The sequence below is a fragment of the Mustela lutreola genome, chromosome 7 (genome assembly GCF_030435805.1).
Source record: "Mustela lutreola isolate mMusLut2 chromosome 7, mMusLut2.pri, whole genome shotgun sequence".
NCBI lineage: Eukaryota > Metazoa > Chordata > Mammalia > Carnivora > Mustelidae > Mustela > Mustela lutreola.
In genome coordinates, this window is record NC_081296.1 from 122,580,984 (window position 1) to 122,806,770 (window position 225,787).

A 225,787-nucleotide genomic window follows, 5' to 3' on the forward strand; every position below is an offset into this window, starting at 1 on the left:
AACTCCTACAGTGAGGGGAAATGGGACCACTATTCTCTTTCAAATCGAGTTGTAGCTGACAAAAAGCTTTTTGGCTTTTGAAGAAAATTTATGTACAAATAAAAGATACAGAGGAGGGGTGCCTGGATGGCTCAGTGGGTTAAGCCTCTGACCTGATGTCGGGGCAGGTCGTGATATTAGGGTCCTGGGATGAACCCTGCCTCACGGGGGGCGGGGAGGTGGGGGTTGGGGGAATGGGGGGGCTGCTTGTTTCTCTCACCATGCACCACGCGCCCCACCCCATCCCCGCCTGCGCTTTTGCTCCCTCGCTCTCTCAAATAAGTAAATACATTTTTTAAAAAAAGATAGTATTTATTTGACAAGGAGAGACAGCTAAAGAGCGAACACAAGTAGGGCCAGTGGGAGAAGGAGAAGCAGGCAGGGAGCCAGATGTGGGGCTCCATCCCGTGACCTGAGCGGAAGGCAGAGGCTTAAGGACTGAGCCCGCACCCTGCCACCCCATCCCCCCACCCCCACACCACAGTAAATACTTTTTTTTTTTTAATTTAAAAAACAGGCAAAGGAAGGATTTATAATTACAAATTTGCTCAAGAGAATTCGCTAAGAAAAACTAGAGGGGTAAAGTTTTCTTCCTTTGGAAAATCCAAGGTTTTTATTTATTTATTTCTTACAGTAAGACTAGTGGATGCACTAGCTGTGACTTCATCAGCCTTCCTGACTTTGGAAGTAGAATTCCAAAAACAGAGCTCTAAGGAATGATTTCGGATCAAAAACTCAAAGCCTTAAAGTGCAGGAAGAGGACTTAAATGTGGGAAACAACCTGGAATTACACCAGAGTGATTGGTGGGGCACCTTGGAGGGTTGAAAAGTGCAGTTCTGATTAAAGCATTCAAATTCAGATTAAAAGCAGGAAAAAATATACAGTGGAAAAAAGTCTCTATAATAAATGGTGCTGGGAAAATTGGACAGCTATGTGTAGAAGAATGAAATTCGACCATTCTCTTACACCATACACAAAGATAAACTTGAAATGGATAAAAGATCTCAATGTGAGGCAAGAATCCATCAGAATCCTGGGGCGCCTGGGTGGCTCAGTGGGTTAAGCCGCTGCCTTCGGCTCAGGTCATGATCTCAGTGTCCTGGGATGGAGTCCCACACATTGGCTCTCTGCTCAGCAGGGAGCCTGCTTCCCTTCCTCTCTCTGCCTGCCTCTCTGCCTACTTGTGATCTCTCTCTCTCTGTCAAATAAATAAATAAAATCTTTAAAAAAAAAAAAAAAAAGAATCCATCAGAATCCTGGAGCATGACGTAGGCAGTAACCTCTTTGACATCAGCCACAGCAACTTCTTTCGAAATATGTCTCCAAAGGCAAAGGAAACAAAAGCGAAAATGAACTTTTGGGACTTCATCAAGATCAAAAGCTTCTCCACAGCGAAGGAAACAGTCAAAAGAAAGAGGCAACCCATGGAATGGAAGAAGATACTTGCAAATGACAGTACAGATGAAGGGCTGATATCCAAGATCTGTAAAGAAACCCTCAAACTCAACACACACAAAACAGATAATCATGTCAAAAAAATGGGCAGAAGACATGAACAGACACTTCTCCAAAGAAGACATACAAATAGCTAACAAACACATGAAAAAATGTTCATCATCTTTAGCCATCAGGGAGATTCAAATCAAAGCCATACTGAGATACCACCTTACACCAGTTAGAATGGCCAAAGTTAACAAGACAGTAAACAACATGTGTTGGAGAGGATATGGAGAAAGGGGAACCTTCTTACACTGTTGGTGGGAATACAAGTTGGTGCAGCCACTTTGGAAAACAGTGTGTAGATGTAATGAAAAGAAGGGCCATCTGTACCCCCAATGTTCATAGCAGCAATGGCCACAGTCACCAAACTGTGGAAAGAACCAAGATGTGTTTCAATGGACAAATGGATAAAGAAGATATGGTCCATATATACAATGGAGTATTATGCCTCCATCAGAAAGGATGAATACCCAACTTTTGCATCAACATTGACAGGAATGGAAGAGATTATGCTGAGTGAAATAAATCAAGCAGAGAGAGGCAATTATCATATGGTTTCACTTACTTGTGGAGCATAAGGAATAACATGGAGAACATGGGAAGATAGAGAAAAGAAGGGAGTTGGGGGAAATTGGAGGGGAAGACAGACTTCTTCCCCAGTCTCCCCCAGAGACTGTGGACTCTGAGAAACTAATTGAGGATTTTGGAGGGGAGGGAGGTGGGAGGCTGGGTGAGCCTGGTGGTGGGTATTATGGAGGGCATGTATTTCATGGAGCACTGGGTATGGTGCATAAACAATGGATTCTGGAGCACAGAAAATAAATTTTAAAAAAATTAATAAAAATTAAAAAACAATTTCGGATTAAATAATCAAACCAGAACCTACCATGTTTAAAGAGAGAGAGCAAGAGAGAAAGAAAGACAGATTCAGCAGGAAGACCTCTTACTTGCTAATCCTGCAAGAATTTAATAAGGAATAATGACAAGAACACTGGAGATGATGTCAGAAGACCTGGTCTCAAGTTTTGGTCCCATCTTCTTAGTTGTCTGGCTTCGAGCAGATAACCTAACATTTCCTAACTGTGATTTCCCATCCGAAAAAGGGCATGATAATAGATCTTTAAAATGTTGAAAGGATTAAATGAGATGACAGTTTAAAAATTACTTCTCACTTCAGGGTCTCATGGGTTGCTCAGTCAGTTGGGCATCTGACTCTTGGTTTTGGCTCAGTCATGATCTCATGGGTCCTGGGATTGAGCCCTGGGCCAGGCTCTGTGCTCATCAGGGAGTCTGTTTGAGATTCTGCTTGAAATTCTTTCTCCCTCTGACCTGCCTCATGTGCTCTGGCATACATGCTCTCTCACTCTCTCTCAAAAAAAAAAAAAAAAAAATTCTCATCTTCAAACTCAGATTCATACAACCCTCACTTCCAAGCCTCCTCAACATGTTGATTGAATGAGTGGATAACATGATCATAATAAAAAGCAGAATATGGTAAGTGAAAAAATAAAGTATAAGTGAGATTGGAATATCAAGAGAGAAGAGAGGAAATAGAGGTGGGAAAAGCAAATCATCAATGAGGGAATATGTAACAAATCAATGAAAAAAAAACCAAGAGAATTGCATGGAGCACTGGGTGTTATATGTAAACAAGAAATCTTGGAGCTCTACATCAAAAACTGATGAGGTATTATATGGTAACTAACATAACACAATAAAACTTTTTTAAAAAGACTCAAAGGGGAAAAAACTGTTGATTAACAGAGTGGGAGGGAGTGGGGGTGGGCAAAATAGATGAAGGGAATAAAGAGGTACAAAATTCCAGTTATAAAATAAGTGATGGGGATGTAATGTACAGCATAGGGAATATAGCCAATAATATTGTAGTAACAAACCCTCGTGAGGTGCACGTGAGCACCAAGTCAAGGGAGAGGGAGAATGGAGTGAGGCCAAGGGAAGGTAGGAAGAGGGCTCCAAAGACCCCCTACGGATCACCCTCACAGTGATACCTCCACTTTTCCAGTGACAGTGAAGACGCTGCTAGTGAAGACTATTTTTGACCCTCACCCCAACCCTGGCCAGGGTTTTGAATGCCAACCCCAAATGGTTATACCCTCCCTTGCTCCATCCTCATTTGCTCAGGCTTCCACTCTTCCACACTCTTCTCTGTGGTAGGTAGCATGTTAGGGTACTGTGTGAGCCCCCGAGATGTTGGGGCCAGCCAAGGCAGGATGGAGGTGGGGCAAAGAGAGAAGAAGGGCTGTTCAAGGATCCTTCTCCTCATGGAAACCCAAACTGTACAACCAGCTCCTCTTTTGCATCCACAGGGATCTGAGAAAGTGCACTATAGGCATAAGCAGCTCTCCTGGAGACCTGCTGCGAGTCTGGGGAGGGGATGGGCTAGCTGGCCAGCACTTGGCGGGGCTGGCTGGTGAGAGACGGAAGCCATGGCAGCTTCTTTCAGTGGGTCAGGCTGCTGCTCAGCACAGCCAAGCAAGTGTCTACTGCCTTGCCCGGTCCATGTACTCGTGATGCTCCCTGTCCACAGCAGACACGTCAGTGATGTTGTTGGCTGTCTTAGCAAGGCTGGAGGAGAGCAGGGCCTGCTCATCTACCTGCACAAGTGGGAGGCAGGCTGTGGGAGTTGGCTTCTGCCCCTTTGAGGGCTTTGGCGGGGGCAGGGGGGTGTTGGCTGCTAGAGTCCAGCAGCAGCTTCCGCTCCTCCTGGTTCTGGTCCGAGTACTTGTTCTTGCTGCTGTAGCAGCACCCGTAGTTGGGGTCTGGCTGGGTGCTCAGGCCAGGGGAGGAGAGCTGGCATCCCTTGGGATCCCTTCTATCACATGACCTGTGTGGCTGCATCTAGCAGACAGCCACCTGCCTCCCCACCTATCCCTACTCAGAGGTGCACAGCTGCCCTTGTTCCTCTATGTTTTAAAGTCTATTTTGTGGTAAGCAAAGTATGTCAATCTGAGAAAGACAATTATCATATGATCTCATTGATATGTGGAATTGAAGAAACAAAACGGAGGAGCATAAGGGAAGAGAGGAAAAAATAAAACAAAACGAAATCAGAGAGGAAGACAAACCATAAGAGTCTCTTAATCACATAGGAAACAAACTGAGGGGTGCTGGAGGGGAGGGGGATGGAGGGATGGAGTGATGGACATTAAGGAAGGCATGTGATGTCATGAGCCCTGCAACTGATGAATCACTGACCTCTACCTCTGCAACTAATAGTACATTGTATGTTAATTAATTGAACTTAAATTAAAAAACAAAATTTTAAAAATAAAGCCTATTTTGTCTGATTAAGTATTACTACCTAACCTTTTCACTTTCATTTGCATGGAATACCTTTGCCATGAGTTTCAGTCTATGTGTGCCTTTAGGTGTGAAGTCTCTTGTAGGCAACATATAGATGGGTCTTTGCTTTTTTTAGTGCATTCAGTCACCTTGTGTCTGTCTTTTGATTGGAACGTTAGACAACTTACATTTAAAGTAATTAATTGACAGGTGTGTACTTATTGCCATTTTGTTATTTTCTGTAGTCTTCTTTTTTCTTACTATCTTCCCTTGTGATAGATGATTTTAATGTTATGCTTGGATTTCTTTTTCTTTATTTTTTTTTGTATACCTGTCATAGGTTCTCAGTTTGTTACCATGAGGTTCATATATAAAATTCTAAGCATATAACAGTCTATATTAAGCTGATGGTCGCTGAAGTTGGAACACATTCTAAAAGCACTACATCTACATTCCCCTGCTCCATGTTTTATATATATAATATCATACTTTACATCTCTTTATGAATCCCTTTACTCATTTTTATATAATTGATTTTACTTTTGTCTTCCAACCTTCATACTAATTTCATAAGTGATTGATATTCTACCTTTATTATATGTTTGCTTTTATTAGTGAAAGGTTTTTATTTCATAATTTTCTTACTGCTCTTGTCTTTTCCACTTAAAGTGGTCTCTTTAGCATTTAGTGGTGATGGATTCCTTTAACTTTTTTTGGTCCAAAAAATTCTCTATCTCTTCTTCAATTAATGACTAATTTTTAATTTCAGTTGTATTCTTCAGATCTGACTGGTTCATTTTTATATTTTCTATCTCTTTATTGAAGTTGTCACTGAATTCATTCAGTCTCCTCTCATATGGGGAGCATCTTTATGAACATTACCTTGAATTCTTTGTGAAGTAGATTGTTCATCTCTATTACATTTAGTTCTTTTTCTGAAGAAAAAGTTCTGAAGAAAAAGAACTAAATGTAATAGTTCTTTGTCTTGTTCTTTCATTTTGAGCATATTCCTCTTATCTTTTCATTTTATCTGACTTTCTCTGGGTTTTTTTTTTTCCCCCGCTGTGGGTTAAGAGAAACATACCTCTGCCAGTCCTGAGTATTGTGGGTTTGTGTGGGAATATCCACCGTGTAGACTACATGTGCCTTTTGACTTTGACTGCTTGGTTGGAACTGTGGTGGACTTGGGCTGGGTGGTTCCAGGGCTTAGGTCCACACTAAGGCCACCCTGGAGGGGCAGCTGGAGCTAAAGTGGGCATGAACCAACAGATCCCAGGGTGCTTTGCACAAGGGCTGCCCTGGCAGGACAGGTGGGCCTGGAAGAATATGGCTCTCCATCCAGGAGGCACTTTGGGGAATGGCTGAAGCTGAAGCAGGCATGGGCTTGGGGTGTCATGGGATGCTGTGTGCTTGGGTTGTCTTAGTGAGTCAGCTGGAGCTGGAGCAGGTGGAGGCCAGGAGTGGCCTGGTGTGTACCATGCCAGGGCAGCCTTGGTGGGAAGGCTGGAGCCAGGGTAGGCATAATTGGGGAGCCACGTTTGTGGAACAACTGAAGCTGGTGTGGGCTAACGGCCCAGGGCCCACTGAGGGGGCGGACTAGCTAGAGTCCTGCTCCCATCTGCATTATCATAGTGGAGGGATAATATAGGCATCGGTGCTTGCCAGCAGCTCCAACCTCAGAGAGAGTTCCAATAGTTCCCCAACTCTTTGGTGGACACTCAAAGATTCTTAAATGGGTTTCCTTCACTTATAGTCTAGTTGACCTTTAAACCACTGTGTTTTTGTTTTGTTTTGTCTTGTGTGTGTGTGTGTGTGTGTGTGTGTGTGTGTCTGTATGTTGTTTGTTGTGGGTTTTGGGGGCTTTTTGGGGGGGTTTTGTGGGTTTTATTGTTTGTTTTTTTGTTGTTGTTGTTGTTTTTTGTTTTGTTTTGCTGTGTCCCAGGTTAGGTGAATCTGTGCCTGTCCCTCCAACCTGCCACCCCTGCCCCACAGTTCATAGCACCAGGTGTGGGGTTTTGGTCATTATTGTGTCTCTGTCTCTTCTCTGTGTGGCTCCCCCATCCTTTGCTGTGCAGAGCTGTTTCATCAGCCCTACCTCAGTTCTTTCTCAGGAGGAATGACTATGTAGGTGTAGATTCTGTATGTCTGTGGGAAGAGGTGAGGTCAGAGTCTTCCTACACCATCATCTTCAACCCTTCCTATATTACATCTCAGATGTACAAATTTTGTCTTCCTAGTCATATCCCCTGTATGGTGACAGTGAGTGTAATAATCAAACATAGCGATTATTCTCTAAATACTTGTTGAATGGATAAATAAGTTAATTGTCCTGAAATTGGACCAGAGAACATGTGAGTGACAGGATCAGTTTCTCACAGACCACTATGAACTGTTATCCTTGACTAGATTCCTTCTTCGAATACCTTATTCCTTCTAAACCAGGTCTCCCCTCATGCCTACTCCCTGATGATAGTGCAAATTTTATCATCTTTTGGTTTCTGAAACTTAATTCTAGTGTCAGTCTTGAAGTGCACTTTATCATTTAACTAATGGTGGGAACAAGATGGGTTCGTATATTATTTGATGTAACCTTCATAGTTACCTTCCAGAGTAAGTATGGGTAAATCTATTTTGTAGATGAGGTAGCTAAAGATCAAGGAAAATTTTAACTTGCTTAAGAGTGCATGGCAAGAAAGAAGCATTATCAGAATTTGAATGTACGGCTTAGGCGTTGATGGTCTTTCTAATACACCTCCCTTTCCCAAAGAACCAGAGACTGATGCAATTAGGATTCCTGGTAGCTTGGTGTAATTATTCAGACTTCATAAGATAAGCATGCAGGTAGGTCCCTGATTGACTGACTATGTTAAAAACCATTTTCTGAATTTCACATTCATTTTTCACAGGAAGGGTGAAATTAGCAAATTATTAGTAACAATAGTAAGAGCAAAATAGCAGTAATAGTAGTGGTTCCTGTGACGAATTGTGCTGTCAGCTTAATTAAGCTAGAAACTGAGTTTCTCAAACTAAGTTTTACTACATTTAGGCTTTGGTTAAAGCCTAAGACTTAGGCTTTAACCAAAGAAAAAACGTTTTTAATTTGGAGGGCAGAAGTGAACTAGTAGTTTTTGAAATTATTTTTGCAGTTGTGTATGACAACGGACAGTGTCAAGGTGCCTGGAGGGTTCTAGCTCATTCTTGTTTTCCTCTGTCCCATCCATAATTCTTCTTCCTAAAACTTGTCCAAGATGATCAAGAGAAGACCCAGGCCTACCCCTAGAACCCTGAGCATGGACACGCAGAGGAGGTAGAAACACAGAGGCAAAAATTTCCTTTTATATTCCTACTTCAGAAAGCGGGATGTGGGCGGCTTTTCACATTGACTGCTTGGTGTTTCCTTCTCTGATTCAGTTGGACGCTCTTCTGTACCTTTACTTTCCACTTCCTCCACAGTTGTGTAAAGTCTAAGTTTTAATGTGGATCACTTATCCTAAAACACTGATAGTGATTCTGCACCCCTGACTGCATCCTGAATGATAGTTATTGGTATAGAATAGAGGAATAGAATGCAAGTTGGGAATGTGGAATTGGTTCTCCGTAGCATTCCTTCAGAATGGTTATTTAAATTATCGTCAGTGGTTCCTGGAATCAAGTATCTGATGCCCTAGATCATTTTAGTCAAAGTGTTGAAGGAATGTGGGACTGGTTAGTTGTTTTGGGTGTACTAGAGATCTTGGAGAAAGAAAATGAGATCAGACTTTTAAATGTTTAACTCAAGTTCCTGGTACAAATATATAATGTCTATGTATCTATGTATCTATTCCTCTACCTACCTCTCTCTATTTCTAGATATTTTTTGACAAAAAAGTAGAATTCTACTACACATCATAGTTTATGACTACTTTTGTTAGTTTGTTTGGTTGGTTTTGTCCTAATAATACATCACAAAGACATTTATTCATACAAAAAAGTTTTTCTACAAATATCTAAAGATGAAAAAATAGATTAAAATCATATAAAAAGATATCAGACTCATATTAAAATAAGGAAATAATCACCTTTCTACCATGAGTTTGTCAAAAGTTCAAAAAATCTTCTAGTTATTCTTCATTCAGTAGAACAACAAAAATCTGTATCTAAAAGCCACCAAGCTAATTAATAAAGCCTCTGGCATTGATTAGAGTAGATAGCTAAAAGACTGGTAGTAATCATTTCTGGAGAGTAGGCTTTTGATTCAGTCCCAGGCAGTCATCACTGAAGTTGGGACTTCTGCATAAGCCACCAAGCATATATTCGATTGTGCTATTGTGAAATAAGTTACAGATAGCATCACAAAGTTTACAGTAGGAATAAAACAGTTTGTAGCAGCTATGAAACAGCATTCAGAAGGAATAAAATGAAAAGTAAAAGTTCTTTCCTCCAGGTTTATCAGTTCCACTCTTTAAAGGGAACCATTGTTAAATAATTTCTGTGTAAGTGTCTAGAAATATAGATTTTATATATTCATTTGAGAGACGGAGAGAGAGCATGAGCAGGGAAGGGGTAGAGGGAGAGGGAAAGGGAGAAGCAGACTCCCTGCTGAGCAGGGAGCTGGTTATGGGGTTAGATCCCAGGACTTCAGGATCATGATCTGAGCCAAAGGCAGGTGCTTAACCCACTGAGCCATCACAGGTGCCCCCTGCCTGTGCTGAATGAATGAATGAATGAATGAATGAATGAAATGAAACAACTAAACCCAGATGATGGCATATCTGTTTACAACATGGTTTCCTGAATATTTTAAGCTTATGTTGAGACCAAGTGCTCAAAAAAAGGTTCCTGTCAAAATATTACTGCTCATTGGTAATTACGTACCCAAGTGCTCCAATGCAGATGTACAATGAGATTATTGTTGATTTCATGCCTCCTAACACAACATCCATTCTACAGCCTGTAGATCAAGAATTAATTCCAACTTTCAAGTCTTATTACTTAAGAAATACATTTCAGGGGCACCTGGGTGGCTCAGTGAGTTAAAGCCTCTGCCTTCGGCTCAGGTCATGGTCTCAGAGTCCTGGGATCAAGCCCCGCATCAGGTTTTCTGCTCAGCTGGGGGCCTGCTTCCTCCTCTCTGCCTGCCTCTATGACTGCTTGTGATCTCTGTCTATCAAATAAATAAAATCTTTTTTAAAAAGTTCATTTCAAAATAGAAAAGAAATATGTTTCAGAAGTCTATAGTTGCCATAGATAGCAATTCCCCTGATGGATGTGTGCAAGATAAATTGAAAAACTTTCGGAAAGAATTCCCCATTCTAGATGGCACTAAGAACATTTGCAATTCATGGGAAGAGGTCAAAAAATCAATATTAACAGGATGTTGGAAGTTGATTCCAGTGCTCATGGATGACTTTGAGTAGTTTGAGAACCCAGTAGAGTAAGATGTGATGGAAAGAGCAAGAGCAGTAGAATCCGAAGTGGAGCCTGAAGATGAGACTGGATCGCAGCAATCTCGTGTTAAGGCAAATGGATGCGGAGTTGCTTCTTATGGATGAGCAAAGAAAGCAGTTTCTGGAGATGGGATATACTCCTGGGGAAGACTGCTTAAATGACAACAAAGGATTTAGACTATTACATAAATTTAGTTGATAAAGCAAGCTACAGGATTTGAGAGGAGAACTCCAATTTTGAAAGAAGTTCTGTGGTATCTGCTGTGATTCTACTGTGCTATCAAATGGCATCACATGTTACAGAGAAATTGTTTGTGAAAGGAAGAGCAAATGTCCTTGTTGTCTTCCCCATTTGAGGAACGCCTTGTAGGACCACACTTGGAAAATAAGGACTTTCATTTTTTAAATTTTTTTTTAATTTTTTCAGTGTTCCAAGATTCATCATTTATGTACCACACCCAGTGCTCCATGGAGTGCGTGCCCTCCTTAACACCCACCACCAGGATCACTAATCCCTCTACTCCCTCCCCTTTAAAACCCTTAGTTTATTTCTCAGAGTCCACAGTCTCTCATGGTTTGTCTCCCCCTCCGATTTCCCCCAACTCAATTTTCCTTTCCTTCTGATGTCCTCCATGTTATTCCTTATGCTCCATGAGTGAAACCATACGATGATTGATTTTCTCTGCTTGACTTATTTCACTCAGCATAATCTCGTCTCAACTATGTTGATGCAAAAGTTGGGTATTCATCCTTTCTGATGGCTGAGTAAAATTCCATTGTATATGTGGACCATCTCTTCTTTATCCATTTATCTGTTGAAGGGCATCTCGGCTCTTTCCACAGTTTGGCTATTGTGGACATTGCTGTTATGGACATTGGAGTACATACGGCCCTTCTTTTCACTGCATCTGCATCTTTGGGGTAAATACAAAGTAGTGCAATTGCCAGGTCATAGGGTAGCTCTATTTTTAATTTTCTGAGGATTCTCCATATTGTTTCCCAGAGTGGCTGCACCAAGTTGCATTCCCACCAACAGTGTAAGAGGGTTCCCCTTTCTCCACATCCCCTCCAACATTTGTTGTTCCCTGCCTTGTTAATTTTGGCCATTCTAACTGGTATAAGGTGGTATCTCAATGTGGTTTTGCAATGTGTTTTTAACTCTGAACTTTGGTCACATTTTACAGTAGACATGATGATCACTATTTTGTGATCAATAAGTTATAGAGTAAATATTAATTACTTAGCACTTAGTAGGTACCAATTAAATGCTGTTTTCTACCCATTTTTCCCCTCAGCTTTCCTTTTCTCTTCAAAAACCTAATAAGAGTTTATATGAGAAAAAGAACCATTCAAGATTTGGATTTCAGTGAGTTACATTTCAATCCAAGAAAAGAACCTAATAAATTTAAAAATATGTAGAGGAGGGAAATTTTACTATCAACGTTTCCTATTTCCCCACTGGTTTATTATATGTGCAGTATCCTTGGAACCCCTACTTGCCCTCATTAGGCTTTGGAGTAAGTTAAATTGACAAGAGCATGATATTCATGCTCCTTGCTGTGCCATGAGAAATAAAGTCCTTTGTCTCTGAACCAGGCATCTCATCTTCTGCTACCATCCATGAAACTTAGGCCACTTTTAGGCAACAAGCTTGAACAATGGAAACCCGATTACGGTAACAGGCCACAGCAGCCACCAAGCTGAATGCAAACAGGCTCATTAAGTGACCCACCTTGAAATGGCCACAGGCCATAACTGACCAATTACAAGCAGGCACAATTCCTGAGATTACCAAAAGAGTGAAAAATCCACCCCCAGCCCCTTTCCCACAGCTCCCTCACTCTACTCTATACCTGTGGTCCCCCACCATCACCTCGTCCATCTTTCCTTTGCTCTCCTGCCTGCCACTCCTTTACCGTGTATTCAGTAAAGTTCGGTCTCTTGTTCTGGCTTCAGTAAATTCTTTCACCATCCGCCTTGCTGGACCCCCCCCAACTGGGACACGCCACATGTGGTGCCCCCCCATCCAATCACAGTGCCCCACAAAACCGTGGCAGGCTAACTTGTTAGCTTGCACATAGGGTAAAATCTTAGACCTAACACATTTCTTGACAGATTTTGGTGACAAAGATGGGATGCTAACAGAAATATGCTTTTCTGGAACAAAGAGAACAAAGGCTTCCACAGGCCAGACTGATCCGCTGCTGAGTCCTCGTGATCAAACAGTGGTCAAGAAGAGAGTGAGGGTTCCTCTCTGTCCTACGTTCAATAAATGCTTAGAGAATGAGCAATGAGTTAGGGCTCAAACAGGTCTCAAAGGCTCCTTTGACTGTTGTTCATTCTCCTCCAGAGAGGGATGAGGCAGGGATGTCATTACGACAGTAGAGGCAGAGATCCATATAGCCCTAGCCCAAATGCAGTACGGCTGTAGCTGCTGACTCAAGGCATCCTTAACGCAGAAATAAATGGTGTCCACAATGAAGATTTAGAAATTGAGTGGGCTCCAAACATTAGAAGCTACTTTGGTTGAGCCTTAAGCAGCGCAGGTCAGGGTTTAGTGCAGGTGTCTCTAATCTCCATTGTACGGTCGAAAGAGAACTTCAACTGCCTCCATTTTTACCTCAACCTTTCTAACTGATCAAGTTCTTCTTTCCCACTTGTATCTTAACTCAGGCAAAAGACCCTGTAGGCAAAACATCCCCTGAAAGGAACCAAAACTACCCTCTCAAGCAGTTAGGGCTGCCGTGAGCCAGCAAGCCCCCACCCGTGACGATGATGTCCTGACCGTCTACTGCCCATCTGCATGTACCCACCGACTTTTGCCTCATGTTTTCCTCCTGTAAACCTGGAAGTATTTGCAGCGGTTTGGAGACGGTCTTTGAGATGCTAGTCTGCTATGTTCCAGGTATTGGCCTCACTGATATAAACTCCTTTCTCATTTCACCATCACTCGTCTCTCTGCCTTTGGATTTTGTCAGCCGTGAGTCTGGTCTGTTTGGGCCCACCCAGAGCTGGGTGCTCTTATGCCACTGTGCCCCAGCTACATTTGTATGGATTCTTCCCTATTGCCAATGGCCTGGCTGTTTGATCTGCTACTTAGAATACAACAGACTGGCACACTTTGGGGCCATGAACCCTGGAAACAAGTTGTAGGGACTGAACCATCTGGATCACTCATGTAGATGTCCCTGGTAAAGAGCAATTTCTCTGATGAGACCAACGGGAATCAAACTAGTGATCAAACTTTGTACCACCCATCATGCCATACATGGCAGAACATCTACCAACATATACTGGGCACACACTTATGGTTCAGGAATTACAAGCACATAACACATTCATTTCTACTATACAAGGCAGAAGATAAAAGACTATTTCTTTTTAATTTTATCTTATTTTTTAATTTTTAAAAAAATTTTGTTCAGTTAGCCACTGTATAGTACATAATTAGTCCTTGATACGATGTTCAACAATTTGTTAGTTAATTATAACACCCAGTGCTCATCACGGCAGGTGCCCTCAATACCCATCACCCTGTTACTCCCTCCCCCTGACCCTTCTCCCCTCTGAAACCCACAGATTGTTTCTCGAGGCCTATAGTTTCTCATGGTTCATCTCGCTATCTGATTTCTCCCCCTTTGGATTTCCCTCCCTTCCCCTATGATCCTTTGTGCTATTGCTGATGCTCCACATAGGAGTGAAACCGTATGATAATTGTCTTTCTCTGTTTGACTTACTTCATTTAACATAATTCCCTCCAGTTCCACCCCTGTCCATGCAAATGGTGGGTATTCGTCATTTCCAATGGCTGAACAATATTCCATTGTATATATGGACCACATCTTCTTTATACATTTGTCTGTTGAAGGGCATCTCAGCTCCTTCCACACTTTGGCTATTGTGGATATTGTTGCTATGAACATTGGGGTGCATGTGCCCTTTCTTTTCACTATGTCTGTATCTTTACCCCAAAGATACCCCAAAGATAAAAGACTGTTTCTGGGGATGCCTGGGTGGCTCAGTTGGTTGGACGACTGCCTTCGGCTCAGGTCATGATCCCGGAGTCCCGGGATCGAGTCCCGTATCGGGCTCCCAGCTCCATGGGGAGTCTGCTTCTCCCTCTGACCTTCTCCTCGCTCATGCTCTCTCTCACTGTCTCTCTCTCTCAAATAAATAAATAAAATCTTAAAAAAAAAAAAAAGACTGTTTCTGATGCAGAGGCCACCACTGCCTTCTAGACTTGTGATTCCTGCTGAAAGCTTCTGCCTGTTTTGAAGTTAGAGAGCCCACATTGCAGAGCCCAGCTCCTGGCAGACTGACGACCCAAGAACTTTGAGCCTTTCTTGGGGCTGCCAGCAGTACCCAGCCATGGTGGACACTTTCTGAAGTTCCAGTATCACTGTTTGAATCTCAGCCAAACTTGGCCACATGGTTGGAACCTTTGAAATTAATCTGGGTCTGAACCATTTGCATCCTGACGGTGGTACGGTGGTAGGGTGTTGTAGTATAAAGGCCTGACATTAAGGTTTTGATTGCTGAGGTGCCCATTCCATAGCTATCACAAATAAATACATTGTTGGCTATACAAATAGATAAAGAGCCAGGACACTCCACCCATCAAGCTTGCCTTTTAGGAGGCCCTGGGTCTTCCTTTAGCCCAGGTAACTAAACCCTGGGATCCTTTTTCCCTTCCTGCACTCGAATTCCCACTCTTTCATTTTATCAACAATAAGAAGTAAACTGGTGACATTCTCAGCCCCCATAATGATAGAACCCCAGATCTGTGCACTCTCCCCCAATCCTAACCTCGCTATGTGGTCCCAAGGTACCCATGTAGGACTTGTGAGTAATAAACCTTGCTTTTTCAAAGTTCCCTAATGCTTGTTGCTGAGGTGTGTCTTGATCATATTGAGAACCACAAGGGCCAGTCCAGCCACCACACTGGCTCTGGTGGGGGAAATGTCTGTGGAGAGTCACCAGCAGGAGCACAGGTGCAGGAGAGTGGCCCCAGGCATTGCTTGCCAACAGCATCACTATGGATAGACCGAGACCTACACAGAGTACACATTTTATCCCTAAAATCACTCAACAATGAACGGGCAGTAAAGGTATTCAAAGAACCTTCAACATCCAGAAATGTGGTATTATACAAGTGTTGGAAGAACCTCCAAGAATGCAGCTCAAAAAGATTTTAGCTTCTACTTCCCTCACCTACTATTGACTCTCACCCAGTATAAGATGATTTAATAACTCAATGATGCGCTCTCCAGAAAGGAATCATTGCCTCTTTGTTAGAGTGGGCAGTTCCTGGGCTTTCACAGGATGCTGGAGGCCAGCAAAGGGGTAGTCCTGGTCCGCTGTCAGGAAGGTGGAGGCTGTGCCCGCAGCCCTCCCAAAACAAAGCCACATGAAGCTGGACCAAACCAGGCAGGCCCAAGAAAAGGCCAGAAACCCTGACCAAGTAAGGAAGAAAAAGCACAAAACCCTGCTTCCCAAAAAATCGCCTCCCCAAGTAATAAATATTCCACCCTCTAGTTGACAGCTGTCAAGGAATGATAGAAACCCAGACCCGGGGGTGCGCAACTCACCCTTAAGTGCACCTGTTTCGCTTCCCTGAGTGTGCTCCCACTTTAATAAACTCTTCATGTATACCCTCCAATGTTTTGCCTAGTCTATCTTCACATTCTTTCTTGCCACAAGACCAAGAGCCTCCAGAGACATCCTGGGGACCAGTGGGTGGTGGCCTCAGAGCCTGGGGTTTCCCCAGACTCCCCAGCAACATCTTGCCAACTTCCTTCCTGGATCAAGATAAGGACACAAGGGGTGTCAGGCTATATAGCTCTATTTTAAAAATTCTGGATTCTGCTGTGACCATTCCTAGGCATGGTGATGCCTCCTTCATTCCCCTGGTATATCACTCTGGCAGTACATCCTCAGGGAGTGGGGTGGGGGGAGGGCAGCCTGACCAGAAGGAGGCTTTGAGAATTTAAACTGAATTCTCATGGAATTTTATACAAGTGCCCTGGAGTCACCTGTACCAGGCCCTTCTAGAGGGAAGGTCTAGGTATGAGTAAGAGATTTTAGAAAGATTCTAGGGGTACCTGGATGGCTCAGATGGTAGAACATGTGAGTCTTGCTATCAGGGTCATGAATTTGAGCCCCATGTGGGGCATGGAGCCTACTTCATTAAAGAAAGAAACATTTTGGGGCACCTGGGTGGCTCAATAGATTAAAGCTTCTGCCTTCAGCTCAGGTCATGATCTCAGGGTCCTTGGATTGAGCCCTGCTTTGGGCTCTCTGCTCGGCGGGAAGCCTGCTTCCCCCCTCTCTCTGCCTGCCTCTCTGCCTACTTGTGATCTCTCTCTGTCAAATAAATAAATAAAGTCTTTAAAAAAAATTAAAAAGGGAGGACAAATATCAATTTTGTGGCAGTGGAAAGAGAATAACAACCCTGGAACTTGAGGAGAGAATATCTCAGACCTGGGGGTGGGGGAGAAGAGACATTAAAGATTTTTATCTTTCAGAACTTCCACTGTGACCTTCCTCATGAAGGATATTGTCCTGATGCAGCTCTGCCAGACCCCTGCAGGCATCTAAAATTCAAGGAGCTCCTGACTCTGCCATCCCCTACCAGACAGCTCTAGCCATGATTTGACTATCTCACCTTACCTTCTTGAGAAATCAGTTGGAAAAAACAGGAGTGGCCCCAATTCCTGCACCATGCAAAACACCTGACAATGCCTTCAGATGCCTCCTTCACCTCCACTCTATAGCTACCACTGATCTGGGATGTGGGCGAATACCATCTGACTAGTAGGGTACACAAACAGGACAAATCAGAGAAGTGCCTTTAGTCTCTGCAAACACAAGGACTATATTAAATTATTTTAACTAAATGGAGAAACATAGGACTTATTAGCTATTGGGAAATCATACTGGAGCTACGCTCCAATTGACTTAAGTGCCACATGGAAAGGACCTCAAAATGGTAACCAACATTTTGGGGGCATTTTGTGTATACCAGGAGTAACTGGCCTCTCAGCTGAACACATTCCTCTTAGGGATGGTCATAAAGGGTCTCCCTAGTGTTTAAGGAAACATGACTAGTAGACCATATAGGCCATAAATGATGGCAGAGCTTTCTCCAAAATGAGCATACTCTCCTTCATTTGGGGAGAGATTGCCTGAGATATAATTGACTCATTCCTGCACATCTTCAAGCCAACTTCCACACAATGCTGAGAAATGTGTTCCAACTTTTAGCTCAAGTTAGCAACGATACCACCAAAGCACGGAAAGACAAGAAAATCCACCAGCCCGATATGTTTCCTGGGACAGCCCAGAGGGCATCTCTTCACTGAATCAATAAGGAAGAACACTGGCACTCCTGAGCAGCTCAGTAGTAGCTATGTTCTAGAAGACCTGGGCTGATGCTGCCACAGACCTGGACTCCAGCTCTCACTGGACATGACAGGATTCCAGAATGGCAGGGGTCACAAGGCATCATTGAGCCATCAAAGCCAAGGCATTTGTAATAAATGTAACGTGGATCACACTGGAATGTCCACCTAGGAAACTTTTATTCACAGGGGTCTATGATGATGTCTACTAGAACATGATATCACTATGAGAGAGACAGATGGGAACCCATGAGGACAAGCATGATCTATGCAAACTGAAAGCTCTCCAGAATGATGTTAGCATGGGGGCCCTGGGTGGCTCAGTGGGTTAAGGCTTCTGCCTTCGGCTTGGGTCATGGTCCCAAGGTCCTGGGATCGACCCCCACATTGGGTTCTCTGCTCAGTGGGGAGCCTGCTTCCCTCCCTCTCTCTCTGACTGCCTCTCTGCTTACTTATGATCTCTGTCTGCCAAATAAATAAATAAAATCTTAAAAAGAAAAAAAAAAAGAATGACGTTAGCAGCCACAATGGAAAACCCTGACCCCCTCACCCAGTTGCCAGACCTGGGCCAGTGATCAGATACGGAACCATTGATGGAAGTGGAAGGAGGATCACCTCAAGCAGGGACTCAGAAGGCAACCATGCATGTATTCATAGAACCCATCCCTTCACTCCTCTGTCAAGTGATACTCGGATCCTGGAGCATGGGAAGTACTCAGATCTTATCAGCAGTTCTCAGGTATAGGGTCTGAGCTGCCATTGATCTCGAGGCAGACAAATATGATGGTGATGGTCCATTAGTGTGGGGGCAGATGGAGGCAAGGCAACAAACCGATTGCTGGCACAGGTCTTTCTCATGACCCATGCCACGTATGTTGTCCTCTTGCCAGCTCTTTGCTGAGAAAGCCGCAGATTCTACTTAGCAGCTGGCAGAGTGCTCTCACTGATTCCCTGACAGAGGGAGGTGGGTTCATCACCACAGCAAAGGCCAAGTGAAAGCCCCTCCAACTGCCTCCTCCACCAACACAGGAGCAATATGCCAACTAAGGCAGTAGCAAGATCATGTTTACCTGAAGGACATAAGAATGGTGGTCCATGTTTCTTCTCATTGGAGGTCCTTGTGTGGCCCATGAAAAAAACCTTCCTGGTCATGGGAGCTGCTTGTTCTGTGACCTCCTCAGGTCACCCTTCAGGGAAGTAGTCCACAACAGGGAGCTTGGCTGATCAGCAGTCTCCAGTTGTCTTCCCTCAGTGGCTGCGGGAAATTCGCCCCAGGCCATGGTTCTCTTGGGAAATTCCAGCCATCCTTTAAGCAGGGTGGCATGGAACAGGGCCACTGCTGCCCAAAATAGGAGGCTGGTCACTCTGCCTCAAAGGCTCCTCCTGGCCTGGATGAGCAGGATTCACACCTACTCTGACATCTGAAGCCCTTCCAATACAATCTTATCTTTCCTCTCTCCTTCAATAGGAGAGGTATTGCAGCCCAAAGGCTCTCTTGGTCTCCTATTTCTCCCTCTTTATCTTCAGAGATGTTTCCTTCCAGGAGCCTCCTGAAGGTCTAATCCTGTCTTGACATCTGCTTCTCCAAAGACAGTGGTGCTGATAGCGATCTGACAAAAGACCAAGATGGGCTTGGGGCCATGCTCAGTCAACACTCAGCTGGCAAGGAGGACTCTCTCCCTGGAGGAATGTGAAGAAAAGATAATCCCTAGCACAAGGTGGTTGGTAGCCCAAAGGTGAGGAATTGACCAGGGAAGCCACCAAGTCTCCAAGGATTGTAGAGTCGGCTGGTTGTGACTAAGCCATCTTGATGCCCTTTCACCCTGTCAAAGGTAATCAGAATGAGGGGCAACTGCCCTAGTTTCCTAAATGTTAGAGGCCATCTGTGAATGCCAGAAGGCTTTCTTGGTTGCTTACCGAAGAACCCTTATCTCCTGGTGTGGAAGAGGAATCGTAGCTGGGAGCCATCTCAGGATCAGACAGGGCCCAAGAGCAGCAGGAACTCATACATGGTCATCTGGAACAAGAGTGTTACCTGTTGTGCTGGGGAAACCAGGTGATTTAAACACAAGATGGAGGGTGCCTGGGTGGCTCAGTTGGTTAAGCCACTGCCTTTGGCTCAGGTCATGATCCTGGAGTTCTGGGATTGAGTCCCACATCGGACTCCCTGCTCATCAGGGAGTCTGCTTCTCTGTCTGACACTCCCCTGTCTCATGTGCTCTCTCTCTCTCTCAAATAGATAAATAAAATCTTAAAAAATAATAATATAAATGAACATGAGATGGTGACATCTGGGTGGATACACCCTGAAAATTCTGGTTCTGCAGAACCATACAGAGGCTCAGAGCTTGTCCCGCACAAGGAACTGTCCCTGCTTCTCTTCCCGGCTGCCCTCCCATGGGGGCTGCTGCGTCATTAGGAGCATAAGCTGGCTGGATGAGCCACACTCTGAGAGGAATAGGCTCACACCCAGTAGCTACAAGAGTCTCCCTGGGAAGGACATCGTCCAGGGAATGGGGCCCATGTACTTGTAATGGGACTCTTAGAAACAGGGGGAGGCGAAAGCCCATCCTGGGCAAAGTAGAAATGCTTACTTTTCCATCCCAGTTGGCAGAACAAGGCTGAGAAAAGTAAGCATGGTATACTGCACATGTTACAGGTGGCCAGAGGACCCCTCAGAATGCACAGGTAAAGACCCAGAGAACAGATTGGTGGGTGCCAGAGGCAGGGGCAGAGGGGCGAGCAAAATGGAAGGAGGGAGTCAAAAGTCACAAATGTCCAGTCATGTAATCAATGACCCCTGGGGAAGTAGTGTATAGTATGGTGACTATAGTTACTCAAACTGTATCCTCTATTTGGAAGTTGCTAAGAGAGTACATCTTAAAGGTTCTCATGATAAGAAACAACTCTTTGTAACTATGTTTGGTAACAGATGCTAACTAGACTTACTGCTGTGACCATTTTGCAATCTGTACCAATATCAAATGGTTACACCGTACACCTGAAACTGACAGAATGCTATGTATCCACTGTACCTCAATGAGAGGGAAACAAACAAGCTGTGCTGGGGCAAGGAGAAGCATTACCTCTCAGGAGCTCACCTGTGTCTCTCCTCTACAGGCCAGTCTGGTGAGAGGACAGACTGGCACAGAGCGGTGTTTGTTAGCAGCTAGGGTAACAATGAGGTCTCCGGAAGGAACACAGGCCAGCTGGCTGCACTTGACAGCCCGGAGCCAGGGAACCACAATGACCAGAACAATGGTCAGAGTAGGAGAGGCAGCTAGGGGGATTCCCCATAGGGACTTTTGAGGGAGTACAAGCACAGTCTCTCTAGAGGCAAACAGATGAGTTGTAGCCAAACAGAGTGCTTCTTAACACCTACAATGGGGAGAAGCCAAAACTGGCAGGGCAGGAGGCTGGGAACGGTTGCACCAATAAAAACTCACAATCTCTGTGCGGTTCCTGGAACAAAGACGATTTGCAGAGGCAGAAGCCGTTGACTGAACAGATTGCTGGGTTCCTAGGAGGAAGGACCTATCGACATCATGACACATGGATGAAATGTATAATGGATTCCATAGATAATGGAATGACTCTTCTAGTCCTTCCCCAATGAACCCTAGAGCCATTTTCCCGAGAGTCTGTACGCTAGGGATCAAGAAATACCTCAGACTATTGGACACAGTTTCTGCATTGACATTGATAGTCGGAGCTCCGATGCATCCTCATGGACCTTGTTAGAGTGGAGGCTATGGACATCAGGCAAGAAGTGGAGTCCTAGCTGATATACAGCCTACAGTGGGGTAAGGGGCCTGCTGCCCAGGCCAGTGGTCACTTCCCCAAGTCTCTAGGCATATAACTGGGCTTGGAACATCCCTGCAGGGGATTTGGCACGTGGACCAACATCTGTATCATCCTCCCACCATGAGTCAAAGACTCCTCCTTGATGTTGTTACTTTTAAAAGGAGATTTCCCAAGATATAACTGGTATAGAATAGTTTGCCAAATGTATGTGACCATGAAGCCACATACTCCAGTCAAAACACAACATTTCCTTCACCCCAAAATCTCCCCTGTGCCCCTTTGCAGTCAGTGCCCTCCCTTCAGACCCTGGCAACCATCAATCGGTTCTCTGTCCTGATTGTTTTACCTTTTCCCAAATGTCACATTAAATAGAGTCAGACAGTCTTGCAGTCTATTGGGTCATCTTTCACTCAGCATAATTTTGAGACCCACCCAGGTTGTTGCATGAGTAACTGGTTCCTCTTCATTGCTGAGTAGCCATCCAGTGTGTGGCTAGACCGCTTGACTCATTTACCATTGATGGACATTTGGGTTGTTTCCAGTTTGGAGCTATTATGAATGAAGCTGCTGTGAGCATCTGCGTGCAAGTCTTTGTATGGACCTATGTTCTCCATGCATTTGTAGAAACATTTAGAGGTCGGATCGCTGAGTATATAGCCCAGTGTATGTTTACATTGATAAGAAACAGCCAAACTACTATAGAACACTTATGAAAGAAATTGAGAAAGACACAAAAAGGTGGAAAAACATTCCATGCTCATGGATTGGAAGAATAAACATTGTAAAAAGTCTATGCTGCCCAGAGCAATCTACACTTTCAATGCCATCCCTATCAATATACCATTGGCATTTTTCAAAAAGTTGGAACAAACAACCCTAGATGGCTCTAGGGTTCATGGGGGTAGGACTGGGAAAATCATTCCCTTATCTATGTATCATGATGTCAATAGGTCCTTTCTCCTAGGAACCCAGCAATCTGTTTAGCATGGAACCAGAAAAGACCCCAAATTGCCAATGGAATGTTGAAAGACAAGAACAAAGCTGAGACTATCATACTGCCTGATTTTAAGCTATGTTACAAAGTTGTGATCATCAGAACAGCATGGTACTGGCACAAAAACAGACACATAGGTCAATGGAACAGAATAGAGACTCCAGAAATGAATCCTCAACTCTATGGCCAACTAATCTTTGACAAATCAGGAAAAGAATACCCAGCGGAAAAAAGACAGTCTCTTCAATAAAGGGTGCTGGGAAAATTGGACAGCCACATGCAGAAGAAGGAACCTGGACCATTCTCTTTATACCATAATACACAAAGGTAAAGTCCAAACGGATGAAAGACCTCAATGTGAGACAGAAATCCATCAAAATCCCAGAGGGGAATATGGACAGTAACCTCTTCAACATCCACCATAGCAAATTCTTTCAAGACATGTCTCCAAAGGCAAGGGAAGCAAAAGCAAAAATGTACTTTTGGGACTTCATCAAGATTAAACGCTCCTGCACAGCAAAGGAAACAGCCCATAAAACTAAGAGGCAAGCCATGGAATAGGAGAAGATATTTGTAAATGACATTACAGATAAAGGGCCGGTATCAAAGATCTATAAAGAACTTCTCTGGCACCTGGGTGGCTCAGTGGGTTAAGCCTCTGTCTTTGGATCAGGTCATGATCTCAGAGTTCTTGGGATCAAGCCCCGCATTGGGCTCTCTGCTCAGCAGGGAGACTGCTTCCCCCTCTCTCTCTGCCCACCTCTCTGCCTACTTGTGATCTCTCTCTCTCCATCAAATAAATAATTAAAATTTAAAAAAATAACTTCTCAAACTCAACACTCAAAAAATAAATAATCCAGTGAGAAAAATGGGCTGAAGACATGAACACGCACTTCTCCAAAGAAAGCATATAAATGGCTAACAGACACATGAAAAATGTTCAACATCGCTAGCTGTCAGGGAAATTCACATCAAAACCACAGTGAGATATCACCTTACAGCAGTTAGAATGGCGAAAACTAACAAGGCAGGAAACAACAACTGTTGGCGAGGATGTGGAGAAAGGGGAATCCTCTCGCACTGTTGGTGGGAATGTAAGTTAGTGCAGCCACTCTGGAAAACACAGAGGACATGGGGAGATGGAGAGCAGTGGTGAGTTGGGGGAAATTAGAGGGGGAGATGAACCATGAGAGACTGTGGACTCTGAGAAACAAACTGAGGGTTTTGGAGGGGCAGGAGGTGGGGGGTTGGGTGAGCCTGGTGGTGGGTATTATGGAGGGCACGTATTGCATGGATCACTGGGTGTGGTACATAAACCATGAATTTTGGAACACTGAAAAAATTTTTAAAAAATTAAAATAAAAAAAAACATCATGGAGTTTCCTCAAGATGTTAAAAGTAGAGCTACTGCATGACCTAGCAATTGCACTACTGGGTATTTACCCCCAAATACATGGGCACATGCACCCCAATGTTTATAGCATCAGTCCACAATAGCCAAACTGTGGAAGGAGCGGAGATGTCCTTCAACAGATGCATGGATAAAGAAGTTGGGGTTGACATATACAATGGAATATTACTCAGCCATCAGAATGGATGAATACCCACCCTTTGCATCAACAGGTATGGAACTGGAGGGGTTATGCTAAGAACATAAGGAATAGCATAGAAGACCAGAGGGGAAGGGAGGGAAAACCGAAGGGGAGGAAATCAGAGAGGGAGACAAACCCTAAGGGATTCTTGACTCTGGGAAACAAAGTGAGGATTTCATAAGGGAGGGGTGACTGGATGGGGTCGCTGGGTGATGGGTATTAAGGAGGGCAAGTATTGTGATGAGTACTGGGTGTTCTATGCAACTATTGAATCATTGAACACTACATCAAAAACTAATGGTGGCTTCTGAACAAGAGGAAAAAAAGAAGGGGAAAAAAAAAAGAGAGAGAGAGAGAGAAAGAAACAGCCAGACTGGGGGCACCTGGGTGGCTTAGTCAGTTAACTGTCTGCCTTCAGCTCAGGTCATGATCCCAAAGTCCCAGGATTGAGCCCTGCATAGGGCTCCCTGCTCAGCGGGGCATGGAGGGGTCCTACTTCTCCCTCAGTCTCCTCACCTGACTGGTGCTCTCTCTTTCAAATAAATAAATAAAAATCTTTTAAACAAGTTTAAAAAAGAAAAGAAACAACCAAAATGTTTTCCAGAGAACCCTATAGTTTTGCACCCCCATGGGCAATAGATGAGAGCTATGGTTGCTTCATACCCTCACCAGCCCTTGGTTTTGTCAGTCTTAACTTTTTCCCCCCATCCCAGTGGTTGTGTAATGGTATCTTAATGTGGTTTAAAATGTTTTCTTTAGGGGCACCTGGGTGGCTCAGTCGGTTAAGCGTCTGCCTTTGGCTCAGGTCATGATCTCAGGTTCCTGGGATGGAGTCCTGCGACAGGCTCCCTGCTCAGCGGGGAGTCTGCTTCTCCCTCTCCCTCTGTCCTGCAGACAGACAGAGGCTGGCGTTGGGCAGCGACTGGGGCCACACACCGGCTGTGCTGAGAGCACTTACCTGCCAGGTGCCTGTTGTGGTGGTGAGAGACCAGGGGCCGGGCCCACTGGGCCCGGGGAGGCGAGCTCTCCAGCGGAAGAGTTGAGGTAGGGTGAGTTTGAGCCTCAGGCTCAGGCTTCTTTTGGCGGAAGAGGGCGCTGAAGGTGAGGGTGGCCTGAGGTGGGCTTGCAGGGTTCTTCCCCTCTAAGTGTTTCCTGCAGCTCCCAACTGCACCGCTTCCTCCTGGGTGGCAGGCGGAGTCCTGCTGTATGGCTCAGGTGCCCCCAATCTGGAGGGCTTGAGGGCCAGGCCTCCGGGGGCGGAAGCCTGAGAAACCAACCCAGGGTTAGGGTTTGAACCTAGGGACATGGCCAGCCGCACCTGCATGTGCTGAGGCGGGCTGGGGCAGGGGGTGGGGGTTCAGTGGGCTGAGTAGAGGGCGGGTTTGGCCGGCATTCAGGCATTCAGAGGTGACTAGTCCCACGTGTGCACGCGCCCCTTAGAGCTCTTTCCCGTAGGCTTCGGGCAACACGGCGGCGGCGGCGGGACCACATACTGGGCCGGGCCCAGTAGCCTCCCGCAAAGACCCCCGCAGCCAGAAGCCAGTTCGCTGGGGCTTTCCAGCCAATTCTCACGAGCTTTCTGCCCAAATCGACATCAATTCAGGCAGAAAGCTCGTGAGAATTGACCAGTGTTGGGCGATGATTCGGGCCACGCGCTGCCGCGCTTAGAGCCCTTTCTGGCTCCGTCCATAATGCGGCCATGCAGGGGGCGAGCAAGGACCACGCGGCTCCAGGAGGCCCCGCGGAGCGGAGCACCCAAGGGGCAGAGTTGAGTTAGGGTGTGAGCATAAGCCTCTGGTTCTGGCTTTTTATGGTATAAGGTAGTGCCGAAGTTGAGGGTGGCCTGAGGTGTGCACGCAGGTTTCTCCTGCGCTGAGGGTTTCGCGCAGCTCCAAACGGCACTATTTCCTTCTGTGCGCCAAGCTGAGCCCTGGGCTGTGGCTCTTGTGACCTCAATCTGGAGGGCTTAGGGGACAGGCCCCTGGGGAGGGAAACCTGAAAACCCAACCTAGGGTTCGGGTTAGGGTCTAAGGGTATGTCAAGCCCGAAATGCCAGTGCTGAGACTGGCACCCTGGGGCTGAGTAGAGGGAGGTTTGGCCATGTGTGTGCCTCCCTTTTAGGGCACTTTACCTCGTGAGAATTGGCCAGCGTTGTGCGCGGTGATTTGAACTGTGCTGGCGCCTGCTGTTTAGAGCGCTTTCTCGCTTAGTGTGTGTTGCCACCATCTGGAAACTCGGACCCACTCGACTCCCTTGAGGGCCACAGCTGAGGGGAGCTTTCCTGGGCCAGAGATGAGGGATGGGCTCAGGCCAAGCCTCAGGTTCCATGTCCGTGGCCCGATTTAGCACTGAAGGTGGGGATGGCCTCTAGGGCATGCTGTTTTCTCCCACTCTGAGGGTCTTGTGCAGTTCCAAATGGCGCGGTATCCTCCTGGGTGGCAGGTGGAGTCATAGCTTGTGGCTCAGGGGTCCCCAGTCTGGAGGGCTTGGGGGCCAGGCCTCTTGGGACAGACGCCTGAAAAAACAATTTAGAATTAGGATTAGGGACTAAGGGCATGGCAAACCCAATCTGCCAGCGCTGAGACCCAACCACCAGAGGGCGGAGTTGAGGACAGGGATCACCCATATCACGCTCTGGGATGGTAACCAGGGGAGCCACTGAAAGTTGGGGTGGCCTCAGGGAGGCATGCAGGTTTCCCCCAGTCTGAGAGTTCTCCACACCCCAAATGGCAGTTTCCATCTCGGTGGCAGACAGACTTCTGGGGTGTAGGTCTGGGGTTCCCAATCTGGAGAGTTTGAGGTATAGACCCCTGGGGACGGAAGCCTGAATATCCAACCTAGAGTTGTGGTTAGGGCCTAGGGGCATGTCAGGCCCGATCCGCCAGCGCTAAAATGGGCACTCCAGGGGGCTGAGTAGACAGTGTTTGGCCAAGTGTGCACATGGCTTTTAGAGCGTCTCCTTACAGGGTTCGTGCAGCGACCACTCGGGACCACGAGGCAGGTACAGGAGGCTCCCCTAAAGTCCCAGACAGCTGGAAGCGAGTTCACCCCGGGGTTTCTGACTGATTCTCACAAGCTTTCTGCCCAAATACAGGTCAATTTGTGCAGAAAACTCTTTAGAATCAGCCACATTGGGCGGCGATGTGGGCCATGGACCTGCCCCATATTGGGAGGGCTTTCTCTCTAGGTGCGTGTTGGGGTAGTACAGGACCGTGGGTCAGGCCCACACGGCTCCCCTGTTGCCCCCACGGTGGCGATCTCCCTGGGGGCAGAGTTCAGGGAGGGGGTGAGGCTGAGCGTCAGGCTAGGTGTTTGAGCTGCTGATGGTGGTGGTGGCCTCAGGGGCATGCATGTTTCTCCCCCTCTGAGGGTTCTGCGCAGCTCCAAAGGGCACGGATTCCTTCTGGGTAGCAGGCGGACTCCTAGGTTGTGGCTCAGGTGTCCCCAATCTGAGGGCGTAAAGACCAGGCCTCTGGGAGGGGAGCCTGAGTATCCACCCCAGGATTATGGTTAGAGCCTAGGGGCATGGCAGGCCCCTCCTGAGGGAGCTGAGGCTGCCTCCCCAGGGGACTGATAGAGGATTTGGCCAGCATTTCAAGCCCATCCAGGCCACACATGTGCCTGGCATTTAGAGAACTCTCTCGCATGCTTTGGACCGCTACCACATGGGACCCCGGGCAGATACCAGGAGACTCCCCCGAAGGACCTGCTGCCAGAAACGAGGTCACCAGCCATGTCTGGCCAATTCTCACGAGCTTTCTGCCCAAATCAACATTGATTTGGGCAGAAAGCTCGTGAGAATTGGCCAGCCTTGGGCGGTGATTCGGGCTGCGCACTGGCCCAGTGCTGGGAGAGCTTTCTCACTAGGTCCTTGTTGGGGCCTTGTGGGACTGCGAGCCAGTCCCATGCTGCTCCCGGAGGGCCCCAGGGGAGGCGAGCTCCCTGGGGGCAGAGTTGAGGGAGGGTGTAAGGCTGAGTGTCAGAGTGCAAGTTTCTGGCCCAGGGGGCCCACGAAGGTGGGGGTGGCCTCGGGGTGCATGGAGGTTTCTCCAGTTTTTAGGGCTTTGGGCAGCTCCCAATGGTATCGTTTCCTACTGGGTGACAGACAGAGTTCTGGGGTGTGGCTCCGGGTACACAATCTGAAGGCTTGGGGTGGTCAGGCCTCTGGGGACAGAAGACTGAGAACACAACTCAGGGTTAAGGTTAGGACCTAGGGGCAAGGCAGTCCCCATAAAAAGGCCCTGAAGTGGGCTCCCTGGGAGACAGATGAATAGAGGGCGTGTTTGGCCAGTGTTCAGAGGCAATGCAGGCCACCCGTGCGCCAGGCCTTTAGAGGGCTTTATCATAGGTTTTGGGCCGCAACCACCCGGGACCTCTGACTAGGCCCAGGCGGTCCCCGCGAAGGCCTTCGCCACAAGAAGGGAGTTCGCCAAGGGTTCCCAGTGAATTTTCACCAGCTTTCTGCCCAAATCAACATTGTTTTGGTCAGAAAGCTTGTGAGAATTGGCCGGGATAGTGCAGTAATTCAGGCCACCTCTGGGTCTTGGCAGCCATTTATTGCTAGATGCAGGTACGGGCCATGCCGTACTGTGGGATGTTCCCAGTAGTTCCCCTGAGGCAACCATGGAGGCGTGTTCCCCCGGGGGAAGGGTTGACAGAGTTGGTGAGGCTGAATGTCAGGCTTCGAGTTCCTGGCCAGGGGGGTGGGAGCGCCAAAAATGGGAGAGGCTTGAGGGGGGCATGCAGGTTTCTCCAGCTCTGGGGGTTTTACACAGCTCCCAACAGCACGGTTTCCTCCTGGCTAGCAGGCAGAGTCCTGGCGTTCGATCAGGGTTCCCCAGTCTGGAGAGTTAGGAGAGCCAGGCCTCTGGAGATGGAAGCCTGACAACCCAATCTAGAGTTAGGGTTCATGGCTAGGGGCATAGCACGCCTGATCTGTCCAGTGCTGAGGCAGGATTGCCAGGTGCTGAGTGGATGGTATATTCAGATGGGGCATCAGGCTTCGGGTTTGTGGCCATGGGGAACTTCAAAGGTGGGGGTGGCCTCAGGGGTGCATACAGGTTTCTCCTTCTCTGAGGGTTCTGTGTATCTCCATGGGCCACAGTTTTCTCCTGGGGGGCAGGCAGACTCCTGGGGTCTGGGGTCCCCAATCTGGAGGGCTTGGGGGCCAGGCCTCTTGGGCGAAAGCCTGCAAACCCAACCCAGGGTTAGGGTTAAGGCCTAGGGTCATGGCAGGCCCCATCTGCCATCTATAAGGCAGGTTCCCCCAGAGGGCAGAGTAGAGGACAGGCTTGGCCCGTGTTCAGAAGCCATCCGCACCATGATTGCACTTGGCATTTAGAGGGCTTTCTTGCAAGCTTCAGCCCGCAACTACATGGGACCCCGTGATGGGCTGATGTGGCCCCTCCCAAATACCCCCACCATAGTAAGCTCGTTTGCTGGGGTACCCGACCAATTCTCACGAGCTTTCTGCCCAAATCGACATTAATTTGGGCAGAAAACTCGTGAGAATTGGCCGTTATTGTGAGGCAATACCGGACAGATACCCACCTGGTGCTGGGAGCATTTTCTCGCTAGGTGCATCTTGGGGACCTGTAGGACCATGGTCTGAGTCCAGGCAGCTTCCCTGTCAGCCACCAGAGAAACGAGCTCCCCGGGGGCAAAGTTAAGGGAGGGGAAGAGGCTGAGCCTTGGGCTCTGGGTTTGTAGCCCAGGGTGGCACAGAAGGGAGGGGGTGGCCTGAGAGGGGCAGGCAGGTTTGCAAAGGGGTTTGCAAAGGTCCCAATAGCACAGTCTCCTCCTGGTGGCAGGCGGAATCCTGGAGAGTGGCTCAGGTGTCCCCAATCTGGACGGATTGGAGGGCCAGGTGTCTGGGGACGGAAGATTGATGACCCAAACTAGAGTTAGGGTTTGGGACTCCGTGCATGGCAGGCCCTATCTGCCAGCACTGAGGCAGGATAGCTGGGGAGCTGGTTGAAGATCATGGTTCAAAGGGGGTGTCAAATCCGGGTTTGTGGCCCAGGGGGACCGCCGAGTATGGGGGCGGCCTCTGGGATACATGTAGGTTTCTCCCACTCCGAGGGTTCTCTGAAGCTCCAAAGGGCACAGTTTTCTCCTGGGTGGCAGGTGAACTCCTGGGGTATGGCACAGGGGTCCCCTATCAGGCTGGCTTGGGGGCCAGGCCTCTTGGGACAGAGGCCCAAGAACCAAACCCAGGCTTAGGGTTAGGGCCTAGGGGCATGGTGGGCCCATCTGCCCGGCTGAGGTGGGTTGCATGGAGGACTGTGTAGAAGAGAGGCTTGGTCGGCATTTGGACGTGATCCTGGAGGATTCCCTGTTCGCCTAGCACACCGCCAGTCCTCCTGAGTGTCTCCTGCCATGGCACTTGTCACACAAGGCTGTCATATGCTGTCTCATGGTCTTTCTTTCTGCTTGGAGGAGATCTCTCTCACAGATGCCTGGATCGATGGCAGGCAGATGGTTTCAGGACCTTTGCTCCTGGACCAGCAGATGTCCCTCAAAACCATGATGGGTAGGGGGAGTCTCTGTCCCTCTGTGTGCCCCCAGCCTCGGTGGAACCTAGTGTCCAGGACAAGGGACTTGGAAGTACTCCCAGATGAAGTTTGTTCTATGAACGTGGCCTCCTTCTGAGATCACTGTGCAACCACCGTGCATGGCTGTTTCTGTGGGACAGAAAGCACGCTGCTCTATTGTATTCTCCTTGCACACTGTGGCTACACTCTCACATGTTCACACTTACACCTCCGTTTCTGGGCATCACTACCATGGAAATGACAGTGAAGTCCCATCGGGCTGCAGACAAGTAGACGTGCCATTCCAGGTGTCCGTAGAGGAGGATGGGGATGGAGTTCTGGCTAAAGGATGGACGTCCTTGTCTCTGGGGGTGAAGAAATCAGATTTGACCCAGAAGGCACTACGTTCTACTCAAAGAAGGGCCATGATCCTCAGATCTTTGAGACCAGGGCTTGGCACAGAATTTTCTGGAAAACCTTCTGTAAAGATTTTCTGTCAAGTGTTATAGTCCATGTGGTGTCTCTGGCAATGACTCCATTCTTGCACTGTGGCTTGAAAACAGCCACAGACCGTCCATAACTCATGTTCCAGACACATTTGATTGCGAGAATATGGTGGGAGGTGTATTTGGCCCATGGGTGGTAGTTTCTGCAGATCTGCAGCACGATGGGTGATGGCGGAGAGGACTCTTCTTTTCCAGTGGCAGAGTGGTAAGACACTGGGATCTATCCTGCCTGACCCTGGCCCTTGCAAGTGAAAGGAAAAGAAGATGATAGTGAGATTGGCCAACAGTGAAGGCCTCAGGAATTCACCCCCCCACCCCCATTTCTCTGTCGGCTTTGAGCTTTCCACAACATGTTTGTCTGTGGTTGAATCCCACAGGTAGGTATTATTTGGTTGAGTCAGTCCCCATTGCCTGGTGGGTATGTCTTGTGGGTTATATACCACACAGATGCATATCTTGTTCAGGCCAAGACCATGAGCACATTTGGGGTTCTCCTGAGTTAGTGGAGGATCTGGCATGTGTGGGCTTCAGGATGAGTCTGATTCAGCCCTTAGCAATGTTATTGAGCACTGGCTTCCTGGGCCCTCTGTGGCACTGGTACAGACCTGGCCTAGGCCATTTGTGCCATCGTGATGGAGAAGCCTAGCTTTTTCCATCTTCCTCTACCCTCTGTCATCACATGGGTTTCCCACCGACCATGTCTTTGCAGACAAACTCTGAGATGGCCCATGGCTTGGGACTCCATTGACATCCCAGAGTCTCATTATAACCAGTGTCAGAGGTTTCTGGGGCCCTGAAATGACCTTTGTTCCCAGAATATGCCCCAGGAAGAGTCCCAGAAGAGTCTGGGAGTCCAGAAAAGATTAATGGGTGGTTGTGGCTCTAGATAAAGCCACTCTGGGAGATCCTGATGGAGGCCATCTCCCATCTCAGTCTGTCTCTTTCGCTGTTGGCCGGTATGACCTAGGAGATTCCCTTCATTGGAGCTTGAGGCTCATGCATTCTAAAATGAGGAAATGTTTCTAGATGAATTGATTCATGCAAGATGATGGAATAAACTCCTAGGAAGTTCTGGGTAGTCTCCGAGATGGATTCTATCTCAGGAATTGTGACTCCCATCCATCCCCACCCCTATGGTATTCCCCCATTGGACACAAAGACTGTTCCATGGAGATTCCCCAGGGCAACACTGGACTAGCATGTGTGTCCAGGGTGTGCCCCCAGACCATCTGATGTGGCTGAGGGGCCATGAGCAATCCCAAACCCAAACAGCGTTTTGGCTGTGCTGCCTTCCTTGCACAAAAGTAGCAGTGCCTGGGTCAGGCCTTCACTGCAACCGCTGAGCCGGCTTAGTGAGGATCTTGCCCAGGACACTAGCCCCATGACACTGTGAGGGCACAGCGAAGCCAGGGAATGCGACAAGGGATCTTCCATCAGGGTAGATGATGCAAGGTCTCATTTCACAGCAAACATGACCAAAAACATGTAAATGACAGAATAGTAAGTAGTTCAACATACTCTGTCTGATGGCTGATGGCAATGATGGGAAGAGTGAATGATGGGGTCAGAAATGGGAATGGGAGTTCCAAGAAGCAGACCGGAGTCGCCAGGGGGTAGGGGGAGTCTCGTGGAGGAAGGGACCAGGAGTCTCGTCACGGGTTCCAGTAGGGCATCCTCAGGGTGTGCGCTCTGTCTGACCCACACCCCCCCCTCCCGCGGGGGCACTGGGGGCATTCTAGCTCCAGAGGCTTTCCAGTAATGCCAATTGGCCTGTGCAGAGCCTTTGTGGTAGGTCATCTTTGTTCCTGGCTATGGCTCTTTCTCTGCTTCTGGAGGCTGTTGATTCTCCTTTGGTTTCCTCTGAGCTGCACCATTTTGCACTGTTTTATTGGGTGGATTCAGTGCTGTTAGTTGACACAAATTCTTCCTGAAAAGAAGTGAAATAGAAGCCATCCTTGCCAGATGCCAGCCTTGGCAGGTTCAGGTGTCCCTGAATGAGGGGCAGTGTCTGCGAGAAGAATAGGAGAGCCACACAGCGAATTCTGGTCAGTAGTCGGGCATCTCCATTTTATTCTGATTTTAGAGCTTCTTATATAGGCAGTTTAATTGGGGTAGGGGTTTACAAGCACTCTTCAGACAATTTCTCTTTGTTCAGCACATGTTATTCTAGTTAAGCTATAATGGGTACAGACCCGTGCCAGGGATGGGGGACAGGGTCTTGCTTCTTGAGTCATCATGTCCCTCAGAAAGCCATAGGAGGTAGCATAAGTATGTGCTTTTTGGGAACTTATTCTGGGGTCTGCAGGAAAACAAGATATAGGTTAATGGAAAATGAGAAGCTATAGGGATGAACTAGATAATAAGGAACTGCAGGAAAACAAGGAATAGGTTAATGGAAAATGAGAAGCTATCTGGAGGAACTAAGTACATAAGAGAGAAGTAGGAACAAGAAGGCATTACCTTGGCAGGAGGTAGGTGTAAGGTGTAATTCAATGGCTCGGCTTGTGATAGCATTGGACAAACATCATCCTAGGGAGGAAATCGTCTACTGTGATACACATCTAATCTTTTTTTTTTTTTTTTAAAGATTTTATTTATTTATTTGACAGACAGAGAACACAAGTAGACAGAGGCAGTCAGATAGAGAGGAAGGGAAGCAGGCCCCCTGCTGAGCAGAGAGCCCGATGTGGGACTCGATCCCAGGAACCTGAGATCATGACCTGAGCCGAAGGCAGCGGCTTAACCCACTGAGCCACCCAGGCGCCCTGTGATACACATCTAAAGTTCTCCATAGTCCTAGGTACAGAATAATTTACCTCCTTGAAGTTGCTCTGGCCCACAAGCCTGAGAGATGTTTGCGGCAGATTAGAAAGGAGCTCTTAATTTGAGAGAGATATGGGGATCAGAGAAAAAGGCAAGAGACTATCAGACCATGCTTATCTGCCAGATAATCCGGCCCCCAGCAGGATTAGGCCTACATTCGTTCAAACCTTAACCTAGTGGGGCAAACTTAACCTAATGGGGCAATGCCCTTGACCAGGCCTCACGGCTCCCAACATCTCCCCCTTCTTTATTTTTTAAATGTAGGGCATGGACGTCCTAGGAGATTTGATGTATGGCCGAATTAAGGACTCTATAAAAATTTGGAAACAGACATAGGAAGATCAGAGCAACACCAAGGAGAAGGCCAATGTTTGCGAAGAGCGATATAAGCCCTTTATAATAAAACATGTTGCTGATATCATCCATGAAGGTAGTCACTACATCTGTAGGCAAAGAAAGCGGATTAGCTAAATTTATATCTTTTTTTTTTTTTTAAAGATTTTATTTATTTATTTGACAGAGAGAGATCACAAGTAGGCAGAGAGGCAGGCAGAGAGAGAGAGAGGAGGAAGCAGGCTCCCTGCTGAGCAGAGAGCCCGATGTGGGACTCGATCCCAGGACCCTGAGATCATGACCTGAGCCGAAAGCAGCGGCTTAACCCACTGAGCCACCCAGGCACCCTAGCTAAATTTATATCTTGAATCTGCTGGTGAAGTGCTTGTAAATTTAATCCGAAATTAGAATGGTTCCATACCCCAAGAAGATGATTTTGAACATTATTCCACGTTAATAGTGGAAGTACTATGTTTCAGAAGGGTAACACAAACCCATCTATATTCCTTATGACATTGTAAAGACAACTGAACTTTAAGGGAGTGTAGCTCATTCCCAAGGTAGAGTATTGCCTCCTCCAAAGCATTTTCTTTGTTATTACTTTGCCTATCAATAATTTCTTGAGTAGCAAGACGATAAGAGACATTTTTTGTCAGTTGATTCACATGATGAGTGGTATGTACCTGCTGGACAAGAGCTACAGTAGAAGCAGTAAAAGATTCAACAATAGCTATTAGTGCTGTTATACCAAGGATTAAACTAGCCACAAAGCATTTAGATCGAGATAGAACCAAATTAATCTCCTGGAGGGCCTGCAGCAGACCAATGTCATCACACCATGGCAGCTTTCCTTTTATAGGGAGCATGACATAAGGAGGTTGTTTTACTAGAAGTACGGTGTTAACAGACCCCCTAGGAGAAACACAATTTGTAAGAATATATTCATAGCATTGTACAGAATATAAGTCTGCAGAATGTGGATTCATAGATAAATGCCCCTGAGTAGGAGTAACTGTCAGCAGTGCATAAGGGGAAGGTACACACGCTTTTGGATGAATAGTTGGTTGCTCCAACAGGCCTAGCATATCTAATAGTCCTAAGGGAAGCCACCATTTCCATACGTTGGGTTGAAAATATGTTACATGATCAGTTTTAGTGGTGAGGGTAGGAGGAACCCATCCTCCCCAGTGCCAATGGTTTACCAGACATGGAGGTAGGAGTTAATATGCATCAGACCACCTATATTTAAACTTGGCTTTGTTTAAGAGGTCTCTATACTCCATGTGAGGACTAGGGTCGGACCAATCAGAAATGATTCAGAAGATAGGAGCAAAGGAAAATCCAGATGGTGGAGATAGAAACATGATTTCCAGAATGGGAATCCTTCAGCAGCACCCGTAGGCTTTTTTTGCCAGGGTGGCATACAGGTCTTCGCATAGGGCAAAGCCTTTTGGAATAGGAGATGTTTGAGCTCCTCTGGGGTCAGGGCCTCCTGCTGTCAAAAATGTTAGAGACCACCACATACTGCGATTTCCGACAGGTCTGGCACTTACAGAAAGCCCCTCGAGATGAGTGTCAGTTTTATGACACTCATATCATCACTGCCTTTATGGCAGTGGGAAGGCAAAAGGACTGCGAGTAAGAAGGTAAAGAGAAGCCTTTGGGAGGCAAATGGGATTTTCCAAAATACGAAAAGTTGTGGTTAGTTTGAGGCTTTATATAAGAGTTGGAATCATCTCCCAGTAAATCAATCTGATCTGTGTAAATAGAGATGGGTTCAGCATTCCAAGAAACAGGTTGCAACATCGGGGGAGTAGGGATGTAGGCTCCAAAATTATCCTCCAATGATGATGTTCTAAGAGTCTGACAAGCTGTAATAACTAGACATATCAGAAACAGAGAGGCGGGGGTACACATAAGTCTCCTTCCTCTTACGATTTGACTGGCCTCTCGGGTTAATGCCACTATTTGGTCCCAAGAGTGGGGTGAGTCTCTGTCAGGAGGCATACTCATCCGCGGGGGATCTTTGGTTCTCCGGCGGCGGCATGGGCGCAGGCGTTCAATCCCCAGGGACAGGTTGTTCAGGAGAGACTCCACTGAGGGGGATGTTGGTCGGTGCTGTCAATAATGGTGTGGTGGCGGTGATCTCTGTCTCCTGCCTGGGTCCTCATGATTCATCTCCGTCTCCAGTGGGTCCATTCTCCAGGGATGATCTGCTGGGAGATGGGGAGGCAGAGGGTGATGGTGGCTGGACATAGGGTCATACTCGTCGGTCAGGGATCCGCAGAGGACAGTTAGCGTCCTGTCGGAAAACACAAGCATACCCTCTCCGTCAGGTTAAAACAACATCTGGCCGCTTCCACTGTCCAGTGAGAAGGTACTTCCATTTGACTAAGGCTTTGGGCTTAGTTAAGTCAGGATCCCAATGCCTGAGTGCACTGAAAATTTCTTTTGCATCTACATTAAGGTGATTAATGACAAGGCATGGGACAGTATGTGATGGGGAGAGCTATATGTCAGCTCTCCTTCCTGTAATTCGGTAATTTGAGTCTTTAAAGTTTGGTGAGCTCTTTCCACTATAGCTTGTCCCTGGGGATTATAGGGAATTCCTGTGGTGTGGCCAATATGAAACATGTCAGAAAATCTTTTAAAGGCTGCAGAAGTATAAGCCGGAGCACTGTCAGTTTTGATGGACTTGGGAATTCCAATACGAGCAAAACAGAAAAACGTATCTCTAACTGCCTCTCCAGTTCGAGCCAGGGCAATTATTATGCGAGAAAAGGTATCAATGCAGATATGAACATAGCAGAGCTTGCCAAAAGTGGGAATATGGGTGGGCGCCTGGGTGGCTCTGTGGGTTAAGGCTCTGCCTTCAGCTCAGGTCATGATCTCAGGGTCCTGGGATCGAGCCCCACATCGGGCTCTCTGCTCAGCAGGGAGCCCGCTTCCCCCACCCCCCTGCCTGCCTCTCTGCCTACTTGAAAAAAGAAAAAAAAAAAAGAAGAAGAAAAAGGAATATAGGTAACATCCATCTGCCATAAGTCATTTGGCCTGAGCCCTCTTGAATTAACTCCACTTGGGGGGCAAGGTAAGAAAGTGGGACAGTGTCCGCAGGCTTGGACAATACCTCTGGCCACTTCACGAGAAATTTTAAACTGTAATCTTAAAGCTGAGGCAATTTGATGGTGAAGGGAATGTGAGACATGGGCCTCCTCTAGCGCCGGAAAAACTTGGGTCTTGGTAAGGAAGTCTGCCTGATGATTTTCTTTGTGCCAAGGGCCTGGGAGCAACTGTGTGCTCAAACATGTCCCACAAAGAAGGGAAGTTCCCTCTGATGAGGAAGTTTCTGTAGGTGGTTTAGAAGGGGAAAAATAGTGGTCTTATGCTGAAGCAAAGAAGCAGTTTCAATATTAGGAAAGAGTCTGACTATATATTGCGAATCTTTATACAAATTGAAGGGGCTACCCTGCGTATGTTGGAAGGCAAAAATGATGGCAACGAGTTCAGCTCTTTGATCTGAACTTTCTGCAGTTTGTTGGATATGAGGTTGCCCGTCAATAATTGTAACAGCCTTTCCATTAGACCATCCATCAGTAAACATGAGACATCTGAGACATCTTTACCAAATAATTCCTTGCTGTGTCAGTGACCCTTCATTACAAGCAAGGCCACCAAAGCAGGTAAAGATATCACTATCCCTTTTGGCATGGCTGGTAAGTGTAGCCACTCTAAGGGACCCTCCTGCCAAAGGCAACCTGTGGGCAAATACATTGTGGCTAGGATTATGAGGGCCCAAGGTTGAGTGTAATCTACTCTGTTGAGCTTCAGACTATTAATAGCTGACTCCAAAACTTGTAAAGCTTGATGAGCCTCAGGTGTTAATTGACGGGGGTGGGGGGAGGTTTAGGGTTGGAATCTCCCTGCAAGATGTTGAATAGGGGTTTAAGCTCAGCAGTGGTAATATGTAAAAGAGGCCAAATCCAATTAAAAGTTTCTCAAAGTTTCTGAAAAAGTTTCTCCTAAAAGTTTCTGAAAGTCATTTAAGGTTTGTAGTTGATGTCTCCTTAACTGAAAATTTTTTTGAGAGACTTCCTGAGTAGATAGTATCCTGCCTACATATGAAAAAGGGGGTTCCAATTGTATTTTCTCTGGGGCAGTTTTTAAACCCAATCTCTGGAGAGATTCCACTGTCAATGCCAATGTATCTTGTAATGTTGCTCCATCAGGATGAGCAATAACAATGTCATCTATGGGGCACCTGGGTGGCTCAGTGGGTTAAAGCCTCTTCTTTCGGCTCAGGTCATGATCCCAGGGTCCTGGGTTCAAGACCCACATCAGGTTCTCTGCTCAGCAGGGAGCCTGCCCCCTGCCTCTGCCTGCCTCTCTGTCTACTTGTGATCTCTGTCTGTCAAATAAATAAATAAAATCTTAGAAAAAAAAGTGATGTAAGCCTGCTGGTGGAAATCTCTTACCCCCTTTAGGGCCTAATTGACAAGCGTCGTGCTATTTTTCATACCTTGGAGAAGGACTTTCCACGGATACTTCTGGTAGGTTGTTTAAAATTCTCAGAGGGTAAGCTGAAAGCAAACCTCTGACAATCCTCTTTGTGTAAGGGAATTGTGAAAAAGCAATCCTGCAAGTCAATGACTATAACATGATAACCTTTTGGCACTGCCACTGGGGAAGGGAGTCCTGGTTGTAGTGACGCCATAGTTTCCATAGTGGCATTGATAGCTGTCAACTCTTATAATAAATACCATCTTCCAGACTTCTTTTGAATGAGAAAAATAGGTGTTTTCCACGGACTAGTAGAGGGCTCTTAATTTGAGAGAGATACAGGGATCAGAGAAAAAGGCAAGAGACTATGAGACCATGCTTATCTGCGGAGCTATCCGCCTGTGGGGCGATTCGGCACTTGGCAGGATTAGGCCTGCATCTGTTCAGACCTTAACCTAGTGGGGCCATGGCCTCGACCAAGCCTCATGGCTTCCAACACATCCTTGTTTCCTAAGTAGACCTGAATAGATTCCATAGTAATAGCCCTTTCCCAGGCCCCTGGGACTTCACGTGCTCTCCAAGTCCAAGATTTTAGAAAACATCTTCTATTCTTAACAGATTCAAAGGATCAGTTTGGTTTTTAAAAAATTCAACAACATCACACTTTTCATCATCTATATAACGACCGGTAAACATTGAATGAACAAGGCTGGATAGATGAAGAAGAATGGGATTTGCAGTGAGCTTTGGGGCATTGTTGACTCACTGTTGCCCTCGTGTGGCCACTCTCCAGATAGCACGTGGCCGAATGGGTTCCCACTTACAGGATTCAAAGGAGAATAAGAATGAAGAAGGTTGGTCCGTGAATTCCTTAGCTCCGGAAAACCATCCTCTAATTGACGAGCATATTCTAAATCTAGTCTGTCTTAACTATATACTAAAGTTAGGGCCAGGGTCAAGTTCCATACATTAACGATGGACAGCTTTGTGTATGTCAGTCTTACCTGCCTAAGGTGATTTTAAAATATACAATGGGAGAAGATATAGTCACTGAAGCACTGAGCACATGCCCTGTCCCTGGAAATAGGTCACTACACATAATGATTGTTTCATCTCAGCTGAGGACCAGGAGCTGGTCCTCTAGGTACTAGGCAGGTAGCATCTGTGGCCATCTCCCCCTCACCCCCGACAGCCACACCCAACTCCGCCCATCCTCTGCTCTGCTCAAGGGGGGCAAACAGACGGACCAGGTGCAGGTGGGACTCCCTCCTGTCAGGCATGGCTCGCTTCCCACAGGTAGAGAAATGGGCCAGCTCACATGCACATGACGTATTCTTTTGGTTCCTTGCTCTCTGCCTCCCCTTTCTGTCACCCTGGTCCTGAAGCTTTCACTCCCGTGAGAACTTGGGTTTACAGATTTCTGTGGACAATTCAATGTGTAGATGTGTGTTGCCTTTGTTCCCCATCCTGGGGTTGGAGAGAAAGGTGGGAAAAGACATCCTACTCTGAAAGCAACAAAAAGAAAGATCAAGTGTGCTCTGCCCCTGGCACCTCAGGTTTGAAAGTCATGGCCAGCTACATACTTCGTGTTCTACACAATCGCTTGAGGGACTCATGGATGCATGCGACATGAAATCATACCGAAAGAAATCTTGTTACCAAACTTTTGCCTTGCAGAAGACAGCTTAGGGACACCGCCCCTTGCCCGTGCTGTCATTTCTGGTCTGGCCAATGCTCAGTCACACTGACACGTGTAGCCACCCAAAGGCACAGCTGTGACATCCTCCTGGAGCACCCATGCTCCCCCTGGCCCCTGGTCTGGCCAACCCTGCATACTGCCAGTCCTCCTGAGTGTCCCCTGCCATGGCACTTGTCACACAAGGCTGTCATCTGCTGTCTCTCGGTCTGTCCTTTCTGCTTGGAGTTGATCTCTCTCACAGATGCCTGGCTGGATATCAGGCAGATGAATGGTTTCAGGATCTTCGGTCCTGGACCAGATGTCCCTCAAAACCATGATGGGTAGGGGGAGTCTCTGTCCCCCTCTGTGCCCCCAGGCTCGGTGGAACCTAGTGTTCAGGACAAGGGACTGGGAGTCCTCCCAGATGAAGTTTGTTCTATGATCATGGCCTCCTTCTGAGATCACTGTGCAACCACAGTGTGTGGCCGTTCCTGTGGGACAGAAAGCTCTATTGTATTCTCCTTGCACACTGTGGCTACCAAAGAGGAAACACACGCTCACCCTCACACATTCACACTTACAGCTCTGTTTCTGAGCATTCACTACCATGGAAATGACTGTGAAGTCCTGTTGGGCTGCAGACCGGTAGATGTGCCATTCGGGTGTCCATAGAGGAGGAGGATGGGGATGGAGTTCTGGCTAAAAGGATGGACGTCCTTGCCTCTGGGGGTGAAGAAATCAGATATGACCCAGAAGGCACTACATTCTACTCAAAGAAGGGCCTAGGATCTTTGAGACCAGGGCTTGGCACAGACTTTTCCGGAAAGTCTTCTGTAAGATTTTCTGTCAAGAGTTATAGTCCATGTGGTGTCTCTGGCAATGACTCCACTCTTGCACTGTGGCTTGAAAACAGCCACAGACCGTCCATAACTCATGTTCCAGACACATTTGATTGTGAGAATATGGGGGGAGGTCAATTTGGCCCACCATGGGTGGTAGTTTCTGCAGATCTGCAACACGATGGGTGATGGCGGAGAGGACTCTTCTTTTCCAGTGGCAGAGTGGGAAGACACTGGGATCTATCCTGCCTGACCCTGGCCCTTGCAAGTGAAAGGAAAAGAAGATGATAGTGAGATTGGCCAACAATGAAGGCCTCAGGAATTCACTCCCCACCCCCATTTCTCTGTTGGCTTCGAGCTTCCCACAACATGTTTGTCTGTGGTTGAATCCCATGTAGGTATTATTTGGCTGAGTCAGTCCCCATTGCCTGGTGGGTATATCTTGTGGGTTATATACCACGCAGATGCTCATCTTGTTCAGGCCAAGACCATGAGCACATATGTGGTCTCCTGAGTTAGCAGGGGATCTAGCACATGTGGGCTTCAGGATGAGTCTGATTCAGTTCTCAGCAATGTTATGGAGCTCCTGGCTTCCATTGTGATGGAGAAGCCTAGCTTTTTCCAACTTTCTCTACCCTCTGTCAGCATTTTGGGTTTCCACCGACCATGTCTTTGCAGACTCTGAGATGGCCCATGGCTTGGGACTCCATTGACATCCCAGAGTCTCCTTATAACCAGTGTCAATGGTTTCTGGGGCACTGACATGACCTTTGTTCCCAGAATATGCCCCAGGAAGAGTCCCAGGAGAGTCTGGGAGTCCAGGAAAGATCTGCGGATGCTGAAGCAGGATCGCCAGGGTGCTGTGTGGAGGGCGGCGGTTAGACGGTGCTTCAGGTTTCGGGTTTGTGGCAGGGGGGCTGCTGAAGTTGGCGGTGGCCTCAGGATGCAGTTTTTCCCATTCTGTGACTTCTGTGCAGCTCCAAATGGCACGGTTTCCTCCTGGGGGGCAGGCAGTCTTCTAGGGTGTGGCTCAGTGCTCCCCAATCTGCGGGGCTTCAGGGCCAAGACTCTGTGGGTAGAAGTATGAAAACCCAACCCAGGGTTGGTGTTCGGGCCTAGGGGCCTGGCAGGGCCCATCTGTCGCTGCTGAAGCGGGCTCCCTGGGGGCTGAGAAGAGGGCGGGTGTTGGTCGGAGGCAACCGGGGCTGCACGTGCACCTGCCCTTTAGAGCGCTTTCCTGTAGGTTTCAGGCGACACCATGTAGGACTCCGTATTGTGCCCAGGCGGCTCCTTCAAAGGCCCCTTCCTCCTCCGGAAGGGATTTCACTGGGGTTTTCCAGCCAATTCTCACAAGCTTTCTCCCCAGATCGACATCGATTTGGGCAGAGCTTGTGAGAACTGGCCGGCGTTGGGCGGTGATTGGGGCGGTGAGCTGGCCCAGTGCTGAGAGCGCTTTCTTGCTGGGTGCATCTTTCGGCCCTGTGAGACCATGAGCTGGGCCCCCTTGGTCCCTGGAGGATCCTGGCAGAGGCGAGCTCCCCAGGGGGCAGAGTTGAGTTAGAGTGTGAGCCTGAGCCTTAGGCTCCAGCTTCTTTTGGCAGAAGAGGCAGCCGGAGGTGATGGCGGCTTGAGGTGGGCGTACAGGTTTCTCCTGCTCTGAGTGTTTCCCGCAGCTCTCAGTGACACAGTTTCCTCCTGGGTGGCAGGCAGAGTCCTGCTGTATGGCTCAGGGGTCCCCAATCTGGAGGGCTTGAGGGCCAGCCCTCTGTGGACAGAAGCCTGAGAACCCCACCCAGGGTTAAGGGTTCTGGCCTAGGGGCATGGCCGGCCCCACCTCCTCCTGCTGAGGTGGGTTCCCTGGGGGGCTGAGTAGAGGGTGGGTTTGGTTGGAATTCAAAGGCAACTAGGGCCACGGGTGCACCTGCCCTTTAGAGAGATTTCCCGTAGGATTTGGGCGACACCACATGGGACCCCGCGCTGGCCCCAGGCTTCTGCCCTGAAGGTTTCTGACGCAGGAAGCGGGATCACCAGGGCTTTCCAGAGGAAGCTCCTGTGAATTGGCCGGCCTTGGGTGGTGATTTGGGTGGCGTGGTGGCCCCGTGGTGAGAGCGCTTTATCACTAGGTGCAGTTGTGGCCATGAGAGACGGGCGCACGTGGCTCCCAGAGGCCCCTGGTGGAGGAGAGCTCCCTGGGGCAGAGCTGAGGTAGGGTGTGAGCCTGAGCCTCAGGCTCCAGCCTCTTTTAGCAGAAGGGGGTGCAGAAGGTGAGGGTGGCCTGAGGTGCCCATGCAGGTTTCTCCCACTCTAAGGGTTTTGCGCAGCTCCAAATGGCACGGTTTCCTCCTGGGTGGCAAGCTGTGTCCAGGAGTGTGGCTCAGGTGTCCTCGATCTGGAGGGCTTGGGGGACAGGCCCCTGGGGACGTCAGCCTGAAAACCCAAGCTAGGGTGGTGGTTAGGGTCTAGGGGCATGTCAGACCTGATCTGCCAGTGCTGAGACCGGCACCCCAGGGGGCTGAGTACAGGGAGGGTTTGGCCATGTGTGTGCCTGGCATTTAGAGCGCATTCTCGCAGGGTTCGGGACCTCGGGCCAAGCCGAATCAGCTCCTCTGAACGACCACACAGCTGAAAACGATTATGCTGGGGGTTTCTGGCCAATTCTCATGATCTTTCTGCCCAAATCAATAATGATAATTGTGCAACAATTCAGTCCACACTCGCGCCTGCTGCTGAGAGAGCTCTCAGGCTAGGTGTGTCGCAAACAACCAGGAACTCGGGTATTTGGGAATTTTGGATAGAGGCATGCTGGTGGTTTCAAGGGGCTTTGCGTCAGGAACCCTGGGGTGAATTTCGTGCCTGACACTGGGTGAGTCAGGTTATCCCACAGGTTTTCCACTTCCTCCGTAGGAAATTGCCGGCAGGGAATGTCCTGCTTAAAGCAGAACCCAGCTGCACTGTCGGTGGGCACGCGGGCTGTTGCAGCCCCTCTGGAAAAGAGTATGGTGCTTCCTCCAAAAGCTAAAAACTAAACAACCCTAGGATCCAGCAAAAGCACTTCTGGGTATTTACCCAAAGGACACAAAAATGCACATTCAGTGGGGTACAAGCACCGTGATGTTTATAGCAGCATGATCAACAATAGCGAAACTATGGAGGGGGTCCCAATGTCCATTCACTGAAGAATGGAGAAAGAAAATATGGGATGGCTACATCTACATCCATATCCATATCCATATCTATATCTACACACAACAGAATAGGACCCAGCTCCAAAAAGAATGCAATCTCACCATCTGCCAGGATGTGGATGGATCTCGAGTGGATTCAGCTCAGCAAAATCAGTAGGATAAGACCTATACCCTATGACTTGACTCCTTTGGAATTTCAGAAAGAAAACAGATGAACATAGTGAGGGAGAGAGAAAGGCCAATGAGGAAACAGACTCCACCTTAGAGCACACACCAAGGGTTGCTAGAGGGCAGGGGTGTGGGGGAAGGGTTGAATGGGTGATGGCTATTAGGGAGGGCATTTGTGATGAGCTCTCGCTGTTCTATGCAGGTGAGGAATCATAAAATCCTATCCCTGAAGCAAGGGAATTAGCACCGCATGGAAACAAATTGGAATTGAAGTCAAGGAAGGAAAGAAGAAGACCGTGTTCTGCTTCATGAAGACTGGGGTAAAAATGGAGTGATTTTCGCTCTCCTGTTCTGTAGATGATCATTTTCCAACACACTGTGGTAGGAAACGCTAGTTTCTGATTGCATAAGGAGCCCTAGAAAGCTGCCATGAAAGACTCAGATCTCAGAGCACATGCATGCTCCATTCCTGTGTTCCTTACAGTTTGCCCAGGTACAAAGGTTAAGTGGAGGGAGATAGGACAGAGGAAGAGGTGCAAAGGAAGAGGAAAGGAGGTGCAAAGTATTCAGGAGGAGCATTTTCCCTTTCTCATGAAAGACTTGGGCCAGTCTAATTTTGGAAGAAGGAGGGGGATCCCAGAGCTTTGCAGCAGATGGGAGTTCCCGGTATGCCTAGAACTGACAGGGGTCCCTGAGGTGAGCTGAGCTAAGGGCATGGCAGGCCTGAAATGCCAGTGCTGAGGTGGGTTCCCTGGGGTACTGAGTTGGCGGGGTCAGGTTGCGTGTCAGGCTTCGGGTTTGTAGCCAGGGGGTTGCAGAAGGCGGAGGTGTCCTCAGGGGGGCATGTGGGTTTCTCTGGCTCTGAAGAGTTCTGCACAGCTCCAAACAGCACAGTTTCCATCTGGGGGCAAGTGGACTCCTGGGGTGTGGCTCCGGAGCCCCGAATCTGGAGGACTTGGGGTACAGGCCCCTGGGGACAGAAGCCTGAAAACCCAACCTAGGGTTTGGGATAGGGCCTAGGGTCATGGCAGGCCAGATCCGCCAGTGCTGAAAATGAAACCGCAGGGGGCTGAGTCTAGAGGGAGGGTTTGGCCACCTGTGCCCTGGCTTTTAGAGTGCTTTCTTGCAGTGTTTGGGCCAGACTTCCTGGGACCTCTGGCCAGGCCAGGCAGCTTCCCTAAAGGCCCGTGCAGCTGGAAGAGCGTTCGCTGGGGGTTTCCGGCCAAATCTCATGAGCATTCTCCCATAATCGATATCAATTTGGGTAGAAATCTCGTGAGAATTGGGCAGCATTGTGCGGTAATTTGAGCTGTGCTCCTGCTTGCTGTTTAGAGTGCTTTCTTGCTAAGTGCGTGTTGGGACCATCTGGGAACTCAGCCGGACCCACTCGAGTCCCCCTGAGGGCCACAGCTGAGGGGAGCTTTCCAGGGCCAGAGATGAGGGAGGGGCTCAAGGCAAGCCAGAGTCTCCATTTTGGTGGCCCAGTGGGGACCCGAAGATGGGGGTTGCTTTCGGGGGACATGCTGGTTTCTCCCACTCTGAGGATTTTGTGGAGCTCCAAACAGCGCAGTATCCTCCTGGGTAGCAGGTGCAGTCTGAGGTTGTGGCTCACAGGTCCCCAGTCTGGAGGGCTTGGGGGCCAGGCCTCTGGGGATGAAGCCTGAGAACCCAACCCAGGCTTAGGGTTCAGGCCTAGGGGCATGGCAGGTCCCACCTGCTAGTGCTGAGGTGGGCTGGGGGGGTGGTGGGCTGAGAAGAGGGTGGGTTTGGGTGGCGTTTGGAGGTGACTAGGGCCGTGGGTGCACATACCCTTTAGAGCACTTTCCTACAGGCTTTGGTCAGCACCACGTGGAACCCCGGGGCCGGACTAGGCAGCTCCCTTGAAGGCCTTGGCCACTGGAAGCGAGTTCACCGGGGCTTTCCATCCAGTTCTCAGGAGCTTTCTGCCCAAATTGATGTTGATTTGGGCAGAAAGCTCCCAAGAGTTGGCCGGCGATCGGCAGCGAACGGGGCCGCATTCCGGCCAGTGCTGAGAGTCCTTTCCCGTTAGGTGCATGTTGTGGCCATCGGAGACCTCGAGCCAGGCCCACGTGGCTCCCGGAGGCCACCTGAAGAGGCAAGATTCCCAGGGGACAGAGTTGTGTTAGGGTGTGACCCTGAGCCTCAGGCCCAGACTTCTTTTGTCAGAAGGGGGCGCCCAAGGTGAGGGTGGCCTGAGGTCTGCATGCAGGTGTCTCCAGCTCTGAGTGTTTCCTGCAGTTCCCAAGGGTCGGGTTTCCTCCTGGGTGGCAGGGGGAGTCCTGCGGTTTGGCCTCAGGGGTCCCCAGTCTGGAGGGCTCTGGGGACAGAACCCTGAGAAGCCAACCCTGAGAAGTGGCTGGATCCCACTGAGCCACCCAGTCATCCTGTATCTTTTTTTTTTTTTTTTAATTTTTTAATTATTTTTAATAAACATATATTTTTATCCCCAGGGGTACAGGTCTGTGAATCGCTAGGTTTACACACTTCACAGCACTCACTATAGCACATACCCTCCATTGTAGTCCATAACCCCACCCCCCTTCTTCCAACCCCCCTCCCCCCAGCAACCCTCAGTTTGTTTTGTGAGATTAAGAGTCACTTATGGTTTATCTCCCTCCCAATCCCATCTTGTTTCATTTATTCTTCTCCTACCCCCTTAACCCCCCTATGTTGCATCTCCACTTCCTCATATCAGGGAGATCATATGATAGTTGTCTTTCTCCGATTGACTTATTTCGCTAAGTATAATACCCTCTAGTTCCATCCACGTCGTCGCAAATGGCAAGATTTCATTTCTTTTGATGGCTGCATAGTATTCCATTGTATATATATATATATATACCACATCTTCTTTATCCATTCATCTGTTGGTGAACATATAGGTTCTTTCCTTAGTTTGGCTATTGTAGACATTGCTGCTATAAACATTTGGGTGCACGTCAGGCACCCTATATCTTGAGACCTTCACAGTGATGGTGGTTTCATGAATCTATACAAGTAATAAAGTTACTCTTCCCCTGAATGATATAAGTGAAAGTAAGGGTTCCCAGGACTTTATTCAAATAAAGTCTCCCTAAGAGAATGAGCTTCGAAGGTATTCCTATGGTCTGCATAACTTTTCATTGCGTCAGAGCCAGTCCCCCCATCTATGAAAGCATGAAAATGTCTGGTGTCTTCTTGGACACAGTGAGCCATTTACTGCTTCCTGTTTTGATTTTTTTAGTTCCTCCGTCAGCAGTTTCTCATCTAACCAAGTGCTTTACTGTAGAGAAAGAAAGAAAAAGAGGAACTCTAGGCTGTTAACTAGGTTTGTTTTTTGAATTCCTGTTAATTATTGTCTGTGTTCTGCTGAACATCACAAGCTAGTCTTACTATTAATGCAATTCTGCCCCGGTTTGGGGAAGTCATGGGTTCCACGATATCCGCCAAAGATAAGAGTGGCTTTTGCCAGTGTCTTTTCATGCTCATTGAGGTCTGAAGATAGAAGATGTGAAAACAGATAATACTGATAGCACTTCTTTGATTTAATGAACACTTAAGTTGAAAAAGAGGGCTTATTTGGGAGAGGAAGTATAAGAAAAGGAAACAAGGCGATACAAGGAATTTGATACAGCAAATGATTTTGAGGGCATGACCTGATATCAGCCCATTTAGTCCAAAGTCTTAGACTCTCACCTGTAGCAACATGTAGAGAGGCATCGGGCTGAAAAACAGAAGAGTCATGTTGTTTCATGGCCAACTTGCTGCATCCTCTTAGGTATCATGTTTCCTCAGTATCTCAGTTTCTTTAATTACAAAACCAGGGTCCTTGGCCATTGTCACCTCTGAAGTTATTCCAGTTGTAAAGTTTTATATCCAAGGTCTTATAGGGTTCTTCACCTGTTCTGGAGAGAAGATCACCAGAAGTTTGAACCAGAGGGCTCTTCTGGTCAGCTCCCATTCATTTAAATTTATTTTGTATTCAGCCAACGTTTGCTAAGTGGTTAAGAAAGTTTTGAAGGACTGGATAAAAACACATAACAGATTGCTGTCCATGATCTAAGTAGTGATTTCTGAGCAGGAGGTGCTGGAAGGGACCAGAACTCTCAAGATCCTTTTGGGCTCTTGTGTCTTCCACAGCTAGGAGCTTGGGCAAAAGGTTCTTCGCAAAAATAATTCTCTAAGAAGAGGACTTTCTTGAAGCCATTAGCTTGAGCTCTAGAGGAAATTTGGTCTTAAGAGCGTAGAAATTTTAAAGTACTTGGGTGATTCAGTGGGTTAAGCCTCTGCCTTTGGCTCAGGTCATAATCTCAGGGTCATGGGATCGAGCCCCGCATCAGGCTCCTTGCTCAGCTTCTCCCTTTGCCCCTCCCCGTGCTCGCTCTCTCTCACTCTCTCTCTCTCTCTCTTTCTCACTCTAATAAATAAATAAATATCTTTAATTTTAATTAGGTTGCTGGGAGGAAGAAAACATCTTTTGAAAGGCTTAACTAGATTTGCTGTTTCACCTCTGGGACAGGCTATTATTATTCCTTGGTTTGGGGAAGATCATGTGAGTAATGATACGAGTAAATTATTCTCTGTAGTGCCTCCCATATGCCAGGTGTTATAATAAATCCCATTCTATTTATTCATTTAATCCTCATAAAGAATGCTAAGGTCAGGGCACCTGGGTGGTTCAGTGGGTTAAGCCTCTGCCTTCGGCTCAGGTCATGATCCCAGGGTCTTGGGGTTGAGCCCCACATCGGGCTCTCTGCTCAGCGGGGAGCCTGCATCCCCCCCCCATCCTCTCTCTCGGCCTGCTTGTGCTCTCTGTCAAATAAATAAATAAAATCTTTTTAAAAAAATAAAGAATGCAAAAGTGGGTATTTTTATTTACTCCATTTTATAGATGGGGCAGCTGAGGAACACACAGCTTTTAAGAACTTACTCAAGATGGTGTACAGTAAGTAGCAGAGCTGGATGTGAACCCATACACTTGGCAAATTGTGCTCTTAAGTCTACCCACCAATGCTTCCCTAAGTGAGTCTGTTAATAACATAAAAGTGAAGTTAAGATTACTTTATGACCCAGTGTGTTGGTTTCCTATGGCTGCTGTAATGAATTACGATTACCTTGACAGCATAAAATAGCAAAAACTGGGGTGCCTGGGTGGCTCAGTCATTAAGTGTCTGCCTTTGGCTCCGGTCGTGATCCTGAGGTCCGGGGATCGAACCCCACATTGGGCTCCTTGCTCGGCGGGAAGCCAGCTTCTCCCTCTCCTTCTGCTTATGTTCTCTCTCTCACTGTGTCTCTTTCTGTCAAATAAATAAATAAATAAATAAATAAAGTCTTTAAAAAAAAAATAACAGAAACTTATCCTCCAATAGTTCTGAAGGTCAGCAGTCCAATTGGTTTAAAATCCTTTTGGCAGGATTGCATTCCTTCTGGATACAACGCCTTGCCTTTTCTGGAGGCTGCCTGCTTTCCCTGACTCAAGGCCTCCTTCCCTCTTCAACCGCTGGCAAAAAAAATCCAGACACGTCTTTCACATGCTGCATCACCTGGCACTTTCTTTTCTCTCCCCCTTTCCTTTATAATGACTCTCATGATTACTTTGGGCCCACTTTGATAATCCGAAATAATTTCTTCATCTTAAGATCCTTAACCATGTCTGCAAAGTTTCTTGCCATGTAAGGACATACCCAGATCTGGAGGGTGGGAATGGGGAGTGACTGCAAATGGGTACAAGGGATCTTCTCGGGGTGATAGAAATGTTCTAAAATTAGATCATGGGGATGCTTGTACCACTCTCTACATTTACTATAAACTATCGACTTGTGCACTTGAATGAATTGAGGGTGCCTGGCTGGGTCGGTTAAGTGCCCTGCCCTTGATCTCAGTTCAGATCTGGATCTCAGGCCCAGTGTTGGGTTCCACGCCCATCATGGAGGCTACTTTAAAAAAAAAAAAAATGAATAGGGATGCCTGAGTGGCTCAGTTGGTTAAGTGTCTGCCTTCAGCTCAGGTCATGATCCCAGGGTCCTGGGATCAAGTCCCACATCGAGCTCCTTGCTCAGTAGGGAGCCTGCTTCTCCCTCTGCCTGCCCCTCCCCTGCTTGTGCCTCTCTCTGTCAAATAAATAAATAAAATATTTTTTAAAAAATGAATGAATTATTTGATATGTAGATTATATCTCAATAAAGCTTTTTTTTTTTTTAAATGAGGAGGATAGAACCAGTACACAGTACTTATGCTAAAGTCAAGTTGCCAACTCTTTTCTTAAACAAGGACTGTCTTTCATCCTGAGATTATTTCTTTCCTACTTTTTTTAAAGTTAATATAGCTTTCCTTTCTGAAAATGATATGATAGCAGACGGCAGTAATAAGAGTTGTTTTTTCATTGCCCTTCCTTTTGAAGTAAAAAGTAAAGACCCTGTGTCAATTCTTTTTCTTTTAAGATTTATTTATTTTAGGGGTGCTTGGGTGGCTCAGTGGGTTAAAGCCTCTGCCCTCGGCTCAGGACATGATCTCAGAGTCCTGGGATCAAGCCCCGCATCGGGCTCTCTGCTCAGTGGGGAGCCTGATTCCTCCCCTCTCTCTGCCTACCTCTCTGCCTACTTGTGATCTCTGTCTGTCAAATAAATAAAATCTTTTTTAAAAAAGATTTATTTTATTTTATTTTATTTTATTTATTTTATTTTATTTTTTAAAGATTTTATTTTATTATTTATTTGACAGAGAGAGATCACAAGTAGACAGAGAGGCAGACAGAGAGAGAGAGAGAGGGAAGCAGGCTCCCCGCTGAGCAGAGAGACCGATGCGGGCCTCGATCCCAGGACCCTGAGATCATGACCTGAGCCGAAGGCAGCGGCTTAACCCACTGAGCCACCCAGGCGCCCAATTTTATTTTATTTTTTTAAGATTTTATTTATTTATTTGACAGAGAGAAATCACAAGTAGATGGGAGAGGCAGGCAGAGAGAGAGAGAGAGAGAGGGAAGCAGGCTCCCTGCTGAGCAGAGAGCCCGATGTGGGACTCGATCCCAGGACCCCGAGATCATGACCTGAGCCGAAGGCAGTGGCCTAACCCACTGAGCCACCCAGGCGCCCCAAGATTTATTTATTTTAGAGAGAGAAGGAAAGTGTGTGAGCAAGGGGAGGGGCAGAGAGAGAGCAGCCCCAAACTGACTCCCCACTGAGCTTGGAGACCCATGTGGGGCTTGATTCCAGGACCCTGAGATGATGACCTGAGCAGAAATCAAGAGTCTGTCATGTAACCGACTGAGCCAACCAGGCACCCCTAACACCCTGTGTCAATTCTTGAATGTTTGCAAAAACTGTACTGATCAGTGAAATCCCAGAGTTTGGAAAGCCCTAGACCAGCTGATCTGTTAAAGTGGGAAGAGATCTGAGAGATCATTGAATTCAAGTCTCTGATTTTCAGGGTGAGAAAGGGTTGATGGGCGGTAAGTATGAAGTGCCTTGGGCAAGCTTGCCTAGCCAGTTTCTGGGTCGTTCATTTGTTTCCACTCTTACTGCATCCCCCGCAAGGTGCCTTTTGATTCTGGAAGTCTAAGAACTCTGTCAATCTACCTCTCAGCACACACTAAGGTATGACATTCTGGGCATGTCAGCATGCTGAGAGACTTCCCCAGGGTCACAGTTTAAAGGAAATGCTTGGATCCACTGAGTGGATTAATTGGGGTAAGTCACCTGATCCGGCCCTGTCCACAGCATCACATGACAGTCAAAGGGCATCTGCGAAATGACTAAGAAGTGCTTACTGGCCCAAAGGAGAAGATGTTGACCGTTTGTGTTGGTAACTAAGGGCACTTCCCCAAGATGCGCAGCAGAGTTCAGCACGTGACGTGTAACCCCTGGGGATGGACCTTGACCGTCACATTCTCTCTTGCTTCTGAAATATACTGCAAAGGCACCTATGAAAATCTTTGGACCCCTAAGGGTTAAGACACCTGAGGAACATAAAGATGAATCAGGTATTTCAGTCTTTATCTTTTTATTTACACCCAGTCTTGTTCCATAAAGGACTGAATGCAGTTTTGAAGGATGCATAAAATACAGGGAGCATTAATGAGAGGGTGAGTGACACTGAAATTATGTATATATGAAAGTCCTATTATGACCTGAAACCCAAGGTTTGTTTTTTTTTTTTTTTAATAAACAGAAACCCAAGTTTTTATTAAAAATGTCTATAAAGGGGCATTTGGGTGTCTCAGTCGGTTAAGTGTCTGCCTTCAGCTCAGGTCATGATCTTAGGGTCCTGGGATCAAGCCCTGCCTTGGGCTCCTTGCTCAGTGAGGAGTCTGCTTCTCTCTCTCCTTCTGCCCTTCCCCCACCCTGCTCATGCTCGTGTTCTCTCTCTCTCTCAAATAAATAAATAAAATCTTTCAAAAAATAAAATAAACTCCCTGGGGCTAATAATATACTATATGTTAATAAAAAAATAAATTTTTTTAAAAAGGAAAAAAATAAAGTAATCTGTATACCTCTTAGTTCTATAGCGCAAACTTTGAAAAGTAACAATTTTATGGTAATATAATTTATGTACCACAAAAATCACTCTTTTAAAGTGTAAAGTGGCTTTTAGTATATTCATGGTTTTGTCTCCACCACCAATATTTTAGGACATCTCCCAAAAGAAAACTGTGTTAGCCGTCACTCCCCATTCTCTCAGCCCCTGACAACCACTATTTTCTGACTCTATAGATTAGCCTAGTGGACATTTCATATAAATGGAATGAGGCAATATGGACTTTTGTAATTGGCTCCTTTCAATTATCATAGTGTTTTCAAGGTTCATCTGTGTTGAGTAAAACATTTTTAAAAACTGTAAATAAATCAAGAGAATGAAAAGACAAGTCATAGACTGGGAGAAAATATTTGCAAAAGACATATTTGATAAAAGACTTCTCCAAAATACACGAATAAATCTTCACATTATTTTCTCAACAATAAGAAAAAAAAAAAAAGAATGGTCAAGGGGCACTGGCTGGCTCAGTGGTGGGGCGTGCAACTCTCAGTCTTGGGGTTGTGGGTTTGAGCCCCATGTTGGGTGTGGAGATTACTTAAAAATAAAATCTTAAAAAAGAAATGGTTAAAAAGCCTGGACAGATACCTCATCACAGGAGATACAGGGATGACATATAAACATACAAAAAGATGTTCAATGTCAAGGGTTAATATCATGTGTACATTTCACCATGAATTAAAACTACAATGAGACATCGCTACACACCTGTTAGAATGGGCTAACGTGCAAACCCTGAATGACACCAGGTGTTTGTGAGGATGTAGGACGAGAGCTGACATTCATTGCTGGGGACGACGCAGGATGGAACAGGTGCAAACATTTTGGAAGACACTGTGGCACTTCCTTACAAAATGAAACACTCTTGCTATAGGATGCAGCAGTTGCACTCCTTGGTATTGAGCCAAGTGAGCTGAAAACCTACAGCTGCGCGAAATCTGCAGGTGGACGTTTTACAGCAACTTTACTCTTAACTGCCAAACCTGGGAACAACCAAGATGTCCTTGAGTAGATGAATGGAAAAATAAACTGGGGTCCATCCAGGCCATGGGATATTATCCAGCACTAAAAAGAAATGAGCTGGGGCGCCTGGGTGGCTCAGTAGATTAAAGCCTCTGCCTTCGGCTCAGGTCATGATCCCAGGGTTCTGGGATCGAGCCCCACATCGGGCTCTCTGCTCAGCAGGGAGCCTGCTTTCTCCTCTCTTTCTCTGCCTGCCTCTCTGCCTACTTGTGATCTCTGTCAAATAAATAAAAATCTTAAAAGAAAAACAGAAATGATCTATTAAAGTGTGAAAAGACATGGAAGAAACTTAAATGCATAGTACTAAGTGAAAGGCTGGCTCAGTTGGAGCTGTGGGACTGTTGATCTGGGAGTCATGAGTTCAAGCCCCACACTGGGTGCAGAGATTACTTTAGGGGAAAAAAAAAGAAGTCAGGGGTGTAGAGGGCAATATACCAGAGGATTCCAACTCCATAACATTCTGGAAAAGGCAAAATTATAGTAAAAAAGTAGTAAAAACTACAGTACAAAAGATAAGTGGTTGCCAGGGGTTAGAGGAGGGAAGGAATGAAGAGGCAGAGTACAGAGGATTTTTAGGGCAGTGAAACTATTCTGTTTGATACGTATATGGTGGATACATGCTCTTATACATTTGTCAAAATCCATAGCATGTACAACATCAAAAATGAAGTCTAATGTAAACTGTGCACTTTGTGTGGTGGTGATGTATCATGTAAGGTCATTGATGGTAATAAAAGGACCAAGATGTGGATCACTGGGGAGGCTGTGTGCTTGTGCGGGATGGGGACCTAGATAGAAACTCTCCGTGCTTTCTGATCAATTTTGCAGTGAACCTAAAACTGCTCTAAAAACAATAAAGTCTATTAAAATCAAGTAAATAAATAGAACAGCTCAACCAGAAAACGATCACATATACCCGACTTTAGTATCACACGTAAGTTGTGATGGTCCCAGTGTAGCGGGAACTCTTGGTGCCCTGCTCCGTGCCCACTCTGCCATTGGCTAAGGGAAGCTGTCCCCTGCCAGGAGAGGCCTTGGAAGTCACAGTCCTCATGGCCAATAACCGATTGATGTGAGAAGAAACAGCTCAGCCCTCTTGCCTCTGGGTAGAGAAACCCCCACGGTACAGTTGTGCTCCGAGTTCTTCATGGGATCAGCCTTTACCTGCTTCTTCCTGAACCCACATCTTTCCAGAGCCTCTTCCTTCACCCTGTCCCCTTCCGACACCCTCCTCCAGGTTTGTCCCCGGAGCGTGCCCCCTACAGCTTGTTAGCACAAGAATCATCTCTCAGGCTTTGCTTCTAGGAAACCGATCTATGACAATTCCTGAAGACTGTCCCGTCTTCCTAGGATATTCTGAAGGAAGATCATCTTAAAAGGCTCATGTAATTCATTGTCCACGGCGTTGCTCGCCACAAATAAGAGGCCTTTACATATTTTTTCCGCATTCATGGTAAGTGTCCGAGATACACAGCATTGCACTGGAAATTGACTTTACAAAAGCATGTCTTCTCTTCCCAGGTACAGGTTGTTATGTTAAAAGAAGGACTTTGGGGGTAAAAGTAAAAGAAGAGAGACAAGAGGTGGTGACATAAAATGTGGTCAGAAATGAATCTGGAAAATTGTGTGTTTCCTTGGAGTGGGCCACAGATTTTACAATAAGCCTTGTAATTATACACACTCACTCACTCACACACACCTGCTGATTTATACAATTCAGTGTCTTCTACTTAGGAACCAACTGTATTAAGGCCAGTCAGAATTTCTGCCTTGGTCCTTCTGAAAAGCATATGCCACCAGGTAATGAAATACAACCTTGACAATAACCTTGGGGGAGAAAGGACCCAGCTGAGCTTGATTCATAACCCCTGCTCTCTGGGCTTACTTCCCTTACAAACTTTGGACCTCATATTTAATATCTCTGAGCCTTTATTTTTTTAATCTGTAAAATGGGAATAGTAATAGTGCCTACTTCACTTCATAGATGTTATTAATTAATTAATTAGTCCTTTATTGAGAACTAAGAGATAGAATAATACCCTGCTAACACGTCTTGAGTGGGTATTAAGAAAACATGAAAGCTTTAATGCTAAAGGGAAAAAGACCTTTAAAAATTGGGCTTCTGAGGTCCTTGACTTTATTTTTTTTTTTTTAAGATTTTACTTAATTTGAGAGAGAGAGAGAATGAGAGAGAGAGAACACACGGAGGGGATGGGGGGGCAGAGGGAGAAGGAGAAGCAGGCTCCCTGCTGGGACTTCGGGATCACAGGATCATGGAGTCACGCTTTACCGACTAAGCCACCCAGGCACCCTAGTCCTTGACTTTAGACCTGTTTCTGATTACCCTAGAACCTCTTCCTCTTCTATCATCACCTGGTGTTTACTGAGTCCTCACCAGGCCTCTGTAGAAAGCTCATGTGTTTCTTGCTAGATCTGCTTTATGGTGAAAGTGCATGTTGACAGCACAACCTCCTTTTTCTCCTCTTCCAAGGGTGAGACTGTGCAGGCCTGCCTGGATGTTCTCGAACAGAGCTTAGAATACAAACCCTACCTAGTTCTGTTTTCTCTCTTAGTAGGGTTAAATAATCACACAGTTATCCTCGGATGAGTAGGAAATATTGTGTTCCTCTATTTCCTTCCATACTGTGTTGTTCAACTTCCTTTCCAGATGGTGTTGATGGATCTTATAGGATAAAGGGCAGGGAAAGGTAGACAGCTTAAGGTTGCCAATTAGAAGCATCTCAGAGACAACCGCCCCTCCACCCCCCGTCCCGAGAACCACATAATAAACTAACAGTGCACACCCGCACTATTGCCTGGCTCTGCCAATTGTTAGCTATGTCACCTTGAACGTGTTAGTTAATCTCTCCAGGCTCAGTTTCTTCATCTATATTATGGGCTAATAATAGTATTCATTATATAGGGCCACTCCTCATGGCGTTGTTAAAAGGTTTAAAAGGATATGTGTGATGCCCTTAGACCACGGCTGGTTATTTGTTAAGAAAATACAAATCACCCAACCAAATAAACATAAAATACAACATCACAAGAGAAATAAATATCGAATACAGCGTCGAAAGCTAAGAGAAAGAGAACGAACAAGGTAAGAGGATAGAGAGTGATGGATGGAACTCTGGAGGGGGAGTTGAGGGTGGAGGGAGGGCTGTCTATTCTATTTAATATTCAGGGAAGCCTTTCTGAGAGAATGACACATGGGTAGAGATTGAATTAAATGAGGAAATACTTCAATCAATTCACACAAATCAGTTTCAAGTGGATTAAAGACCTATCAGACTGGTAAAAAAAAGTCTGACAGCACTAAGTGTCGACAGGGTTGTGTGGCAAATGAGATTTGGCATCTCTGGCTGGTGGGAATGTAAAACGGGAAACCCACCTAGAAACTGGTTTGGGGGGGCACCGGGGTGGCTCAGTCGGTTGAGTTCCCGTGTTGGGTTCAGGTCATGATCCTCGGGTTCTGGCATGGAGTCCCATATGGGGTTCCTTGCTCAGCGGGAAGTCTGCATCTCCCTCTCTCTCTGCTCTGCCCCACTGCTCCTGCTCTCTCTCTCTTAAATAAGTAAATAAAATCTTAAAAGAAAAAACCCCAAAACAGTAGAAGGATGAATTGTGATGATACCATACAGCACAAATGATGCCATGGAAATGAATGAACTACTTCTATTAACATTCACATGGAAGATTGTCATATGCGTAGTGTTTACTAAAAGAAGCAAAGCATGTAAGTAAAGTAAGTGAGACAAAGAAATACAAGTACCATATGATTTCACTTATGTGTGGAATCTTAAAAAAAAAAAAAAAGAAAGAAAGAATAAGGAAACACAAATAACAGCGAAACCATCTGATGGTTCCCAGAGGGGAGGAGAGTGGGAGGAAGGGCAAGGTAGATAGATAAAGGGAATTAAGAGGTATGAACTTTGGGGTGCCTGGGTGGCTCAGTCGTTAAGCATCTGCCTTCAACTCAGGTCATGATCCCAGGGTCCTGGGATCAGGCCCTGCATTCGGGCTCCTTGCTTGGCGGGAAGCCAGCTTCTTCCTCTCCCACTCCCCCTGCTTGTGTTCCCTCTCTCGCTGTGTCTCTCTCTGTCAGATAAATAAAATAAAAATCTTTAAAAAAATGTACAAACTTCTATTATAAAAAAATAAGCCACAGAGATGAAAAGTACAGGATGGGAAACATAATTAATACTATTGGAATAATGTGACTGTATTTACTGAGGGAACAATGAGTATGCACAAAATTATTGAATCAAGACTCTGTACACCTGAAACTAATATGAAATTATATGTTAATTATACTTCAATAAAAAAAGTTAGAGCATTATGCAATGCACAGAATTGTTAACTCAGTGTGCTATATACTTGAAACTAATATAATATTGTATTTCAACTGTACTCCAATAATAAACGTTTTTAAGTAAAGAAACAAGGCATAAATGAACAGGATGATCCCGACCATGTCAATTCCAAACTAGGTGCAATCAAACTATATTCTTTAAAGATACAGACTTAGATGCTAACGGTATAAAGAAATGCAAAGATATAGTGGTCTAAAAAAAAAGAAAAGAAAGAAATAGTGGTCATAAGGACAGGATGGGTCTCTGTGGGGGTGGGAAAGGAATTGTGGCCATTGGGGGGCATTTGGGTGGAGGTGGGCGTGGAGGGGGGTAGAATGATTGAAGTGCTGATGACGTTTAATTTTTTGACCTGGGTAGTGCAGGGGTGATTTTGTTTTATAATCATTCATTCAGCTATACATATGTGTTTTTATGTACTTTTCTGTGTCTGTATTATATTTCACAATGCAAATAAGAAAATAAATAAGTCTTGGGAATTCAGTGAGAAGAACCTTTCCGGCAGAGGGAAAAGCCAATGGAAGAGTCTGTGGTAGGCATGAGACTGGTGTGTTTGGTGTCGCCATGAAGCCAACGTGGCTGGCAGGAGGGGGTAAGGGGTGCAGGTGGTGAAAGATAGGGTTGCAGAGTAAGGTGTGGTTATGACAGAGAGGTGATCTAAAAGTGTAAGACTTCAAAGTGTCACTGGTCTGACTGATGTGTAGAGGACAGATTGCAGCATGGTTGGAAGACTAAACTAGAAATACAATGGGGATGAATAAAGATGAAAACGAGCAATTACTGAGCAGCTACTATGATATACCTTGATTTTATCAGTAATGGATCTCAACCACCAGCCAGAGAAACTGGGCTCCTATGATTAGAGTAGGCTCAACTGCCCAAATGACCTCTCTTTTGCCATACAATGTTACAGGATTTCCTTCTTCAGTGCCCAGAGTTCTTGGTCATGCCACTTCGAAGAATGAAGAAATAGACAAGACTGGGGCGCCTGGGTGGCTCAGTGGTTTAAGCCTCTGCCTTCAGCTCAGGTCATGATCTCAGGGTCCTGGGATCGAGCCCCACATCGGGCTCTCTGCTCAGCGGGGAGCCTGCTTCCCCCTCTCTCTCTGCCTACTTGTGATCTCTCTCTATCAAATAAATAAATAAAAATCTTAAAAAAAAATAGACAAGACTAAGAGTGGTGGGCAGCAAAGTTTTCTGAGTCCTAGTAAAGTGATAGTACCAAGCTCCCAAAGAGGGAGGAGATTCCAGAGGGTTGCCCCTGGATTTCCTGAATCTAGAAGTTTTTTAACTGGCTTGGTGGGGTGGCAGCGCTGTTTTTATCTGAGAAACCCTCTGTGAGCCTGTCATCCAATCAGGTTTTTGTCATCCATCACGCGGGAAGGGTGGAGGGCTCCTTTCAAGGTGGTGTAAAATCCTTATAAGGGTGGCTGTTCTCTTAGGGCGGGACCCTTGTCTCTGCCTGCCTCTCTTCCAACTAACCTTCAACAATAACATAATCGTAGGAGTGATATGTGATCTGTTAAAAGAGCAAAAACTCAACTGAGTAAATTTTAAGATTGAATTGGCTTTATTCAATGATTCATGAATTAGGCAGCAACCTGCTAGCAAGTAGAAAGGGGATCAGAAGAGCTGTATAAAATGAAAGACTGGCGGGTGCCTGGGTGGCTCAGTGGGTTGGGCCGCTGCCTTGGGCTCGGATCATGATCTCAGGGTCCTGGGATCAAGTCCCGTATCAGGCTCTCTGCTCGGCGGGGAGCCTGCTTCCTCCTCTCTCTCTCTCTGCCTGTCTCTCTGCCTACTTGTGATCTCTCTCTGTCAAATAAATAAATAACATCTTTAAAAAAAAAATAATGGAAGACTGGGGCACCTGGGTGGCTCAGTCACTTAAGCATCTGCCCTCAGCTCAGGGTCCTGGGATAAGTCCCACGTTGGGCTCCCTGCTCAGCATAGAGTCTGCTGCTCCCTCTTCTTCTGTCCTCTTGCTCTTGTGGGTGTGCACGCACACACACACTCTTACTCTCTCTCTCTCTCAAATAAATAAATAAATAAATAAAATCTTTAAAAAGATGGAAGACTTATAGGCAGAAATGGGTGGGACAAGGAAGTTGTTAGCAAAACAGAAGAAAGGACGGTTTCAGGCAAGATCACTTTTCTTGGAGGGTGGGAGTGGTTGCTGGGAAGAAGCTAGGGGTCTATCATGCAGATGACCTTGTTAGTGTTAATCAGGAAATTCCAGACTGGTTAAGAATTCTACTCCTGGGAGAGGCTGAAGCTGCAGTCCTGTTGCTAGGAAGTCTAGGTTTGCTATGTGGGGCTTAGCATAAGTGACTCCATTTTGGGCCTGCTGTTTCTGTTTTAATACATCCTATTCAGAGGTTTCGCCCAACCTGCAGAAGGAGTTTCATACAGGAGTGAGGGTTCTTGGGGGGCCAGTCTGAGAATACTGCCTACCACAGGGTGAAATAAATGCTTATTGATTGCTTGGAACTCCTTCCAAAACAACCAGGAAGAGATGGTGCCCCTCCCCTCCCCCCACCCTGTGTTTAGGATCACAGCAATCTGTACGTACGTTTATTGTGCCATTTAATTCGACTGAGTCCCAGTACGGATCTGGGACTTCAGAAGAAAGGAATGTACTTCACAGGGTGAGAAGAAGAGGAGCCGATGTTTGGTAAGTAGATGTTGGCCCTACCATACAGTTGGGCCACAGATGAAACCAATCTCTGTTAATAACTCTTATTCGGGGAAAGACCCTTAATTTAGATTCTTCCCCGTGGTTAAGAGAGGGACAAAACTTTCTCTTGAACTCATGGTGCTTTCGGCTCAAGATAATCCACACGCCAAACTCGCACATTCTGGAGGGGCCTGTCCTGGACCCCTTCATTTTCAAAGCTGGTCTTCATGTGTGTTTGATTCTAAATTGACTTCCGGCTGAATGTTTCCCTCTTTACCTTCCCTCCCCACAAATACAACCTACCCCAAACCCTCAAGGCGCTCACCTATAGCTTGCAATAGTCTGTCTGTCTCAAACTGAAATTCCTCTGCTCTTTCCAAATAAATGTCTCCTTTTTTGAGCTTGCCTCCACTTACCCCGCCCCCCTTTTTTTTAAGATCGACAATATTACATAGTTCGGTTGAAATATCCACATATAAAAGTTGAGTCTGTTCATGGTGGGGACAGTTGACTGTAGGGATCCTCAGGACTCAGGCTAGCGTCTAGCACTTATGCACTCGAGAAATAGTGGACACCTGACTAGACTCTGTTCTGAGTTTGTTCATCATGTGTATCAGTTCATTTGAAATTTACAACAACCTATGAAACACAGATAAGTGAAGAGATTGTCCAGGATCCCACAGCCAGGAAGTGGCAGAGATGGAATAAAAATCCGGGATGTCTGGATCCAGAGTCCATGCCTTTGACCATCATTATCAAACAGAATGAATGAATGAATGAATGTTGAGCCCTCTCTCTCCCTGAACCAGTGATTCTCATCATGGGGTTGGGGGGGGGGTGCGGTATCTGTGCAGATTTTGCCCCTCCTTCCCCCAAGAGGCTTTTGGCTATGCCTGGGAACATTTTTGGTTGTCACAACTTGAGGGAAGGGTGCTCCTGGCATCAGGTGGGTAGCCGCCAGGATGCTGATCTGCTAGACATCCCACAAGGCACGGGATAGCCCCCCAACCTTACACACTACAAAGAGCAACCCGGTCCCCAAATGTCAGTCATGGTGAGGTGCAGAAACCTGCTCTACACTTAACCCATTTCTTTCCTACTCTCTCCAATGTTGACAGCTTTCTAATCTTAACCTCTCACTTAGTCTCCCAGTATTAGACACAAAAAGATGGACTCTGAAATGGCTTCTCAATGCGCTTATCTCTGGTGGCTGGGTTATCTGCCACCATCTTGTGGTATCACAGATTTTTATCTGGCTTGATATCTGGGGACAATTGAGGGGGCTGTCCTCATGCCTATATGTTTACAGGAGCCTGTCACCCTCCTGCCGCCCTCGGTTCTTCCGGTGCCTACCCTTTGGCTCCTGGCACCTCCCACTGGCGCTACCCTTTGCACACCATGCTGCCATTCCATTCCATGCATAGGTCTCAGAGCACAGGCCATGCCTAAGGTCAGAGATTACTATCCCCCTTTTCTCATCATGCTCTTGACCCAGCAGGTAACCACTATTCATGGGGCACTTCCTTGGTACTAAATACTGTGTTTCATTCAATTTACGGCGAGAAGTCGGTGGTGTTCTTTCATTTTACAGCTGAAGAAATCCAGGCACTGAGAAGCTAAGTAACTTGCTCAGATCCCACAGCTTGTGCCCGCTGGAGTTGGAATTGGAATCCAGGTGGGTTGATGGCAGAGCCCACATGTGCACCCACTTCTCCCTCCAGGACCCTCTTATCTCAGCCTCCTCCTTGTGCCTGGCCTAGGCTAAACACCTAGCAGTCTCTTCTGAGGCTCTCCTGACCATTACCATGGGAACCCCCTGCCAACCTCCAGCCACCCAATGGTCCTCAATTTTCAGCTCCCCTCTCTTGTCCCATACTCTCAGCTGCCATGGTGCCACTGAGGGAGACTGAGGAGGCTGTCCCTGGACCTTGTTTGCCTAAACATGTCTGGCATTGGGCCACTACTCCTGTTCCATTTCATCTGCGAAAATTTAACCGGCCAAAGGCCACCATTTATTCTGGGTGAATTGAGTGGTTAAGGACAGGCTGTTCCTCCTTTAAAGGGAGAGAAGAGAATCCCATTTCTCTTGGGGCACCTGCCTGGCTCTGTCTGTTAAGTGTCTGACTCTTGATTTCAACTCAGGTCAAGATTTCAGGGTTGTGAGATGGAACCCCACTTAGGGCTCTGCACTGAGCGTGGATCCTGTTTAAGATTCTCTCTCTCCCTCTGCCCCTCCAACACTGACCCCTCTGCAGGCATGTTCTCTCTCTTTTAAAAAAAAAAAAAAATCTAATTTCTCTCAATAATGAGCTGCACTTTGCCCATAAGGGACATCCACTAAATGTGTTCTTGAATAAACGGTTGAATGAACTCCTAACACTCCCCACTGAGGAAGACTGAATGCGTGAAGTCATGAGGATTAGCTTTGGACTTGTATAGACGTGGGTCTGAAGAAAGACGATAGTCACTTTCCAGCAAAGACTGTGGAAAAGTACTTAACTCAGGGTTGGCAACCTTTTTCTGTAAATGGTCAGAGAGTAAATATTTTCGATTTTATGGACCATACAGTCTCTTGTATAATGACTCAACTCTGCCTTGTTGGTAAAAATAGCCAGAGATAATACGGAAACCCGTGGGCCTGGCTTTGTTCTCAGACTTTATTTACAAAAATAAGGAGCAGGCTCAGGGCAGTATGCTTTAGCATGACTTCCTTTTAAAAAGAAGATTATAAAAGAAGATCAAATGAGAAAACCCGCGAATGCAGCCCTAGATCTTACACTTGGTGTGCTTGCATAGTCTTTTGCACTTAATTCTCTTAACATCAATTCCACTCAACTCAGTTTAATGTGCTCAATCAACCACACAGCACAGGTACGTATGGAGTTTCCTTGTGAGATAATAATACCAAACATTTGATAAATGGCATTGCACAGGGATGAAGATGACAGGATTCTGGAACTAGACAGACTGCCTGGGTGTGGGTTCTGTCCCCGCCACTTGGGAGCTAATGCGGTCTTCAGAAGATTAATTTGTCCTCCTAAGTGTAAAACCGGTTCCACAATAATAGTGCCGGCCCCTCATAGGGTTGTCTCGAGGATTAGATGGACCTGCACATTCGATTCACGGGGGGATCTTTAAAGATTCCAAAACCCAGAGCACGTGCAGACCAAGGAACTCACGATGATGCCTGGGGCAGCACAGGGGCATCGGTATTTTTGAAGTTTCCCTACAGATGATTCCAAAGTGCGACAAGTTTGGGAACCAGTGGGTTAAAGTGCCCCCGCACACCGGTTTTGATCTTTCGGTGGACACTCTGGAATTACCTGCGTCTCCAGGCAAGCCCCCCTCAGCCCCATCGCATTGCTCAAGCTGGAGAGCCCTGGGAGAACCCCAGCTGCAAGGTTCGCGGGATGCAGAAGCTCCTGCATCTGCATGCTGGGACTTGTAGGCCCTCTGCCTCGCCGGCCCCGCCTTGCCGCGCCTCCCATTGGCTTTCGCAGGTGCCCGTTCCGAAGTTCCACCAATCAATGGAGCGCCCTAGGCCATTAAAGCCGGGAGCCAGGTGCCACTTGCAATCACTGCAGGGCCGGTTTCACGAGGTGGCTCTTCTGAGGCTGCGCGTGTGGGGCTGCGCGTCGCGAGGAGTTCCCACGATCCTGCCCCCCACCGCCGCCGACGCGGGCTTCCGCCACAGGTAACCGCGAGCCCCAGCCGGGGTTCCGGGCGGGACCCCGCGTCCCGGGCCGGGGCTGCCTCTCTGCCGCGGCTCTGGGCCGCACGGGCGGGATTTCCAGCTCCCGCGGCCCTGAGTAATCCGCTTCTCACTCTGCGAAAGAGAATTTCGGGAAATGATGAATCCCAAAGGGAAATGCTGCGACCTCTCAGCCCATCCTCCCGAGAGGTGGTCGTGGGCTGCTGGGGGCTCTCTTCTGTTGCGCGAGCTCCGGCGGGAAGCCCAGGCGCTGAGCGAAGGGGGAAAGGGGGCGCACGGAGAGGGTCTTGGCTAAGGTCCCATCGCCAGGGTGTGCTGGGCAGGGTCTGGCGCTTAGGTCCGACCTTCACAATCCAGGAGCAGGGCTCTAGGTTCTTGTAATGTAGAGAACTGCAACCATTTCCACCCAGTTCTCTGTAGCCAAGGGTAAAAGCAGGTAACTACAACGACAGAAATACCCAAACGTGTAAAAACATTCCTTTTGAGAAGTTGGGGATGCCCCAGTTCTCAGAGGTTTGAGCTGGTGGGACTCAGGGTGATTTCACTTCAAGCATGAAAGTGAAAGTTTGGTTAGGTCCCCTATCCCTGAACTATTAGAGGTGAGGTTATATATTCGTGGGTAATTCCATGCCAAGAATGGTAGAATCGGGGGCCTGGAAGAAGGAACTTTGCATCATGGGCTTCGTTTTAGACATGAAAACAAATGCCCATTGTTTGAGACTTGCCCTGTGGTCCTTGAGAATGGAGGAGCTCAGCTTTTTTTGCCTTAGGGTTCCATTCCTTAGCAAATGTTCACTGAGCCTTACTCACTGAGCAGGGGTTATTTCTAAAGGGGAGAGGCAGTGTATAGAGAATCGTTTCAGTATTTCAGGTTTGCACAGGGGCAGCATCTAACCCTGTTGGAAGCATCTCATCCTGATTTGTGGGAAGAGGTAGAATTTGGCAGAAAAGCACGGGAATGGAGTTTGAAGGGATGGGAGGAGCTAGAGTGATGGAGAAGAATGTTTCATCTGGAAAACAGCATGGTGAAGGCATGGAAAGAGCCATACTTTTGGACCAGAGCCATGGAGCCTGGTTGGAATTAGGGATTTCGTGTGGGTGGTGCATTTCATGAGCTCTGTTTCATAAGAATAGAGTCGTACATCTTGCAAGCCCTTCTGTGCTGCTCTAAGAGACTTAGATTTTGTCCTGAAAGCTTGGGAAGCTGAATTTGTTTTCTTAAACAGATTTTTGTTTCTTTGACAGAGCATGTGCGAGCAAACATGAGCAGGGATGGGAGGTGCAGAGGGAAAAGCAGGGTCCCCGCTGAACAGTGGGCCTGACTCAGGGCTCGACCCTGAGATCATGCCCTGCGCTGGAGGTGGATGCTTACCCGACTGAGCCCCTGGGAAACTGAATTTAGTAGATGTGTATCTTAGGTAGTTCTGTAGTGTGGAAAAGCATTGAAGAGAGGTCCCAGTGGGGAGTGCCTGTGGTAATATTCAGGAGAATTGCTGAGGCTTCTAAAGGATTTTAAAGATGTTGCAGTGGGAAAGGAGAAGAGAAAAAATGTTAACTGTTAGGGAGGTGAAATATACCATGCCCAGCATTGTTCAGTAAAAGTATATTGAAGTGAATACTGTCGCTTGAGTAAGGTCCCCTATCCCTTAACTCAGACTCCCTGCTCCACGGGGAGCCTGCTTCTCCCTCTCCCTTTGCCTGCCGCTCCCCCTGCTTGTGCTCTCTCCCCCTCTCTGCCAAATAAAATCTTTTAAAAGAGTGTGCGTATCTTAAGTGTCAGCTGTGAAAATAAAAATGTGGAAAAACTGTTTACCATTGGGCAAATTTTACTTTGCTAGATTCAAAAATTCTTCTAACTTAAGAAACTTTTAAAGTGTTTATCAATGTGTCTATTTCGAACTATGATTTAGTTGCTTGTACTTTTTGTAATATTAAAAGATACAGCTTTTTTAAAAGATTTATTTATTTATATGGGAGAGAGAGAGTGGGGGGAGGGGCAGAGGGAGAGAATCTTCAAGAAGATTCCCTGCTGAGTGTGGAACCCGGCCCCAGCTCAATCTCATGACCCATAAGATCATAACCTGAGTTGAAACCAAGAGTCAATGCTTAACTGACCGAGATACCCAGGTGTCCCAAAAGATCATTTTTAAGAGAGGTAAAGTCATCACTTGATGCAGGTATAAAAGTGAACAAGTACTAAAGATTATATTTAACTTATTACGAGGAAATGTAGTGTGATAGTTGCCACCAGATCAAAGGAGACTCCAGGGTCAGAAATAATGAAACGATGGGCAAAAATGACAGGCAAAACTGGCTTCTTTCTACAACCGGAAATCAACCCAGCCTCCACTTGATAGAATTCATTTGTGTGTCTTTAGATAAGAATTGTTTGTCTTGCTGTTACCCAGTTTGCAGAGATATAAAGGAAAAAATTGCATATAGTCAGAATTAGGTAACTTTAAAGGACATGTACCCGAATCAAAAATTTTCCGTGTAGGAAAAATATTGATGAACCTTAATAAAAATAGTTTTCATTTGAGACAAGAGCTAGTTGGAAGTTGGATTTTTTGTTTTGTTTTTCCTTTTAAAATTTTTTAAAAAGATTTTTAAAATTTGCTTTTGTGAGAAAGAGAGAACATGCATGGTGGGAGATTGTGGAGATGGAGAATTAGACTCCCTGCTGAGCAGAGACCCTGATTCGGGACTTGATCCCTGAGTTGAAGGCAGAGGCTTAACAGACTGAGCCATCCAGGTGCCCTGGATTTTGTTTCAATCTCACTCTTAAAACAGGAAGTTAAAAAGGTTTGAGAACTGAATATGAATCTTAATTTTTAGTTCTACCATCTCATTGCACAGATAATTAAGGTCCAGAGAGGAAAGACATGTTTTATTCCAGTAATTATGTTAGGGACAGATACTTCAGTGTAGATCTGAGCTCAGATCCAACTACAGCAAGGATAGTTGGGATTTATGGGCAGGCTGAAAGGGTCAGTGCTTGGAAAATTGCAAGGAACTTGATTAGATAACAAAAGTGGGCCATTCTCACAGGATTCTGGGTAAACTGAGCTTAGCAGGCCAAGACCTTCTTGAGATGGGTGCTCAGAGGAATGTGACTCAGTTTGGTGAAGGAGGGGTCCTTATCATCTTTCCTTATCTCTCTTGCATGTGGTCAGTCAGGGTCTACTTACGTTGATCTTCTTGTAAGCCCCCGGAGTGAAGAGCGGAATCAAAAGACCTTCAGGTTTGGAAAGCTCTTTTCAGATGTCATTGCCTAGCTACTGCTTTGCTTGTCTTTGCTTTCTTGTTTCTAACCCAGAGCTAGTAGGAAATCAGGACTGGCAGTGAGAGGTCACATCTGATGGTTAAGATGTGGGCTTTGGTGTCAGACTTTGGTTTGAACTTGACTTTGATAGTCCTGTGATTGGGGCCTCATTACTTGTGTTGCTGGTGACAGTTTATCTAGGATGGGCATTCTGTCCCGAACCTCTCAAATGAATTGAACCTCCCTTGCAAGCTTACTTCTTTAAGTCAAGCAGAGTCCTTTAATGGAATTACTGACTTTGTGTCTCCTTGTGAGAGGGATGCCAGACCAAGTGGGAACAGCAGAGGACTTGTCATTGAAGGCTGGTAAAATTCATTTGTAGAGGCTTGGCCATTGATCTTGACTTTGTGTGGTTCAGGTTTTCCTTTGAAGGGCTCTTCTAAGAGGAGAGTTCTTCTTTATACATATTGCCCACAAGTACCTTAAAATAGTAGGGTGGTAAAGAGCACAGTTGGGGGTGGGTGGTGACCTGCTGAGGAGGGGCTCGGGCCCTGAGTGGGATGTGTTGTGCATCCACTTGTGGTGACCCAGTCTTGCAGACCTTCGCATAAACAGCTCTTCTTGTGACAAGTGAGGGGGTGGAGTAGAAAAAGCAGTCTCAGGAGCAGATCTGTGTGTCAGCCCCTGTGGTGCTACTTACCAGCACATTTCTCTCTCTGCCCAGCCTCTCTGCTCAGCTCCACTAACAGAGCGATGAGGCTGGCCCATAGGCTTTTGCGAGGATTGTGTGAAGTGTACATTTTGCATGGCTTATTGCAGAAACCCACAAGTATCCCACTCTGCCGTCCCGTGTAGCATGTCCGCACGTGTGCTCTGGGGGACACCTTTTCTCCCCTGGTTAGGGTCACACCTGTCTTTGTCAGTTTCTCCCCCTAGATGATAGCAGGCTCCGCATACATCCTTTACAGACCCCTGGGAGATCTTCCCACTCTCGGCGCATTGAGACCCATCTTGCTCTTCTTAAAGGCTCCCCAGTGTCCCATCATAAGGCTGTACCGTAACTGACTTAGCTAGACAGCCCTCTGTCGATGACCATGTATGTGGCTTCCAGCATTTAGCTGTTGGGAAACGGGGGACTTCCTCACCTCCTTCAAGTCTTGAAAAACAGTGCCTCCTACTCCTACTGGACTCCTCTTCCTGCCTTGTATTTTTCCCTAACACTCATCCCCTCTGACAATGTGTGGATTTAAATCATATGAAGGGTTCTGTCATTGGGTCCCTGTTCGGCACCTGTCGCCTAGTGGTTGCTCAAGCTGTGTTTATTTGTCGGCTATTGAAATGAATGGGTGGGGAGACTACAAAATAGCCATCCCGGAGAGCTAGCTCTGCAGGGATCCCTTACTTTGTCTTCGTGAACTTTTCTCTTTGATAGGACAAGAATCACAGTCGTGTTATGTGGCGGAATTATTTGTGATTTTGTTTTGAGGCTTTGACTTTACCAAGAATATTGCTGATCAGGAAATGGCTGGGCGAGGCTGCTTGCTTTGAGACGTGTTCTTGCTGAGGGTAACGGAAAGATTATATTACTTTCATGTCTCCTCTTCACCCCAGGCCCCAATATATTTCCCAGAATGGTATTAACATACGTGTTTTTAAAATTTCATTTATTTATTTATTTAAAAGATTTTTTTTTTTTTTTTGGCAGAGAGAGAGAGAAAACACAAGTAGGCGAAGTGGCAGGCAGAGGGAGAGAGAGAAGCAGGCTTTCAGCTGAGCAAGGAGCCCGATGCGGCACTTGATCCCAGGACTCTGGGAACATGACCTGAGCCGAAGGCAGCCACTTAACTGACTGAGCCACCCAGGTGTCCCTAAAATTTCATTTATTTTGAGTAGGCTCTCCATCCAGTGTGGAGCCCAGCACGGGGCTGAAACTCATGACCCTGAGATCAAGAGTTGGAAACCTAACTGACTGAGCCACCCAGATGCCCCTCAGCATATGTGTTTTTTAAGTGACATTTTCCAATCAGTGTCATACTGTGAGGCTTTTTGCTTGCCATTCTGCTCAAGGAAACATACTCTGTTTTTATAAGAAACAAAAAAGTGATAGACGGGAACCATTGCCAAACGTTAACTGTGAAAGTATCATTTGTGTATTAATAAGGCACTTTTTGTCACTGAGAGGTAGAGTGCTAGCATATTAGGAGAAGAATGACAGATGAATTTGAATTTGTAAAAATAACCCTGCGTTGCTTTTTCAGCGCATGCTGGGGTGTTTGCCAGTGTAGGCATTTAGGCTGGTGGTGCCGTTCTGTGGTTCATAGGCAGGCCATCCTTTTCATTCTGGTATTTTATGTATTTTTGTCCCTAAGTATGAAGAGAAGAAGTCACATGGCAGGGCCTCTCAGGAATGAGCCTCTTTGTGATTAAGTCACATGAACCAAACTCAGAAACTGGTATGCAAACCAGGAAGCCCGTTTAATGATTGCTGGTGGAAGAAAAGAACCAGCCAGGCGGGACTGGTCATGTGGGTTGAAGGCATATTCTCGCTCTCTAGGGCAGGCCAAAGAGACCACCTGTCCTAGTTTTATTGGAACATCTCCACACCCACTGGTTTAGTTGTGGACTCTGGCTGCTTTCACAGTACAGGGCAGAAGAGCTCAACAGAGATGGTGTGATCTGCAGGGTAAAATATTTACTGTCAGCCCTTTAGAGAAAAAGTGTACTAGCCGCTACCCCAGGGGAAGGCTCAGGTGTGGTCAGGAGGCTCCTGGGCGAGCTTGGAAACAAAGAGCTTCTGGTGGGGTTGCTTCTGTAGTCACTGTCTCCTCTGCTGTAAATTACCTCCCAGCCCTGCAGTGAGCCATGGTCAGGTCAAGAGGACTTGGGAGAGCGCCCTCAGGTGCATGTTAGCACATTAATTAAGGCCTGCTGGTTGGCACCGGGGTGGCCTGAGCTGTCCACTGGCCTCACCTGTTCCCTGACCTCATCCGTCATATGCCGTATTGAGAAACAAAACACAACAAAACAAAGCATGACCATTTTAGAATAAGCTTAAGAACAAATCTGGGGTACATTATTGTAGTTACCCGTTCATCCATGGGCAGGTGTACCGTGATGCTAATGAAGTCTGCATCTAGCACCAACTCTGTTTACACAGTGAAAATGGAGTTCCTGGGGGTGCCTGGGTGGCTCAGTCGGTTAGGCATCTCCCTTGGCTTAGGTTATGATCCCAGGGTCCTGGGGTTCAGTCCCGCATTGGGCTCCTTGCTCCTTGCGTCTCCCTCTGCCTGCTGCTCTCCCTGCTTGTGCATTCTCTCCCTCCCTCTCTCTCTCTCTAACAAAGAAAGGAAGAATTGGGGTCCTGGACGGGGCACCTGGCTGTCTCAGTCAGTGGAGCATGTGACTCTTGATCTCAGGGTTATAAGTTCAAGCCCCACATTGAGTGTGAAGCCTACTTAAAAAAAAAAAAAAAGCTACCAGAGGCGGGTGGCGGGTAAGGAGTAGTGTCAGTTTGTGGGGCTTTGGACCAGAGGTGAACTAGAGCCCCCCAAGGTTAGTGGAGAGCCCCGATACATCAAACTAGAGTCCTGGGCATCACCTAGAGCTTTTTGGAAACGCAGAGTCTGGGGCCCACCCTTGCCCTACTGAATCAGAATTGTATCCCCAGAGGATGGGGGTCACAATCAAGTTGGAGAAGCAGTGACCTAAGACGCTCTTGGGTTTTTAAATTTTGATCAGAATTAGAGCTTCCTGTTCCCTTACCTTGTGGGGGAACCCATTGCTCAGTCCATTTTGAGTTTGAGCACAGTGTAGGCACAGGGCGCTAAGGCTGATTTCTAAAGCTTGCAGGAGGCTCAACCCTTAGCTGGCTCTGTGCCCGGAGGGACAGAGGCTTCGTCCTGTCCCTTCTGCCTTCAGAGCAGCTAGTTTGTTCTCCATCAGGGGAGGTGTCTGGGAGCCTCTGGCCAGCTGCCTGAATGGACAGGCCGGTGCATGAACGAGCGCTGTTGGACGAATAGCGAAGGCAGAGATCAGCCTCGCAGACTTGGTGCTGCTGAGTCCCTGCATCTCAGAGACCGTTGCTCCTCTTAGTGTGACAGGCCTAGCTCTATCACAGGAAGGGCGCCTTTTCTAGAATAACGTATTCAGGATGCAGGGCAGCAGAGTCTGGTGTGAGGGAGGCAAGATATCCAGGTCATGGGCTGCGTGCTGCCTTTTACTTTAAAACGTGGAAGCTTTGGTGGTAGAGTATAAGGTGGGGCGTGTATTTCATTAAGAAGGAAGTCTCTGCGTAGGGCCATGGCAAAAAGACTGAGCCGGGAATTCAGAAGACACGGGTTCTGGTCTCTGGCTAGAGCTGGCTCTTCGTGAATATCGGACAGGTTAGCTTCTCTTGCTTTAACCTCCCCTTCCGCTAAAACAAGGGATAAGACTTGTTCAATCGGCTGTAGTGACTACATGTAAATGGGTTATAAATGTACAAAGACGTTAACTTGGACTGCTACTGTTTGCATGTTGCTTACCCAGATAACTTGCTCACAAACTTAGGAATCGTCCCTCTGTGTTTATATTGGACATACACTGAATTTTTATAAACTTTACTGCAAAAGTAATATCTGTTACAGTAAAAAGATAAAAAGAGATCCTAAATTCCACCACCACCCATCAATAACTACTGTTAAATGGTGTCTGCCTTCCCCATTTTGTGTGCACCTGTTATATGTGTATTTTCTTGCAAACATTTCATGCAATGTGATAGACATTTATCTAATACAGTGAATTTTGTTGGTGAGATTTATGTGCTGTATTCCAAGTTATGACAAAAACTTGTTAAAACCTTTTAAGGTTGCCCAAAGAGTGTTCTCAGCTTTGATTTATACCCATAACTTCCACCTGGAGTGAGAGAGAGATGGGTAGATCCTTTTCCCCCTAGGGAAAGGGGCTGCAGAGCCAAAGATAAAATTCTGCTCTGTCATTGTTTTTATCCTTAGGCTGTTCCATCAGATGACCAAATGCTCTTATCTTTTTGACCCATGGGCTGTGGTATTTTCTTAGGGGCCAACAGTATTCCTCTGTTTCTGTCATTCCTCTTTTGCTTGACTGCTTTTTTTCTTCCATTGAAGATTTCTGCCATTGAACTCTGAGGCATAGAATGATTTGGGAAGTAGCCGTATTGCTCAGCGTGCTGCTGGGCGCCGGTGCTGTTACCGTGGATGACCCTGAGGATGGAGGCAAGCACTGGGTGGTGATTGTCGCGGGCTCCAATGGCTGGTATAATTACAGGCACCAGGTAAGACAATGGCTGAGGTTTTTCTTTATGACTGTGGTAATCTGTAAACAATCTTGGGCACTGTCCGTAGAACAGACTTTTTCAAAACCTATCTGAGCTCCTGAAAGCTGGCAGAAGTCTGGGTGCGAGCAGGGATGTGGGGGAATGGGGGATCATAAAATGGTAGAGCCATTGTGGAAGACAGTTTGGCAGTTCCCCGGAATGGCCCTACGGAGGCCACCTCAGTCTAACACAGGGTTTCCCAGCCTTGGCGCTGTTGACATTTGGGGCCAGGTCGATCTTTGTTATGGGGACTGCCCCGTGCACAGCAGGGTGTTTGGCAGCGTCCCTGACCTCCACGCACTAGATACCTGGAGCATCCCTGATCCATCATAACAACCAAAAATGTCTCCAGCCTTTGCCAGATGCCCCCAGTTGAGACCCACTAACACCTTCATTTTACGAATAAGGAAACGGAGCCCTGAAGAGTGGAGAAGACTCGCCCAAGGCCACACAGCAAGCTGGGTGCACACGGGACTGAGGTCCAGGGCTCTGGTACAAGCACCACAGGCCTCTATGTTTCTTTTTTTAAAGATTTATTTACTATAAATGAGAGAGATGGAGCACGTGCGTGTGCAGTGGGGAGGGTCAGAAGGAAAGGGGGAGAGAGAATCCCAGGCAGGCTCCCTACTAAGAATGGAGCCCAGTGCTGAGCTTGATCCCATTGATGAGGGAGCAGGAGGCTGGCTGAGGACAAAGCAAAAGCTGGCGCCTTGCACCCCCTCTTCACCCGCTCCCCTCCATATGTGTAGCATTCCTCAGGCACCCCTGACTGCCATAAAACGATAAATAGTTAACTTGCAGGGATCGCAATCTTGCAGAACAGGAATCTCCCTTGCCCTACAAGATGTCCTAGAGACCTAAACAGGGAGGTTACCTTATCAATAGCACAAATTTCCAGAGGCAAATAACTCTTGGTTCCTGAAGCCCTAATGTCCCCCTCCCACCATAAACTGGAGGAGACTGGAGTAGAAAGGAATGTAAATGATAGCCGGATCATAATGCCCCACCAAGAATCTCCCAATTATCTTGATGTTAATGCCTGACCTAAAGACGACATTGATCAGGCCATAAGGGCAAAGACTCCCCCCGGCACCTTGTAGACCCTCCCTAGCATGTGAGAACTCTGTTGAAATCTCCCATCCCTTCACCACCTCCCCCCAACCGTGGGGTATATAACATGCCCACCTTCACAACCCGCAGCAGCAGCTCTTCCTGCCCACGGGTCCTGTCCCCGTGCTTTAATAAACCACCATTTTGCACCAACGACATCTTAAGAATTCTTTCTTTAGTCGTCGGCTCCGAACCTCCTCACCCCACCGAACCTGACTTAGGTTCTGGGACTTCATCACCATGACCCTGAGATCATGACCTGAGCTGAAATCAGGAGTCTTACCCTTAACAGACTGAGCTGTCCAGGCACCCCTAGCCATGGTTTTGTTTTTGTTTTTAAGTAAAAAGTAACAGGTGAAATTAACTTGGCTATGTCTTGTTTATCCCAATACATGCAAGCTGTTACCATTTCACTGTAATCAATACAGAAAGTTAATCATGAGATACTTTACACTTTTACTTTCACTAAATCATCAAAATCAGGTATGCGTTTGCATTCACGATGCATCCAGTTTGGACTGGCCATGCTTGAAGTGTGTGTAGGTGCCACGTGTGGCCGGAGGCTGCCGATTGGGACAGCGCAGGCCTAGAGGCCGTGTGCCTGGCGACTTGGCACTGTCGTCTTGCGAGTTTTGCTCCTGGCTGTCAGTTTTCCTATGTGTTAAGTAGGCGGTGGGCTTAGAAGAACCCGCCACCAGCTCTAAAATGTGATGATTATTGAATGACCTATTCTGTGAGTGGTCTTGTATGTTAGCCGAACAAGAAACGTGGCTTAATTGAAAAGTTGTTGTTAGGACAACATGATCTCTTTTCCGTTTAATACTTAACCACGGCCCTGACTGACCCATTTACAGGAGAGAAACCTGAGTACAAGACCTGTCCTCTCTGTTTTCTCCTCCCTCGATAACCACAAGTTCAAAAGATAAGGGATAAGATACTAAATACAGGTCATTGATGGTGAATGGGCTGTCTTATGCTGGTTTGTATACAAGCAGCTCTAAAAGAATATTATTGGTTAAATATCAAGCACAAGACTCCAGTTACCCTTGCTGCCTGAAAACTTTCTTCTTTTAAGTGTTGTAGTTTCCCTGGGTGAAATAATACTGAAATTGACTGCAGGGAAGCAGGGCAAAAGAAGCAGCCCCCAGTGAAGTACTCATCCCAGACTAAGAGTGAAGTACTCATCCCAGCCTCCCTGCGAGGAACTGCGTGTGCTGAGTCATCGCTGACCTTGGCGGTGGCACTGCTTGCTGACTCTTTCTGTTCTCAGCGGCTGCCAACATTTGCTTTCTTGACTAGGGAGGTTAATCGTTAAAACAGCATTGGAAAGAACTTTCCTCATAGAACCTATATAGACTTCTAAACTTGGGTTTTTGATGGAGGTTTACCTTTTCCTTGGATTAACACAGCACTTGTTATCACAGATCGCTTTTGTTGAGGGAGGACAAGTACACTGGGCACAATTTATTTTTATTTATTTATTTTAATGTTTGGGCTTTTCAGTTTGTTGTTGTTCGTTGTTTTTCAAGATTGTATCTGTTTTTGTGTGTATGTGAGAGAGACACTGCCCAAACAGGGGGTGGCAGGCAGAGGGGAACACAGGCTTCCTGCCAAGCAAGGAACTTGATGTGGGACTTGATCCCAGGACCCTGGGATCATGACCTGAGCTGAAGGCAGACGCTTAACCAAGTGAGCCACCTCGGTGTCCCCCCCCAGGCACATTTTAAATCATTGTGGATTGCTTTGCTCTATGCTCGATGATGGTTATTTATATGTTAAAAGATTTTATTTATTTCTTAGAGAGAGGGAGTGCGCACACAAATGGGGGAGTGGCAGAGGGAGAGGCAGAAGCAGATTCCCTACTGAACAGGGAGCCCAGTGTGGGGCTTGATCCCAGGACTCTGGGATCATGACCTGAGCCAAAGGCAGACGCTTAACTGACTGAGCTACCCAGGTGCCCTTTTTATTTTTTTTTTAGAAGATTTATTTATTTGAGACAGAGCAAGCGTGTCCGTGTGCCTGCCCATGTGCATGAGTGGGGAGAGGGGCAGAGAGAGAGGAGAGAGCATCTCAGGCTGACTCCCAGTTGAGTGTGGAACCTGCCACGGGGCTTGATCCCAGGACCCTGCGATCATGACCTGAGTGGAAATCAAGTCAGCTGCTCAACTGACTGAACCACCCAGGTGCCCCGATGATGGCTATTTAAATCATGTTTTGTCTTGACCAAGTTGAGTTTCTCTGTTTTCCATCTTTGGCTGGGATTATTAATCGATGAGTATGAAGGGGTTGGTCTGAGGCGTGGCTGGTGTCCAGTGTTGGGAGTCTGTGGGGGGCAAGGCCTTGCAGGGGCAGCTTCCTGCAGTGGCCAGGGCCGAGGAGAGAGGGAGAGGTCCTGAAGTACAAGCAGTGTCTGGGAACAGACTTGTCAAGGGAAACGAAATGGGCCATCAGAGGAGGAACTGGGGTTGGAGGAGGGTTACATTCAGGACAGAGGTCTGAGCGTGAGCCCAAGGAGGATCTAAGGTGGAGTCCTAGGGGCGGCTGCTGAGGTAGATGGCAGGTGAAGTTCACTGTCACACGGGGACTTTGGGGGTGACAGGAGCGGGGAGGACAGGCATATGGAAGCCGGGTGTCACCGGGAGGCAGGGGACTGGGGGGTCAGAGGCAGTGGCTGGCTGTAGGGCTCCCGAGGAGAAGGTCGTTTGCTGTGTATGCAGGGTTGGGGGTTGTGGGTTGCTGACGCCGCTCCCCCCAGCCTGCCACCACTGGTCTGCAGTTGGGTTGCGGTGGAGAGAAAGAGGGCCGCCCCCTCCTTCTGGAAGCTTTCAGAACATCTGTCCTAGGGGCCAGGAGGCAGAAAGGCGGGTTTCTGTTGAGGTGAAAAGGGAAAAGCCTAGAACCCACACCTGTTAGAATTGGGAGAAAGAAACGTGGAGAGCCAAGCGGCAGAGTCATCACGTTTCTGAAAAACCACCTTTCAGTTTATAGATTTTTAAAAAATGTGTGTAGTTACCACTTTTTTTTTTTAAAGGTTTTATTTATTTATTAATTTGACAGAGAAACATAGCGAGAGAGTCAACACAAGCAGGAGGAGCAGGAGAGGGAGAAGCAGGCTTCCCGCTGAGCAGGGAGCCCGACGTGGGGCTTAATCCCAGAACCCCGGGATCATGACCTGAGCCAAAGACAGACGCTTAATGACTGAGCCACCAAGGCACCCCCATGGTTACCACTTTTTAAAAACAGCTTTATTCAGGTGAATACATTCACCTGTGATAATTGCATAGTTCTGTGAGTTTGAGTACATTTATGCTGTTCTGCATGCATGGCCACAGCCCAGTTTTAGGGCACTTCCATCATTCTAGAAAGTTCCCTAGTGCCTCTTTGCTAGTCAGTCCCTGCTCCCCTCCCAGCCCCATACAACCACTGCTTTCTGTCTGATCTCCCCTTCCCCAGTCTAACTTTAAACCTTTGATTCTCCCCTGCCACATTTGAGTTGGTGGTGGGCTCAGTGGGGCAACTCTTCAGAGAACCCCTGCCTAACCTCGCAGTGCTCAGCATGTGCCAAGAAGTGATAATATGTGTCTCTCTGTCCATGAGCTGACCAGGAGGCCCCCTTCTCAGATCCTTTCCTGGCTTAAAAGTGGGCCCCTTTACCCTGACCGTGACCGGAGCGTGGTAATTGAATGTCAGCTTGGTTCCCAGGCGGTTGTCCTCATTTAGCTGACGGTGGGCCTGAAGTGAAGGCAGCAAGAGCGGACAGTGTCGGACAGTGGATGACATCAGGGCATCACGGGATGCTTCCGCATGCCTGTCCGAACGCCCAGTGCCAGCTGTGAAATGAGCTGACTCACAGCAGCCTGGGCCAGAGGGCTTCGCCTTCTCTGTAGTCTTGCTCAATGCTCTCTCCCCATGCCGCCTCGTAGGCTTTTCTCTTTTTAAGAAGGAAATACATTTGGCCAGATATTTCCAGGGAAGTAATTCAAGTGGCTTTTAACACCATTTCTGACGTATTTGACTCAGTTTAACCCGATTCTTACTTGTTTTGAGTGCCAGTAAATAGACCTGAGCCTAACGAAGAATCCCTTTGAGGTAACAAAGTTGGAGACAACTGGTCCTCCACAGACCCAGGAGAGAACCATGACCTGACAGCGAGAGAGCTGCTTGTGGGAGAAGGGCACAAGGCATGGTCGGGGTCAGGAGACTCATGCTGGACTCTCTGAGCCCTTCCCAGAGTTTGTCCCCATTTTCAACACGGGGATAAAAGCATGTGCCGCCTGTCAAGGTGGACGAGTCCAGATAGTGGAGGAGAGCGCCAACACAGGACACACCGAGCCTGCCTTTTCTAAAATATATAGCCCTGTGGATATGTAATTCACCCTCTTCGAGTATACAACTCAGTGATTTCGTAGTAAATTTACCAAGTTGTGCAAACAGCACCTTAAATCAGTTTTAGAACATTTCTGTCTACCCGGTTAGACCCCTCCGGCCCATTTGCAGCCTCCATCCCCAGCCCGCCACCACCACTAAAAATATACCTTCTGTCTCTATAACTTTGCCATTTCTGATCATTTCATACAAATGGAGCCATTGGGCATGTACTCTCTTGTCTCTGTTGGCATAATGTTTTCGAAGTTTATCTTGTGTTGTAGCATGTCCGTACTTTGTTCCTTTTTGTTGGCAAAGAATAGTGAACAGTATGTATGGATCACAGTTTTTCTGTCCATTTCCCAATTGATGGACATTCGGGTTGTTTACATGTTTTGCCTATTGCGAACGATCATGCTAAGAACATTTTTCTATAAATCTTCATTCGGATAATTGTCTTTTCTCTTGGGCAGAAAGAATAGAATTGCTGGATCATATGGTACCTTTGTGTTGAGCCTTTTCAGAAACCGTTAACTGCTTTCCAAAATGGCGGCAGCATTTGGCGTTCCCACAAGCAGTGCATGGAGGAGGTTGCTGGTTCTCAAGTTCTCGCCAACACTTGTTATTTTCTATCTAGCTGTGAACTGGTATCTTACGGTTTTATTGACATTTCCGAAATTACTAATGATATTGAGCATCTTATGTGCTTTTTAGCCATTTGTGTATCTTAGGTGAACTGTTGGTTCAAAATCTTCTATTTTTGAGCGGGTTAATTGTCGTATTGGGATTTCTTTACACATTCCAGGTCCAAGTTCTCTCAGTATGTGGTTTGCAAATGCTTTCTCTTGCTCTGTTACTTGTCTTTTCATTTTCTTAATGACGTCTTTTGAAGCATTCAGGTTTTGAATTTGGCTGATGTCCAGTGTATATTTTTGTTCTTTTTATAAACCATGTTTTTGGTGTTTTATCTTCAACGTCTTTGGCTAAGGTCCTGAATTTTCTAAGTTATCTTCCAAAGTTTTATTATATTAGCCCTTACATTTAAGTCTATGATGCATTTTGGTTTGATCTTTGTAATTGGTGTGAAATGAAGGCCCAAGTTCATCTTTTTATGTGGATTTCCAAATAGTCCCCACCGCATTTGTTGACAAGACTGTTCTTTCTCTGATGTGCAGGTGACCCTTGGAACAACATGGGTTTGAATTGCACAGGTCCATTTATATGCAGATCTTTTTCTGTAAATACAGTACAGCATCATAAATATATTTTCCTTATAATTTTTGTAATAACATTTTCTTTTCTCTAGCTACTTTATTTTAGGAATACAGTGCATAATACATTGAATATACGAAAGGAACTGAAAGTCCTTAAACTTTTTTAAACTGTTTTGGCTATTCTGGGTTTTTTGCAATTTCCTATACGTTTTAGGATCATCATGTCCACTTCTGCAAAAAAACCTGCTGATCTCTTTTTTTAATTTTAATACTATTAAGTCTTCTGATCCACAAATATGAGGTATCTCTTTGCTTATTTGGATCTTTAATTTCCCTCTGCAACATTTTTGAATTTTCACTGTACAAGTCTTATACTTTTGTTAGGTTTATTCCTAAGTGTCTTCATGTTTTTAAATGAATCTGGCTTCTGCCAAAAGAAATCAATAGTAGGATGACTTGTCACCAAGGAGTGGGTGGGTGTGCCTGCTCACTTCTACTTTTATCATAAGGGTAGGTGAAATCTGACATACTGGTTTGAATTTTTTTTTTTTTTAATGAAAAACAAAGCAAACAACTGTCTTTAGAGTGTGTGTGCAATTTCATAATAAAATGAATACCTGTATCAGACTTAAATAAAAAAAGATCATGACTAAGACCCTATCCCCTATCTGATCCAGTCCCCTCCCTTCCTCCAGAAGGTGAGTGTGTGCGTTTTCTCTCCGTCATTCCTTCACTTTGCTTTATGGTTTCACCACATGAGTATTTAATTATAAACAACATAATGTTTGCTTGCCCTGTTTTGGTCTCTGTGTAACTGCAATGATAGTGAATGTATTTTTCTGTGACTTGCTCTTTTTCTCATTATGTTCCTAAGATTCATCTGTTTTGAAACATGGGCTGTATTTCATCCATTCCTCCGTCCACTTCCGTGAGCTTTATGGGATCACATTATATGAGCACAGGAGTTTATTTTTCCAGCTATTGATGGTCCTTGGGTTATTTCTTTTTTTTTCTTTTCTTTTCTTTTTTTTTTGCTGTGAGTAATCTTCTACTGCACATGGGTAGAGTTTCTGCAGGGTTTTGCTAGGAGCAGAAACACTGCATTGGCAGGGATGAGCCTCAGCTCAGTTGGATAATGGGAAGGTGTTTTCCCAAGTGGAGAGCTGATCCCAGTGAACCTCCACCATCAGTGGATTAGTTTCCTATTGTTGCTGTCACAGATCACTACAAGCTTAGTGGCTTAACACAGTTATTATGTTACGGCTCTGAAATGGGTCTTACCATATTAAATCAGGGTGTCAGGAAGGCTGTGTTCCTTTCTGGGGACTCTGGAGGAGGTCTCATGTTCCTATCTTTTCCAGCTTTTATTTTATAGTCAAAGTTTCTTTTTTTTTAAAGATTTTATTTTTTTATTTGAGTGAGAATGAGAGAGAGCATGAGAGGGGGGAGGGGCAGAGGGAGAAGCAGAGTCCCCACTGAGCAGGGAGCCTGTTATGGGATTTGATCCTGGGTCTCCAGGATCATGACCTGAGCTGATGGCAGTCACTTAACCAACTGAGCCACCCAGGCGCCCTCTTTTCCAGCTATTAGAGGCTGTCTCCATTCTTTGGCCCCTGGCCCCTTCCTCCATGTTCAAAGCCAGCAGTGATAGTTGAGTCTTTTCTTACATCAAATCCTTGACACCAACTCCTCCTTCCACATTCAAGGACCCCTATGATCACGTTGGGCCCACCGGAATAATCCAGGATAACCTCCCTATTTTAGGGTCAGCCTATTTAAGATGAGCCATCTTAAATCCATCCATGTCTTAATTCCCCTTTGTCATGTGGCGTGACCTAGTCACAGGCTCTGGGGATTAGGATGTGGACATATTTGGGGGCTGTTTCCTTTCTTACCACAGCTGCTGTTGAGGATTCTCATTATTCCACAGAAACAAGGATTTAAATGTTTTAACAGTTTGTGTATATACGAAATACTTAGTCATTATTTTCAAATGACTTCTTTAGATTTTCAGCTGCTCATGCTCCCCAGGCTTCTCTAACTTTCATGATTAGTCATGTCAAGTTCTGGAGTCAGAGTGCCAGAGGTATCTCACTCAGAGCTGGGTGACTCAGGCGGGTCCCCTCCCCTCCCTAAGCTCCCGTTTCATTATCTATAATGTGGGGATCATTACCTTGACCGTGTAGGGTTGCTACGAGAATCAGATGACATAATGCGTAGGAGTCCCAGCCCGGTGCCTGACAAGTACTAGAAAGTCGACACATGTATGAGTGTTCGTGTTTATGCAGCCGTCCGCTCCTCCAGCAGCTCCCAAGGGCCAGACCCTGGACTCGTCCAACTGGTGTTCAATGACTATGTATTTAACACTATTGTGGCCGTGAAGTCCTGTGAGGCATCCGTAGGGAAAGTGCTGGCTGTAAGGCTTGACTGCCGTGCTCGGTGATGCGGAGAGTGTAACGTGTGCAGGAGCTCCAGTTCCTAAAGCTCTTCCTTAGAGAGGCGGATAGCTGGGCTCTTTATTCTCTTCATGTTTATGTCTTTGTTCTTTCTTTTTAAGATTTACTTATTTTAGAGAGCACACAAGCAGGGGGAGAGGCAGAGGGAGAGGGAGAGAGAATCTCAAGCAGACACCACACCAAGTGTGGAGCCCGACGCGGGGTTCTGTTTCATGACCCTGAGATTGTGACCTGAACCAAAATCCAGAGTCAAACACTTAATGGGACTAAGCCACCCCAGGTCCCCTATGTCTTTGTTCTTGAAGGACACCATGAAACAGAAGCAGAAAGTTGGGGGGCATTTTTCTTCTGGTCCTCAAGTGACTCCCATGTCCTGGAGTATACCACGTGGCATCGGGAAAGGAAGCAAAGAATGTCTTCACCCTTTTAAGGACAAGGAGTCCCATTAACAAAGCTTGTCTCTCATCCCTAATGTTGTCACCCTTGCTGTCATTGTTTTTTTTTTTTTTTTTTTTTTTTTAATATTTTATGTATTTATTTGACAGGCAGAGATCACAAGTAGGCAGAGAGAGAGGAAGGGAAGCAGGATCCCTGCTGAGCAGAGAGCCCGATGTGGGGCTCATTCCCAGGACCCCGAGATCATGACCTGAGCCAAAGGCAGAGGCTTTAACCCACTGAGCCACCCAGGCGCCCCTCATTGTTATTTTTTTAAGCTAAAGAGTATATTAGTGCGTGCCTCCTGTCAATTCCAGAGCTAAACTTCTGAGTTTTTGCTCAATTTTGCTGCTTGGGCAGCAAAAGTTACTTGAATCAGAAGAATCCTGTTTGATACAGAAGTAAGCCTTGATCTGCAGTTCATCATTCCGTTCCTTGGACGCAGCTCAGTGCTTTCAGGGGACTTTTACTTGGTGTGGAAAAGGGAAATAAAATATCCAGCACCTCCTAAGGTCCTGGTCACCCATAGCAGTGGTGCTGTGTGTGCGTGCCTGTCTGTGTGTAGTCCACATCTATGCCAACTGCCAGACAGATGAGACTTTGGATAATGGGCAAGGTGGGGAAGGTTTAAAAATTGGGTTGCAAGAGGGGCGCCTGGGTGGCTCAGTGGGTTAAAGCCTCTGCTTTCGGCTCAGGTCATGATCCCAGGGTCCTGGGATCGAGCCCCACATCGGGCTCTCTGCTCGGCGGGGAGCCTGCTTCCTCCTCTCTCTCTGCCTCTCTGCCTACTTGTGATCTGTGTCTGTCAAGTAAATAAATAAAATCTTTAAAAAAAAATTGGGTTGCAAGAAATATTAATGTATGTGTTCTAAAATCATTTAAATACCTAACCAATAGGGAATGATTCAGAGCATGTCTTCTGTTGAGAAAGAATGTGTTGCTCCTTAGAACTCCAAAATCTGCTTCCTTCTGGGAAAAATCTAACACTTGACAAAATCATTTCTCCCAGGCCGATGCATGCCATGCCTACCAGATCGTTCACCGAAATGGGATTCCTGATGAGCAGATCATTGTGATGATGTATGATGACATAGCCAACTCAGAAGAGTAAGTAGGCAGTGTCTTGAACTTGATGGTGAATTCGGGGGGAAAAAAAGTGTGTGTGTGTGTGTGTGTGTGTGTGTGTGTGTGTGTGTGTATACACACATATATGTGTATATATATATATATATGTGTAATTTTTTCTTAGCATTTTTTTAAGAGATTATTTATTTTAGAGAGAGAACACACATGCATTAGTGGGGACAGTGGAAGGGTAGAGGGAGAGAATCTCAAGCAGACTCTACGTGGAACCTGGAGCCTGACCTGGGGCCTTGATCTCAGGACCCTGAGAGCATGACCTGAGCTGAAACCAAGAGTCAGACGTTGAACTCACTGAGCCACCCAGGCATGCCCCTACCCCCTGCCAGGATATAGTTTTCTTAAGCTCATATGAACTTACAGGAATCTTTAGAATTAGCGTTAGAATGCAGACCTTAGGATGTGAACAGACCCACAGATGGAATCCCACAGGGCTGCTTCCTGTAGAACTTGGAGCCACTTGCTAGTAGCAGCGGCATAGAAAGTGGGCGCTGAAGGGTGTTCGGGGCTGGTGCTTTGGAAGAGTTTAAAGTATAGGTTCCTTCTGGGCTTAGAGAACTCACCATTGGATTCTGTGATGCTTGATCCTGACCACCCAGACAGGCTCGAGGGGCGGGGTGGTCAGCACACAGGGGTCACCTCCACAGCCCCCATGCCTAGAAGGTTCTGGTTTGTAGCTTAGATCTGACGCCCCTTTCCTCCTGTGCTTGTTTGCTTTCATTATTTGTTGAATTCAGCTTTACAACCTCACGCCTGCTTCTCTGATTTCCTGGAGATCAGGGGCAGCAGGTGGGTACCACACGTGACCGGTGCTTCTCTCTCCACCCCTTGTTTCCCCTGCTGGAGCCAAGGGCCAAGGTGGGGTGACCCCAGGATGGCTCGTAATCCATTCTGAGTGCTCACGTCTTCAGCTCGTGTCTTAAAGTCTTGTCTTTTGTCCTGGCTTTCTCTCTAGTTTTGCTCTGAGAGGCCTTTTGCACAGGTCTTGGCCTCAGGATGCTATATGGTTGCCACAGGAGGCCAGGCACACCTGTCCTCAGTTTCCAGGACAGCCCTTCACCACTCCTGCCAAGAACTCAAGGCCTGTGGGCTGCCTGAGACCAGCCCCCCCACCCCCCACCCCTGCTCTATAGCCCCTGGCATGTGGGCGACCATGTGGGCGATGAGACATGGCTTTGGCAAACACAGTCACTTTCTGCTTATATACATACGGGCGTGTATTTTTGAAGAGAGATTTCCAAGACATGTCCTATTGCCTGCTTCAGAGGTATCCTTTGGTTTTCAGCAACCCCACGCCAGGAATCGTGATCAACAGACCCAATGGCTCCGACGTGTATGCGGGGGTCCTGAAGGACTACACCGGCGAGGTAAGGGGCGCGGGCTGGAGGCAGCACGGGCTGTTTCCGTTCCGGGGATGGTTCTCCCCCTCGTTCTTGCATTTCCAGGGTCAGAACCTCACTAGACTGATCTCTGGTCATTGCTTCATGTTTCTAGTAAGATTCGTGCTTGAGGAATGATTTCTGAGAGTTTTGTAAGAAAGCCGAGGGAAAACATGGGGAAAAGAGTTAGTCTACTGATCTTTAGTTTCCAGTCTTGCACTTTCAGCCTGAAAATAGATTTCCCTCAGTAATACCTGATTTTCTTGATGTCTTGGTGCTAATCCAATTATAGATTGGTGCTGTTTTCTGAAAATCAGTGTTCTCAGCACCAGCCCTGGTGCAGCGTATCCCTGGATTTCGCTGAAGATAGGTTTTCATTAATTATCGTATGTCACTTCCAAATTAAATTCCTCCTAATCAATTTCAAGTTGTATTAATTGACACATTTTTTTTAAAAAGCCCCAAAATGATGCCGCCTTATGGTTTGCCACAGTCTCTCTTCCCTGATTTCAGAGGGATCGTTTAGGAACTAATATTCCTGGTGGTAAAGAAGCATTTATCCAAAATTCAGCAGTTCTTTCAGTTTCTTTTAAATTCAAGTACACTTAAATTGAACACATCATACGTGTAATATTGATGATCCCATTTTTATAAAATTATTTTTATATAGTGAGATAAGGAAATGTCTGGAATCTTAGGTGGTAAGATTTTAGGTGGTAAGATTTCCCCCTCACACACTTTTATACTTTTCTGGATTGCTTTTCTTAAATGATCAGACATCAATGTTACCTTTTTTTTTTAAGATTTTATTTATTTGACACAGAGAGAGAAAGCATAAGTGGGCAGAGCGGCAGGCAGAGGGAGAGGGAGAAGCAGGCTCCCTGCTCAGCTAAGGAGCCTGACAGGGGGCTGGATCCCAGGACTCTGGGATCATGACCTGAGCCAGGTGCCCCCAGTGTTATCTTTAATCTTTAAGGAAATCAAGCATCCTTGGGATTTGACCTTCTAGGCTGCATATTGGACGCAAAGGGAGGCCCAGGGCTGAAGTTTCCGTCCCTTTTGGCTGTACCTTTGGGGGGGCTTCGCTCTTCCTCTGCTGTTTGTCCCTACCTCCCCGCATCTTTGGGTTTCCCCACCTGAACTTTGCAATGGTCAGGAGGAATGGCAAGCTTGCTGAGTTGCCATCAGCCAAAGGCAAGGGTATTTGACAAGGGGTCATGCACAGGCCCCAGAAACACTGGCCTTGCTTTGGGCCTTACCTGGCTCCAAAGTCTTCGCAGTGAAACCTGGAGCCTTGAAGACGGCTGGAGCGCGGGCCCGGGTCTGCCACAGACTCTGCAGACGTATGGAGTGCGGGCCCGGGTCTGCCACAGACTCCACAGACGGCTGGAGCGCGGGCCCGGGTCTGCCACAGACTCTGCAGACGCTCGGATTGAGAATGACAGCTGCAGCTGGTTTTCACTTCAACTCTTTGTAGGACGTCACCCCGCAGAATTTCCTCGCCGTCTTGAGAGGTGATGAGGAAGCAGTGAAGGGCAAAGGATCTGGAAAGGTCTTGAAGAGGTAATGTCTGTTTTGTGGCTCCCACACTTTTCTGAATGACTTGGGACCCAGAAGAGGTGGCGTCCTTTACTCTTGGCCTGGCTCCTGCCGAGAAGTGACAGAGCCGGGAGCTCTGTCCTGACTTAAGACAGGCTGTGCAGAGCTGGAGGCTTTTTTGGGGAGCCTGTTTGTGTCCCGAACTCACTCAAGGAGCCAGGATTCCTCATTTTTTTTTTTTAAGATTTTATTTATTTATCTGACAGACAGAGATCACAAGTAGGCAGAGAGGCAGGCAGAGAGAGAGGAGGAAGCAGGCTCCCTGCTGAGCAGAGAGCCCGATGTGGGGCTTGATCCTAGGACCCTGGGATCATGACCTGAGCCGAAGGCAGAGGCTTTAACCCACTGAGCCACCCAGGTGCCCCATCCCTCATTATTGTTAATGAAATGTTCCCTGTCACTTGAACCCACTGCTTTTTTGCTGTCCACGGATCCTAGAGCTGGTATGTTCCGCCACCAGCGGGATACACCGAGACAGGCACAGAGCCTCGCAGCCGGTTGGGTCAGAGGGTCTGGCCTGCCAGTTCCGTGCCGTATTCGAGGTGAGCCTGGTGGGGAGAGGAGCACATTCACGTGCACAGCGCCAGCCCTCGTGCTGGGGAAAACCAGCCCGACTGCCTGCCACAGGCTATGGGTCAGAGATGTGTAGCATCTCTTCATGCAGCACTTCTCAGTGATGGCAGGGACTCAGGTGCCATGCCTCAGACTGTCTCAGTGGTACTGTACCTCTCAGGAGGGAAGGGGCAGGCATGGGGAAGTGTGTGGGCAGGCAGATGGGGGGGGCAGTCGGTGTGCAGTCTGAGGGGCCCAGAAAGGAAGGAGTCAGAGCTGAAGGACTGTGTTCCTCTCTGTGTCCTGGCTTCCTTCCTCATTTGGGGGCAATCTGGTTGGAGAGTGTGGCTGCTGGCATGGGGCCCAATTACCAAAGGACTCCCCTCCCCCAGTTTGAATCACACCTGGTCCTATGACTGACTGCTCAGCGAATGTCCCTTCCTCCCCAGCCATCATTCATAGCTTTGAAGCTCTCCATGTGCCTTGTGGTTCAAGGTGACCCTCTGTGGGAGCGGAGGGCGAGGGCTGACCGCAGCCCCTCCGTTCCTCTTCATTGGGAGACTGTAGGCCTCGAGCTTCTTTCTTACAGCAACTTTTCAGAGAAATGGAAATGGGGTTAGGAATTGGTTTGACTTTCCTTGTCTGTCACCCTCTCTTGGCAGTGGCCCCCGGGATCATGTGTTCATTTACTTCACCGATCATGGAGCTACTGGCATACTGGTGTTTCCGAATGACGATGTGAGTTTCCCTTAACATTGTTTTTTGTTTAACATTTTTTATGTATTTGTCAGAGAGAGAGAGAGAGAACAAGCAGGGGGAGTGGCAGGCAGAGGGAGAGGGAGAAGCAGGCTCCCTTGGAGCAGGGAGCCAGATGTGGGCTCAATCCCAGGACCCCGGGATCATGATCTGAGCCGAAGGCAGATGCTTAACTGAGCCTTCCAGGTATCCAGTCTTTCTTAACATTGTGAGGACAGAGTAGGAGACTGGCCAACAAAAGCTTGGGGTCAACATTCAGACTGTGATGTGTATTTCTAGTGTTCGACCAGGGTTGATTTCTGTGTGTGGTAGGTGAGTATAGGGGCCAGGCTTAGCGGCCCAAAATCTATCTAGAGCCTCTCAGGTTTTGCATACATTTCTCTTCATATCCCAGCCTCAGTAAACTGTCTCCAGACTTGGGTACGTGGCACTAGAGGCAATAACAGAACCCAGCCTCTGAATGCTCCAGACAAAATAATGAAGGAGAAAGCACATTCTCTTCCCCCTTTTAAATATTTGAATAGAACATGCGAGGTACCACTTTGGGGTAATGTAGTCGGTCACCACGATTCTTTCTAAGGGCCAGTAAATAAGAATTTACAGAGCAGCATTAGGGCTTTATTAGTGGGTTATCCAGCAAATGATTTCTCTTCATATGTCGGTCCACGTGTCAATATTCTTACCTTTCAGCTTCACGTGAAGGACCTGAATGAGACCATCCGTTACATGTACGAACACAAAATGTACCAAAAGGTAACATCAGCACTTGGGGTGGCCTGGTGGGGAAGGAGTGTGAGGAAGGCAGGAGACGCAGAGCCGACCCTCTCCTTGATGCCCCAACTCCAAATGACTGTTTTCTGGAGAGTGTCCTTGTGATCAGTCTTGACCACTGGTTTTCCAGGATTCACCCTTAGTGATCCTAGGGCTTTAGCTGTTAGCTCAGAATCACTAGAGCTCTAGTTCAAACACAGTGTGGACCCCACCTACAGAGTTTGACTCAGAGGCCTGGGGTGAGGCTTGAGAACGGGCCTTTCTGAGTTGATGCTGACTCTAATGGTCTGGGGACCACGCTTTGAAGACCACTGTTCTTAGCACTGACTCCAGTTTGGGAGCCCCTGGGGAGGAAAACACCACCATCTTATTTGGCCCCGGCCTGTCCCTGTAGCAGCCTTTATGCAGACTGAATGGTCTGAACACATACAGGATAGAAATGTGGAAATTGGCCTGCCGCATGGTCTCCCTGCATTGGATGGAGGAACGATTCTCTTAAGCATTATCTGTGGCACCATTTGCCCTGCGCCATTTCAACTAATAGATCATTCTAGACTGTTAGTTATGGATAGATTGCAGTCCTTCTGGTTTGTCTGACAACAGCTTCTGTAGCCTCCGGCAGCAGCCTCTCCCAACAGAGATCTCTCCCAGAAGCAAGAGTAAAAGACCCTTAAGAATGGGTGAGAAGAATGGGGGAGCCTGGGTGGCTCAGTGGGTTAAAGAATGGGTGAGAAGAGTGGGCAGGGCCAGAGTAACATCTGTGTGAGGTCTGTGCCTGGCCAGGGTGTGAGGTCACCTGTCTTGTTCGCCTCACAGATGGTCTTCTACATTGAAGCCTGTGAGTCTGGGTCCATGATGAAGCACCTGCCCACCGACATCAACGGTAGGTAGGGGGAGCACTGGCATCCGAGCCAGGGTGGCTGAGCAGGTTGCTCGGCGGCACAGTTGGTCATTCCCCGATTCTGCTGACGTGAAGAACCAAGTGGTCTATAGAAGTAGGGGCCTAGGGCAGCCCCTAGGAGTCGGGGAGAAGTCTTCCCTGGGAGCAGCTCTGGACTTCCCTTCAATATTAGTGGTCCAGGAGTAAAGAATCTGATGGAAGCCTCATGGTCCTCTTCCAGGTCTTGGTGAAGCTACTTAAGTCCAAGATCACATAGTCTTTGGACCAACTTTGCGATGCATTGCTTGCTGACTGCTGATCGTGGGCAGTTGACTTACCCTCTTTGACCCTCTGTTATCCCATACGTAAAATGGGGATAAAGACAGTGCCTGTCTAGGGGGAGAAGTGCATTTTAAGTGCTGACATTTGCCCGGCACCATTCTGAGCCCATAATAGCTAGAGAGTAAATGGTGGCTATTACATACGTTCAGTCAAAGTGTTCGTTCAGTAGATGGCAATTTTCTCCGGAAATGAAATTAGATACATGTTCTTTGACTTTCCAGAGCTATTAAAATCTTTCAGGGCGCCTGGGTGGCTCAGTGGGTTAAGCCGCTGCCTTCGGCTCAGGTCATGATCTCAGGATCCTGGGATCGAGTCCCGCATCGGGCTCTCTGCTCAGCAGGGAGCCTGCTTCCTTCTCTCTCTCTCTGCCTGCCTCTCAGTGTACTTGTTATTTCTCTCTGTCAAATAAATAAATAAAATCTTAAAAATAAATAAATAAATAAATAAATAAAATAAAATCTTTCAGCATTTTTCTAAAATAGCTTGGCATCCTGCTGAGCATCGTGTGCTTGCTTATCCCTGCAGAAAGTGTTTATGGACCAGCTTCTCTTTTCTTCCAAATTTAATTTTAGACAGTTTCTGTAACCGAACTCACAGGGCTGGGTACAGTCATGTCCTTGTGCCCTCCCTGTGCTGGTAGCTTTGATTGCCCCAGGGAAGAGGGAAAGGCTCACACAGCAGGTGGGACCCACAGCGGAGAACGGAGTGTGACAGCTGGATGTCTTAAATCCCTGCTAGTTTATGCGACCACCGCTGCGAACCCCACAGAGTCGTCCTACGCCTGTTACTACGATGAGAAGAGGTCCACGTACCTGGGGGACTGGTACAGCGTCAACTGGATGGAGGACTCAGATGTGGTGAGCCCCCAGGGGTCTGGCTGCACCGCCGAGGCCCAGCCGTCGGCTCTGATGGTCAGAGGACTTCCATGGTTTCCTCTTTGCAGGAGGATTTGACCAGAGAGACCCTCCACAAGCAGTACCAGCTGGTGAAGTCCCACACCAACACCAGCCACGTCATGCAGTACGGGAACAAGGTGAGGGGGGCCGCCCCCTGCTCCTCCTCCTGATGGTGGTGGAGCCTCGGGCCAACTCCCCGGGAATGTGTGGCTCTGAGTCCTGGGCATCATGCCGGGCTCTGGGTTCAGACCTTGCCAGGTTTCCCCTTGCAAAGTTGTGAGATTCGGGGCAAGCTGCTTCTCCGAATCTCCATTTCCTCCTGGGTCAGAGCTTTAGCGTACAGTTAAAGAAGGTCGTGCATCAGAAACCCTCAGCAGGCCTGGCACGTGGTAAGAGGCCACTGAATTGAAAGCCTGTGCGAGTGTGGGGTGTTGTTGCTTCATAGGACCCCACACCCTACACGCTGCAGCTCTTTACCTTTTACTTTGTGCTAGAATTTAGGGACTTCCAGCCCACCCCACCCCAGCTATGTTCAGAAGGGACCTAGTGGTTAAATGGGTGAGTTTATCAGGGCTCTCTGGACAGAGGTCACAGCAGGTAGCTGCTGAAGGCTTGGGCAACCCTTGCGATGTGCAGAGGAGGTGTTTGTGCACTTGTCCTTGTGACCAAACACCATTCCTCAGGTGGCCTGCTACCATCTGAGCTCTCACCGGCTGAGATCTGTTTTGGGGATGCAAACACTATCCTTGTGGAAGGCCTTATGAGCCAGTCAACCCAGTTGCCTCCAGCTCCTCATGGGCAGAGTGTGGACCGGAGCCTGGGACTCCGCAGGGTGGGCACAGGCCATGAGATGTGCCCTCAGGATGCCCTGGGCCAGGCCAGGCTTCTTAGTGGTAGTGGTCGAGCAGGGAGCAGAGAGAAGGCAAGGGAAAGGTGACTCCGAGGAGGCAGGATCAGAGGTGGCACAGCCCTGGCTGCGTGGGACAGGGGAGGGGGGCATCTGGTCACAGCTCTTTGCCCTGGGCTGCCTGTGTGCCTTGTGATTTCTTCCGCAATGGACGTTCCTGGTCTTGGTTGAAGAGCTGTGATGGATCTTTTCCAAACCTTATGTGTTCATATATATTTATGTGAATTTCATTTTTGTTTTAGAGCTTTTTAGATTATTTTGGGTCCTTTTTAAAATTTTTGGTTTTATTTATTTATTTGAGAGAGGGAGCACAAGATGGGGTAGGGTCTGAGGGAGAAGCAGACTCCCTGCTGAGCAGAGAGCCTAATGCTAGAATTGATCCTGGGACCCTGGGATCGTGACTTGAGCTGAAAGCAGACGCTTAACTGACTGAGCCACCCAGGATCCCCAGTTGTTGCCTGGTTTAAGAACAGAATTGCTTGCAACATTTCTTTCTCCAATTGGGGTCCAGTCTGGAGTGACCTGTGCAGGCAGTAGAGCCTGGCTGATGTGCCCTTTTCGCCCTGACCGTCAGCCAACCTGGCCCTCTGTGGCTTAGCTCTGCCCCGCTCAGTGGACCCATACCTCAGCTCTAACCTGTTCTTTATGCCCTCCTGCTCCCTGGTGCTGGGGCCCGGTGGGTGAGAATGGGTAGGGCAGCACGACCCGGGTTGCCGCTGGCTGAAACGACCCTGGTGCAAGCTCTGTGTGACAAGGGAGCAGTGATTACTTTTCATACATAACGGAATTAGCAATTCTCCTGCAAAGGAAGCCAAGTATTTTTTTTTAATATTTTATTTATTTATTTGACAGACAGAGATCACAAGTAGGCAGAGAGGCAGGCAGAGAGAGAGGAGGAAGCAGGCTCCCCGCTGAGCAGAGAGCCCGATGCGGGGCTTGATCCCAGGACCCTGGGATCATGACCCGAGCCGAAGGCAGAGACTTAACCCACTGAGCCACCCAGGCGCCCCAAGCCAAGTATTTTTGAAGTTCATCATTGGTGGATTTCAGGGGCTCGGATATGTTTTCTTGCCACCTGCTGAGGACCAAGTGTGCATTTCCAGGCTGCACCGGTGGCCCTTCAGTAGTCCTGAAATCACATGGCGTGAACTATGAGCCTTCCACGGAGAGGCAGGACCCAGGACACGTTTGGGACATGTGCCGCTCAGATTGGCTCTCTCCCTTTCTCCTCAGTCTATTTCCACCATGAAAGTGATGCAGTTTCAGGGAATGAAACACAAAGCCAGCTCTCCTATCTCCCTGCCTCCGGTCACACACCTGGACCTCACCCCGAGCCCCGAGGTGCCCCTCACCATCCTGAAAAGGAAGCTCATGAGCACCAATGACCTGCAGGAGTCCAGGAATCTCGTGGAGCAGATCCACAGGCATTTGGATGTAAGTAGTGGTTCAAGGAACTATTTCCTGCTACTGCCCCCAGCCTCACTGGGCTGCCTGCATGAACTTGGTCTCTGCCTCCTGATGGTTACCCAGTGCCACTTGGAGCTAGGAGACAGCACTCTGGGGCCACCCCTCCTGCCACATGGGAGTATTTGGAGAAGGAGACTAGCCTCTGTGCTCCATGTAACAGAGAAGCAAGTGAGCAGAGCAGGCTGTCTTCATTCTCCATTAGTCAACTGAACTTGACCTCTTTGGTAGCAGGCAGCAGAGGACGGGGCTGTCTCTCTCCTATATCTGCCAGTAGGTCATGGCACGAGGGCCTTGCCCTCTTTTGTACCTGATTGCTTAGAAAACATTTTCATATTGCCACTTGGTGAGTTATTAGCTAATCGTGGTTTTTTTTAAAAAAAAAAAAAATGCAATGTATAAAGTTTCTGCAGCCTTAGGAAATTGTCGTTATAGCTTCAAATTCTTCCTTAAAATGTTTGAGCAATCTTACAATAACTGAGTTTGTTTTCAGTAGCTCATCTGATTGTTTGGAAGTGGCAGAATCGCGTTTCTGGTTCTAGCTGCACATCTGAAAGCCCCCAGGGAACAGGCTGTCGCTGGGCTGCTGGGCGGAGGTGGTCTCCTTCAGCGGAGCTGGCTCTGTGGTGACCCGCCAGCCTCACGAGCACGGCGCTCGGGCATTCGAGAGCACAGCTTATGTTTTCTAGGAAAGATAACATCTCTGATCTGGTTTAAATTCCTGTCTCTAGTAATCCTACACCCACCCCTTTTCTCAGAGTGGGCCAGGCCTGCTGTTCAGGGAGATAGATTTATAGGTTTCTGTCGTGTCAGAAGTCCTGAAAAGGCAGGCTATTTCCCAAGGTTTCTGGCAATTACCAGAAGTTTCCCATGGACATCTCTTGCCTCCTGCAGAATGCCTCTTTGGCATCTATTTTATTTTATATTTTTAAAGATTTTATTTATTTGAGAGAAAAAGTGAATGAGCACGAGCAGGGGGAGGGGCATAGGGAGAAGCAGACTCCCCACTGAGCAGGGAGCCTGATGCAGGATCAATATCAAGACCCTGGGACCATGACCTGAGCTGAAGGGAGACACCTACCCACCTAAGCCCCCCCGGGTGCCCCTATTGGCATCTATTTTAACATGCTAGGTGAGAAGCCACATGAAGAGATGTCTAACAGATCCAGGGTTCCGAGAGAGACTGCGTGACTTAAGGCACATTTTGAAAACGTGTCTCCTCAGGCAAGGCACATCATCCAGAAGTCCGTGCAGAAGATCGTCTCCTTGCTCACCAGCTCAGATGCTGAGGCCGAGGGGCTGCTGTCGCGGAGAGCCGAGCTCAAGGCACACGAGTGCTACCAGGCCGCCGTGTCCCACTTCCGCGCACACTGCTTCAACTGGCACTTGTCCACGGTAGGCTGGGGCCCGGGGCCACACCACACCACCTACCCTGAGTCCGCAGAGCCCTTCCCTGCATCTTAAACCCCCAAAGCTAAATTAATATTGGCCACTGGAAATCTCACAAGCTGCATGGTCTTCTAGAAGATTCCATCCAGGCTCAGGATACAGTGCCCTCATTCAGAGGCCTTTGATGGGGACAAGAGGGGGAGGGTCAGCCCGATCACTGACCACGAATGCTGGCCCCAGACAATACTCAGTTGTCCAGTGGGTAGGAGTTTACCAGTCGCGGCCCAACTCCCTCCCTGTGTTTGACTGACGGGATGTTCCTTCTCTCCCACATTTGCAGTCTCCCTGCCACACCACCTCCCTCACCCAGATCTGTTTTGACCCCTCCCTGAGATTGAGTATTGAAGTCAGGCCCTGGTAGAACGTTGGGTTGGTGGTCAACGCCATGTGATGCCGGGAGCCTTCTAGGGAAGGAGTCAGCAAACTGGCCCCCAGCCCGATCCTGCCCATAGCCTGTTTTTAGAAATAGTTTTACTGGAACACTGCTGTGCTCTAACTGTGGCGTAGTTTCTCTGGCCACTTTCACACTCGCAGACTCCAGTAGTTCACACAGCCCGCAAAGCCAAAAATGTTTCCCGTCCGGCCCTTCCCAGAAGTTTGTCAACTTCTGCTTTAGAGCCACGTTCTTCCCGGCTGTAGTTACTGGCCTTGAACGGCTGCGTGAAGTCACATAATAGATCCGTTAAATTAATTCAAATGAAATGCAATGGGAAACTCGGTTTCTTAGCCACTCCAGCCACATTTTGGGTGTTAGTAGCCACATGTGGCTGGCAGCTACTGAATTAGAGAAGTTGATAGAACATTCCTGTCACTGTAGAAAGCCCTGTCGGGCCATGGTGTGTGCACCTGGTCATGCCTAAAGGCTTCAGAGATGGGGCCCTGGGCACTTTGAGGTGGCTCTCCATTATTTGGAAGCTCTCAAGTTTATTTTGTCTTGTATTTAACTTTGTAAGGAAAGGGCTTTTCTTACTTGATAATAAAGAACCCCCATTATTTAATCAATGCTTTGTCTTCTGGGGCCAGCTCTTTTGCCCTCTAGAATCACACAAAGCACATCTCCCCCTCCTTGCCCCTGAGAGTTCTCACATTCCCCCAGAAGCTTTTGCAAGATAAATATTTGTGGTTATCTCAGTCTTTCCCTGGGGCCATCTGGCTTGGCATCCATTTCCCATCCTGCTCTCCTCCGGTGTGTTCCTCCTCCCAGAATGAGGTTCTTAGAGCCAAAGCCAGGTGGGCAAGGGGGCCAGGGGTTCCTAGTAAGACAGGGGAGCGGGGCCACGGTGGGCCCTCCATCGGGAGGCCCGAGCTGGTACCGACGTGCTCTTGGAGGCTTGCTAGCCCCCAGGCCCAAGGGCCTTTTTCATAGGAGGGAGCCCATAAATCCTCCCAGATTACTGAAAAGTGGTCCTGGAGGATCCATGAACCCCGAAGAAAGGTCAGGGACCACAGGTCAAGGTACTTTATGCCTGTAACCACAAAAGTGTGGGATATTCCCAAGTCAAGAGGTGATAGTATGGTGAGACGATGGCATCTTGACTGTCTTTTTTGGTTTGTTTGCCTCTAGTACGAGTACGCACTGAGACACCTGTACGTGCTGGTCAACCTTTGTGAGGAACCTTACCCGATTGACAGGTGAATGCACACGTGGCCTGCGGGCTCCGTGTCCCTTTGCAGGCCGGCAGGAGCAGCACTTTTAGCCTTCTCTGCCAGCGGCTCCCTCACGGTCCAGGAACTCAGGCTAGATGCTCCCTCCACGATCCCTGTGGGGCCGGTCTGTCGTCAAGCACAACCTGTTCTGGGTTGGGTTGTTTGGGATCATTTCTCCAGACATGACATGGGTCACCAGCCTCTTCTTCCTGCTTCTTACAGAATACGGCTGGCCATGGACAAGGTGTGCCTTCAATACTACTGAAACACTGCCTCCCTGATGCTTTTCCATGAGTGAACACTGTCCCTCACAACGTGTGCTCAGTCGGAAGACGGGGAGCCGGCGGGAGGCCCCCCCAGGAGCTCCGGGCTTGCCTAGGCAATGCAGTCGGGCCACCCGCCCTGCAGGCCTCACCTCCTTCCCCAGCTCCTGCAGGTCCTTTGTGCCACTCCAATAAAACTACACATTGGCCTGGGTAACGCTCAGTGTGGAGAAAGGTATATTTGCTTTATGAGGAGATTTTTGGGCTCATTTGTTTCCAGAAGCAGGAAGTTGACCCCAGGGGGCGGGAGGTTCTGCCGCTGGTGAAGGGTTCTGAGGAATTGGAAGCTGGAACCTCTTGAGTCTTTAGAGTGACTTTATCGAAGAGGGATGGAAGCCCAAGATGGAATAGTATGTTTAGGAAATACTTTGATTTTTTTATTGTTTTTGTATCTTTATTTATCAGCAGTGGGCAAGGCTTAAACAAAAGAAATAAAGATTTATCACTGAACCCGAGCATTCATTTCAGGCCCCTGACTTGGCCCCGATGCTCCTGGCCACAGCTGCCCTTCCCCTCCCCCGCCCTGCTGTCCCTGCCCCTCTGTGCTCCCAGACTCTCCAGCCTCCTGTGCCTTTGTGACCTGCTGGTCCTCTCGCCCCAGAGTGCTTTTCCCTCATGGGATAGATTCTCAGGGTGTATCTCAAGGGCCACTTCGCCCTTGAACCTTCTTCAATTTCTTCCTGTCCCCTCCCACGCTCCCACCCCCATGTAAAGTCCTATCTCCCGTCTGTCTGCGTTGTTTAGCATCGGGCACGGCTAGTGTTGGGACTGGCTTTCCCAGACGGGGAGGGGGTGTCTCAGTTCCCGGGGTGCAGAGCTGCCTGGCTGTTGCCCTCGGCCCAGTGCCCCACACAGGGAGGGGCTCCCGAGGGGCTTGCTGAAGACGGGTCAGTAACACGAACTACATCCATGCAGTGGAATAGCCTAGAGAAATAAAAAGGAACGAGGCACCGATGCCCGTTAGGACACTGAGTCTGAGTCAAGTCACCAGTCACCGTTTACAGCTAATGTGCAGAATAAGCCGGTCTGTGGAGACAGAGGGTAGCAGGCACTGGGGAGAGCAGGCAGCGGGGACATAGTGACTGCTGATTGGTACGCAGGTCTTTTAGGGTGATTGAAAGTGTTCTGAAACGGATTGTGGCAATGTTCACACAACTCTGAATATACAAAAGGCCACCAAACTGTACAGCTTAAGTGGAATTATATGGTTTGCTCCTTAGATGTCAGTGATGCTGTTTTTATTTTTTTTTTTATTTTTTTTTTTTAAAGATTTTATTTATTTATTTGACAGAGAGAGATTACAAGTAGGCAGAGAGGCAGGCAGAGAGAGAGAGAGGAGAAAGCAGGCTCCCTGCCGAGCAGAGAGCCCGACGCGGGACTCGATCCCAGGACCCTGAGATCATGACCTGAGCCGAAGGCAGCGGCTTAACCCACTGAGCCACCCAGGCACCCAGTGATGCTGTTTTTTTTTTTTTTTTTTTTTTTTAAGATTTTATTTATTAATTTGACAGAGAGAAATCACAAGTAGATGGAGAGGCAGCCAGAGAGAGAGAGAGGGAAGCAGGCTCTTTGCCGAGCAGAGAGCCCGATGCGGGACTCGATCCCAGGACTCTGAGATCATGACCTGAGCCGAAGGCAGCGGCTTAACCCACTGAGCCACCCAGGCGCCCCCAGTGATGCTGTTTTTAAAAGTAAGCCATAGAGCCTAGTGCTATTTACAGAGATAGATAGACGGACACAGAGAAAGCAGGTGACCCCACCTGAGTGTTCACCCTCATGACCCTGTCTTTATGTCATGACATATGTCTTCTTTAGCAACAATCAGTGCCTTTAAAGTTTGGAGTTAAGGATTAGAAGTTGGGACACTGGTCGGTAGGCTTATGTCTGTGACTAATTCCAGGTGATACTTTGGTTTCCGGTGGGTCATTTTTCATCATGGATTATCCTTCCTCAAGGAGGTGGATCTTGAGGCTAATCTCATGACTTCAGGGAAAAGAACTCTTACTGTCCTAAAGACTTGGGGACGCTCTAGGGTTTTAGGTGATAAGTACAAGAAGCCTGCTGTGTCTTACCACTCGTGTTCAATGATGGGCGAACCTGAGGGCTGGCTGATGATCTAAGAAAAGGAGGCACTGAAAAGGAGAATTGGGAAAGAATGCTTTTAGGAGGCCTCAAGATACAGATGGTAGAAAGCTCCATTCCTCTGTTCTCACAAATTGTTAACCACTCTTGTGATCCTGGTTCTCTGGGTCCTCTCTGTAGAATGAAAGCAGACGTATCTATTTAATAAACACAGAAGCTTGAATATTTGTGGTTCTAAAAGTTAAGAGTGGCTGTGTTTTGTTTCTCAAATAAATGATGATTTCTGAAGTCACAGTGCCATGACTTTTCTTCTCCTCCCGTGGTTCCAACAGGCCCCCAGTGGAAATGGGCTCTCTGTCCCTCCTGTTAATTCCTTTTCTGTTCTGATTTCTAATCAGGTTGATCTTTCCATGTGTGTCACAACTGACCAGCGGTTTTTTCTTCCTGTAATTCTATCCAAATTGTACAGACATGTCCTGGCACAAAGTCTCAACACAAAAATATTCAGGGCATAACGTGGCCATTGCTTCTCTTCCCCATAAATCTCAAATATCGATCTGATATTCATCAAGAACCCCCTTTCTCTACATTAACATACCTGTATGCAAATGATACTTTTTTCTTTTTTACCTTTTCATTATAGAAACATAGAAAACCAAACATATTGCTTAATGAATTATAAGGGGAACATCCTTGTAGCTATCACTAAAGTCAAGAATTAGAACTTTACCAGCTGTACTGTATTAGTTCAAAGTTCTCCAGAAACAGAACCAGTAGCATGTGTGTACATATAAATTTTATATATACATGTACACATATATATATTTGGAGAGATTTATCTTAAAAAATTGATTCACATGACTGTGGAGTACTTAGTTAAGTCCAAAAGTCAGCAGACTGGAGACCTGGGTGGGGAGACTCACAGTTCAAGTACAAAAGCTCTCTGCTGGTAGAATTCTTTCTTGCTCAAGGAGGTCAGACTTAGCGCTACACAGGCCTTCAACTGATTGGATGGGGCCCACCCACATGGAGGATGATCTCTAGCACCCATTCCATGTTAATCCTATAGGACCTATTTTACTGTCCCTGCTCCCCTCCCCCAGGGGACTTAAAAACAAGTCCCAGAAACCAGCTCCAGGTGTGAAGGCCAAGAAAAACAAGGCTGTACCCACCTCCAGTCTAGCCCTGATATAAATACAGCCATCTTGGCAAAGCAAAAGCTGGCACCTTGCACTGTAAGAGTGGGTTAGCATCAGAATGGCCATCCTGAAGGCCAGGAAGCCATTTTACTGAGCGTCCCTAACCAGCCCATAGGGCGCACGTAACTTGAAATAAGAGAAAGTAGCTAAAACCTGAAAAAACAACTTAATCATATACCACCAGGGAGGTTAGGTGATGGCGTCATAGGCACCAAATGTTAAAGAAAAACAAATAGTTAACTTGCAGAGATCACAATCCTGCAAGACAGGAGTCTCCCTTGGTTTGCAAATGTCCTGGTGATTTACAACAAAAAGGGCTATCTCCTCAATGGCCCAGTTTCCCGGAGACAGTGGCTCAGTTCCTCAAGGCCTAAGGTCGTACCACAAAACTGAGGGAGGCTGAGGCAGAAGGAAATGTAAATAAAGTTGAATTTCTTCTAAACCTAAATCTCGCTTAACCGCCAGGATGGCTCCAGGGTGACGCAGGGGTGGCAAAAGGTTAAACAAAGTTAAAACTGTCAAAGTGGGGTGCATGATATGTATGTAGCTATGAAGAAGTGCCTTGAAAATGCTATATAAACCCTTGGCTTTGAGTGCTCGGGGTCCTTGTTGAAACCCGCTGCGCCGGGCGGATACTTGGACCCCAGCTAGCTGGAAATAAACCTCGCTGTGTGACTTGCATTATCGAGAGTGTTCTCTGTCTAACTGAGGGACGGTCGACTCCATACCCTAACAATCCCATCCAAAGAACACCTTCTCAACAACATCCACAGAGTAATACTCGACCGGTTATTGGCACTGTGGCTCCTTGCACATCGACACTTAAAACTAACCACACCAGCCGCTCAGAAACACCTTCTGCTCCATCCCCGTCACATCCCTGCCCCCTGCCCCCATACCCCCTCTCCCTGTATTCTTTGTGGCTTTATCACGTGTGCATTTCTGGACACTGGTTCATTCTTGCCCACTTAACAAAAACGGTAAACATGAAAAAATGCTCAGCGTCACTCGGCATCAGGGAAATACAAATCAAAACTGATGAGGGAGCAGGAGGCTGGCTGAGGACAGAGCAAAAGCTGGCGCCTTGCACCCCCCTCTCCACCTGCTCCCCTCCGTAATATGTGTAGCATTCCTCAGGCACCCCTGACTGCCATAAAACGATAAATAGTTAAATTGCAGAGATCACAATCCTGCAGGACAGGAATCTCCCTTGCTCTACAGATGTCCTAGAGATCTACAAACAGGGAGGTTACCTTATCAATAGCACAAATTTCCAGAAGCAAATAACTTTCAGTTCCTCAAGACCTAATGTCTCCCTCCCCACCATAAACTGGAGGAGGCTGAGGTAGAAGGGAATGTAAATGATAGCAGGATCCTAACACCCCACCAAGAATCTCCCTTCCCTTCACCCCCCCCCCCCCCGTAAACGGCAAGGTATATAACCTGCCATCCCTCAAAACCCGGAGCAGCAGCTTTTCCTGCCCACGGGTCCTGTCCCCGTGCTTTAATAAAACCACCATTTTGCACCAAAGATGTCTCAAGAATTCTTCCTTGGTCATCGGCTCCGGACCTCAGCCCACCGAACCTCACTTAGGTTCTAGAACTTCATCAAAAACTACAATGAGTTACTACCTCACACTACTCAGAATGGCTAAAATTAACTCAAGAAACAACAGGTGTTGGCAAGGATGCGGAGGAAGGGGAAACTTAAACTGCTGGTGGGAAGGCAAGCTGGTGTAGCCACTCTGGAAAAGAGTACTGAGTTTCCTCACACAGTTAAAAATAGAGCTTCCCTATGACCCAGCAATCACACTACTGGGTATTTATCCCAAGGATACAAACAGTGACCCGAAGGGGCACCTGCTCCCCGGTGTTTACAGTGGCCGTGTCCACAATAGCCAAACTATGGGAAGAACCCAGATGTCCATTGGCAGATGAATGGATAAAGAACATGTGGTATATCTTTTTTTTTTAAAGATTTTATTTGACAGCGAGAGGGGGAATACAAGCAGGGGCAGCGGGAGAGGGAGATGCAGGCTCCCCACTAAGCAGGAAGCCCGATGTGGGCTCCATCCCAGGACCCTGGGATCATGACCTGAGCTGAAGGCAGATGCCCCACTGACTGAGCCCCCCAGGCAACCCCAATGTGGTCTATCTATACACTGAAATACGACGCAGCCATCAGAGTAAATGAAATCTTGCCATTTCAATGACATCGAGGGAACTAGATGGTATTATGCTAAGAGAAGTGTCAGAGAAAGAAAATACCATGATTTCACTCAGATGTGGAGGTTAAGAAACAAAACAGGTGAACACAGGGGAAGGGAGGGAAAAATAAAACGAGACGAAATCAGAGGGGGAAAAACCATAAGGCACTTGACTAAGGGGGAACCAACAGGGCTGCTGGAGGGGAGGGGTGACCTGGTGACCAGCATGAAGGAGGGCACGTGAGGTGATGAGCACGGGGTTTCCTATGCAACTGATGAAACCCTGACCTCTGCCTCTGAAACTAATATACCCCATGTTTTAAATTGAATTTTTTTTAAAAGATTTTATTTATTTATTTGACAGAGAGAGAGAGAGAGGTCACAAGTAGGCAGAGAGGCAGGCAGAGAGGAAGGGAAGCAGGCTCCCTGCTGAGCAGAGAGCACCATGTGGGGCTCGATCCCAGGACCCTGAGATCATGACCTGAGCCAAAGGCAGAGGCTTTAACCCACTGAGCCACCCAGGCGCCCCTTAAATTGAATTTAAGTAATTTTTTTAAACAACGGTGTTGTCTTTTCAGCTCCTTTAACCTACAGGTTTCCTCCCCATCTCCCTTCTTCGCAGTTTCTGTTGAAGAGCGGGGGCTGTTGGTCCGTGGAGTTTCTCAGTCCGGGTCTGGCTGACCGCAGGCTGTGGTGCCGCCCGCACGTCCCTCTGCCCCCGGGGCTCTTACCGATCAGCAGCTGGGCCCAGAGGCTCCAGCAGACCCCGCTCTCGGCAGGGCTGGAAGTGGGCTGTGCTCTCCACTCAGGGGGCGCGTTGGCGGAGTTTCGCCCCTTTCTGATTGTGGTGGTTGATGCTCGGTGCCTGTATCCGTGAAATCGAGGGACGACAAACAGGTGAAATTCTGGTTCTATCTGCTTGTTCTCGTTTACAAGCTGCAACTTCAGAAGGAGACATTTCCCTTGCCTGCTCTACCCCTGGCATAGCTCATGTGGGAACGGCAGGAAAGAGACTTCATCTGTCCTCTTATTTACCTAGTTTTTGAATTGGTCCCCTTTCCTGCTCAAAAGGTGACCCAGACAGCTTTCTAAAAATCATTTTGGGGGCGGCTGGGTGGCTCAGTGAGTTAAGTGTCTGCCTTCGGCTCAGGTCACCATCCTGGGGTCCTGGGATTGAGCCCCTCATCGTGCTTTCTGCTCAGCAGGGAGCCTGCTTCTCCCTCTCCTTCTGCCCCTGCCCCTGCTTGTGCTCTCTCTGTCCAATAAGTATATAAAATCTTAAAAAAAAAAAAAATGAAGATCATTTTGAACTCATGGATGTGGACATGTCTCATGGGCTTCATCCCACTGTGCTCTGCCGAGGCCGAGGCATTTCGGTCCCCCTCCAGCCCCCGCGCCTCCCCAGCGGATGGCATATCCCTCTGACACCGTGCCCAAGACGAAAATCCAGAAGCCCACCTAGGACTCTGTGCCCTCCTTCAACACCCTCCACCATATCCTGCCGCTTCTAGCCCCTCAATGCTTCTCAGGGTTCCCCTGCCCATCCCTCAACCCTCCCAATTCAGACGTCAGTCACCTCCCCCCCACCCACCCCGGGTCACTGCGCAGGCCTCAGCAGACCCCCTGCCTCCAGCCTGGTCCCTATTCAGTTCCATCCCATGTGAGTGGAGACTCTCCAGACTCCGTGAGCTGCCAACCAGGATCATTCCCGGCCCGGTCTCATCTCTCATTTCTCGTTCAGCCTAACTCTTCAAGCCACCTTGAAGTGACCGGTTACCCTGCATACAGAACACTTCGATTTGGTTTTTCTGAGACTTTTCACTTTCTTTAGCTTCCTTGTCAAGAACAGCCAGGGTCTAAGATCCGTACCCCACTAGCATGCCAACAAGGTCACCTGCTACAGTGTGGGCGCTTGCAGGAGATCTGAGACCCCGGGGACAGACACAACACCCTTGGGATGCATAAACTTCACATTTGCTTGGGGGTCTCCTGGTCCATCAGGGGCCCGGAGGGGGAGGTGGCAGCGGGCCCAGGCGGATGCTGGGGTCTGGGGAAACTCAAGCCTAAGGAAATCTGGATCTTTTTAAAGAGGCTTCTCGCAAACCTGCCCAGCTTTTGCCCTGATGGGAGACGCAATCTTCTAAGATGAGAGTTATTATTTCATTATACTGGTCAGGAAGAAACAAATCTGCCCTCTTCCCAGGAGGGAAAAACTCTACCTTCTATGGCTATTTGGATATTCCTGCACAGACGGCTAGAATAAAAGGTTCTCCATGACTCTTCACCAGACATGAGACACACAAGGGCCCAAGGACCGGCTCCGGGCCGTCTTGCAGGTGTTCTGTTCCCTTCCGCTCTTGGCAGACTACTTATCCTTTGAGAATCCAGCTCAGGAAACTCCAGGCATTCTCAGGCTCCAGGGTGCCCTCTTTGCTTCATCCGCACGGTTACCGTCCACTCCCTCAAGCCCCCCGACCTCCTGTGCTTCTGCTGTAGTTGCACCAGTCACGCTAAGCTGAAAATAGGCGCAGAGCTCAGCAAACCCCAGATGGGACTTTACCTGCTCTCCCTCTAGAGCAAAGAATGCCTTCATATAGATTTGGAAAAGGTGTCCCTTCTTCTGGGTGGACACGATCCCATGCCAGGGAGCAGCCTTGAGGAGCGGAGCCCAGACTGGATTTCAGTCCACTTACGACCTTGGCCATGCAACCTTGGCAGTGAATGACCTCCCTGCCCATATGTGTGAGCCCTGAATTTATTTACCTTTTCAAAAAGATTTGAGGCTCCCCTTCCCTGTCCCCACCCAAGAGCTTTTGTGGTTCCTGCACACAGCCTGGAAAATCAGAGTAGAAACACGTCTTTTCAGAGCGGGGACAGGGAGGCGGAGATGTTCTGTGACTTGCTAGGGTTTCCCCCTGGTCTGGAGCCCAGGTCTCCCACCTACTAGTGAGGCTGCCCCCACACCCCCTCCCGCCCCACATTGCAGAGCAGGTTTCCTGACTTGGAACCCAGATCCCCTCTGGCTTCGGGGTGCATGGGTTGAAAGAGAGGATTCCTGGAGAGCCTTCCTCCGAAAAGAATGTTCCCCCCCTGCAAGTTGCGTCACAGCTGGGGGAAAGGGGAAACCACTGCTGTGAGTTGGCTCTTTTTCTCCTCAGCCCTGCTCCATGTAGCCTGCCTGTGAAGGAAGGGCCTGCCTCCTGCCACAGCTGCTCTCCACTGCCCCCACCCTGGGGCGGCTTGGTCCCGGAACCCAGCCAGCAGAGAGCAGACCTGGTGACCTCAACTGGCAGTGTGGGCAGCCTTCCCGACATACCCTTGGTCTGCCCAGCTGAATGCCTGCTTTGTCTGCGAGTGGGGATGGGCAGGTGTGTTTCTGCTGTCCCTAGATGGCTCCCCCACACCCCTCTGCCTCTCCTCCCCCTCCTCCTCCCCACCTTGTGCCCCCAGGAGAAATGTGCTCATAGCCAGGGCGAAGTGGGCCCACTGCATTAAGGTGTCATGAGGCCATAGCTGGCCAGATATCTGCAGGGCTGGTGCGAGATTTTTCCTGATGGGCAGGACCTCGCACCCAGCTGTCACTGGTAGGCCATGGGGATGGGGGAGCAGAAGGGCCAGGGCATGACCCAGTCTCTCTGCGGAAAGCTGGTGGCTTCTCATGAGCCACTGGCCCCGGCTCCAGCCTCAGGCCGAAGGCTAGTGAAAGCAGAGGGCAGAGGACGCCAGACTGCCAAGCGCAGAGGGCATAGACCTCAGGGAGGAGACACAGATGAGCCCCCGTCATATGTCCCAGCCTTTGTCCTCGTCACTCTTGGACACACACATCCATGCACCAGTGCCCAGCTTTGGACTCCTAAACCCCTGCTCGGGGCCCACAGAGAAGCCAGGCTGGTTCAGCCACATCTTGGCCCTGTCTGCCAGGCCAGCCCTGTGATGTGTGCTGTGGCCGGCTGCCGGCAAGGTCAACAGAGCTGGGGCCAAGTAGGCAAGACCTTGGTTTCCTACAAGCAGGTCAGTAAGGATGCTGTGGGGGATGGGAAAAAAAAGAGCCTTAGATTATGGGGTCGGTCAGCCCTGAGTTCAAACCCCACTTTGGCCTCTAACTGGTGCATAGACTTGTTAAGTCCCCCAACTCTGTTATGAGCTGAATCGTGTGTCCCCTGAAAGTTCCTATGTTGAAGCTCTAACGCCTGGTACCTCAGAATGTGACTGTGCCTGGAGACACAGGGCCTTTAATGAGGGGATTAAGGCTAAATGAGGTCAGGAGGGTGGGGCCCTGATCTAGGAGGACGGGGTCCTTTTAAGCAGGGACATTGGGGATGCTCAGGCAGAGGGGAAAAAAGGCCATACCAGGACACAGCGAGAGGCAGCTGTGAGCCCATGGGAAACCAATCCTGTGACACCCCCATCTCAGACTTCCAGACTCTGGAACTGCGAGGAAATAAATTTGCTCTTTAAGCCCCCTCCCCTTGTCTGTGGTATTTCTGGACAGCAACCCCAGCGGGCTAATACACCCCCATTCTCTGAGCCCTGATGTCTTCATCTGTAAACACCTCTTTCACCGGACTGTTCTGCCAATGAAATAAAATAAAGCAAGGGAATCCCTCACCAGTAGCAATGCAGCAACAACCCCCACCCCCACCTCCCACGCCCTCCTCAGGCTCAGGGATTGTGAAACCCTGTTTCCTTGTTTTGTGGCTCTGGGTCAGGCCCACAGGCCTGTACTCACCCAGTCCCACCTTCCCAGGGGCAGAAACATCCAGACGAGGTGGGGTCGTGGGGGAAAGCAGGTAGCCCCACCCCTCCTGCCTTCTGGCCTCCGCCGGCAGCATCCCTGTGTTGGCCTGAGGATGGTAGGCCGGACGCACACGCACAGGCACACACACATACGCACACGGGCTGATCTTACAGTGGCTCCTCAGTTCAGCCCCCTGGCTTTTTCTGCCTGCTTCCTGGGAGCTGGACATGGAACCCCACGGCTGGCCCGGGGCCCGATCCATCATCTGGATCCCAAACCTGCCCTAATCTGGGGGCTCCACTGGGACAAAAGGCCCCCTCTGACTTCCCCCATCCATCTCTGGCCTCGTGGGAGGCAGTAGGCACTGCCCTTATAGCTGGGGGTACCAGACTGCAGAGCAAGCTCAGCGCAGGGCTGTGGGGAGCCCTGGTAGCCCAGGAAGGGGACAGTGTGGCATCGCTGGGGGGCGGGGGGGGGAGTGGCGGAGGGAAGGGCAACCTGGGATCATGGCTGGCTACCCTCAGTTTCTAGGTATTTGCTCACCTATCCTAAGCCCCAGCCTCAGAAGTCCTTCTAGCTGGCTGCGCCCTGAAGCCAGCCCTCCCACTCACACAGGGCTGGCCCGGAGCCAGAGTCCGACAACTGTTTGTTGACTGGCTGAGGGAGCTGGTTGACGCCCAGGGGTTTCATTCCTGAAAGTCCAGCCGCCTGGGTGCCCTGCTCCTTGCCATTCATTGGGGCTCCATCTGAACCTGTTTTGTTCTCTGCTGTTTCCCAGGGCCTGTAAGAGTGCTGACACTTAACAGGCACTCGACACACACACGTGTTTAATCAATGCTGAGAACACAGACATGAACGATCCGAATCTGGAGGACAAGGCAGAAGCATCAACCGACAACTGCAATTTGATGAGAGGTCTCTTGTGAGATGAGCTCAGGGCACTGTGGGAATGTGTCCAAGGACTGTCTGGCCAACTCAGGAGGTCAGAGAAGGCTCCCTGGAGGAGATGGGCTCTGAAGGATGACTAGGAGTCCGACTGCGCAAGGACTACAGGGAATGGTATTCCTGGGATAAGCAGCAGAAGCAGGAAGGTGTGAGAGCATTCTTGAAAGGACACAGAGGTGGGGATGATGGGAACCAAGGGTGGTGCAGACAGGCCGAGGGGCAGACAGGAGCCTGGGCTGTGAGTAAAGGAGCTAAAAGTACATACAGATTCTGTCAAGACAGGGCCCTCAGGGATGCCTGGGTGGCTCAGGTGGTTAAGTGGCTGCCTTCTGATCAGGTCATGATCCCAGAGTCCTGGGATCGAGTCCCACATCAGGCTCCTTGCTTGGTGGGGAGCCTGCTTCTCTGGCTGCCTCTGCCTGCCTCTCTGCCTGCTTGCGTGTACTCTCTCACTCTCTCTCCCTGGCAAATAAATAAAATCTTTAAAAAAAAAAAAAAAAAGGCCCTCAGCAGAAGCGGGGAGGAGGCCTTTTGAGCCCCACCTTGGAAAGGAGTTAGGCATTCATGGGGGCTTCTGGCTAGATGAGCAGAGATCTAACCTCTTGAGGAAAAGAAAGGACATTTTTTTAAAGGGCATTTATTAAATTCTCCCCACACACAGCATCCCTTGCCCCACCGCCACAGCCCCGGGGGGGGTGTGTCCACCAAGAGAGGGCCCCATCAGTGTTCCCTGGTGGCTGAAGCTGGGCTTGTCCCTGCAGGTGCCAAGCTGGCTTCGCTGGGTGGTCCTGGAGCGGGAGGGGCTCAGAAATGGCGGAGGGAGCGGGGGTGGGCAGCTATGGGCACTGGCAGCTGAGGACAGTCTCCAGTGTCTGGACGGGAGGCTTGTCTCAACACACAACCCTGAGAGATGCTCCTGAGATGCTGGGAGGGTCCCAAACAGGCCAGCTCCACCCCAGGGGGCACGCTGGGCAGCTGCGGCCAGGCCGCCCCTCCGAAGGGCAGTCCTGGGGGAAAGTACGCCCTCCCAGGGAACCACCGAGTGGGGGGCACGGGGGAGCAACAGAAGGGACAGGGTCAGGCGCGGCTCTGTTTGCTGCGGCTGGCGGGAGAGTCCCTCCCCTCTCTGAGTCTCATTTCCTGTCTAAGGAAGAACTTGGCCTCTCCGTGCTCTGTCTCTTCTTCATGAAACACTCGGCCTTCATGCTTCATAGGCTCAACTCTTCAGCCGTGTTGGTCTAGGCACACTCAGTATGCTGCAAGCAAGCGTGACACCTGGGCATCCCATCCATCCCATCCCCCCTGGGAGTGTGTGTTCAGATGGAGGAGCCCTCCCCCCCCCCCCCCCCCCGGAGGCGAGTGCTGGCGGGGTGGGGTGGGGGGCAGGGGAGCCAGGTTTGCCCCCTTTCCCGCCGGCCAGTCTTTACACGCTGCCCCCCAGGGGCCGGGGACGCCGGGCCTCACAGGAAGTTGGGCTCCCGCACCACAAGGCAGGGCGGGCCGCCACCGCCGCCGTCGAGGGGCCGGTACACGAAGTGGAAGTCACGCTTGGGCTCGCTCCGCAGCAGGTAGCCCTTGATGCGGTGCGGCAGCGCCTCGTCCGCCAGCTGGAAGCAGCGCCCGTCCACCAGCACGAAGAGCCGGTGGTCCTGCGGCTGCAGCACCTCGAACTTCTCGGCGCACTGCGCGCACAGTGCCTCGGCCGGCGTGTCAGCCCGCGACGCCAGCGTCCGTGACTGTCGATCGGGCTCCAGGTACGACACGCAGATGAAGTCCTGCGGGGCGGGGCGGAGGGGGCTGGCGTCAGCCGCGGGGCCCAGGGACCCCAGGCGTGCGTCTCTCCCGCACCCGACCCTGGGGAGCTGGCACAGGGTGCTGGAGCCGAGTGGCCTTGGACAAGTCCATTGCCGTGAGCCCCGGCTCTTCTCTATGCACAGAGGAGGACTGGGGGAGCGGTCGTGGGGTTGGCAGTCGGGGACGCTGCGGCTGACCCCGCTGTGTGACCCACGGCCCCCGTCCTTCTGTCTCTGAGCCTCGCCTCTAGACGCTTGGACCTGGCCGGGTGAGTCTGCAGGGATGTGTCTCAGCCATGAGGAGCGAGACCTCCCCTGGTGGCCAGCCGGCGGCCTCGCCGTCATTATTCATCCGTCACCCACTTCCTCAACAATTCCTCCCCACGTTCCCCAATCTCGCGTCCCGACCCCAGGCCCAGAGCTGAGGCACTGAGGCTACATAAGTAAAATCGAATGTGCAGACCCCAGGCCCAGCAGCCCACGGTGCTAAGGCTGACGGAACCAGTTTGGCCCTGGAGGCTGGAGAAGCTTGGGGATGGCAGTGGGGGCTCCAAGGAGGAGGGGCGAGGGGCTTAGAGAAAGGGGAAGGGGCGCTGGGCCTGAAGGAGGGTTTAGGGTGGATGGAGAGGGGAACTGCAGGACCTAGGCGGGCAGGGGTGAGGCGATGCCTGCGGGGTTGGGTCTGGGAACACTAGCGCAAACCTAAACAGCATCTCCACCTTCCTCCACCAGCTCCAGAGGGAGGGCCGTATGGCAGAAGGTGGGGCCATCGAGTTCTTGCCTGGCTTTAATCTGCTCCCCCTGTGTGATCCTGAACTCCCTGAGCCTCCACTTCCTCAACTGTAAACTGGGATAATGCGAGTCCTTACACCTTGGCTGTGAGGAAGCCGACAGAGTAACGCAGTGCCTTTGAAGTCCTTGTCGCACCTTGAAGGCAGGTGGGAGGCCGTGTGCGCGGGGCTGCCCCCTTGTGGAAGGCTGGTAACAGCACAGCTGTCTGGGGCCATGTTGAGCATGAGGATGGCCACAATCACCACTTCAGAGTGATTATAATTATAGCTACAGAGTGGTGTCCTCCCCAGACCCCAGAGATCGCACTGAGGGGGTTCTTCGTCCCCCATCCCAGGCCTCTCTCATAAGTTTGACCTCCTCAGTGACGGGCACTGATGCTCTGTTTGGCTTAGCATTGGGAACATACAAAGTAGAAGCAAGAAGTAAGGAGTCCGGTGGTCAGGCTTGGATCAAGAGTGCTCGTGTTGTCACAGTGGAGAGATGTGCGTCTCAGGAGAGGATGGGGAGTGGTGGTGGGCTGGGGGCTGCTCCTAACCAGCCCGAGAAAGCCAATCGGGTCTATCTCTTCCTAATCTCAAGTTCACTGATGCCATGTTCGTAGCTTGAAATTGGCCGGAGTGCGAGTTATTTCCACCATGGAAATTGACAAGGGATCGAGCTTCTTTTTTTCTCCCCAGACAACCAGTTATTAACATTATCAAGACACCACTGATTAGAGGAGGGGAGACCTCATCTCGGTAGCCTAGAACAAGTATTGGGGAGGCAGAGCTCATCTGGTCCCCAGTCCACCTGTGCTGATGGTAAAACTGAGTTTGAGAGAGGGGCAGAGATGGCTCAGGGTCACACAGCAAGTTAGTACAGAGGTAGGTGCAGAACTTCAGCTGTTTGCCTCCCAGACCTGGGTTTTGCCTGTTATAGAGAGGCCATCCTGAAAGCCATGGGTGGGGTTCAGGTCCAGTGTGTTCTGGGTGCCAAGGGAGTGAGACTGCAGAGCTATTTACAGCTATGGCTTGCTGCCTGGCTCGATGTTTTAACTCTGTCCATTCTGCACACAGCCCAATCCCATTCTGTCCCAGGCCCTGGGTGTGACATGTGAGCCATGGGCCCTCCCTTCCAGAGAAACAGCTTCAAACTTAAACAGTCGTGATATAGTGTGATACGTCGCGAAACAGTGTGATATGTGCTATCTGCGGGGGGGAAGCAGACACAAGAAGCACAGAGGAAAGCCTCTAACCTGGGCCGCAGGAGGGGAGGACAGATGGGGGGGGGTGGTTCCAAGCCAATGGAGGAAGGGAAACTGACGAGTGTTGGCAGAGGCTGAGCACCAGGGACTTGAGTTCAGCTCATTCAGGGAATGGGGGATTGGGTAACTGAATACCGTGTAGGGGTGTGGGGGAAGATGACAGTCCTGGCTATGCACGGCTTGAATACTGAGTGTGTCTAGGGAGAGCTGGGCAGAATGGTGGCTGGATTGGAGAGACAGGCTAAGGGCAGGGGACCCGGGCAGGGGACCCTGGCAGCTGCTGCATTTGTCCAGGGACAAAAGAGGAAAGGCTGCAGGTCTGCCCATGGGCTCCCCAACGGGGAACTGGCAAGACTAGGTCCATATCTCCGGGCATGGCGGGCACTAAGGAATGTGGATAAAATTCTCATTCCCTCTCCATCCCCCCTTCAGGTCTTGTCTGCTCAACTCAAACACCGATGGTGCTGTGATACTCTTCTAAAACTCTGCCCCCGCATCCAGACGGTGTCAGGCTTGTTGAGCTAGGGGGCCATGGGACTGGTGTCTGCCACACTGCCCGCCGTCCCCTGCCCCCCTGCCAGCCCACGCGTCCCACGCATCACCTGCACGGAGGAGCGCGAGGCTCGGGCCTTGTTGAGCGTGCGCCGGCGCTCCCAGCGGTGGATGGAGTCTTGCACCTCCAAGCTCAGCTGCCGGGTCACCGTGATCTTGTCGTAGTTCTTGATGTGCTCCAGGGCCCCGTAAGTGGTGGTCAGGTAGTAGGACCCTGCGGAGACAGGGCAGGGAAGCTGAGCTGGGACCACCTCGCTAGCCTCTTCAGGCTCCACCCACCACCACTGTCTTCCTCCAAGCTCCACCCACCACCGCTGCCTAGGCACGCCTACTCCTAGGTCACCTGTGCCCCTGCGTGCACAAGCTTCCTGAGGTCCAGCACCGCCCCCCCACCAAAGATGGTCTTTGGCTCCCCTTCAGGACAGAACTTATTTTTTTTTTTTAAAGATTTTATTTATTTATCAGATAGAGAGAGAAGGGGAGAGAGCGAGCACAGGCAGACAGAATGGCAGGCAGAGGCAGAGGGAGAAGCAGGCTCCCCGCTGAGCAAGGAGCCCGATGTGGGACTCGATCCCAGGACGCTGGGATCATGACCTGAGCCGAAGGCAGCTGCTTAACCAACTGAGCCACCCAGGCGTCCCCAGAACTTATTTTTTAAATGAGTTTTGAAATGTTTAAAAAAAGTTTTTTTTTTTAAAGATTTTATTTATCTATTTGACAGACAGAGATCACAAGTAGGCAGAGAAGTAGGCAGAGACAGAGGAGGAAGCAGGCTCCCTGCTGAACAGAGAGCCCAATGGGATGCGGGGCTCGATTCCAGGACCCTGAGATCATGACCTGAGCTGAAGGCAGAGGCTTTAACCCACTGAGCCACCCAGGCGCCCCTGGAATGTTTTAAAGTTTAAAGGACACACGACAAACTGATAATCGTGGATGTCTTTTGGGTTGGGGAAAGGGGTGGCTGGGAGACTTCTCACCATAAAGTGATGTGTGGGTGTGTATGTCTGGGTGTGTGTGTCTAGACAGACACACACATATATGTCCTCGTCTAAAAAATACTTTTCAAGAGATGTCGAAAAATTTTAGTTATGGTTAGACTTTTACACACGATTTTTAAAGATTTAAGGGAAGTAAGAAATTCAAATTCTTCATTTCTCTGTTCCTTTTCACTTCTCAAGTTAATTCACAAGTGTTTCCAAAGGTAATTTAAGAGTTGAGATACTTCAGTCAGCAAAATTTACATGAGGTTTTAAGATAAAAGACAATCATTTACATAGATGCTTAGAATTTCACTTTTTTTTAGCTTGCTAGGGGTTTGAGTAAAAAGGTTTGCAAACCACGGACCTTGCTGAGCCCTGTCACTTTAGAGAGATAGAGGGTGGCTTGGTCAAGGTCATGTGGCTCTTCCACGGGCCTCCTGACCACTTCCCAGGGCTCCCTCCCAAGCCCTTTAGGGGCTGAGACAAGAATTTCTCCTCTTGGTTTTTTATTTATTTGTTTATTTGCCAGAGAGTGGGGGGGGGACAGAGTGGGAAGGAGAGGGGTAAGTAGACTCCGCATTGAGCACAGAGCTGGACGAGGAGTTTGATCTTACAACCCTGAGATTGTGACCTGAGCTGAAATCAGGAGTTGGACGCTTAACCGACTGAGCCCCCCAGGCACCCCCAGGACATGGATTTCTGACATGAGGCTGATTCTCGTAGTGACTAAAGCAAATCCCATCTTTTCTTATTTTCTGAAAAACTGAACTCAACTTTTGGGAGGGAAGGAACAATTAACTAAAAATGCTCACTTCCCAGACTCTCTTGCAGCTCGGAGTAGAGGGCAGGGGACCCCATTCTGGTTACTTAGACGTAAGTGGAAATCCTTGGTGGTGGGAGGACCTTCGAGGAAAGTCTTTTGAAAGGGTTGCTATGGTCTTGGGTTTTGCCTGTCCTCCTTCCTCCTGCCTGGAACACAGAGGTGAGCCGGGGGCACAGTGCTGTCTGCAGATCGGAGGTGACAGGCACAAAGACTCACATCCTAAAGAACAATGGAAAGAGGTGCGTCCCGGATTTCCTGATGACAGGACTAAAAGCTGTCATCATCATCAATTGCTTCTCCTATGATTTCTTTTCTTTTTTAAAAAAAAATTTATTTATTTATTAGAGACAGAATGAGAGTGAGAAAGATCACACAGGGAGAGGGAGAAGCAGACTTCCTGCTGAGTTGGGAGCCCGATGTGAGACTCCATCCCAGGACCCCGAGATCATGACCTGAGCTGAAGGCAGATGCCTAACTGCCTGAGCCACCCAGGTGTCCCCCTCCCTGACTTTTATTATTTATTATTTAAGATTTTATTTATTTATTTGACAGAGATCACAAGTAGACAGAGATGCAGGTAGATAGAGAGAGGGAAGCAGGCTCCCTGCCGAGCAGGGCTCGATCCCGAGACCCCGAGACCACGACCCGAGCCGAAGGCAGAGGCCTAACCCACTGAGCCACTCAGGTGCCCCCTCCCCGACTTTTAAACCATTATTAGTTACATCGTGAGTTATCCGCAGCCCCAAGCATTCCTGTTACATTGGATGACTACAAATTCCACACCAGTATGGGAAAAAAGTTCACAGCCTGGCTGGGGAAGGTGTGATGTTCATGTCAAAGCTAACCTAGAACCGGGGTTGGTATCCCTTATCAGAGAAGAGCCAGCCACAAAACCACTCATGTGTCTCCCTTTCCAGTCTAGCTTAAAGCCAATTATGCCCAAACCCTTCCCTGGGGCCGCCAGACCTGGCTGTCCCCAGCATCCCTCTCTCACTGACGTGCCTCCCAGGCGTGGGATCTCTGGCGAGTTACTGTCCTCTCTATGCCTGTTTCCTCATTTACTTTTCCCAGGATGCTGTGAAAAGTAAGTGAGATGAATACTATCAAGTGCACGGCTTTAAGGTGTCAATAACGCAGGTGGTTAGGGGACCTAAGGCAGAAAGATGAGGGGGGCAGGGCGCGGCAGGGTGGGAATCTCACCCTCTTGTGGCCAGCTTCCCTTTGACTTGGGGCCATGCCCTGCAGTACCCACCAGGACCACTAGGTGGCAGGCGACCCCCCCACCATGATTTTGGGAGCTGGTTGTTCCCTTAGGGGAGTGTTGTCCTTGGATGGAGAAAACTCAGGACCCCTATTAAGATATTTGTAAAGCATGGCCAGCCGTCAGCCAGAGTGCAGAGGGAACGTGGGCAAAGATGTCCAGGAGGGTGCTTCTAGGACAGGTCTGGATTTTGAGCAGGCTCCAGCCAGGTGCCCAGAGCTACCCGGGTCTCCCATTTGACCTTGAGTGCCTAGAGCAGTGGGAGCTGCAGAGAGAGGCTAGACGGGAGCCTGGGTCCCATCCGCCCAGCATTCAGACCACTTCTACTTGTTATAGGAAGTCCCTGATCTCCCATGCCTGATAAGTCTGCTGCAAAGAAATTAGGACCCAATCACTGGTCTTTTACCAAATTAGCAGCACCCAGAACGAGCTGAAAGCACACGGGTCTCGGAGGGCACAGAATCAGACTGGCAAGCCTTTCACTGAATGGAGAATGCTGGGGTGCCCAGAGTTTGAAAACCCCAAATCTACCCCGGCATGTGCACTTTCCCATGCCAGAGAAGTGACATGTCCAAGGTCTTCAGCCAATCAGAGGCAAAACCGGGATGGAAATCCAGCCTGCAAAACTCTCTTTTTATCCACCTGTGATCTCCTCTTACAGGGAAGTAAGGGCCAGCCTTTGCTCCAGGCATCTCTGATCTCCTCAGAGGACCAAGGGCAAGCGCTCTGTCTCCTCTTCCCCTCTAGGCAGCCTCTTCTTCTTACTGGAGCCTCAGGGGCTTTGGGGATGGAGCACCTGTGTGCCACCCGCCAGCTAGGACAGAAGGCAAAGCTGGGGACACTGCCCTCCAGCCCTGGCTGGTCTCTGTCCCTCTGCCCAGATACTTCTAGATGGAAGCCTGCCAGCTGTCAGACTTGACGGGTTGAAGCCCCTGCCCCAGCTGGAGACCCCCACACCATCTCACTACCAGGCGGCCAACACCTGTAAGCCAGGGCCTGTCCTGGGTGCTGTGACTTCCCACTTTGGCTCTCAAGGCAGGAACAGAGAGAGGTGCAGGGAGGCCACCTGGTTTGTGCTGCGTGACAAGTGTGTCCTGGGGACCTCAGCTGCCACGGGCAGGGTCTGTCGCCACTTGGGGGCGGTACAGGGCTGCTGGGAGGAGCCACAGGCAGTGCCTTGGGTTAAAGCTACTGCCTTCGGCTCAGGTCATGACCCCAGGGTCCTGGGATGGAGTTCAGCATGGGGCTCTCTGCTCAGCAGGGAGCCTGCTTCCTCCTCTCTCTCTCTGCCTGCCTCTCTGCCTACTTGTGATCTCTGTCTGTCAAATAAATAAATAAAATCTTAAAAAAAAAAAAAAAAAAGACACAGCCCACCTGCATCTTTACTCCTAGTAAACACCTCCTGGGGTCCTTAGAAATCTTCCCGTGGGGCCAGAGACAGACTCCTTCAGTTTGAAAGAGGCTGTAGTGTATTCAGGCAGACTTGGGTCAGAAACTGTGAGCTAAAACTTTTCCTTGTTTACTTGAACTTGGCTTGTCTCAAAAACGCTCAACATAATCCAGCTAGACCAGCACTCCTGCCTTAAGGATCTTGGCTTTCTCACCCAAACCCTGTGTGGGCTTCGGAACAGAAGATCCCGAGAGGCCATGGCAGTATGGTGGTGGGAAGTCCAAGTCCATAAGGAAAGGGTTGTTGGGCCAAGGATGTCCCTGCCCTGTCCCTGCTCAGCACTGTAGTTGGCCTGCAGCCCCATCTGGCCACAAGGACTCAGGCTGAGGATGGAGTAGGAGTCACTGTGGCCAGGGCGTGGCTGACCACCGCTGGAGAATGAGCCAGCTTGGAGCATGGCAGAGCTCCATAGTCTCACTCCATCCCTCAAAGGACTTTTGGGGACATTGTCTCTGAGAACCTACAACAATCTATGGGGCTTGGGGCCAGTCCTTTAACAGGATTTGTTAGTGATTTCTTCACAGGGAGACCAGCAGCAGTGCCCACTGTGGAAAAATTGAAAATCGGGAAATAAAAAGTGCTCTCTGCTCTCTGCTCTGGGCCTTCCGTGGTCATCTGAGCCATATCCTGCCCCACTGCGCTATCCCACTAGCCTCCTTCATTTCTTCTCCATATCCATCAGATGCGTCAGATGAGAAATGTTTTCTTTGGTTTATTTGTTTAATTTAAATATTTGAAGTCTGACATCCTCCCTCCACCAACTGGAATAAAATTTCGTAAGACCTGTTGTCACCTGGTGTAAATTAGAAGCTCAGTCAATATCTGTTGAATGAATGAGTATACGGCCTTTTCCCAGGTAACTGCTGAGTCTAAGTGCTTTTCTTATTGATTTGTAAGAGCCTTTTACATATTAAGGCTATTAATTTTTGGTGTGCTAGTTTGTAGAACACTTTCCCCTAGTTTACTGTTAGTATCTTATTCTATTATGGTAATTTTTGACACGTAGAAGTTTTACCCTTTAGAGGTTCTATGTAATTAGGTAGCCAGAAGATAGCAGCTAATATTCCCGCTGAGAGCTCTGGACGGACTGCTATACTACTCAAGGGCTAGTCCTAAGAACCGGGGTACTCCAGGTTTGGGGCAGGAAGCCAATTCTGCTCACAGCCCCCTGACCCTCCCTACCTCCCGTTCCCTTCTATTTGTTCCCCTTCGTGAAAGACAGATCAGTGTTGTCTGGAGGTCTCTGCCCACCCCTTCAGCCTTGTGGTGCTTTCCTGTGCATGCTCAGGGCCAGATAAATCAAGGAGGAAGTCTCATGAAGGCCTGACGTAGAGGCTCCAAAGTGTGGGGTTCAGAATGAAGCATCCATTCATTCTCACGAGACTATGAGCCTTGACTGCCCCGTCTTGCACCGGAGCCCAAGAGCCTGGCACACAGTAGGGACTCACCGAGGAGGTGCTGAATGGATGGATGAATGGGTGGGTGGACGGACAGATGGGTGAGTAGCTATGTGGGCGCGTGGGTGGGTGGGTGCATGGATGGAGAGAGATGGGTGGTGGGTGATGGGTGTGTAGGGATGGATGGATGGATACCCTGGGCAACAGATCAGCCCTACTGAAAGAAGCCTGGTTTCTGCTGAAATCCTACATTCTCTGGAAGACAAGTTGTTCCGGCTGCAGACAATTTTTAACTAACGAGGAGAAATACATAGTTCCAGAAGTCCCAGAGCCCTCGTCCAAGTTCTACGTGACAGCCAGTTTCAAGGCTTTCCACGCTCCCCTGAGTTTCTAAGAACTCACAGAACCACACTCTTCACACTATCACTCTAAAACTGCAAACAAGATGCAAAGAAGACCAGCTTATCTCAAGAACCACAGGGCCCAAAGGGGACACTCAGGCCCTGAGAGTTTCACTCTGCCCTTTGGGGCGGACATCTCACAGGACATCTCGGGGCTTCCTCAGAGCTGAGGTCTGGGTGGGCCATACCTCAGGGATTCCCGGTGGAGGAGTGGCCAAGGCTAAGTGGGTGGGGGGAAGTGGTGGGAAGGGCGAAAGGGGAAGGGAAACTGAGCGTGGGGTGGAGCAAACCACTCTGCCATCATCCGACTGGGGAGTGCAGGGCTCCTTGTCCATAGCATTAAGCTTCTCTCACGGACAGGGGGGCCTGGCCAGGGCTGAAGGAGCAAGGGGCCGACAGCTCCCAGGGCCACCCCTGTCTAAGAACTGATCATTATTTCCTGCTCAGACTCCTTCCATGGGTCTACCCACTGCTTCAGGCTTACCTTTTGTGCTGTTCCCTTTCCCTCTGTGAAGAATGCCTTTCCCACTTTAACTGTCTAGCTCCTATCCACCCTTCAATGCTCAGCTCAGGTATCACCTCCTCCTGGAAGCCTTCCCTGACTGCACAGCCTGGGCAAGGGGCTCCCATACTCTCTGGGCTTCCCATCATTCCAACATTTGTCAAGAAGTGGTGACAGATCTCTTGACAGACCCAGCTCCTCTGCTTGTCTGTGACCCCCCCCCCCCAAGAACAGCACCTACATGGGGCCCGTGTCTTTTCCCCACGGCTCTGTGGAATCTGGCATCTGAGAAGGGTTTATTGGGCTGTGTAGGGCACCCTGGCCTTGGCTGAGGCCGGTGGTATGCGTCAGGCTCGGTGGCCAGCCCGGTGGCCCAGGGCCTGACCAGGGCTGGTGACTCACCCTCCCCCAGCTGCAGGGCGGGGTCCATGAGCTCCATCATGTACTCCACGTTGAGGAGCATCTCCGTGAGGTTGCTGCGGGCCAGCACGTACATGAGCACGGGCAAGAAGTCGTCTGCCCCGTAGGGCTTCCCTGGGAGGAGAAAGGACGCAGAAGGTGGTGAGCATGACGGTCTCGGTGTGAGCTGTTCCCTGGCCGGAGGAAGAGCAGTGGTTTACTGGGGCAGTGACGGTTACCCCTGGAAGAGGAACCTTGCTGCTTTCTCAGGACTCAGGACAGGGGCGACCTGGGATCAGCCGTCTCAGGGAGGTCCGAGACACGGTCCAGGTTTAGGAAGAAGGAACCGAGAGAGACACCCTCCCCTGGAGTGGGCAGGAGCCAGCCCCTCCCCCTTGCCCAGCTCTTTCCCCTCAATGCCCTTTGCTGCTTAATTTTTTCATTTTTAAAGATTTTATTTTTAAGTAATCTCAACACCCAATGTGGGGCTCGAACTTACCACCCTGAGATCAAGCATCGCACGCTCCAGCGACAGAGCCAGCCAGGCGTCCCTTCCTCTCCTTGCTGCTTATTCAACAGTCAAGTTCATATCACACTTATTCACCATATCACACTTATTCTGGGAGCCACCCAGAAACAGCTGTCTCTCTAGTAATGATGTATTCTGAAAGGTTTCCTTGTCCCTTTTCACCGCACATCTCCCCTTCCAACTGCTAAACAGAAAGCCCTCCCTTCACCAGTACTACGTGGTTGGAAATTCTGCCATTCAGCCTTCACTCCACTGGGTTCAGTAGGGCCCTTTCCAGAGGGCGTTCTTTTAAAATGTAAATACCTCTGAAAGGAATAACCCAACACAGGGCACCTGGGTGGCTCGGTCAGTTAAGCATCTGCCTTCTGCTCAGGTCACGATCCTGGGGTCCTTAGATAGAGCCCTGTGTCGGGCTCAGTGGGGAGCCTGCTTCTCCGTCTCCCCGCCCCCTGCTCGTGCTCTCTCTCTCTCTCTTTCTCTCAAATAAATGAATAAAATCTTAAAAAAAAAAAAAAGGAAAAGGAATAACCCATCACTTCTGCTTTTGTAGAAAACGGTCACATGGCTCAGAGCATCTGACGGTAACAGATGCCTTGGAGAAGAGAGGAGGGAAGGATGGTGGGCCTGAGGGATGCCTTCCCACCGTGGTTCTGGGCTGGCTCTGGAGACTGACTGTTTGGCAATGCAAAGTCAAAGGCTGGCCACGGAGGGGAAGAATTTCTACAAGGACAGAATCTGCTGGAGTCCCTCAGTGGGCATCTTGGCATACCTCTGAGTACACTGGGGAGAAGGAAAGCTTGGCTGAGCAGCTTTGCACAGTGGGGAATGGCCATACAGAGCCCCCAGACTCAGCTGGAGGTGACAGGAGAACTATAGAAAGATCCATACCATGGCTGCTGCCCTTTCTGTCTTGGGTGAGATTAATAATCGGTCCAAATACATGCCAAGCAATTAAAGTTCTGTCAAAGATGTATTCCTACTTGACACGTTTTACAAAGGAGTTGGGCGACTGTCGGCAAACATAGGATCAAACAGTAAAATCTGAATAAAAATGTAAATGTCAGGAGAACTTGAAATTACCAGAAGAACTGTAAGCCACAGGAAAAACAGAGATGTGAATGAGCAAGGACCCATGCAAGTGCACGTTTAGTGCCTCAAATTTGGGTTGAGCTTCCTGGTGGCCAAAGTGAAGGGGAAAGCACAATCAGTTACCTGCTTCTCATTGACCATGAGAAGAAAACACACCAATTTCTCGGGGGCCCAAAGACATCTCTCTAAGGCTTGGGGCTAACAAACATTTTCCATGTAGCTTCACAAGGGGGACACGATTGGTAAGTTCCTTTGGCCCACACAGGGGCTTAGGTTGACTTCTAGATTTTCACTGTGTTGCCTCAAGATGTGGCTCGGGATGAGCGCTTCTGGGAAAGGAGTTAGAATTTCATCACTCGTCCTGTCTGCTCTCCTCCCGTCCCTGAGGATGAGGAATGGCCACGAGAGGAGCGGAGTCACACCAGACACAGGTACCCGAGAGGGTAATCAACCCCGTTTTGCTGAGATCAGCAGTCTGGGCTGTGTCCTAACATTTCCAGAACTCGAGCTACACACCCCAGTGGAAAGTGCCCCCAGTGAATGGCCCCAGAACAGCTCGGCCAAGGCCCACCTGATCATTCTTTTAAGTTCATTCATTCATTCACTCACTTAAGCCCTCTTACTAACCACTCTATTCCTTGGGTGCTACCTCGCCAGGTAATAAGATCTGATTTTTCTGGATTCTGTTGGGGACCAGAAAGATGGGAGTAAGAGAAACAGTGTGAAAGAGGTTTTGAAAGGAGAACTCTGTGTTGAATTCAGCAGCCCCTCTCTTCCGCTGCCTGAGTCCGTGCAGACAGCACCCTCTTAGGGAGCTGGGGCAATCTTAGGGCACTGGGGCACCCTCTTGTGGTGCTGCGGCACCCCTGAGGGGTGCGATCGAGCACTGCTCTGGTGGGATCCCCATGTAACACCTCTACAGTACACACCAGGCCAGCCTCTCCTCCCACGTCCTCCAAGACCCCCGGACAGCCCTGGCGTGCCCGATAATGTCTGTCCAAGGGGTGCCCCTTCGGCTCACAACTTGTCCTTGCTTGCTTTTCCAGAGAACCCTGTGCCTTGTGGCCAGCTTCCTGGCCACACTCTGTTCCTACATCTGCAAAATGGGGCCAGCAACACCAGCCCTGATGGCCTTCCAGGGTTTTCAAGAAAAAAAGATGAGAAAATACAAATGTGTCCCAGACCTGAAAAGTGCTACAGAAAAGTGAGCTGTTACTGACATCTCTGTTCTGCTTTCTCAAGTGGCCTCAGTTTTTCCATCCGTGAAATAAACAGGCTGGAGTGGTTGGTAACACATACAGTCAGACCCAGACCATGAGCCTCAGCTGTGTGACCCCGGGCTAACCTCTATACCTCTCTGAACCCGATCTCTAGTCATGCATGATGTGACACAGATCACACAACATGCTATGGGATTTTGGTGAGAATTCTTTACGAAAATGTACCCAGAGGGCTCCCACATGCTCCCTGGAAAATGCCTGCTAAAAAAATCTATTCCTCCCCCTTCCAGCTCTGTGTTTGGAGGCTCTCTTGGTTATTTGTTGCAAGGTTCCTGTCCCCTCCCTGCACCAAAAGAATCTATTTTGGAGAAAGAAAGCTTCACCCTAAACCTTTATAAGCCTGAGACACAACTTAAAGGTTCCTGGAGCAAGATTTTGTGCCGGAAGTTGTTTTTCATATTGATAATTTAATTATTAGAATCCTGGCCCACAGGAGAGTCTTCTCTGGTCTGAGTTATGAGATGGGAACTGAGGGGTCACAGTCCTGTGCCTTTCGGGATTCACCTCTAACTCCCTCGCTGGCAGAGAGCTGATGGAATTTCACCAGGCTTCTAGAACGCCAATTTCTGCTTGCTGTCGTGTTAATAACTCACCAGGGAGTATGATCAGGTGAGCTCCTGTGCTTACAGGCAGCAGTTCACCATCAGCCCAAGTTTCCCTTCGGGAGTCACTGGGTCATGTCCAGAGTCGCTGTTTGGGGGTCACATTAGAACGGGGGTGCTCCAGGCCCCAAGGCCAGGGATGCTGCCGAGCAGCCTATGATACCCAGGAGAGCCCTGCATCCTAAAGACGTACTGGGCCCCAGAGGTCTACAGTGCCAAGGGCGAGAAGCTCTGCTTGAGGGGGTAATGACGTTCAGCAAGAAGGAGGGTCCAGCTCTGGCTTGGGACTCAGAGGCCTTCTGGACTGTGGCTCTGTGCCCTGCAGGGATGCAAAGTTTTTCCTTCTTCTCCCTGTGCTCTTCCCGAGAATCCTGGCCAACGATCAGGAAGGGCTTTGGGGCGCACATCCTTGGTTCACAGCCCATTCTGTTCAGCCACCCTGTTACTGGGTTCCCCTGATCCCCTGACTGCCCCTCCAACTACCCGTGAGCATCCCCTCTGTCCCTGCAGCACACAGCGAGGGGCACAGCAGAGGTGAGCGGGAAGCTGGGTTCCGGGCTCCGGCGGGCCTCTCCAGAGACCTTTGAGTCCTCCCCACACCTGGCCCGAGCCAAGTGTTTCATCATGTCCTAGAAACCAGCCCTTGCTGGGAACGTTCCCATTTCTGTCAAGGAGGCTCCTGCCCCCAATCCCAGGATGCAAGGCCTGGAAGTAGCCCCTGACTCTGGGGTGCTCCGTATTTCTCAAGAACCATCAATGGTTCCCCACTGCTTAGAGAATCAAGTCTAGATCCCTTTGCCTGACGTTCAAGGCCTTCCACAGTTAGACCCATAAACACCTTTCCAACACGACTGACTCTACTCTCTTCTAGCCACATCATCTAGCTGATGGCTTCAGAATGGGTCACCTGCATTCCAGGCCCTTGGGACTGGCCACAGTCACGTGGCTTCTCCTTGCCTTCCACAGGCCTCAACCTCCTGTCTCCCACCCAGCACCAACATTTGCGGGACACTCTAAAAATGCCAAGCATATTTTATAAACATTGCACCAGTGAATTCCTAAAACAACTTTGTGAGGTGGATTAGATTCAATTGTGCCCACTTTACGGAGGAGGGGAAGTGAGCTGCGGGGAAGGTAAGCTACTTGCCTGAGGTCACGCGGCTAGGATGCGGTGAACCAGGACTTGAAGGCAACTTTTTCTTACACAGGATTCCATGTTCCTGCTACTTTAGCATTCCTCCTTCAAGTTCCACCTCCTCCACGGAGCCCTCCTGGGCTGCCCCAGCTACTGGTGCTTATTCTACGCTCTACTTTCCAACTTCCAACTCAGAATGACATTCTGCCTTCATCACCTTCTCACATCACATTCCTCTGCGCTGAATCATGGGCGGCTCCCTGAACTCCAAAGGCATTTTCAATCCTTGTGCCTTTGCACACCCAGTTCCCTCTGCCCGGGACACCCTCCTGAGCTCTCCCTTACACACGTCTCTTTGCCCTCTTCCACATCTTCAGGCACAACTGGACACTTCCTGCTCTAGCTCCCAAACACCTTGACTAGTTCAGAGCCCTTTTCCTTGGACTGTGAGCTCCCTGAGGGCAGGGATGGAGGCTGGGTAAGCTGGTGCGAGCCTCTGAACCTGTCTGAGGCTCTGCCCTTCCCAGTCCCCAGCTCAGGGCTTGGGATGTTAGACACTGACAGCAGACTGAACCGAGCCACATGTGTGTTCCTGCTGGCATCCACTCAGTTGTGCCCCGGGTCGGGGCCATGATCAAGGAGACTAGGGAGCTGCTGTGAGTCTTAGGCAGTGGTGCTGGGAAATGCCCACCACCGGCTCTCTGAAGGGAGAGAATAAGCTCTGATTGCAGGGTTTGCCAATTCCTACAGTTTAACTATTGCCACAGTGGCCCATTTCAAGCTACCAGTGTGAACACGGAGGCAGGGAGAGAGGCACACGATTAGCTTTGTCCCATGACCAGCTGACTCAGCATACCCGAGGGCTTGGATTCACCAAGCCCCATTTCACCGTGAGCAAACGGAGGTCCAGAGAAGTTTCCTCAAAGCCCCGCAGCTGGTGTCCCAGTAGTGGAGCTGTGACGGGAAATCTGGGTCTCTCTATGACGGCTCATGGGCTCTCTAACCTGCTAGCGACTTGAGGACGAACAAAAGCTTCGAAAATGCACCAGCTCCTCCCTGATATTCCAGGGGAGTTAGGGCCTCATTCTCCTTCCCCTAGAGCCAGGAGCCCAAGGCATGAGCTCAGCCCACGCATAATGGGTGACAGGCAGTGCCCTTGGGATGCAGAGGCATAGTTCCAAATGACTGTCCTGGGTTTGGACATCTGGCTTGCATGGATCAGAGACCACGTCCATCAGGCTGTGCTCCAAAACCCCAAGGGGCTGCGGCCGGCACTTCCTGCTTTCTTGTTTGCCCAAATAGCATCTGTTTTCCATCTGGAGGCACGGCGGGGAGCTGATCACACTTTCAAGAACTGGCTGGGCGCCGTATGCCTGTTTCACTGGGGGGCAGGTTTTGGAGGAGAGTTCTGATTTTAAAAAAATGAGCTGAACGTGCTCACCGGGGTCACGCAGGCTGCGGGGAGCACTGCATTAGGGGACCCCCAATCCCGCCAGCTCTGTGACCTGGGGCCACTCACTCTGCGCCTCAGTGCTTTCATCTGAAAACTAGGAATAATAATAACATTCACTCAGACCGTCACGCGGGATTGTGGGGAGCATCAGGTGAGTTGCTGGATTAAAAATCAGGTTTTGTCATCTGGGAGGAATTACCTAAAAAGAGGAGTTGGCGTATGTTTCTGGAAAGCACTAAGTAGTAATGATTTTTTTTTAAGAGGGCCACTTCATCTCCGTCCCAACTACTCAACTCGGCGGCTGTAACAAAAGCAGCCACGGACACCGCGTGAGTGAGCAGATGCGGCTGTTTCAATGAGTTTATTTACAAAATCAAGTTGGGGGCCAGAGTGGGCCCACAGGTTGTGTTTTGCAGACTCCTGATCAAGAGAGATGAAAGGTGTATCCTCTTACTGTAATTGTCCCTCCAAACCTGTTGACTGGCTCTTACTGAAAGCAGAGGTTGATGCAATAGTCCTGGGGCAGACAAGGCTCATGACTGTGATATGTCTTGGCTTTTTGTCCTCCTCCATAATTCTCCCTTAAAGCCACTTCCTTCCTCTACGAAGTTTTATCTGAAGACCCCCCACTTCCCACCATCCAGGTTAGTGCCCTCATGATGGGTTTCCCCTGGCCTGTCACTGCAGGATGGGAAAACAGAGACTTTCCCTTAACTCAGGCCTCCCCGGACCTCCCAACGCAGAACTGCGAGCTCCTCTGACACCCCTGGCCCCTTCAGCCTGCCTGCTAGTAGGTTTCAGCATCTGATGATGTTGTTTAGACTTCTGTCTCCTGATATACTACCTGCATGGCCTCACCAGAATGAAAGCTATGTGAGGGCAGGGGCCCCTTGTGTGCACCACTCCTAATGCAGTCCTTCCCCAGTGCTTGGCATGCAGTTGGTGTTTAATAAATCTATCTGCTAAATGAATGTGTGGATGTCATCCGCCGCCCTGTGTGACAGACACTTGCTTGTGCTCCATGTTCCCTCTTGAACCGTGATCATCTTAAAAACAGGGACTGGGGGCGGGGGGTGCACCTGGGTGGCTCAGTTGGTGAAGCATCTGCCTTCGGCTCAGGTCATGATCCCAGGATCCCAGGATGGAGTCCTACGTCCAGCTCCTTGCTCAGCGGGGAGCCTACTCCTCCCTCTGCCTGCTGCTCCCCCTGCTTGCACTCTCTCTCTCTCACAAATAAGTTAAAACAAAAAAACAAACAAAAACAAAAACAAGGACTGGGTTTTCCTGGTAACACCCATATCATCCAGAAAGGTTAGTTGGGACTGCTGACTGGATGCATTTATTTGCCAGAAACACAGGCTGGGAGGAAGTGGAGAGCATCCATAACAGGAGGTTTTCAGTGTATGTTTCCAGGGTGAGCCTTCCATGCGGGGTTATTTTATAGAGAACTTGGCTTCTCTGGTTGATTCCCAGTGGGGGTTGGCCTGCAAATGGCCCCCAGCTAGTTCTATGGCCTCCAGGAAGCTCTCTGCGACCAGACTGTGAACCACTGGTCTGGTCTGAGCTCCCGGCTTCGCGGTCGAAAGGCCCGGCCGGAGCCCGGGGAGCAGGACGATTGGGTGGAGGCCCCACCCTTGCAGGGTGTGGTTGACATGAAGTGAGAAGCCAGCCGTCCACCCACGGAGAAGCCCCCCGCCCCCGCCGCCATCTACCCTGTTGGGTCACTCGGGCTGTCTGCAGATGCTGTCTGAGCGCCAGTTCTGCTTTGAACAAGACTGCATCCTGGAGATCACTCCAGCTCCCCAGGTTCCTCTTCGGGCAGCTCAGCCCACAAGCCAGTCCAGCCCCATGGGCCATGGGCTTGGAGCCCGGCAGCCAGAAGTCCCAGCCTGGCTGGGAAAGGCGTGAGGCCACCTGTGACTTGGGTCTGACTTCCCTGAGGTTGTCCCCTGCCCCTGGCCACCCTGAAGAGGCAGGACAGCGCAGGGGCTCAGCCCGGGACCTGGATCCAAGTTCCAGCTCTTTACCACTCCCCGGCTCGGGTATGACCCTGAGTGTGCAGGCCAATCTCACTGAACCTCAGTTTCCTCGACTGTACCACGGGGACAACCATAGTGTCCTCACCTCCCGAAGTGCCTGGGAGGAGTCAGTGGCAAGGCGGTTGGAAAGAGATGAACGTGGCGCCTGCGGGCTCCCGGCAGGTGAGAACTGTCAGACACGGCTATGAGGCGAGACAGGAAGGGGACGGTGTCCTCATCCTCAGAGCATGACATCTCAGAGGGCCCGAACCCCATGGCAGGTGTGGAATGTAAAAGGTTATGGGCGGCACCTGAGTGGCTCAGTCAGTTAAGTGTCTGACACCTGATTACGGCTCATGATCTCAGGTCATGATCTCAGGGTGGTGAGATCAGGCCCCACATTAGGCTCTGAGCTCAGCGGGGAGTCTGCCTGAGAGTCGCCCTCCCTCTCCCCCCTCTCTGTGCATGTTCCCTCTCAAATAAATAAATACAAATAAATAGTGAAATAATAAATTACAAATTATTATAAATAATATATAATATAAATAAAATAATAATAATATAAATAATAAAATTTTTAAAAAGTAAGGTTATGCTTTGCTTCCAGGCCTGGCCCTCATGTTCTCTGTCTCTCTGTCACCTGGAAGTCAGTGTCCAGAGGATTGAATACCAAGCCTGCCTCAGCCTGGTCCCTGAATGTGGAGCAGAGCCTAGCCCCACCCCCACCCCTCCTGCGTTCGACTAGACTGACAGGAGTCAGAAACAAACTTTCCCTGGACGAGACTAGAGGGTTTATCTGTTACAGCAGCAAGAAATTTCTTCCACTAATTATCTACGTACCTATCTATAGCTATTTCAAAAAGAGCTGAAGGAAATCCACCAAAATATGAACTTTTTCAACAATAAACATTAGTGACTTGTGTCATCAGAAATCAGGTTAGACTTTTTTAACATAGATTTTTAAAAAACCAACAGCCTGACTTCCCTCTCTGTCCTCCGGACCCCTGGTCAATGTCTCAGGCCCCTGGGGGTCCGTCCTCCACCCATTTGACTTTCAGCCTCCGCCCCACCGGCATCAGCAGTAGAGTCCCAGCTGGCTCTGTGATGTCTGCCAGGGAGGTGAATGGCGAGGGTCCCCAGGGGTCCAGGACCCTGAACCCACCAATTTGGCTCTTTCGTCTAATCACCTGGCTGCTGGGCTCCCTCTCTCCAGAGTCAGGAGCCAGGTTCTATCTCGTCAAGTGTAGCATCACGGTGTTTTCAGAGACTTTTGAAGGCACAGAAAGAGGGCGGCCTGTTGGCTCTCACGGCCCTCCTCCTCCTGCCTGCTCTTTATCAAACAGTTCTTTATGTTCTTTTAGAAAGAACCCCGCATGTGTACACACCCCACTCCTCCTTCCTGCCTTTCTTCCTCCTCTTTGCATTTTAGGGCAGGGCTCCGGGACTTGAGTCTATTTCTCCCTAAGTGGCTAGCCCTGAATGTCTGTTCTTAGACACCGTTCTAGAAAGTGGGAATGATTCGTTTGTGAACGCAGCAGGAGAAATGATTCTAGAAGTTCTGACTGCTTTCTCCAAGCCTCACGAAGTCCACAGGGAACCAACCCAGTCTGGTCCTTGCTATAGGAGGGAGGGTCGTGCCTAGCCAAAGCCACCCGTCTCTGTGAACACTCGCGCTGCTGAACACAGGCCCCTAAACTTGCTGCCATGGGAGAGGCACCTGATGGGGATTCAGGAACCTTGAGATTAGTCCCCAGGCTAGCTGCTGGGTACAGTCATAAAAGCACAGGCTTTGGAGAGAGGAAATTCTAGCTTCCAATCCTGGATCCTTTGTCTCCTAGGCATAGAGAGTAGCTGCCCTTTGGGTAGAGACGCCCCGGCCAGAGAACTCAGGCTTGTGTCTCCAAGATGAGTGGTTTTAGTGCTCCAGCAGAGCCTGCCAGCAGCCAGGCCACGGGGACCCCACAGGCTGCTTTGGCCAGTGTCCCCATAATGGTTCAGAGGCACGTTGGTGGGGCCTCAGCCCTGGAAAGGAGGGAGCTCGCTGGGGTAGGGGTGGTGGAGGGAGGGAAGGGCTGTGTTCAGCTTTGAGTGGGGTCAATGGCGGAGCGAGGGAGGACCCAAGCCCAAGTTCTGCCTCTCCATGGGGGTGGGGGTGGGGCACTGAGAGCTCCTAGGGCTTCTTTGCAGTGCTGCTGGCCCGCAGTCCACACTTTGAGCAGCAAGTCACTGGAAGCTTCCGGCAGAAGGGAGGTGGGAGGTGAAGGTCCTCCTGGTCCTAGGATCACGCAACGTCAAAGTCAGAAGAGACCTGAAGAGCCAGTAGGGAGGGGCTCCTGGGTGGCTCAGTGGGTTAAGCCGCTATCTGGGCTCAGGTCATGACCTCAGGGTTCTGAGATCGAGCCCCGCATAGAGCTCTCTGCTCAGCAGGGAGCCTGCTTCCCTTTCTCCCGCTCCTTTCTGCTTGCCTCTCTGCCTACTTGTGATCTCTCTCTGCCAAATAAACAAAATAAAATCTTTAAAAAGAAAAAACAAGAGTCAGTCGGGATCCGGCAGAAAATGCATAACCTCAATCTAATCACGAGGAAACATCTGACAAACACAAAATGAGGAACTCTCATTAAAAAAGAACCAAAGGAGGGGGGTGGGGAGGGAAACCTGTATTCCTTTAAGAGATCAATGTCATTAAAAAAAAAATAAAATAAAAAAGCCGTGGAAATGTTCTGGGTTAAAGGAGGTAAAAGACACCTAACAACTAATTGCACACCTGACCCTGGCCTGTTTCCCGAACAGGAGGAGAAAACGCCAGCAACGACTGTATTAGCTCCAGGGACAGCCTGGAATACGGATGACGCCTTGGGTAAAACTCTCCTATGGGGCGCCTGGGTGACTCAGTCTTGTTAAGCCTCTGCTTTTGGCTGAGATCATGAACCCAGGGTCCTGGGATCGAGCCCAGCATCAGGCTCTCTGCTCGGCAGGAGGCCTGCTTCTCCCTCTCCCACTCCCTCTGCTTGTGTTCCCTCTCTCGCGGTGTCTCAGTCAAATGAATAAATAAAATCTTTAAAGAAAAAATCCTGTCAATTTACCAAGTGGACAGCGTTCCTGTGGCTATGCAAGAGGATATCCCCATTCTTAAAAAAGTGTTTAGGGGGTTAAGGGCCAAGATATACACCCCTCACTCTCAGACGATTCAGGAGAAGCATTACGTATGCAGAGAGAGTATAAACGATAAAGCGAATGAAACAAGATATTAACAATCCACAAATGGTATGTGGCGATTCCTATTTTTTTTTTTATTAAAGATTTTTATTTATTTATCAGAGAGAGAGAGGGGGAGAGAGTGAGCACAGGCAGACAGAATGGCAGGCAGAGGCAGAGGGATAAGCAGGCTCCCTGCTGAGCAAGGAGCCCGATGCGGGACTCGATCCCAGGACGCTGGGATCATGACCTGAGCCGAAGGCAGCTGCTCAACCAACTGAGCCAACCAGGCGTCCCAATGGCGATTCCTATTTTAATGCCGCATTTCTATTCCTAAAGTTTGTGAAGTCCGAAGTTGTTTCCAAATGGAAGGCTTAAAAGCTAAAATATTTATGGGGGCATCTGGGTGGCTCAGTCAGTTAAATGTCTGACTCTCGGTCCCCGCACAGGTCTTGAGCTCAGCGTCCTGAGATTCGCGCTGGGCATGGAGCCTGCTTCAGATTCTCTCTCCCCCTCTGACCCCTCCCCATCCCCTCTAGCTCAATTAATTAATTAATTAAAAGTGGCAGAACTGGTTACTTCAAACAAAATCCCACACTGAACCCCATGTGTAAAAAGGGACAGGCAGGGGTATGGCCCTACCTGTGCTGTGTCCCTTTAGTAGCCTGAGGGGTACCCGGGGATCCTAGCATGGAAACCGCTGCGGTGGGGAGGCAGCTGTTCCTGGATCCTCACATGTTAGACACTCACACACTTTTCTGATTGCATCTGATCCTCAAAACAGCCCTGAGAGGCATGCCCAGGCTCATTTTGAGAGAACCAAGGTTGAGAAGATCAGTACCTCCTGAGGCCTACGCCATCCTGATGTTTTCCACACCCTCCCCACGAGCCCGTCTTCTCATCCCCATTTGACACACACATGGAGGCCCCATGAGATTCACGTCCAAGGCTACAGCACTGAAGCTGAGCTTCAAGCCCAGGTCATGTGATGGAACCCCAAGACCCCTGCTTTCCTTGGCAGAAGCTGCTCCCTCTCAGATGAAGAAGCAGAGGCTTGAGTGGGGGCAGCCCCCGGCTGCTGCTTATGGCAGCGGTGAGATGGGAAGCCCTTGGACTCACAGTCCAGTGCTCCCCCAGCAGTGGGAGGGGAACACACTGTTCCTTGATGAGAAACCCATCTGTTCCCCGTGGGAAATCTTCCCACTGAGCCCCGGCCCCGGCCTGAATTTCTGGGCTGAGAGAATCCAGCCTCCCTCCCTCCCACGAGCACAGGGAAACCTTGAGGCCCCTTGTTCATCTCTGTTCTTCCCTGGGCTTCGCTTGCGCAGTCTGCTCTAGCCAAGGCCTTGCTTTCCTTTCCTTTTCCCTCCAAATTAGCCATTCCCACCACCATTCCCTGCTCTCTGCTAAGTTTTCAGTAAATCAATTCACCATCAGCAAGAATGATGGTGTTTGAAGTCACGGCAAAGGGCCTGGGTGTTTAAAAGCCCTGCAGGAGCCCCTGAGTGGCTCAGTGGGTTAAGCATCTGACTCCTGGCTTTGGTTCAGGATCCTGGGATCAAACGCCGTGTCAGACTCATGCACTCAGGGTGGAATCTGCTTGAGATTCTCTCTCCCTCTCCCTTTGCCATGCCGCCACTCACACACACATTCTCTCTCTCTCTCAGATAAATAAATAAATCTTTAAAACAATAAAAGAACAAAAGAATTGCAGGAAGCCCAATGCTTCTGAGTAAACTAGGACTCAATGAGAATGGAATTTTTCTTTTAGGCCCCAAATTGTCTCCCTGATGATGCCTCAGGGTCGGTAGAGCCCTTCGCCCTGATTTTACCTTGAGCCCCAGAGGAAAAAGATTCCCCCGATTAGAAGTTCAGACAGGGAAGGTAACTGTCTTGATTTAGTACCAGCTGCTGCATTAGGTGCAAATTTGCAATTAAATCTCACAACAGTGCCCCCCCCACACCAATAAGGTGGGTATTGCTGTGGCCATTTAAGGGGGGAAACTGAGGCTCCATGCACCTAAGTAACCAGAATACAGTCACAGAGCTGGAAAGAAAGCCTGGATCTTTTCCTGCACGTTCTGCTGAGGTCCCAGGCCAGCCTGCTTGGTGTCTCTTTGAGGCTGCTTGCAGCAAAGGGTCCTTCGGGGCTCTGTCTCCTGTCCGGCTCAGTCCAGCTCTACTGCTGCACCCTCCTTACACCGTGCCGGGCACCCCGAGCTCCCCCCACCCAGCTGCTGCAGATCTGGCCTGCTTCTCACTCTGAGGAGTTCTGGGAAGGTCCTGGCCAGCCCTCTGCCATGCCACACCTGGTCTTAACTTTGAGCTTCCTGCTGCTGCTGGGAGACCCTCCAGGCGCCACCCCAGGTCTCCACACCCTGGGGATAAGAGTGTTGTGAGAGCCTAGGGTTCTGCAGGCTCTTGCTGCCCCTCATCTTACTTCCTTGGCGGTTTCAAAGGAATATAATTGGCGGTGGAGTTCACATGCTAGACAGCTCTCTGGGCTCCAGACTGCATAAGACCCAGCGTCTCAAAGCCTGACACCCGCCCCAGGATAATGAAATCTCCACTTCCCCATCCCGTCTCCACTACAAGGCTCTCTCTCCCAATCCATTTACAACATTCTGCTAAATGGTGAATAAGAAGTTCTAACTTGACATGGGATCTGCTTTCAGGGAACAATTCTCCTTCCAAGATTGCAACCGGATGCAGGTCCGTGTAACCCAGAAGGGTGACTCCCACTTGGAATTGTGGACTGTACCAGGTCTGGGAGGGAGCTTTCCTGGGGGAGGGGGCCTTGCACCATTCCTCAATTGCTTTTTGCTGGCCTATGGTCAAACGGGCCAGCTCTTCTTCAAGGCAGATAGAATCCTTAACCTAAAACAGCCAGCATTGGCTGGGCCTACCATGTACTATGCAATGAGGTGGACATTTTACATACGTTGCTTCTAAAATTCAGAAGTGACTGAGTATGGCTTCTGAACCATTAGAGGTCTGAGTGTTCCCTTTGTAAAACAGCTTCTTTGGGTGAGGAAACTGGGCTTTAAGGGGTTAAGTAGATCATTTGAGGTCACACAGATAGTAAGCTACAGATCAGGAATTGAAACCCAAGTCTGTGTGGCAACAGACGTCACAATCTTTCCACTCTCCATTACCACGGCTGTCATGTACAGTCACATAGGTTGCTCATTAAACAAGGGCATCCAGGTGAAGAGGTGATCAGGGCATGAAATCCAGCCACCATTCTGTTCACTAAGTTGTGCACTAAGATGTGCCCCATGGTGCTGTCATGCTCATTCTTGTCTGCCTACAGGAGTGCTGTGGTAAACTGATTATGAATGGTCCCAACAACTCCCTTCCCTACATCTGTGCCCCTTGCTATGTTAATTCGCAGCTCTTCCCATCAAGCAAGGTTAGCTCCTTGTCCCTCGAATCTGGGCTGGTCTTGTGAGTAAACACACCAGTGAAATACATCTGAGTGGCATTGTGCCAGGGAGGCCTTGGACCCCAACAATAGGCATGGGTACAGGTCTAGGCTAACCTGCTGGAGAAAAAGAAATGTGTGGCCCTGTAACCCATATCCCTGGCCCATCAAGAGCCAAGTAACCACCCAACATTCGAGCAAGGCCCTCCTAGCCCAGCCAGCCTCCAAACAAGCCCCTTTGGCCACAGCCCCACGAGACAGCTCAGACAAGGTCAGGCCCAGGCAAGTTCAGGTGCAGACAAGGTCAGGTATGCGCCCCACCCCCCATCAGCATCACTGCCACACTTCCTGCTGAGCAATAAAAAATGTAAACTGATTGGAGTGGCCATCATACATTGATTTCTGTCTCTCTGAAATTCTTTTTTTTTTTTTTTTAAGATTTTATTTATTTATTTGTGAGAGAGATAGAGAGAGAGAGCATGAGCGAGGAGAAGGTCAGAGGGAGAAGCAGACTCCCCATGGAGCTGGGAGCCCGATGCAGGACTCGATCCCGGGACTCCGGGATCATGACCTGAGCCGAAGGCAGTTGTCCAACCAACTGAGCCACCCAGGTGTCCCGGTCCCTCTGAAATTCTTAAGTTGAAGTCTGAACTCTTGGTTCCTGGGAATGTGACCTTATTTGGAAATAGGGTCACTGTGGATGTCATCAGTTAGGATGAGGTCATACTGGAGCAGGGAGGGGGGCCGCTCATCCAATATGCCTGACGGCCTCAAAAAATGGGAAGTTTGGACACACACACACACACACACACACACACACACAGAACGCCACAGTGTTGCCACAAGCCAAGAAACTACCAGAATCTGGGAGAGAGGCCTAGAACACAGCCTCCCCTCGAAAATTCAAAGGGAGCACGACCCTGTGACACCTTACTCTCCCACCCCCAGCCTCCAGAAGTGTGAGACGATGTTGTTTCAGCCACCTGCTTTGTGACACTTGTTATAGCGGCCCAAATATACTCATAGAGAACTTTCTCCTAATCAACACAAACGAATGCAGTGTGCTTGGCTTCCTTGCTCTCCTCCCATGTGGAAGCTACTCATGGCTCTCCACCTGATCCCCAGGTAACCCCTAAGAGGTGCCCAGGGATTCTGCCCCACCATGCCCCGTCCTGACCCAACAGGACTTGGAACCTGGAAAGCGTTCTCTCGTGCCTTCCAAAGGCTCCGGAATCCTTGCTGGGGAGGGGCCCCAAGCCCATACAGTATTGCTGTTCCTAGAGAGAGCCCCCAGCCCAGGCTCCTCTGGCTGCCTACCTACCTGGATTGCCGAGGGCCATGGAGTCGTAGATGAGCTTACAGGTCTTAAGTAGGATGGAGATCTTCTTCTCGGGCGAGTAGGCCTTGTGCAAGCTGGTGAACTTCTGTAGGATCTTCTCCATGACAGGCACCTCCGGCACGCTGGTTGTCACACCCAGGTCAGTGGTGGTGGTGGCCAGGATCACCAGCTGGTTCTCCTTGAGCTGCTGCAGCGAGCCATCCTTGCTGTGGATCTCACGCAGGCATGAGTTGATGGCTTCTTTCAAGGGCTTTAACACACACTTGTACAAGGCTGACTCCACAATAGCTTCTGTAGGGGGGCGCAAGAGTGGGAGGGTGAGGAACCCAGACACCTGGCTTTGGTGCCCAACAGTATGGCTGTCCTCATCTCCTGGTCCCTGGTAGGACAAACTCAGTACCCTAGCAGCTACCCCTTGAAGTTCTGACACAGGAGACCCTTGTAGTACATTCAGCAGAAAGCCACACTGCAAAGATAAGGGTACAGGAGCCCTCTGGGACTGAAACATTGTATCCTCATGCTTTTCACAGGGCCTGGAACTGATGAAACTCTCACAGGGCTGCCTACCAATGCATAACTTCAAAGGGTGCTATTTACATGGGAGTTGTGCAGTATACAACCTGTGCAGTTGTAATATGGAGGGCCCGGGGGGGACCTAGGAAATGTTTTGTAGAATTATTCTTAATGTGTCCCTGAATTCTCAAATCCACGTGCCTCGAGGCTCAAGAATACAGTATAACCAGAATCTGACTTCTTACCATTTCCATCACCACCACCTTAACCTGAGCTGCCATCATCTTTTCCCTGAATTATGTGAGTTGTCTCTTGCCCTGGCCCTTTTTCATTTATTCTCAAAACAGCAACCAGCATAAGCCTGTTATGGCATGTTTGATTCTGACATTCCTGTGCTCAGAACTCTCCAATGGCTCTCACCTCATGCACAGTAGAAGCCAGAGTGTTCCCCGTGGCTTATAAAGAACCCTGGCCCCCTGCCCTCCCTCCTCCCACCGGGGGCCTTATAGTCTGTTCTCACTTATCGCCTTGCCTGTGCCCCTGTGTTCATGCTGTTCCAGCCATCCTGGCCTCCCTGCTGCTCTGCTCCTGCCTCAGGGCCTTTTAGCTTGCTATGCCCTTTGCCTGGAGAAGTCACTCCACAGCTACATTTACATACATGATCTCTTCCTTCGCTGTTTGAATGCCATCTAATCCAAGAGGCATCCTGATCCGCTAGTGGAACGGGATTTAGTTGGCTTTGATCTCATGGCAAGTCTGCAACATACACGCCATGATCCCCACGCTACGGACATCCCAACTCAGGCTCTGATGGTGTGGGTTCCAGCTAGGTGGGGGCTGAACAAGAATTTGAACCCCGCCTGCCTGACACCATGGCAATACTTGTACCCTTGGGTTGACAGTAGGGAAGTGTTCTCGGGAAGTCTTTTTGGCTCTATCCCAACCCCAGAGGACACATGTCTTGTCTATATAGGGAGACACCTGAGCTGCCCTACTCCTGGGGGGTAAGGGAGGGGCCCATGCTCCCATGATTGAGTCTCAGTAGAGATCCAGATAACGCTCCCTTGCCATACAGGCTTGGGCTTGACCCATGTCCGCGTTTGGTGCCGCCCCCACCCCCGTCCCAGGTCCTCATTCTACCCCCTCCTTCTTCCCCTTGGCTTCTCCAGCCTCTGCAACAGAGGACATGCAGCTGCCCTTGTGTGCTTCAGCCCATTCCTGCCCTTCCTCCCTGGCCCACAGCGTGACCCCACTGGCCCTTGGAGCCTTGGAAGCTAGAGGTGTGGTGACCCGAAGGCAGGGACTCACGGTGAGCATCTCCCATGCCTCTGACTCCTGCGTGACCTTGACCAAGTCCTTTCCCGTGGCAGGGCCCATTTTTCTCATCTCTAAAGTGCAGGAGGAGGGGGTGGCTGTGGCCCATGCCCTCTGGATGAGGGGGGTGGTGGTCTGCATCTCTGAGAACCCCAGGAGCTGCAGGGATGGCTCGGGCCCTCTGCAGCTACACACAGTAATACTTCTTCTGCCTTGACTTGTTCCTTGTGCTTGTCTCCCTAAGGAAATCAGTAGCATCCTGGGCAGGAGGGGGGCGGTGGGGGGGGAGGCTGCACCTGTACTTGAGTTTCTTCCACGGGCTCATGGGCCCAGGAGCAGAACTCGTCGGTAAGAAGCCGATCAGCAGAGGGGTCAATTTGTAGAAGGTGGGGGGTGGGGGGGCCATCCGGAATCATCCCTCCCCCCGGCCCAGGACTGACCTATCTCCTCCTCGGGGTGCAGGGCGGGGTCCACTAGGGCCCTGAGCTCAGTGCTCTGCAGCAGGTAACTCTTGAGCTGGGTCATCATGGTGCGGATCTCCTGCAGCATCTCGGTGCTGGAGGTCTGGCGCGCCATCATTTCCAGGCTGTACACCTTGTAGTCCTGGACCAGGCTGCCAAAGTACGAGGTCTTGTCCTGCGCCAGCTCCACCACCTTCTTGTAGAGCTTGCGGTTGTTGGACAGGAACGCGTGGAAGACATTGGTGAAGCTCACCAGGCTCAGGCGGTGGCGTGCCTTGCCCAGGATCACCGATGGCTTCTTCTTCCCCCCAGAGCCGCCACCAAACGGCTCCAGCTCCTCCTCCGTGCTGCTGGTTGAGTAGGAGTCCTGGTCTGTGGCTGAGGCGGGCACTCCCAAGCTGTCTGACAGGGAGGCCAGGGAGCCCTTGAACTCGGCCGCGCTCTGGGGCCGGGTGCCGGGAGTCCTGGCTTGGGAGGCAGGGCTCTGGCCTTCTCTGGGGGGACCCGGTGCAGGCTTCTCGGGGGCTTCCTCCTTCTCGGAGGACTCAGTGCTCTCCAAGGGGCTGGGAAGGCCTGAGGCCAGCTGCCGGGAGATCCGTTTCCTCCTGGGGGGCGGGATTGGGGGTTGTCGGATCTTTCTTGGCGGCTCTGGCATGCTGCCCGGATCACTGGTTTTGGCCGCTGCTTCCTGACCTTGCTCTGTGGTCCCCTGAGGCCTGTCCCCAGGACTGTCCGAGGTCCCCCGGGGAGGCGGGCCGAGTGGGGATGACCTGGGAAGACCCAGCTGGTCCCCCTCTGCAGGCATTCCCCTGTCCACCTTCCCCACGCTCTGGTCCTCCAGGGAGACCTTCTCAGAGATGCGGCGTCTGGGAGGAGCGGCAGGAAGGGTCTTCTTCACGGGTGCTGGAGGGGCAGGGGTCTGCTTCGAGGGGCCGGGGCCTGCCCCTGGCTTCATCTCTTCCTCCCTGAGCGGGCCCAAGCCTGTAGGGGGGCGTGAAAGCCTCTCACAGGCTGCCATGGATGGCTGGCTTGGGTGGTTGGGGGGGCCTGGGGCATGGGGTGCCAGGTGGGGGGCGGATGCCGGGGGTGCAGGAGGAAAGGCCTCTGGAGGTGGGGGAGCAGTTACTGGGGGGGGACTGGGCAAAGGACAGGACAGAGCAGGAGTGGGAGGTGGAGGAGGCCGGAGGGGGCTGGAGAGTTGGAGCGGGGGTGCTGGGGGAGGGGGTGCTGGGCGGCGAGGGGCCCACTTGGAGGTGGGTGAGGTAGCAAAGGAGGTGGGAGGCACCGGGCGCAGGGGGCAGCTTCCAGGGGGTGGCTGGTCGGCAGGCAGGGCACTGCCCCCACAGTCCTCGATGAAAATCGGATTCACAAACCACAGGCGGTCATTTCCTATGGACAGCTCAATTTCACACGAGCAGTTCTCGTAATGGGCCGTGGACCTGAGGCTGGAGGCTGAGGGTGCTCCGGGGGCTGGGTCTCTTGAGGGCTCCGCGAGGCTCCCACCGCCTCGCCGGGGGTTTAGCGAGGAGTCCCAGAAGCCTGTAGAGACAAGAGAAGAAGAGGCCGATCAGTCCCAAAGCCAGGCCCCCCCGATGCTGCCTGCTGGGGCGGGGTGGAGGGTGGCGTTTGTGGGCGGGCTGGGGGCAGGGCTGGTCCTAGTGTTTGCTTCACTGCTCTGAGGGCTGTTTCCCCTCCTGAGCTGCTTTAAACCTCTCCCACCACTTCCTGCCTTGAGAGGGGAAGCCCCGTTTGATTGTCCCCGGGCTCTGCAGAGGTGGGGCTCTGTGGAGGTGGGGCTGGGACCTGGTGGTGACAGGCAGAGCTCCAGCTCTGCCCAGCCCACCAGGAGGGCACCAATGGCTTGGGGTGCAGGCATGGGTTGGGGGAACAGAAGGCAAGGGGTTCTGCAGCTGACCGGCTGGGTGCCCTGGGGCAGGTGACTTGACGTTTCCAGGGTTCCATCTCTGGTCATCTCTAGAATAGGGGTCCCCATGGGGGAGGTGCTTTGGTCCCATTTTGGCCACTACGGTGGCTGTATGTAGGAGGAACGAAGTATGCATTGTGGCCAGTGAGCTCAGACCTGACCATCCAAATGGGGGACACTGGCCCCAAGGTGAAATGCCTCGGACTATGAATCTCTATGTTAAAGCAGGCAAACATTCCATGCCCTCCATGTGTTTGTATGCGTGTGTGTGTGTTTAAGTGTGTGGAGGGTGTGGGGGGGCTGCACTGCTGGCTCTCAGTTCCAGCACAGGCCTTTCTCCTGACCCATGCCTCATAGACGACCCACAGCTATGGCCACTGACGCAGGCCTGTCCCTCCCCAGACAAGGTTGATCAGCGCCAGGCATGTTCTGGGTAAGGGGCATGGGACATCCCAGCTGTAAGGGCACAGGCGGCTGGCTAGCTCTGGAATTCTTGAGTTCCTGACCTCTGGGTATCAAGTACTATCGAGGATCTAGCTCAGCATCTTCCGAAAAGGGCGCCAAGTGTTGCGAATCATTTCAGATGGTGCCTAGGCCCCCGTGGGCTCACTCCAGCAGATTCCCCTGGAGAGCGGTGGGGATGCCAGTCTCCTCAGCCTCTTAATTTTAGACACTGATATCGCAGAGTCCCTTGCTAACCATGGGGCCAGGCCTCTAGCCTCTCATCCTGAGCTCCTTACTTTTGGGAGGGATTCATCACTAAGAAAACTGCCAAAAATAATGTCAGGAGCAAACATGCATTGCATTCTGGCTCTATGGGCAACTTGCTCTACATGGGTCATTTCATTGACCCCTGACCACAGGCCTTTGATGTTAAGTCCTAATTTTGTCCCCAGAAGACATGAAGATTAGAGACCCAGACAGCTTAAACAACCTGCCCAAGGTCACAGGTTGGTGAGTGGAGGGACCGGGATTTGAACTCAGTCAGACTAGATCTAAAGCCTGTGTGCTCAGCCCCTGGGGTTCTGTGTCTTCCTTCATAGGAACTTGCAACACTTCCCATCTGAGTTGCTCTCCCAGGGTCGGAGCTACAGTGTGGTGTGCACCCCAGAACCGGGGATGTGGTAAGAACACCACAGGCTCTAGACGTTGAAAGAAAGGGAACATGATAAGATGGCGGATGGCAGCCATTGTGTGCCTGCCCTGAGACAGGCACGCCCAGGGAGGTGGGCCTTTGTCACCTGGTCGGCCAGGGGGTGGCAACTCCAGTCATGGGGAGCAAGGAACAGTCCATGACAATGAGGCTGCTGGGACACTGACTGAAAGTGATTGTGTGTACACCCCCCACCCCGGAGCATGTGTCCCTCCCAGGGAGGAGAAAGGGGCTCCCTGTTCAGCCCTGGCCTGGGCAGAGACCCTGTGTGGGACAGCCTGAGGCAGCTGACCAGCTCTTTCCGTAATGACAGGGATGATAACTGTTCACAGTAACTGTTCCCCATTCATAAAGCTCTGCGTGCCTCACAGCCACCGCCAGCGGACGTGGGGAGCCCAGCATGTGAGGGGACCCTCAGGCTCTCTCACGGCCAGAGCAGGCTGGTTTTCAGAATAGTCTGGGCCCTGCATTTGCTCTCTGGGGCAGCTACTGACCTCTGCATGACTGACCCACTCTCCCGGGTGCTTCATGCTAAGCACACAGATGTTCTGGCCCCAAGGCGTGAGCACTGGAAGCCCCGTGTGCCCCGTCTACACGGGACCAGTACAAGTTGTCTCCTGGGAAGCGCTCCAGCAAGAAGCCAGTCCGACTCAAAGGTGAACTGGCAGCAGCCCCACGTGTAAGCCGAGGCCCCTGACGCTCCCCTCCAGGTTCTCTTAAGACTTTCCTTTGGGTAAAGATGAAGTCATGGGCAGATGATGAACGGAACTGTCCGCCTACACCTGGACATTCTCACTGTTCACTTAGACCCTGGACTTAGCCTGCCCACACCTCCAGCCAATCTCCTCCTTGCGAGATGATGCTGCGCACAGAGCAGACCCTGGGTTGCTCTTTGTTCAGGATTGAATCACTGCCGACCTTTTAGCCTGGCATTCAAGGCCTGCGGTACCTGGACCTGCACATCTTTTCCAGCTTCACCTGCGGAGCAGTTACCCTACTCACTCCTTCCTGAACATGTCACGGGGCTGTCCCACCTTAAAGTCTTGCAAGTGCCATTCCCTCTGCTTGGACTCCTTTTTCTACCCTCTCCCCCTGGCAAACTCTTAACACCCCTCACCACCCAGGTCAGATGGAACCTGTTTGGTGGAGCCTTCCTGACCCGTCCAGACCTCCTGTATACTCCTCTGTGTCCCCACCCCCAGCTCTGGGGCTCACCCTGACCCATGTGACTAGCACCGGGACTGGAATTCTGGGGTTCTGTCTGCCTCCCTCCCGCCACCTCCAGGGTGTGAATATTGGCGGAACCGAGGCATTCCTGCCACAGAGCAGGAGCTCAGCCCCCCAGGCTCACATAAGTGCATGCGCTTTGCCAGAGTGGACAGGCAGGTGGGCTTCTGAGCAGGCGCAAGTAGGCAAGGTTCATTTTGATGGTAACATGGGACTGACCTCAACTGGGGGAGGACAGCTATAGGCAAGAAAAGATAAGAAAATAGGAGGAGGAGGGCAAAAAGAGAGCCGAGGAGCTCTGGTCGGCCCCACAGCCTGGCTCAGCACAGCAAGGTACGGCCATCACGCACAGGGAAAAAAAAAAAAAAAAAAAGAGCACATTTTCCACCACTTGCATATCTGGCAGGATCAGCACAGACAAAGGGGTTCAGAGCAACGGGCCCAGGGCCTGGGTGACTAGGAACTGCTCCCCCACCCCTAAAATAAGCCTCGTGGTTACACTCTGCTAGGGCAGCTTCAAAGCCAATGCCACTCTGAGGGATGGGGGAAGCTGGGACCGAGAAGCTGCATCCTAGGGTCTGGCAGCTTGTCAGGGAACCACAGTGGCAGCCTTTATACTAGGAAAAAAAAAAGAAAAAGGGAAGTAGGTAACTTTCTCTGCAGCCTGCAGAATGCCAAGGCCAGGGGAGAAGCGGAACCCAGTCATGCAATGCTAGTGATTGGCAAAGCAGAGTGGGGGGTGGTATGGGCGCATGTACCCAGGCCTGCGGGCACCACACCAAGCCTCAGCTCAGCTGCTAGAGATTCCCTGAGCAACCGTGTCTTCCCTGCCTCTGTGCTGCCCCTGGACCGAGAGGGATGTGTCATTGGCCTGGCAGTGTCCAGCAACTCGGCTGGGAACACCTCTTGCTGGGTGTCTGCTCCTATAACCCTCAGTGGGACTGCCTGGGTCAGGCCAGGTACTGGGCCATTGGCTCTGAGGGCCAAGGTGATGAAGGCTTCGCGCTTGGGGAGCCCCAGACTAGCAGCAGACAGAGAGGGGATGAGTAAATGCAGCAAAGTATTCCAGATACCATGGAAACCGCTTGAAAGTCCAACGAGTTCCGTGAATTCGTATTTTTGTGGCATCCCAAGGAGGGGCAGTTGGGACTCCTGAGGCGTCATTCACACTTGGGTTGTCCATGGGTGTTTAGTAACTAGGAGAACTCTCATCATAGAATGTAAAGGAAAAAATAAATTCCATGCAAACTGGGTAAAGCTTGGAAGAGAACAGGTGCTTTCTCCAAACATGTTTCAAACATGTTAAGCGTATTTATACCTCCAACGTGTCCGAGACCCTCTGCAGATCTAACCCTATTTACCGTTGTTTTCGCTGTGTTCCTCCGGCACTTAGAATCAACTGTAACTTCAGTCATTTCATGCCGGGTTGCTGCCTGTGTGAGATCTGTGGCCCCAGGATGATGCTTCTACAGCCTGCTCTCCCCAGCGCTGGCCTGTCTAAGGCCAAACCTGGACCTTTTGAGGTCAGCTCATGGGCCATGAGCAACCCTTCTGGGTTATCACATGGTGCTGACCCTGCAAAGATATAGCTCTGTTTCAGCAACATTATCCCTGCCCAAGCACCGAGGCTTTGCGATGATTTGGATATTTATTATTCATTACATTCTGCTCTTTTTTGTAATAAGTGGGGAGAATGCCAGAGTAAGTAGACACTACTGATAAGAGACACAGAGCCTCACAACTTACTCCAAGGGCAAGGTCAGTAGGTGGGGCGGGGCCAGCATGAGCGGGGAGGGAGGGTGGTGGAGGCGGAGGGGAGCAGTGGCCGGCAGTTGGGGGAGGCAGGGGGGTGGGATGTTGCTGGCAGCAAAGCCCGGCTGACCTTTTGCTCTGTTTCTTGGAGATTCCCCAGTGTCCCTTCCCTAAGGCCCCTTTTAATCTGTGCTGGTTCGAGTGGGTTTCAGTTCTTTGTCAGGAGAACCCCTGGTCTACAACAATGAGAGATGTGCAATGCCTAGAGTGTGTGTGTGTGTGTGTGTGTGTGGCGGGGGAGGGAGGGGCTGGGCACATTTTCTTTGTCTTGCATATTTCATATCAGTGCTATAGGTGAAGGTCAATCCAGGAATACCTGCCTGTTGTGTAATCCCTCCCAGTCTTTTTTCCTTTTTGCAATGCAAGTGCTGACTTAAGCTTGGATGGCTGAGGTGTGCATTTCAAAGAGGCATCCTTCAATATCTTGAATAAACACGTAGCTAGTCACAAGACTAAACAGCCCTAAACATCCCAACTGCCTTCCTCCACAGAGGCTCCTCTGCTTTAGCGATTTTGGGTGATTTAGATAACCGACCCTTCCGGCCACTTGTTTTCTCTTCCAGCATACTCAATTCCCATCCCCTGTGTTTTCAATTCAACTGAGTGAGCGTGCAAAACCCCAGATTCCCACCATCAGTCCCAATAAAAGCAGAACCCCAAGCCCACGTGATGAGCGAGCAGAAGGCAACTGAGGGCAAAGCACAAACTGACACCCTTGCCCCCACCAACCCACCCCTGCACTCCCAGGTGGGCTACGTGAGACCTTCCTCAGGCACTCCCAGCTGTCCTAAAGCTAAGGGAAGGGAAAAACAAAAGGTTCACAGATAGAGATCACAGTCCTGCAGGACGGTCTCCCCCCCTACCCTTTACCAAGGTCTTAGATATTTACAAGGAAAATGCATTCCTATCAACAGCCTAACTTCCAGAGACCCAGAGAATTTCCTGGAGCCCTAACCTCCCCCTCTCTTCCATGAGTGATGTGGGAAACTGAGGCAGAAGGGAACGGAAACAAAGTTAAATTTCTTTATGACCTGTAGCCCACTGACAAGGGCCTGAGACAGGCAGAACGTGACATCCCTCCTGGGAACTCCCAACTGTCTTAATGTTAGTGCCTTACTAGAAGGAGAAACAACTTTAGCTTGATAACAGCCGGGCCCCCAGGATCCTAAGAGTCTTCTGCAGCATGTGAAAGTCCTTTGGGATGCCTCCCTTTGTCCTTCCCTCCCCCAACTCCCAAGTATATAATTGTTACACTCGCATCCCTAGTGCGGCAACCCTTATCGGCCCAAGGGCCCTGTCCCCGTGCTTTCATAATACCACTTTTTCGAACCAAAGACGTCTCAAGAATTCTTTCTTGGCCATTGGCTCTGGGCCTCACCCACGTTCCAAAACCGTGCATGAGGGTTCTTCCCATGACCTCACTGTGGGGCCCCAGAGGTGCTATGTAGTTTCCGACTCGTGCGAGCAATAAACCTTTATTTGTTCAGTCTCCAAATGGTTGTTGCAAACGTCAGGCATCTTGCAAACGTCCTAAGAACCCGAGGGCCGGTCCAACCCCAAATCAGGCACTGAGAGGCTGAGACCAGCACACAACATGGCCTGAACCCCATTGTGTTCAAGGCCTCGGGCACACAGACCCCTCCTATCAGAAGTAAACCTCCCCAGATCGACCCCCAGCATCTTCCGCTCCCTGCTGACTTGGCCTCAAACCGGGCCCTGACTGCGGCAGAACAATGGAGAAGGTCATGAAGTGTTGCCGAGGGCCGGCGGGGAGGCCCTGCTCGGGGTCAGAAAGGCGCCGGCAAACATCCCAGCTCTGTGCTTTCCCGCCTGGCCCACTCTGGACACACTTCTCCGCGGTGCTCAGTGCTTTTGAATCTTGAAAATGGGGACACGAGGACGACACAAAGACAATGCCACGCAAGTACGAAGTGTCATTACGCCACTTCAGACCTGAGGGGAGAGGTCACTGGGGCTGCGCGGGTTACTGACCCATCCCTCTCCCCATATCTTGTTCACAGCCATGTTCCTGTCGCCCTTGCTTCTGGCAAGGGTGGACCTGGAGCCAGGGCTGGGGTCATGCTGGTGCCCAGCTCTGGTCAGCGGATGAAGGACCAGGTGTTTGGCTCAGGCTTTCCCAGAGCCTCGTCCTGGCAGTGGGGTCAGCCTGTGCTGACCGGCCCTGGCTCCCCCGGACCCCGCAAGGCTGTGCATCAGACCTTCTGGGCGGTTGTAAAAGGTGCCCTTTTGAAAACTGGGAGACTATCCGGGCTACGGGGCCTTGGCAGCCTGGGGAGCGGGACGGGAGGTCCCACAGGAGCTGGGACTCAGTCTGAGGGGCTGCCCCTGTGCCCCTCTGGTCGTTGCATCCTAAAGCCCTGCTCCTACCCTGAACCTCAGAGGGGACTTACCCAGGCCCAGGTTGGAGATGGTCTCGAGGTCTGTGAAGCTGCTGGCCTCCAGGATGGCCTGGGGCAGCCTCAGCGTGAAAGGCAACAAGTCTCTGTGGAGACAGGAAAGGCCAGAGGTCATGTTGGGGAGAAGGACCCGTGTGTCTGTTCCCTGGCCCCCCCACTGGCTGCTGGGGCCTCCAGGCAGACTAGAAACTTCCCTGGGGCTGAGGGGCTGAGCCCTGTGGATGAGGAAGCAACCAGTCCGATGCAGTCCTGGGCCAGCCCTGAGGGACCCGCAGAAATGGGAGACTCTTCTCCCTGGTTGCTTGTTTTCCTGTATCGTGGGAAGCCCAGGTAGCTTCCTCCAACAGTGCCCTTCTGGGTGGAGAAACCTAGCCCCTCCTGTCTGCTACCCACTGCTGCTCCACACAGAGATGGGCAGAGAGCACCCAGTCAGACTTGCTCAGTGAAGGCTACCAGTCAGCCCCTCGGGGCGCTGAGGCCCCGACCCAGACTGCGCTCTCAGCTCTCATTCCCACCTCAGGCCACCACTACCCCAATCTCTAACTTGGCAGGGTGGTACCATTCAGTCCCGTGTTGCCTCAGTTTACCTGGGTGGTTGTCTGGCCTACCAGCTGGGTTTCCAGCAGCTCCTCAGTCTCTGTGTATGTTGCCATGGGCAGCAGAGTCCCTCAGCTCCTCTGGGGTCCACCCCCCATGCCCCAGGGCAGTCTCCCACACTCTCTCAGCCACCTCCTCTGTTGGTCAAGATGCTGCCGGGATGGCAGGGGACCAGGGCCAACCCGGGACCACCGCATCCAGGGCCTTCCAAGGCCTTCCAGGGCCTTCCTGGCCCCCACTCGGCCTTGTGCGCCAGCTCCTCCATTCTGCCCACCACACACCCTTCCTTTGCACTCAGGGGCCTCCCGCGCTCATTTGCTTAGAGGGTGTGTGCCTTGCTCATTCCCACCTCTCGCATCCCAGGCGACGGCATCTACTTCGATTCCACAGAGCCTCTGAGGCTGTGCCACCATGGACCACGTCCTCCTCCGTGACCTGGTTACGTGCAAGGATTTCATCTGTCCCCGCTCCCTGCCACAATAGCCAATGCACCCCTTCAACCAGGGGCCACCTCTTCTGATCCAAGGAGAAGTACCCACGGGAGGGGGTGTTTGCTGGGCAACTAGTAGGTGCCCAGGCACTGGGCTGGGTGTTTGCAGGCCTTATGTCACATGACAGTATTACTATTTTTTCTTAAGATTTATTTATTTGTTTTGCAGGGGGAGGGGCAGAGGCAGAGGGAGAAGCAGACTCCCCGCTGAGCAGGGAACCCCGACACAGGGCTCGATCCCAGGACTCCGGGATCATGACCTGACCTGAAGTCAAGAGTCGGATGCTCAACTGATTGCACCCCCCAAGCACCCCGATATACAGTAATCAGCTATTACTATAACAGAGCACCCTTATGGGTAGGTATTAATACCTTTGTATTACTTAATTTATTACAGATCAGAATCCCATGGGGGAGCTGCTAAAAAAACAGATTTCCAGAACTGTGCACTTAGGTTCCCAGGGTTGGGTCTGGGGATGGGCCAGGAATCCCTATTTTCACCAGCTCTCAAGAGGATGCTGATGGACACAGCCTGGGAATCAGAGGCCCCAAAAGCAAGGGCTATCGGTAACCATAAAAATTAAGCACCTCTCCAGGTGTGTGTGCCTGTGTGAGTGTGTGTGTGTGTGTGTGTGTGTGTGTGTGCCATACTTACAATCTCATATATATATAGAAATATATTCTCACACATAGATTCCCATACATATATATTCTCATACTCAGGAGAATATGTATTCTCATTCTTGTATTTTCCTGACATAATGGACTACTAAGTCCATTAAAAAGCATTCATAAAAAGAGAAATTTAAAAAATGGAATAATGCTCCAATGGAATCAGAATGAATGTTCTAATATGTTCCCCCCGCACGCTGGTGAGTCAGCTGTGTAACCTCCTAGGGTGGTCTCAGTTCTAGCCAGTGTCTTTGGACCAGAGTCTTTTTTGACCATGACTGCCAGTTAGAACCACATCTGGCATCCTGCTTCCTTGCCTGTGCAGTACGTGTGCACACACGCTCTCTCCCACACTCATACACAATCATGCGTAACTAGAGCAAGAGTTTAACAAAACAAGATTTATTTCAACGTACATGAGACACATTCTGATATTTACCAGTCTAGTTTAATTTTTCGTTTAAAAGGACAGCAGTCATGGGGCGCCTGGGTGACTCAGTCGGTTAGGCGTCTGACTCTTGGGTTTCGGCTCAGATCTGATCTCATGGGTTGTGAGATCAAGCCCCACGTTAGGCTCCATGCTCAGTGGGGAGTCTGCTTGGATAGTCTCTCCTTCTGACACACCCCCCGCTTTTGTAGCCTTGCTCTTGCTCCCTCTCAAATAAGTAAATAAAATCTTAAGAAAAAAAAAAAAAAAAGGACAGCCGTCATGATCCAACAGATGGATGTTATGACCCCCTCTAGGGTCATAGGAGTTGGAGGTCAGTGGGTGGGGCTGAAAGTTCCAATCCTCCAAACCCGGGGTCTCCCTGTCACCAGCCCCTCCTGAGGCCACTTAGGGGCCCTGCCTGGGTCAGCTCTCAGCACAAACTCAGGGAGCACTGAAGGGGGCTCATTAGGACCAACAAAACCCACCCTATCACTTGGGAAATCCCAAAGGGTTTTAGGAGCTTTGTGTCAGGAATGGGGACAAAGACCAAACCAGATAACTTCCATGTTATACTCCACTCCCTCCTGGGCTTTACCCAGGATTGAAAAACACCACATACCAATGATACTATCTAGAGTTTATGCCAGTTCTCTCTTCCCCTGAGGGCTCAGCAACCCTGCCCAGAGGCTAACGGCCCCCCAGTTCACAAGGCTACTGACTCCTGGGCGTGCTGAGAATTTGTCCTCACAATCCTTCAAGGGGGCTTAGTAGTGTTCCTGGTTTGTACGAAGTGTTCCAGAAATGACCAAGTGTGTTCATGCCTCTGTTGCTCTGGAAAGGAGCCCCAACATCTCCTTGGCCCCTCTGCTCCCCTACTCCTCTCTGCAGTGGCTGTCCCTACCCTGCTCAGTTCCTCCAACTGTTGCTGAGGCAGGGGCCTCCTCATAGTGCCTGTGTGGCTGCTGTGGCCCCGGACTGGTCTCCCCTCTCCCCTTGACTCTATTCCACCACCTACTGCAGCTCTGCAGCTCTGCTACAGTGCATACTGATGTCACCACAGCTCCTGGGCATGGCATTCAAGGTCTCCCCTCTCATCCCCACCCATGTGTCTGGTTCTCCCCCCGCAGCCATGCCCAAGCTTCCCACTGCCAAGTTTTTGCCTGTGCTATTTCCATTACCTAGAATTCTCTTCCTGCCCTTCCTTGCCTGGCCTCTGAAGTCACCTCTTCTACAAGAAGGCCCAGACCCTCCCATTAATGGAAGGGGAGAACTGAAGGGGAGCAGCACACACACCCTCTCACTCCAAGCCTGTACGGGGTGGGGGAGGGACGGGAAGAAGTACCCGGGGCTCAGGAGTCCAGACAAGCTTAGGTTAAATTGGCTGAGAACTCAGCTGTGCAACCCGAGCTAGAGACATCCCCAGCCTCAGTTTCCCTGTCTGTAAGAACACACGCCAGGACCTCCGGCAAGCCCTTGCAGGGATCTTCAGGTAGGACCTCCAGCACAACCTGGGGGCAGGAGGCATCTGTCCCTGGAGTGGGTCTCCAGGTGAGAACACCTATCCACAAGGCCGCAGTAGGGGTTAGAAAGGACTCTGTGGGCAGAGCGTAGACCAAGCCGACTCAGCAGCACAGACATCGGGTCAGTGGGAGCTGGTCTGCACCGTCGCCGCTGCCGTCCCACGCGGACCCATGGATGCCGGTCACCCGCTCCGCCCGCCCGCCGCCCCCGCCCCCCACCCCCAGCGCAGCCTCGGTGCGGCGGCCTGCTCCCGAGGGCTGGCACCTGCGGCGCTCAGTGGCTTGTCATGGCATGCTGGAGCCTCACGGCCTGTCCCATCAGCCCCAGGGGGAGCCACAAATGCCTCCGCTTTGGGGGCACAAAAGCCCAGCCCCATTGGTAGATGACCCCGAGGTCTCGCCTATGCTCAGGAAAGCCTCTGGGGTCCTGCTGAGGCTGGGATGTCTCCTGCAATCGCGTCCTTGCAGGGCTTCTCTGCCTGCCCCATCCTGCTCCCCCTTCCTCCCCACTGTGCTCTCCTTGGTGGGGGGGGCAAGTCCTCTCAACTCTTGCCCGTAAGAGTACCCCTCACTAAGCTATTACTGTGCCCCATCCCAGAGCTGCTGAGTCAGTCTCGGGGTTGGGGGAGGGAGGCAGGTGTCTATATTTTTCACTGGCCCCCCTGGGTGATATGGGACCCAGGCTGGTCTGGGAAGCCTCTCTAGTCCTCACACCAGACTACCCTCCAGCCTGGAGCATTCGGGGGAGCTCCCCAAAGCGGAACCTGTAGCTTCCTGCGTGTGGGGGGCGGGATGTTGTGGGCTGGGGGGCGTGGCGTGGCGGGGGCGGGGGCGTGGTGGGGCAGGATGTCGGGTAAGCGAATTCCTCCAATGAACGCTCTGGCGCTGTGTTGCTCCTCCTCTATCATCCCTTTGACAGGTGAGGCCACAACTGGCAGGATAGGCCAGGTGACAGCCAGGGGACAGCCTCCAGCTCCTAAACTGGGGTTCTTCCATGGCACCCCACCCCTGACACATGGCCTTGGCGCTGTCGCCAAATACAGCACGTTGACACCCAAACATATGGGCTCTGTGCCCTGTGATCTCCTTGTGGTTCCCAGAGCAGTAGAGGGCGGGCAAACAGGTACCGGCACAGAGAAACAGCCACCGGAGGCCGGACGGTTGGGAGGTGACGGTGTGAGCTTGGTGACTAGGGCTCCAGATCTTCCTGGACAGACAAAATCACTGCCCCCAGCGGACATGGAACTAGGACACCTTCTGGCTGATGGGCAGTGTGCTGTGTCTTTATCCTGCCCTTCTCCAGCACCCCTCTAACGGGCATCAGCACCCCCATTTCACAGGAGAGGAAGTCGTGCCTCAGAGAGATGAGGTAATGAGCTCAAGCTGTGGGCTCAGGGATTATGTCATTGTTTTATTTATTCATTCAAAGCACCTGGCCTGTACCCAGCACCATGCCAGGCACGCCCGTCCGAGATAAGAACCTCTCAGAACCGGAGCGGGCCTGTCCGCCTGAGAGCTTGGCATTGCAAGGTACACCACGGCCCCGGGGGCCTCAGGGGCTTTGCCTGGCACGCCCGGAGGAACATGCTAGGTCGTCTGAATTAGCGTGCGAGGCACACAGTGGGGCGGTCGTAGCAAAGCTCACGGACCTCGGAGCTTTAAGTACCTTGAATCTCCACCCTGCCTTTAACCAGCTGCGCCCCCTGAGCAAGTTCCTTCTCTTGGTCTCAGCTTTCTCATCTGTGAAATGGGAACTGTCTGCCAGATTTATGAAGGTAATGGACAGCGCAGCACCGCTTACCGTACCCGCGAGCTCCTGACAGGAGGCCATGGCTGACAGCGACCATTGCCAGCATCACCCTTCCTGCCCGCCGGAGCCCAGGAGGGGCCCGCTAGGCAGGAGGGCTCTTCTGGGATGAGCACGGTTTTCACTGAGCGGCAGCAAGGATGGGTCTCTCCGTAGCACAGAGATGTGGGCCTGGAGCCCCGAACCCCGAGACACCCTGTCCTGCCCATCTTGTCAAGGCCCTGCAGCTTAAGCCATGACGGTGCGAAGATGTATTTTTACGTTCCTATTGACCTGAAACCAGTTCTGAGTAAACAGAGCAGCTCTGAGGGTGGCGACCAGGCACCCACCCCGCCCAGCAGTGACTTCAGAATCACAGGCTCTGTCCCACTGAAGGGTATCTGCCCTTCCTGTTGTCCCCACAGGAAGTGCCATCTGCCACCCCTGCAACAGGGTGGGTCAGGTCAGCACGGGGCTCCAGGGCATCCTGGAAGCTGGGGTGAGGGGCAGTGAGCCAGGGGGCAGGGGGTGATGGGGGTGGGGTCCTGCGAGGCCAGCCTAAGGGAGCCTCAGAGCCCACTCCTCCCCTCATGGTTACCAGGGCAAAGCCAGGGACTGTCCCCTCTCTCTGCACCCTCTGGGCTGCACCTTTCCTTCTGGGGGCCTCCCCGGGACCCTCACCCCCACCCCAGGGTTCAGGGACGTCTGTTGCACTCTGATGCCCCTCCGTGGGTCAGGCGTACTCACCTACTGACACAGTAGAATGCGATCAGTCTGAAGATGTCCTCAAACACAAGAACCGAGCCTTCCAAGTACAATACTGTGGAGAGATGACAAAAGCCTTGGGTGAATATTCCTGCCAGAGAGGAGGCTCTCTGAGGGTTGGGGGCCGTGACTGCCATCTTCACGGTGGGTCCCGGCACCTGCTACAGGGCCTGGCATCTGCAGTTTCATACATACATATCTGCTGCCAATCTGACCACAGGGGAGCGGGAACCAACCTTCTAAGGTGTTATTCCACTGAGATTTGGGGGGATTATTACAGCAATTGGTGTTGTCTTTAATCTACAGTCATCATTTGGGGGCAAAATGACACAGACAACTCTAGATTGTATGAGCAGAATCAAACATCTAATGGATCTGGGTTGTCTTGGCCTGACAAGGAGCTATGAGGCACCAACAGGAGGCAAGTTGCCCAGATCAGTCTTGGCTTCCAGGAGATACAGCAATGCCAGCGGAGGGCCACTGGCCCTTCTCCCAAGAATGCTTGGGCCTATGAGAACCTTCCTTGATTCGGCTGCATGGGTAACCCAAGAGTGAGGGTGACCCCGATAATTTCCAGCTCTGACAACAAAGAGGGACCAATGCATTTGGCCAAGGTCCCATCCCATGGTGGATATGGCTCATCGGAGGGGCAGGCAGGGTGCTGGACTGTGCCTGAAAGGGGAACATGGTGCCACACTCTGCTCGGGACCCTCAGGGCAAGGGGCCGAGAGAAGCTACGTGAGTTGGTTGAGGTCCACTGCCCATCTTGGCTGCCATCCACCCTCATGACGCCTGTCACCCCAGGGCACCATATGCCCAACAGGGGACGCCCACAGTGAACGGTCTTTGGCATCAGAAGCACCGAAAAACTAAGTGTGTCACATTTCAGTTCTAGTTTCCTCAGGTTCTTCTCGCATCCATACGACAGAAGGAAAGGTGGGACCTGGATCCAACCAGGAGCTCAGCTCCTCCAGCTGCAAAAGGAGGAAGCCTTTCCCACCCTAAACACACCCGCATCTCGCTGACAGCAAGCTGTCCTGTTTTCGGAGCCCAGGACAGTGTTTTGCTGCACTGGTGCTCTGTGAGAGGGGCACACACGAACTGAAATGTCTTGTTCCAACAGCTTTATTTTTATATTTGCCTTCTTTCAACATACTAGACACTCTGCTCAACAGTTAACATGATTTTTTAAAAAGAAGTTCACATTCATCATCTATTTATGGCAAAGAAATAATGGTTTCCCATTAGGATAGCTATAAACACTTTAAAAGGGAGTTTAAAGAAAAATGCTAAGTAGATTATAGGACCCGTGGTACTCGGAAAAGTCAGAAATGTCAGTCCAAAGAATGACCATTCTCTGTGAATAGCGGCGGGGCAGTCCACAGCGCCACCTAGTGCTGGCATTTGGTACATCGCTGACTTTCTCAAGAAGCGAGGGACCACGGAGCCTGGGACCAAAAAGACATCCTGTAGCCTCAAGAGGTAGGGAGAGCTCCGTCTATATAGTGGGATCCCTGATGGCAGGGTTAGAAGTGACGCCCGCAGGAAGCCAAGACTAGCACACTGGGAGGGAGGGCTCAGTAGCAGCTTTAAGATAAAGTCAGCCACGCCCCCTTCTGTGCCTCCTGATCCTTTCTGTGAAGCCATTTTCCTTAACCTCAGTTTACCAACCGTCTTCTTGCTGGGCAGCAGCTGGGGTGCAGGCACCAGAGCTCATTCCTTTTGGGGCCCAGAACCCAGCACAGGTGTATACATTGTCAACTTTGTGCTGTTAAACTTGCGGATTTATAAAATTGTGAGCCACAGTGAAAGCTCTGGGTTTCTATTTAACTTGACCTCTTCTGCCCCAGCCCCAGGTACCTTCCACATCTCCCACACTATCCATACACAGATGGTGGCAAAGGCTTCCCATCACCCCACGGACCAGCTGGGGGAGCTCGCGCTTGCCAGGGCCAGGGTGTGACCCAAATCTGAGTCTCCCCCCAGGACCCAGCACAACAGGGTGCAGTTTGGGAGATCGATACATGTTTATTAAATAGCCATCTGGGAGGGAGACATAAGAGGTCTGGGGGCACTTGGGTGGGGACCTTAGGCCTCCCACTGCATGGATCGTTAGCCCTCCCCTGCAGGAGTCCACAGGGACCCCTCAGACTTGGGGGAACCCTCACAGACAGCCTTCCACCATTCTGGAGCCTGGGCTAATGCACATCGGTAAGGGACAATCCTTTGTCCCCATGAGTGATGGGCGGGCTGTGCTCCCAGGACTGTCCTGGGTTCTGTGCAGTTCCGGCCTAGTGGCTTGGTGTGGGTGCCCCGGCCCAGTGGCCTGACTGTGGGCATGCCTCCGTCGTCTTTTTATTTATCCTCTCTGTGCCTGGGTTTCTTCAGCTGTACAACAGGGATAATAAAGTAGCCCCCTATTACAGGTTGAACTGCATTCTCTCCAGAAGATACGATGAACTCCTAACGCCTGGTACGTGTGAATGTGACCTCATTTGGAAACAGGATCTTTGCAGAAGTCACCCAGTGAACGTGCTGTCAGACTGGATTGGGGTGAACCCTACATTCCATGAATGGTGTCCTTATAAAAACATGAAGACATGGAGACACACACACAGGGGAAGCCATGTAAGACACAGGAGTGAGGCCTCTGTAGGGCAAGCAACACCAGAGTGCTGGTTGTCACCAGCACCTGGGAGAGAGGGGTGGAACGGATCCTCCCTGATCTGCAGACAGAACCCACCTGCACCACACCTCAATTCCAGATTTCTGGCCTCTACAACTGCAAGAATTAGTGTGTGTTGCTTTAGGCCACCCGGCCTATGTGACTTTGTCCCAGCGGCCCTGGGAAACTCATGTGCCCGCTCATAAGCAAAACCCATCCACCAGAGCTTCCAGAAGGGTTCACAGCATGGTCAGCCAGCGAGGGTACAGGATTACTAAACCCTAACTTGAAACAAGCAAGCTGAGGGATGACTGGGTGGCTCAGTCAGTGAAGTGTCTGCTTTTGGCTCAGGTCATGATCCCAAGGGCATGGAATCGAGCCCAGTGTCAGGCTCCTTACTCAGGGGGGATCTTGCTTCTCCCTCTCCCTGTGCCTTCCGCCTCAGCTTGTGCTCTCTCTCTCTCTCTGACAAATAAATAAATAAAATCTTAAAAACAAACAAACAAACAGTAAGCTAGTCACGGTGTGAGGTAGGGCTGGAGATGGAAGGATTTTTTGTGGCTTTGCCTGGCATTATTTTCTAGGGCTCCTCAGTAGAAAGCTTGTCCCTTGGTGGAGGTGACGGGGGGTGGGTGAGGGATGGGGGAGGGGTTTTCCTCACTTGGTCCCATCAACACAGTCCACATTCCACCCTCCAGGTGCTCGCTCATGCTCTTTCTCCGTGGACAAGGATCCCTCTTAACACAATTTAGCTTTTTAACTGCCTTATGGGTACAACTCATAGCACTAAGTACAAATATTCTCAGACCTATGGTGAGGGATGGACCACTATGAAGGCACCAAAACCCTGCGGACAGAGCACCCTAAGTGGGTGAATTGTAGGATATTGAATATAATAATAAGTAACTCTCAGTAAAGCCATTATTTAATAAAAAAGAAAAGAAGCCCATATACCAAGAGTTGACTGAATTTCACTGCCTGTAGTATGTTTTTCTGGGATTTTTTATAATGGGCATCTATGATTTCAGTAGGCAAAGAAACTGTCAAGTGTCTCTACATTTTTCTCTAATCTTCTAAAATTCTCCGTTAAATACTTTCTAAAGCTGATTGGTTGCCAGTGTCCTCTCAGCTGAGGCCGCTTCAGAGGCCACTCACAGCCCTGCCAGGCACAGCCTACGAGGCCCCCATGGCCTCCAACACTGAGGGGACCACGCTCTCCCTTACTCTGCGAAGCCAGAAAGAGCCTCTTCAGAAAGAGCCTCAGGAATGCCTGGTGGGCACTCTGCCCTTGGCTGCCGCCCAAGGGAGCTGTGGCCGGAGCCCAGCTAGGGAACACCCCCCAACAAAGATGCTGGTTCCAACCGGTCACCTTGGACAAGCGCCAGCAGTGAGCCCCCCGCTGGACGGTCTCTGGGGTCCTCAGCTGCAGCCTCAGTGGGCACATGTCAGGCCCTGTCTAATGCATTTCTCACTCAAAGTGTAAGACAGGAGAAGGGGTCCCCATTGGTCACACCTGGCCCAGAGGTGACAACAGGTGACGATGACAAGACACCGCTTCTGCTTCAGGAAAAGGAAATCTTTTACCTGACGACTCACCACCAATGCTGATATGGGACAGCATAGAGATGCCACGTCCTTGCACACCGGCTGGCTGCTGCCATTTACAACCTCAATGTCAAGGTGAAATAGTCACAAAGACCAGAAAACTGGTAGATCTTTTTTTCTTTCTTTCTTTCTTTAAAGAAATCCTGTTCAATTGACATTGGCTTTTTCCACTTAGCATAATTTCCTCCAGGGTCCTCCAAGTTGCTGAGTGAACCAAGAGCCTGCTCCTTTTCATTGCTGAGGACTATTTTTTGGGCCGGGCAGGCCAGTTTGCTTGGCAATTCACCCAGTTTCCAGTTTTTTAAAAGATTTTATTTATTTATTTGACAGAGAGATAGAGAGAGAGAGAGCAAGCATGTGAGTGTGCATGAGTGCGGCACAAGGAGAAGCAGACTCCCGCTGAGCAGGGAGCCTGACTCAATTCCAGGACCCCCAGATCATGACCTGAGCTGAAGGCAGGTGCACAGAACCACCGAGGAGCCCCTCCAGTGTTTAGTTATTAGGTGCAAAGCTGCTGTGGACATTTGTGTACAAGTTTCTATGTGAATGCACATCTTTCTTTCTCTAGGTTTCCCAAGAGAACAATCACTGGGAATATGGTAAAGTCTAACATCACGTTTCAAAGAAACTGCCAAACCATTTTCCCGAGTGTCTGTACCATTTTACATCCCCCCAGCAATGTGGTAGGGACCCAGTTTCTCCTCGTGCTCGCCAGCATGGCGTTTTCGTTATTTTCTATTTTAGCCATTCTGATTGGTGTAGAATGAGATCTCATGGCTGTTTTAATTTGAATTTCAAAAGGAGAGGAGACATCCTTTCATGTGATTATTTGCCATCTGTCTATCTTCTTTGGAGAAATGTCTGTTCATGTCTTTTGCCCATTTTCTAACTGGACAGTTTTATTCTGTTTTGTTTTGTTTTTAAATATTGAGGGTTTTTTAAATTGCTTTATTAAGAGATCCATTTGTGAATGATACCGTCCAATTTGCCAATTTGAAGTGCACAATTCAATGGTCTTAGGCATGGAGGCACGTAAAAAGTTGTGCAACCCTCACCACAGTCAATTTTAGAACATTTTCATTATCCCAGAAAAGAGACCCTGTACCCAGGAGTCACTCTCCAGCCCTTCCTCTCCCATGGCCCCCGGCAACCACTAATCTATGTTCTGTCTTTATGGATTTGCCTGTTCTAGACATTTTGTGTAAGTGGACTGATACCGTGTGTTGCCTGGCTTTTTCTACCTAGCACAATGTTTTCAAGGATTGTCCATGTGGTAGGATGGGTCCATGCTTCAGTCTTCTTTATGGCTATATAAAATTCTATTGTTTGGATGGACCACATTTTGTTCACCCATTCATCACTGATGGGTGTTTGGGCTGTCTCCATTTTTTGGCTACCACAAATACTACTGCCGCAAACATGTGTGTACCCGTTTTTGTGCGGACATACACTTTCATTTCTGTTGAGTACAGACTCAGACTCAGTGGAATTCGGGGTCATACAGTAACTCCATATGTTTAAGAAACTGCCAACTGTTTTCTAAGTGACTACACCATTTTACTCTCTGCTTGCAGCATACGAGGGTTCCAACTTCTCCACTCCAATCCTTTTTGATTACAACCATCCTGGTGTGGATGAAGCAGTATCTCATTGTGGTTTTTGGTCTGCATTTCCATGATGATGGGTGATGCTAGCCTTTCTCTTTGTGCTTACTAGCCTTTCTGTAACTTCTTTGGAGAAGTACCTATTTAAGTTCTCGGCCCACTTTTCAATCAGATTGTTTATTGTTTTGTTTCAAAGGGCTCAATTAGAGTTCCTCTGTAGCTAGGACATTTTCATTATGTATTCATTTATCAACAAATATTTATTGTGCTCATCATGTTGATAAAAAAGGGTAGATGGATGTAGAAATTGAGTGCAAGCCTCCCAGTAGAAGGATGGCAGGGAATTTGCCAATGGTCTGGCCATAGGACCTACCTAGGACATCCCACTGACGGATAAAGATTCAAACAACCAGCTCCTTCTCTTTTGATGATTTAAAATTTGGTGGGGGTGGGGATGGGAGAGGTGTAACTGATTTCACCTTACAGAAAATCTTGCATGAAGCAAGGCCTCAGTATGTGTGTTTATGGAACGAGCATTGTCTAGATGAGAACTGCCCCAGGAGGAAAGGGTCCCCAGAGGGATGCAGGAAGGACCATGGGCTGGTAGGAGAGGCAGAGTCTACAGAACTCTCCCAGGGCTCATCCTTGGAGAGAAAAAGCCATCACTCCCAGTTGTTGGGGGGAGGGGGGGAATCCAGGAAGTGGCCCTACTCCAATGCTTTATGTGACACTGAGCCAACCTTCCCTGAACCCTATCACCTAGAATGGTTGGAAGACAGATCTTTTTTTTTTAATATTGAAGTATTATTTTATGATTTATGATATATTTTTTAATTTTTTATTTTTTATAAACATATATTTTTATCCCCAGGGGTACAGGTCTGTGAATCACTAGGTTTACACACTTCACAGCACTCACCAAAGCACATACCCTCCCCAATGTCCATAGCCCCACCCCCCTTCTCCTAACCCCCCTCCCCCCAGCAACCCTGTTTGTTTTGTGAGATTAAGAGTCACTTATAGTTTGTCTCCCTCCCGATCCCATCTTGTTTCATTGATTCTTCTCCTACCCACTTAAGCCCCCATGTTGCATCACCACTTCCTCATATCAGGGAGATCATATGATAGTTGTCTTTCTCTGCTTGACTTATTTCGCTAAGCATGATACGCTCTAGTTCCATCCATGTTGTCACAAATGGCAAGATTTCATTTCTTTTGATGGCTGCATAGTATTCCATTGTGTATATATACCACATCTTCTTGATCCATTCATCTGTTGATGGACATCTAGGTTCTTTCCATAGTTTGGCTATTGTGGACATTGCTGCTATAAACATTCAGGTGCACATGCCCCTTTGGATCACTACGTTTGTATCTTTAGGGTAAATACCCAGTAGTGCAATTGCTGGGTCATAGGGCAGTTCTATTTTCAACATTTTGAGGAACCTCCATGCTGTTTTCCAGAGTGGTTGCACCAGCTTGCATTCCCACCAACAGTGTAGGAGGGTTCCCCTTGGAAGACAGATCTTAATGGATTCTCATCCCACTTCCTAATGTACCTGGGTCCCCAACTGGAAAGGCCAGAGGTGCAGACCCTGAAAATAAAAAGCCATGGCGTCAAGAAGCTGGGGAGTGGTTCCCAGCTGGAAGCAGGAGGGAGAGTCAGCAGCAGGCGTGGTAGGTGTGGCCAGGCCCACCCATCCAGGGGCCTCCTGTCCCTCTTGGCTCCTTCCCCTCTTGGGAGGTCACAGGAGCCTTCTGGCTGCCGGGAGCCATAGTATGGTTGTCATGGGAACCCCCACCTGGCCCTTGTGTGGCTGAGGTGGGAAGAGGACTGTTTCCTGTCCAAAGGCCCAATTTTCTGCAGTAGATGAAAATGAACTCCCCTGCTCCCAGGACTGAAAGTGGGGGAAAACAGCAATTTCTCAGTCTGGGGGGACCCCGACATTCCAGACCTAGCTCCGGCATCCCCTTGCTTCCAGATGACGCTACAGAGGGCAGCTGCTTCACCTGTGAAATGGGAGAACAGCCCTCTCCCTGCCAAGGAAGGGTGCTGCTTGACTGGGGCTTCTGGAATGGCTGGCTCCAGCAGGAGAAGCTGCCAGACCAGGGTGCAGACAATCTCACGCCGGGCAGCACCTGTGTTCTCTAGGCAGCCCTTCTGCCCGACCGTACAAGGACTGGAACACAGAGTGGTGCAAACTTTCGGCCCTGCTCCAGGCAAAGCCTAAACGTGGACCATACTGGCCAGGCATGGGCTCCTGGTTCCAGCAGCCACAGGCCCAGAGCTCAAAGCCCTCCCTCTCAGAGACTTGCTTTCTTTAACTGCCAAGTGAGCAGGAAAGTAGCTGAGGCCCTCCCTGGCCCTCTGGCTCTTTGTGTAGAGGCTGGTGCCCCGCCCAGACCCTGAGTGAGGAACGACAGCCCCCGTACCACAGACAGCGACAGTCCCCGTACCGCAGACAGCGTAGAGTCTGAAGGTCTGTGGAGGGAGGGCAGGGACCTGGGAGAGGAGGACAGTTTGATAATGTGCTGGAGACAGATCCCTTTCTCTCTCCTTGCCTGGCACGGATGGTCCACCCTGGACACCCTGGTCTCTGGCTCATCGGCTGGCCTGGAGCCCCCGCACTGTCTATTTACCAGCCTGCCCGAGCTGCCCTTTGTAAAGCCCCCAGCCCCCTGAGCTTCATGGTTTTTCAGTGTAAACTCATCCTCTCTCAACTGTCTCCACCACATCTCCTCCATCAACCACAGGCCTCTAGGGGGAGGGTATGAGCTGCAGGGAGGCTGACAGGGAAAGGAACAGGGAGGACCTGCCAGCCACAGTCAGGGGCCAAGCAGGGGACTGCTTCCAAATGCTCCTAACGCCCCCCTATAGGATCTCGCAAGGGAGCACAGAGGTGCCTCCTCTTTTAGGTGGCTACAGCCCTGCACTAAACTGCACAACTTGACAAGCAGAACACCAGCTAGACTTTAACCCCCATTCAAATCACCAATGAAGTGCTTCAGGGCAGTGCACAAGCTATGCAACTGTCCACGGCAGCCCTGGTTATAAGTCATGGCCATCTTTGCTGGTTGCGGTTGGCGTAAAGAACAATTTCCTCTTGATTTCATCTTAAGAATTTTAAGATGAATAAAATACCACAATGTCCTTTTTACTGAGTTCTACACCACACCCCAGATTGGCTCAGACTAGAGACCTGACCACAGCCAAATGTTCCTCCTAGTGGATGGGGAACCACGGAAAGCCAGAATGGAAGGGCCCTTAGGGGCAACTCCAGTCCAAACTCCCTCATTGCACCGGTGGAGAAACTGAGGTACAGAGATATTATGTCATCATCCTTTGAGAGACGACTAATTTGGGTGCTTTCCAGAGTTTGACTGTGATGATCTCTGGAATCTAGGTTCTGATTCGGATTACTGTCGTTCTGCCCCCTTCTCCCAAATCCTAGCATGGGCTGGGATTTTTGAGCCTCCTGATTAATGATGGAAGGGTATTGTTTTCAAGGTTTCAATAATAATAATAATAATAATAATAATAACAACAACAGCAGCATCAGCAACAACAATAGTAGTAAGAGTATTATCTACCATTTATTAGTTGTGCCGCTGCGCCAGCCTCTATTTCTAATCATCACGACAAATTCCATTATCCTCATTTTAGAGGCAGGGAAATGAGGCTCAGAGAGGTCAAAAAAGCGGCCCAGCGGCCACAGTCACAAGGCGCCTACAGCCAGGGAACGTGGTCAGGAGGCACCTTTTGCTTTGGAGAGGTGGCACGGGGTGGAGGGAAGGCGTCCCAGTCTTCCCTACCGGAATGCACTCAGTGTGTCCCTGCAGCTAGCAGAGATGCCTTCCTATGGGTCATACTAGGCAGGCCCCATGTCACCCTGGGGGAAGCCCTCCCGGTGGCCGTGGCGCTGGGTTCACATTCTGCCACCTCCTGCTATGTTCCCAGGCCTGACTCCAGCCCAGAACGAAGCTCCCGGGAGAGCGGGAGTCAGGTGTCCTGCCTCCTCACCACCCCAGAGCCGGGACCTTGCCCCGGATGCCCCGGATGCCACGGATGCCACGCATGCCACGCAGCCTCAGCATCCCATTGCGAACAGCGCTCCCTTGGAGCCCCATGCCGGCAGCCACGTCGGCAGCCGCTGCCACTGGGCTGTCCAAGCTGTGAAGAAAGATTCCTTTTTCTGGACGGTGCTCTTCCATATTTAGCAACCGTGTGGATGAGGCTTTAAGTCTGGGAAAGGAATACGGAATCAACTGCCGCAACACAGATGGGACTTTGCCTGGGAACTAGGTAAAGGTTCAGATGCCAGAAGAGAAGGGGACCCATTAGACAGAGGAGTGAACTGCCAAGTGTCAGGGAGACCAAAGAGTAAGCAGGCCAGGAGGTGTTCGGGGAGCAGGGGTGGGAAGGGGTGGGGGAGGGCGAGCAGAGGCAGGCTGTCTGCCAGCAAGGGGTCTCATTACTCACAGAGAATGAGCTGGAAGTCTGGGCAAGCCATCTGCCTGCTTCTCAGCTCACACTGAGGGGCCAGGAGGTGTCTTTGGTGGTCCCCGTCAAAAAGAAATGCTTTGCTCTGCTGGGCTGAAGGAAAAAAAGGAGGCAGCCCACGGCACTGCCCTGCTGGCGAGAACAGCCCCGAGTTCCAGAGAAGGACCCATCAAGAAACAACTGAGCTCAGAAAACAACCTGGGTTCGACTTCAGGATCTTAACCCTGAGTTTGCAAATCTTTATCTGAGGTCCAAAAGAAAAGTGAGCACCACTTACAAAAGCAGCGGGAGGCCCAGAGAGGTTCAGTGGCTTGCCAGAGGTCACAGAGCTAAGAAGTGAAACCTCCCCCTCCCAAAAGACATCAGGCCGGTGCCCTCCTGAATCGCCATAAATGCTCCTGGTCAGGAAAGGGGACACGCTGCTGCTGCACAGAGAAGAGTCTCCACCGACACAGGGAGGTTCCTGTGACCTCCCAGGGATCAGGGCTCCAAACTCTCTGGCAGTTCCTCCAGCCCGACATCTCATTCAGATTTCCCCTTAGTTACCAGATGGCAATTCCACAGCCCAGTAAGAACAGTGATGGAAACAGGTATCTTGACCCCAAAGGATGTGACCACCCCAGAGGGACCCTGGAGAGTTAGCATCTCATGCTCCAGACACTCTCCAAGCTCTAGGGCTCTGCCCTCCCTCCTGAGCCCTGGACCCATCAATTTATCCAATTTTCAATCAGCAAATATTGCTGAGCATCGACTATGTACCAGGCACTGTGCTAGGCACTGGGATGATGGCGATGGGCTTCTTTCTCCCAGGTACAGTGGCTCCCCCATCCCTTGCTGTCACCCCCGCCAATCATTCTTCCCCTCAACTGAGGGTGGTGCAGCCACAGGGCCCTGACAGTGGGCGCCTACTGATCCCTCTTCCTTCTCAGCCATTTCTGCCAACCTGTGCTGTCAGTCCTCCTCCGGAGTATCTCGGGAGTGTGTCTTATCCTCCCACACCTGCTGGAGGAGCTGGGTGCAGGCCCCACCGTGTTGCCCCAGCATCACTGCCAAGTCCCCTCTGCTCTTCATCCTGGGTGGAGGGTCTCCCCTGCACTCCAGCCTCTGCACTGCACCCCCAGCAGTGAGGGGCATCTGTCTATCTATCGATCAATTTTATTTTTAGGTAATCTCTATAACCCACTGTGGGGCTCGAACCCATAACCCCAAGATCAAGAGTCACATGCTCCACCCACTGAGCCAGCCAGCGGGGCTTCTGTTTAAAAGGCACATGAGATCATGCCCTCCCCCCCATTTTTAATGTCCTCTGTCAGGGGTTCTTCCCCATGGCCTTCTAGATAAAGGCCGAGCATCGAGACCCTGGGTGCACACTGCCCTGGGATTCAACAGCCCGCATGTCCTTGTTCATGCTGTCTCACCGCCTCTCGTGCTCTTCCTCTTCTCTCCCAACAGGACTCGCTCACATGTCCTCACTCCTCAGAGGCATCCCCCTGGGGTCTCACTCACCCTCCAGTGTCAGGAAGCTTCCCTGATTGCAGTAAAAGCCCAACACCTTCTTAATATTGTCATGGGTGTATCCCTACAGCCCCATGTCCTTAAACGGAGTAGATGCATAAGTGCACGTGGTATACGATTCTCTAATTATGTAGTGTGCGTGGTCTTTGCACACCGAAGTAGCTAGGAAATTTCCCTGAGAGCAGAATGTGTTTTCAACTCAAGAGCAGTATAGCCCAGTGTGACGAACACATGCTAGGGGGCCAAGCTGCTGGGTTTAAACCCCAGACCCACCACTTACTGATGCATGACCTCAAGCAAGCCACTTAGCCTCTCTGTGCCTCAGTTTCTCCATCTGTAAAATAAAGATTATACCTGTCGTGGTTATCTATTGCTATATTACAAACTGCTTGCAAATTCTGCTGGCTTAAAACAATGCTCTTTGTGTAACTCATGGTTTCATGGGTCAGGAATTTGGGCAGAAATCTGCTGGGAAATTTTTTGCTCCTCGTGGCACTGACTAGGTCACTTGGTGGCATGCACCTAGGGACTGTCCTGGTCCAGAGGATCCTTCACTCAGGCCCAGTGCCTTGGCAGGAGAAGCTGAAGGCTAAGCTCAGCTGGGCCCTCTTTGGCTTCTCTCCCTGTCTATATGGTCTCCAGGAGAGCTCTCCAGGTGGTCTCTCCAGTATGGTGGTCTCAGATTTCTTACAGGGCAATCCAGGATTCCCAGAGGCCATGCAGAAGCTGCCAGTTCTCTTAAAAGCTACACATGGAACTGGCAGAGTGTCCCTACTGCCTGACTCTGTTGGCCAAAGCAGTGCCGGGCCAACCCAGATTCAAGGGGAGGCGCTGTAGCCCTTGATGGGAGGAGGGGCAAAGAAAGTACCGCCATCTTGAATCTGCCACAGGATAGTGTTTCTATCCTTGGGCTGATCTGCAGATTAAATGAGTTAATTCATATAAAAAGCTCCACAAGTGATTTCTACCAGTGTCTTCTGTCCTTAGTCTCTCCCTGTACCCAGCAAGTTCTCAGTAAGTATTCTGTATCCCACTCTTTAGTAGAGGAAGAGGCGCAGAGAGAACATTCTAGGTTGGATGGCATAGAGCAAGTTTCTTGTCCCAATTGCTGAACCACATTCTGCACACCACGGGTCACCTGGAGTCCCAAGACTGCACCGTGAAAACGAAGTTGTGAGGGAGCACGAGAGAGCAGAACCAACACCAACTGAGGGCATAGCTACCGAGCCCACCTGCCCCTCTCCCAGGTGCCCCCCAAGCCTGCATGTTCCAGATGAGGGAATGGAGCTCAAATGGGTTCAGGAGCCTGTCCAAGTTTAACCAGATGGTGAGTGATGGGCTTCAAATCCAGGTCTGCCTGTCTGATGGCTCTTTCTACTACAGCTAAGAAAACCATGGAAAATGCCCAACTATGTCTTCTCAATGACCGATGGGACTTTGGTCCTTGGGACCCTGACACCTATTAGAAGGAAACTCTCCGGCTCCCAGCAGGAAGTGCCTCACAATCTTAAAGGTTATCCTGTGACCAGCTGACGGTCTCACATTATTCACGGTTTCTCTGGGAATCCGTCAATGTCATGATGCATTTCCTGTTTCTGCAGACATCCCGCACACACGCACCCACCTTTTTAAGAAAAGAGACAGCTCTTCACGTAAGTATTGTAACTGATTACCCATAAATACACACTTCATATCCACAGGCACACACATCATGCTTTAGTTTGCAAAACACGCACATATATGTCAGCTTCCCATGGTTCTGTACGGGAGGCACTGGAATCCCCATTTACAGTTTTGGAAACTGAGCCACAGCGTGCTGGTAAACACGTAATGACCAGCCCCCGGCCCAGGGAAAGAAACCTCGGTTTCACCGCATTTACCAGCTTCCATAATGTAAGAGCTCCCACCATGCTAGTTTTAAGCACTGAGTTGCGATGAGACGTGCACGCTCCCGTCTCACTGGCTAGAACAAGCTGACTCCCGTGTGCCACCAGAGCCACAGCTTTGAGATAAAGCCACTCTCAGATGGTCCTGAGGGAGCAAAACCATCAAAAGACCTGGGACTCGGGTGGCCCACAGACTAGAGGACTAGAGGGACCCGTTCTCAGCACAGCTGCCCTTGCCGAAGCCCCCTACTCCCTGTTTACTCCCTTTCTGTCCAGCTCTGGGTCTGTGCAACGAACACGATGCATTTGAATAAAATTTCAGCTCAGGCTTCAGAATCGGAGGGTCATTCCAAAGTTCCTAAGCATACTTGATGACTGTCTGCTCTCCCTCCCGCTCCTCCAACTTCCCCTGTCGTGGAGAGCCACAGGCATACAGAGAGAATCTCAAGCAGACTCCATGCTGAACGCAGAGCCCGTCATGGGGCTCGATCCCAGGACCCTGAGACCACGATGTCAAGAATCGAAGGCTTAGTCGACTGCACCACCCAGGAGCCCCCTGAGAGGAACAACTTCTGTGAAAGCTGATGCGGTGTCTGGCACACCGGAGTCTGGTACAGTGACTGGCACACGGTGTCCCTAATAACTGGGGGCTGACAGCTGTATGAGATTTCCTGGGTAGGGCCTCGTTACTGGGGAACTGGGTCTCATCTGGGGGCTGCTCAGGGCAGTCTTGCACGGGGGAACAATGACTACATTCAAGAACATTCCAGCAGGGGAAGTTGTGCTGGGCCAAGTTCCTTAAAAGTTTCCACTGTGAAAACCAAGATCAAGACAAGTGATAAGCACAACAAAACATATGCCAGAGGATCAGGACTGCTGGTAAAAGCAGTGTAAACTATTATTCATTGATTCTCAACAGATAAAGGGAGATGGACACAAAGAGCCTCAGAAGACACCAGTCTACTTCTACAGAACTTTCCAGAAGGTCCCACCTCTGACTTCTTCCTTAAATAGTTTGGGTAGAAAGAAGAAGTTGGTGGTACAGGCGTAATAATGTGGCCTTCCAAGAGGCCACCCTGGCTGCTTGGACACTGAGTAGCATGTATCTTTCTCAGCCCGTGACCAGGCTTTATAATCCAGGAGCTTAGGATGTCTGGGGTCAGGCAAACAAAGAATAGTGCCTCCTCTCTGTGTGGGGCTCTGCCCTTCCAAGGCAGTTCGTTTCCATCTCTGGCCAGGTGAGGTCAAGGGTCCCTTCTCTTAGGAGTCCCGGAGACGCTGAGTGACTTGCCTAAGGTCACACAGCCAGTTACTGGCAGAGCCAGATTAGAACCCAGTTCAATGACACCTACCCATGGCTTGGCACAAGCTCACCCTGGCCCTCTAGTCAGCCACTCCCTCTTCCTAGGGGTGAAGCCGCCTCGAAACTTTCAGAGCAAAGCAAATCTGGGAGGGGCTCTAGAGGTATTCAGAGGTAGCAACTGGCTTTCTCTTTCAGGAGAAACCCCAAAGCCTGTAAGAATATCTCCTTAGAGGTCCTGATCATGGGGTAAACCTCCCAGAGCAAGCCAAGCCTCCACACAGGGTCAACAGGTGAGCCACAGAGCACTTGCAAAAGTACTTTGCTTTGTTTCTTCCACTCTTGCCCCAACCTGCTCTGCTTCCCCAGTGACCCTTTTAAGAGCAGAATCTGGGGCTCCTGGTGGCTCTACTGGGGAAGTGGCTGCCTTTGGCTCAGGTCATGATCCCAGGGTCCTGGGATCAAGTCCCACATCAGGCTCCCTACTTCTACCTCTCCCTCTCCCCCTGCTTGTGCTCTCTCTCTTTCGCTTACTCTGTCTCTCAAATAAATAAAATCTTAAAAAAAAAAAAAAAGAAAAGAGCAGAATCTGGTCTTAGGATGACCCTCTGTAGACAGTAGCTTCATACACACATGAATGGGTGGGTGGAGGGTCCCTCTTGCCTTCCTGCCTGGCGTCAGGTATGTTCACATATGTTTTGTCTGTTCCTCATAACAATTCACTGTTGGAATGGAGGCATAATTCACTCCATTTGTGGTCAAAAGCGAGGCTCCCTGTATACATGGGCCACCCACTCAGGCCTGATGCTGGCATTAAACCCTCATCCCCACAAATCCATTTCCCTCATCTTCCCCTTCTCTTACCCCCCAATACCCTGCGTTTTAGATCTCTCTTCTATCTCTATAAAAACATCCCCCTGTGTCCCACTTGCTCAGGGCAAAATAAACTCCTGGCAGTCCCTGGGTTCCCGTGTCCCAGAGAAGGGGTATAGCACCCCAGCTCCTCAGGAAGTTTCACCCACTGAAAAGGCCTCTCTCCCTTTCCCCTTTCCTTGGCCTCGCTGGCCTGTCCCAGATCCCCCACCACCATCAGGGTCCTTCCCTCAGGTAGGTCTCTCGTGCCTTTCCTTCTCCTGCTCTGTGCTGTTCCTGGGAGGGTGCACCGTCACACCCTTCACCCACACGCTCCCTTCAAAGGCACCAGTCTCGTCTGCGCACCTCCTGCTCCAAGTCTGTTCAGGCCTTCTGTGGACTGCAAACGAGGTCCCTGACTCCTGGGGGTGGCTGTCAAGGTCCTCGGTGACCCGGCTGAATCCCACCTTCCCAGCCTCATCTTTGATCTCGCTTCCCACCACCTCACCCCCAACAGAGCCCCCCAGAAGGGAGATTCTCCTTCCTGCCCCTTAGCCTGATGTGGGCTATGGCTTCTGCTGAACAGGCCTTGTCTCCAGTTTCTCATTCTCTCCCAAAGAGGCCTGGAGGACTTCCTTCTGTCAAAAGTCATCCACTCTGCTGCCCCCAAAGTACACACTTAACATTCAGCACTTATGACAGTGTGGCCTGCACTCCTGGGGAGGGATGTGTGTCTGTCTGTCTGCCTGCCCTACGGATCCAACGTCAGGGGCCATGTCTCACAGAGCCCATCATAAGCGTCTTCCATTTGGCACATATTCAGTTGGTTGCAATATTATAAAAATGTTTAATAAATCAGAGAAAGCTCATAATAAACTGTTTAAATAAATAAAGGGAGGCTAAAAACCATATGTACCACCATGATTCAAAATACACTGGGGTGGGGGAGGGGACAAGGAGCCCAGTTGCCGTGATGAGAAGTCATGCACAGAATTGCTTAATCATGATATTGTACACCAAAGCTAATATAACACCGTATGTGGACTATACTGGAATTAAATTTTTAAAAATGCATAGAAAAAAAGAAAGAAAAGAGAAAAGAAAAGAAATGAAATTCACCAGAGTTTTACAATAAAGTTCTTGGAGTTAAGTTATCCGATGGTGTATTTTTTTTTTCCCCCTGGGCCAACCCCACCTCTGGAGGCCAAAAAGGGAATGGCTGAAACCAGAAAGAAACAAACTGTGGTTAGCTCGTAGCCCAAACGTCCCTGGGCAACAACCACTGCTCGACAAGTTGAATCAGCTTGTTAGTGGAGTTCTCCAGGAGCAGGAGCAAGGCATTGCAGAAAACAATGGTTCTGCGGATTAAGTTGGTGTTACTCAATCCCCATAGCGAATTATAACTGCTGGTCATTCCCCAGTGCTTCTTCCTCAGGGATGCGGTGATAGCTTTTCCCCAGTAATAGCCCCATTCTATCCAGGAGGTAACACGATGGTGTTAGGAAGTTACTCCAATTTTGAGGTTGGTCCCAATGTGTCTTTTCCCCCCACACCACCAAGCAATTCTCCTCCACTAGCTGGGTGACCTACAATTCACCTCCATCCTGGCACTGTTCACCTGGAGGTAGTGTTGGACCCCACGGCTTAAGGGCTCAGTCCCCCAGGCGCGCCCTCTGCCCCGCCCCTGTGGATGTTAATTGCAGCTCTGGTGATCACCTGTGCCGGCTATCAGACGCAGAGAGGTGGGATGTTCCTATGACTCCCGTCTTAGCCTCGATTAGTTTGCTAGAGCAACTCATAGAATCCAGAGAAATGTCTTACCTACCAGATCACCAGTTCCTTATACAATGATGTAAGCCAGGAACAGCTGGATGGAAGGGGTTGCCCGGGGCAGGGGATGTGGAAGGGGAGGGGAGCTTCCCCACTCTCTGTGAGCACCCCACCCTCCCTCAACCTTGACATGCTTACCAACCCAAAAGCTCTTGAACCCCGTCCTTTGGGTTTTCGTGGAGGCTTCAGCACATGGGTATGACTGATGACAGACATCATCAGCCTTGGCGACTGAGTCCCCCTCCAGCCCCTCACTGCTCCCCGGAGGCCGGGGTGTGGGACCAAAAGGTCCCAACCTCCCATTGTGTGGTTGGTTCCCATGGCAACCAACCCTCACCCCACAAACACTGGTGTAGTTGAAAAAGGGCTTGTTATGAGTTATCAAGACACCTTTACTGCTCCTAATGGGTAGGACATTCCAAGGGTTTGGGGAGCTCTGCACCCACAAATCGATGGAGACCAAACATATATTTCTTATGCTTAATCATGATAACAGTTGTGATGCTGCTGAGTGGCTCCCCTGCTCCAGGCAATATTGTCCAGTCCCCACACATAATCGCTTTTCTCTCCTCCAACAGTGGTGCTGCAGATGGTCCCATCTTGCACACAAAGAAACCGACACATGATAAGTCGCTTGCCTGATGTCACAAGGTGACAGAGACAGAAGAACGCTGTAGAACTCTCTGCCCTCCCAAACAAAGCACATGCTCTCAAGAGGTCTGCTTTGACCAGCACGTAAGACCCACCAAAACTTAGCACTGCCTCCCTAATAAAATAGCAACCTTGCCCTGTCCGCTCCGACCTCGAGGTTAGTAATAACCACTCCTTACTTCTTTACAGAATTAATAAATACGCTGTGGTCCAAATACAGGCGAAGGCTCTTCCTAGGACTGTCAACTGTGAAGAAGGGGTCAGACCCAGCAGCAGCAATGTGAACCCTGTGTGTGGACCTCAAAGGCATTCTGGATGATACTGTGACCTGCCCATCCATACAGATCTCTATTGCCCAGGAGAACTCATCTACAACGTCTTTCTGCCTTGGTGTAAAAGCTCCCCCAGGCCAGTAGTGAGAACTACCAGGGCCAATCAGCACGGCATCTGCCACACTGACCCACGAGGTGGGCTCTACTCCTAATCACAAGTGTGTCTATTAGCTTCAACTGCCTGGCCTAAAACCACAGACCTCAGACTGGGGAAGGTGCTCAAGGCAAGAAGAGAGCCTAACTGAGCTCGGCAGGCTGGCCTTTCTTTTTCTTTCTTTCTTTCTTTTTTTTTTTTTTTTAAAGATTTTATTTATTTATTTGCCAGAGAGAGAGAGAGAGCGAGCACAGGCAGGCCGAGTGGCAGCAGAGGCAGAGGGAGAAGCAGGCTCCCAGCTGAGCCAGGAGCCCGATGTGGGACTTGATCCCAGGATGCTGGGATCATGACCTGAGCTGAAGACAGCTGCTTAACCAACTGAGCCACCCAGGTGTCCCCAGGCTGGCTTTTCTAAAGCCAGCAGCTTAGCCAGGGTGGTAGGGAATAGTCAGGGAAGACAGTGGGGCTGAGAGCCAGGCCGCTGCTTTCTGTAGGGGCCAGACCACACTGGGCGTCACTGTCTGATGGTTCCCCTTCTGGAGATGGGGACAACTGGTTTTCTTTCTCTCCTTTTTTAGCAGCCAGCAGAAAAAAACCCCACGACGTGAATATGTCAATGTCACCATCTTCAAGGGTGCAGATGAATGAAAAAGTAGCTTGCGTCCCTGTGCTGTGCTGGGGAGTTAACTTTGGCCATAAAGGGGCAGCTGGCCTAGCCTCCATCCATCCTGCGTCCTGCTCCTTTGTCCCCTGGGTCCCCTGCCCCAGGGCCTCTTTAGGTCCCAGTGAAGCTAAGTGGCCACCCAGACCCTGCAAGGCCTTCCTCTCCCCTCCGTGCAGCAAGAGGAGGGCGGACGATGTAGCAGCCGGTGACGCTCATTCAAAGGGGTAGCTCCGGCCCTGCAGTCCCCAGTTTGAACAGAGGGCAGCCGTACAGTTCAGGGCTTTGGGTCCCCACAACATCACCAGCCCCACCCAGTGATTTGGTGTTTTGAAACTCTTAACAAGGAACCAGAGGACCATCTAAGCACACAGAAGCACAGAGGCGGCTGAAGTGAGCCGTTCTTGCTGAAAGCAAACGAGCGGGGCCACAGATGAGGCTGACTACCCGTGGGGGATCCCCTCGTTCCCCTCCTTCGCCTGTGTGTGGGGAATCCCAACGAAAGGCCCCACTTCCAGGCCTGGGCCCTCCCCTTGCCCACTTCCTCTCAGGCTGACCCCTCTGTGGCCACCACAGCCACAGGGGGACTCCAAAGGCTGGCGACTCCCTCCTCCCATAAGGGATTACAAATCAGGCGCACACGGCGGATGGGATTTACCCAGAGCCTGGAACCCTCTGTGTGGGCTCATTCTACTCTTCCCTTTGGCTTCATCTTGCAGAAGGATTAATAATAGTTATAATAATAGTAATAGTAAGAATAATAATAATAAACAAACACGATTATAACCCTCCATTGTGCTCCAGGTACTGTCCTAAGTATGTCACTTTTTAAAAAAAGATTTTATTTTTTTGAGATAGAGAGTGAGAGCAAGGGCACGAGCAGGGGGTAGCAGCCGAAGGAAAAGGAGAAGCAGACTCCCAACTGAGCAGGGAGCCCCATGCAGGGCTCATTCCAGGACCCTGGGATTATGACCTGAGCTGAAGGCAGACGCTTCACTGACTGAGCCATGCAGGCGTCCCTATCCAGCGTATTTTAGATACACTAACCCCTTCAAGCATCCTAAGGGAGAGACACCATTACTCTCCCTATCGCAGAGGCCTCGAGAAGTTAAGCAAGGCCTGGAGAGGTAGGAAAAGGCAGAGCTGAGGCCAGCCATGTAGCTTCCATAGTCTGTGTTCAGTCACCATGTTAAGGAGGCAGGTTCGGATTGAGGAAGAGAGAACAAAAAGGTCAGAGCAGTGAATCACTGAGGCAAAGAAACGTATTACCTGGTACTTTCTTGATGTTGCCTGGGTTCAGGAGTCTGAGGTTTGGGGAGCAGTGGAATAATATAAAGATACATACAAACTTATAGAGGGCATCTGGTAGTCACAGTGAATAGACGTGAATCATGATTAGAAGAGCTACACTCCGTGAAGGGATGTTGGTTTGTTTTGATGGTCTTTTCAGCAAGTTGAGCACTGAAATGTTTCAAAGTTTAAGACTGGGAGGGGTGCCTGGGTGGCCCAGTGGGTTAAGTGTCTGCTTTCAGCTCAGGTCATGATCTCAGGGTCCTGGGATTGTGCCACGCCTGGGGCTCCCTGCTCAGCGGGGAGTCTGCTTCTCTCCCTCTGCCCCTCACCCAGCTTGTGCTTCCTCTCTCAAATAAATAAGTAGAGATCTTTAAAATATAAAGAAACAAACAAATATTTAAAAGTGGGAAATGAGATTCTACCACATGGTTCCGGGAGGAAGATATGCACCGGGATGTAACCTGCCTCTATGACCGGGTGCCCTGGTTGGTCTCCCGGGCTCCTAATTGGAAATGAAACACTGCCACCAAACGGGGCATTCTGGGTCCACTGGATAGGACCTATGCATCCTTTCTCACCAAGTCCCAAAAGGCCAGGGATTGTATTTGAGTTGGAAAGACTTACAAGTGATTACCCTGGAGTCTAGGGCAGGGAAGTGGGAAAGAAGAGTGGGGAAAGGAGAAAATGGCATCTTCCAGACATTCTGCCAGTCCAGCTTGGTTCCTTTTTCCTCCGAAAAGCCTCCCCTACCAGTCCGCCCTTGAATGAAGCTCCCTCCTCGCACTTCTAGAGCACCTGTGGATGCGTGCAGCACATCACCACTGCCCACCTTCAGCTACATGCCAGAGGCTGGGGCTGAAATTCAAGGGCATAACTGGCGCTTGGGTTCTAAAAGGACTGTAGGTAACTAGGGCCTGGGAGGCAGGTCTTTGAACCCAGCTGATGGCCGAACTTACACCCGGGGGTCTGTGCATCCCCAGGCAGCTGCTGAGAACATCTGAGAAAAGGCTCATGTTCTTGGAGAGCCATAGGTGCCCCCAACAACCTCACCCCTCTGCAGTCATTAGAGGTGCTGTGTATTGGTTTGGGAACCTATGACCCTTCTTCCTCTTTGAGATCCTTATACTTTCTTCCCTGCAGGACACTGCAGGACAGGGGTCACTGGGATTTGCTGTCTAAAGTAACAACCTCACACACTCTACCCCTTACAGAGTCCTAACAGCTCACCAGGATCCAAGTCCTCTCCTTGTGCCTGCGCACAAGCCTGGACCACATTTCCCAGGCTCCCTTGCAGCTGGGTGTGGTCAAATGACGGAGTTCTAGCCAGTGGAATACAAGCCTAGGTGACACATGTACTTCCTGGATAAGATCTCGGTAAGACCCGCCCACAAGCTTCCTGCTTCCTATTGGCTGGAGTCCACCCTACGAACTAGGGGAGTCCACCTGCTCTAGCCACAGAGCCTTCCTCAGGGGATCCTGAAAAAGTCCTCCCTACTGATGAGGAATCTTGCCCAGGAGCAGGACACTAGGCTCTTCTGGACTTAAGTCATGACACTTTTTGTTATTGTGGCAACTAGCTAATCTTCCCGCTTCCATGGTCTGCACAGCGTGACTCTTCAGCTCAAGGTCACCCTGTATGGTTACTTGTTTACTGTCTCCTCCTTCCACCTGAATGTGGGCTCAGAAGGGCAAGGGCTGTGTTTCACCCCCTGCTGTGTCCCCAACGGTAGAGCAGCTCCTGACATAGGGGAGACACTCAATAACCCTGTGCTGAACACACAGTGAATCCGGGTCTCTATGGAAAGGGCCCTTATAGCAAGAAAATCAACCTGTTTCTGCTTTCACTTTCTCATCCACTTCTGGAGCTGGAAGATTTGCTTTTCACTGGGTCCCTGCGGGACCCAGCCTGCATTCTCTCCTCTTTGAGGCCCTCCTGGAATCCTTCCCACGGTGGCTGGCATCCCATGTCCCTGAGCCAGGGGTCCTTCTGTAGTCACACTTGTCACACCGCACAGCAAGTAGTGACATCCATGTCTCTTCCACCCCATCACGTTCCCCAACCCTGCTAGGCTGGGAGATCCTTGAGGCGGGGGCTTTCTCAACTGTGTATCCTCCCAGGGCTGGGCCAAGTGCTTCATGAGAAACAACTAGTCCAAAATATTTAACAAATGTCTCTAAAGTATTTATCATATGTATGTTATATGGATATATAATATTTATGAGATACTTAATATGTATTTTATTGTCTTTAACTCTTTTCACTCTGCTTCTAACTAAAGGTAAAAAAGTTCCCACAGCCACACGGATTTATAAGAGGACCTAAGCTGGTGCCTGGAATGTTCTAGAGATTCTTCTAACTTCTAGGCTTTTGGAGCTTAATACTTAAAACACCCATAAGAGGCCTGGACCCTTTCACTGTGTATCCATACAAACCTGCCCCTGATCAAAGGCCCCCCAAAAATTTTCCCACTGGGGCCCAGGCCTGCTCATGGCAGCTCTGTGCACACACGGGATTTCTGGCTTCCAAAGTATGTGCCCATTGGACACTCACAAAGGCCCTGGGACTCAGGCAAGACAGTGACTATCATGTGCATTTGACGGATGAGAAAACAGGCGTAGGGAGGCTGAATGACTCGTCTGAAATCCTGGTTTGTGTGTGTGCTGAGCTGTCTCTAGGACCAGGGGCCCAGACAGTTCCTCTCCTTTTCTTCCTTTTCTCCCGCCTAAGCTGAGATGAAGAAAGTACACGAGGAAGCAAAGCCACCATGCCATGACACGCGTGCGCAGAACCGCGTGCTGACTTGAGCCATAAAGTGAGTCCACAACAAACCGGGCCAAATAACTTCCGGGGCCTGAAAGCTTCCCCCCTCTTCTAATTTTAAAGCCCTCTGGCCTGCTGGGGGTGTGGGTGGTGGGGGTCTGTGGTTATGTGGGTAGCATCTTCTGCTGTCTTGCTGGGTGGTCGGGGCCAGCACAGGAAGGCAGGTACTTACTCGATTTTTCTTCTTTAACGGTGTATTCGAGCACCTCGGACGAGCCCTCGTTCAGGGAAGGGAAGTGGACACAGAGCACCAAGTGCTTCAAGCTGTTGTCCCGACGGACTAGGAACGTCTGCAATGGAAGAAGGGGGGGAGCTCCATGAAGCAAAGATTTGGGTGATGGTCAGGAGGACAACAGTGGGATAGAAGTCATCCAGAATGTTCCAGAAACAAGGAGGCAGGGTGGGGGAGTCAAGCACCGCTTAGAGAACTGGGGATTCTGCCCTCAGAACCAAGTGTCATCTGGCCCGAGTCCCCTGGCTCTCGAGTCCATTTCTTGGACGCCCACAGAGGGGATCCAACTAAATCAATGCTTCCCAAAGAACTCTGTGTTGTAGGTGCAGAGTTCAGCGGGAGTGTTACACATGTGGGTTCCTGTGCCCCAGCACTGGGGCCCAGAATCGGGGGATTCTGATAAGGGCAGCGGTCCTGCACCCACACTCAGAAAAGCTCTAGGGCACAGGGAGTCATGTTGATTTTGAACTCACAGCCCAGCATGAATACTCTCCTCATTGTCATCCCCACCCTGGGCCCTAAGCCTCTCCCACCCAGGCCCCCAGTGCCTAGGCTGGAGCCCGGGAAACTGGGAGTCTGGCCAAAGGTGCTGAGGGATGAAGGCTGGGGAGCCACGGGGTCATCCGCACGGACATGGCCCCAGCTGTGAGAGGCTCTGGAGAACCTCTAAGATGGTGCTTTTTCCCTTTCCCCACTAAGGCACACTGTCCTCCACCCGCTTTGTGATGCTCCAGATTTTCTGCCCTTGTTATTGGTGACTGTTATTATCCTGTTGCTATGTTATTGTAATTGTTAATATAACATAATATTATTGATTAGCAGCAGCTGACACACACTGCCTGCCTAGTCTGCCTCGAGCCTTAATCCCAGGTGATTAGATTCCATGATCTCACTTAGTTCTTTTATTAAAGCTATGGGGGGGGTGGCATTATTATCCCCATTTTATAGATGGGGAAACTGAGGTAAAGAGAGGCAAGCCATGCCCAAGACTACTAGGATCATAAGTACTAAAGCTGGGATTTGAGCTCAGGTCCTTCCCCTCGGATCCTAGGCACTCTACCACCCTTGTACCCCTGGACCTGACCCAGAGAGACTGTGTTCCTTTGGGAGCAGTGACACCTTGAGCCCACGAGTCACTGGACTGTGGCTGAAAGTTTATAGCACCTCTCCTGGAGCAGGGCAGGATGGAGAGAGCATAAGAACCTGGAGTGGATGGCGGGGGGCGGTGATGGGAGGGAGGCTTCTGGGGTTAGAAATGCAGGTGGGTTGCTGCCTGCAAATGTGCCCCAGCCTGGAAGGTGGTCCTCCCTAGGGGCCCAGCTGGAGGTCAGCTGGCCTCTAGTCGCCCCTGCACAAAGGGAGGCCACCTGATGCCCCGGCGCAGCCTCGCCCTACCTGGAACAAAGGCATCCCTGAACTGATGCTTTGCCCTGAACCTGATCTGACCCCAGGAACAGGCTGCCCTTCAAAGAAAAGCAGTCACCTGGCCTCTCCTTCTGAGGTCCAAGGTCAAGCTGTCTTTTGCCCCTCAAGGCGGGTGGGAACCTGCAGTGTATGAAGAAACGTCAGGGCAAGTCTCCACTGGGGGTGGGGGGTGGGGTGGGTGAGTGCCATTTAATAAAAGTAGATCTGGTCTTTGTCCCTGGTTCCTGGCACAGAGCTTCAAAAACCCTTGGAATTTCCTGAGCCATAAGTGTCTTTTATTATTCATAATGAACTGCTTTTTATCAGACCTGAGTTCACACTAACAGGTGACTCACAGTGGGCCCCTGGTGTCAAAGGAGGGGGTGGCCACAGAAAAGCCATCCCTATCTCAAACCTCCTCTGGTGCAGAGAGGAGCTGGAACTGAGAGGGCCACCAAGTTAGTCCGTGGGGTCTAGGAGACAAAATCCAGCGGAGGCCATAGGAGCTTCCTGGTTGTTGAACACGCAGATATGCCCGGATTCCCCCAGGGGAGGGTCTGGGGGACTGTGTGTGTCCCTGCCCACCGCAGACCTCACCCTTCTTTGTCCCTGACACTGGCTGCTCTTGAGTTGGGCCCTTTAGAATAAAAGGGTCAGCAGAAATAGTGCTTTCAGGAAGTTCCCAGAGTTATTCTTATAAACTGTCAACCCTGAAGGGGGGTTGTATTTGCAGCTGGGTTAGAAGTGTGAGTGTGGGGAGCCTGGAGACCCCCCCCTTCCGTCTGTCCCCTGAAGTCAGGGCAGCCTTATTGAGGACCCTGACCTTTAACTTCTGGGGCCTGCACTGCCTCCGGGTAGTGTCAAAATGGGGATGAATTGGGGGACACCCTGCTGGAGTCCGAGAATTGTTGTCATAGCACAACGAGTGAGTGAGTGTGTGTGCATAGGGCATACGGAAGGAGTGAACTCTGGGCTTCCCCAGGGCCTCCCACCCGGAACTCTGGGAACAGGGAAGGGAGGCCTGAGCTGGAGCTAGCGGCACCCCCAGGAAGGCCGGCAGTGCAAACCTGGACCCTTGGTGCTGAGCCCGGGTGGGTGATGAGGCTGGTGCCCCAAACTGAAACCGAACTGGGGAGGGTTTCTCTCTGTGCAGGGAAAGCACACGCTTTACAATTTAGTGCCCATGTCTGGGGACACCTGCCCAGGTGGGTCCCTCATTCAGAGGCCACGCACGGGCAGAGCTGCCTCTCTCTGACCTTGAGTGTCAGGAAGGAGGGCCTGGGTTTTTCAAACTGTGGGTCACGACCCGTGAGTGCAAATGCCACTAAGTATTTTTATTTTTTAATAAAACAGAGGAGAACAGAAGATGAGAAAGCATCCTTCTCATGCCTATGAGAAGGATGGACTCCTTGACAGAGAGTGAGGAAAAAGAGAGAGAGAGATCCTCGAAGGGCCAGGGCCACAGTCCAACACAGATTTCTTTCTTACTCTACTGGCCTGGCCTTCTTCCTTGACTATTTTGACCCACACTGATCCCTCTCTCGGTTGACTGCGATGACCAAGCATGGTTGCTGGTCTCCACGGGGGACCTCCTTGACCCTGCCCTGTGAACTAATTAGCTCTTTCTTACCCAGCACATACTCATTTCTAGATTTCTTCACTGCTGACACACTGGCCCTGTGCTTCACCCTCGAATGCCCCTGAGAGGAAGAAAGAAGATAGGAACCCTTGGACAGTTACTTCTCTGGCTGGAAGGAGGGTCAATCTGTCACAATCTGTATTTTTCTTGGGCTCCCAGAGGGCCCTGAGCAGCCAGTTATGAGCTCGGTGGCTCTGGGTAATTCTGTGGTCCCCGAGCCTCAGTGTGCTCATCTGTCAAAGGGGAGAACGACACCAGAGCACCCAGCAGGCAACAGAATCGAACCAAAGCCCTGCCCCTCCAGGTTGGAAGTCATGGAGGTTACACAGGAAAGCCCCCAGTGGGATAATCGGACCTCCACAGATGCTCCCTAGGGCTCAATTCTCCGTTTGCCCCCCTCCCCCCACGGCTGGGTTTTGGTCTTCAGTCTCCCAGTCTCAGGCTCTGTGGTGAACTGGGGAGAGTGTTGGGAGAGTGGTTCAGCAGATGGTGAGGAGCAGGAGGCTGGAACAGTGGCTCCCACTCACCTGCGCTATGGCCACGCTCCTTCCTTACATTTGGCCTCATTCACTCCTCACGGTGAGGTAGGTACTGACCATCTGTCTTTGACAAGGGAAGACTCAGGGCACAGAGAGGCCACACAGACCCAGTGCCATGCCGATGGGAAGCGCAGAAGCAGGACAGAGACCCAGGTATCACTGGGAGTACCTTGCTTCTTTATTGCTCTCCTGTGTCATGGACTCATTGCGGGGTAGGGGCATGGACAGGGATGGGAAGTCCCCCAGGCTGGGTTCTGACCAGTCCCCAGGTCTTAATGCACCTACCTACCCTTTCTGCACGGCCACAAAGCCTCACACAGCACTTCCTTCTACCATGGCCAAGTCCTGGGGCTCTTATCTGAAAAGCCAAGATAAGGCCCTGGGGGAAGCTGGGGTGTGGGGTGGGGGTGGCAGAGGCTGTGAGTGGGTGGGGGAAGGATGGGGAGGGAGGCCGGAGGAGACTTCTGCCCGTTCCTGCCTAGATGGCCACGAGGGAGGGGGAAACTGAGAAGGTCTGCCTGGACCACGGTCCTTCGGAACAAGAGAGTCTGTTCTGTGCTACCCTTTGGGGAGGATTAGCTGCTCAGCTAGTCACGGGTCCCTTTTGGGAAAGAGCCACAAACAGCACCCCAGACACAGTGTCGCTGTGCAGCAAAGTGAGGAACAAATGCATAGTGATCCCTGGCTTTCTAGGTCCTGGGGAATTGCTGGGCTCCACCTTGGGCTGGCCTTGGCTTATCCCGTTAGAGGGGGTTCATCGGTGATGGTGGCCGCAGGTGAGTACACAGCAGGCTGAAGGACTGCACCGGCCACCCAGAGCTCTTGCTCCAACACCCTGGGGGGTTCCAGGTGCAAATTCTTCAAGCCCCCTTTGCTTCTCTTTCCAACCGCTGTGGCTAGCTTTCGAGAGACGCTGGGGGACCCAAAATCCCAGCTCTGCTACATGCAAGCTATGGATCCACGGACAAGCCACCTTTAGCTCTCTCGGTCTCAATCTCTTCATCTGAGCACGAGAATGATAATATCCACCTTTCAGGGTTGCTCTGAGAACTGTTGATTGGGTACATCACATGCCTGACACCAAGTGTGCACTTAATAAAAAGCACTTACAATTTTTATTATTAGAGTAGACTGCTCCCATTTACCGAGCACTAACCCACATGCTAAGATTTTTAGAGGCATCATCTCCTTTGATAATTATTAGCCAGATGATTACTATGTATCTTTTTCCAAAGGGAGAGATAGGAGTAAGGGACTCACAGAATGTTCTCCTATGTGGTAGATTAAAAATGGCCACAAATTCCTTGTAGTTTCTCACATCAAAATTCCCCACATCTGGAAGGAGTAGCCTTGGGACTTGCTTTGACCGAAATGAATGTGGCAGACAGGGCACGGTGGGGTTCTGAGGCTAGGCTGTAAGAGGGGTTCTGAGGCTAGGCTGTCAGCTTCCATGCTCACCCTCTGGGACCACAGATGTCACGTGAGGACCCCCAGAGTGAATCTGCCAGAGTCACGTGGCCAGCCAGCTGCTGGCGCCAAGGGCCCGCCAAGCGAGTGGGCCCAACTCAGGCCAGCCAGCCCCAGCGGAGCCTCCGGCTGACTGCGGCTGCATGGCTGACCCCAGGTGAGACCAGCAACAGAGCAGCTCTACAGAACCCAGCCCAAACTGCAAACCCACAGAATCGTAAGCAACTCAAATGGCGACTGTTTTAAGCCACTGAAGTTGTCAGTGATTTGTTACATGACAGTAGCTAATGATAGAGCCATCGGGTATATGGACATGGGCCCCATCGTTTAGGTACGCACTCCTCTCTTCCTTCTAGAAGGTGCTATGGAGGGATCCCCAGAGCTCAGGGAATGGGGGGGCAGTTTGAAAGCCAGGGGCACTGGGGGAGGGAGGCAGTTCCCCACTCTCCAGCCAGAGGAACCAAGACCCAGAGATGAAACAGGCCTCCTGAGGCCACATCAGTTGTTAGTGGCCGAACGAGGACAAGAATGCAAGGCCAGTGACCTTCAGGCCGTGGTGTGACCACTACAGATCACCTCCTCCAACCCAACCAACTCACTGAATGTCAGCTGAGCACGAGTTCTGAGCCAGGCATCAGGCTACAGGTTTTAGACAGATACTTTGTAGTACTCTGGGCTTGGGAGTGTTCTACCCATTGCACAGATGAAAAAAGTATGGGGGGAGGAACAGCAAAAAAGAGAGGGAAAGGGGAATACTCAGGGCCGTGGGCCTTGGGGCCCTTCCATGTACGACTTCAGCCCACAGGCTCTGGAGCCAGATGCTCTGAGTTTAGTCCTTAGCTTGGCTACTCTGAGCTGTGTGGTCTCTCTGGAGCTGCTTCTTCATATGGAAAATGGGATCATTAACAGTTTCTGCCAGGGACAGTCGCTATCCATTAGCTCTCGAACAACGAGTCTTTTCCCTTTCTTGACAACTGACCCCAGTTCTGATCTGGGTCTGGGTGCAACATATCCTGCCTCAGGAGGAGTTGGTCAAAAGCCAATCATGGCTATTCTGCTCCTTTTTGCCATTCACCCCCTTTCCAGCCCCCTCCTTGCAGTTAGGGGTGACCAAAAAGTCATCTAAAAATAAATTTGTTCTGTGAAAAAAAGACCGAGGCTTGGAGAAGAAAGCCTTTTGCCTGTGACCTCCTGCCTTTGAATGGGTGAGATGGCTGGAGCTCCTGCTGCCAGTTTGTCACCATGAAGCAACAACTGGAGGACAAAAGCCAACACCTTGCAGATGGGGAACAGAAAGGTGAAAAGACCCTGGGTTCTAAGGACATCACTTGACTGCTAAACTAACCCTGGACCCCACCCTCCAGCTGATCGAGGCCCTAGGTCAGCGGTGCCTCCCTTCCCCAGTGCCCCTCCACCTGCCTCCCGTCCTGAGAACAAATGGCACAGAACCCCCTCCTGCAGGAAGGTAGCATTCCTACCCTCAGGGGTTCATGGACCGCTCCATGAGTCAGAAAGGAAGCCTGGTGAGACACCGGGCACAAAGGACAAGGACAGATACCCTCATCAGCAGCCCTAGACTTCAGGCCTCTGCACAGAGTAAATCGTTGAGCTCAAGGTGGGGAGTGAGGGACCAGATGACAAGTGTAGCCGTGAGGGCCTTTTCTGTCCCCCTGCAGGACACTTGCCTGTGGACTATCCAGGATGATAATGAGTGGAACAGTTCAGTCATTTCCCTTCCTCCCCCACTGCTCCCAAAAGTCTCCCCCAATTAACCACGCCACCAACAAACCTTGATGTGCCCCTGTGTCCCCACTCAGCCTCTCGCCTCTGTGGGAACAATGCAGTCTGGTGCCACGCTGAGCTGACATCTGAGTCAACCCACTCCTTCTGCTCCCTCTTTCCCCCCTCTTTTGTCCGCTTCCTCAGTGCCCTGCATTAGGAACTCTCAGAAAGCAAAAGAATCCTCTTCCCCAGTTGCACAGACTGACTGGGGCATGCCCACTCTAGAGGTCCAGTTTTCTTTAGGGATTCTCCTGTCCCTACCCACCAAACAACTGTGGGGAGGAGGTCAGAGCACCGGGCTGAAAGGCAGGACACTTGGGGTCCCTCCTGGCTCTGCCCCTCATTTGCCATGTCCTTTGGCAAGTCATTTCCCCTCTCTTGAGCTGGCTTTTCCAGTCTAGTGAGGGCAGGGGGCTGCAGGGTCCCAGGCCTCCTTTCTTCTAGAAGATACTCTCCCAGATCGGCACCGGGGGTTCTTTCCCAGATCCCGAGAGGCTGGCACTGAGTTTGCCGGGGAAGTGACTGCAGTCCACGAGGCTGCAACAGCCGGCTGCAGGAGCCTCGCCCCGTCCACCCTTAGCCAGGACGTGTTTTGGGAAAGACCAACTGATTGCCGTAACAGCTGGGACACAGTATGCTTGGGGGGAGAATTACACAGCTTCTGCAGGCCCCTCCTCCTCTTTGAGTAAATATACAAAAACCCAAAGTCCAATACACCATAATGATTTTAACTTTTATCCATTTTTGCCCAGACAATCCAGAGCGGTCTGCTTTTCCACTTTGGTTATTTTAGGACAATTTTCCAGCTGCTTTGGGGGGGGAACTTTCCAATCATGGCCATCAGAGCAGGTTTGGAAGTGGCCGGTTCTTCCAAGAGGCCAGAAGCTCAGGGGCTGCTCGGCCTCTGGAGGCCGGGGGTCCAGTGGGTCAGGGACCAGGGCCCACTCTGGACACATGTGGCCCACCCTTCACATCACTTCTAATGAAGTGGTAGCACGGCAAGGAGGGGAGATTTTCAACTACCTCTGGAGTTTTTAAAACATGCTGTTGCCTGAGCTCTAGTCCAAACCAAAAAAAAAAAAAAAAAAAAAAAAAAAAAAAAAAAAAAAAATCTGGGAATGAGGCCGAGACATTTTTCAAGCCTTTGAAGGCAGTCAGTTGATGGGTTCAAATCACACTTCGGCACTTAGCAGCTGATTACGTGGGCTCCTTACCAGGCTCCTTACGCAGGCTCCTTACCAGAGTTGACTTTCCTCACTTATAAAATAGGGAGCCTGCCCCCAGTTCTGCAGGGCTGTTGGAAAGATGAGAGAGGGGGGCTTACGGCACAGGAGACCTGCGGGAACTGCTGACCATGCTCCTTTCCTGGCCCCAGCATCTGGAAGGGGCAAGAGAGAGGCTGCACTGATGCTTTTGCCAAACTAATCTTGAATGGATTTGGCATTCCTTGGGCTCACACCTGGGGAAGGTGCCTTGAACCACCTACACGGCTGGTCTGTATCACTATACAGGCTATTCTAACTCTTGAGCTAACCCCCCACTACAAAAAGCAATCTCACAAGAGATTTTTTTCATTAAAAACTATCTTTTGTCCTCCAAGCAATGGCACTCCAGTTTCAATAAACACACAAAACACCCAGATCTTGCTTTCTAATATTATTCTCTAATAAAAGAAACGGGGGCCCCATGGAGAAATGGCTGATTCCAGGATGTGGGCAAGAAATACACAAAACAATCCTGGAGCGTGCAGGGTCAGAAAGGAAGGAAGTGCTCCACACAGCAAACACACACATGCACATGCGCAATGATGACCGTATGTCAAAGGGACACGGGAACCAACTGATGGAGCTCAGGCCAAAGCTTGAACAATCTGAGCAAAAGAATTATTGGGGTGCCAGGGTGGCTCAGTGGGTTAAGCCTCCGCCTTCAGTTCTGGTCATGATCTCAGGGTCTTGGGATCAAGGTCTGAATCAGGTTCTCTGCTCAGCAGGGAGCCTGCTTACCCCCTCTCCCTGCCTGCCTCTCTGCCTACTTGTGATCTCTGTCTATCAAATAAATAAATAAAATCTTTTTAAAAAATCATTAAAGTAGTATTGGATTATAACCCAAAGCAGAAAGACAATACCCATGAGTCCATATTGCTACAGGTAAATGATGGAATAAATAAATAAATGGAGAAGAGACACATCTCTTGTGCAGAAGAACTCCAAATAATTAATGTAGATAGTCAAGGACTCCCCAGTCCCTGAGGACGGGCCACACATATTGACTTCCTTCCAAAGAGGGCAGCATAAGGGGTGGGAGAGCAAGGATCACTTTACAGAGGCGAGAGCTTGACAAGCACCTCGGCCAGGTGATCCAGGTCAATGCCAACAGTGAGTGCTAAGTCACGTTGATAGTAGGTTCTGCTGACATGATGTGAAGAGAAAGACAATCTACTGGGTCTTCTGCCCGCAAACTCATAAGCCTAGTCTAAGCATCAGATGAATGCCGACGGAGGGATTCCCTACCAAATGCCTTTGAAATACCTGTATTCCTCAAACCTGTCAAGGCCATCAAAACACAAAGAAAGTCTCAGAAACTGTCACAGCCTAGAAGAGCCTGAGACACGAGGACCCAATGTAAGGCGGAGACCTGCTTGAGAGGCTGTCATGGGTAAAGGACATTAGGTAAAAGCTGGGGGCTTTAGCGCATGTGAATGTATCAATATTACTTCATTAATTGTGACAAGCGTATTCTATTCCTGTCTGATGTTAACAGCAGCTGTTAAACTGGGGGAGGAGTCTCTGGGAACTCCCTGTACTGTCTTTGGAACTTTTCTGTAAATCCAAAATTTCTAACATTAAACTTAAAAAAAAAAAAAAACACAACAAAAATCATTTGGGTATAGAAAGAATAGAAATGGCTTTTCGACTGCCTTGTTGCTGGATACACACAAATCAAAAATGGGCCAGTATGTTCCCAATACGTATCAGAGACTCAGACTGCTGGGAAGGTAGGTGGGGAGGGCTGGAGGGCTGGAGGGGTGGGACATGGTCAAGCTCATGGAGCTCCTGGTGGAGCCAGAAGCCTGGTCTCCAGACCGTTCACCTCTGGAGGGGCGGGTATCCACGTGATCTCTGAAGACCCTTGGAGCTCATAAAGCCTAGGGGCCACCTGTAGTGTCTGTAGGATTTTTTGTTTGTTTGTTTTCATTTTTTTAAAGTACTTAAAAAAAAAAAAAGATTTTATTTATTTACTTGGGGGAGAGAGAGAGAGAGAAAAGGATAAAGCACCTGTGTAAAGGAAGGTACAGAGGGAGAAGCAGGCTCTCTGCTGAGCCGGGAGCCCGAGGTGGGACTCGATCCCTGGACCCTGGGATCATGACCTGAGCCGAAGGCAGACACTTAACTGACTGAGTGGTCTGCCGCTCTGAAAATGAGGAGAGCATTGCGGGCTGTTTCCCACCCTCCTGTGGGAGGAAGTTACCTGGCCAAGGGCCCTCGCTGAAGGTCACACCTCGCAGACTCTGCTCTCACTTGTCACGTGGCCTCAGGCAAGTGAGTGAACCTGTCAGAGCCTCTGCTGTCTCCTCGAGGAGAGGAGGACACTGACAGCATGGAGCACCTGACGGAAATCACGGTGGGGATAGATCTGACTGTGCAAAGACCAACTCTGGGTAAGAGTTGGCCAATGTTCTTACCAGAGCATGAACTTTGGGCTTTGCCTCTGCTTGAAAACAGAGATGAGAAGGGGGGTGGGGGCGGGTAAGGGCAGAGAGGGAGGGGCCAGGGAAAGGAAGAGAAGGTGCATCTGGTCCAATTCTGATGGCTCAGGGCTGGCCCTGTCCCTGAGGCCTCGGCGGGGCAGTGAGTGGGAGCAGGGAGTGGGCCTGGCTGACCCCCTTTAGGGCAGCTTCCTTCCATCTTAACCATGGGCGCTCTCTCCGTCCCGGGATCGGATGCAGGCCTCTCTCTGGATGCGGGTGTCACGTTAGGACCCAGCCTTGGAGCAGCTTTCTATTTGCTCTCTCAGTCCGTCCCATCCACCCTGCATGACCTGGCTCAGAGTCTGCCTCCTCCAGGAAGTCCGCCCACATCGCCCCAGAGCTTGGCATCTCTTTCTGGCCATGGTCAGATCTTCTCATCCTCAGGGCAGAGAGGACGTACTGGAACACAACAAATCCTCACACCCCACAGTGGTGTGGGGCTCTCAGAAGTCGTTGGACAGTAACAGCTTTCTAGTCCTTAGGTGGGATGGCTTTAAGATGTGTGTTCCACACTGGTTCCCAGAATGCTCCGGCAGGATCCAGCTCCCCTTGCGGCCCGTGGTAACGTGCACGACCACACACCTTTCATTAGCTGCCTCCCTTCCCTGTCTTATTTCCCCTGCCAGCCTCCTGGGGTCACCTCCCAAATAAACTACTTGAACTCAAATCCTTGTCGTGGGGTTTGCTTCTAGGGAAGCCCAAACTAGGGCGCTCCTCTTAGCCTCAGTTTCCTTATCTGTAAATTGGGGATAATAACAGGTTCAGAGGCCTCCCAGGATTATCACAAGGATGCGAGGAGAGGACATCACACAGGACTTGCCATTAACGTCAGTACCTGGCCCAGCACCGAGAAGGAATCTTCACGTTGAACCACTCTTGTTATTTTGATTTGGGCTTATCTTCAACTTTTTGAAAATGATTTGGGCTTTTCTTCACTTTTTGAAGATAGGGCTGACCCTTGAGGCAAAGCAGTCTGGACTTAGGGCCGACCCACCCTGCCCTAAAGAGACGCTTGCCTTTCCCACGATGGGTCCTCGCTGTCTTGTCCATCTGCATGTCCATCCATGCCCAGAAAATGGCCATCCCTTGGCATCAAAACCTTGCACTTGGGTCTACATTGAGTCTCATCGTCCCAGGAAGGGTGGGAAGCTAACCCCCTCCGAACCTCACAGGGAAGTGGGTGATTCGCTGGTGGACTAGACACGCTGGGAACATTGACTGGGACACTCGCTGGCATGAGTCGCTGATTTTATTTTCCATACAGTTTCTTCATTTGCTCTGAAGCCCTCAGTGAGTTCAAAATAGAAAACCTTTTGGTGGGGCGGGATGAAACAAGGGATCTTGTTTACTTGAGGATGACCATCAGCTTGCCTGCCCCTGGAGCCCCCTCCCTACTCATCCTTCTAGAGGGATCCACGGACTCCCAGGCTGTCCCTGGTGCCGCAGTGGGGCTGGCCTGGCCTGGGGGCAGGGGGCACCTGCCACCATACCCAGAAGAGACACCCCCCTGCCTTGGTCTTAGCAGGATTCTGCTGGGCTATCGAGCCTCCATGGTCCCCACTCCCTGTGGGAGGGACCTCTGTGGCAAGGAGAGGTTGGAACTTTGTTGGAAGCCACATAAGTTGCAGGAATTCCAATCTTTTTTTTTTTCTTTAAGATTTTATTTATTTATTTGACAGAGATCACAAGTAGGCAGAGAGGCAGGCAGAGAGAGAGGAGGAAGCAGGCTCCCTGCTGAGCAGAGAGCCCCATGTGGGACTCAATCCCAGGACCCTGAGATCATGACCCAAGCTAAAGGCAGAGCTTAACCCACTGAGCCACCCAGGCGCCCCAGGAATTCCAATCTTTAGGTACAACTGCTACTCAACAGATTTTTATCTAGTCCAAGGTGAATGAATCCACTAAGCCACTGAGCCCCACAGGGGAGCCTGGACTCTTGCAACACGACCTACCGCACTGAAGGGGAGCCCAGCAGAAGCGTCCAGCGGCTGAAAGGTAGGGATTCCACGCAGGTACAACATAGCCCAGGAGCAGCCAGACTGCCTGGGTTCTGGGTTCAAGTTCCAGCTCAGGCACTGGCTCGCTGAGGGAGGTCACACAGCTTCTTGGCATCTCAGCTACCTTTTCTGTAAAATGGGTCTGATTGTCATGCCCAAGTCAGAGGGCTGCCGTGAGCACACACGGTGCTGATTCACGTGCACACCTTCGCTGAGTGCCCAGGACAGAGTGCCCGATGGACCCTGGCTGAGGTCACTGGGGGACCCTGCGGATAACGCCCGTGAAGACAGACCATGAGCTTCGAGCAAACATGGTTTCTGCAGTGGACAGCTGCCGGGGCGTGGGGAGGAGGCCCAGGGCTTTATGTCGGGTCAATGAAATGTGTTGGAAGCAGACAGAGATGCTGCTGACACAGCACTGTGAACAGACTACACACATAGCGTGCTTGAAAACAGCTCCTCTTCTGTGATGCGAATTTCACTTCCATAACAAACAAAACTGAAAACAGACTTTTGGGAAGTCAGTGAGGGGACAGAGAACAGGTGGCAAAAACTTCGAGAAGCCTCTTTACTTCTGTCCGGCTTGATTTTTTTTTTTTTTTTTTTTTTTTTTACAGTGACTACACATGTTTATCACTTTTACAATTAAACAAATCAAATGTTTTTTAAAAAGGAAGTGGTGCATAAGAGAAAGCGCGTGGGGTGGGTGGCACCTGACGGGTTCTGACTCATGTTTCACTATCTACCTCCCTATCTTCCCCTGTGATGCTCACAGGACCAGAGTACCTTCACGAATGGCCCTGTTTCAAAGGGAGAAAAGTGAGCCTCAGAAAAATCTTAGCCCCTTGGCTCAGCTCACAGAGCCTGGCTCCAGAAAAGCTTTTGCCTGCGTCACATAGCCCCTGTTCTCTTATATCAACTAAGGGGGTGAAACAGGATCTCTCAGGTGCCTCCAGCTCTCATCCCGGATGCCTGGCTGACTTCTCCAAGTGCCAGTCCTGCTTCTCAGGGGTCCTGGTGCCCAGACAGCCCCCGCCAGCCACACAGCCCCCTGTTCTCCAGAGGGGGGGACACCTGCTCTCCAAAGCAGGAACCAAATGTCCCACCAGTCTCTCGCTCCTCAGTTCTGGAAACAAACACCCCAGTCGAAAAGCTGACCAACCCAAGAAAGGAAAGCAGAAACAGGCAGCTGTGCTTGCCCACCACCGGCCACGAGGTGAAGAGACCTCAACTCACCCCAGCCGCCTCCTGGAGCAGGATCCCGGCGGCCTCTGCCTGGCCCAGACCCAGCTGCAGCCACACAGGACAGGTCTTGATGAGCTTCTCCAGGACACTGATACCCCGCCGGGGAAGGCAGTTCTTCGGAGTGACCGGGGGCCGAGGCCCCATGCCATCCTCCTCCTTCTCTTCCTCTCCCTCTCCTTTGCCAACATCTGGAACAGGACTGAGAACAGAATCAAACGATCAGCCCTGCTGCAGCCAGCCCACACAGCGGAGTGTAACAGACCGACAGTCAATTCCACTGTGCCCATTCATTAGGCATCTATGAAGCCACCAGTCCTCTGGGGAATTAAAAAAAGAGACAAACCATGATCCGCACCTTGGGGTGCTTATAATAAAATGGGTTGGATCAACACAGACGAAACCAGCTGAAGCAGAAGATTGGGATAAATGTAACAGAACACCATGTGGCGGGAACAGCTAATTCCAACCCCGGCTAGCTTCAGGGAGACACAGGGGACTCCAAGGAACTATATCTCTCAGGGTATCTGCAGGGGTGAAAACCTTCATCAGACAGAGGGGGTAGTTACACAAGTAGGAAGATGTGGCTGGTGCCTGTCTTTTGCCTGCGTCCCTGGATAGTGGTTGCTCTAAGGGGCCGCTCTGGGGAGGGTCAGGATGAGCCCCACTAAAGGCACAGAAGAGGGGAACGGGGTGGTGGGGGAGAGGGGGTTCAAGGGCTGCAAGATCCAGAAGTCCTGAGGAGGGAACAGCTTTCCCCAAAGGCAAGGGCGGGGCCCCGGCCAAAATTCCCTCCTGACGTGCCCACTCCCACATCCTCCCAGAAGCTGTCCCTCTCATGGATGCTGTGTGCACAGGGACGCTTGTGCATTTCCCCTCTGGGTCCACACTGAAAAGTGTGCCCAGGACGAACAGGAGTGTCTGAGGCAGCTGCAGGCACCGTGGGGCCGGGAGGGGCGGTGAGGCAGCCCCATGGATGGCTACAGGCTGTGGAACTGGGGCTTAGTGAGCCACATTTGGAGTTCAAGTCCAGGGCAGCCCAGCTGATGCTGATGTAACCTCTTCCCAGGCCCTGAAGTCCGGTCACAGCATCTCCGCTGGGAAAGAAGTGAAAAGGCTGGAGGCCAGAATTACCCTGGAAAGAAGTACCCTGGGGCCTGTTAGTTTCCTCTGACCCTCGAAACCCAAAACTATCTTCTGGCACCAAAAGGCTTCCTGATCATCTTTAAACCTCCTCACTTGGCCAGGGGCCTCCCCCAGGGGCACATTAGGGCTCTCATGGAAGCTGGGAGTGAGAGCTCGCACTTCCCCTCTGCCACCATCTATGCTGAGGCCATGCTGAGTCCTTTCCCTCTGAGTCTGTCTTCTCATCTATGCAATGGGCAGGTGGTAGCCCCGAAGCTTCCTCCACTTACTGGGTGGTCCTACGCGGGGACTGGGCTTTGGGGACAAAGGTCCTCATCTTCTCCTTAGAACCAAAGCCATGATCAAACAAACAGGCTCTGGGAGGAAGGAGGGGGTCTATCTCCCATTCGCTTGTACTATGAATATTTTCCGAGGGCCTGTGAGCTCCAGATGTTGTTCTAGGAACGGGGTCAGAGCAGAGAACAAGAGTAAAAACCAAACCAAACCAAATCAACAAACCTCACCTCTAGGAGAGAAGCCAGGTGACAGACAAGGTGAATGAGTGACCTAGAGTGTGTCAGGTCGTGCTGAGCTGTAACAAGGATGCAGATTTGGGAAAGAGCAAAGCCCTTTGAGCGACCTGACCCAGAGAAACCTCAAGGAAGCCTGGGTGCTGGCAGATGCTGGGGCTAGAGGGTTGGGGCAAGGGGAGGTCAGAGGGGGCAGGGTGGGTGTCCCCATAAGGATGCTGGAACAACTGGCAGAGTTGACTCTAAGGCCGCTCCCTGCCCCCAGCTCCCTGGAAGTCCCAGCTTCATCCTGAGGACAGGATGACCAAGGATAAACTCCATCCAGGCTCCAGAATCATGGGGACCATGCCATGAGTCTTTTGTGATCACGTCCCTTCCTGCTCTAAAACCTTCAATGGCTCGCACTGCCTAAAGGATCCAATCCAGTCTCCTAATATTAAAGGCACTCCCATTCTGTGCCCCTGCCTTCCCCCATCCCCATAAACTCCTCACAAAGAGCTGCCCTCCATCCCCTCAGCAAAACCTGCATTTCCCCACTTGGCACTCCTGAGGCTCAGGCTGCCCTATCCACCTGTAATTCCAATGCCCAAAGTGATTCCTTCAGGTTCCCTGTTACCAACATTGTCTCCAATGGGCAGGCATAAGTTTAGTGGATTGGACCAGAAAGCAAGAACCATGAAAGGGAAGGTGGATAAATTAAACATACCAAATTAAACTTGTGCCCATCAAAACACCTCACGAAGAAAAGGAATACGCAAACCACGGGCGGGGAAAAAATATTTGCAAAGCATACATCAAACGGAGAACAAGCACGCTCGCGTTAAAAACGGGCCAAAGATTTGAAAATACCTCCAAAGAGACATCTGAATGGCCAATAAGCCAGCGAAAGATTACTTGACATCATTAGTCAGTAGGGGAATGCAAATTAAAGCCACAATGAGATACCATGATGCAACTACGAGAATGGCTAAAATTAAAAAGACAGACAACATCACACGCCGGTAAGGGTGGGAGGAAACCAGAGCTCTCCAGCCTTACTGGAGAGACTCTAAATGGGGACAATCACTTTGGAAAAAGACAATTTTTAAAAAAATTTTTTTTTAATTTTTTTTTTTTTTTTTTTTTTTTTTTTGGTAAACCTAAACATACACCTCGCATATGATCCAACCATCTCACTTCTGGGTATCTATCTACCCAAGAAAGATGAAAGTCAATGCCCGCGCAAAGACCCGTACGTAGATGGGTGTTCACTGCAAAATTCTTTCAACTCTTCTGCATGTTTAAAATCTTTTATAGGACACTGCTGGGGATAAAGTTCTCCCCACCCCTTAAGACCCATCCAGAAGAAGCCTGCCTGCTTTATTAGAAATCCTGGGTTCGAATCCAGGCTGTGTGACCTCTGGACAGTTATGCTACTTCTCTGGGCTTCAGTTTAAGCATCTGTAAAAAGGTAAAAATTACCCTTACCTGATAGCGAGGCAGAGAGAGATGGGTCGAGTGCTTCGCACAACTCAATAAAAGTTAACTATTGTTTTTCTATCATCTCAGCCCTCTAGTTAGGATTCTTCTCATTATAACTCTTCTACTTTGTGGCCTTGATTTTAGGACTTAGCACATTTGATGAGAATGACCGTGTAGGTGTCTGTGAGTTGCACCTGGCTTGTACCCAAGACAACATGTGAACCCAGAGTTCAAGTGCTGTGTGGGCTCAGCGAGAGTCCCCAGCAGTTTACAGCTTCCGTGGCTGGGCTGTTCCACTAATCACAGCAGTGAAACAAGGCCTGACGGGGTGTCAGCTCTGGGCATTTCTACCTCTGTCATTCTGCTGGAGCCCCAGGGCCCAGCCCCAAGCGCCATCATGGTACAGGCACTTTGCAGAGCAAGTGACGCCCAGAAGCTCAAGTGACCCAATGCCCAATGTCAGCAGGGACTCAGGGATCCGAGGGTCTGGCCCCATGGCCCTTCTCCGGCCTGGTCAGAGCAGGTGCCCTCATCACATTGTCCCTTCAGGGCTCTTGTGCTCCTGTGACTCGGAGCGAGGCCCAAAGCTCCCCTAGCCTCAGCTGCTCCTTTTCTAACTGGCATCTGCTGGCAGAGCAGGTGACCCAGACACCCATGTCCTCGCTCTCAGCAGCCAAACTCTAGCTGAAGGTCCCATAAGGGCAGCCACAGGAAACTTGGGCAATGAACAGGACTGTCAGCAAAAAAGTAAGGAGCCTCAGAAACTTTAGTGCAACTCATCAGAAAAGAGAAATCATTCATGGCCATTTTCTTTCTGCTCGCTGGTAGGGAGGACAGCGCCACTCTGGGCCAGGTGTCACTGGACACTGGGCTGAGCATGGGGTGGTCAGACACTCGGGAGACCCTCCCCCTGCACTGCAGGGACCCAGCCTGGATGCAGCAACTGGCTTTATCTGGGGGACTTTGTCACCAGCTCCCTGAAGGAGCAGTCAATTGGCATGTCCCCAACTTGCTGGACCGGTGTCTGGGTCCCCGTCACTGCTGAGGAGAGAAAAGCTCTGTTCTGGGGTGGAGAGGCTGCCCCAGGAGGCCCCTCCTAAGTTTGGGGTCAGAGCAAGGTGGCAGCTTGGAGGGCAGGGCCCGGCTCCATGCTGCCTGTTGGGAAGGAAGCCATGGAAGTTTCCCAGCTCACGAGAGCTCCAGCCCCAGGGAAAGAGCTTGGGAAGTTCCAGTGATGACTCCTTGTGAGGGGAACTGAGGGTCCCTTGTGCAGACTTAGCTAGAAGCTGAGCGGAACATGGGATGGAGGGAAAGGACTGGCAAAAGGCCATCTTGGTCCCACCCATGATCCCAACCCCAAGCAGCTTTAAGACCGAGCTGGTCTATCAAGACAGAGAGGCCTAGTCCCTGCCCTCACGGGCTCTTAAGGCCTGTAGGGGCCAGACGTGGCTCCAGTGATAATATTATGGGATGGCCCCATCACTCTGTACGAGGTGCACAGGCACCAGGTGACGTGGGGGGCGACATGGGAGGGGGTCCTGGGAAAGCAGGATAGCAGCCTGCCTGTTTGATGAACAAGGAGCCCACAGCACGACCACGTGTGGGTCTGTTCTAAGTACTCCACGCACTCCCTTAACTCGGCTGACCTCCCACCTGTATACCCGGGTTGCACTGTGTCCCCCAAAATGGCTTGTCCAAATTTTAACCCCCAGTACCTAAAGTTGTGACCTTATTAGAAAAGGGGATCTTTGTAGATGTTACTAAGTTAAGGATGAGATCACCCTAGATTGAAGACGGGGCCTAAATCCAGTGGGAGGTGTCCTTATAAGCAGAGGCGGTGGAGAGATGCTAGCAGGCCACCCGACGGCAGAAGAAGAGACTGGATTAGAACGTCTCAAGCCAAGGAGCACCAAGGGCCGAGGGCCGTCACCAGAAGGTAGGAGAGAGGATGGAAAGGATTCTCCCTCAGAGCCTGCAGATAGAACCATCTTGGCCAACACCCTGGTGTTAGACTTCCGGCCTCCAGAACGGTGGGAAGATAAATGTCTGTTGTTTCAAGCTGCAAGGTTTCGGTAAGCCGCCACAGTCCTGGGAAATGACTAGCTGACATCGAAAAGTCCCATGTCAAGATGAGAACACGGAGGCACAGAGAGGTTAAAGAGCTCACCCAAGGTCACACAGCCAGTAGGGGGCAGAGCTGGGATTCAAACCCCAGGCAATGTGGCTTCAGAGTTTGTGCTTCAAACCGCTACCTTATTCAAGCTCTTGAAGAAATTTAAAACAATTTTTCCCATGTATCTGTACCTTTGGAGTACACGGCAAAGAGTGTTCAATAATGTTTGCTATATCATTTGGAATATCTACAAACATACACAGACTCATATAAAAATATACATAGAAATAACTTCAGGAGGCTATGTAAGACATCATTAAAGACAGTTATCTCTGAGACGTTCAGGGGATTTGTTTCCATTTTTAATACTGATGAAGCATTACTTATGTGATTTAAAACCCATCTTAAATAATGTATGAAAATATCCCTGTTTGCCACATAAACGAACACAGAGAGTTGGAGAGCTGCTGGCTTTGGGGATCTTCCAGGCCTGGCTTGTACCCTGGTTTTGCAGACTTATGGGTAGGGCTTGGATGCCTTATCCAACCACTATGACCTTCAGTTTCTTCTTCTGTGAAATAGGGAGTAGGCACCACCAGCTGAGAGGACTTCTCTTAGGAGCAAAGATGAGGTGGGCAGGCACGTGGCAAGAAGAGGGCACTCCGTGCACCATGATTTTCATGGGAGTCATTAACAGTTAACCTCTAAAAGCCAGAGTTGAATTGCTGAGCAATTCCAGCACCCACCCTAAACTTCTGAGGTCCAAAGCCCCCTTCCTTCCTTTTGAAGTAGCCCCTGTTTCTCCTGCTGGGACAGGATTGAAGAGGGGTCCCAGAGGGGAGTTCCCCTGTGACTCTGGAGGCCCCGAGAAGCACCCATACTTCAACACTCCCAGGGTGGGACAGGATAGTTGCTCACGGCAGCCCCCAACACCCCATCAATTTTCTAGTCCTCCCTGCAGACTGCTCCTCCAGGAAATGAGTCCTGCACAGACAGGAGGGGACCAGCAACACAAGGACAGGCATGTGGGAGGTGTGAGACATTGCAAGGAGGGACACCAACCCTGCATCGGTGCCATCTCTCTCTAGACTCACGACTAGAGGGTCAGCGGACATTTCACACACCCTGCACAGTGCAAGGGTGACTCATTCAGTCTCTGTCCCAACCCCTGCCGTGCCCTGGCCAAGTGACTGGGGGCAAGGTACTGAACTTCTACGGGCCTCAGTTTTCTTATCTGTGCAATGGAGCTGGTAACATCTACATTTCAAGCAGCACCTGGCACTTCAAATAGGTCTGTATTCTAGCTGCGGGGTCGGGGTGGGGAGCCACATATGCGGTCACACCCAGGTTCTCCCAGGGACACCTGTTGCTGTGACAGCAATGCAAGAGACAGCCAGAGATAAGCCAGAGGCCATGGTGCACTAAAAGCCACTGGAGCACGAGAGGGTAAAGCACCACTAAGAATGAAGACAGGTGCACCTGCTCTGAAAATGACTGTCAAAATCCAAGGGAGACAGGCATGCTGCAGCCCAGTCCTCCCAGGATGAAAACAGGCACAAGGAGACAATGATGATGGCCCTACCATGGCCTTGGCAGTGACCAGAAAATGGGAATGACCAACGTCCATCTGTCCATCCATAAGAGAACGGGTGCACAGGCTGTGATCCCATCCACCTGGACGACCACACATCTGCTAAAAGGCAGGAGCCAAAGCTACACGGTAAAATCTCAAAATCCGGTTCATTCCCCGATTTCGGTCCCTCTGCTGAAGATAGATAGGTAAGGGAATGACCCTGTGTTTGGGAAACCCCCACTAAGATATATGGGGGTAAAGAGGCACCGTGTCTGCAAGCTGTTCTCAGAAGCTTCAGGAAAAAAATGAGAGAGGACGAGCAGATGGGACAAAATGTAAGTAATCAGTGTCTCTGGGTGAAGAGTGTACATACAGAAATTTGCAATACTCATCCTGTAACTTTTCTGGGAGTCTGAAATTACAGTAAAAAAAAAAAAAAGAAAGTTTTAAAATCCTACAAACCTAGGGCGCCTGGGTGGCTCAATCATTAAGCGTCTGCCTTCGGCTCAGGTCATGATCCCAGAGTCCTGGGATTGAGCCCCACTTTGGGCTCCCTGATCAGCGGGAAGCTGCTTCTCTCTCTCTCCCACTCCCCCTGTTTGTGTTCCCTCTCTCGCTGTGTCTCTCTCTGTCCAATAAATAAATAAAATCTTTAAAAAAAAATAAAATAAAATCCTACAAACCTGATGTGGAATGCAATAAGCAAATCACGGAAGGAACAGAAACACTTTGGTGTGAAACATACATGACAGTTCTGTATGCCCCGTAGAGAGCGCACACGCACCGACTTCGGGGTGATGGTTGCTGCTGAAGGGGGGAGGCAGGCAGTGGGATCAGGGAGGGCTGGGAAGGAGGCTTCAGCCCTCTCAGTAACCACTGATAAACTGCCACACGCCTTTCCCCCAATATCCTAGCACCTGTCACAAGGTGAGGAGAGACTGGGTGGGAAGTCTCCAGGCACCTAAGCCTAAGCCTATTCCTCCTGCCAGAGCAATTTATACGGGATACTCCAGCTTTTCAAAAAATTTTTCTAATTTTTAAAAATTTTTTTGGCGTTTTAAAGTCAATTCTGGAGCCTGAGGGCTGTGCTGAAAGGCAATGAAGATACACCCAGCCTAGGCATCCACCAATTCATCCAAAGAATCAGGCCCCAGGGGACTTCTGGGGGGAATCCTCTGACAGCCGCCCCAGGGTCACTAGAGAAGCAGCCAGAGGTCACTGGCTCATTTCTCTGGCAGCCATAGGACTTCGCTGGGAGCAGCAGCTTGTGCCAGTGCGAAGGACACTCTGGAGGCCTTAGTGTGATGGGGAAAGCCAAGCTGCTCTGCCCGTCTGAGCCTCAGTGCACCACCCCCTAGCCGTAGTTGGGAAGACGAGAACACCTGCCTAACGGTGGTGTGAGGCTCTCATGGGACAGCATCAGGAAAGGCTTCAGCCACAGCTGACACCTAACAGGTGGTCACTCCTCGAGGGGATGGGACGTTTGGGGACAGTGCTGGAGACGTCAGATGTGCAGCAAGCCATTTCTGTGGTTCAAATACTGCTGACATTACTGGCCATGAGCTGCTCGCAGAGGTCCTGAACCGTTACCCAGAGGCCTTTGTGACCTTCCAAGCCACTGCCCTCCACCTCCAATGATCCCCTGACACCACAACCCTCTCTGTACACCCCCTAGGAGAGAACTGCCATAGCTGTTGGAAGACCTCCAAGGACAGGGCATCACCATCTCACCGGGCAACCCATTCTGAGAAGCAATTTAGAGTTTCTATGGAGATGAAACGTGTTCCTAGGAAGTCTTCTCTCTTGTTGCTTTCTCCATGCTGTATAGGGCCTTGAGGACAACTCACCCTGCCCCCTTCCCAGAGCCCTCCAGCTGTAGGAAGGGGGCTGACACAGGCTCTCCCCCAGGTCTTCTCCTCTATGGGATGAACAGCACCACGCCTCCACAAGGCTGGCCCGAGGTAACATTCATCAGCGGCTGTCCCCACTGCCAGGCACTGAGCTGGGTTTATTATATTTACTGTCTCCGGGAATTTGCACAAGGAGTGATTTTTTTTTTTTTTAAGATTTTATTTATTTATTTGACAGAGAGAGATCACAAGTAGACTGAGAGGCAGGCAGAGAGAGAGAGGGAAGCAGGCTCCCTGCTGAGCAGAGAGCCCGATGCGGGACTCGATCCCAGGACCCCGAGATCATGACCTGAGCCGAAGGCAGTGGCTTAACCCACTGAGCCACCCAGGTGCCCCAGGAGTGATTTTTTTTTTTAATTTTATTTATTTATCTGCAAGAGAGATCACAAGTAGGCAGAGAGGCAGCCAGAGTGAGAGGGGGGAAGCAGGCTCACCGCCGAGCAGAAAGCCCGATGCGGGGCTTGATCCCGGGATCCTGGGATCATGACCTGAGCTGAAGGCAGAGGCTTTAACCCACTGAGCCACCCAGTGCCCTACGTGCTGTCTTGATAGATTTGCCTTCTGGGTTATTTCATATACAGAATCAGACCACAGTGGTCTTTTAGGTTTGGTTTCTTTCACTTGGCATATATATATACATATTTCCTGTGTAGTTAACATACGGTGTTCTATTAGTTTGAGGTATACAGCAGAGCAATTCAACAACTCCGCAGATCACTCCGCGCTCATCAGGATAAGCATATCCCCAACCCCCATTACCTATACGGCCCATTCCCCACCCGGCTCCCCACAGGCAACCTTCTGTTTGTTTTCTACAGTTAAGTCTATTTCCTCGTTTGTCTTCTCCCTCCCCCACGTCCCGCCTTGGCATAATTTTTAAGGCTCAACCATATTATCATAGCTCAAAGGGTGTACAGTACTTCACTTCTTTTTTTCTTGGCACAGAATATCCCATCGCATGGGCACACCCCGTTATACTTATTCCCCCAGCTGATGGACATTTGGATTGTTTCCATTCTTTGGTCATCATGAGTAATGCTGCTAATTCTCCTGTGCAAGTTTTTGCATGGGCATTGTTTTCAATTCGCTTGTATATCTAGGAGAGAAATTGCCAGGTCATAGGGGCACTCTGTATTTAGCATCTTTTTTTTTTTTTTAAAGATTTTATTTATTTATTTGACAGAGAGAGATTACAAGTAGGCAGTGAGGCAGGCAGAGAGAGAGGAGGAAGCAGGCTCCCTGCTGAGCAGAGAGCCCGATGCGGAACTCGATCCCAGGACCCTGGGATCATGACCTGAGCCGAAGGCAGCGGTTCAACCCACTGAGCCACCCAGGCGCCCCTCTGTATTTAGCATCTTAAAGAACTGCCAGGCTGTTTTTCAGAGGGGTATACCAGTTAACATTCCCACTGGCAGCCTGTGAAGGTCCCCATTTCTCCACATGCTCATCAACACTTATTCTTGCCTGTCTTTTTATTTTATAGCCATACTAATGGGTATGAAGTGGTATCTTGTTGTGGTTTTGGTTTGCATTTCCCTGATGTATAATTATATTGAGCACCTTTTAATTACTAACTATATACACATATATGTATTATTCTTATATTATATTGTATATATAGTATATATATATTGCATATATCATATATATAGTATTGTATTATATATTATATAATATTATAAATTATTATCCTTTAGAAAAATGTCTTCAGATCCTTTGCCTGTATTAGGAAAACATTATGTCTTTTTATTATTGAATTATACTTTCTTTATATATGCTTTATACAAGTCCCTTATAAGATGTATGACTTGCAAATATTTTTCTTCCATTCTGTGACTGTCTTTCATCTCCTTGGTGAAAAGCTAAAGTTGTCCTTTGAAACATGAAAGCCTTTAAATTTGGTGAAGTCCAATTTGTCTTTTTTCTCTTTTGTTGCTCATACTTTTGGTTTCATATCTAAGATACCATGACCTAATACAAGATCATGGGTTTATCTTCTAAGAATTCTATAGTTTCATCTCTTACACTTAGGTCTTTGTTCCATTTTGAATTAATTTTTTGTGTTTGGAGTGAGGTAGGAGTCTAACCTCTTTTTTTTTATATTTGGGCAACCTGTTGTCCTGGCAGCCTTTGTTAAAAGGTTATTTCGAATTTTCATGGCACCCTTGTTGAAAATTAACTGTAAATTACAGAGTGGTTTTCAGCCCCCTCATCGCACTATTTTTATCCTTCAGAGCATGCTGAGTCTTTTCTGTCTTTGTATTTTTGAAATGTGGAGTCTCAAACAGGGAACTGATTCCCCAGGTGTGCCCTGAGCAGCCAAGAAAGAAGCCTAACCATAACTTTCCACAATCTAGATCTTCTACTCTATTAGTGTGACACGAGATGACATCTGTTTTGCTCCAGCTCCCTATGCAACACCCTGGGGAAATGGTGGGAAATTTTTTTGTGTTCTGAGGTTGGGATCCCGTTGTGGAAATGAAGGGAGAAAGCAAGTTTATGAGATCAGTAGTGACACGACAAAGGCTGTATTCATGGGGAGAACAGGTGTATGATACGAAGGAAGTGGTCCTGAGCTCACACTCAGGAGACCACGTTCTTCTCCTGTTGTTCACTACGTGACCTTGGGTAACTCACTTCCCCTCTTGAGGCTCAGCAGCCCCTTCAGTCAAATGAGAAGGCGGAACTAGGTCTGGGATGGCAAGGGGGTCGGATGCCCACACTCAGCGGCTGCCTAGATCGGTAGGCTGAAGGCTCAGCAGGGAAAGAATGCTGGGATGCAGTACGATGTCTGCCCTGGGCTCTGTATGGGAGACACGCAGCAGCTGGGCTGGGGATTTACTGACATGGGTCAGACCAGGGACTAAGGTTCCTTCCAGCACTACGAATTCCATGATTCTGGACTCAGCTGACCTTTGGCTAGATGCCACTGGACGCCTTCTCTTCCTAGCTGGGCTGGCTCTGCCCCAACAGATGGCCTGAGACAATGCAGGCGGCCAGCGCAGCTTCTCTGTGGCTTCCTTTCTGCCAGATGCTTTTTCCTCGACATGCGGAAGCCGAGCTCCAGCTGCTGCCTGACTTCCACCTCTGGCCCAGCCCTTGGTGTCCCTGGGATGCAAAACACAGCTCCGGGCTGACCGTGGCCATCCCAGGCGGATGGGAGATTAGCATCCAGTTTCAGAATCAGAATGTCTCACGTACAGAATGTGCGAACACACAGCAGATGCATCCAGCCCAGTTTCACAGGCTAAATAACTACGTGAGGCTCTGGTGTGTTCCCGCTAATGGTTGGGGCTCCAAGGGCAGTGTCTGAGAAATCGTGTTGGGTGAAAGTTCCCTGGGCTCCTCTCCATCCAGAAACCAAAAGGCCTTTCATGATGAGGGGGGACGCAGGGTGCAGCTTGGGACCCCCGACCCTTGGCGGGTTAGCCCCAGGGAAGCTGGGATGAGGTTCTGTGGGCCCCTACCCACAGCCTCTCAGAGGGGAAGTCAGCTTAAGCAGGTCTTCCGGACCCCGGAAGCGCTGAGAACGGGTCAGGCTGGCTGAGTTCGCACGTCACAGCCCACATCAAGGGGTCCGGCAGGTCAAAGGCCTTCAAACTTTCCACACCTGTGTGTACGGCAGACCTCTACTGCTCGGTGTGTGTCAAGCACTGCCATGCTCCCAGCCCTACCTTCCAGGCTGGCTGCTGGCTCCTCCGATGAGCCCTAAGGCTTCCACCGGCCCAGACGGAGCCCCTCCTGGGCCCTGGGAAGAGCCCGGAGGAGGCCCCTGCCTTCCACGCTGAGCCCGCTGCCGGCTGCTCCCACTCTCCCAGGCCTGCCCCCGGACCCTGTTTCTCAGAAGCTCTGACTGCCGACTCAGAGGCCTGGCCAATCTGTGTTCTTGATAGCCCTGGGCACCCATGGCCTCCTGGGAACCTGGGTCAAATTCCTCCAGCCTCCCTCTGCAACTTCCTCTGGCTCACAGGTCCTAGCCCCTTTCCCTATCCCAGCCAGCCCCTTGAACGCGGCTGAACCTGACTCAGCCCGCTGGCCTTGCTGACAACCTTCCCCCACACCAGTCCGGGGTTAGGACCGTCCACTCCCATCGGGACTCAGCTCACAGATGTGAAGACCAATTCTTTCCACAGTGCTGTGTGCAGTCAGGTTCTGAGTGATGACAAGGGCCCTGGTGACTAGTGCTTTAAGCATGGGCTTAGGGAACCAGACAATCTGGATTAGAATCCCACTTGGTGACCTTGACAAGTGTCTAAGGCTCCCTCTGCCTCAATTTTCTTACGCTTAAGATGGGAAATACAAGCATTACGACCTTATGGGATTGCTGTAAGGAGTTCAGGATAGTGCCTGGAATACAGTGAACATTCAGTGATGTTATCAGCATCCATTTGTTTATCCAATGGGTTTTTACTGAGCATCTACTATGGACCAGACAAAACTCTAGACTTAGGTAATAATAATTACAAAAATAATCATACATAGTGAAAGAGCAGCTGACATTTCCCTCCTCCAGCCCCTACCAAAAATTCTTAGAAACTTCACTGAACGTGGAGATGGCTCCTGGAGAAGACAGGATTTGGGGGACAAACTTCCTGCCTGGGACTGAAGCTGGAGGCAGTGGGGACACAAGAACCCAGGACACCGAGGAGTGGGCAGGCCCATTCACACATGTGATACATGTATGCTGAGATGGGCTGAGGCCACCTCTGTAAAGACACAGGGGAGAGGGATCTCCTGGTGCCCTGCGTGAGGGACCGGGAGGCTGGGGGTGGGAGGGAGGTGCGTCACTGTATACCTTTTTGTACCTTTTGAATTTGAACCACGGGACTATATCACTTATTCAAAAAATAATTAAAACAATTTGTAACTTCCAAAAAGAAAAGTTCTCATTAAGGGGATTTCAGATGTTGAACACATCTGGGTTCTGTCCAAGCAGATCTAGAGAACACCACTTTCTTGTTTTGGCTAGGATAGCCCATTATAGGTCATTTTCCCTTCTAGAATCTATCTCAAAGAGATATTTTAAAAGTATGATAAGGGTGCCTGGGTGGCTCCGGCAGTTAAACGTCTGCCTTCAGCTCAGGTCCTGCTCCCAGGGTCCTGGGATGGAGCCCCGCCTTGGGCTCCCTGCTCGGCCGGGAGCCTGCTTCTCTCTCCCCATCTGCCGCTCCCCTTGCTTGTGCTCTCTCATACTTGGTCTCTCTCACTCTCTCTCAAATAAATACATCTTAAAAAATCTTTTTAAAAAAGTACGATAAAGCTCCACGAACAAAAGATGTTTACTGCAACGTGACTTCCAGACATCAAAAAATAGAATCAAACGGTGAACAATGCTGCCTGTCACTGCCCGTGAACTCTCCTCCCTCACGCTGTGTTCCAGGGTGGGTCGTATCTACTGCTGGGTGCCCCAGGATCAACACAGAACAGGTGCTCAATGACACTGTATTAACCATTGAAATGATTGAGGAATGATTAGTACTACTGGCAACACGCAATTATCTTTGACCTACAAAGAAACAATTTTTTAAAAAAGATTTTACTTAAATTTGAGAGAGAGGGAGAGAGAAAGAGATCATGAGCAGGCAGGGAGGGTAGAGGGAGAAGCAGAGAGCCGATGCAGGGCTCCATCCCAGGACCCCGGGATCATAACCTGAGCCGAATGCAGACACTTACTTAACCCACTGAGCCACCCACGTACCCCTACTATACATCTTTTTAAAAATATTTTTTTATTTTGAATCCTGTGAATGTATTACATACTCAAAAATAAACTAATAATGTTTCAGAGATATGTATGCACCAGGCATTGCTCTATATTAACTACATTAATCCTTTAAAATAACCCTGTAAGATAACTCTGGTTATCCTTCCCATTTTACAGAGGGGGAAACTGAGGCACAGAAGTTAAGCCATTCACTAAAGCTATGGAATTAGTAAGTAGCAGAGCTGGGATTTGAACCTGGCTGGTTTGAGTCTATAGCCCAGTTCTTAACCCATTCTGTCAAAACCCTCCAGATTCCTGCTTGTAATAGAAGATGAAACATTGAACATTGTAAACATACAAGATGAGGACAGATGGAAGGACAGATCCTGTCCATGGAATGCCAAGGTATGACTTCTACATGTACTGATCTGAAGAATCATTGAATTCCAGTTAGATTCCCAAAGGTGTTCTGTGAAAATGGAAGCAGAGATGCTAAGGGTCAAGGGTATCCCTGACACACTTGAAGAACAGGGTAGGATTTCGTTTGCTGGGTACCAAGACTTATTCTAAAGCTACAGTGATTAAGATGGTGTGGTACTGGTGCTGGATAGACACAAAGGTCAGTGGACTAGAAGAGTTCAGAAACAGTTCGACACATACACAGTCCCTTGATTTATGCACGGCCACAATAGGACACCGAGGAAAGGACAGTCTTTGCAACAAAATGTGCTGAGACAACGGGGTATCCACATGGGCAGAAAAAGGAACTGGACTATTCTTCATGGCATATATAAAAGTCAGTTCCAGGAAGACTCTGTCCTGACCTAAAGGTGGAAAGCAAAACCAAAAGCTTTGGAAGAAAATAAAGAGTATCTTCATAATCTGATGGTAGAGAGAGACTTCTTAACCAGTACACACACACACACACACACACACACACACACACACACACTGACCTTAAATAAATGATACATTTGACTGCGTTAAAATGAAGACTTTCTGTTCATCAAGACACCATTAAGAGAGTCGAGTCAAGCCCTCAGTGGGAGAAGATACTGGTAACTCGAATTGCAACAGGCTGATGATACCCAGTTTAAGCACAGAACTTCTTCTGCACACAAATAAGGAAGAGACAAGACAAACAGAAGCAAACAGAAAAAATGAACAAGATGCTTGAACTTCCCACGGAGGACTTCCCAAGCATCCACAAGTGCAGGAAGGTTCCCCACAGCATGAAGAATCTAGGAATCTGGGAAGAAAACTCCAAGAGCCCACAAGAAGGGCTGTGATGCGGAAGACCTGCATTACTGAGGCCCAGGAGGATACGGCAGAATGAGGGCCTCCTGCTCTGTCCATGAGAGTATAAACTGGTCGAACACTGGTGGTTCATCCTAAGATTAGGTGACTTCTTTCTCTTTCCTTACACTGTCTGTACACCCTCATGAAACTCAGAAAACAAGAAGCAAACACTACAGGGGTTTAATAAAGGTACAGGAATGGACGCCCAGGAGCGAGTCTTCCCAGAAGACCATGTGCTCATCTGTGTCTCTCTGTCACAGACAAGATGGCACCACGTGTGGGGACTCGACAGATCACCCCAGTCCCTCCCTTGGCCGCACCTCAGCCACCCGAGACAAACAAGGGGAAGGGCTACTGTTCCTAGGGACGGACCTGACCCCACCCTCCCCTTACCCATGGCCCTCTTACCTCCTTCTCATCCGGAACACAGGGGAGATGTCACCCTCCTACCCACAGGACCCAGGAGCTGGGCAGGCCAGGTGCAATTCAGTGGGAAGAAAGGCAGATCCCCCGACATACGTAACTCAAAACGGGTCCAAAGGAACCAGTCCGATTCCAAAAGCGATTTTCCAGCCAGGAGAGTTTTCCCAGCTTCCGGTGTGGTCAGTGCTATGCCAAAGAATGGTGGAAGATGACGGGAAGGTTCTGTGCCTGTCCTGTCCAGTGTGGTCACCATTAGTGGCCTGTGACGAGGGGGCACCTGAAGTGTGGCCGGTGAGACTGTTACTTCATTTTATTTTTTTTTAATGTATTTTTTTTTAAAGATTTATTTATCTATTTTGTTAGGGGAGGGGGAAGATGAGCACCAGGGGGAGGGGCAGAGAGAGAGGGAGACAGAGTCCCAAGCTGACGCCACACTGAGCACGGAGCCCGAAGTGGGGTTCGATCTCACGGCCCTGAGACCACAGCCTGAGCCAAAACCAAAAGTCGGACACCCAACCGACGGCACTATCCAGGCGCCCATATTACTTTATTTTAATTAATTTAATTTGTGAAATAGCTCTATGAGGCCAAGGTTCTAGACAACACAGGTCTAGACTTTTACCTGGTTTAAATCTTTTCAGTGCATGTGAATTCGTGTACCATGTGGGGGATCTGTTTCCAATTAGAAGGAAGAAAGAAGATTAAAAAGAAGAATTACATGCACGTCCAGTTTTATTACCATCTGCCATTACTCTGTTCAGAAAGCTCTTCGAGGGGAAGATTCTGCTCTTGGTCACCTCGTTCCCATGTTTAAGGGCCCCTCCTCTACAGACCTGGCTGCAGGTCTGGCTTTGCTCACAGATCCCAGCCCCCACGGCCTGCCCCCCTTCCCCAGGCTTCTACAAAGCTCCCAGAGTCCTTGTCCCAGAGTCCAAGTCTGCTGCCTTGTCCTTCCCAGCGGAGGCCCCAGCTCAGAAAACAGGGCTCAGATGGCTCTGGGAAGGTGGGTCCTTTGCCCCTGCCAGCCTTCTTACTTCCAGGAGCACCCGCACCACGTGGTAGCCCATGTGTCCCACTGTGACCTGACCTCTGGCCCTGCCTCCTGCTTACTCAGTGCTCCCCATCATGCTGCGGGGGGGAAAAGGAAGGAGAGTGCAGTGCTCCCTTCCCCCACCTGACACTGGGGCTGGGGAGGGAGAGGCAAGGGGGGACAGCAGCAGCCCACGATGGTCATGGCTCAACCCAGGAGAGACAAAGGGCCTCTGTGCCCTCACACCCCTCCTGCTGGATCTCTGCAGGAATTTCTCTTTTTCCCCTGCCTGACCAAAATCCACTCTGAGTCTGGCTTTTCAGTGTTGGTAAAATGACAGTGAGAGCGGCACTGGTCCTACAACGCACCGGGAGGACAGGACGGACTACTTTATCTGGAGCTTAATGAGGGCTCGATGAACAGTCGCTGGTGACATTACTCATCCTGGACAGCCCAGTGGTGCAGAAAATGCTTTGCCCGGGAAAGGGAGATGGGGTCTGCTCTAGGCTCTCCTACAGGCTTGCTGTGTGACCTTGCACAAGTGTCTGTCCTTCTCTGGGCCTCCATTCACTCAGTAGTGCAATAAGTGGAAGACTATCCCTGCCCTACACTACTTTAGGGGGTTGCTGGAAGGGTGAGTCGTGATCACCCTTGAGGACATGCTTCGACAAAGTGAACCCCATTTCTAAACTGGAAGTGGGGTCTGGCATGGAGCCAACCCAGGGCTCTGGGGCCATATACAGTGCTGATGGTCGCCTTCCCTCGGGGCTCTGGCAGAGCAGGGGGCAGCTGTGGGCTGCGGACAACGGGCCCAGACAGCACCTTGCAGGAAACTCTGGCAGCCTCACGCTCCTTCCACCCCTGGTGACACTGAGTCACCCTGCAACCCACCCAACAGTTGTCGTGACCACATTTCCTCTACTGGGGGATGAGCAAGTCATGTGAACAAGCCAGTTTCACTCATCCTGGGGCTTCTTGGCACCTACAGCCTCCTGGGCCCAGGCCCACTTTGCAACACAAATGGGAGGCCCCGCTCCCTGCCTGAAATCCCACCCTTCAGCGGCACCTCACTTAGGCTTTTGTTCTCTGCAACCAGCGGGGCCCACCTGTCCTTGTCAGACTTTACAGTGTGCACAATCCCCAATGCTTTAGCATGAGGGAAGTCATCAACGCTGAGTCCTCCAGAGCAGGAGGCTGGGGGAAGCCCAGGATGCCGGGTTCTTGACTTCAGGGGCTGCGGGGTGCACAAGGAGCTATAGGGAGCCGTCCTGAGGCCTGACAGGCACCTGCCAACCCACCCAGGTTAGACTGTCTCTCCATGACTCCAGGATCGGGTCCCAGGGTGGGACTGTGCCAGAGGACGACAAGGGAGACACTAGTCAGTGGGACCAGGCTTGCCTATGGGGACAGGGCCGAATCAGGGAGGGGGCAAGGAGGCCACCCTTCAGAGGGGCTCCGAAAGCAGGGGAGGGTCCACACCACACCGGGCTCTAGGAGATGCAGCAAGGTCCCGGAACCTTGGGATGCAAGGAGCTCAGGGGCTCAGGATGATGGCTCTGGACTCAGACAGTGCTGGATCCAGATCTGGGCTCTCCCACTGACTGCTGAGAGCTCTGATCGAGTCACTGAACACTGAACACTGTTCAAGTCCTGAACACTGGGCACTAACTCCAGCCTCCTAGGGCTGTGATCAGGAACTCAAAAAAACAAAAACAAAAAAACTCTCAGCAAAGGGGCCTGATGTACGCCTTCCAGACATAATGGCTATAATTATTAGGGACGTGTCTATGAATGCCAAGAATCCTCCCTTTTTACTTGCTTTGAATGATATGCTGCTCCCTGATAAGATCCTTTTCTTTTACAAGATTGACTGATCTTAGAGAGACAGAGAGAGAGAGAGAGAGCAGACGTGCCCATGTGTGGGGAGGGGCAGAGGGAGAGGGAGAGAGAGAATCTCCAGCAGACTCCCCACTAAGTGCAGAGCCCACCTCGGGGCTTCATCTCACAACCCTGAGATCATGACCCCAGTCAAAACCAAGAGTCAGACGCCTAAATGACTGAGCCACCCAGGCGCCTCTACAAAGATTATCCTATCCAAATCACAGGATATGAAACACTAACACAGACCACTCCCCTTCCTGGAAACCTTCCAAGTCTTCAATTTTGTTGGAGGGGAGAGGACCAAGGGGGTGGGAGTGGACAGAAGGAGAGGGCCAATCCCAAGGACCTGTGCATTTGAAGGACAGACCATACACAAAATAGGGACTTGTTAATTCCACGGAGTGCCGACAGTCCAGGGGAGAGATGTGGGATCAATTTCTCTGTACAATGTAGCTATAATCAGTTCTCATTTTCTGTGGTTGTTCTGTTCTATGAAGTCACCATGAGCACTGAGTTAGCGAATACCGAACCACTCTGTCCAGGGGAAACGCACGGTTGGGTGAGGTTCCTGTGAGCCGCTGGTCACAACATTTTGTCAACTGATTAACATGTAACCTTCCTTTTTTTGTTTTTTTGTTTTGTTCTTATTAAAGATTTTACCATTTGTCTGACAGAGAGAGACACCGAGAGAGGGAACACAAGCAGGGGCAGTGGGAGAGGGAAGCAGGCTTCCTGCTGAGCAGTGTCCCAGGCAGGGCTCGATTCCCAGATCTCTGCGATCATGACCAGGTCTGAAGGCAGATGCTTAACGACTGAGCCGCCCAGGCGCCCCAATACATAACCTTCCTTATGCTCCTTTCTTTTTAAAGACACTTCACTTAGTATATATTCTCAACGCGCGAATATTGAACTCACAGCCAACAGCGCATATACCTCACCTGAAAGAAGCTTCTCGAACACTCGCATTTTCTTGCAAGGCCCTCACGGTGTTCTTGCATTTTGGAGCGCTAGAAAGCACTTTAGCTCTGTGGTTGGGGGACACTGTAAACAGTGAAATCACCAACAAAATGCACAGAAAATGGGAAAACCATGGCACCCAACAGACCACGACAAGGGCTCGTTAGAAGGGTAAGCACTGAAACAAGAAGGCAGCGTCTCACTTGATCCGGCCTCAGGTGGCAATGTGTGCATCAGGGGAATCCCAATTTATCGCCACTCTGAGCACGACTGCAAATGACTTCCGAGGTGCTATGATTTGAGGGTTACGAATAACTTTAAGTGGGAGAATGTACAAACAGGGACTCTGTGAGTCCTGACGGCTGACTGCAAATGCTCCTTCATTAGGCCCGGCACCGGTCATGACGTGGACGTGAACCCTGGTCTCAGAGCAAGGGTCTCCCACAGAGAGGACAAGGACCCACCGCACCTCTCCCTGCGGAGCCCAAGCCAGGCACTGCTCACCTCCAACTGGACAGCCCACGCGGCTGCCAGGTCAGCTCTTGTCAAAGGCGGAGGATGGGTCTGGGAGGACAACAGGAGGATGAAATTTGTGGCAACTACAGTGGAGACTCTGCCAGCCCGCAATCCTGGGAGTGCACCCAGAGTCACTCACCTGGGCCTCGCAGGTCACCTGCACATCTTTTTTTTTTTTTTTTTTTTTTTAAGAGAGGAAGGGGGAGGAGCAGAGGGAGAGAGAGAACCTGAAGCAGGCTCCAGGTCCCTGTGTCCGGCTCCACACAGGGCTTGATCCCATCACCCTGCGATCATGGCCTGAGCTGAAACCAAGAGTCAGATGCTTGACGGAGCCGCCCAGGCACCCCTCACAGGTGTGTCTTTACGAAGTTCCTACTGTGTGTGGCCGCCATGCTGCCGTCATTCTGCACAGAGCCCCACACACCATGGGGCTTTGCACCTCCACATGGGGTGAGCAGAGGTAGCGACACCCAGAGAGGTAAAGGAGGCAGCTCATGTTGTCCCAGCAAGTCAGGGCAGACCTGGGGCAGGGCCCAGATGACAGGGTCATCCATGGCCTCACAGAGCCACAAGAGGCACCACAGACTGGCTTGTTGTCAAAGGGGTGAGTGGAGCAGACAAGAGGGTGTGGAGCTGAGGCCCCTCAGAAGGCCACTGACAGGGTTCGGGTTTCTTGAACACCTTCTACGGGTCAGACTTGGTCCAAGTTCCTGACAGGTAGTAACTCACACGACCCAACAATGGGTCTGTGAACTGGGAGCCATTAGCATCCCCGTTCTACAGATGAGCAAACAGGCGGAGAGAACGTGAGTCCTGGCAGTTTGCTCCAGGGTCCACACCCCTCCCTACCCCGTTACACTAGTGCACCCCCCCCCCCCCCCGTCAGCTCCTCAGGTCCAGACTGTCCCACTGAGCTACAGCAGCTGTCCTGCCCCGGGGAAGGCAGAGGGCAGGCCTCCACACCGGCACGGCGGCCTCTACAACGGCACGGCACCCACCCTGGCCACCCCCAGGCACTGTCCACTCTACTCTCCAGTGGGCCCACTTCTCCCCACCCCTGCTGCCAAGATACTTGTCCAGGCCACCATCACTGCTCGCTTAGACCTCTGCTGTCACCTCCTTTTGGTCTCCCCGCATGTCCTTCTTCACGTGGCAGCTGCCATATGCAAGCTGGCCCACGGAGTTCCCTACCCAAAACCTATACCCTTTATGCCTATGTTGGCAGGGGCTTTATGTGTCATTGCCCAAAACTGGAACGACCCAAATGTGCTGCTGTGGGTGAATGGGTAAATAATGGGGACACGTCCAAAGCCATGAGATCCTCTCAGCAATGAAAACGAACACGGTACTGAGACATAGCCACAGCTGGATCGCACACGCCTTCAGTTAAGTGAAAGAAGCCAGACTCACAGGGCAGCGTGCATGTGACACTCTCGAAAAGGCAGAATGTAAGGACCCAGGAGAAATGAGTGACTGGGGAGCAGGCTGACTACAAAAGGGCACCGAGGAATTTTACACAGTGACAGCCCATTCCATATCATGGTTGGGGTGGCAGTGACCCAGGCCACCTATGTGTGACAAAGCATTGGAAATGGACACAAAAGAAGGTGAATTTTACCCTACATAAATTTTAGTTCATTGTGGGTTGAACTGTGTCCCCGCAAAAGATATGCTCAAGTCCTTACCGCCAGCACCTCCAAGTGTGACCTTATTTGGAAAGAAGGTTGTTGGAGATGTAATGAGTTGAGATGAGGTCATCCTGGAGCAGGCTGGGACCAAATCCAGCAGGACCGGTCTCCTTGGAAGAGGAGACTAGACAGGGACAGACACACGGAGAGCAGAGGCTGGCAGGCAGCTTATAAGCCCAGGACTCAATGGGAACTTCCTGGGGCCCCTGAAGCTGGGGAGAGCAAGAAGGGGTCTACCTAGTCTCAGAGGGAGTGTGGCCCCTCTCGTAGGGGCCTGGAAGCCAGGGTAGGACTCCTGGCTTCCAGAATCATGAGAGAATCGATCTCTCTTGCTTTAAACCCCCTAGCCTGCACTACTTTGTTACAGCAGCCCTAGGAAATGAATACACAGTTCAGTTTTTTAAACAGGGAACACACTCATCTCTTCAGGACAAGCCAAAGGGCCCCTGCTGTCTGGTCCCTCTCCTAAACACCCCCCTCCATCTGGACGGAGTGCAAATGGGGATCATGCTGAGCCCATGGCACCCCCTGAGCATGGCCATGCTGGCTCCTTCCCTCCGTGTTTACCTGGGAAACTCCCACACATCACTTGGCATGGCTCTGCCTTCCCTGAGAAAGCTCTCCCAGACACCCTTGTGTCTGAGCAGGACACCCCTCAGTCAGCAGGGGCCCCAGAGCTCTAGGTGACATCCCACATCCTGTAGGCACAGCCCTGCACATCCCTCCTGTGTCCCCACAAGACCCTCTGGATGAGCCATCGGGCCACTGCTGGACCAACGCTGGGCTCCAGGACACGGTACTAGGAGGGCATCAAAGGGCTCAGAGCAGCCCGGGACCTGCAAAAGTGGGGTCAGGGGCTAAGCCGGGCATGCCTGTGGGCCTCTGGTTTCTCCAGCCCCAGCTCTACTCTTCAGGCCTCCCACCCAAAGGGGGCCCCGATGGCTCGTCCAGTTACCCCCTTATAATACTGGTTCACCGCCTTCCCAAGCTGCTGGCTTCCCAGTGGCCCCCTTCCCTCTCCCAGATACCTTCTGCCCCGGTCAACCTCCCCTTACCTCTCTCCTTGTATTAACCTGCCGCATAGTCACTCAACAAACTCAAAAAGAGCTGGACACTCTTCCCCACTCTTGCTCAGCACTTGTGCTCTGGGAGCTGAGTACCGGCCAGCAGCGTGCTGGGATGACAATGACACCTGCCAAGGGGAATCCCTCTTTCTGCCCTTGGGAGCTTATAGTCTACTGGGGCCATGGACTGAGAGCACACTGTGACAGGTGCAAGGAGCAAGGGTGTTGACGGGTCTACTGCCATCCAGGGTTCCTGCCAGCCTGTGTGGTTCCTCTGTGTACATTAGAATGTGGTGTCCTTCCTCCCCATGAATGCAGGCACCCCCCCCCCGACCCACCCATGGCTTGACATCATACATGCCTGGGCAAGAGAATGAAATTTCAGCCCCCACTGGTTTCTCTCTCAGCCAGGTGCCTCTGTGCAGTGAACAACCCGCACAACTGTATGCAACAGCCTTAGGGGCTGGACAGCCCAGAAGATTTCTTGCAGGAGCTGGAGGTGGGGCCTGTGTGCTCTGAGGCAGGAAAGGCCTCACATTTTCCAGAGGCTGGAGGGAGAGGCAGCCAGTGAAGACTGATGTGCCAGTCTCCCCTGCCCCCATCTCTGATGCCTCATGCAAAAGTGTGGCCTAGGAACCTTCACGGAGCCTCGGAAAGAGCCCGGGTCCAGCTGTGAGGCCTCAGGACCATCCCTGCCCCTCACTGTGCCACAGAATCATCTGTAAGCAGGGGCTGGATTGGGGAGGCACCAGCCTGGTGCCCAAGAAGTGCTCAAAAAAGAGGCAGTGAGGAGGGCGCCTGGGTGGAGTCCAACTCTTGATCTCGGCTCAGGTCTTGATCTCAGGGTCCTGAATTCAAGCCCCAAGGCAGGCTCCACGCTGGCTGAGTGTGGAGCCTACTTAAAAAAAGAAAGAGGGGGTGGGGAGGTCCTGGGTGGCTCAGTTGGTTAAAAGTCTGACTCTTGATTTCGACTCAGGTCATGAATCTCAAGGTCCTGGGATGGAGCCCTGCGTCAGGCTCCCTGCTCAGCAGAAAATCTGCTTCTTCCTCTGCCTCTGCCCCTCCCTCTGCTTGCACACACTCTCTACAGTGAATAAATAAATCTTTAAAAAAAAAAAAAAGAAGAGGTGGGGAATGGATGAATGGACGGATGGATGGATGGACAGTGGCAGCCAGCAAGGACACAGGCACTGCTCAGACTGGGCCCAGCCTTTCTGGTGCTGGAGTGACAGAAGACTCCTTCTCAGAAGGAGCTGCAGAGGGTCAGCACAGGGAGGGTTAACCTGCGAGAGGTTCTCTATGGCAGAGATGGGGAAACTGAGACTGAAAGAAGAGATGCGGTTGGTCAGCAAAGTTCTGCCCTATAACAAGTCTGCAGCTTCTGGTGAAATCTAAAGCTCACAAAAGACCCAAGATGGAGAAAGTGTTTGCAATCTAGTCTTCCAAATAAGAGCCTGGGTCGACACAAAACTCTCTTTTCTCTCTCCTCCTCTCCCTCCTTCCAACCTCTATTAGGAATGAAGACCTGCAGGCAGCCCTGCCAAGCAGCTTTATTACTGTTGACATAATCTGGGACTATGTGACAGGAAAGAAAACTTTTTATGTTAGATTAAGTCTGTCTGTGTCTGAAAATCTAAAAGAACAGTGATTTAAATAAGACAGATGGGTATTCCTCTGTCATATAAAAGTCCAAGTCAGTAGTCTGGGGTGGAATGATGCTCCAACATGTTTAGGAACCTCCATTCTCAGTTCACCTCAGAGTCCAAGATGGCTGCTTCAACTCCAACCATCACATCTGCATTCCAGCCAACAGGAAAGAGGAAAGGAGAGAAAGGCATGCCCCTTCTTTTTAAGGATATCTCCATGCAAATTAAACTCCCCACTTAAATTTCATCATCTTGAACTTAATCATGTGGCCACACGTAGCTTCAATGAAACTGGGACATGTTCAGCTAAAATTTTAACCCAATTAAAATTCAGGGGCCAATCAACAGGCTCTGCTTTACCCTTGAATTCGAGTACTCCAGGATAGTGATACTTCTCAAGGAAATGGTCCTCCAACTCTAGACCCTCCTCCAACTCAAGAACCAAAGAAGTTTCCAGGAGCTTCATTTAAAACAGAGGGAATGAGAAAGAAGCTGACACAAGTCAACTCCAACCAATAAAATGGTCATTATATGATAAGGCCATCCAAGATGGTATGTGGGTAATGTATGTCCATAGCACAGCATATAAAAAGGCATATAAGGAACACTCAGTGTGAAAAGAGGCACACAGACTAAAACACACATACACACAGATCAAAACTGTGCCCACAGACCGAAATCAAGTAAACAGGCACTCAGACTGGGTGTAGCTTCAAAGATAGAAATATGTTTGATGCTTTAAATGTTGCTATTTTGGTGTGTCGGTGTGTGACCATTTTTAGGTATATAACAGACTTTGGGAGGGAAATCAATAGTGCACAAGTGCACGTGTGCACACACCCCCTCTATGGATACGTGTAATAACTCCCAATTAATCTCAGCCCACATAGCTAAGAACCAACATCCTCTCGTGGAATGGTGACAACAACCCTGGGAGGCAGGGATCCCTCCCTGCTCTATGTGGCACAGAAAAATGAGAAAGATGTCCTGGCAGGTACAGGATTTGCCTAGGGTTGCCCTGCTCTAAGTGGTGGTTTTCCCCACCGTGGTTAAATCCAAACTCTTCCATCTGTTGCCACGCGGGCCCCAAGGCCCTTTCTAGGTTCACTACACACAGAACTCTTCCTTGCTGCCCCCAGATGAGGCTCTTGAGGGCTCCCACACACAATTTGTCCTTCTCCACCTTCTTGCTTTGTGCTTTTGCTCGATCTGGGATGCCCTTCTCTGCAAATGCCCTATTTTAGCTGTTAAAATCCTACTCATCCTTCAAAACTCAATCCAGATGCCGCCTTTGCCAGAAAGTCCTCCCTGTTCATCATAAGGCAGGTGTAACAGAACACAGGCATGATTTTATATAGTGCCCTGTGATTTAATTATGTGCATATTTCTCTTATTGTCTGTAACAGATAAACTGGAAACTCCTAGATGTTCAACAAATGGATTGATGGATAGATTAATGAATCGGCGGATAGATGGAAGGGCGAATGAACAAGTGTTTGGACAGGTGGATGGGAGAATGGATGGATGGATGGATGGATGGATGGAGGATGGATGGATGGATGGATGGAGGATGGATGGATGGATGGATAGATGGATGGATGGATGGATGGATGGATAGATGGATGGAGGATGGATGGATGGATAGATGGATGGAGGGTGGATGGATGAACAGATGGATGGATGGATAAATGGATGGAGGATGGATGGATAGATGGATGGAGGATGGATAGATGGATGGACGAAGGATGGATGGATGGAGGATGGATAGATGGATGGATGGAGGATGGATGGATGGATAGATGGATGGATGGATGGATAGATGGATGGAGGATGGATGAAGGATGGATGAATGGGTAGATGGATGGAGGATGGATGGATGGATGGAGGATGGATGGATGGATGGATAGATGGATGGATGGATGAGTGTAAGGATGGGAGGATGGATGGGAGGATGGGTAGATGCATGGATAGATGGATGGCAGGATGGGAAGATGAGTGGGTGGATGGGAGGTGGGGTGGATGAGTGTATGGATGGATGAAGGGATGGATAGATGGGTGACGATGGATAAAGAAGCTAGTAGCCCAAAAAAGAATTTCTGAATATATTTTAGATGGATCCTCCATCAAAAATGTCAAGAACAGAAAGAAGCAAGCATAATAAATGAATAAATGCTATCATCAGATGCCATCCATAGGAAGCTAAGTCCTTGCTTAGAATTGCAATATCCCTAGAGAAATCTACAGTACCCATCAGATATTGATTGAGATTAAGGAAGCTGGAGACATGGAGGTTGGGGAGAAAAGTCCCTGGTGCATTTCTTCTTGAGAGCTTGCTCCTTTAGCCAGAGATCATCAGACTGAATTTCAGATGCAGAGTCCTTTATTTCTTTAGTCTCCAGAGGTGGGTGAAAAAGCACACTTCAGACCCAGGGAATAATTTAGCTCTGGGACAACCTGTATGGAAGCAGAAGGCTTCTCTGCCACTGATGTGGTCCCTTTTCCTCCTCCTGGGCTATTCCTCCCCCTCCCCCTCTCGCCTCGATCCATCTTCAGAAAACAGGCTTTTTCATCAGCCCTGAGATCTCCTCTCAAATGTCAATCAAGGAGTTGGGTTGGTGTTGACAGCTCAGGTCCCATCTCTTAACTAGGGACAAAAAGTTCTTGGCTTTGACAAAGATCCCAGAGTCAGTGAGGAAATGGGGGCCACCTTCATGGGGGGAGATGGCCCACAGGATGAACTCCTCTAGGGCAGCCTCTCACGGACTGGCTCAAAGTCCCTGCTTTGGTCTCCCTCTCCTAGAACCCTTACCTCCCCTGGGCCCCAGGTTTGTGTGTAGGTTCTGTGGGAACTGTCACTCTGCCTGGCACCAGGATGGAGGGTGCAGGGGGGCCTGGCCCCTGGGCTGGTGCCCTTGGCCCATAGGATGTGGCCTGAGTGTGCGCTCAGCCACAGTGCACACGGCAGCAACAGGCCTTGACCACAACCGCTCTCTAGGCTGTTGCTTTTAAAATGGAACCAACATTTCACAGCGGGCTGGTTCGTCTTTCAAACAAGTACCGACTGGGGTAGGAACACTCCCAGGAATTCCTGGCAAGATGGGGGCAAGGAGCTCTGCTGACCACCAGAGCTGGTTCTGACCAGCAGGAGTTTCGATCACCAGAGCTATTGTAGCCACTGGGGTAGTAGCCTCCTTAAGCTCCACTCCCTGTGAACAGGAGATGGGCTTGAGGGAGGAGAGGACGTACTGGCAGGTGGGGTGAGCCGGAGGTGGCGGCTATGATGGTGGCTTCCAGATTCTTCTACCAGAGGCAGAGACAGAGGCAGACAGCCACACAGGTACGGAGTTAGTAAGGCCCTCCCCATTGCTCTGTGGAACCTAAGCAGAGGGGAGGGTTCCTCTATACCCACCCAACACTTATTCCTCCTTCTAGGCCCTGCTGACAAGAGGGAAAGGTCTGGGTTCACTGTATAACACAGTGTGTGTGTGTGGGGGGGCACACTGTGTCACCTGCAGCCCTACCTTCACAGGGACAAGCCTGCTACAAGGGAGCCTCCCGACACCCAACACCAGCCTGTCCGACAGGGAGCCCCTTCTCTTGGGCCTCATCCCTGTCAAACCCTGACAGGACAGTCTTCCCACCAGGAGCTCTGTTTCATGACGCTGCCTGTGACCTCCTCAGCATCTCCTCAGCTCACACACAAAATGGCGAGAGCAGGCACCACCTCATGAATCCAGTCACACTCAGAGACGCCACTCCAGAACGACCTTCCCGACCCACCATACAGCCAGCAAGCTCTATAGGGTACCAGGGGCTCAGGCCCCAAGTGGGCTTCCAAAACTGATGCGTTTTTTTCAAAAATGGCTTTCCAAAAATAAACCCACAGAAGAGAAAAAGCATTTCCTTCCAGGCACTTGGTCAGGGTGATGACCCAGAGTCTCCTTTCTGGGTCTTTGTTTCTTATGAAAGTGTACCCCGATTTTCTAGACTATTCCACAGGCTGCCTGCCCTTCTAGCCATCAGAAGGAAAAAAAGGTGAGCTCATCTCCAGTTGGCACTTCAATCCTGTAAGCTCTAACATTACTCTAGGATACCAACTTCTGCTGCCTTTCAGTCAGGATTTGGGGAACCACTGAACGTCAGACCAAGCAGGGACCTGGAGATCACTGGGTTCATTTCTCAGATGGGGAAAATGGGGCCCAGAGAGAGTTAGAGACTTGCTTCCTAGAGTATGCTCCCAAATCACCATGGGGTGGGACCTTAGAGACATCTGCCAGCCCTACTGATGTCCTCCAGCCAGCAAGGCCCCAAGCCTCTTCCAGATCAGCAAAGGACGATACAGTTAGCTGGGCTCTCTGATGGCCAGGTGTGTGTTGTGGGGGGTGGGGGGGGGTGGAAGTGGGTGTGAAGGGGGCACAAGAGGGATAAATCCCACTGAAACAGAGCAGCATTCCTCAGCCTCTCCTTCTGCAATCTTTTATTTTGCCGAAAAGACATGAAAGACTAACAACCACCATCCATTTACCCCATCATTTCATAGAAGAAAGGAGGCTTTACATGCCAAAAACAAACATGTAAACAAACCTGAGTCTCAGAATCAAAGACAGTTCTGCCCAAGAAGAGAGTGTTTGGTGATCTTGGCTGATACACACACACACACACACACACACACACACACACACACCACCAGCTGATTTTCCTAGTCTCTCAGAGGACCGCAGACCTGCACTTGGGACCCAGTGACCCAGCCTGGGCTCCCCCAGATGTTATCTATCCAGCTAACTCCACTCTTTCTGCTGAGGATGCACTATCGGGGGTCCAGAACAGGCCTCTTCCCCCACCCTCTCTCCCCAAGAAGCAAGGGAACACAGCTAGAATTAGGGGAATCCAGCGAGTGAGGATAAAATCAAAGATCCTTTTATTTGGAAATTTGACATCTAAGCGAGAAGAGGTGACATTAAAGGAGTTTTGGTGTCTTGCTCGGTAAATAAGTAGTTCATGCCAAACGTGTTTTGAGTATTCAAAAAGGAACAATGTCCAAGAGCTGCGTGGATAGAAGGTTTCATGGGGGAGGTGGCAGCATCCCGGTGGGAAGGAACATTGTGGGCAAAGGCAGGAGCCTATGGCAGCTGTCTCCGTCCAGGGAGGACAGAAAAAGTAAAGTTGTGCGTCGAATTCATGCAGACCTAGAAGAGTGTATGGAGGACAGTGGTGATTAACAGTTATCGGGGTTACGTTGTTTTTTCCCATGCAGCCTGAGTGACCTCAACAGTGGCTGCATGGCTGTCTTCTGTCTCTAGCAGCAAAGAACCATTCCCATTTGGTACCCCCCGGGGAGGGGGGGGATGAGCTCAAAGGGAGATCAACAGTTTAGAAAAGTCACTGGGTGAACAGTTATACAGCCGAAAGTTCCAGAGCTGGCTGCCAGAGCAGCATTCACTCTCTCTAAGCCAGCTGGCCAAGAACAAGATAACTCCCAGGCCCTCACTCCCTTCTGAAGGGGTCTGAAAGGGGTCTGAAAGGGGGTGGGTTTCCCAGCAGAGTGCCAGCCAGGACCACCTGGCTGCCTAAGACCCCGAAGGCAAGGAAACAAGGAAGCCCTACTCAGTTCATCACTGCTCTGGGGGGGGGCCCAGCCCAGAAGAGCCACCAGTCTTAGAGCCTGGAGCACTTGAGGGACCCCTCTCAAGGGGTTCAGGAGGACACCTGCATTATGTCAGGCATGAGGCAGAAAGCCAGGGATCTCCCAAACCCTGGGGCTTGGCCCAGGCAACCCCTTACAGGCGCAAGGCTCAAGAGACCCGATATCTAGGCCCAGCTCCACCTCCAGCTCCTAAGACCTTGGCTAAGTCACTTCCTCTTTCTGGGACTCCTTTCCCTGGTCGCCAAATTAGGGGATTGGATTAGATCCAAGAGTGGAATTCTTTTTCAAATAAAATCTTCAGCAGACTCTCAATTTATCAGACATAAAAGTGTGGGCTCTGAGTGTCCACATCCTCTATGACCCCTGCACAGTGTGGCACCTGGCCTCTCAGCAGGTCACAGTTTCCCGTCACCCTCCACGCCTCTCCCGCTCCCCCACCCCCACCTCCAATTCATCCCCAGATCCTGTGGCTGCAGCTTCTCCCCTCACTGCCCAGCCCCCCAGCCCGCAGCCCTCTCTCTCTGAAGAGCTTCCTTCCCTACAGTTTCCCTCACTTGTTCCCTCTACAGTCTGCCCACAGTCCGGCCCCAGCCCAAATCAGCTCACCTGTCTGTGCAAACCCCATCTGCGGCCCCCTGCACGCTCCAAAGCTGTTACCCGACCACACCGCCTTCTGTCCTCCTCTCCCACACTCTACTCCAGGTTCCCCAGCCCCGAGGTTCCCAACGCGCCAGGAGTATCCCCCAGGGACTTGCCTTACTTGCCCACTTCCTTTGGGTCTCTCCCAAACGCCACCCCCTTGCAGGAGCCTTCCCAACCACCTGCTCCAGGACCACCTCCCTGGGGTCCCCACACCCTTTACCCTGATTGTCTGTTTCTTTTGGCAACATGAGCTGCAAGCAGGCCGGGGCTTGCTTTCATGCTCCCCACTCTCCCCCGCAATGCAGACACTATCTATCCAACAACAAGGACAAGAAGTGTCCGCACCAAGGATACTGGGCAGCCCGTCTGCCTTTTCTTTTGCCCCAGCTGACATTTTCAACAAGAAGTAGATGGAGCTTGTGTGCCAAGATCCTCACACTCCTCTTCCAGGGGCTGATACCCAAGCGACACCATCCTAGCTCCCAGGGGGAGGACAGTGGGAGGCATTCCCCTGGCTGTCTGAACATCATCTCTGGCCAGCGAGAAGGAGGGGGCTTCCAAGAATCCTCAGCGTAGGACTCAGGTCTCAGCCCTGAGTGGTCTGCAGGGTCTGCAGGGGTGGCCTGGGGGTGAGGAGTCCTAGATGATTTCTCCTGGTCATCTTTGGGCGGGAAGGTGCCCACCCAAAGGGTGGAGGTACGGCCCAGGGAACGGGAGATGTGTGGGGGTGCATCCAAGAACTGCCTTTTAGGACCTGAGAGTCAAGAAGGAATGCTCTTGACACCCTGCTCTCTGAGGGGAGAGCAGGGTGTCATCATAAGGTAGAAGTTAGCAGGAGGCAGGCTGCCACTCAAGTTCGGGAATTCCTTTCTTAGGTTTGTGCCTGGCCCAGTCCCTGAAGGTATGTGAGTACCTTCCAGAAATGTTGTCAAAGGGATTTCTGTACCAGGTCCAAGGTTCAGTGAGATACTATTTAGGAACCCTTCCAACACAAGAGGTCCTCTTAAATAAAATGTTTTTAGCAGCAAACTGATATTCCTTAGAATGTGCCAGCACTGTTCTAAGCAGGACTGAGCCGGTATGTTAACCCTTAGCTGCCTCTAGGCAGCTGCTTAAATACTAAGTCATCCAAACCTCACAACAATCCCATGAAGTGGGTGTTACTATTATCCCAAACTTACGGATAAGGCAAAGGCCAGGTCTCTTTTCCAAGGCTAAACAACTGGTAAACAGAGATAACTACTATTATCAAAAATAACTATTAAGAGTTTACAGGCGAGGGGTGCCTGGGTGGCTCAGCGGGGTTAAAGACTCTGCCCTTGGCTCAGGTCATGATCGTAGGGTCCTGAGACTGAGCCTCCCATCCAGCTCTCTGCTCAGCAGGGAGCCTGCTTCCCCCCTCTCTCTGCCTCCCTCTCTGCCTACTTGTGATCTCTGTCTGTCAAATAAATAAATAAAATCTTTAAAAAAGAAAAGGGGGGGTAGTTTACAGGCAAATGTGCAAAACCCTATTTTTTTTTTAAAGATTTATTTATTTTTAGGGAGAGAGAGCAAAAGAATAAGCAAGCAGAGGGAGGGGAAAAGGAAAATAATCTCAAGCAGAATCCCCACTCAGCGGAGAGACTCCCCACTCAGCGGAGAGCACCAGGCGGGGCTGACCCAGGGCTGCATCCTGGGACCCTGAGATCACGACCTGAGCCCAAATCAAGAATCAGGGGCTCAAGCAAATGAGGCACCCCGGTGCTCCAATGTGCAAAACTCTTCTATGCATTATCTCATTTAATCCTTGAAACAACTGTGTGAGGGCGATTACTATTATTCATCTCCATTTCATAGAGTAAGTAAACTGAGGCGCAGAAAAGTTTAACCAAATAAACGCAAGAGGAAGTGGGTGAGGCCAGGTCATTCCTGGGGGGGGGGGGGTGGGAAAAGGGAAGCTGGAGAGGTCAGGACCCTGACCCCCCACCACCCCTTCCTCCCTGGGAAACTCCTCCTAGCTCCACCCTGCAATACTGGGTGTGGTACATACTTGCCCCTAAGGGGCTCCTTCCCCAACATAATTTCCAATTCTTCCCACCGGATGACATTTGTCTTTGCAGAGGTCACTTCCAAGGGAAAGCATCCAGGCAGAATTTCCGGGGAGGGGCAGGGATGGGAGAAGAGGGAGGAGGGAGGCATTCAGATGCAAACAGTTTAAGGGCCCCTCCGTGCCACCCGCCTTCCACCAGAGAAGGAACCAATTACCTCCAGTTGCTCCCCAATCCAGAACTGCACAAGATCAGCCCATTCCTCTTGCTTTACAAGGTAGAGAACTGAGGCCCTGGGAGTTGAGGTCAGGGAGCTAGGCCAGGGAGTATCTGGGTATCACAGAAGTAGGCCCGGGATTTTTAGACCAAACAGCCAGGAATGGCAGCCCCGGGAGGGGTGGGTGGGGGCGGCGGCGCCCATAAACCTTGACACCCAGAGGGTTCCAAGAGGCTTTCCCGGGAATCTGCCTCCGGAATCCGAGCCTCTTCGACCCCCCGAAGTTTCCCGAGACGCCCACTGGGCTGGGCGGGGCGAGGGAATCCTCCCCCCGGGTGCGCATCCCTGAGCAACGTCCAGAAACAACTTAGGGTTCTTAGGAGGTGGGGGGCCTAAAACGAGGCACTAGAGATCCCCGCTTGAAAGCCAGTTCCCAAACAAGTTCGGCTTCACGCCCGCCAAGCAGTGTGCCATCTCCCCGGGATCCCGCAGACCTCAGCGAAGCCTGTGCGTCCTAGGCCCTCCCCAAGCACCAGGCTCCACAAAGGCCGGTCCAAAGGTCACTGTTCCCGGACCCGCCTGAGGGACAGGGAAGGGGATCCCGGTGGGTCCGCGGTGCAGGCGGACCTGTCAGCCGCTGGGCGACGGGCGCCCAAAGTTTCGGGGACCTTGGCCCCCCAGCCCGCGCCCTGCCGGGCGTCAGCCTCCGAGGACGCGCGCGGTGGCGCAGGCTGAGCGGCGGGTGCGAGAGGCCGGCGGGATCCGGACCCCCAAGGATCGCTTCTGCAGTTCGGGTGGCACAGGAGCCGAGGGGAATGGGCCGCGTCCACACAGTCCCTCCGCCCCGGCTCTGACAGGTAGAGACGCCCTTCTAGCACCCGCCCGCCCGGGCGCCTGGGCGCGGAACACGCCGGTTGGTTTTGCAGCGAGCAGTGACGTCTGGGCTTCAAAGTTTAGCCAAGTCCCCGGGTCCCGCAGCCCCCAGCGCGGCACCGTTCCGCGCAGAACCGGAGTCCCGCCCTGGGGAGGCGCTCGGTGTCCCCCGACGCCCCGAGGCCGGGCAGCCGGGGCCGTTCCTGGAGCTCCGAGCACGCCCGGGGGCGGGGAAGCAGAGGGGCACTCGCCCCGGACTTACCCTGAGGGGTCCCCGCGCGCGGGCCCGCCGGCCCGTCGGATCATGCCGCCGGCAGCTCCGGGACGGTGGACGGAGGGGCTCAGGCGCCAGGCGGCGCGGGCCGCGGTGCCCCAGGCGCCCGCATTGCCCTGGCGCTGGCCCTCGGGAAGGGCCGGGCCGGGCGCCGCCGCCAGCCCCGCGCCGAGTGGGAAGCCGCCGCCGCCGCCGCCGCCGCGCTCTGGGCGCTTGCTCGCTTCCACTTCCTGTATCGGAGCGAGCGGGGCTTTCAGGAAGAGGCTGGCCTTGGTGGTCAAGTGGGTTTTGTCAGAAGCCTGGCGGCGGCGGCGCACGGCCCCGAGCCCCCCTGGGCTGCACGGAAGCCCGGCGGCCGCGCCCCCGGGGCCGGGCCTGGCGGCGGGCGTCCAGAGGCCCGGAGCCGC

The 225,787-nt window shown here is 50.3% G+C and overlaps 2 protein-coding genes and 1 pseudogene across 3 annotated transcripts; 1 reads left to right on the forward strand and 2 right to left on the reverse strand.

Moving 5' to 3' along the window:
* Nucleotides 1-3,797: 3,797 nt before the first annotated feature.
* On the reverse strand, nucleotides 3,798-4,399 carry LOC131837251 (ragulator complex protein LAMTOR1-like; annotated as a pseudogene).
* A 60,392-nt stretch (nucleotides 4,400-64,791) lies between these two features.
* On the forward strand, nucleotides 64,792-97,664 carry LGMN (legumain). The gene is made up of 14 exons (XM_059182459.1): nucleotides 64,792-64,917; nucleotides 73,321-73,487; nucleotides 84,119-84,216; nucleotides 85,535-85,616; nucleotides 87,106-87,191; nucleotides 88,442-88,517; nucleotides 89,226-89,288; nucleotides 90,123-90,189; nucleotides 91,267-91,385; nucleotides 91,472-91,561; nucleotides 93,565-93,765; nucleotides 95,020-95,190; nucleotides 96,809-96,876; nucleotides 97,114-97,664. The coding sequence occupies exons 2-14, from the start codon at nucleotides 73,350-73,352 to the stop codon at nucleotides 97,154-97,156; spliced, it is 1,302 nt and encodes a 433-aa protein (XP_059038442.1). The 5' UTR covers nucleotides 64,792-64,917; nucleotides 73,321-73,349; the 3' UTR covers nucleotides 97,157-97,664.
* Nucleotides 97,665-108,904: 11,240 nt separating this feature from the next.
* Nucleotides 108,905-225,529, reverse strand: RIN3 (Ras and Rab interactor 3). 2 transcript variants are annotated; one of them, XM_059182461.1, is made up of 10 exons: nucleotides 225,369-225,529; nucleotides 190,778-190,985; nucleotides 176,906-177,023; nucleotides 153,106-153,178; nucleotides 146,858-146,949; nucleotides 138,310-139,869; nucleotides 136,025-136,333; nucleotides 119,982-120,113; nucleotides 112,816-112,979; nucleotides 108,946-110,160 (listed from the first exon to the last, which is right to left on the reverse strand). In XM_059182461.1, exons 1-10 carry the CDS (start codon nucleotides 225,410-225,412, stop codon nucleotides 109,846-109,848), a joined length of 3,015 nt encoding a protein of 1,004 aa, XP_059038444.1. In that variant the 5' UTR covers nucleotides 225,413-225,529; the 3' UTR covers nucleotides 108,946-109,845. The 2 variants fall into 2 exon arrangements, with proteins under 2 accessions (XP_059038445.1, XP_059038444.1); XM_059182462.1 differs by lacking the exon at nucleotides 119,982-120,113 and having other exon boundaries at nucleotides 108,905-110,160.
* Nucleotides 225,530-225,787: the final 258 nt, after the last annotated feature.

Coding starts and splice junctions, on each gene's coding strand:
- LGMN (XM_059182459.1), top strand. CDS start 73,350: ATGATTTGGGAAGTAGCCGTATTGCTCAGCGTGCTGCTGGGCGCCGGT. Junction 73,488..84,118: donor GGTATAATTACAGGCACCAG/GTAAGACAATGG, acceptor CATTTCTCCCAG/GCCGATGCATGCCATGCCTA. Junction 85,617..87,105: donor TGAAGGACTACACCGGCGAG/GTAAGGGGCGCG, acceptor AACTCTTTGTAG/GACGTCACCCCGCAGAATTT.
- RIN3 (XM_059182461.1), bottom strand. CDS start 225,412: ATGATCCGACGGGCCGGCGGGCCCGCGCGCGGGGACCCCTCAGG. Junction 190,986..225,368: donor GCGCGCGGGGACCCCTCAGG/GTAAGTCCGGGG, acceptor TTCTGTTCTCAG/TCCTGTTCCAGATGTTGGCA. Junction 177,024..190,777: donor TGCTCCAGGAGGCGGCTGGG/GTGAGTTGAGGT, acceptor CTTCCATTGCAG/ACGTTCCTAGTCCGTCGGGA.